General features: G+C 35.5%; 4 protein-coding genes and 1 long non-coding RNA gene across 26 annotated transcripts; 3 read left to right on the forward strand and 2 right to left on the reverse strand.

The window, feature by feature from the left end:
- The first annotated feature begins 21,946 nt into the window (after positions 1-21,946).
- Positions 21,947-181,301, forward strand: adam12b (ADAM metallopeptidase domain 12b). 17 transcript variants are annotated; one of them, XM_073928652.1, is made up of 25 exons: positions 21,947-22,159; positions 41,921-42,027; positions 42,109-42,181; positions 50,149-50,222; positions 84,740-84,818; positions 90,998-91,074; positions 95,658-95,844; positions 98,267-98,332; positions 100,901-100,972; positions 101,195-101,364; positions 103,952-104,036; positions 113,094-113,242; positions 137,424-137,601; positions 144,803-144,892; positions 146,192-146,387; positions 146,809-146,917; positions 150,236-150,434; positions 153,457-153,534; positions 159,444-159,552; positions 161,461-161,650; positions 163,530-163,638; positions 165,433-165,471; positions 168,468-168,662; positions 178,310-178,464; positions 178,547-181,149. In XM_073928652.1, the coding sequence occupies exons 6-25, from the start codon at positions 90,998-91,000 to the stop codon at positions 178,584-178,586; spliced, it is 2,493 nt and encodes an 830-aa protein (XP_073784753.1). In that variant the 5' UTR covers positions 21,947-22,159; positions 41,921-42,027; positions 42,109-42,181; positions 50,149-50,222; positions 84,740-84,818; the 3' UTR covers positions 178,587-181,149. The 17 variants fall into 17 exon arrangements, with proteins under 17 accessions (XP_073784753.1, XP_073784755.1, XP_073784759.1 ...); XM_073928654.1 differs by having other exon boundaries at positions 161,464-161,650; XM_073928658.1 differs by having other exon boundaries at positions 161,512-161,650.
- On the reverse strand, positions 151,397-196,395 carry LOC141378615 (uncharacterized). Of its 3 annotated transcripts, XR_012393494.1 has the most exons (6): positions 188,122-188,258; positions 185,116-186,560; positions 161,401-161,707; positions 153,413-153,553; positions 152,565-153,231; positions 151,397-151,565 (listed from the first exon to the last, which is right to left on the reverse strand). It is a non-coding gene; the product is annotated as an uncharacterized lncRNA (long non-coding RNA). The 3 variants fall into 3 exon arrangements; XR_012393493.1 differs by lacking the exon at positions 151,397-151,565 and having other exon boundaries at positions 152,247-153,231; positions 188,003-188,258; XR_012393495.1 differs by lacking the exons at positions 151,397-151,565; positions 152,565-153,231; positions 153,413-153,553; positions 161,401-161,707; positions 188,122-188,258 and adding exons at positions 195,838-196,131; positions 196,320-196,395 and having other exon boundaries at positions 184,772-186,560.
- Positions 189,118-205,301, forward strand: dhx32b (DEAH (Asp-Glu-Ala-His) box polypeptide 32b). Its single transcript, XM_073928662.1, has 12 exons — positions 189,118-189,169; positions 189,281-189,531; positions 190,057-190,250; positions 192,432-192,810; positions 193,545-193,772; positions 194,018-194,111; positions 194,340-194,489; positions 198,985-199,176; positions 199,980-200,120; positions 201,951-202,141; positions 203,148-203,338; positions 204,232-205,301. The coding sequence occupies exons 2-12, from the start codon at positions 189,283-189,285 to the stop codon at positions 204,410-204,412; spliced, it is 2,190 nt and encodes a 729-aa protein (XP_073784763.1). The 5' UTR covers positions 189,118-189,169; positions 189,281-189,282; the 3' UTR covers positions 204,413-205,301.
- A 221-nt stretch (positions 205,302-205,522) lies between these two features.
- Positions 205,523-209,116, forward strand: LOC137488117 (uncharacterized). Of its 2 annotated transcripts, none has more exons than XR_012393492.1 (3): positions 205,523-206,169; positions 206,346-206,958; positions 207,695-207,840. XR_012393492.1 is itself a non-coding variant. In XM_068214611.2 (3 exons), exons 1-3 carry the CDS (start codon positions 205,768-205,770, stop codon positions 208,819-208,821), a joined length of 558 nt encoding a protein of 185 aa, XP_068070712.2. In that variant the 5' UTR covers positions 205,523-205,767; the 3' UTR covers positions 208,822-209,116. The 2 variants fall into 2 exon arrangements, 1 of the variants encoding a protein (XP_068070712.2); XM_068214611.2 differs by lacking the exon at positions 207,695-207,840 and adding an exon at positions 208,722-209,116 and having other exon boundaries at positions 206,346-206,401.
- Positions 209,117-210,754: 1,638 nt separating this feature from the next.
- klf11b (Kruppel like factor 11b) lies at positions 210,755-217,060 on the reverse strand. 3 transcript variants are annotated; one of them, XM_073927330.1, is made up of 4 exons: positions 216,661-217,060; positions 213,186-213,440; positions 211,650-212,457; positions 210,755-211,449 (listed from the first exon to the last, which is right to left on the reverse strand). In XM_073927330.1, the coding sequence occupies exons 2-4, from the start codon at positions 213,429-213,431 to the stop codon at positions 211,154-211,156; spliced, it is 1,350 nt and encodes a 449-aa protein (XP_073783431.1). In that variant the 5' UTR covers positions 213,432-213,440; positions 216,661-217,060; the 3' UTR covers positions 210,755-211,153.
- Between the last annotated feature and the right edge of the window lie 14,473 nt (positions 217,061-231,533).

Here is a 231,533-nt window from a genome sequence, read left to right on the forward strand (position 1 = left end):
TTGAGAAACACTGTTCTAAGGTCAGTATGCTACCTGCTGGAAACCTAGAGATAATTATGAGAGAGTGCCTTGCATAAAGAAAAGGAAAGGTAAATGACCGTATTAAAAAAAAATGAACATTTTCTTGCAAATGAACATAAAAAATATGTGGAACCACATAAGATATACAGTTTATGAATTTCTGCAGGAATTTTATGTGTTTAAGTATGTAATTTTTTTTATATAACAAAATCATTCAAATGAATTGATTCACTCATGTGAACACAGTTGAGTGCAAGACTTGTTGCTTTTGTAATATTGTCTTTGTAAAGTTTCTCTGATGGATCTACAGTAAATACTGCCTCTCTTGATCCCCTGGATACTATTTGGCTTCAGTTACTACATCAGTCTAAAGGCCATCAAAAATGACAAATTCGGTAAGCAAAGACTGAGTCAACGCTTGAACTAAAATAACAGCCTTTGAAAGATCAAATAATGACTGCAATATATCCAAAAGCATTCTTGCTTCTCCAAAGATTTCACTTAGTGTAATGTGACGAGTCTCTGTTCTTCCTGCTTTGGCCGGCCATTAGGTGGGACTACTCATCTGAAGAATTCTAAACACCTGTTCTCTCCCCTATAAAGCACAGACAATGTTGACATTTGGTCGTCGCTTGCTCCTGGTTATTTTGTTTGTGTTTTGATTGTTTTTAGCTTTATAGTTTTGGTTAACAGTTGATTTTGGTTAGTCTAAGTTTGAGCATTTGATTATTTCTGTTTTAAAATTATTTTATGTTTAAATAAATAATTTTTTAATCGGCACCAAACAACCTTATTATGTCCTCCTTTAATTTGTCATGGCTTTTCAACCGAGTCGTGACCGTAACAAGAGGAAGATTCATTTTCTTTTCAGCTTAGTCCTTTTATTAATCAGGGGTCGCCATAGCGGAATGAACGGCCAACTTATCCAGCATATGTTTTATGCAGCGGATGCCCTTCCTAGCAGCAACCCATCACTGGGAAACACCCATACACTCTCATTCACACACATACACTATGGACAATTTAGCTTACCCAGTTCACCTATAGAGCATGTCTTTGGACTTGGGGAAACCGGAGTGCTTGGGTGAAACCCTTGCGAACACGGGGAGAACATGCAAACTCTAAACAGAAACGCCAACTGACCCAGCCGAGGCTCAAACCAGCGACCTTCTTTCTGTGAAGTGACAGCGCTACCTATGTTACCACCACGCCCCCCACAAGAGAAAGATACATAATGAATTTCCAGTCTAACTGCAAGCAGAGCATTGTGTTCTACAGTTGCAAAACTCTTAATGGTGTGCAATCTGTAATTGTAAGATATTATGCAGAGAAAAATAACAACATGCCTGCCAAATATCCTTTAACCTCTGAAGTTTTTTAGAAGCACCTTCAAACATTTCTCTGCACAGCAAGTCAGTTGTATGCACATAAAACCCTGACATGAACACATAAAGCCTTTCCTGCAGTGAGAAAAAAAATCTGTCAGCCTCAGGGATTCCCTTGACTGTGGCAACAAGCAGCAAATTTAAACAGCATGCACTGCGCTGAATGCAAAAGACATGCTTTACCACATCTTAAGTTCGTGCCTGTACACCTGTATACCTGCTACTCATAACATATCCATCATCATAAGCTTTCTTTGTATTCTAAACCATGGATTTCAAGCAATTGAAGCAAAACTTTTCAGTGAGCGCCGCTGCATCTACAGGACCCGCTGATTCAAAAAAGAAGGATACTTTGGTGGATACCCCCACAATATTAATACCTCATACCAAGAAAGTTCGGTTTTTTAAGTTATTTTGTTTCATCTGCCAAAATGCTAAAGACTTCACACTTATTCTGGATCTATCTTTTGATCTATCCATTTCTGAATGGCTTAGCTGGTGTGTTTTGCATTTTAAATTGTCAGAATGCTGTATTTTATTTTCGGTTTGGTTTCATTACAGTATGTGTGCTCTCTTCCCAGTTTCTCCCCAGTGTTTATTGTTTTGATTTAATCCGGTGTGTCTTGTTAGACCAATGTTCCTTTCCTTTTAAATATATTAACATTGACTAATAACTTATTGTAAAGTGTTACCAGCTTTTGAAATTAAAAATATAACCGAGGGCCAAGTACAAAAGAGATCGTTTGAGGAGCAAGCAGGAGCTGCAACAATGAGTAAATGACACTTTAAGATTTAACACCCGCAATGTTCCAGAATCTCCCCATTGCTTTAGTAGACCGACTTTACGATTAGGCTTCTCCTCAGTCACCATCACCCCCTGGAGTTTGTATCCTAAAACGGATTGTACAGGTTACTCACGCTCAACATTTTGCCTTCTAAACATGCCTGACCGCACACACCTTTGATGAGACTCCAGTGTCTCCTAGATGTGGTGCGGTCGATGTGACTGTGACCGAGTGCAGCGAACAACATTGCGCTATTAAAGACCAGAAAAATTCTCAAATTTTACCATGCACCTGCAACAGCTACACAGAGTATGAGGAGCAAACAGACTTTTCATCAGCCTTTTTCGCTCCTTCCACTTCAGCTGTCCAGATCCATTCTGCACATTGACAAATCCCTCTCAATCCCTCTTGGACAGACTATGTATAGATTCACTCACCCTTTCCCTCAGAAAACCATCTTTTAGTCAGACTCTAGAGAAACCCAGGGCAATGTTTCAGCCTGAAAGGTCCTACAGCAACTGGGACATGGCAAACGCTGGCATTGATGGAACAGAAAGGCTATCCCAGCACCTGAAGGATGGTGGTGGTGCCTTTAGGAGTAATGCTGGCTCTGGCTCCGACATGCTGCGTTCCACTTTAACATCATTGCCATTCAGAACAAGGTGCCACTCATCTGAATGGAAAGGCTAATGATGTCTTAGGGCCTCCGCAGAGCAATCTAAGAGCCAGGCAGGTATTCAGCAAGCCATCAGGTACCTATATCACCTCCCTGCTCCTCAGCAGTCATGCAAATATCTATCCTCTCCCTCTCTCTCGCTCTTTCGCCGTTTTTCTTATTTATTCTGTAGCAATGCTACAGCTTTACTTTCAGACACACCACATGAAATCTTAGCCTGTGCGGTTTCATTTAAACATCTCCTAATCTGTTGCACACCTTCTAAATTGGTGGCTCATGAATTAATGAACAGCCTCCCCTTAAGCTTTTGCAAATTTAAAGCATCACAACATTTACATTTACAGTATAGAAAGGAAAATTGTGATTTGCTAAAGATTTCATTTAGATATTGGTATATATATGTATTATAAAATTATGGTTTCTGCATGTTTCATTGTAGCCCTGTTGAGAATGAACAATGAATCTTAAAATGTACATCAAGTACATCCTGTTGCTCCTGCTGTTTACTGATGCCCCCTATTGGCTCCAGTTTGTTTCTACAAGTTACTGTAAAACGTTTCTAATTCAAAATCTACTGTATATGCAACTGCAGTATTTCATTAATAAGCTATAAATTAATTAATTTCAAAATATGATTTTGCAATCTGTAAAGCCTCAGACTGACCATGGCAATATTTAAAAAGAAACTAAATAAAATTAAATACAACCTTACCATTTACATTTTCATCCTTTACTCTCTTGCAGAATGTGTTTTATAGATAACCTTTTTAAACCCAGGGACAGAGCCATTTAAGGCAAGAAGATGCAATGAAGAACCAGACAGTGAATTTTTTTTTTTTTTTTTTTTTTTTTTTTTTTTTTTTTTTTTTACATGCACACACTTGCTATATCACACACATACACACACAGTATTTATCAGCTCAAGAACACAATATGACCCCTTTCTGATGCTTATCCTTCTGCTGGAATGAAAGTCATCAGATTAGATGAAATATAGTGGATAAAAGTATCTATTGACATACGTATATCAAGATATGTATTTGTGATGTTTGGGTAAAGTGATGGATCTCTTTGTCCCCCATAAACAGAAGCTGTATTCATGTCATTATGTGTCCATCATCCTCAGTTTGTGCTTTCAGGATTTACTACAAACTCCCTGAGCTGACCAAGAAAAAGGAGGACAAAAGGAAGTGGCTGGTGACTGAAACCAGGCTGAGGGCAGAGGTCTTTTAATAGGTATTTTTCAACCAAAACAGAAAAAAGTAAGAGTTTTATTGAAATGTATTAATAATGTAGGTGATTTTTCTTCTTCAGGGAAACAATAAATAAGTATTTTTTAGATGAAATTATGGTTCTTGGAAGTGAAATATAATGTCAACTATCATATTGCCAGTTGCCATTGAAATCTATGGAAAGAAGTGCAATTTCAGTTTAAATTTTCTTTAATGCTGTTCTAACGAAAAAGTTATCTAAATCATGGATGCCTAGAGCAGGTAAATAAACAGCAAATGTAATATTTTGAGTGAAGTAATAATAATAATAATCAAAACAAAAAGCTGTTTTTCTAAACATTTGTTCCAAATTTGGAATGTATGTATGTACTTAATTAGTTACTAAAATATCATAAAGTCAGATTTTTCACCCCATGAAACATTTAAATGTTCCTCTAAATAGTCTTTTCTATTTTACTTAAACAAATATACCATGTAACAAGTAGGTTTTAGTACGTATTTCGTTTCATAAAATAGTGGTACCCTGTTGTGTGGAGAGCATGCCAGGTCACATATTGCAGTTTCATCAAGTAAATGTGAGATTTGACATTGCAAGGTGGTTTTGATATTATTCAAATTCGTCCATTCGATTTCACAGAGAGCCCGAGAGCAGAGGTTGCAGCTGTGAACTCTTATAAACTCCTGAGAGCTTGGTTAAGCTCTATATAAAGCACAACTGTTGATTGGAGAATGATTGTAGAAGCCATTGAAGGCATATGTACCTTGAAAAGCTGCTAGTGAAAGGCATAATTAAGCTTATACAGACATGCTTCTAAGAACAGTTAAATAAAATAAGGACTTTTTTCAGGGCTTAGAAATGCAATTGCCTACGTAGAATGTAATTAAAATCAAGTTCCAAGTTCAGCTTGAAAAAGGATTAGTTTTTTATAGCAATAGGTCCCCCTTGGAATATCTAATGAAATATTAAATTAAGTTTTTTATTATTATTAAATAAAAAAAGATTAATTTATATAATATGAGGAGAAAATTGTTTGAGTTTGAAGGCTGGTGAATAGTTTTTTAACATTGCTTAATGGTACAGTGAGACACTAGACTATAATAATAAGCATTATTATAAATGTTTTGAAGAAAAAGAAGAGCAAGGAGACTTAAGTTTTTATAAATACTATATGTAGCTATCACAGTATATATATATATATATATATATATATATATATATATATATATATATATATATATATATATATATATATAATACGCAAATAAAAATAAATAAAATAAAAATATTAAAAATAATAAACCACAACAAGCCTCCCACTAAATCACAGTACAATGACGATAGACAAGCATTTGCAATGACTGTTTGCAAGATAACATTTTGGGGTCATTCTTTACCCAATCAAAGTTATTGCACAGTTTTGATTCTCTTCCTGGCATAATTATTAGCATGTGGATCAGCCAGAGCAGCTGTGTTAATGAACTTTCTGTCACTGACTCTGTGACTTTGCCACACATTGGATCAGAAAAAATAATGTAGAGGTACAACATTCTGTGCTGCCCTTGAAGCTCAGAATATATTAAAATCCTTTTAAACTTAATTGAGACCTTTGTGTGCCCTAAAAGCTCAGCTGTCTGTCTAGACAGTTTATTTATACCTTTGTACTTAAAAATCCAGATTTTTCAACACAATGGCTTCATACACACAGCAGCCATTCTATTATTATTTGATCTTTTTATGCTTAACTACGTTCTGTTCACATAATGTAGTAATCTATGGAGTGATAACCACATTCTACAACCAGAGCAACTCCCCAAAAAGTCAGAAAATTACGTATTTTTTTCTTCTGGAGAAAGTCTTATTTAATTTATTTGGAAATAAAGCAGTTGTTTTTTTAAACTATTAACTATATATGTTTTTTTTCAATTGGAACAAACCATTCAGAACAAACCAGTATACAATAACTTGCCTCGTTACGCTAACTTGCCTAGTTAAACAAATTAACCCAGTTAAGCCTTTAAATTGCACTTTAAGCTGAGTACCGTGAAATATCATCACCACAGAATTATAAGGGTCTATCTGGCATTTTTGTCAAAATTGAGATATTCACATATTTTTATTAAATGACAACTTATTTACATTATAAGATTTTTATAATAAGTTTACATTTTAAGAATTTTTATTTAAAAAAACAAAAACAGTTTATCTACAAAGTTGAACTCTAGCTTGGCTCTATAAGAATCTTTCTGTGAGCCAATCAGCATTTAAATGCACGCACAAGGACCAATCAGGGTCAGCTTTCTGCCATTTGACTGGATTGCTCTGTTAACATTGAAAAGAAACCAGACCAGGCCAGAAAGAAACACAAAATCAGAGTCGATTAAATAATGCTGCACCACACAAAATTGAGAAGAAACCTGAAACTGAAAAGGATGTAAATGTGATGATTTGGGAGCATTTTTTGACATTGAGATGAAATGTTACATTTTACATTGTTGAAAAAGAAACAGTTGTTGGAAAATGTAATATATTATGTGAAATTTGTATTTGAGTGTATATAAAGACATATATAGTGTTTATTAAACTCATTTGCTCATTTTCTATTTTCTTTTAAAGTCTTTAAATTTGATATTAAGCCTTGAAGGGCAAATACTTCATTTAATTCATGGGGCATATAATTCAATAAATATAATTCAATAGTTCATATAAGGAATAAAATTCAATAAATTTGACCGTATTAAGTTATATAAAATTAACAGCTGCACCGGATAAAATATTTAGCACAGCCTTATGCTCAATTTGAACCTGAATATTAATCCTTAAACATTAAATAAAAGTTATAGAAAGTAAAAATGTAATTTTCTCAAGCATTAACATATTGTTACGACACCAATTATTTTTTTAATTAAATTAGAAAGCAGACTGTATTGTATTTCTTGAAAAGTAATGATTCAATTAATGATCCGCCAGACAGAACCTTATAATTCCAAGTGGAAAATGACTTTTTAGAATTAGAAGGTTTTATCTGCTTTTGCTGTTTATTTATTTATTTTTTTACCCCAATTTGCAAATTTAAGAGAATCTTAATAATTTACATTTAGAGTACATTTAGGGTCTCTGTCATAATCCTCTTTAGCAAGTTACTCCTTCATTTAAGATATTCTTAAATTGCATTGCTTCTGTTTTTCAGCAGAGGTCAGCACAGTTCTTCAAATCAATCTGCCAATCGAACTACTGTTTAATATCAATAATAATTCCATTCAGCAGTAATTTATTCATGCATTCCTTTTGTTCTTTTCTGTGACAGACACTACCCTGATACTTAGGAGGGTCGTGTCAACAATAATTTCCCTGTTTTTGATGTTTCAAGTGTTGAATTCTACAGGGCAGCTTTCATTTGTATTCTGATGTCTTTGCTGACAGGCTGATGCTGAACAAGAGCTTTTGCTGAGGACAGACCTGTTGTCGGGATGTGTTATTTAATGGATGTCGGGTCCTGTGAGGCTGATACTTTGTCATGAAGTGTCTCCCACAAAGCCCCTCTGTTGTTTAGGCATTATACCTTGAATTGCGTAACAGCAGCCCCACAGCCAGCCTGGTGAAACGGTTGTTTTTTTTCCTCCGATAATGGACCTTTTTGCAGTTATTGACCTCATGTTTTATTTAATTCTGAGATTTAAATACAGCATTTTAGTGGCATTTTAAGCACTATTTTTAGCTGAATTGGCTTGTCGGATGGGCATCATAGTTTATGATATACTAAAATATTTCCTGAAGATTTAGAATAAAGAAATATGAAAAAAATACTAAAATACAAAAGTATTTCATCTTATATCATTAGGGAAAAAAACAGGGCTCTGTTTAAGTTTTAAATTAAAAAAACTGTAGCCTATTTTCATTTATTAGGCAAATAACAAAGTGGCCAGCATGCAGTCAATTGTCCTCAGAATTTGGCAATTTTAAGAAAACAGATTTGAAACATAATAATAATAATAATAATAATAATGTAAAGCTTCACAATTTTCTAGCATTTCTTGTGAAAATTTACATTTGAAAATTCATGGATAACAACAATCACCAAAATAGTATTCAAATTAATTAATTTAATATGGGCCTTTTGGTTCTTCACACCTTTTTACTGCTTTTTTTTCTCAAGAGTAAGGTCCAAGATTTAGAATGAAGTTACTTGTAAAATGTTTTTTTCTATATAAAAACAATACAGTAGCAAAAGATTACGTAACTTACATCAGATATGTTTACTTGTAGCTAAATGTTGGACTCATGAAAAATATTTGTTAGCCAAAACTGAAAAGCTAAAGTTAAGCCGAAGCGACACACAACAGGGGATTCTACTTGGTCTTAAATCCTTTTTGATGTGTTATTTTAACAATTAATGATGGCATAGCAGTCAAAATAATACAAATGAGCTCATGTATGGGAAAAATTCTGGACCTTTGACAGTGAGTGGTAGGTCTTCGGAACCACCCAAACCCCCCTGGCCACAAGCCTGGACAATGATGAATTCCTGATCAGTCAGTCTGAAGCAGGTGACCACATAGAACTCACATGGATATTGTTTTGGAGTTTATAATTTTATGTCATGTGACTTACCTGTTACCACAATGATAGACAAGAACATTGATACTGTGGTTACATTTATGCAAGTAGTTTTTTTTTTTTGTGCCTCTTGTCAAGTATTCTAAATCTATCTTTTTCTATCTATCTATCTATCTATCTATCTATCTATCTATCTATCTATCTATCTATCTATCTATCTATCTATCTATCTATCTATCTATCTATCTATCTATCTATCTATCTATCTATCTATCTATCATCTATCTATCTATCTATCTATCTATCTATCTATCTATCTATCTATCTATCTATCTATCTATCTATCTATCTATCAATCTATCAATCTATATATATATATATAAATGTCTTCTCTTCAATTAGATTAAAAATAAATATTTTTAAAAATTATTTTACCATAAGTTTAAATACTAATTCAACACACTGTAAATTCCAAAAAGTTAAGGTAACTCAAACCATTTGAGGAAACCGATTGCACAAACCATTCGAGTTCAAAAAATAATCCAAAGTACTGTGAACCATTTGAGTAAAAAAGCTATTTGAACACAGTAAAACGCAATAAATGAAGAAAACTCAAGCCAACTGAGTGCTGTAAAATTCAATAAGTTAAGACAACTCAAACCGTTTGAGGAAACCGATTGCTACAAACCATTTGAGTAAAAAGAACTAATCTATATGAGTACTGTGAACTTACTCCATTTCAGTTGAAGTAATGAGGTATTTAATTAACTCATTACCTTCAACACTGAGTTCAAAACTCTTTTCAAATGAGGAGAATTATCCTTCAGTAAATTTTGAGTTAACTGCACTCATTTCATTTAATAAAGTTGACTGTTGGGTTTTACAGTGCAGCAATATGTGTTATTTAAGCCTTCTTATTTGATTGTTTAATACTTCAAAAAGACTGTATTAGGTTAATCAAGTGACTGTAAATAGTACAAACTATTTCTATTTCGGAGGAATAATGAACTTGTGAACTTTCTGTTCATCAAAGAATGATGAAAAGAAATGAGGGTTTACTCAAAGCAGCCCTGATTTTAACATTGATGATAAAAAGAATACTGTCATTATTTCTAAAGGATTGTATATAACAATAAATAATAATCAATGGTAATGGCTGCTGATTCAGATTCAGATTTACACAAATGATTAACACAAATCCACAATATTACAGTTTTTAGTGCGTGTCTCTGTGTTTTCATTGGAACTGTCAGTATGCTTACGATCAGCTGACTTGCTCATCAGCGCACACAGCTGTAGCTTGTTCCTCTGCTTATCTAGACGGTGTTGCAGTGGTTTGTTATCAGTTCATTGTTGTTCATGTCCTTGTCTGTCTGCCGTCTGGACTACCTGCATTCAGTTCATCTTTAGATGGGCTTGTTTATCTGGATTCTGTTTTCTCTGCATATTTCCTGATCTTTTGGACTATTGTCTGCACCACTTTTGTCCAGCTGCATCACTAGACTCTGATCCAGCAGGCACACAACATCATAAGACATCAATATTAATTTAGATTTATGACTTCAGGTGACCAAAATTCAATGTCTAGCCAGCGTCTAAGGACGTTATTTTCATGTCCAATAATTACATCAAATTACGTTGATATTTGGTTGATTTTAGGTTGTGTTGGAAAGTCACCAAAATCCAACGTCTGATCGATGTCATAGTGGTAATGTCCACACAACGTCAAGGTGTAACATGAGTAGACGTTGATATTTGGTTGATTTTAGGTGGATTTTAGGTTGGACATTGGACATTGAGGTCGCTCGAAGTTGGGTTCGGATGTCAACCCGATTTTCATTTCCAAACAAAATCCAACCTCCCCACCACGTTGGGTTACATTGGGGTACAACGTCAATATGACGTCATGTTGACGACCTGTCTCTGCAGGGAAGGAGGAGGTTAATTGTTTTTTACTTTTTTGCCCTCATACTGGACAATATGGTGGCTCAGTGGTTAGCACTGTCGCCTCACAGCAAGAAGGTCACTGGTTCGAGTCTCAGCTGGGACAGTTGGCATTTCTGTGTGGTGTTTGCATGTTCTCCCTGTGTTGGCATGGGTTTCCTCTGGGTGCTCCAGCTTCACCCACATGAGGTATAGGTGAACTGAATAAACTAATTTAACCATGTTGAATAAGTGTGTATAGGTGTTTCCCAGTACTGGGTTGCAGCTGGAAAGGCATCTGCTGTGTAAAACATATGCTGGATAAGCTGGCAGTTAATTCCACTGAGGCAACCCCTATTGAATAAAGGGACTAAGCCAAAGGAAAACGAAAGAATGCACTAACACTTGGGTCCAGTTTATTTTTGATCATGGCAAATAATGCTAATAATAATAATCAAATAAATTCAGCCTTGGCAATTATAAATGGGTTTATTGAGTTTCTTTAATCTAAGTTGTTATTTTGTAGTAGTTTTACTTTTTTATTATATATTTCAAAAACATTTAATATTGGCTAATTTGAAACATTTTATTACGCTCAAATGAATTCAAAGTAAAAGGGACATAAACTACAACACTTGTGAAAATGAATGCTTTAAACGCTTTAGAATATTCAAGTTATATGTTAATTTCAACTGACAACAACTTTTATTTAATAAAACCCAAAAGTAGTTGCTAATCAGTTTTTTCAATCACATCGTCACTGTATGGAAAAATAATCCATAACTCATCTGCTTAACATCTCATTTTCTGCATTCAAAAATATTTCTGTACTTGTTTCTACTTGATTTTTGTATACTAAAATGTTCTTGGTATATTGTAAATTAATACCAAGAGGTTAGTTCATTGATCTAATATAATACTTTGACTTACATAAAACCAGTTCTTCATATACTTCATTTAAACAGAATGAATGTGCTTGAATATACCAGACAAACTATTTCTTAGGGACATAAAATGTCACCATTTTATAACAAAAGTTTGTTTTTCATAAAAAACATTTTCAACTATTTCTAATCTACACAAAATGTGCAGGTTATTCTGCAGCAACTGACTGAACTCGGCATAAAAAAGATAGCCAAGGACAAGACAGCCAGGCAGAAAATAAAATGAATACCTCCAAGCAGGAAGCCGGCATGATAGCATGATGTGTGGTTGGAGCACAGATAGCAGGTTATCATTGCTCCCGGGGGACATTCGCCACCCAGGGGGACAGGCGGGGAGAATTCTGGGTAATCAGTAGATTACACAGTCACTTCCCCCTCATTTCTCCAGCACTTGACCTGAGTGTGCTCTGTAGACGAGGCTGCTCGGATGGTTGCAGTTCTGCTAAAAGTTTCCTCTCCTGTTTCTCCACAGAAACTTCTGGATCAGATTCTTCAAAGACATGGTGACTGAGGGAAGTGCCTGTTCACAAGATTCATATCCCCGCGCTCTCCTTGCCTGAGGCGAAGAACTGAAGACGAGCAAGACCTTTGCAGCTCCCTCCTGAGAGCAGAGCTTGGCTTTCTGATGCATTGTTCTAAATATAAAATACCTTGTACTGGACCTGCATGGGGTGAATCCACATGATGTATGGATGCATGTGTGTGTCCATGCTGTGTGATTGAATGAGCATGTTTGATAGTACAGTATAAAGCCACTAATAAGACTCTAGACTGTTTAACTATCAAAGTATGTTGAATTGCTGGTGAAACTAGCAATTAATGGTGGTTTCCTGGACTGTCACACATACATTGTTCAAAGCACATTGGTTAAAACTGTTATCTAGATAGTGGAGTGATAAATTCTACTTATTACACTGTAAAAACATGCTGGGTTCCACACAATCAATATAAAGGCATACTGTCAGCTCATTAGTTATTACTCATTTAAGTTAATTGAACATAAAACAAGTAAGTTGTCCAAAAAAAAAACTCAAGAATTGTGTTGTTTTAGCTTATTTTTAATAAGTAGTTTGAACAAACAGCAAACTTCATTTTTTTGAGTGTAGAATGGTTGAGATTAAAAATACAGTAGATTATGAACATGACATCTAAGAATTGCTTTGTTATTTTTGTTTAATTCAGCGGTTTTCCCTGTACAAATAAGAGGTTTAGTTGTGTAATTAATAATAAAAAGAAAGGAAAATCCATGTTTTACATTTATTTAATTTTACTTTGTGTGTGTTTTGTATTATAAATATCCAGCATTCATAATTAAAACAAACTCTTCTTTAATTGGCCATCAACAAGCATAGACCAAGCTATCAGTATCTGCAAAATTTAGTGTAAAAAAACAACTAAACAAGGCAAAAGATTAAGTTAAATAATAATTTGTACATGAATGAAAGATGGGGTGACGCGGTGGCGCAGTAGTGCTGTCGCCTCACATGAGTGTGAATGAGTGTGTATGGATGTTTCCCGGAGATGGGTTGCAGCAGGAAGGGCATCCGCTGCGTAAAATATAATTTGATGGTTCATTCCGCTGTGGCAACCCTAGATTAATAAAGGGACTAAGCCGAAAAGAAAATGAATAAATTAAATATATAGACCTCACTGTAAAAAATGCTGGGTTCCACACAATCATTTTGTATTAAGACAACTTGAAGGAATTCAGTTAACTTATTCTTATTTATGAATGTAAGTGGATTGAACAATAAACAATTAAGTTGTGCCAAACAAACTCAAGATTTGTGTTGTTTTAGTTCAATACAAATGAGTAACTTGTAAAAACAGTAAATGTCAGTTCTTTGAGTGTATACTGCATGTTAACTTGTGAATTTTGCTGATCTTCATGATCTATTTAACTCCTTATCTTATATAAGGGATGATCTGTACTTTTAATTACAGGTTGAGACCTGTTGTTCTAAACACTATAGTTCCAATATTTGCAAATATGTTATAATGGAATAGCAGACTTAGGAAGTACCTAATCGCAGATTGAATCCTGCTTTCTATGTAAAATTTGGTCAGATAGACACTATAGGGCGATGCGGTGGCGCAGTAGGTAGTGCTGTTGCTTCACAGCAAGGATGTCGCTGGTTCGAGCCTCGGCTGGGTCAGTTGGCGTTTGTGTGAAGTTTGCATGTTCTCCCCGCAATCATGTGGGTTACCTCCGGGTGTTCCCACAAAGACAAAAGACAAGCTGTACAGGTAAATTGGGGCTAAATTGTCTGTTGTGAATGAGTGTGCATGGCTTTTCCAGAGAGGGATTGCAGCTGGAAGGGCATTCGCTGCATAAAACATATGCTGGATAAGTTGGCGGTTCGTTCCGCTGTGTCGACCCCAGAATAATAAAGGGACTAAAGCATAAGAAAATGAATGAATGAATTTACAATATAGTTTTTAGCTTGTCGAATCATTTAAATGTTCAATCATATATATTTTTTTCAGCTTAGTCCCTTTATTAATCTGGGGTCGCCACAGCGGAATCAACCTCCAAATTATCAAGCTTTTGTTTTACGCAGCCGATGTCCTTCCTGCCGCAACCCAGCACTGGGAAACACCCATACACACTCTTTCACGCCCGTACACTGCAGCCAATTTAGCTTGTCTTTGGACTGTGGGGGAAATCGGAGCACTTGGAGGAAACCAATGCGAACACGAGGAGAACATGCAAACTCCACACAAAAATGCCAACTGACCCAGCCGGGAGTCGAACCAGCGACCTTCTTGCTGTGAGGCAATTAGGCTACCCACTGCGCCACCTTGATGCCTGAATGAGCCAGGAATTGAACTCGGGTTGTCTGTCATCTGTAGCACCATGGTGCATCAGTTCACTTAACCACTATTGGCGCTGACTCATTTAAATGTTGAGTGTCACAATTGAATATTACATAATCCCATACATTTTAATCACTTAGCTTGAATGATCCATGTCAAAATTTTACAAATTTTATAAAAGGCAGGCTTCAGTAATAATGAAACAGCAATTTGCTGCAATTTAAGAAAACATGTGCAATTAGAAAAACAACAGCAAATTAAGAAAAGATCATTATCCGTTTGACATATGTGCAGCAAATCCTCACAATGCATACACATAAAAAATGTGCTGCATTTTCTCCCAACACAAACAACTTATGAAAACACCTACATTTTCTCACAACAACTGCAAATAAAATGAAGCATATAATGGAATTGTTTTAAAGGGAGCCTAATACGTGACAGACGCTGGAGGGAAATGTTTATTGTGCAGTGACTAACGCTTAGCGAAGTTTTTTGAAAGCTGATTTTTTGTTGATTTCAACACCCTAATTACTTTGTCCTTTGTATTTTATAAGCCTAAATAACCATAACCAAGTTAGTCACATTTTAGGGTCCCCTTGAAACATTTCCATTGCGTTCCGTTTTATTTGAAAGTGTTGTAAGAAAATGCAGTGTGTTTTCTCAATTTGTTTGCATTGTGGGGATTTGCTGCATGTGTGCTGTCTAACGAATGAATGTCTTTTCTTAATTTGCTGGTGTTTTTTGAAATTGCATGTGTTTTCTTAAATCGCAGCACATTAAACTCTCTCGCCACCATAAATGTGGGACAAAAAAATACATTTAGAATTAGACAAGACTATTAATGGCTTCATTATAAAGCAGTGACTAAGATTAAAGGGAATTCTGTGGAATAAATGTAAAATTATAGTAAATAATCAGTTTATTTTTACTCTATATGTTTTTGATTCACAGAGTGCCAAATGACTACAAAATCTTTAATTCTCTATTAAAGAAACAAATTTTCTTTACATCATAAATAAAAAAACATCATAAATAAACATCAGTTATTCTGTCCCTCTAAAACAGGGTTCGGGAACCTTTTTTTTCCGCAAAGAGCGATTTCAGATTTCTTTTAGCAAATGCATTTTTTGAAGAGCCATTTGGATGTGTATATATCAAAAGGCCCTTTTAAAAATGCATTTGCTACTGTATTATTACTAAAAATTATTATAATATTACTACTAATACTATATTATATAAATAAATAATACAGGTTTAAACAAAGCCTTCATTTATGTCCATGCACAACTCAAAAATGAACAAATATGAAGCATCACATGTTGAGCAAGTCCATGAAGAACAATAAAGAAAGAACAATTTATAGTATTTTTATTTTCGCCATCACCACTTGAATACACATGAATATTGTGTAAATGTAAGTGAACAAAGAAACATAAGTTGTTTGCCCTTTATTGGTGTCGCAATTCAAGTTTTTCCACAACGCACATTGGTCGAAACGTCCTTCTATTATTAACTGAGTTCTTATTATATTGTGCTGTATAAAATTATTACTAAAAAGGGGATTGTTGGTGTATTTTTTATGGGAACCAGATTTTAAGTGATAGTTATAATTTTTAAATGGTAAATTAATATTGAAGGAAGACAGCTGGAGAGCCACTTTTGATCAAAGATTCACATGTGGTTCAAGAGCCATAGGTTCCCTATCACTGCTCTAAAAGTTGAGTATTCATTGAGTACCATGTTACATTTCATAACGTTACATTTTTCATAACATTGTCACAACATTCATATCATGTTATCTCCTCAAAAGCATCAAATCTGTGAAATATGAATAGATTTTTCATCGTTTACTGTATGTCAGATTTTGCCTGAATGATCTGCCATCCATCATTGTTTTTAAAGAAGTTGTGCAATCTGAGCACTTTTTATGTTATAAAACTGTCACTCGCACAAACAAATGAGTCCTCCTCCATAGTTTATTTTTCAATGCGTGTTCAAAATTGTGAAACATCACCAGTCATTGCCTTTTATCTGTATGCATCTACACTACCTTACAAAAGTCTTGTCTTCGATCCCAGCTGTAAGAACAACAAATAATAACTTGACTTCTAGTTGATCATTTGGAAAAGTAGCAGAAGGTAGATTTTTCTGATGAATCTTCTGTTGAACTGCATCCTAATCATCACAAATACTGCAGAAGACCAACTGGAACCCGCATGGACTCAAGTTTGGTGAAGGATAAATCATGATTTGGGGTTGCATTCAGTGTGGGGGCCGTGCGAGAGATCTGCAGAGTGGATGGCAACATCAACAGCCTGAGGTATCAAGACATTTGTGCTGCCCATTACATTACAAACCACAGGAAAGGGCAAATTCTTCAGCAGGATAGCGCTCCTTCTCATACTTCAGCCTCCACATCAAAGTTCATGTTAGCAAGAAAGGTCAAGGTACTCCAGGATTGGCCAGCCCAGTCACCAAACATGAACATTACTGAGCTTGTTTGGGGTAAGGTGAAGGAGGAAGCATTGAAGATGAATCCAAAGAGTCTTGATGAACTGCAAAATTGCTTTCTTTGCCATTCCAGATGCCTTAATAAGTTATTTGAGTCATTGCAGAGATGTTTGTATGCAGTCCTCCAAACTCGGGAGTCATACACAATATTAATTCTTCTTCCACTGCCCTATCACTTTATATTCTGTACTGTACATTATTTCTGTTAAGTGACAAGGCTTTTGTCTAAGCAAAGTCAGACCTTACTTTCCTAATTAAATAATTAAAAATCAAGGCATGATCATATTTAATTTTAGTAAAATAAGCATAATTTAGAGGCCTTTGCCTTTCATATAAGCCACTTCTGATACTAAATGATCAACTAGAAGTCAAGTTATTATTTGTTGTTTCTAAAACTTGAATAGGCGATAAGACTTTTGTCATATTGTATACTCTGTACTGTAGGTTTTTCCGTACCTTATAATCAAAATGAACTATTTTCTCCAGTGAAAAATTATTGACATTATCACAAGGATGTTTAAGCACAGTTAATGATATTTAGCACCACAGATAACAGCAAAACACATTGCAAAGATTCATGAAGTACAGCTTGTTCTACTATTAAAATAACAGTGATTTTGTTCATAAAGGTCATCAACAATAGTCATTAGGAGGGGGAGAGCAGCATTGTCATCTGAAATGGCTTTTATTCAAATTCAGTATGCAATTACTATTAAGATTAAATCTGGACAGTATGTTCTTATTCTTGAATAGGTAATTTCAAAAAGTGATGCAGTTCAGTACTGTTAAAATGCCATCGGGTGCATGACAAAAAGGAAGGGGCACATATTGCACTGTTTCCTTTGCCCTGGAAGTGTCAGGGTTTCTGGTGCGGAACATGAAATTTGGGGTAATAGAATTCAGGAGAGAGCGGTGTAATGGAAGATTAATCTGGAAACTCACTGATCAGGTGACAGATTGGATGACATAATGATAAAGTAGAGACAAGTAAATTAAGGGCATGGAACTCGTCTTAATTCCGCAATCAGAATTCAGAGACTGCCGTGGTGCTTTGAAAGTCTCATGAAAGAAGCAGCAAGCAAATATGCTGATTTGAAAATGCAAAAATGTTAACAAGTCCTTGAGTCTCTAAGGTCAATATGCTACCTGCTGGAAACCTTGAGAAAGTTATTATAGAGTGTCTTGCATACCGAAAAGGGATGGAAAATGACCCCATTAAGAAAATGAATTTTCTTGCAAATAAACAGAAATTAGATGAAACCACGTAAGAAAGTGTTTATGAATTTCTTCTGCAATGATACATAGTCTTGATTTAAATATGGTATTTAAAGCATTTGCACAACTTTCAGACTAGATTTTATTTACAGTAATGAGCTGATTCATTTTTCATAGTATCCCTATCAAACAAGTAATTTATAGTGTGTGTGTGTTTTGTATAATTTTTTTATATTTAAAATATATATTATATCATTGTCATGAACATATTTATATTAATGCACACATAATTTTCAAACATTATATATTATACTGTAGACAGGTATGTGTGTATGTACAGTTATGGACAAAAAAGGAAGTGGCTTCTTGAAGGTTTTAAGTTTCTGTGGATTGACTGGATTTATAAGGTGTGTGATTGAGTAAATTGTTGTTCATTTCTTCCAAAATGTGCATAAAATATATAATAGTTTGGAAGCTATTTTCAGGTAATGACAGTTGGTCATCATAAGCATTTCCAATTGATTGAAAATCCGGATTTTTACTGTACATCAAATTCAAATATCTTAATGTCTTTTAATTCACCTTAAAAAATTACATTTAACGTTTATCTAACCAACCTTCTGTATCTAAAATCCAACCTGCTCTTTAAGATCTTAAAACTCAAGGCTTCGGGAATAGCAAAGTCTACTAAAGGAGATTGAGCCTTCTTATGTTAGGCTCCTAAACTCTGGAATAGCCAGAGCCAACTTATCCAGCAAGTTTTTATGCAGCAAATGCCCTTCCAGCCACAACCCATCTCTGGGAAACATCCACACACACTACGGACAATTTAGCCTACCCAATTCACCTGTACCGCATGTCTTTGAACTGTGGGGGAAACCGGAGCACCCAGAGGAAACCCATGCGAAGGCAGGGAGAACATGCAAACTCCACACAGAAACGCCAACTGAGCCAAGGTTCGAACCAGCGACACAGCAACCTTCTTGCTGTGAGGCGACAGCACTACCAACTGCGCCACTGCCTCGCCGCATCACATAACAGTATATTCATAATCTTGGACCAGGCCGTATCCTGAGCAGCGGTCATGGAGTAGTGGAGAGCATGAGACTGATTCTTGAAAGACCCCAGTAAGAGACAAATTTTCGCATTAATCCCACGGGCCAGCCTGATCACCCGTCCCTGAGCTACTCACACCTGCAGCTTCTCCAATATGGATGTCCAGTGTTCTCCAGTCTCCAGCAGACTGCAGTTCTGCACAAGAAGTTTGCCGAGAGAACTGGTCGTGCCCAATTGAGCCTGCATGGTTTTGCTTGAGTTTTTTTTTTCTTTCTCTTTTATCAATTGGTGAAGTTTTCTTCCTCACCACGATTGCCTCTGGCTTGCATAGTTTGGCACTTGTGGAGCTGTGCATCGATGTATTGACTGTTCAATGTTTGGACTTTCAGCAGTGAAAATTAAATCACATTTAACTGAACTTAACTGAACTTTAACTCTGAAAACTGGACTGACACAGTTTCGGTTTAATAGAACGTTTAAGTTAAGTGGTTTTAAAGGGCACATAGTTTACCCCTTTTTTATGATTTAATATTAATATTATAGTTCTTCTGAGAGTGCCAGTTTAGGTTCAGTTCAAAACACAGTTCAGATTTTTTTATTATAATGTGTTAAAAAGTGTCACAGCTCACTGTTTTAGGGATGTGTTGCATCACATGAAAATGAGTTTCAAATTCCCGCCCAACTTAACAAGGAGGCGAAGCCAAGAGCTCCCCTGCTCTGTGTTTGGCAACAGACAGGCAGACAGAGAGAATCCACATGAGTGAGAGGATCAGCATTCAGCCGTACATGTACGACTCAGACACAGACCAAGCAGAGAGTACACAATCATTTGTGTCTTTGTATAGTTTTACAGCCAACTGTGTGCTAGTTTAAAGTTCCGAGCTTGTACACCGAGACTAATAACCACACACACTGGATTAACTTTGACTGAGGCACCGGATGCACCGTTCAGAGCCTTGACACGGCACACCAGACACGCACATTTGCATGTTATTTAAATTGAAACTATTCAGATGGAGCTCTGTGGCGTGGCAGAAATATAAAGTGTCCCGAATCGTGGCTGGGCGCCGCGGACAGCCGCTGACTTGAAGCGCCGTTGCGTGTACCCTAATAGAAAACTATGTTTAGAATTCCAAAATGCATGGCGTATCGCCGAGCGGAGCTTCTGGTGTGCAACCTGCAGGCAAGTTTATTACTATCTGAAATGAAAATCAAGTTAATAAGTAGAAAGTCTGAATGTTCAAAAATAAACGAACTTTAGCCCCTTTGCAATGAGTGTATTAAAAGAGTCACCTGTGCGCAGGTATCTGCTGGACTCCCATTCCTTTACCCACTAGAAAGTGAATATTACTCAATACTTCATTATTGAACAGAAACGCATTTCTCTCTTTCACTGTGCTTTTCGTCGGTTGCCAGTTATAAACAGGCTCCCGGTACACAAGCACGAAGGCAGCTGCCAGTGGAGCAGACAGGGCAGAGTGTATGGCGGCCGCCGGTGTCTTTGCTGCGTTAGACGAGCTCCCTGTCACTGCCGCGGCAGCCAGGACAGCGTTCATCAAGTTCGGCGAAGGCCTGGGCCTGAGGTCCCTTTTGAGGATTTGAGCGTCTCGGTATCCCCTGAGAGTCTCCACCGATCTGGTGTACGACCTGCAGGCAAGTTTGTTATTTTGTTTCCAATGGAGAGACACTCACGTGAGGCAACACACTCGCACTTTCCAGCTGCACCAATTTAAGATCACACTCACAGGGAGCTTCTGTTACCTCGAGAATTGCAAACAGCTGAAGTTTAAGGTAGACACAATGAAAAGTACACTAGTTTGCAAACCTACCTACAAACAAACGAAGTTACAAACAATAATTCCGATTAGAGCGATCATGTGGAGAATGTTGATCTTGTGTTGAGCCCAATAAGCCTTGCATCTGAAAATAGAGAAAGGGTGTTCCTGTTGTGACATTTGACTCACACGCTGAAAATGGCGGACGTGAAACAACAAATGATATGGTGACGCGTGCCTGTCAATCAATATTAGCGGGCGGGGGGACCGCTCTCCTACGTCAAGTTGCGGTTGATCTAAATACCGCTCCAATTGGTCCACCGTTTTTATGTTGTTAAATTGAAAAAAAAGGACTGGGTGTGTTTATATCACCCCAATATGACTATCTAAACACTACACACGTCTGTCCAAACAGCTTGAAAAGTATATTTTTTACCATAGGTGCCTTTTAACACAATCTATATTGTAAAAGCGCTATAGAAATAAACATGAATTAAATTAAAGATGAATTTATAAAATATAATAATATTTTACTTTTTGTGTTATAAAAAATGAGTGGACAAAGTACAATTAAAAGATACATATAAAGAAAATAATAATAAAAAAAAAAAAAATAATAATAATAATAATAATAATAATAATAATAATAATCATCATCATCATCATCATAATAAAAAATACATCCAAAAGTTACAAAACAATTAGTCTATTATTTTTATTTCACGCTGCTAATGGCTTTAGGACCCTGCAGAGCACCGCTATGAAACACGTGGAGATTTCAAGCAGCGCTCTTCCAAAAAATAAAAATAAAAATCAACACCTAAAGCACGAGACCAAAGCACGTCTGTCCACATCTGTCCGTGCGCTTTTCCCTTTCCTTCACAACTCTCCTCCCGCGACTCAGGACAGTGTGAACACAGTCGAGCGCGAGACTTCACCACTGTTGGCTTTGTAAAGTTTCTCTGACTCTGACATCTCTTTGTCGGGTCTGTTCCCTCCCTCCCCTCGATCCCCTGTGGATTTAATCGTATTGCAGGAAGTCCCTCACATCCTCTCCTCCTGCGCTGTGAGCGCGCGTGTGTATTTGAGTGAGTGAGTGTGTTTTCTGTCGGTATATTATGAAGATTTGATCATAAGGAGCCGGGCATCATGAGGATCCACCGGCGCATGGAGAGCTGGTACCTCATGAACGGACTGCGCGCTTTTGTGCTGCTGGTAGTGGGACTGACAGCTGACATCTCCACTCATCACTCACCCGACGGTAAGAAACCTCATTCTACTGCTTCTTTATATATTTACTTTGAGGACTACTAATACGTTTCGTGCGACCTTTATAGCTTATCTATCCCTAAAATGCGCTTTTATGGATTCTCAAACTATATGGTGGATCACTGAATGGTACTATTTTGGAACACTTTTGCAATAAATTGAGGCTTGAGGTTTGTGCTTTAGCTGCCACATTGACAAACTGGTGTACCACAGTACAGTTCAAACAGTACTGCTAAAAAGAAAGGTTAAATATGTAAAGTAGAGGACACTAAAGTGTGTAAAATGTGCAGCGCTAGGCTAGCCACACTAAATGATGATGATAATAACAATAATAGTAATAATATTATTAATAATAATGAAAAGTTATACACTTATATTTTTATAAGTTATTGCCATCTGTGTGAATATGTAAAAAAGGTAAGTTTTGAAAATGAATAATGAATTAATAAAACTAGGAGAGTTACTGATGGAGATAAATAGGAAGCTTTGTGTGTATGAGGATGAACAACAATAGCAGGAAAAGAGCAGAGATGCACATTTGTTTGTGCTTTCAACCGTGGCCATTTAAACACATTGTGATATCTGATGTCTGTGTATAAAAATAGGATTAAGGGCATTTAGGGCACTGAAATGTACACATAGAGCCCTTTAAAGGAATTGGTTAGTGCCTACTGTTTAACTCTTTACTGTTTAATAATGAAATATTATTGGCATAAAAGTTTAATGGGATATTTAACAATGCAAATGATGAATAAATGCCTAATTCGTGCCAGGCTGCTCTTACCATGAAACATATTTTGTTGGAATGTGGAAGTTTAAATACCATGAGACACAATTTTTATAAGGAGATTACTTTGATGGACATTTTTAAAAAGGAATCTCAAATTATTTATCAAACAAGGAACTGAAAAATCATATTTACCTTTGAATATATTTTGTGTGAATTTTATTTATTTCTATCCTATATTTGTCTAAGTAACTTTTTATTGTAATACGAATTTGTTTTTATCATGAAATATTTTATGTTTATACATTTTGCCATGAAATAGCCATAAGTTGCTGATCTGGCAATAAATAAATAAATAATTAATTAATTAATAAAAGCCATGTGTATAATTAACTATGTGAGTGATTCTGAATGCATTATCATATCTAATTGCTTATTTTGTATTGATGACTATATTTGAATACACTGATAATCATACACTTTATGTTCAGTGTATATTCAGCTATATGGACAGTGCATTTGATCTAGTAATATACTTTTTTTAGTTCAGCAAGTGTGCATGTTATATTAGGTCACTGGAATTGGTTTGAAAATGGGTTTTGCTATTTAATTCAGCGCAACAGATGATTGATGTAAACTGTGTGTTGGTTAATCATCAGGTCATTTAGGGTTAATTATTGTCTTTCACCTGCCGGTTTCACCGTTTAATTCATCAGATCATATTGTTCCTGCAGCACATCTCGGATCCTCTGCTCTCTCTTTCACAAGAGCACACATGCTACTCTAAGCTGGTGTTCAGAAAGATAGTAATTACACTGAAGGCAGGATGATAATAGCATGTCTCAGAGCTTTGATTGCAGGGGACTCTCGAAACTCTCTGTTTGATCACAGCAAATGAAAATGAATGCAAACAAAAAGAACCCCTCTTATAATGTCTTTCATTTGCCTTTTTTCTTGGTTAACATGCATGTATGAACGTGGTTTACCCACTGGGGGGCGCTGTCTTGAAACCATACTTTAAGGGGGCAGTACTTTGGCTTTTTGCTTAATGCTGGACACCTGTGTGCATGTGAATATGAGCCTCATATTTCCACTTGTTAGCACCTCATTCCCTGCGCTGACAAGCTCCTGAAGTTAGCAGAGCTGACATGGTTTCACAGTATCACACTTGACAGCAAAAAGTACCTACAGCCATTAAAATGCAATTTGAGAGTATCCATCCATGGCTAATTTGTTTCGTGTGCTTTGAGATTGTTTGCGTGTGCGTGTGTTTGTAATGTCTTCATCCATAGCTGAAATCCTCATAATCTGGCGAAGTTTGTGGAATTGCTGATCCAGAATTATGGAATTTTAATCGTGATCCCAAATATTTAGTATCTATATCCGATTTAATGGCCACCTAATCACCCTAGTGCTTTCGCATATCTAAAATATGTCTGGATGTGTTTGTGTACAATCTATTTGCATTATAAATAGGGAATGTTATAGTGGCCGAGACATGCTGCAATTTGAGAAAACACATGCAATTACTAAAAACAGCAGCAAATTAAGAAAATATCTTAATCTGTTTGACAGCATACTTGCTCCAAAATCCTCACAACTCATGCACATTAAGGCATACATGCCCTCCATTTTCACACAACACAAACAAAATGATAAAACGTGCTGCATTTTCTCGCTACACTTTCAAAAAGAACTGAACACAATGGAAATGTTTCAAGGGGACCCTTAAACGTGACGGATGCTGCTGTGCCGAGACTATTGCAGCGTCTCAATTTGCATACTATCCACCCTAAATAGTATTTCAAAAAACATACAGTATGTTCCAAATCGTAGAATGTTGAAAAGAGTATGCCAAAGGTTCCCAGATGGTTTACTGTTCCCCATAAAAATTTTAGTGTAGAACCGTTCATACTCTAACTGCTGATACTGCCCACAGTACATTGTGCGTTGGACGTGAATTCAATTAGAATTGCAAACGTGGGGGAAAAGTGTAGATAAACTGCAAACATGGTGGATGCGCGAGACCAACCGTCAAGTAGAGAGGCTTCGGTAAAGATGTTTGTATGAATGTTAATTAATATCTAGCTAGCTGGAAAATATTTAAGTCGCGTTTTCTATGTTATAATTCATCTGCAACAACAATACTGAACTTATATGAAGACATGTTTGGATATTATTGTGAGTTGTGAAAAAATGCAACACGTTTTCGAAGTTTATCTGTGTTGTGAGAAAATGCAGCGCGTTGTATTAATTTGTTTGCGTTGTGAGAAAATGCAGCGCATTTCATTTGGTTTGTGTTGTGAGAAAATGCAGCGCGTTGTATTAATTTGTTTGCGTTGTGAGAAAATGCAGCGCGTTTCATTTGGTTTGTGTTGTGAGAAAATGCAGCGCGTTGTATTAATTTGTTTGTGTTGTGAGAAAATGCAGCGTGTTTCATTTTGTTTGCGCTGTGAAAAAAATGCAGCTTGTTTCGTTTGGTTTGCGTTGTGAGAAAATGCAGCATGTTTTATTTGATTTGTGTTGTGAGAAAATGCAGCGCATTGTATTAATGTGTTGTGAGAAAATGCAGCATGTTTCATTTTGATTGTGTTGTGAGAAAATGCAGTGTGTTTTATTTTTTGTGATGTGAGAAAATGCAGCGTGTTTTATATTGTTAATGTTGTGAGAAAATGGAGCGAGTTCTATTAATTTGTGTGCGTTGTGAGAAAAGCGCGTTTTATTTTGTTTGTGTTTTATATTTGCTGGCGCGTTTTGTAATTGCATGTGTTTTTTTAAATAGAGGCATGTTAAGCTCTCTCGGCTACCATTGAATGTCGTAATCAGAACTATTTTGACATTCAAAATATTATAGTTGAGTGTAATGTTGACAAAAAATGATGCTTTAGTATTTTGTGGAGTTTGTGTAGTGATAAATACTACAAATATTGCAGCAAATGAAAACTCTCAAGGCCCCACAGCCCATGTGAAGCTGGTGTTGAAAATACATCATACTGACATCAAAATGTTATATGGCGTTGGTTCAATTTAAATTGAATGGCAAAAATTTTGCTTCCATAATCTAATTTAATATTTCACTTTTAAATTTTCACCTTATTACCAAAAACATTGCTGTCCAAACTGAGTTAAAACGATGTTACAGCTTTGTGTTCAATTCTTGATATTATTTGTTGACCTGTTGGGAACAACCTTGTGTATTGAATACAGTTAATGTTAACTGCTCTTTTTAAATGCTATGTTATTATTTGGAGTTTTTTTTATGTAAATATTGTTTCATTCACTACATTACTACAATAAAACGCCTCAGTGTTTCTATGTGGAGTTTGCATGTTACCCCCCGTGTCTCCGGCCTCCACCTCAGTCCAAAGACATGCGGTACAGGTGAATTGAATAAGCCAAATTGGCTGTAGTGTATGTATGTGAATGAGAGTGTATGAGTGTTCCCACCAAGGTTGGTATGTGGCGGGAATAGGCATGGGACGATAACCGTTTTTAAGGTATACCGCGGTTTGTAAAAGTCAAGGTTTTAATACTGCCAAAATTTTCTGTAATACCGTCTCTAAGGTACAGTGTGTGTAAGATTTTTTATTTCCTTTTTTTGTTTGTTTTTTTTGTTTTTGTTTTTGTAGAACCGTATATCCAGCAGGAAAAAATCTCCAAAAATGCCATTTTAAATTGTAAAGAAATCTGTATTTTTGAAACAAATGAAGACAGCAGAAGTCAATGATTCATTTGAATTATATAGCCTGATGTGTTTTTTCTGCTCCAAAATATCACAAATCTTCCAAAAAATAGAATATATTGTTTTCAAAGGGAAAACATTTGTTTGTTTGTTTTTTGCCCAGACGTTAAAAAAAAGAATATATTTTAGAGCGGTGAGCACAATACAATGATACTGTGATTATAGGTTATTATATCATCATCCTTTACCTGCCTAGGCCGGAAAGGCATCCGCTGCGTAAAAAACATATGCTGGATAAGTTGGCGCTTCATTCCGCTGTAGAGACCCCTGATAAATAAAGGGACTGAGCTGAAAAGAAAATGAAAGACTAATCAGAATAGAGTTATTATGTTGTCTGTTCAATTTTTTCTGCCTTTTTTATGCATTTTGTTTATAGGACAGGGGAGAGATGACAGGAAAGATGATTACTGACAACATTGTCGCATAAACGTAACTTTTCTAAAACACTTTTAAATGAACAAAATTGAACAATATTTGCATGAAGAAAACGTGTATATTCTGATAGAGAAAAAAGAACTGATAAAGTCGATAAGTAGTGGTGAATTTGTGGGAACTGTGTTGAAATCTGCCATTCCCTTCCCATGTATGTTTGTTTTTCATGTGAGAAAGTGATAGCAGAAGACACTGCGAAGTGTTTTTGGATAAAACTTTGTGTTAAAGGGTGGGATGATGTGATCAGCAAACTTTGAAACAGTTTTACCGCACCCTCATGAGCTGGATCGTGTGTTTATGTGATTCTGTGATTCTGTTTAAAATGATTCAGGTCTGTCCGAGCAGTCATGTGGATCAACTCATAGCACCCTTGATAAATCTATTCTGTTTGGGATGGGTCTGGCTTTACCTCCTGGAGACACACACTGTAAGCCAGTCATTACGCATTGTTCAGGATGACTGAAAATGACTTTTATTACACTATCCCTTATGGTCTGATGTAAAGCAGATGCGCTCATTCATGAAGGCATCTTAAAAATGAAAGTGCATCATTTGCTCACCCCTTACATGTTCCAAACCTTTACATCTTTTGTTCACACTTTAAATCGGGGGGCAATTTACACTATTAACTATTAACTTTGACTTTTGCCTCATATAATCATCTTATTTCTTGCTTATTAATAGGTAGTAAGGGGCTCTCAAATTTAGGTGTAGGGTAGGATTAAAGGATCTGAAGGGATATAGGAATAATAAGGCTTTAATCGCCCAATAATGTAGTGATATGGTAATAAGCATGTCGTTTTTGAGAATCTGAAGTATTACAGGTTTTCTTCTTCTGTTGAACACATACACTTCATATTCAATCTCCCCAGCCCAGAGGTGTCCAAACTCGGTCCTGGAGGGCCGGTGTCTTTTAGCTCCAAATTGCCTCAACATACCTGCATGGATGTTTCTAGAAAGCCTAGTAAGAGCTTGATTAGCTAGCCCAGGTGTGTCTGATTGAGGTTGAAACTAAACTTTGCAGCACACCGGCCCTCCAGGACCGAGTTTGGACACGCCTGCCATAGCCCAACTTTACCCCAAAATGTTATTAAATGTAATTTTGTAATTTTACATTTTCAAAATGCTTCATTCTGCGATTCTGTGATTCATTAGCATGTTTACCTGTCGGGACAAAAATTAAGGTCACAAGGTGAGATAAGACTGAGGTGAAACAAGTCCCCATGAGTTTGTGTGTATTGAGCTTTAAGTCCCCACCAGGATATAAAAGCAAGTACAAACACACACAGACAGTTAACACATCCATTTACCTTCATAGGTTTTTTTTTTCTACCTTGAAAGTTAATAGTTAATGTCAACAAAATGTCATCTTTTGTTTTCAGCAGAAGAAAGGAACATTCATAAGTTTGAAACGAGTTGAGTAACGGTCTGTAGATGTTCTTATTTGGGTGAATATGGTAGCATAATGAGCTGTCGTGAGAGTGCTCCACCAGTTTATGTGTTTCTGAGTTTTGACATGTTGAATGGACCCCTGTTGTTCTCTGCATTGATCCAGAGCTCAACACCTCCCCAAAGACTCACACAAACATGCTCTCATTCACTGATAGGGAGAAACGCCCAGTTATTGATTGCGGCTCAGACAATAGGGATCAGTTTGTGCAGTGAGGAGCTTCAGGACTGAGCTCTTTGCTCTCATTTGTCTTTCGCTGTCATCTTGTGTGTATTTTTGTCTATAAGTGTGCAAACATGGTGTCTAAATATGGTACATAGTAAATAGACATTTAGGGTGTCTTTAGATATTTATATTAAATATAAAAGACATAAAGAGATTTTTTATTACATGCACATCAGTTGAGCATTTTTCAACACCTTGCATTGTACATTGCTAAATATGGTTTTTGATTTTCTAATTACTTTCAGTAATGCAAGTGTGAATAACTTATGACTAACTGAAATAAATAATTAAGCGTGAACATGTTTATGAGTGCAGACATATTGCCATATGAGCCATGTGTTGATTATTTATGAATCATTCTGGTTTTTAATATTTTATGTAACAGAATACTCATTTGTATTTGTACCTGTCACAAGACACTCATTTTCAGACACTCAAGATCTGTGAAATAAAAAATATGTTAGGATAATGAGTCTAGAATAAATTAATTTATGATTCATTTGTTATGTTAAATTACCATATGTATAAAATCATGGTTTAATAGGAATATCCATCCATCCATCTATCCTCTCTCCTTCCAATTGTGTCTTTATTAATTGTATTTTATTTAAATAGGGATATTAAACTCCATGTAATATGCAAATGTGGCTGTGAATTTAGTTGCACATTAACTTTGCACATTAAAGCATTGTTTTCAGATTTGTATACTGCATGCAACCCAGGGTCATATAATTATTATTATTTTTTTCTTATTGCTGGGATGTTTTTTTTTCCTAGGATGTAATACTGACCCTGGGGTGCATGTCATATACAGTTAAAGTCAGAATTATTAGCCCCCCTATGATTTTTTTTCCCCCTTTTTTAAATGCTTCCCAAATTATGTTTAACAGAGCAAGGATATTTTCATAGTATTTCTAATAACATTTTTTCTTCTGGAGAAAGTCTTATTTGTTTTATTTTGGCTAGAATAAAAGCAGTTTTTAGTTTTTTTTACATCCATTTTAAGGTCAATTTTTTTTTTCGATAATCTACAGAAGAAACCATCGTTATACAATAACTTGCCTAATTCCCCTAACCTAGTTAAGCCTTTAAATGTCACTTTAAGCTGTATAAAAGTGTCCTGGAAAAATATCTTGTCAAATATTATTTACTGTCATCATGGCAAAGATAAAATAAATCAGTTATTAGAAATTAGTTATTTAAACTATTATGTTTAAAAACATGTTATCAGAGGATCAACCTTATCAACCTTATCAGAGGAGCCTGATAGAAAATGCTAATTTACAAGAAAAGAGGTCTGATGGATTTAAAGGGTTTTTGCATCTGAACTCTTCATATATATATAAGGAACTCTAAATCCAGCTTCAAAATCATAATCTGTAGCTGTGCATCAACACCAGTGAGCTCGGTGAATTTAAAGTCTGTAAATCTGTTTGTAAACTGCTTTATAAATGCAAAACTGTATTTCTCATGTGCTGCTGCAATAAACCATTGCACAGACTGATTGTAGGCTTTATCGTTATTGTTACTATAAGTCTACTTTATCATGTGCAGAATTTTCCCAGGTATATTGCAAACAATGTCACAACTTTGCAAATGATATCGTTCAACCCTAGTGTGTGCTGCCATTCCTGCTGTTGTGTGCGCATGCATGCTCTACTATGAAAACCATATATGCCATATATATTGATGATGTCATCTAGAATCATTTTGAAAAAAATATGTCTGAAGATGTTTCAAATTTGTCTAAATATGTTTCAACCTGAAAGTATGATTATTGACAAAGAAATACTCTGTCCTACATGAAATTCCTTTTTTTAGCACTGGTCTATAATTTACACAATAATCCAAGTCTTTAACACTGTTGACAACTCTGAATTAAGACATTTCATGATACAATTCTTCACCATTTAAAGAGATATCATAAGATGCCACTCTTAGTTAGCCTCAACCATTTAAGCTGCCGGTCTTCCAGACTCTCTCGTTTCTTCCGCCATCAGAGAGCCTCAAAATCATAATCTGTAGCTGTGCATCAACACCAGTGAGCTCGGTGAGCATGAGAATGACAGACAGAGCGAGAGCGAAAAAGAGAGAGAGATTATAGCGAGGTCATAAACTCTATAGATTCCCTCAGCCAGTAATCTCTCTTCATTCACACCATCACACCCACATTAGCCATTTACCTACACACTCACTCTGTCTAGCTGACACACTCACTCTTAATCTCCAGTTCTCTATCGCTCTTTCCTCTTTCAATCTCCCCGCTCTCGTCCTGTTTCAGCAGCTGACTCTTAGACTGCTGATGCTGCTTTTCCTGGCTGTTAGGAGAGGACTAATATATTCAACTCATCCACTCAGGAAAGCTGAAGATGCTGCGAACAAGAAACGAATTAACTTGTTGGCCTAGTGGTTGAAGAAAGTCTGAGTTTAAGATGCTTTGGAAATGACTGGTCAGAGGTTTCTATGAGCTGGGAAGCAATTCAGTAAGACTGAACTTTGCTCGCTGATTGCATTGTGTACTTATTTTTGGGGGGAATTTTCAATTTTCATAATTTCCTTCATCTTAGTCTCTTATTTATCTGGGGTCAACACAGTGGAATGAACTGCCAACTATTCTGGCATATGTTTTACGCAGCGGATTGCCTTCCACATTTTCACTTCCACGTTACAAGTTTTAGCACTCAAACAAAAGCTTTAGGGTCCTGTTTACACCTGGGGGCCTCATTTATTACTGTGGTGTACGCACAAATTGAGGACAGAAATATGCGTACTTCACTTCCCATGCAAAAGTTGTGATCTGTAAAAAAACTGGACTGGAGATTGTACCAACATAGGCTGATTTTGAATATGTCTCCTTATATACATTTCTGGAGATCATGAAATATGTAGCCAGAAGTACGTGTGGCTGCATTTCATTTTTAAAGGGCAGCTATGGTGAAAAATCTACTTTTTAAGTTGTTTGGACAGACGTGTGTAGGTACTGTATAGTGTATAGACCGTCATATTGGGGTGATAAAAACACACCCAGTCTTTTTTTTTCAAATGTAACAGCATAAAAACGGTGGACCAATTGGAGCGGTTTTTAGATCGACCACAACTTGACGTAGGAGTGCGGTTCCCCCGCCCACCATGATTGATTGATAGGCATGCATTACCATATCCTAAGTTTGTTGTTTCACCTCTGCCATTTTTAGCATGCGAGTCAAAGCAATGCCAGCAAAGAAACACCCCTTCTCTATTTTTAGATGAAGGCTCATTGGGCTCGACACAATAGCCTTAATCATCTTCCTGTGAATGAGCAACAGAGATTTTACAAATAGCGACCTTTTGCTCTGAACATGCAGTGAATGCAACGTATCGAGATTCGGGCCAGTAAAAAACAGCTGATCCTCCGAGTCTTTCAGCACTCTCTCCAAAAACATTCGATTGATCTCGGCTGGCGGATCAACATTCACCACATGATAGCTCTCATTGGCACCATTGTTTGTAACTTTAGGTGGGTTTGCAAACCTGTGTACTTTTCTTCCTTAAACTTCAGCCATTTCTATTTCCCATGTTCACAGAACCTCCCTTTCATCTCAACTAGGTGTGGCTGGAAAGTGTGAGTGTGTTGCCTCGCGTATGTGTACCCTGACAAAGTTAATCCAGTGTCCGTAGTTATTAGTCTCAGTGTACAAGCTCAGAACTTTAAACTAGCACACAGTTGGTATAACTTTGTTTAGTTGCTGCAGTTTTGTTCTGTGCAGAATCACAGTGTTAAGAAGCCTTTATGACTAATTAACCATGACGAGTTAAAGCCTGGTTAATAGTGAAACCGGTAAATTATTACATCCCTATATGGTTGACGAATGCATCGATACTTAGCCGCTGTAAAACTATACAAAGACACAAATGATTTTGTAACTACCACTCTGACACATTCTGGCACATTAGGAATATTGATTTCTCAACAGTAGTCTCTACTTGGTCTGTATCCGAATCGTGCATGTACGGCTGAATGCTGGTGCTCACTCATTTTGCTTCTCTTTGTTTGCCTGTCTGTTGCCATACACAAAGCGGGGGAGCTCTTGGCTCCATCCCCGTTAAGTTGGGCGGGAAGTCGAAATTAATTTTCATGTGAAGCAACACACCTCTAAGACAACGAACTGTGTACGCGCCTCCAACATTACACTTTTTAACATATTATAATAAAAAAAATCTGCCTTTTAAAAATCTCTTGGTTGGGTTTAGGGGAGTCAATTGGTGCTGTTGAAAACACTATTGGTTGGGTTTAAGCAAGAAGTAGGGTGGGTTGATTGGTCAGTCAGTCAGTCATTCAGTCAGTCAGTTGACAGCAGCCAAAGAGCATTTACACTGGCCTCTGGTGGATTTACAAAAACAAGAACTGCAAAAAACGTTCCTCCTGTGACTTATTTTGCACTCTCCAGAAATGTATATAGAGGTACGTTTTCAGAATGAGCCTGGGTTGGAATGTGCGCAGCTGTAAGTAAACTCTAAATAAACATATTTAACTTGAATGTTGACTTAATTGAATCACTTTAAATCATCATATGAGCTATAATTTTTAATAAATAGATTTAAAATGTTTCTGTTGAATGTTGAAGATTTCTTTGCAAATTCTATAAATCAGACACCCTGGTAATTAAGATGAGTTTTTCTTTAAACTTATCAGAAGTAGAGTAAATAGCACTGAAGACAAGTGTAAATATGGTCTGACGTTTTTAAGTCCACATTTAACCAGTTTTTGTTTACACCTAGTATGAAGATGTATTTTTGATAGTCTTATCAGAAAAGGACAATACTGCATACAAGTGTAAATAGGGTGTAAAACATTTTGAGCTTGTCCAGTGTTTTCAAGCAGCCATAAAAGACTCATACTACTCTTTTGCATGTAGCATGGGTTCATTCTTTAAGCAGTTTTTGTGTGTCAACCCGAGCACTACTGTAGCTCCAGCAGAATTGATAAAGCTAGAACGATGAGGTATAAGCTTAAAACTGCACATGAGAAATCAGGAAGTCAGATTGCTTAGATAAATATTTTTTCCCTCCAGAATCGTGACATTATTTGAGATTTTAGATGTAAATCTGTTTTTGTTCCTAGCAATTCAGATTTTTTTCCCTCAGAGATGGAGGGTATAAACTTTCAAGGCATAGCATTCAAGGGAAAAGGATGGAAATGTAAATATCGGTTGGAAAAAAGTTTATTTAAAATGATCACATTTTAAAAAGTGGAACAGCTGCTCCTCTGTGACCAAAAACGTGGATGTAAATTTGAGCAGAGCATGTGTGAATAATCATGCCTGTCAATTTCCGAGAATTTCTCAGAAAGCTTTTTTTAGACATAAAGAATACAGTAAAATTGTCCCACATTGGATTAATTTCCAAACACACGCTGTGGTTCCCACACATGTAATTAAAATTCCCACATAAAAGCTGTTAAACATCTTCGACTTTTCCTTTGTGGTCTGTTTAAAAAAAAATTATTGGCATTTGAGTGAAAAGAGAATATATCTTAAGATGCAAAAGAAAATAATGATTGAAAAGAGTTCAATAATTGTTTCCCTTTTGCCATACCTCAGATATTTGCTTGATTTCCTCTCTTTGGCCCCCAAAGCGCTTCAGCAGAACACCTATAAAGCACTCAGGCTTCATTAATTTGTGAACTGATGAATTGTTTGGCCTGCTGCTATCAGTGCTGTATTTCGTTAGAAGCCTCAATGGAATTTCATTATGTTCAATAAAGCACATCCTCACGCGCATGCGCATATCCACGCACACGCATTCTCTGGGGTTTTCACGTTGACACTAGACTAATAAATCTGGTCAAGTCATCAGCTCTGGCTTCAAATAGCTTAAACGTGACATGGGCGAGAAGGGGAAAGAAAAAAAAGAAGGAAAAGCAAATTTAGACTCTTTTAGCCCAGCCTAGTAAGCATTAAACTGCATGACCTTACAAGACATTTCACAGTCTAAGCAGAAGTCTTGGTTTTGTATAGTTATTATTGTGTGTGTATATCCTATTAATTTGACACAATTATTTTTGCATGCTGTCTAGAAAGGATGTATATGCACGTAGAGGGGCAACAATGGATGCTTTTATCACCATCAAACTTGGATCCAGTGAGATTTTTCCATTTCCTCCCATTGGGGATTAAAAATGAAGTAATAAATAAACCAAACCAACAACCCTAAGATGAATGACAACATTACAATTTTTGTTTTGACGCAAAATGAACAATAAATACACAAAATTTAGAGCATCTAAAATATCCGAGCTGTTCTAAATTCACTGTAAAATATTGCTTTATGGAACTAGCTATAAAAGCACAATGCATATATTAAATATTAAATAAGTATATTAATATATCTTCAGGTTGGAGGAAAATCCTTACCCCATGTAAAGAAGTTCAAGTTTTTCGGGGTTTTGTTCAGGAGTAAGGGAAGAATGGAACGTGAGATTGTCAGGTGGATTGGTGCAGCGGCAACAGTAATGTGGTTGATGTACCGGTCCGTTGTGGTAAAAAAGGAGCTGAGCGGAAAGGCAAAGCTCTCAATTTATTGATTGATCTACGTTCCTTCTCTATGGTCATGAGCTTTGGGTCATGACCGAATGGACAAGATCTCAAATACAAGCGGCCGAAATGAGTTTTTTTTCACAGGGTGGCAGGGTGCACCCTTACAGAGGGTGAAGAGCTCTTTCACCCAGGAGGAACTTGGAGTAGAGCCGCTGCTCCTCCACATCAAGAGAAGTCAGCTAAGGTGGCTTGGGCATCTGTTTTGGATGCCTACTGGACGCCTACCTAGGGAGGTGTTCCACACATGTCCCACCGAGAGAAGGCCTCAGGGAAGACCCCAAACATGCTGGAGGGACTATGTCTCTCTTCTGGCCTGGGAACGCCTTGGGATCCCCCTGGAGGAGCTGGAGGAAGTGTCTAGGGAGAGGAAAGTCCGGAGTTCTCTCCAAAGACTGCTGCCCCCATGACCCAGCTCCGGATAAGCCTACGAAAATGAGATGAGATGAGATGAGATGAGATGAGAATGTTACATTTGAAAGGAAATAACAGTCTCAAACTGAAGTTTCAGACCAGACCAAAACCATTTAATTTAATTCCATTTTCTGCAATAAACATGTAGTGATTTTAATACTATTACTACTACTACTGCTACTACTACTACTACTACTACTACTACTACTACTAATAATAATAATAGGAAAAATAATAATAATAAAAATTCATTTTATATATAAATGGCACCTCTGTGGACACCCAAGGTCTCCATACAACAAGCATCAACAAACAAACAAGAACAAATTATTAAACAATTAATAAAATGTTGCCAAACTAAATTTTAAATACATGAGAGGAGTTGCGAGCACAAACAAAATAACTAAGTATAAAATAACAAGATTGTCAAAGGAAAGCCTGCTTAAAAACAATGCTCTTGAGGCAAGATTTAAAAGTGTGAAGTCTATCATTGCTCCTAAGGTCCAGTGGAAGCGAGTTCCTTGGCAGAGGAGCCGTGGAGCTAAAAGATCTGGCTTCTATTGTGCTTAATTGAGTGCAAGGTGGCACCAGAAAGAAAGAGTTGGCTGGTCTAAGAGTGTGAGAAGGGGTGTAAATATGGAGAAGTTCTGTGAGATATTAAGTAGCAAGACTGTGAAGTGCCCTGAAAGTGAGAAATAATATTTAAAAATCGATGCCATACTTAACCAGAAGCCAGTGAAGCTGATAAAGAAGTGGTGTGACATGCTCGTGAGATCCTAGACATGACACGAGCTTTAACACTTTGAACCAGTTGGAGTTTATGGAAAAGTTTAGAAGGAAGCCCATTGAGAAGTACATTATAGTAGTCAAGACGTGAAGTAACTAATGCATGGATGAGGATTGCTGTGTTATTGGTTGCGAGAGAAAGGCAGAGAAGAGTAATATTACACGGTGTAAATATGCTGTAGGCATAATATTATTGATGTGACCTTCAAACGAAAGTGTGCTATCCAAAATGACACCCAAGCTCTTATTTTAAAAAAACTATTTAGACCATTTCTTATTTATTAAATTGATTTATATCGTTGTCATAAAATAACTGAATGCTGTCCTGAGATAAATTTATTAAGCTTTTTGTATTTTATATTGAGCGTATTTGTTTTATAGTTTGCATTGTTTTGTGCAGTATTTAGGATCAAAATCTACAATAACGTAGAATATTTTGTCTGTATGTTTTGTTTTAGTTTATTTCACATGGACTTGAATAGTTAATCATGATGTCTTTCACTTTAAATCCATTAGTCCACTTATATGTGCAAAGACCAGTTTTGTGCAAACCCTTTTCCTCAATTGAATCCTTCTTAGACAAAAAGAGCAGAAGAAGAGGGGCGGGTGAAGGATAATGACAGACAGGAAATTGGGTCTGGGTAAAGGAAGTGCGGGGGTTTCTGCATATGTGTGCCTCTGCGCTGTAAATTACAGCCAAAATGACAGGATGTGCCCATAAACACATATTGAAACGTGACCGATAGCTTCTCAGCAGGGGGAAAAGACATTTTTAGAGTGTAGTGGCACTTCCTGTCTGCCTCAGAAAGCTGAATCGTGGGTAATAATGGGTGTCTGAGAAACCAGAAGCGAAGAGCTATGAGCTTATACAGTGCCCTGCAGACCGGGTGTGTGATATTATTATGATCTGGCAAGGCTCACGTCAAGCATATAAGTTGTCTTTTTATGGCTAAATATGGCATATAGTGGACATAATTTGTGCTTTTGTGTCACATGGCAATGATATGGTGATCATATCCTTTTGTTTTAGGGTTTGAGATTCAGACTCTCCTTTGGGTCTGAATTTTACTGAAGTTGATTTGGTATAGTTGTGGGACTGAATGGTAATCTGGTACAGTATAAAGTCTTGGATTTTGACCAGTTGCCAAAAATGCTTTTTAATGATGACATTTATATAAAATAGTAATTCTTTTAAAAGTCGTTCCCAGGTTCTGTTTAACAGAGACAAGATTTTTTTAGCAATATTTTTAACATAATATTATTTAATTAATATAAAATGAATGAAAACTAATTAGTAATAACTAATTCTTTTTTTCTTTGCAATTTTGCTTGTACATTATATTATTTCTATTTTTTTGCAAGATAGTAATAACCTACTGAAAGGGCAGTTCATTCATTCATTCATTCATTTTACTTACTATTTTATGTGGGAATTCAACAATTCACTTATAGCGCATGTCTTTGGAGTGTGGGGGAAAACCGGAGCACCCGGAGGAAACCCACATGAACACTGGGAGAACATGCAAACTCCATGAAGAAATGCCAAGTGCAGTTTAAAGGCTTAATTATGTTAACTAGGCAGGTTAGGTTAACTATGCGAATCGTTGGACAGCACTGGTTTGTTCTGTAGTCAAAGGCATTTTTTTATTAACTGAACTAATAATATTGACATAAAAGTTTGTTTTATAATAGCTAAAATCTTTTATTCCTGCCACAATGCAACAAATAAGATTTTCGTCAGATGAAAAATACTTTGAAAATGTCCTTGCTCTTTTACACATGATTTGGGAAATATTATCCAAATAATAATAATTTTATAGGAGGACAAATAATTTAGCAGTAATGTCTTAATAATTTGAGCTGTGGTGTAACATCACAAATGTAGAAATTTAACATTATAATTTGTACAACCCATATTTATTTAGAGTCTCATTTTCAATAAATGATTCAGATATTCATTCATAAAACTTTTTGTTTCATTGCTAGATGTATAATTTTTTAAGAATTATTCAGTAATATATTTTTGATGGATGGGTGTTGCCTCCTATTGGTTAAATATTAAGTTAAATGCATATGACTGTAATTTTAATATTTACCATAAACATCAGTGGTTTTATTTGAACTATAAATTCTTTCCAGTACTTCTTCATTATTTGAATGTTTGTAACTTCATAACTAACTCAAAGATTGAAGATTGAATCCCTTTCTTGATTTTTGCATTTTTCAAACACAGATTTGAATGCAGCGATTCGAAGGTATAATAAACATATGCAAATCACCATCATTTATCATGTATGTTGCGTGGGTGTTGAGATCCCAATCTTTTAATGATAATTCGTCAAAGTCAGCCTTGTCAATTCAGCCACATGTACAGGACATATAGAGAATCAAAATTACGTTACTCTCCTAGGTGACCCTAGGTGCCTAACATATAATATTAATTTAAAAAGTACAGTTTTAAGAAAAATTAAATTTACAATATATACAATTGTACATAAAATGTGGTTGTGCAGCTTACACTAAATGCATAAGGCAGGCTAAACAAGTGACAGAAAACACCTTTAATAACCTATGAAAGCCACCACATCCCAAATAACCCACCACAACTTTTCCATTATAATTATATTTTACAGAAAAGCCAAAAAAATTTTCATACATGTGATAAGAATGACACGAGAGGCGAACTCTCTGTGATCGTTACAAATTTTGGATTAATCTACAAGTAAAAAAACATTAATGCACGGATCACGTGTGTTTCGAACCGTGGATTGTGATACGTAAGAATCATGGATCAACAGTGATCTGTTTACACCCCTAATATATATTCATTCATTCATTCATTCATTCATTTTCTTTTCTGCTTAGTCCCTTTATTATTAACCAGTGAACCCCCTACTTATCCAGCACATGTTTTACATGTTTTACACAGCGGATGCCCTTCCAGCCACAACCCAACATAAACGCAAATGTTTATTTGTGAAGTCAAAAGGTCAAAAACAAGACAAAAGTGTTTGGTTTGGAAATTCTATGCCCCAATTTGATGCTAATTATAATCAACTTCCAGTTTATAAATATAAAAAATGTAAAACGAATTGTACTACTTCCTTTTTTTAGATGAATAACTTTCCATCTCGATGTATGAATGTGAGTCAGTGAGCCACAGTGAGCAAGAGAAAGGAAAAACAAGGGTTTACGGCCCTTCGAGAGATGAGAAAATACGTGTTGTGCTGTCACTTTGCGGCTTCTGCCACTCTTAACACTCTTTTTTTCTGTGCGTCTCTCTCTCTCTTTCTCTCTCTTACACTCCCTCGTCTCTCTCTCTCTCTCTCTCTCTCTCGCTCTCTCTCTCTGTCTATGTCTGTCGCCCTCATTCATAATGGATGCAGAAGTGTTGAGGTTCAGCTGAGGTTGGAGCGTTTGTCCCTGTGGGGCCTCGATGCTTTCACTGAAGGGAAAGAAAAGAGAAGTCTTTTGATTTCGTCTGATGACGCAACTAATCTCATGAAATACAAAAGCAAGTCAAGTCATGTTTATCGTTCTTTTCATTACATGTTAGTGTGAGAAATGAAAGAGAACAAAACAGAAACATTTTTAGCAGTGACCTCAACTGAGCATGGACTTTCTGTAGTTTATAGCAACACTGAGGTCAATTTTTGACATGCTCTTTACATACTCGGTTCTTAAGTTTCAAACGAGTTTTTTTTTAATAGCGCTTGAGTCATGGCATCAAATTGTACCTCTGATTTTTTTTCTCCAATATGTTTGTTTATTCTTTTATTGTTCATTATTGTTTACACATGAAAGTGAATATTTTATCAGCCATATACTTCTGGGTGCCGCCATGTTTATTGTTTATCATTGGTTTAATTTTGAAATATTGAAATTAAAGCCACAAATTGTGATCAATTTCTAAGAATGACATTGAGAATTCAGATATTTCTGTTTGAATGGAATGCAGTAATCAACTTAAATTGTTCCTTATGCAGAAAGTAATTTAAAAAGCAGAATATTTGTTCATTCATGTATGTATGTTTGTATGTATGTATGTATGTATTTATGTATGTATGTACAGTTGAAGTCAGAATTAATATCCCGTTTCGATTTTTTCAATTTATTTATTTACATTTTTTTTTAATATATTTTCCAAATGATGTTTAACAGAGCAAGGACATTTTCACAGTATGTCTGATAATATTTTTTCCTCTGGAGAAAGTCTTATTTGTTCTATTTCGGCTAGAATAAAAGCAGCTTTGAATTTTTTATGAACCATTTCAGGGACAAAATTATTAGCCTCTTTAAGTTATATTTTTTTCTCGATAGTCTACAGAATAAACCACTGTTATACAATAACTTGCCTAATTCCCCTAACCTGCCTAGTTAACCTAATTAACCTAGTTAAGCCTTTAAATGTCACTTTAAGCTGTATAGACGTGTCTTGAAAAACATCTAGTCAAATATTATTTACAGTCATCATGGTAAAGATAAAATGAATCAGTTATTGAGAATGAGTTATTAAAATTATTATGTTTAGAAATGTGTGGATACACTTTGAAACATTGGATTTTTAAATGGGGTATAGGAACATGGGGTATATGACTTTTAATTTCAGCTTAAGTCTATTTAATTAAATGTATTGTATTGAACCTTATGAAATTGTAAATAGTCACATTAAGCTTTCGCCGAAAGTTTATTATTGGCTAAAAAACACTAGCTGTGCATATTCCCCATTGGCATATGAGATTTTAAAATGACGTGCATTACATGCTACTAATCTGCCTCCATAGTGTTTGCTTGGGTTTTGGACATTAGGATTAGGGTTAGTCTAATCACATACTCAAAGTGTAGCCTAATCTGAGGCTTGTTGCAACTGGCTTTTTTATCCCACAAAAAATCCTAAATTTAGGCGTGTTATTATGATTACAAATAATCAAAGCATTGCCAATCACAAGCTCTTGATCTTGAAATTAATGATTATCCCAGGCTTATCATAAAGAATCAGGGATAAAGCAACAATGGAATGCTCAGCAATTGAGTTTTGCTTATTTTTTTCCACTCTAAAAATCTCCAAAGTGCACCTTTAAACATGGAACTCATAAATTGCAAATCCGCCATCCTAAAGCCCCATTAGAAATCCAGAGGGAACCTATATACTAATTCCCTTCCAGGTTTCAGGGCTACAAATTCTGAGTTAATGGCCTTTATCTCAGCATCTGTTTATGCTGGTCCTAATTTACTGCAGCACTGCTTACTTGCTGCTGTCTTCAGCTTACAACTTCACTTTAACTGTTGCTCATTTGAACTCCCTGCCACACACGCACACACACACAAACACACAGTTGCAGCACTTATTGTGTCTCTGGTACCCACCGCAACACTAATGGGAGTTTTTTTGTCGCTTGTCGCAGAGAGGCAACTAAGAAGTGTACTCACCAAACTGGAACACTACCACACCATGGTACCACTACTGCTGGAAGGAACAGAGCAGCGACCAATCAGCTGGCTCCGCTCCAGGGTAAGAAAGAGCATTGCTGCAGCATATTTCTAATTTTTCTTTAACCCATACATAATTCATTTGCTCTTCCATCATGATTAGGGTGACCATTACTTCAATAGCAGGATACAGTAGCATACAGTTTTCACAGTTAAGCCAGGATAACTGAAAACTGGTCAGTTTCTTCCACTTTATCTCTTAAATAGATTTTCTTTTTTACTTTAATGTGGGTAATTTGTTTTATCTTTATTGATTATATTTGCCATCTTTTGGTGTAAAAGGACTAAAGCATTGGTTCCAATAAAAACTACATATACCAGTGGTTCTCAAACTTTTTCCTCAAGTACCACCTCAGAAAAAAATTCTCTCCAGATACCACCATAATAATGATACAAATAAATATAGGCTATATGTCATCATATTCATATATAAACCATTTTTGATCAATTTTGAAATATGTTGCATGTACACATGACAAATTTGTATATCTTTGAAATCTAAATATTAACTCAGCCAAGATCAGCTTCCTTTGCAATCTTTACAGTATGTGTCTCAGAAAAGTGAGTGATTTCATGCATAAATACACTGCTTGACCAATTCATACGTGATTTTTCCTTTCATATGTGCATAATTTCCATGATTTGATATCCTATTTTAAGTGGACCGTGGAGTTTGTGTTAACCGCACACAGAGACTAACTTTAATTAGGCTATATTCCAGTTTTAAGCTTCAAGCAGGGCAAAGTTGCTTGAGTCTATGTTCTGTGTCCCACGGCATTTGAATCACATCCAGATAAATTAGCCTAAATCTGAGGTAACGAATTAATCGAAAGCCACGCTGCTTTACAACACAAATAACTTTTATATATTGAAAACACGCATTATTTTACACAATTACGAACACACATTTCAAGAGTTCACACTTAGCTGATGATTGATTTATAAAGCTTGTTTGGCATGCTGTCCCAGCAGAGAACCCTGATCTCATAAGATCCTTGAGCCTGTCTCTCCCTCCTGTTTGCTGGGCAAGAGGAAAGTTTGAGCTCAGGTAGATCTCGAGAACTCCCCTGCTGTAGTAGCTGAACAGATGGTGATTACTCTTAAGAGATAACTATTTACTAGGTGCATATTGAAGGTGCCGATTTAGATTAGTCAATTAACTTAAATTGCATATTTTTTAGATGGTAGGAGGAAATCTGTGAATCCGGGGGAGACCCATGTGAGCACAGAAGAACGGGTAAACGTCGGCTGGCTTGATAAGGATTAGAACCAGTGACGTTCTTGCTGTGAGGCAACGGTGCTAACCACTGGGCCACCGTGCCACCCATCTAGGAAAGGAGGAGGAGTAGGGGTAGAAGGGGGATTCTTCAAAACAAAGATGGCTGTTATATGGAACTTAGAGTATTTATAGTGGCTTAGGAATTGTCTGATTGGTGAATCATAAATTGGATGATGGAATTGCTGTACTAAACATTCTAGGCACATTGATGTGATCAGAACAGCTCTTGCTGACCACATCAGTGTACTCGTTTCGTTTGCATCAAAGGGTTAAAAGTGTGTTATTTTTTTTCTTTTATTATAATTCAGTAATTCTCCACGTCCCACTAGAAGTACCACAGTTTGAGAACCACTGACATATACAATATCAGCAAAATGTAAAAATGACACAGAAGCTGCATCTGAAGTAGAATTTTTATCCATTTATAGTAGACCAACCTTTTTAATGTGGCCTATAGATGCCATGAATGCATTAACAGTTTAATACTGTCACAATTAACTTATGATGATTAAGGTTTGCATATATTATATTGCATATACAGTAGAACTATGGCAAAAAAAAAAAAAAAAACTTTAAGGGCACGTATTTTAACCCTTTAAGATTTAAGATATGTCCTTTGTGTCTCTAGAATGCATCTGTAAAGTTTCAGCTCAAAACACCCATCAGATTATTTATTATACCTTTCAGAAGTTTGTGCATTTTTAGCTCTGAGCATCTTGTAGCTGTTTTTGTTGCCTGTGCCTTTAATGCTAGTTCTCCCTACCCACCGTTCCCACGTGCCTGTCAGAGTGTGCCTCAGGCCCTGTTTACACTAAAATGTTTTAGTTTTAAAACGCATAAGTTTTGCTACAGTTACGCCTTCCGTCCACACTACGCTGGAGTTTTTGAGCACTGAAAACTGAGCTTTTTAAAAACACTGAAGGGGTCGTTTTTGATTTAAAATGTTGCTGCTCCATGTTAGTGTAGATGAGGGAAAACAGAGACATCTGAAAATGGAGGCGTGGCTGCAGACATTTGCCTTTCTGATTGGATCTTTTTTTACTCAAAATTAAGTAGCCTAAACAAGTTCAGTCTTGCATCCTCTCCTTGCGAGTTCAGACTTTACAAGTTTGATATGGAAAACAAACTGGTGAGGACACATCAGGTAAATCTTCAAAGGGAACAGTGAACTTTATAACCTCATTCACATCACCCTGACTATGTTGTTAATATATCTTAATAAATAAAATGAAGACATAATATAAAGAACTGCCTATTTTCATCAGTAACTTAACAGACAGCAGAAATGTTGAGGCGTCGTGTAGCTACATTTTTATATGATTGCCACTGTATGCACATTTATAACAAAACAGAGCCTATAACATAACTGCCTCCTTTAATTTTCATTGAAAATACAAAACATACCCTGTCTCTTTTCCTGAATATCAGTTTTAATAATCAACAATGGCCATTATAAAAGTATAACGTACAGTAAGTTTATACATTATAGAAAATAAAGGCAAGCAATCAGTCAAATATGCAGAATCAGTGTACATGTACGTAACAAATATAGTGAGATTAGATCCAGCGGTATGTCCGTGATAAACAGTCCGACGTGCACAGCTCTCATCGCTGCAGTTGAATTAAGAGTTGTATTAAGAGTTGTATTAAACAGTTGTATTAAGTAGTATTTGATTCATTTCATTAGTGACTCATTGATCCATTCAAAGATGTTGACTCATTCAGGAATCTTTTTGGAGCATCAACACAATTGATTTGAAAACTGTAAAAATAGGCTTTAAATCAACAGGTTACTGCAAGTCTTAATTATTCGTTGAAAAACATTAACTGATTTGCTTGGAATTGCTGATTCATAAAGAAACAAAACAAGTTTCTGTTTTTATGAATGGCTTATTGGAATTGCTGACTCAACCAATCAATTTAGAAACACTGAATGGTTCAGGAACCAACCCACTATTAATCAGGCATGCAGTGGTTCATGAAATAGAAAAGAGCCCATATTGACAGTATTGTGTGTACAGTAAATACAGTATGTACTACAGCTATAGATAGAATAATCTTCTTAAAGAAAGGACAAATGTATGTTCGATTTAAGTCGAAAGACGTAGCATTTCCAAACCAGACTGTCTGACATAAAACCAGACGAATTACCACACTAGTCATGAAGTATCATTGTCTGTTTATTTATATTTTTTATGTAATTTTTTTCTTTTTTTTTTCAAATAGCCTTGAGTTGTGCACACTACTTCAAATGAATAACAAATTGAGTCCAGTGCAAGTTCACTTCAGTTCGAAATGGTATAACATTAGACTACAGTACAAATTAGTTCACAATGTATGACTCCCATAGTCAGTATCATTATTGAGCCACAGCCTTTTAGCTCTAAAAGGGTCATTTGTGAAAATGAGTGAAAGGCCTGACTGCCAAACGGCACCAGAGGCACAGAAGCTGAGTGATGAGGTGATGAATCTTGAAAACTGTTTTGGAGTACATTAGATTAGATTAACTGCCTCAAGCCTTGGCGACATTGTCACAAAAAGTCACGAGGCCTTCGTCATTAAGACTTAATTGATTCCAGTCTCCGCACCAAGTTACTCGAGCTCCAGTGAATATAACAGTCAAGCGTCTTCAGTAGCTCAGAGCGATGTCTGACTTTAGCACATGGCACTTGGAAGCCATTTCATCTGCCATTTTGCAGTGAATTCACTTGTGCTTGGAGGTTTAGGCATCGGAAACTTGATGCATAACTGTCTGAAACATTGTGAATATCTTGAATATATTGTTAGGAAAAAGTTTTGTATGTCATGAAAATGCAGTGTTTGCAAATGGTTGGCTTTGCTTTCAGACGTGATTGCGATTAAACATTTGCAGGTGGAGACAGGGTTGTGGTGAGGGTACTGTGTTTCAGGCAGGAAATTCCTCTCAGAATAAAGGACATGTCTGCTTGCGCCACGAGTGGCCCGACTGATGGCCCAGAGCCATATCACTCCAGCTGGAGTAATAGAGGGAGATATGCTCTCTCAGCTGTTTAATAAGAAAAATAGACAGCCATTCTGTTATAATGAAGGGAAAGTTGAAGAGTTATTGAGATTTATGACATGAATGGAGCGCATGGAGGGAAGCAACTTTGGTTTGCTTGGTTATCCATAGAGCTTTTTTTTTAGTCTTGTTAAAAAATAGTTCCACTGTACTATATGATATTGTGCATTATGGCTTTAGAGGAACAGTTACTTGTACATTGAATTACCTTATATGTTTTTTTCCCAACACAGGCTCATTGGAAATATATAGTTTGCTTCAACCTACAGTTTTGTTTTTTTAAGTACAGTTTCTAGGCAAAATAAATGCTACGGGCAGTACTATGCCAACAACTCTAGCTCCTTTTCACACTAATGATAGTTACAGGGACATACTATTGACAATGTTTTTGTGTAATTCTTTCCATGGCACCAAATAAAAAGCAAAAATCTATCTATTTCCATACGGACAACTGTTGTGACATGGTCAGTTTGATCAGTACCTCAATTTGCATGGTGTTGTAATTATGATGCTGAGCACTCGGATTCGAGTCCAGTAAATCACAAAAGGAGTTAAAGCAATGTAAAATAAAGGTAAAGTTACGTGGTCGCAAACCGTTTTTGCCTCTACTAGATCTGATCTTAAAACTAAGCATTTTCAGTAAATATCATCTTTCTTATTACTAACATTGTGGAAAAATAGAGAATATAATATTGAAATATATGTACACTACAATCGAAATTCTAAGTTTAATCCTATTTCCTCGCTATAAAGATGTACAGAGATTTGACTGGGGTGATTGTATTCTATAAAAAATATATATATACTTTTTACATTTAATTTTTTTAAGTCAGGATGTCAAGATTGCTTAAATTATTTTACAGTTATATAGAATTTATGAACCCTTGATTTTCAAAAGTCACTATCATGCAGATATTCTTTGAAGAACATCTTTTCTTGTATTTCCTCTCAAGATGTGATCCATTGCATTTTTAATTGTTCATTGGGCTTGACAATAAGTCACATTTTTGTTTTAACATAGAAAAAGTTTGTATAATATCCATCCTGACTCACTCTGGGTGACGACCTGCTGCAAACGCAGGTCTGTGTAGGTCTAAAACATGGAGAATACAATCGGCCTCTGAGCGATCTGAGAGAGGATCATGTGAGCTCTACTGGTGCTCCTGTTGGCTTTCGCTCAGGAAAGTCACTTTTCATTTGCATAAAGTTGCTGTCGCTCTTGTAGACGGATCACACGGTCATATTGGAGTGATATAAAGTAAATTAGTCTCTTTTTTTAATTGCCTGACATTAAAATAAGATCTAAATCCCTCCCATTTTGAGGCCCATCGCAATGTGACTCTGGACTGTGGTTTCCCCACCCACTGAATTGATTGACAGCCTCGTAGTAAATGTCTCCATAGTAATGTGTAAAATCATATTAACAAGTTAGGAAGTGCACAAAGCAACTGGGAATAAAGATTTGTTCGGTTCGCTGTGATTATCAGTCATCCTCAAATGTGATCAAGTATCAGTTTTACAAGTTTAAAACATTTTTAAAACAGTGCATGTTTGTAATAAATTACAGTGATTTTACTGTCTTTATCACTACAGCCGCGTGTCAGTACAATTATGAAAAAAGACACTTCAATCCTGATTTGTGGACATTGAATCAGGCTTATTTTGTACATTAACATAATGAATATCCATACAGCATTTGATACTAACGTGTATCCTGTGTATTTTTGTGCAAAAACAGTGCAAAGTTAAACACGCACGCTATGTGTTTGTCTTTGTCTGCTTGCGAACTTTGTAGTGACATTGATTGTAACTCATCATTCCCATTGACTCATTAACTCCATAACAAATACATCAAATAATCATTGGGAAAGTAGTATTTTTTCACAAACATTACGTAAGATCTGCTTTCTTCATGTCTGTCACTGTGCTGTTTATCTGACCAGGGGTGTGATTTCATTTAACGACCACGTGCACTCTATGACCATCATAAATACAGCAGCAGGAAGCACTTTTGTTATTGTCCACTGCAAGTCATCTGTCGTTATGTCTTTATTTTTTCAGTGCTACAGCTTAGCACCTGAAATGTAATGCCTGAAATTGATAAATTTATACCTGAAAAAGTCATAAAATTATGATAATACCAATTTATAAAAATATATTCAATAATTTATTAAAATTTCTAAAAAGTGGGGATTACGCTGAAGGAAAGAGAAAGGGAAACTGAAAGTGATAAACTTTTTAGCAATGCATGATAAATTTCTCAGGGTAGAATGTTAAAGTATTTTGGGCTGCTTAATTCAAGTGGACTTAATATTTTTACAGTGGGAATTATTGAATGAGTAGTAGTTTATTTATCATGTAGAATAAAGAGTTGACTAAATTACAGGGAATGTTGGGTTGGATCACGTCTTGTCTTCGGTTGGATCACGTCTTGTCTTCTCACTGTTGCCAACTATTTTCAATGAGTAGGCACTATGCTCTGCCCGAAAAGTCGCTAGATTACATCATACGTCAATTTGCATATTACTGACATCATCACGTTCTACCATCTCTGTTTGTTTATCAGTCTATGCTTAATAAAGGGGTATTTATATTTGCAGTACGCTTTATAAATCCATGTCAACTAAACTAAATTTATTGCTGTTTGAATATAGTATATCAGGTAAGATATGTAGTGAATTTGCAGTAATCTGCTCAAAAGACGTAATATACTCAGACACATTCCGAAACGGTCACTAAAATATTTGTGATTGTGAACAAGAAAAGAATAAACGGTCAAATGAAATCATTAAAATAAAGGAGAAGCGGATCAGTTTGACTGCACAACGGAAATACCTCACACTGTCGCCGGTGCTAAATCATTTGCTGTGGGTACACAGTGGGGTGATCCGCTCATAGGCTGCAGGGGGGAGAGACTGCTGTACGAAGACTGGACCGCCTGTCAGTGCTCTGAGGTGGGAATGAGACAGACAGCATCACCCGCAGCTCATTGAAAAAAATAGGGACGGTACAGTACGGACACATGAGAGTCCATAAAAACCTCCTGTAACACACCAAAAAGTTGCTAGATTTGTTGCTTTTAAAAATTTGTCGCTAAGGGGGTTTGAATAGTCACTAAATATAGCAACAAAGTCACTAATTTGTCAACTCTGCGTCTTCCTCCTTTTTTTGCCCTTGGATGATCACATAAGGAGGAGATTGAGGCACACTTTGACAGACACGTGCAAGGCTGGTGGAGAGAACTAGGATTAAAGGCACAGGCCACAAAAACAGCTACATTGTGTTCAAAGCAGAAAGTTCTAATGTTCTAAAAGATATAATAAATAACCTGATGGTTGTTTTTAGCTAAAACCATCAGACACATTCTGGAGACACAAAAGACTCTTCTCAAATCTTAATAGGTGCCCTTTAATAATGGTAAACAAGCCTGGGTTGAGGTCAGAAATGTTTATCAGGAATTTATGATTTCAAAATGTGTATGTATATGCAGCTCAGTTTATATTCCACAGATCTTTAATTGATTGGAGTGAATGAGGGTTCGGTGTGCATGAACACATCAGCCTTGGCCCTGTGCATAGTGTTCGACACATTACTATTTGCAAAGTGACACTTGGAAGGTTTTCCTCTCAATGGCATTGTCTGGTGCGCTGAATCAAATCTTGAATCATTTAAAGGTGTGAAGGATGTGTGTGTGTGTGTGTGTATGTGTCTCTGTATGGGTGTGTGTTTGTGTGTTTCACTGGGGAAGGTGCAGGGTTTAGAGTAAATTGGTTGCAACAGGAAAACAGGACATGCAGTGATTATTTTGTTTTTCATTTATTTAGACGCCTCCCGCTTCGCTGCACATCCTGATCCAAACAGAAGGACAACAGCTGATTTTATCTGTGGAAAAGAACCAGTGAGTCTCTCTCCCTCAACACTCCTGACACTCAAACCACCACACATGTGATCAGACACACCATGTTTTTTCCAAAACCACATGCTGAACTCAATGAACACTTAGAAATTCTGATCTTCTCTGAGGTCTCAACAAAACAAATCAAACAGAAAGTAACTGCAACATCACAAATCTTTTGTGTCCTTTGTGAAGCGTAAAAGTACCAATCCACATCCATTTTACTTCTTGGAATAGAGCAACACGGTTTACTTCGTCATGACTGACCAACACGCACAAAGTAAAGGAACTATGATGTAAGACTGCATGAATATGTATTTAATATTTCAATACATTTATAGGAAAACAAGTAGGCTAATGCAGTAAATGCCTAATGCAGTAAGAGGCACTCAAGCAGAGTGAAACTCGATGGTTTGAAACATTAAGCAGCTGGAAACTTAAAACAGGTACATAGATAAATGGGTAGATTGTTCACTCTCTCGCTCTCTTTCTTCTCTTTTCATTGTGACAAGGTTGTACACTATTCAGAACTGAACTACAGGAATTCCTCAGAAGTGTTCAGGAACAGTTTTGAAATGTCAAATGTGAGTTTTGAACTGAAGTAGCAGACAGGCTTCAGAATTATCATTCACATTTTAGTATAAATGGAACTTAAAGATGCAGTAGGTGATTGTCTTCAGAAGCATTTTTTGTTGTGCTGGTTAAAAGCCTCTTCACATTCCAAAAGTAATGATTAAAGTAAATGATCTGAATGTATTTATATGTGTTTTTTTTATTCTAGGTAAGGCATAAGACAAAAAAAAAGATAACCCCATTAAAATTTGTTGGGCCGATATTTCCCATAATTCTGATAAGTAGCCAAAACTGTCTGTTAGTAAAGTGTTAATTAATGTTAGATAAGCATTAGGTAATGTTGAAATAGTGTACACTTTACAATAAGGACCATAATTCTATTAATGAATGCTTTGTTAATGATAAATCATGTTAGTAAAGTGTTAATTAACGTTACTTAAGCATTAGGTAATGTTGAAATAGTGTACACTTTACAATAAGGATCATAATTCTATGAATAAATGCTTTGTTAATGATAAATCATGTTAGTAAAGTGTTAATTAACGTTAGATAAGCATTAGGTAATGTTGAAATAGTGTACACTACAATAGGGATCATAATTCTATTAATGAATGCTTTGTTCATGATAAATCATGTTAGTAAAGTGTTAACAAACATGAATAACAGTTAAAGCTGCGGTTCTGATGTAATGCACTCCAAAAGAGTCCTCCTTTGTCCCTGACATTGATCAGGAACTATGCACTTATTATAAGCTTTACCAATTATGCTAACATGTTGTTCATGTTAACTAACGCGTTAACTAACATTGTAAGTTTTCATGAACAAGGATTCAGTATTGCTTTATAAATGTGTTGTTCATTATAAGATCAAGTGATCTAATCCATTAACAAATGCGTTAGTGTATGAGTGAGTAAACATGAACTAATTAAGCTGTTCATAGAAAGGGATGCATTAGATAATGTGTAAATAAACATTAACAAAGATTAAGTAATGCTGAACAAAGTCCTTAATTACTGTTAGATCATGTTTACTAATGCATTAGCTAACACATAAATAAATGTTTAGTTAACATTAACAAAGGTTAGGTAATGCTTAATAAATGCGTTATTTATTGTTAGTTCATGTTAACTAATGCATTAACTAATGTTAACTAATGCACCCTTATTGTAAAGTGTTACCGAAACGGTGTTCATCTTAACTGAAAGCTACTTTGTGTTTGCTGGCCTCACACATCATGTGTCAGTCAGTCAGTCAGCATGTCACCTTAAAGGGTTAAACAAAAAACCCACAGCACTACTATGGTTACAGAAAAGTTTGCAATGTTATAATTCACTTACATTTTAATATGTTTTGGTGCGATTTATAACTCACTATTAAAAAAAAAACTGAATGTATTGAATGAGAAGCTGTAATGTGGCCGTGGCAAGTTGAACTTTGGTGTGGTGCCCTGCCATGAAAGAATGAATGTAGAGGAAACCATAAACATGTAAATAGACAGTATAGACTACCGGTCAAATGTTTGTGGTCAGAAGGATTTTTAGATATGTTAAAATAAGCTCATCCTGCTCACCAAGGCTTCATTTATTTCAGAAAAAAATACAGTACAAATAAAGAAAATTGTGAAATCTTGTTGCACTATAAAATAACTGCTTAAAAGTAGTTTATAAATTCATTTAATCATTTATTTCAGTGATTTTCAGTCACATGATCCTTCAGAAATCCCTCCAATATTAATTATTATTGTTATTAATATTAATACTATTAATGGAAATAGTAATAAAAGCAATGACTGAAGTACTCATTTCATTTCAAACTACATACAATAACTAATAATTAATTATTTAATAAATATTTTACAATTTAACATTTTTACATTTAATAAATGATGCCTTGATAAACAGAATAATTGTATTTAAATGATTAAAAATAAATAAATAAAATTATAATAATTAAAAAAGACTGACCCCAAACTTTTGACCGTTAGTGTTATACTGCTGCCATTTCCAGAGGATATCAATAACATAAGTGGCACTCTTGATTTAGAGCAGAATATCTCATATATTATATATATTTATGGGAGAGAAGGAGCAATGGACAGACAGACAGACATAAAGAAAGAGAGAACCGTTGGGCCCACAAAGAAACTCCAGGGACGTCTGCTACTAGCTGACCTTCTCTGTACATTACACCGAGTTCATCTCTTTCCCACAGCAAAAAACACACAACAAATAACATCACTCATCCAGATATATAAAAGCCCAGCCCAGAGGACAGACCCTCGTTTCTCTGGAAGCACTATAAAGCTTTGTGCTCTCATCATGACAGTAATCATAACCATCAAGACTACAATACAAATATATATATATATATATATATATATATATATATATATATATATATATATATATATTTGTATATATATATTTGTATATATATATTTGTATATATATATATTTGTATATATATTTGTGTGTGTGTGTGTGTATATATATATATATATATATATATATATATATATATATATATATATATATATATATATATATATATATATATATATATATATATATATATATATATTCAGGGCAATTGCACTGTTTAATATGAGCGTTCTAACAAATTTTGTTAGCTTTCTTAAACATGCACAGTGATTGACTGCATATTAATGGCAGATGAGTGGCAACACCTGGACAAATCTAACAGCTTGTGTGTATCATTTCAAGCCACAATAAAACCGAGGATCTAATTTATTCACTCTAGCTTCTTTTGACAATGGGTTTGATAAAAGAGCTTTGACGGTTTCCATCTTTTTTTCTGAATTTCATCTAACCTCATCCTGAACTCATTTCGGATGAATCTATTTGATAATCTTTCTTGTTTTACACAGATCAGCCGCGCGGCACAGACCAAGCACCAGCCTTGAACTCAGTTTAACTCATAATGAACAGGAAAGCTATGCTGACTTTGATTGCTCATCCAAAGGATTTTCAAAATAAATAGCTTAGGACTGTGTGCGCTGGCGATTGCGGCTTCAGAGCTGCCTGTCAGAGACTCTGAGATTTGAAGAGAACGCTGATAGACTCTAATCAGCAGCTGCCCAGTGAAGTTGAAGCTTTGCTCCACTTAATTCGCTGAATTCTCTTAAGGGCCACGTTCCTCTCAAGACTGAGTGAAAACACTTAGCATAAAGTCCTCAACACAAAGCCAGGCACAGTTAAAGCATGCAGTGTTTGTGCTTCATGAAGCGATAGTTGCAATGTTAACCTGAGCTTACACTATGCCAGCCCACTTAGAACTTCAAGTATCTTAAAACCGGTTACAGTATATTTTAGGTGTAGCACCACCAAGTTTAGCAACTGAACTATTAGAATTCACAACTATTGTACTATAATGCCCATAGACATCATTCTGACCGTTCATATAAAACTGTACCTAATTTTAATTATCATGCCATATTTACATTACAATCTTCTATTGAGATTTTAAAATTAAGCTTTGAATGTATGTCATCATACTTTATGAAGTCATTACCCTGAAAATATCAACCTTTGTTGTAATATAGCCTATAATTGTATACAAATGTCACATGTGGGTATCAAGGCGAGGGACAATATGAGTGAGGATCCAATCGCAGTTTAATAAGATATTCGTGATATATTTGTGCAGGCAAATAAGATCAAAACAGGTGAGGCTAGTACAGGGATGGGCAAACTTGATCCTCGAGGGCCGGTGTCCCTGCAGAGTTTTGTTCCAACACTAGTCAAACACACCTGAACAAGCTAATCAGTGTCTTCAAGATCACTAGAATCTATAAGCAGGTGTGTTTGATTAGAGTAGGAGCTAAACTGTGCAGGACACCGGCCCTCCAGGACCGAGTTTGCCCACCCCTGGGCTAGTACAAAAAGGACAATCCAGGTTGAGATGGCTGACGTGAAACTGACACTTTGACACAATGTCGAGATTCCAAAGTGCAAGTGTTTCGAAACACTGCACAGAAGCATTAGGGATGAGCGGATCAATATTTTCGATACTGGGAATGCATCAAAAGGATTGGTCCTTAAGTCAAAGTATCGATCTTTTCTGGGGTTTTTTCTAACTGAGTGATCAGAGATTTTAGAATATCTCAATAATTATAGCGCCGCATATTATATAAATATTTACTTAAATATGAACACAAATGGGAACTATTACATTCTTCCACTGTATCTCTGCTTATAGGTCAGCGTTAGCTCATGGCACAGTAACAGACACCTCATTGAAGAGAAAGAAGTTTCCCAAAACCAAGATCCATTCATTTGGTGAAGAAGTCATGAGCAAACATTCCCTGCTCTTAGCAATCACGCAAAAAAATATCTTGGGATCTCACTGCATCATCTGTCCCTTCTGAGAGAATTTTTTTCCAAAGCAGGAGAGTTGATCAGTCAAAAAAGAAATCGGCTAAAGGGGAAAAATGTCAACATTCTGTTGTTCCTTTACAAAAATCTGGAAACTGGATTAAATTCAGAAAGCACAAATGAATATTGTCACTTAAATTTAAGATTTAATTCGAAGTTCTGCTGCTTTGAGACATTCTAGCCCCCAAAGACATCCCTTGTTTGATTATTATTATTATTATTATTATTATTATTATTATTATTATTATTATTATTATTATTATTACTATTTAATTATTTTTTTATTTTTTTATTTATTTGTGATTTTTAGTTTTTTTACACATTCAAGTCTGACTGTTGTCAACGATTTTTTTTTTGTTTGGCAAATATTTGTTTTATTATAATTTACTATTCAAAAACAAAAGATTTTGATCAGTAAAAGAAAAACAGGATCAAAAGGAGAGTGTCAACAATCATTTGTTTCATTAAATAATTCATTAAAGGCAAGATTTTTTTATTTAAACAAGGTTTTGAGCAGTGTATTATTTGTCGTTATATATGGGGCTATTTAGCCAATTATAGTTCTGTAATTTTAATAAATGTAAAAAGGTATCATGTGTCTTGTGTTTTATTTATTATTATTATTATTAATAATAATAATAATAAAGGTAATAAACAGTTTTTAAAATTCACTATGAAATATTTCATTTAAGTACTGGTATCGATATCGATGATACTTGTCCTGAAATAATTGGCATCGGATCGGAAACAAAAATATTGGTATCGCTCATCTCTATGAAGCATGAACTGAAACACCCAGGTCACGTGACTAATGTTTCAAAACATCAGATCACGTGCCTAAAGCGATTCAAAGCATCGGTTATTTCAGAAGCGTTTCAAGACTTGCCAAATCTGTGTTTAACTGACAGGTCGAAAAAAATGTCCAGTACATATAGCCTAGTGGACTGTGCGTGTGCACAACTCTGCTGCAAACGGCCCAAGTTTGAATCTCTACTTGTACAAATACAAGATGACTCGATGTATTTTATTAATGTTACTTTCTTATGACCTAAACAAGACATATTAATTCACAAAGTGTTCACTTGGATGTCCGACCAATGTAAAACAAAACACGTTACAAGAACAGGTCACATTTTATTTTGATGGTTGATTAAGTTACATTGCATCTACATGCCAACTAATTCTCATTAGATTGTAAGTATACTGTTAGCTTGGGGTTAGAGTTAGTGTAAATACACATGTAGTTGTACGTTTTTTATAGTTCGTTAAATGTCTGATTGGTAATTTGATAGATAAACTCTATGTATAATTCAACTAACAGCAGTATTCTACGGGGGTGTCTTTGTGTATGTGTGGTTTGAGTAATTTCCCATTTCCTCTGTTTCACCAGTCCCTATGTCCTATTCCCAGCTGTGTACAAAATCGACAGACATACAACGCTGCACTGTGACTGAGAAAACTATTACTGTATATGATGAAAGGATGAATTCATTTTTGGAGCGGCTTCATCGAAATGCACCGTCCGAGACAAACTAATTCACTAAAATTAATTGGACTTCCCAGTGGTACTTAGAGAGAGAGAGGGAGGGAAATTCTGAGAGTACATTTGATTATTGCCGCTGCTCACTCGGTTGTTAGGCTGTGTGAGCAATATGTGACATAAAAAACAACAATGTAGCGCTTGTAAAAATAGCTTTTTAATGGAAAAGCTGCACTGTTTTGTTAAGCTACCATCACGCTGGTGAAAAATGTAGCACATAGCATCCCTGCTTTTAGTTATCTGTCACTCACTTTTTCATTCGTAGGTTTTCCAGAAGTGTTCTGCCTCCTTTTAGGCTGTAAATCTTGATAATGATGTTAAAGTCAACATCCCAGACACCGAATTGATCAAAGTCTGCAGGACGTTGAATGAAGGAAGATTGTTGGAAGATTTAGAGCCTATTCTGGTCGACACAAACAGCTGTTTCTGAGGAAGAGACGGAGCGTGTGCCATTCAAACACTTCCTTTTATTCAGCCAAACAGGATGAAGTTTGGCCAAGCTCGCAAAACATGTCATTATAGTGACGACTGCAAACATTTCCATAGAAACCTGGACTCTGTGTCTGTGAATGGACGGGGAACGAGTGTGCTTGTTTGTGTGGGAATGGCATCATTGACACTGTGCTCTGATGTCAGGCATCAAGCTCAAGCAAAGCTAATGAACTGAGTCCAGAGAAAGAGAAACACTATTGCCAGAGGACTGTTCGAGTGGCCCTGTGATTCTGCTGGAGAGCAAGGTGAAGATAATGAGAAGGGAGTCCTTCAACAACTGATACAATCACACACAAATATACACACAGCTGAGGCCTGAAAGAGTTTGGCTTGTGTTGTTGACATACGAGGCCACAGATGAATTACAAATGTTGTTTTTTTTCCTCTGAGGCAGGTGTTTTTAGAGTCTTTGACAGTGGCATTTTCATCTGAAAAAAAAAAAAAAATACTTGCAAGATGCAGCCTCCCACTTCACTTTGGATTTCACATTAGAGGTGAAAAAATATTTTACTAAGTTATTTTGAGTAATTTTTTCAGGACTTTAAAAACACACTTTCTTTGAATTCCTTTATTATGTTATTCATTATTTATTTCTATTTTTATTTTTATTTATTCTACTTAAGTTTAACTACAGTTGTCACTATTAACGTGTCTTATTTTTGCACCTGCCTGATAAAGTTTTCAAATTTTGTCAAAAGAGTAAACTCAAATCCATAACATCTCACCCAATTTCCCAAACATTCTGCTCTCAAAATTAAGCTTTTCCCTCAAAATCATTCACTCCTTCTGAAAAACCAAACTTTGCCCTCATGCATCATACACAAGGCCTCAAAAACATATGCTACAACCGAGTTTTGCACTCTTGTGCAATACATGAAAAACGATATTTTCAAAACTGGCAAGTTATGTTGCTTGTGATTTCTCTCAAAAACACTTTTCATTATGATGAACACAAAAAGACGCAACCAATGTATATACTCTGGCACATTTATTCATGTACTAGACAATTCATCACACACACAATATTATTCCATCTCAACATACTGTCTTTGGTCTGGTTCAGGCCAGAGAATATTCTTATCCACATCACAGGCCATATTGGTCCTTCACTTTCTTCTGTGATCCTTCACTTTTGTTCAGGATCCACCTCATGGTCTTCTTCTTTACTTGTGATCCAACCCTTGGTTTTACTTTGCCTGTGATCCAACCCCCGGTCATCACTTTCGTCCTCAATCCGCCTCACAGTCTTCATCTTTGCCTGTGATCCAACCCCCGGTCCTTACTTTCGTTCACAATCTGCCTCATGGTCTTCATCTTTGCACTTTATCCAAGCCCCAGTCTTCACTTTCATCCATGATCCACCTCACAGTCTTCGTCTTTGCCCGTGATCCAACCCTCGGTCTTCACTTTCATTCGTAATCCACCTCACGGTCTCTGTTTCTGCATGTGATTCAACCTCCAGTCTTCATCTTTGCCCGTGATCCAACGCCTGGTCTTCCCTTTTATCCACGATCCACCTCACAGTCTTTGCCCGTGATTCAACCCCCAGTCTTCACTTTCATCCGTGATCAAATTCATGGTCTTTATCTTTGCCCATGATCCAACCCCCGGTTTTTACTTTCATCTGCGATCCATCTCACTGTCTTTATATTTGCCCGTGATCCAACCCCCGGTCTCCACTTTCGTCCGCAATCCACCTCACGGTCTTCATCTTTGCCTGTGATCCAACCCCCGGTCTTCTCTTTTATCTGTGATTTGCCTCGGTCTTCATCTTTGCCTGTGGTCCAACCCCGGGTCTTAACGTTAGTCTGCAATCCACCTCACAGTCTTCATCTTTGCTCATGATCCAACCCCCGGTCTTTACTTTCAACTGCTATCCACCTCATGGTCTTCATATTTGCTCGTGATCCAACCCCCGGTCTTCACTTTGGTCCGTGAAGCTGGTTATTTGTACTTAAAAAGTACATATTCTGGAATTATTCTACATCCCTAATGCTACCCAAAACCTAAACCCAACTGCTACCCCTAATAAATGTTATAAAGCAGTTTATCAAGCTAAAGTTAATGGCTCATTAATAGCAAATATTGTAACTTTAAAATTGAAATCCATAATTAATATTAATGCATTTCAATTGCATGCTGATATTATAAGGCGGGGGATGGGGGGTCTCTTGTGTAGTCCTTTTATAGGGCAGATCAGGTACTGATCGTAGTTTAAAAAAAAATTCTAAAGTAAGAATGATGAAATTTTTTCTAAAAGTGAAGTTTTTAGGTAGTGTAGACCAATAACTGTCATATAGATTCAGATCCTGCAATGAAAAATTCCACACAGTATGTATTGATTTAGAAGTAGGCTGTTTTAACCTTGATTTGTTTGTTGCTCTATAAGACAGATGAACAACGTACAAGGATAGAAAGACTGAGAGAGGGAGAGATGTAGCAAACAATGAAAGGAGGAAAGTGGGAGATGAGGTATACTGTGCCACGTTCAATTATGGATTCACTTGTGGATTCGCTTGTGAACTTTCCATCTGTTACAAATTACTCCTCTCTGAAGCTTCAATTATTTCTTCTGTCTTCAAGCTAAAATTAATGACATGGTGTGTAGTGTAATCAGGGGTTGTAGACTGCATGGATGTGGCAGAGAGAGAAAGAACATAATAACAGCGTGTCCTTGACAAAGCTTTTAATGACAATGTATGACTGGACGACATGGCATTTTGGTGAAAACAATTCACATTTTCATCATACCAAAATTATGTTGTCAAACAAACAATAGAAATAAGCTTTTAATGGCATTTTAGCATCCAACTTCTCCCACACCCTTCATATTAAGAACATGAATGATGACCTCTATTTGTAGTTTACAGCTGATGTTTACTTTTACTTTTCTAAGCCACCAAACTTAAAGTGTTTGTTTAGATGACTTTACTATACAGTAGCATTAACATAAAAGTCACACGCATTAGCAACCTTGATATTAATAATCAATGCTGAAATTACCACCCAAGATCTCTGTGCAACAACATTAGCAACCACCCAAGTGCACTAAAGGTTATATACCTATAGAACATGTTAGAAGTCATACTATAACAACATCCCAACTATCAACTTATAGTTTCCAAACTACCACGAACACCCAGGAATTATTCATCATTAGCCTAAAAATGTTCATACTGTAGAACACTTTAGTAGTCACATTCAGTAATAGTTAATGCTAATGCACTAACATTGCTCTAACAACCATGCTAAACACCCAATCAGCTGCATCACAACACCCAAACACATAAATGGCAGCATACTTAGTAGCATAAAAACACTCAGGAAACAGGCTATTAAGCTCACGAACAACTGCATAGCTACACATTGTCAACCATTCTGACAGTCTAGCAATATTCTTTGCCAAGCAGCTTAGATACATAGATATTGCATATAGACACTGAGCATGCGTCAGAGCATGCCGCCACATTTGTACAGTGCTCCCAAGACAAATGTCATTGAACCGCAGTAGTCAAGACTAAAGTCGACGTGAAGATGCTGGACTTTAGCGCTGTATACGGATGTAGAAACAAGCAAACAAAAAAAAGGAAAGCACAAAGGCAGTTCATATGTAAGAGTTACCTACCTTCCGCCTATGTAGAAAAGAGATGTAAAATTATAATTTTCGTAATGTAAAAAAATTATTTCCATACTGATGATAAATAGATTTAAGAGAGATTCGTTTGTGAATGAATCTCCGTTATGAACGACTTGTTCTCTTAGCCGACAATAATTTTGGCACCGCAGCATCTTTTTGTTATATTTCATTTACATTGTTTGCTTATTTTATTCAACAAAACTAGCAGAAGCCTTTTATTTAGTGCGAGTTGGTGCGTCTTTGCCCTATTGTCAGATCATTACCATAAAACAAAGTTTTACCTATAAAAATTTTTGCTTCTGTGCTTTGTTTTCTTTGCTTGCTCATTACTATACTTGTAAACAGCGCTAAAGTCCAGCATCTTCACATTTGCTTTAGTCTTGACTAGTGCAGCTGAATGACCATTGTCCTTAAGGCACTGTACAAATGTGGCGATGCTATAGATGCATGCTAAGGGTCCCTATGCGATATCTAGTGTACATATCTATGGGCCGGCCCGGTGGTTGGGTACCACTGACATAGAAGATCGTACAAACTATTTACATTACAATAAACCAGGTGGAGGATCTTAGCAACTGGATAGTGACAGTTAAGCATTAAAAGTCACTTAAAATAACAATCTTAAAAAGTCACTTAAAGTAATAATCACAAAAAAAATCTTTTTCTTTCATGTGTTGCATCTTTACAGGTATTTCTGTTATTAATTTGGACACAGCTGCCACCACAGTTGATATATATTCTGATCTGGATACACCTTAATTGCTTGCGTGTTTGTACAGTATGTTCTATTTTTCTTTGTTTTTTTTTTAAGTAAATGTTTTAATATGCAATTCACCTGCAAGACATGTTAGACAAGAAGAGCGTGAACTCTGCTTTCTGGCTTTTGGCCTCTGTGAAGCAGGTCAGCTGTCAGAAGTGTGGATTCATAAGCAGAAAGAGCAGCGAGCAGAAGCTTTCAGCAGTGCTTTTTGTTTGTAAGCCTGTGTGCCGGCGCATTATTCACAGTCGGTGGCAAGGAATGAGATAGAAAAAGAGAAAAACAGAGGGCGAGTTATGCTAATGTAATTTGGTTCTAACCATCCCTCAATGAAGCAAGCGCAGCTCGTTTGAAACGCTGTATGGATTGGTTTGTCATCAGCAGGCTGCTTAGATGAGAGAAAAAAAGAGGAATAGAGAACATAAGGTGAAATAGAGCGTCGTCAAGTGTATGGTAAATTATGCCTTTCTGTATTATTTTTTATATTGGCTTCATGAAGTGTAATGTTCTGAAGAGTCCTTGGCATATTTATCTAAGTCAGCTGATACACAGAAGTCATTTAAACTTTGGAAAGCGAGAAACTGCAGGCTTGTGAGATTTTCCCAGACGATATATTTTTAATAACCCACTGCCAATATACGTTCTGTGTACTTTATGCACTTATTTTTCTGTTTGTGAACTTTCTCCTCCCTGTACTTTATCTCAGTTTGTGTGCTTCTCTGGTAAAGCTTTTTTTAAAATATTTTTCACACCACATTTGATCAGTACTTTTTAATCTTTTTTTTATTATTTATGTGCACCTTGAAATTCATTGTCAGTTTTGTCAGTTATCTTCACTTATTTTAGATAGTAATTTATTCCTGTTGTCCCACATGAAAAAATACTATACTAATGTATAGTAAATAGTTTTGGAGCCCCCGTAAAGTGTTTTATACTGTATATGTTATAGTATTACAACACTTTGCTAATGATTGCTACAGCATACAGTTATATTAACTACAGTAAGCTGATAAACTGTAGTATTGTCACAATGAATGAACAAACAAAATGTATAAAGTATATTCAGTGTTGGGCAAGTTACTTGAAAAAATGTTGTGAGCTAAGCTATTAGCTACTCTACAAAATACTATAGTAATTTCTTAAATATCTAGGGATAGCATTATATTGTCTGTGTGTGTGTGTGTGTGTGTGTGTGTGTGTGTGTGTGTGTGTGTGTGTGTGTGTGTGTGTGTGTGTGTGCGAGTGTGTGTGTGTGATTATACGATTATACTGTCAAAGATACTGTGTGTGTGTACATATATATATATATATATATATATATATATATATATATATATATATATATATATATATATATATATATATATATATATATATATATATATATACACATAAATGAATGAATGGTGGAAAAAAGTAGTTCCTGATACAAAAAGGTTTTTAGACTCTGTATTTGTTTGATTTTCTTTTTTATATATACGATTATACTGTCAAAGATCACACTTGTAGCAGTGCGATATGGCTGTATATCGTCACTTGTGGGACACTAAGGCACTCCTCCCACCAGTGTCGATATACAGCCATATTGCACTGCCACTCGTGTGATATTGCTCATATACCCTATAATTGTAGAACACAGTTTTGTGTAATTTGTTTAAATGACTATAGTTGTCTGATTACCACAACTGTATAACCTCAACATATTAATTAAAGTACTTTATAATTGAAAAACATTTTAATATTATTTTTAATTAAAGTGGAAAAGCTACACTTTGAATGTAATTTACTTCAGTGTCACAAGATTTAAAAACTGAAGCATTTTTCGCATTTGCAAAACACGATTTAACCAATTCAGAGACAACTTAATGCATATAATGCTTGATTGTCTGCGTGCAGTTCATTCTCGTTGAAAATTTAACTCGAGTTTCTCTCCTCACTGTGCAGTGAAGCTTTAAAGGTCTCAGTCTCACAGACATCCAGCCTCACTTGTTTTTCCCAGGGGTCTTTAGCAGCTGACCGCTCCATGATCTCATCACTGAAGGTCAACAGTCAAACCAGGAAGTGATTCTTTTTTATCGACCGGTTGCGGTAACAGCAAAAATAGAGGAAACGCTCCAGTGAAAAACAAGGGGGTTTTTCAGAAGGAGAGAAAGAGAGAGCTGACAAACAATGATCTGAGCATTGTATCCAAAGGGAAGTTATTCACGGGAAACTGATAAGACATGCTGAGAGCTACAATACTTTTGAGTGAAGTTTACAGCTGCATTGCACCTCAAAGTGGAGGTTTTCTTTGAATGATGCTGCATGTTATTGCTTGATTTAGGCTACAAAGTAAAAAAAAGTTTAAATGTGAACTGATCTGGTCTTAAACATTTTGGACCCAATATACATTTAATCCCATTTACACCTCATTTGCAATTAAAGAATGAAAACAAACTTGACCAGTTTGTTGTTTCTTGATCATTTTGGCTGAAAAAAACACCTTTTAAGTTTACATAATCTGTTTGTTGAATCTTTCTTTTTTCATGAGTAAATCTTCTTTTTATTTTCTCAGTTCAGTCTATTTTTTTATATACATATAAACTATGTTATCTCACATAACTGGTACATGACCATTCATGCAACACTATACCAAAATGCATTTTGTCACATCTTATTTAAATTTGAAGCTTTTCTTGAGAAATTAGATTTAGGTTGAATCTCTGTTGTCATATTTTCTAAAGTCGTCATTACTTTAAATCCAAATTCGGTCCTGGAGGGCCGGTGTCCTTCATAGTTTAGCTCCAACTTCCTCCAACACACGTGCCTGGAAGTTTCTAGTATACCTAGAAAGAGCTTGATTAGCTGGTTCAGGTGTGTTTAATTGGGGTTGGAACTAAAATATGGAGGACACTGTCCCTCCAGGACTGAGGTTGGACAACCCTGCTCTAAGGGTGCTTTCACACCTGCCTTATTTAGTTCGGTTGAATCGCACTAGAGTTCGTTTTCCCTCTTGGTGCGGTTGGTTTGGGCAGGTGTGAATACAGCAATTGTACTCGAGTGCACACCAAAAGTGGACCGAAAAAGCACCGAAAGTGTACCGAGAGTCTCGGTACACTTTCAAATGATCCCAGTATCCCCCAGACCCAACCGCAAAAAGTACTGCACCTTTTGGACTAATCCAATGGCCGTAGGCTGATGCGCTGTGCATTATGGGATATGAAGGAAAAATATTTATTGACAGCGCTTTACCAACAGAGACATGCATATTGAAAGTCACCGGTAAAGTAGTAGATGCTGAAATATATGTGGACATTTTCAGGCCTGTAGCCAGGGGTGGTTTGGGTGGTTCAAAAGACCCACCCCTCACTGAGAAAGGTCTAGAATTTTTCCCATACATGAGATTATTTATCCTATTTTGTCTGCTATGCCATTGTAAATTTAGGGAAAAAAACATCTAAAAAGGCTTTTAAAGTCTCCAAGAAATCAAAACTAACCATATGATTTTGTTAGCTCACGTTGCCAGTTTTGTGGAGAGCACAATAAAAAAAATTTGCTTGCCCTTGTAATCTAAAATTGTAATCTGAAAATGCACTTCCTGTTTGTTTTCAGTTAAATTATCAGCTTATGTGATTTTAAAGTAATGGGCGTGGCTAACATACTTAACCACGCCCCTCCAACTGTCAGTTTTGTCAACAAACAGAAATGGTGAGGAGGAGGACTTGTCTGTTAGGTTGTAATAACTCTTCTAAAACCGCTTTCCTGAACTTTCTGAAATGCCTACTTTACTACATCCATTCAGCCCGCAGTAGAAAAAACAAGCCACACCCACTTTTGTGTCATTTATAATTAAGTTTTCCTAGGAACAGCATCACAATACGGAAAAATAAACGATTGCAGCTTCAGGTAAATTGGCACTTTAAGACCAAGTGAAGTCATCTCTCGCTAATGTTTATTTTTAAATAGAGAAAATATTTTATAAGTGACTTCATACTTAATCTTGGAATTATTCTTGAAATGAAAACTGATAAATAAAAGTTTAAAAGCACCAAAAGAGGTACACATTACAATAAATTGTTTGCTAAATTAGTCTATTGTTGTTATCCATACTTTTTCAAATGTACTTTTTTACAAGAAAAACTATGAAGTCTCACATTTTTATTATTATTTTTATTTTTATTATTATATTGTATTATTCTTATTATTATGTTTTAATTTATTCTTTATTCAAACTGCCACATTCTGACTGAGGACAGTTGGATATGGGCAGTTTGTTATTTGCCTAATAAATGACAATACGTTACATTTTTTTATTAAAAAAAATAAGTCCTATTTTTCCTAATAATATATGATGTAATAAATTTGTATTTTAAAAAGTATTTATAATTTTTTCTTTATTCTAAATCTTTAGGATATATTTTTTGTACATCAAAAATGTGGTTATGATGACCATCCGATAATCTAATTCAGCATAATAGATGCTTTAAATGCAGTATTTAAACCTCATAGTTAAATAGAAAATGAATACTACACAGTACTATACAGTAGTTATATGGGTTTCATTTTAACCAAGAAATAAAAATACAAAATTTCAATTTAAGCATTCTGTCAACACTACTGAAAGAATATTTGTTCATACCTTTGAGAGAATCTTGCCAAAACACTAGCCAGTGTTTTGAGAAAACCCCCTGTTAGCTGGTACCAGGTGTAACCAGAGCTCATTTCTTGCTTTCTGCAAATGTTTACATTCCCATTTGTCATCTTCTTCCTCTATCATCTGTCTTTGTTACTTTTCCCTTACACTAGCGAACAACAAGCTGACCAAACAAAAGCTTCGCTAGCTGTTTTTTTTTTCTTGCTAGACATGAGGATAAGTTAATGAAGAATGCTCTGAAGTGAAAACAATTCTGCATTACCAACAGATGTTTTAAAGTCTTGCAATCATTACACACACTCTTAGATGTAGTGCTTGCACAAAAAAAAACTTTCTGCAAAAAAAGCCATAATAGCTCATCTTGTGACTGCAGATGCACACTTTCATTTTGAATAATCGTAAACCGATAACATGTACTATCATAAATAAGACAGAACATAAAATGCCAGAAGGTTGGTCAGACCTGTGTAATGAGCCGAAAAGGAGACTCTATTAAACTAGTTCAGAAGCATCAGTGAGTCTTTAGGGAGACGGAGAGAAAAAAAATAGAGAGAAAGCAGTTAATGTTGTGGAAACCGACACAGAGAAATAGCACTTATTTACTACAGCCAAAAGCCGAAATTATGTTCAAGTGTGAACGCCCTTTTCTCCCAAGTAGTGTAGTAGTGAAGTTGTGGTTTGAAGAAGTTCTTAATGAACATGAAAGCTACATTTTCACCCCTCCTGCTGAGAACAAAGTTGCAAGGCTGTCAGTTATTATTTATCGTCAAGTGACTCACAGATTTCCTCACTAAGGATCACTCAACAGCTATACAGTTCAGTGATCTGCTTTGGCAGCCTTTACGACAGTAACACAACATAAAATGTCAAGTGTACATCTCCAGAGTCACACCGCTGTGTCTGTAACTGATGAGTAATCAAACATTGGAGATCTATTGATGTTATGTTGTCCTCGGAGCTCAGATTGGACTCAGATTGGACCATGACAGGCATCGCAGCAAGTATTGTAGAAAAATAACGAAGGAATAAATGAGTGGAAAAGTAAGCAGCAGACACTCACTACCACATAAACTAAATCAGAACAAACACATACTGTAAATGCCAAACTCGAGCCTGGAGGGTCGGTGTCCTGCAAAGTTTAGTTCCAACCCCAATCAGACACACCTGGTCTAGCTAATCAAGCTCTTACTACACTTTCTAGAAACATCCCTGCAGGTGTGTTGAGGCAAGTTAATGCTAAAATCTGCTGGACACCGTCACTCCAGGACCGAGTTTGGTCCCCTGCATTACACTTATTAACCCTTTCACACATACAATCACAGTGGTGTGACCAGTCTAGGCTTGTTCCTTTTAGTCATTAGCCCCTTTCACACATACAGACCTTTCCGGAAAATTGCCGGCAATTTTCCGGAAAGGTTGTATGTGTGAACAGGCCCTTTTTGAAAATACCGGTAAATTCGTTCTGGCTATTTTCCGGAAAGAGAAGTTGTAACATTACCGGCAATTTGCCGGAATGCTGCGCTGTGTGAATGCAGAAGGAAGATTTCCGTAATAATAGCGTGCACGTCTAGAACGTACTGACGTGAGACGTCTGCTTTAGCCAATCACAACAGTCAGACGCATTTACGTCCGCGCGGTTTGTGAGAATAAAAGCCTTTGAATATTTTTCCAGACACATTTAGCTGCTAGAAGTTAGTCAGATCACGTTTATATGTTCTTCTTAAGGCCAACTGTGTAAATAATCATCGATGAGATGCTTATGATAAGCCGTTGTTTGTTTACCTTCAAGCTTTGCGTGTGCCTGTGAAACCGCCTGTGATCCTGCGAAAGTTGTTCACAATATTGATCATCCACAGAGTTTGTAATTTAGTCAAATGTTTACAAATACAAGGGCAGCCGTTTAAAGCTCATTTGTGGTGAATGATGTCAGAATTTACCGGTATTTTGGAATGAATGTGTAAATGCTCTTTTCCGGAAAATTTCCGTAACGTCCTCGCCTGTGTGAACAGCGCTTTTTGAATATACCGGTAAAGTCGTTCCGGAAATTTTCCAGATATTTACCGGTATCACTGTGTGAAAGGAGCTATGAACTACTAAATTCATTTTCACATTGTGCTGAGGCATAGAAAGACGTGTCCAGTGGTTGTCATCAATCACAATTTATGAGTGTTTTCAAACCAATTACATTTATTTTAGATTTTAGACATTTAAATACACGAGTACTAGTAAACCATAACATTTATGGATTGCAAAACACTTCCAGATGTCTATGGAGACTAATAATTATTTTTAATATAATTAAACTATGATCTTAATTCAGTAAACCTTAGTGAGGAAATCTGTAAGATTCACATAAGATACACACTGTTTATTCACATTCATTTTTATTTCAGCTTAGTCCCTTTATTCATCCGGGTGTCAGCACATTAGAATGAAGCACCAACTTTTCCAGCATATGTTTTACGCAGCGGATGCTTTATCAGCTGCAACCCAAAACTGGGAAACACCCAAACACTCCTGCATTTACACTCATACACTACGGCCAATTTAGTTTAATCAATTTACCTATACAGCATGTGTTTGGACTGTGGGAAAACCGAAACACCCGGAGGAATCCCACATGAACACAGGGAGAACATGCAAACTGCACATAGAAATGCCAACTGAGCTAGCCGGGGCTTGAACCAGCGACAGTGTTACTGTACCCAGTAAAACCCAGTACTGTACCCAGTTAAAACAGCCACTTATTGTTATGTATTTTTGGGAGAAAATTATGAAATTTTATCTCCATTGGAGAGTAAACTAACATGGCAGTGCCAGTTATCGATCATAGATCAAATAATATTATCATTATGAAGCTGTTTAAATGACAAAACAAGTTCTTATGCATATTTGAGAATGGGAAGATTAGATATTTCATAGCATAATTAGCATGTTGATCAATATTTGCAGAAATTGGAAAAAAGAAAGAAATATATACGTAAATCCTCTGCGGCCTCATGTACGAAGACTTGCGTTGAATTCATACTAAAACATTTACAGCTTTGTTCGTATGCAGTAAAAAAAATGCAGATGTATGAAACACTGCATACGCAAAATCTCACGCATATTTTCTTTGTACATCCAAATTAATGTGAAACTGAGCACACATGCACAAGCACAAAACCCTCTCTGCCTGCTCCCCCATATGAATATGCTCATGAATCTACTTTGAAAAAACAATGGGAAAAGCAAGCAAAAAGAGAAACTTTGAACAGAATGTGAATTGGAGGTGCTCCTATTGGAGGTAGACCAGAGAAAAACAGTGCTATTTGCAAGTTTGTCGTTGGAATAAGCTAGTTGAGTAATTTTCCGCCCGTTTGATTGACAGAGACAACAAAGCTAAAGAGGCAGGACATCAGCAGTGCGTGTGGCGTAGCTCGTAAAGCACACAACAACATGTTTTGTCATTCATAAACCCGGTTCGAATCCAGCCTCTGAAGAACTTATTCTTCTTTTTTCCCCTACTACATATCAGATTTTGAAGTAGGAATCATTAATAAGTGTGTGTATTATGTTATTTGCCCATTTGCTGTCGATCGCTCCGATTACATTGGGAAAACCGGTGATCGCTGCAAATTGTGATTTTAATGTTTGGCTGTTCAACTGCATTTCATGCAAACCTTATATACTTGCTAGCCATGTGGATGATCTCGTCCTATACAGCTGCCGTTGCACAGCTCAAAGATACTTTGTAGTGTGCAATTTAACACAATTGCCTCTAGGAGTCACCAATGGAAAAAAAAAAAACACACAAGAAATGCACGTACGCCAGGCATGAAGTTGGCGTGGACCAACGCACATTCTCACGTTCATTTCATCGTTAGTAAATTCAAACGTGAGCGTGAAACCTGGTGTACGCAAAGTTTTTGTGCATACGCAGTGTTGATACATGAGGCCCTCATGAGGATACATGGAAACTTTAAAGAATCTTGTTCTAAATAACGGTCAAAAAACTCCAGCAAAGGGGTCAGCAGGGTTATATTTCTAACTCGTGTGAAAGGGTTACTCACCCGCATACTCACCCAAGTCTTTACATATACCCCATTACCCCTTGCAGGCCAGGGAATACTCTTAAGACTGGACTCACTCCCCTTTCTCCACTGAGAATCTGATGGAAAAAAAAATCTTCCTCCCAAACACATTACCTCTTGATGCTCAATGGTTAAGAAGCCCAGACTCATGGCTGTACTGGGCACCCCTCAGTGAATGATGTGCACTCCTCAACCCCTTTGCCAATGGCTCATCTGATTCTGTGCACCTGGCAGTAAGGCCTCTATTCCTTTGCTCTCCCTGCTCATCGCCATCATAATGGATGGCAGCAAGCCCTGGCATTTTGTGAATGACAGTGACCCCATCCATTCTTTTGTGGATGGCAGCCGTCCCTTCATACATTGGTGGATGGCAGCAAGTGGATCCGTCCCTCCCCCAACAAGTTTTTCCAGCTCCCTCCCAGCCCGCCATTACAGACACTGCAATCCCAATCTACAGCTCTATGATATTGTTTATTTCTTCTTAGTTTTAGTTTAGTTTAGTTTATTTATATAGCACAGTTTTTACAACATAACGTTGCCCAAAGTGCTGAACACAATCAATACTAAACATGAAATCTACATCACATAAATAACAATTAAAACATAAGCCAAATCCCTCAACATTAAAAAGGCTCAAATACTAAAGAACAAAGATGGTGTTTCAAACGCTTTTTAAAAACAGGTAGAGTTGGAGCATGTCTGATGTGGGGCGGAAGCCCGTTCCAGAGTTTTGGGGCGACAACAGCAAAAGCCCGATCCCCACTTCGCTTACACCGGGACCTTGGTACAGATAGAATAAATTCATCAGAAGACCTCAGTGTCCAACCAGGATTGTATACGTGTAGCAGGTCTGATAAGTATGATGGTGCCAGATTGTTTAAGGATTTAAAAACAAAGATTAATAGTTTAAAATCAATTCTTGACCTAACAGGCAGCCAGCCCAGAGAGGAAAGAACTGGGGATATACCCCTAATCATTCCTTACTCATTCCTTACTCCCATCTTCTTCCTCCTATGATTTAGCACCAATGCAGCAAAGTTCAAATCTGAGAAAAGAAGTGGGAACTGACAGACTATAAACTTACACTGACAGATTAAACACAATTAAGGTAAGCAGCAAACCTGACGGATGAATGCTGCTTCAATACAGCAACAAACTGTAAGTGCAATAGGCCTGGTTCTCTTTTGTCCATCACATCACTCCTCTTTTCTGGAGATCTCAATGGGACTTGAGACTTTTGTAGGACACCTGGGACATACGCACATAACTAGTCACTTCACCGTCCAGTCTCTCAAACCTGCCCCAATTGTCACAAATACCCCTAATCATTCCTTACTCCCATCTCCTGAGAAGCAAGAAAAATCCAGCTCCCTGAATAAACAACCACTTGTCTCTCCACTGGGTGAGAAACTCATACTATAGACCATTTCAATGTGGTCATGTCATTGGCCCATAACCATTTCCTGCTTGTTATCAAACTATTTCAGAACTGTAACTAGAGGCATTTCAATCATAACTTGATGTTAAAGCAGCTCTCATAAAATTAATTATCACTATGTGTCTCTTTTTGGATTCTCTGAAGCTATAGAAATTAAAAATGTAAAACAGGAGATACGTTGGGACCATTGTTTTGTTTACATCCCTCAAAATGGTCTATATACACCGCTAGATGAATGTGGATGGATGAGTTTTGTTATTTGACAAAATATATATTTTATTTCACACAAAAGGGTGCAGCATTTTCAAAATAACAACATTTGTTCATTTCTAAGTTGACTTTATTTTGTTGGACAAATAGTGAAAATTGTATTCAATTGTATTGAATTGTGAGTTGAGCGAATCGTTACATTACCACTCATATCAAAGGCCTATCTCTCCTCCAACATCTCTTGGCCACCACTTGTCACATACTGTATGCTATTTCTGTAGGATCAATGGATATGCCAGTAGGTGGTATGTGATTGATTGATTCATTCAACCGATTAACTTCGAAAACAACAGATTCAGCATTGATCATTCACTCTACCGCTTCTTTTAAAATGCTGATTTGTTAAGGAATACAACAAATGAGGCATTTATTCATTAACTAAAGTGATTAATTCATCAACTACAGGAAGTGAGACACAGATATACACATCTCACGTACTGCAGCAATCGTTATAGACTCAAAAAATTCCTTTTGAAATTTAAATTTGTGATATGCAGTGTAAATAATAACACAAGCTCATACACACTTCATGGATGACAGGATGGTATACGTTCTTGAAGGACGACCTCTCCATACTGGTTTCTCTTTGAATTCATGCTCTACACACCAACAAACAAACAAACACAAAGGCAGATCTTCACATACGTACTGAAATATTCACACATTCCCATGAGCCTGAAAGTGGACCAAAGGAACTGGGATTTCCTGAGATCTTTCCACACTGTTACACACATGACAGATGCCACACAGAAAAAAAAATTAATTAGGATATTTGTTTTAAAATTTGTATTTCTTGGTCCAGAGAAATTTACCAGAGAAGCAACGATTTTGGTTTCAGAATATTACTCTTTTCTTAGCCCACTGGCAATTATTTTTCTTGTTTTATTTATGACCATAATCAACAAGAAAATTTTAGAAATGCCTGTTAAGATATGTTTTGTTCGTATGAAACTTTATGGAGGAGGATCACATGAGGGTGTTGAGGGTGTTATAGTTATTTTAGGTATTATGTTAACATTTTGTAATAACATATAAAAAGATGTCGATGTTTATTACACTATTTTAAATGCTCAGTTAGATTATCATCTATCCAATGAACAAGAATTCATAATGTGCATTGAAACCTACATTACATTAAACTGAGCTAAAACGTTAAGCTAAATTTTGTGTAACTTAAATAATTTAATTTTAAACAAGGTTACCTGAATATAATAAGATAAAGTAAGAAAAACAATTATTTGGTTTATATACACTCACTGGCCACTTTATTAGGTCCACCTTACTGGTAGCGGGTTGAACCCCCTTTTGCTTTCTGAACTGCCTTAAATGTTCGTGGCATAGATTCAACAAGGTACCGGAGATATCCCTCAAAGATTTTTGTCTATATTGACATGATAGCATCACACAGGTGCTGCAGATTTGTCGGCTGCACATAAATGATGCGAATCTCCCGTTCCACCAGATCCCAAAGGTGTCCAATTGGATTGAGTTCTGGTGACAGTGGAGGCCATTTGAGTACACTGAACTCATTGTCATGTTTAAGAAACCAGTCTGAGATGATTTGTGCTTTATGACATGGCACGTTATCCTGCTAGAAATAGCCATCAGAAGATGTTACACTCTGGTCATAAAGGGATGGACATGGTCAGGAACAATACTCAGGCAAGCTGTGGCATTTACACGATGCTCAGTTGATACAAATGGGCCCAAAATGTGCCAAGGTAATATCTGCTCATTATTACACCACCAGCCTGAACCATTTCTACAAGGCAGGATGGATCCATGCTTTTATGTTGTTGGTGCCAAAGTCTGACCCTACCATCCGAATGTTGCAGCAGTAATTGAGACTCATCAGACCAGGCATTGTTTTTCCAATCTTCTTTTTTTCAAATTTTGTGAGCCTGTTCAAATTGTAGCCTCAGTTTTCTGCTCTTAGCTGACAGGAGTGACAACCGGCGCGGTCTTCTGCTGCTGTAGCCCATCCACCTCAAGGTTCGACGTTTTGTACATTCAGAGATGCTCGTTTGCAAACCTTGGTTGTAACGAATGGTTATTTAATTTACTGTTGCCTTTCTATTAGCTCAAACCAGTATGGTCATTCTCTTCTGATCTCTGGCATCAACAAGGCATTTGCGCCAGCAGAGCTGCCGCTTACTGGATATTTTCTCTTTTTTTGGACAATTTTCTGTAAACCCCAAAGATGGCTGTGCGTGAAAATCCCAGTAGATCAGCAGTTTCTGAAATACTTAGTCACTTAAATCACCTTTCTTCTGCATTCTGATGCTCGGTTTGAACTACAGCAGATCTTCTTGACCATGTCTACATGCCAAATGCATTGAGTTGCTGTCGTGTGATTGGCTGATAAGAAGTTTGCATTAATGGGCAGTTAGACAGGAGTACCTAATAAAGTGGCCAGTAAGTGTATAATTTTCATTATAATAAATAGTCATATATATATATATATATATATATATATATATATATATATATATATATATATATATATATATATATATATATATATATATATATATTTTTTTTTTTTTTTTTTTTTTTTTTTTTTTTTTTTTTTACTGTGTGCAAACCATTTTCTGATGTTGTGGGCTACAGTATATCCTTTTATCAAAACTGTCAAAATAATCACTGTGTGCTATATCCTTTTATCAAAATTGGGTCACTGGAACCATGTAATGCAAATGCAGATTAAGACTGCAATTATTGACAACTCATTTCAGGCAATTTAGAATCAGTTGTTTCTCTGGAAGGCAATTGCTCCATTTATCATACACTTCGATCTTGGGAAATGTGCAGACCTTTCATTATCACAAACATCTGTAAATGTGATATCTTTTTAAAAAGAAGAAATGAGCATAATTGGTACTTCAGCACATTACCACAATAGCCTTAAAAAGCCCCTGTTCCTATACATTATGTCTGTGCACTTGTGTTAAGTACAACTGGGTGTTTAAGGACATAGAGCTTCGACTCATAGACATCTCAGTGCACTCAGACAGTGAGAATATAGAAAAATATTTCTTTAGCCTGGAGGATTTCATCTTGTCCTTCATCCTCAACCATCCCCCATCTCATCCCGTTATGTGAATCTTGTGTTGTGAATCTTGGTGTGGAAAGCTAAATCAATTGGAGACACAGCAATGTGTGGAAATAGAATTAGGCCTTCAGACCAGCCATGTTCTCTGGTATGTGTGTCTGAGAGAGGTGGTTTAGTTTCTTCAATACTGGCGTCTGCTTTGGTAACACGCTTCAAACCAGAGAGAAAATAAGAGAGAGAAACTTGATAAAATAAACAAGATTACCACCTCAAAATGGAGAGAAAAAGCAGAAGAAAACCAGGTCTCGCTACTTTTTCAGCACCTGACACCACATATGTTGTGTTTTGAAGATGATACATGAAGTCAAAAATAGTGCTTTAAAAAAAAGTGTGTTAATTCACACCATTTAAGCCTCTGCTGCGGTTGTCACTTACGTGTCCGTTTTAGAGGCTGTTAGTGTCAGAAAGCACAGTAATGGGCACTTTTAATTTCCCACAGAGCAATGAACTGTCTAATTAAAGGGGCCAAATGATGTTCAAGACCTCTTACACTTTCTCTCTCTTCCAACAAGACTTCACGCTTCCTCTTAAACCTTTCAGAGCTCAAATTTCCCCCTGACTTTCAGACTATTAGTCCGATATGGAGTCAATTAACAGCCTAATAGAATAGAGGACTGAAAGTTAAAACAAGTATTAATATGGCCATTTTGGAATCTGAAATGTATTTGAATATGTGCTTATACTGTGCGTTTTGGTACAGTGGTGATTTATTATGGTGATATTTAAAACAAAACACATGAGTTTCCTATGTTTTCCACTTAGGGATTCACATACACTGTAAAACAAATGCTGGGGTCCACACAATTACATCATGTTAACATAATAGTTTTGACAAATTGAACATAAAACATCAAGTTTTCCCCAAAAAACACAAAATAATTGTTAGAACAAGCAGCAAAAGTCTTTTTTTTTGAGTGTAGAAACTTTGATTTCACACTTTAAAACAATAAAAAATTTACTACATTTATTTCCCCTTGTTTAAAGTGCATTTTCATGTGATTTTAGCACTTGTTTTTACACATGAAATTCATGAAAATATAATGAATGAGTAAAATGGCATGAAATAATAACCCAAAAAAGTGTACTGTACATATTGTAAGGCATAAATACACCATTTGGGAACATCTTTTTATGACAAAATATGACAGGGCCATTTTATAGCTAATAAACTGACACAAGCCTGCTTCTTAACTGTTTTTACATCAGTCATTTTGTCACCATTCTGCTGTCACAAACAAAGCCTGAGGTCTTTTGTTCTGTCAAAAGTCACTGTAACCTAAAAAATGGTGTGAAAAGGAGGAGTCATTAATCTTTTTTCCTACCTTACGACATCTAATGAACAAGTGCATTCATCACTATTAACCCGAGTCTGCGAACAAACCTGTAATTAGATTGTTATCTGCATATAATGGAAATCAGCAGGCTGTGAAATTTCAGGGATCGATGGTCATTGATTTATGTCATATCGGTCTACTGAGTGTATATATACAAACTAATTATAGGTGGACATTTTATATTACACATTTCTTCATTTATTTCTCAGAATGGATTAGCTTGTAAACTTAAGCCACCTGAGGTGGTCTTTTAATGAGTGTTTGATGTATTTAAACTCTGGGGGAATAAATAAACATTGCTGTGTGTGTAAGAGCTGGTCAGTGCTAATTATTTCCATTATACTGTACTGTTCTGTAGAGAATGTGATTTCCTTTCTGAAATTTGTAGATAGTATTTTTTGTTCATCTAAGCTGGTTTAATTTGAGCAAAAACACAACAAATAATCTATGTAAAAATGTTGTTTGCTGTAATTGCTGTATTTTAATATCTATCATTTATTTCTCTTATGGCAAATCTGATTTTTCGACATCATTACGTTAATCTATAAGTAGAGCTGATTAATATTTGGCTGGATATTTCTGTGGGAGCTGTGATACTGTCACAATCCCCAGCGATCTAATTAGGGGTGTGAACCTACACTGGTGTCACGTTTCAGTTCATTTACGATTATCATGCCATCGATTCAGTTCAATTCGACATTTCAGTGCATCACAATGCTTTTCACAATTTGATATTTTGCTTAGCAACACAATTTTTGTATTAAAATTTCTCATTTATAAATATATTTAAATTATAGATATATGTACTGTACCTTTAGTTTGACCTGCTCAAAGAAAACACTCTTTTTTAATGTATCAAACAAAACTCAAGGACATGCACAAAAGACAACACAACCATTTAAAGCAAATAAACGGATATAAATATTATCCCGCTTGCGTTTTGAGGATTGTTGAGCGAGTTTTAAATGCCTTTTATTGATCATGCGATGTTAAACGACTGCAGCGATCAGCTAATCCATTACAGACACTATGTGGTGCACTCACTCTGCAGATATGCTCCTGTCTGTATCCACAATTAACATTATTGTTGCAAGAGCTGAGAGAGGAGATAAAACGTTACCTCACGGACACGCCAGCAAATTGAAGGAGTCACAGAGAGTGAGAGGGAGCTGGGTTCTGATGTACCTACTTCCTTGTCAGCGAAAGACTGTCCAGCAAACTCACAAGCAGCGAGTCACAGTTATCTGCTTTTTTGTCGTAGTTTTTAAGTAGTTGGAGCGCTTTAATTACTCGTGGCCTCCTCCCTCGGCATATTAAGCTACTGCCATTTAACGCATATGTGATGAATGACGTCAGTACATAATAACCGGTTATGATTATTACTGAACATCACTGTGGTGCATCTATTCATCACTTAATTTTGAGACCCCGAGATCTAATCCTTGTAGTTTGCTGGTAAAATCGGAGATCGCTAAAGATCTACAAATCTGCCATTATTTGGATTACATATCCAGTCATGCAAAGCTCACACGCACCTGTTTCAATTTCCATTAATTACACAAACACAGCCAGAAGATCGTTATGGACTTATTACAAGGACTATTTAAACAGCACAATTTGTGCCCAGTCTTGTTTAACTGTACTGTGACATTACAACACATTTTTGCCTTGCCTTGCCTTTTAGTTCCTGACCTTTGCCTTGTTTTTCTGTTTATTCTGCCTGCCGCCTGTAATGACCATATGCCTGTTTATGACTACGTCTTTTGGATTGTCTGCATATACCCATTTGCTCCTGTGTTGACTGTTGCCTGGCTCACCATTCTTGTTAATATATCCTGTATTTGGATCCGCACCTCTGTTGTCAGCATCCTTTCACATAACAGATGCATTTTCTCAATAAATATGTACATTTTATTTGTTTGATTACTGTCACTTTTGATCAAATTAACGTTGAAAGAAATATTTAGATTTTGTCTGACACAAACTTTACGGCTACAATAACCATTGCATCCAAATTGATATTTAGATACATTTACAAACCATTTATTACAGCTCCAAAACAGCAAACTGAAAAAAAAAAAATATATATATATATATATATATATTATATGAATATATAAAAAATATGTATTAATAACAATTTTTAAAATTTTATTCATTTAATTTTTTTTATGCATTTTCCTCTAAATCAGGAGGCATGTGAGGTAATTGCATTGAAAATTGCTGCATGTTTTTTTCTAGTAACTAATACATTTATTTAACATGTTAAATGTGTGTGTTTGGGGTGGGGGGTAGGTGGATACAGGCTACATAAGCACTTAACTTATTGAAGCAAGCAAATCTGTTTTAGACTGTGCACGATGCATGTTTCACCTCTTCACCTATCCGCTGTATACTAGGCTGGGATTTCAAGGAGATTGAGTTGAGGATTAGAGAAGCTCAGTGTTTCATATCTCAAGACACTCAGTCAAGACCTACTTCACACAAACATGAGCACGCACACACATAGAGGCACACACACACTCACAAAAACACACAGCACTGCTTTCTGGCCTTTTTAGTTGATCATGTTGCAAGTTGCATTTCTCTGCAGGGTTGTTCAAGGATGTCTTTATGAGTACTTGCATGCTTAAGATGCTGCCTGTGAAATGTTCATGTTGCCCAAAGACCTTTTTGTGGGTCACTGTGCCTGTGCTTCGTGAAGTAACTGTGGAGTTACTATAGGACAACATCCATTATCTACTTCACTATATCATGTATTAAATAGGATTTTAATGGTAAAAGTAACCAGCAGTCTGTCAAGTATGTTAATAAATTCCTTATTAGTTGCAATACATTTTGAAATGAATGTATTAAATGCAAAAAAAAAAAAAAAAAAATGGCATTTAGTATTATGTTGGAAAACTTCTAAGTCACTTTAAAATTCTAAGATGCAAACTGATTAAATTCTCAACTGCAACTTGAGATAGTATCTTTCGTGCAACTTTATACTGTATATTTCCTTGTGGCTTTACATCTGTTAAAGCAATCTTATTTATTGCAACTAAAATAAATTATTGATCAATTCCACTTGGTAAAACTATGTGTAAGATAAAAGAGAAGATGTCGGGAATTTGGAAGTTTTTTTGAAATTAGTCTAGAGCAGAGGTACAGAGAAACTTTGATTTGGCCCACCATCCTTTCTGAAAAGAGAGGGATGATTATATAGACTGTTTAGAGATTGTCTTTTCAAATCGTATGTAATCTTTTGTTTGTTAATCAGATTTAGTTTAAATGTACCTGTACCTGTTGGATAGAGGAAAATGCAGAGACTTTAGTGAACGAATCAAGGCAAAGGCAGATTCTGCTTGACTAGTATATTCAGCATGGAACTCCACTGTTATGTATTTATTGTATTAAGTTATCGTTTTAAAAGTTATACAGTATTAGTTAATGCAATAAGTATTATTATTTTTTATTTTTTAATATTATTAAATAAATTAGGAAATTATCCATGGCAAATTTAGTTTGGTATATTTACTTTCGGGGGCCTTATGGTGGCGCAGTGGGATCACCTCTTAGCAAGAAGGTTGCTGGTTCGAGCCCCGACTGGGTCAGTTGGCATTTCTGTGTGGAGTTTGCATGTTTTCCCTGTGTTCGCATGGGATTCCTCTGGGTGTTCTGATTTCCCTGCAGTCTAAAGGCATGCGGTACAGGTGAATTAAATTAGCTGAATTTGCTGTATTGTATGAATGCAAGAGTGTAAGGGTGTTGTGTTGTGGCTGGAAGGGCATCGGCGGCGTAAAACATATGGTGGATAAGTTAGCGGTTCATTCCACTGTGGTGACACCAGATTAATAAAGGGACTAAGCCAAAGAGAAAATGAATGAATTTACCTTCGGCCTATGGCTCATAATGATATTTGGTTTTTGGTCCTTTATATAAAAAAGTTTGGGCACCCCTGGTCTATATTTTTTGACATCGATGTTCAACATAACCTCGTGCTCTGGATAGAGGCTGGATCAATGATTATGTGAACCTTGGGATTAGAAGAAACAGATTGACTAACATAAGTGTAGATGCTATTCATATTACAGTGTCTTATTGGGAAGTGTTTCCAGTTCCCCTGATTGATGCAGACCAACAATCAAATTCAAATAAAAAAGATTTTGGGTTCATAAAGCAGTTTGTTTGTGTATGCTAGTGCAAAGAGACATGTCTTTAGTCTAGATTTAAACTGACAGAGGGTATCTGTCTCCCAAATTGTGCAGCATATGGATTTTTATAACTCTGCATCTCATTTTATAGGCTACTGTCCTCTGGACTCTTTTTGGTAGCTCTTACATACTGGATATTGATGCAGTCTTCTTGACTGAAATTAAATACACTGTGTTTTCTGCCTAAGCAACCCAGGGTGGCGAAATATAATTAGGTAATCTGGCAGTGGGCGTAGTTACACAGACCAATACAAAGACAGACATTCCGATATGAAATGCACATATATAAAGCAAAATAAACAGCCTCAGCATTCTTTTTCAGGTAAACAAGTATGTTCTTAGATATCTGCAAACATATTAATTTGCTTTAAAAGAGTCAAAAACTTGTCACCTTTAAACTTAAACTCACCTATTAGCAGTAGTAAATTTCTATGTTTTTTCTAATTTCTATATTTGTGTGTACATCTCTTTACATGCATAGTTTTGGGCTTCAATGGCAGTTTATAACATCATAAACGTCTGAATGTGGTGTTAAACGCTCAAGGCCTGTTTCCTAGTGGACTTTTTTTGTGTGTGCCCACCCTAATTGGCATATTACAGCACGTTCATCCCTCCTTTTATGATTCACACTTCCCTGTGGACAAACTCCCACATTCCCTCGCTCATTGCTTTGTGGCACCGAGGGGAGACACGGCACATTTGGGATTGGGATTCGGATGGCTGTCACACCAGTTCATCCTTGAGAACATCAAAGCCTTTCAACCAGATGCTTTGAAGTTCCTTCCAAAAACAACAAGCCGCTCCTCTGCCGGCGTATGTGGATCCAATGGAGGAGAATGAGAAATGATGGACTGGTGTGCTGTCATTACCGAAGGATGGCCTAATGACATTAAACCAAAAATGGCCGTTTTTAGAGCAACTGTAGAGAGGCAGCAGCCTTGTTATTTCAGGAAGATGAGCTGGTTTGTTTTACTAATATGTAAGCCCAAGGTCTAAACCAGTCAGATTCATGAGACGAATTTGAAATTAAGTTTTGCCCCAGAATACCAACACTGGATCCGTTTTCGTGTCCTGATGTTCATTTGATGAATGTGTGTGTATATAAGAGCAATTATGGTATACACAAGCCCAAAGGAGAAATGTGAAGAGTTTGAGGTCTGTCAAGGTACAAGTGCTTGTGTGTGTGGTTAATTACAGCATATACTTCTGTTACAGAGTATTTCTTCACAGATAGAAACTGTAAAATGGGCTACAGCAAATAAACGTCTTTTTAATAAAAAAAAAAAAAAACAATATTATGGCAAGCTGTTCTTAAGCTACAGTACATAAGGACTTATATGAAAAGTGAGTTCAAAGTTAAAAGTTATTTAAAAATAATAACACTGTATTATTATTATAATTATAATTATTATAATAATAATAATAATAATAATAATTATTATTATTATTATTATTATTATTATTATTATTATTATTATTATTATTGTTGTTGTTGTTGTTGTTGTTGTTATTATTATTATTTTATCTTTTAGTCAGCTGAATTTATATTAATTTGATTTATTAATAAATAAGTGAATAATGATAAATGCGTAAAATGGGCTACTAACTAATTATGTAAATTAACATGTTATCATTCAATTCAATTTAGCTTTATTTGAATAGCGCTTTTACACTGTAGATTGTGTCAAAGCAGCTTCATATAAATGGTCATAGTAACTGGATCTAAAAGGAAGCTAAAAAGAATTTGGTGTCTTGTTTTTGAAAGGTAAGGACGAGGACTCAAGGGCAGGAACTCAAACAGGTTTATTAATATGAAATGTCAAAAGTAATCAGATTACTAATTATTTTACTTTGAATTTACTTTTAAACCATATAAAATATACTTATAAAAAATACTAAATAAACTACAAAAGTTTAAGGACTTAAACAGTTGAATACTGTCATCATTTACTTGTTCCAAACCTTTTTGTCTTTTTTTTTCAATAGAAAATAAAAAACTGGATGCCTGTAACCATTGAAATCCATAGTATGAAAAGCACTGCAGTGTTTGGGTGTTCTGTGTCTGAGGTAATAATACCTAAATGTACATATTTCAAGATATGAAGCTGATTAGACAGTTCTTGTCACCTGACTTGTGGTTTTCAACAAGTGCGCCTGGGAAATGCGTGCGCAATATGCGCTCCCAATATATGCGCGCATGCAAAAGATGCAATATGTGAACGGCCCCATTAGGAGTTCTCTTCACATTCAGAAGAAACCTTCACTCCCAATCCTGCACTTTTTTTAAAGCTTAGGCTGAGTTGGGCCGACGTGTTGGTGTTGAGTATTGTCATAGAATGCTTTCTGTTCTAGTGCTGAAACAAGTTGCGGGTCGAGTTAAAAGCTGTTAAAAGTTCTTTAAAGACTGGATATAGTCTGCATTTCACAGCAATATTTTTGTTTTTACGCTCAGTGAAATCAAAGTAATGTCTGTATTTCCACTTGAAGAAGCAACCGCTCTCGACAGCAACTTTTTCAGTTCGTATCCAGCAATTCAAAAGCTCATGCTTATTAACTGGCACTGAAGTGAAAAACCTTATTTAAAAAAGCTTTTTTTTCTAAAAACTATATTTGTAACGAAAGTAGTGCAATTACATTGACTTTAATAACTGTAATCAATTTACACAAATTTAAAATGTAATTCGTTAATATACTGCGTTCCTTAAAAATGTAGTTAGAAAACAGTAATGCGTTACTGTGGAACACGTTACACACAACTCTGCACATGACACAAAGAAACAACACAAGCCATGTGCTCGCATAACAGCTAAAACTTGCAGGCAATGGGAGAACCCATTAACTGTGTGTTCACATGAAATTAATACTTTACAAACTGTATTTCCCATAAACCTAACCCTACAAGATGATGTGCTGCAGTTCAAACCGAGTGTCAGAATGGAGAAGAACGTGGCATGGTTGGCTGGTCTAAGTATTTCAGAAACTGCTGATCTACTGGGTCTTTCACACACAACCATCTCTAGAGTTTACAGAGAATGGTCCGAAAAAGAGAAAACATTTAGTGAGTTTCACATCCAATTTTTCAAAATAATAATAATAATAATAATAATAATTCTGTTGGATTTATAAGCCTTTGAAAAATGGGTACATGGGTTATGTCTTTATACTTCACCTTCTTATAATATCTACGTCCTACACATGTCATTACACACACACATACTCGCACAAACTTCAGCTTATGTTGTTGAGGTGATTACATTTGGATTTCATCATGTCAGCATCATGTCACATATCACTCTCTCTTCTCTTTCAGGGATGTCTGGCCAGAGTTTGGCATTGCAACATATCAACACACACACACACACACACACACACACACACACACACACACACACACACACACACACACACACACACATACATAAATACAACTCTTACTTTTCCCCAGCGTTTCTGATTGTTCACTCATGCACATACATTCAACAAAGACATGCTTTCCACTAGCACTTTCCACTTTATTTTTTCATTTGGTGTTCAAAATGATGGTTCAAACTAAAAAATTAACAACTGTAGAAATATTTAGCAATATCGAATTGAATGTCTGATTTCCTTAATTACCTAAAATACATTGTAACTTTTTTTGTGATTGCAAACAGAAGACTGACATTTAGGAAAATGTATTTCTTTTGAGGTGTCAGATTTGTATATTTTATTGTGTTAATGGCTGTGCAGTATCTTTAGGTGGGTCATGATTTGATCTGTTGAATTTTTTTGATCACTCTCTGCACAGTGTCCCACTTTTCCTGTTTATGTGCATTTCCAAAAAGCAAGTTCACTGTTTTGACACACTTCCATAATCTTCTCTGCAAATTTAGGGCATTAAACAAGATGAATTTGTTTTGCATTCGGTGGTGAAATCTAACTTTAAGAGAGTTATATACATATTTTATGGTCTCTTAAACTACAAACTATTCTCCTTCGAAAATAGGGACTTTTTGAAGGAGTAGAGTCTGATGCAATGCTGAATGGATTTTCTCTGTGTGTTTATGTGTGTGTGTGTGTTTTCTTTTCTAGTGGACTGTTTGCCAGCCATTACACTGAGACACATTACAGGGAAGATGGACAAACTGTTACAAGCACTCACAACTCTACGGTACGTTAAACAGTCTCACACACACACATTTATTTTCTGGTACAAACACATCACAGAAACATTATGGCCTGGCTATTAATTGTAGGCCCATTTCAAATACTAGGAACGGGTTTTTAAGCTAACTTGTTCTACATCTACAAAATTTGGTCATCATTTATTCACACTTACAAGCACGATTGTCTTCTTCAGAATAAAAATGAGACATTTACAGTATATACAGTAAGTTTACACAATAACAGTTCTCTAAAAACAAAGATTTCCTCTAGCATTTAGTGTTTGTGCATAAACGCCAGTGCTGTCAAAACAATCACCATTCACACAAATTCACAATAATGTGTTTTAGACATTTCAAGCTGCCTTAGGTGCTGTTCAAACTGAATGTTTTTTTTTTCTAATCTAATGCACTACTTTTCCATTGTTTTTCTATGTAAACATGAGCTTGATGGAGGTAAATGATCATTATGCTCCTGTCTTGCATCTTTTGAACATTTTCAAGATGCTGAGTCAAGGTAAAATAATTACAAATAAAATGTTTAAAAATCTTCCAAAGCTCGACTGGCTGGCTAGTGCACTTGGATTCTGTGACTGGCTGTTTTCCCGGATAGCTGATTTATCTTGCTGTGATGTGATGTTGACACGTGGACAGTATGTTGACATTATTGTCAGGCCTGATTTAAATTGTCTACTGGGTCTTTTGTACTTTTATAATTAGACCAGTGCTAAGAACCATAACTGACAGCTTTGACAACATGTTGCCACCCCCCTCTTCCCAATCACACATGTGTAGGCTTCACTATATTATTCCTGTTGTGCATATTTAGCTCTTATTCATATTCGTTTAAGCCTGTCTAAATAACCACAAATGTCTTTTGTCTTCAAAGCAGTTTTAAATGATTAGTTCATCAAAACAGGTAAAAACAGCTTGACAAGGCTTTGGTGTGAGTGACAATTAAATATTTACTTGACTGACAGTCTTATTTTAGGTGGGGAAAATATTGTATGTAAATAAGTAAAACTGACAGGAATTGTCGGAATTATAGACAACAACAAAAAAAACTGAAGATTGATGCTTTGAATTAAAACTTTAGAGATTACCACTCTCCCAGGTCTCTGTCACTCCCCAGTTTTAATATTTTACTAAAAAAACATACATTAAATGGAAGCAAAATTTCAGCTCAACTGTCTTTTTACACCCTGGAAATGTATATAATTTCAAGCTAATAAAAAAGTCAATGAAAATCATTTTATTTTACTTTTTACTAAACAGTATATACAGTATATATACAGTAAAACAGTATAAAATTATATATATATATATATATATATATATATATATATATATATATATATATATATATATATATATATATATATATATACTGAGAAATTGGCATTTTATACTGTATATATAGATTCTCCTGACACTTTATTAGGTACACCTGTTTCCAATCAGCCAATCACATGGCAGCAACTCAATGCATTTAGGCTTGTAGATGTGGGCTGTTTCTCAATTGCAAGAATGCAGAGAATGGACTTGCGTTCTTGTGGAGACCGGTCTTGCCAGGTGTCCTCGGAACTCAGGAGACCGCGAGGACAGAGAATGCGTCCTCTGAGAAATGAGATGCTGCGTTCTTCCTTATGGTCACATGACCTTCATGCGTTTTAAATGGTAAATTATTTAAACATACAGCATTCATACAGCGATTTATTGTTTTTTTCCCTTTACAATATATAAACTTTGCATGAAAACATTATAAATATACTTTGCACAATATAAATAAATAAATATAAAACAGATTTTAATACAAATTTCAGCAAACAAACACTCTTAATGTGTTTATTCCTTTATTAAGATGTTCATGGTAATGTTTGCTTTCACCGTTTCATTTAGGGAAACTCCTGAGGTAAATAATTTATATCTCTGAACCTTAATAATAAATATAAATAAAATGCTGCGCTTCCCACCTCCAGTCGCAATGACTTCTGGGACTTCCAGAGCAAGTTCGGTGCTCAAGTCTGCATCAATGCGTCCTCGACACCAAGAACACATCCGGGAAGTTTCACGCGTCCTCTGTTCTTGCGGTCTTGAGTATTGGAACTGAACTTTGGCGGCTGATGATAACAATACATGAGAACACGAGGACGCAAGACCGCTGAAGAACACATGTTGAGAAACAGCTGTGGTCAAGACGATCTGCTGCAGTTCACACCGAAAATCAGAATGGAGAAGAAAGGTGATTTAAGTGACTTTAAATGTGGCATGGTTGGTGGTGTGACCACAGTGTACTTATCTTCTGATGGTTACTTCTGGCAGGATAACAAGCCATGTCATAAAGCGTGAATCATTTCTTGAACATGACAATGAGTTCACTGTACTCAAATAGCTTTCAGGTTCCAAATCTCAAAGCAATTGAACACCTTTGGGATGTGGTGGAATGGGAGATTCGCATCATGGACAAATCTGCAGCAACTGCATGATGCCATCATGTCAATATGGACCAAAATCTCTGAGGAACAAAAGATTAAGGGCAGTTCTGAAGGCAAAAGGGGGTCCAACCCAGTACTAGTAAGGTGTACCTAATAAAGTGGCTGTTCAGTGTATAGGCTGTGTGTGAACTGTCATCCAAGGCAGACACATAAATAAAAAAGCAGCCTTTTTTTTTCTCTGCTGATCCTTTAAAAATCAGGACATTAGAAAAGAAAAATGTCCTGCTTTTACTAATATAAGTCTCAAACTTCACTTTTCTGGCCTAGTGTATTATTTAACAGGGCCATTAGCTAGTGAGTCATTATTTTTAGCTCTAGCTGTTTTGATATCCTCCATCTATGACTGTTTCTGGTACTTTTACTGCTATTCTTGGTCTGTTAAATTTTAAAGATGTGGAAATGGCAGCCACAAGAATGGACTCAAAGAGCTGAGTGTGGATGCGAAGGATTTCGTCCATCAGTCATTGATTGGTTTTGACAGAGTGCTGTGTTTTTGAATAGTTTTGTCTGTCTGTGTGTGAGTGTGAGAACATTTGTGTGAGTCATGGCAGTTTAGTCGGTCCAGCCTGTGAGTACCAATTGGTATTTCCACACGAAGGGTCTTTGGGGGCTTGTGCCAGCCATAACAGGAGAGAATAGTTTCACTGTAAAATAGATTAGCAGACACTGCTGTAGTGGCACCGCAGTGTGTGGGTTTTCATCAGCAAGCAGCTGCTTTAAGATGACTTCTGCTACGTGGCACTACTGTAAGCTGTGCTGCATGATCCCATCAGACCAACAGTATCTTGCACCTGAAAAGGATTTCAATTCCAGTTGGTCAATGATCCGATTTTATGGCTAATTGCTTTTGCAAATAACCCCACTTTAACCTGAACTGTTGGCTTGAATTCAGGTTTGACATATGGTTGTTGGGTCTATGACATTGTGCTTTTTATTTTTGTCTGGATTCATTTCAAAATAGGTGGAAAGAGCAATTCATACAGTCGTGGCCAAATGGGGTGTCAAGCCTACAATAAATAAATAAATAAATAAATAAATAAATAAATAAATAAATAAATATATATATATATATATATATATATATATATATATATATATATATATATATATATATATATATATATATATACATATATATATATATATATACATATATGTACATATATATGTATACACAGTGTATGTTTTTTTTACCTTTATTTAAACATGTGCGTTCATCTAAGCTGCTAATCAAATACAATAGAGAATCATTTATTCATTTTCCTTCAGCTTTTTTTCATAAGGGGTCGACACAGCGGAATGAACCGCCAACTTATCCAACATATGTTTTACACAGTAGAGACCCTTCCAGCTGCAACCCATTACTGGGAATCATCTATACAGACTCAGACACACAAATACCCTACGGCCAAATTAGTTTATTTATTTCACCTATACCGCATGTCTTTGAACTATGGGAGAAACCGGAGCACCCAGAGGAAACCCCCACCAACACGAGGAGAACATGCAAACTCCACACAGAAATGCCAACTGACCTAGCCGGGACTCGAACCAGCAATCTTCTTGCTGTGAGGCGACAGTGCTAACCACTGAGCCACCGTGTCATCAATAGAGAACCAGTTAAATATTGATAATTAGGGGTGTGTCAACATATTGACCGCTTATATCAGGGGTGTCCAAACTCAGTTCTGGAGGGCCAGTGTTCTGCATATTTTTTTTTCAAATTAGACACTAAACTAAACAAGCTCTTTCTGAGTACACTAGAAACGTCCAAGGAGGTCTGTTAAAGGAAGTTGGAGCTAAACTATGCAGGACACCAGCCCTCCAGGACCGTGTTCAGACACCCCTGTCTTATATTTTTTTGGCTGAAGTGGATTTATTTAAAAACTATTGGCATACTGTTTCTATCAGCAAAAATATGAAAAAGGCTGAGAACGATGGCTAAAAATTACATAGAGGCTATGAGTTCAATCACTTTTTGATTATTCGTTGTTTTTCATAGAAAAAAATCATTAAATACTTTTAAAAAAACTAAGTATAATGTGTACAAAATATCAGACCTATAGGTAGATAATTTGTGCTTCGGAAAAGCAATTGGTGTTCGCCGTGATCAATTGTTGGCACAAAACCATTGGTTAGTTTGGGCTGAAACATCTGCGCTTTAGTGAGTCAATATTTTTCTAGACCAGCAATTTATAACTGCACACAGCAATATGGCTGTCTTTATTTGTAAATGTATTAAATGCTTTAAAATGGTCATATTGTAATTCTATTGGGGATGACATGGTGGCTCAGTGGTTAGCACAGTCACCTCACAGCAAGAAGGTTTCTGGTTCAAGTCTCAGCTGGATCAGTTGGCATTTCTGTGTGGAGTTTGCATGTTTTCCCCCGTGTTTGTGTCTGTTTCCTCCGGGTGCTCCTGTTTCCTCCACAGTCCAAAGACATGTACTATTGGTAAATTGAATAAACTAAATTAGTTGTAGTGTATGTGTGAATGTGAGAGCGTACGATTGTTTGCAGCTGGAAGGACATCCGCTGTGTAAAACGTATGCTGGATAAGTTGGCGGTTCATTCCACTGTGGTGATCCCTTAGGGACTAAGCCAAAAACATTAATAGTTCTATTGTCTTAAGATGTACCTCTCTTAAATATCAGACAGTCAAATGTTAATAGATCAAATATTAGAAACAAAATAGATCAAATCCATCTTCGATAAATTTAATTCAATGGAGTAGTAGGTAGTGCTGTCGCCTCACAGCAAGAAGAATATTCGAGCCTCGACTCAGTTGGCGTTTCTATGTGGAGTTTGCATGTTCTCCCTGCCTTCGTGTGGGTTTCCTCCGGGTGCTCCGGTTTCCCCCACAGTCCAAAGACATGCGGTACAGGTGAATTGGGTAGGCTAAATTTTCCGTAGTGTATGAGTGTGTGTGTGGATGTTTCCCAGAGATGGGTTGCACCTGGAAGGGCATCCGCTGCGTAAAAACTTGCTGGATAAGTTAGCGGTTCATTCCGCTGTGGCAACCCCGGATTAATAAAGGGACTAAGCTGACAAGAAAATGATTGAATAAACAATTAGCTATTAAATAGTTATGTATGCAATTGACCATTATCAGTATCGGAATCAGCCAAATGTTTTTTTTTTTATTTTTTTTTTATTATCATTATTGACCAAAAAAAGAAAGAAAGAAAATGTTTAAAAAAATGTGAAATATCAGTTCATTCCAATTAATGGTGGATTGCAATGTATAATAAATATAAATAATGTAATAATCACTTTATATATTGTGTGCTTTTAAGCTTTTTATGTATTTTTGCAGAGTTATGTTTATATAATAGATAATTCCATCAATTAAATAACTTTAAGCTTTTCACAATATAACATGATCCTCAACTTGTTGGGTAATTAAATAATGTCATCAAAATATTGAACAAATGCCCATGCCTGAATATTAGTTTTGCCTAATCTTCTGTTTCCCATTCAGAATATGCAAGTTTTCTTTTGCGCACACTATACTGTACATGTACATTTATGATACAGTATAAGAGGACAACATTAGATAAAAAGTAATATTAGTATGTTTCAAGAAGCAAATAAAACAACATGACACATTTCTAAGAAATGCATTTCTAAGAAATTAGTACATGTGCCTTGATGTATATTTTAAAGTGTTTTCCCTCTTTTTCTTTGTGTAGATGAATTGCTATTACCATGGAGAAGTACAAGGATACGTACACTCTGAAGTCACTCTTAGTACTTGCTCTGGTATCAGGTAAGCACAGTATCACCCTATAATGTCTCTGTATCCTATTATGTATTGGCAGTAACGTCAACCATATTGAATTCTAATTTTCAAAGTCATTAAAACTCCTTAAACAAGTAGTTTAAAGCGTGTGTGCTTCAATCCGGAAAGCCATTATAGACCTTAAGTTGTCAAACATTTATTGCTGTGATTTTCTTTCCAGTGGACTTCACAACTCTTTCTACGTGAAGGTTCATTTAGAGACTATAAAACCGTGAGATTAAACATCAATAAAAAGCTTTAGTATCATCCCATGCTCCATTGTCTTGAAGATAAGACTGAAAACGTTTATTAAGTCATGAAATACGTTGGTGAAATAATTAGAAGGAGCATTTGGTTACAGTAAATTTGTCGTAAAGGCACAACTTTTACGACCAAGTAGGTAAAGATGAATTTAGATCGAACAGAACCCGTGTTCCCAAGGTCTCCTGCTTGTAATTACAAAACATTTCTTCTTCAAGTTTTTATCTTCATAATCACAAGCCTGGAGACCTTTCAGGTAGGCAGATATTAAGGCCATATCGGAACATAGAGGGTTACAATGAATCAAGGCAGAGGTAAATGTGATTTTGGCTTTTTATCCTCACTGGTGTGGGTGTGTGAGATGGAAATTTTTGCATTTGTCAATGTGGAAATACTAAATGCAATACTCTGTATCTAACTGCAATCATGCTGCATTGTCTCTGCTCAGTACTTTTGGCTTTCATATTAGAAGCTTGGTTATACATTGCAAGCAGGGCTGTCGTCAGATATGATTTAAATTATCATTCCTTCCACATGCATCGTTTTGACTATCAGTATGGCTCCAGATTTTCATCTGTTTTATTTTGTTATAATATTACAAAGTGAAAACTCACTCTTCATCTTACAACCTAATTCTGCAGCACTGTGGCTCTTAGATATGCACCCTTCATATTCAATTATCCTCAATGGGATCTCTCACAATTTCCTTTTCACTTCTGGCCATATTATTAAGCATATCACTTTTGTCATAAATGTAAATTTGCACATTTGCAGACATTTTGCTAAGTCTTGGTTAGTGGTCATAGAATGGAATGAAAATTGCCATTTTATACAATTTAATGTAATTCTGCAGAAATATTCATATCCACACATGTCCAAGTGGGACAAAGACAAACAAATGGATTTATTGGATTTGAGTGGTTTGACCATAGAGCTTATTGAATGGCAAAGGGGCAAGGGTTGTAGTTAATTTTACAATGATGGTATATTGATAAAAATATATATGTGATTGCATTTGAATTAATATTACAAGCTATGCCACTGCAATATTTAGACAGAATGCATTACTAAAGGTACTTCACGGATCTACAGTACCTCTTATTATTTATAATTATTATACCTATTATTATTATATCTTATTATTATTCTTTTACACAATTTACAACATACCATGTCTTGCACAACAACAAAAAAATTATCATACAACACAACATAAGTACATTCATTCATTCATTCATTCATTCATTCATTCATTCGTTCATTCATTTTCCTTCAGCTTAGTGCCTTATTTCGCCACAGCAAAATGAACCTATTATCTACTTATCTAGCATATGTTGTATGCAGCAGATGCCCTTCCAGCCGCATCCCAGCACTGGGAACATGAATAAATTGTAACCTAATTACTTAACCCAAGAAATTATGAAAATTCTTAAATCAATTAACAGACATCCTTAAAGCCGTTAAAAATATTATAAAAAAGTTATCCAAAAAGCTGTTAAGAAAATATATATTTTTAAGAATATCATTATTTGATTGATTTTAGGACAACAAAGTATCACAATAATTACCTAGGTAGCTAAGAATTCCGGCTCAGATTTGGCATAAAGCTGGCACAGCAGGCATTCGTTTGGCACTGGCATACAGAATGTGGACCAAACATAGCCCGGGTTTGGCAGAGGTGGACTTGGGCCAGATATCAAATGTAGCGTTTGGACCAGATGTAAAAAAATTTTAATGTGGGCCACGTAAATTTAGCGTACCATGAACCACTTTTAAAATACATTTAAATTATTTTTGAGTAAAGAAACACTTCTACCAATCAGGTCGCTTCGAAAAAAAAAAACACACATAGCACACCTAAAGCGAAATGCTTTGTGGTTTTATCAAATTCCTTGCAGTCATGGGACACCAACATATCTGGCCCAGTTCAGGGCTAGTTATGGGTAGTAACTTGGCTGAGACTTGGCCCAGATATGGTCCATGTTTGGCCCTTGTATGGAAGACAGACTTGGTCCAGTCATGTACCGTATTTTACTGCGGCATGTGGGCCAAGCAAAAACTGATTGTGTGGGCCAGATCTGGGCCAGAGACATTTTGCCATGTGGGTAAAATCTTGCTGAAAGCTTTTTTATGTAGATTGTTTCGTGTGTTTTATGAAAAAATGCTAATGTGTTAGCATTATGAAGTTCATGGTAGAATGGGATAAATGCTTGCAACATGCTTAACTATATGGTAACCATGTATTTACTATATAGCTAACCATGCTAGAAACTTTTTCATTCATTCATTCATTTTCTTTTCGGCTTAGTCCCTTTACTAATTTGGGGTTGCCACAGCAGAATGAACCACCAACTTATCCAGCTTATGTTTTATGCAGCGGATGCCCTTCCAGCTGCAACCCATCACTGGGAAACATCCATACACTTATTCACACACATACAGTATGGACAATTTAGCATACCCAATTCACCTAAGGCGGTTGTCTTTTATACTTGTGTGGGAACCTGAAGCACCTGAAGAAAACCCAAGCAAACATGGGGAGAACATGCAAACTCCACAAAGAAATGCCAACTGACTCACCCGGGGCTCGAACCAGCGACCTTCTTGCTGTGAGGCAATTGTGCTATCCATTGCGCCACTGGGCTGATTCTTGAAACTTTTTAGAAATGTTAATTTTATGCTACTGTACATACTAACAACGTCAACCCTTTTGTGCTGTTGGGGATGTTTTCATCCACTCTGTGGTGATTTTGAGTCTTAATTTGGCCATAACTTTTTCTGTGTTTCAGCTGGGCAGAATGATTTTTGGTGACATATCTTATTTGACACTTAATTTGAGAAAATACTTTGAAATAAAAAAAAGCTCAATAATCTGGGCAAATTTAGTACCCCTTCGTTTTGTTTGGGATGAAAACATCCACTAAATTAAACTGCTGTAAAAATGCATAAAACATGTTTTTTTTTTTTTTTTGTATAAATATGTTAATCAACCTCAATCGTGATAAAAAATTACAGAATTTTAACTTAAATTTTAATTTCCAAATTCATAAATGATGTCACTGATTTGGTGATAATTTGCAATATAATCAATTTGCAATAAGTAATTGTGGACTGGATTTTTATTTTTTTACCTTTTATTAAAGTCTTGGACGTGTGAAACAAGCTTTTGATGCATTGTTTTGATGATCCATTGACTTCCATTATAACCACATTTGTTTGATTGCAAAACTATGACACCATATAATCATGCATTTGTGATTGTTGGTGATTTTCCCTGTTGAGTAGAGGTAACATTTGTAATTTTTACTGTTGATCATCAGTTGGAACCGTTAACCCTTTAGATAGACCTGTGCAAAGAAAATATGGAGTATAACAGCAAATTAAAGTGTGTGTTTGTGTCTATGAGTGTGTGCGAGTGTGAGAGTGACCTTTGCGCAATTACCTTGATGTGTCCGAGGAAATCTAAATATGCATCTTTGCTCTCAGAACTACATGGAGTAAACAATAACAAAGACTGTGTATTTATGCACCATCAAATGTGTTTATAATGGAAGTCAATGGGGAAAAATAGCCACCAACTCTAAATTAAAAAGAAAAAAAAATGAAAATCAAGCAACGCATCAAAGTCCAAGACTGTGATAAAAGGTAAAAAAAAAAAAATCCAGTCCACAATTATTTATATTAAAAATACGTAATTTTGTGTTTTATTTTTAGCAAATCAATGAAATCACTTGTGAACTTGGCAATTAAAGTAATCTGTAATTTTTAAAAAGTTTAATTCAGTGGATGTTTCATCCTGAACAAAACAAGTAGGTAGTAAGTTTATACAGTGAACAAAGGTTGACATTTATTAATTATTAGCCAAATGTTAAATATTCTTGAAACATATTAGCAAAATGCTAATTAATGTCAGCATCACGTTAGAAGAGTTAATATTGAAATAAGACATTGCTAACATCTGTAGAATGTATTAATGCACAGTTAGCCATGTGCTAATGAGGCTACAAACATACTAGTAGCATTGTAAATACAGCTATAGCTACAAATTCATGCTAACAGCACATTGTACTTTTAAAACACACCCTAATTTATGCTAAACCTATGCTAGGCAAAATGCTAGCATCATGTTAAAAGGTTCAAACATGTTTAAATATGCTAAAACAAAAAAAGTAATGTAAGCAACATTTTAAACACACAGTCATGTATAACATCACTGTTTCCTGTTAGCATCTAATATATGTTTGCATATTTTATTCAGTATTTTTTATTTATTTATTTATTTATTTATCAAATCTGTTTTCAATCAACAGAGGGTTTGTCTTACTTGAAAATAAAACACTGATGGTGGAGCCAGCTTTTGAGCCGGCAAACGACACCCATGTGATTTATGATGGACATCATCTACACTTCCCCTCCGGAACCTGTGGACACGGACACAACATATCGACTGTCAGCAACACGAACACAAGAGGACTGCTACAATCATTCAGAACGAGGGTATGAACGCAATCTGTCAGCAGCGGTTATGACAGTGTTTTGTTCAGAGAGTGTCACTTTTTTTTGTCTTGTGGATGAATTAACATGCATCATTCAGCAAGTGATGTCTTTGTTAATGCAGATGAGGAGATTGCGATTGCTCTCGCTTCGCATGCATGCTAAAACAAGATTAGAGAGCTCTGCGAGACATCAAAGGTTAACAGAACATCCCGACATTACAGTCTTGACATTGAAGTTGTTCTTATCACAACAGAGCTGTCTAAATAACATGTTCAGATGCCATTGTATTGATTTGAAAGGATAGAAGCAGACAGGAGATGCTGTTATATTTCAACATAAAGGCAAACCGATGAAATCTATGTATATAACAAAAGCGTAAGTGGTTAGGATTGGTATCAGTGCTGGTGTTGATATTTGCAGGCACATCTTTAGGGATTATTGACTCTTTTATTGTCCATTTGATGAGAATAAATCAAAAAGGGGTGGAGATGATATTGATATTGTTATCATGGAGATTAAAAGCATTGCTAGTTGAATATAAAAATAATTGAAAATGGAACAGTAAGGGTGAAAGGGACGTTTAAAAAGTCTCATTTGTTAATTAAGGCATTTGTTTTTTTTTAATGCTGTGGTTTGTTATGGATTTATGGAAAGTTATATTATATTTCTTGCTCATTGAAATCTTGAATCGTTTGATGGACTCTTACCTTCACCAATATAACATCTGAGAAGCAGACCTAAATAAGATAAAGCAGGTTAATCTATTTCAAATGGTTACAAAATTTGTAACTTTGGTGACTTTATTCTTTTTCTTTTGAGTGCTTTCATTAGTTATTTTTTTATATTTATTTAATTATTTATTTTAAATCGAGTAATTACCTATATTTATTAGTAATAGTCTTTGACGTCTCCCTCACATCATATTTTAGTAATACTTTATATATGTTTTAAGAGTTCACACTTAGATATTGCTTGATAATAACAGCAGATTTGGCATGCTGTCCCGTGAGACGACCCTGAGCTCTGAGATAATTCAGCCCAGGGCTCCCACCTGATTAATGAGCATGTAAAGGGAGTACGAGATCAGGTAGTTCTCGATAACTTTTGCTGTTAAAGGAGAAAAGGGGGAGATAGGGTGGATGGGGGGTTTCTTCAGAAAATGAGGATAAGAAAGTAGTTTTAGGCTGCGCTCACACTGCACTTTTCTCCCCATAGACTTCCATTCATACGCATGTGACTGTGTCAGACCAAAAACGGAAGTCCGTGCGTCAAGTTTCGCAGTTCACTGCATTGCAAGCTTGGTGAACTCTGAGCTGCGAAATTGCATCACATGATTGAGACCAATCGAGGATCAAAACATGACCTCTCTGAACATAAATTTAAAATATAGAGCAATTGCTCACTTTTTAAATGTCTAATCATCTTGTTTAATGCTGCCACTGTTCGCAGTGCCATATGACAGGATTTCGCAAGCTCAAACTCCAGTGTGACGGTCACACTGCAGTTTTCTCCCCATAGACTTCCATTCATACGCATGTGAATGCATCAGACCGGAAATGTAAGCAACTACGACAGGTTTCGCAGGTCGCTGCATTGCAACGTTCAAGCTTGGTGAACTCTGACCTGCGAAATTGCATCACTTGACTGCATGAGACCAATCGAGGATCAAACCATTACCTTTCTGGATAGAAATTTAAAATATGGACCAATCGCTCACTTTTTTATATGTATAATTATCTTGTTTAATCCCACCCCTTGTCGCAGCGCTGTCTGTCAGAATTTCGCAAGCTCTAACTCTAGTGTGAATGGAGCTTTAGCCAGGTTACTTGTAGTGAGTTTGGATTAATCTGTTTGTCTAACTTAGTTATAGATGAGAGACTAGCTGCGATCAATCATATCACATGTTCCTCTCAAAATTAGTTTGTGAAACTTCACTTATTCTAAATGATCCACATTTATGGTTAATGAAAAGTAAGAATTCAAATCTCAATCCAATTTTTAATTTATACTGTGGTCATAGCTAAGTATAATCAAATAAAAATGAAAATCTGGAGGTACATAGATCCATAGACTCTAAATATATGCATTAAAATGCTTAAGCAACTTCCTTCATTCCATTTAAGTTGGATAAATCCAAATTGTAATGAATATCTAACAGTCTTTTTATTTTAGATTTCTACTGTTGATACAACTTTTATAGGATCATATCAATTTATTTAAATGAATTGGTTGAGTGAATCGTTCATTGATTTGCTTATCATTTATTGGTCACATCTCCAGAATGAATCACTCAATTCATTTGTAAACAATTCTAAACCCATGTCATCTCTGCTAAATGTGTTTATTGAATGCTCATTAAATGTGTTAATGATAGATAATTCACAAGTTACAATGGTTTATGTGCTTTTTTTCTCTGTTGCAGCATAAACGGGATGTTCAGAAGACCACCAAATATGTGGAGCTCATCATTGTAGCAGACAACCGAGAGGTAAGACAACAAAGCAGCACAACAGGTTTGACACAGATTGCAGGGCAAGTTCAAAAGAGCTGTCTCTGACCTGAAGCGGCTCTGCAGAGAACAATCAGTTCAAGATCAGATCAGTCGAGAGTATGCTCTAAAATATGCTCTCATACACTGATTGCTCTGCAGTGGTGCATCAGTAAAACACACCTGTTTTTTTTTTTTTTTGGTTTTTTTGTCTGGTAAAGCAATAGTAATTTATGTCAGAACGGCACAAATGTTCAAGTTTTGGAAAATCACCCCATTCCTGTCAGAATATGTGGCATAGCTACTGATCCAAGCAGTTGTAATTTCAAGACTTTTGACACAGGCTTTCGGGGCTTGGAACAGTTCCTCCCTAACACAACCCATGACTACAGATCAGGCCACTTAACGAGTGACACTTTGACACTTTACAAAAAGGCAAAAAGACACTTTTTCATAGCCTTCACCCTCACTGTTCACCTCTGCTGGAATGAACAGCAAACCTCCACACGAACTGCTGAGACTATCACCATCTGTCAAGACACACCTTTTCCATAAGCACTTAACCAGCCCACACTCTTAAACCAACACACACACACTTATCTTTTAGGTACTTTCCCTAAAGAAGTACTATGTATTATACTGTGTACTATGTATTGTACTGTGTACTATGATATTTTCTTTGTTATGGGGACATTTGGGCCACATGATGAAGGAAATACAAGGTACACCAACGTTATCTCATGGCAATTCGTAACTTTTTGATTTACGGGCTAGTTCATATGAATTTGTATGATCTCATTTGTACAATTTAGCACCAGTTACTTATCTCCCAATGACAGGTGGGTTAAGGGGTGGTGTTGGGTTGGGTGCCAAGCCGCCTTTTTTAAAATCAAACATTTTTTTGTACAAGAGAACTTGTACAAATTTGTACGAATTAGGCACTGAACTGACATAATGCAGTATAGTTACATTTCCTTGTGAGATCAGGCTGGGTACAAACACACACATACACACATTGTGTTCTATGAACAGTTTAAATTGCATGGTTCCTTGTTACATAAGAGCACCTGATATGTGCATTAATGTAAATATATATATCACAATGACTTGCCTTCTAATCATGTTCAATAAAACTTAACATTTTTCTTTATAGTTTAACGATTACTAGTTTGTGTTTTGTTTTGTTTTGTTCTTCAATTTGATAGTTGTGAATGTTATAAAGGCTTGAAAAATGCGACAGCAGCACATCGTAAGAAACAAAGTACGTCAGACATATTTTTTGGCCACTTCATTTATTTTTGTTAAAAAATTCTTGTTTTTTTAGCTAATTTTGTTTGATATAAGTTGTATCCTAATTTTAATGTTATTTTATTATTTATTATTATTATAAAATGAACAAGAAGATTAAATAAAAGTCAGTGAAATGAAGTTCGTTCTCAACAATGCCCACTATCATATTTCCAGAGCCAAATCAAAAGGCCACAACAAAACACTTTTGCACTTGAACTCTAATATCTACTAATCAAGCTTAAAAAATCAAGGGAAATGCGCTGTCGTACACAATTATATTTGCTTACGTACTGTGCAGTATTTAGGTTACGGTGAAGTTTTGGTTCTTTGTTTCACCTTAGTTGGCCAAACATAAAGCAGGTCATAGAGGGTGGAACTTGACCAGAAGTAGGGCAATGCTCCCAAATGATCAGACAGGAAACAGGAAGTGCTGTGTATAAAGCGAACATTGGATGTGGGAAAAGGAAACTGGGCAGCAAGAAAGCTATCATATTATCAACACAGCTGTGGTTTAATGTGTGTGTTTGAAGGAGAAAGAGGCAGATTAGGAAGTTTCTCATTTTCTTTCAGCTAATTACATTTTCATGAAACAATATCTGACTAGAAATGCATTTCATTTATTCTAGTAATTTAGCCTAATTAGGTTCTTTCTAAATAGATCCCACAAAAACGCTATAGTAATTAATAGTAAAATACTATAGTGTAAATGACTTGCTTCAATCTGTTGTGGTAAGTCTATTGCTTCTATAGAAACACAACTATCAATATAAACAAACTACCCAATAGACAACTGTTATTTTTCTACCACTAGGTTGTACTTTGCTACAATACACCACAGGTCATTATAGTAAACATTAAAGTATACTACAGCATGTATTACAGTGTATCTGTTCACTGTAGCATATATTACTAAAGAGTTGTGAATACTATAACATATGCAGTTTAACAAACTTTAGTAGAGTTCATAAACAATATTTACCATACATTTCTATTGTATTTTTTCAAGTGGGATACATCAGTACAGAACCAAAAGTGAATGGCTATCACACTCTTTTTGTCTTTGAGTGCTATTGTTCAGTGCCTCTTAGCCAGCGGTAATGATCACTTCTGAGTGCTTTTAAGAGTGTGCCATTTACACACACTTCTGATAACAGCCATATAAATGACAGTTTGGACTTACTGCCAATCAAAGAGCCCAGCGTTGTTTAAAAAATCTATCTAGGCTGCAGTTTTATACTGATTTGATATCTCACATATGTCTTTTCTTTCCCTACTCAGTTCCAAAAGCAAGGAAAAGATGTGGAAAAGGTTAAACAAAGGCTAGCGGAGATCGCCAATTACGTGGACAAGGTATTAAATGCCATTCTTTGCCTGATAGAATGAGAACACTTGATTAGAAGTTTTAAATAGATGTCTGACTGTCAGATATGAATGTCGAACTGCTGAGGTAAAGAACGAGCTTTTAAATGAAATGAAAACCTTTGAGTATGAATTGACTGATGGAAGAATGAATGTACTGCTGGGTCTTTGGATGTATTGGTAGTGTTTGATTTACTGTATGTGCTTTCTTAGTTTTACAGAGTGCTGAACATCCGTGTAGCTCTGGTTGGACTGGAGGTGTGGAGTGATGTTGATAAGTGTTCAGTAACCCAAGACCCCTTTACAACCCTGCACGAGTTTTTGGACTGGAGGAAACTTAAGCTGCTACCTCAGCGGCCTCATGATAATGCTCAGCTCATAAGGTACAAACACACCTATATTACAAATATTTTTCCAACTTTGGTTCTAGCTAAATTCATGCTTGTATCTTAAGGTCAGGTAACATCAAGAATGACAACTCAATATACAGCATCCTCCAAATTTTAAGCAGCACATCTGGTCTATTAGAATGATTTCTGAGGCAATGAAGACTGGATTAATTATGCTAAAAATCTGGCTTTGCCATCACATAAATTATTAATTTTACTAATATGTTAGCTTTAGAACCACAGGAAGTTTAAAATTTATCAAAAAAAAAGAAACTTTCACGCACATTCATTGGCGGTTTAGTACCTCATATGCAATTATAGGCTATATTTAGACCGCCTAGTTTTTCATGATTTGTTTAGTGATTTTTTATTTTTTTTGCGATTAAAAATGACTGATTTCATGGCAGTAATTCCTAGAAATATGCTGACAATTGTGTGATTAAAATAAAAATGACAACGACACAAATCAAAGCTTCAAACAAATACAAATAAAGCTTCTTTATTTTTGTCTGTTTTCAAGACAATTTCTAAAACGTTAGGAATTAAGCCAAAAAATAAACAGAGGCAGACTGGCCATCTGGCAGACCGGGCAGTTTCCCGCTGGGCCGACGTACTTTTTGGGCCGGGCTGATCATCGTTTTATGATCAGATTGGCCCATAAAACACTTAGCAGACTGTCGTGTTTCTCTCCCTAATTAATTGACGATACTGTGATCTGTGATGCTCTGAAAGTAAGATGTTTCTTTTCCAGGCAGAGCAGCTCATGTGACATAATCTGCAGCCCATTGGTTCTTTTCTTTATTGACATTGGGCTGACCCAATCACAAACATCCATTTTGGGCTCTGTGTAAGCGTGCAACATAGGTGTGTATTTGTCAAAGTAGTCGAGAGTCATGTCTGTTTCTCACGCGCGGGAAAGCAGAATCGGCAAGCAGGCATTTTCCTCTTGTCTTTGTTCAATTCGGTCACTTTTAGCGGTTGTCATCTGTGAACCGATCTGATGTTCCATTGCTCTGTTTACTCCAACTTTTTTTTTGATGTTTGAAGCGTGTCAAACACACAAACACCATCCCACTTATTAAATTATTTTGCAATTATTTTGCGTTTAGTTAAGAATTTTGCAGGATTACAAAAATTTGCGACTTTTTGTTGATTTTGTGTGGGATTCAGTGATCGCAGAATTGCAAAAAACTAGGAGGTCTGTATATTACAAAAAGTACCATATTGTTAGGGTTATGACTTCATAAAATGTGACGAACATTCAAAGGTTAATTCTAAAATCCAAAGTCCCTTTAACGCAAGTCATTTCACATGGCGGCCTTCTTTGAAACACCTCTTGGGCAGTATACTCGGGCATTCTGTTTGAAAATCAAATGTTCCAAAACGGCCAAGCTTACGATTACATTACATATTTGGAATCACTTATAAAATGTTTAGTAAAGTTTAGTTTCTAAACGTCTGAACCAAACAAAATTGCAAGCGCATGCACACTCAAAAGCATTGAGATCCCGACACCAACCTCATTTATTGTCATTCCACACTTTATAATCCTTTGGACAATGCTTTGTCTGATCACGGTGCTCTTCTGAAGAAATACACAACTTGGTCTTGATGGCGAATTTCTTCCAGAAATGATCGTGATTTTTTTTGTTTACAAGTTTGAGCACTTCATGTGCTGTCATGTGATATGCCTTTGACAGGACGAACTGTTCCTCGGGTTCGTTTCATACAGATTACAAAACCAAAAAACTGTAGTTTTCAAGTGCTTTTAGTTCATTTAAAAGCACAGATTTGAAGCTAAAAGTGTATATATGTTTTATGTCTGTGAAGCAAGTATTTCCTGGGATTCCAGTACATTTGTTGACCACCAAACAGTCGTATAAGCTAAGCTTTTCCCCCAGAGAAATGTCAGTCTATAGCAATCGATGACTGGCTCATGTACTAGTAGGCGAGGCTTTATTCACCATACTGACCGTTAAACTTTTCCACATTCAAAACTATAGAAGTGATACATCTCGTGTATTCTAGAGTCTTTGTAAAATCTAAATAGAAGCTTCAAATGTAAATATAATGTGACAAAGTAGTTCCAGAATTCAAGTTGCTGTTTGAAAAGAGAAAGCAAATATTTAAGTCTGTTAATAATGTTTCACGATATTCTACTGTATTTATGTCAAGTAAATTTAACCATGTTAAATTTAAATGTTTAAGTCATGATAATAATTTGTACCTATACATTGTTTTATTGAGATATCCTAATAAATATACTTATGAAAAAGCCAAAAGTACCCCAAAGTGGAAAATAAATACAGAACAAGCAGTAATGCAGTACTGTATAACTTGCCAGTTATGCTAAATGAATATTTTTGGCCTTCCGACCTGTTCCCTTGGTAAGCGGTATCATATTGTGAGTTGAGTATCATGATATAGCTTGATCTCTTTTCAAATAGTTAGACCTCTTTTTTTATTTGCATGTTCAGCTGGTGGTCTGGTAGAAAGTTATGTATCGGTCTTAATCTTTTCTTATTTGGCTACACCAGTTAATTGTCATGAATTTAACTGCATTTTCATTGTCTTGCGGCAGCGGGGTGTACTTCCAGGGCACCACAATAGGGATGGCTCCCATCATGAGTATGTGCACCGCTGAGCAGTCAGGAGGCATTGTCATGGTGAGAAATCAATCATCACACACTCTGGGTCCCATAATTAGCACATTCACACTGTGCTGCACAACCATCCAGCTGTTTCAAACCTTCATGATTTAAAAGCATCCAAATTTAAAGAGGTAGTTCGCCCAAAAAATTAACATCCTGTCATTAGTAATCACCCTCATGCTGTTCCAATCCCGGTAGATAACGTTTTACATTAGGACTAAAGCCTCGAAAAAAGATACTAAAAGCATTTTCAGGTTCTTAGTCCCCTTCATTGCAATGAGAATGTGTGTGTATGTGTGTTCAAGGAAATTGAGTCATACAGATTTGGAATGTCATGAGGGTGAGCAAATAATAGCAGGGTCACTACACCTCATCCTTAGGTACTGGTTGTATCCCACACAGACCCAGATCCATTAAATCTGATTTTGTTTGGTTTTAATTTCGGAATTTTTCAACTGATCAATAGACAAAGGCTGGTTGTTTGCCCTGCACCCAGCAACCATCGGTTATACCTTTATATATCTTTCACTTTCATCAGGTTAAACTGCCTCTACATTCTTTTTCATGTGTTTCTTGGTTTATTCATGTTCCCTGGAAAAACAGACACCATTTATTCGACTGCTGCTCTTTAGTTGTGTGTTTTATCTTGAAGGGCCAGTGTTGTGGAGTAAAATACCAATTCGACTGTTGTGAAAATCCAGTTTTTATGTTTGCATGTATTCCCGGTGTTGTGTTATGCTTGAAGACAAACTACAGTATCCATCCATTGCTGAGCATGTTCTCCTTAAAACAACCCTGTACTAAAGGTATTTTCAGGCATATAATCTTAAAACTGCCACTGTTTCCTACCATCACAACCTAATCACATAAAAATTCGGAATAGGGAAACATCTCCACTGTCTTTGTCTTCTATCACCTTCTTCAAAATTAGTTTCTTGTTCAAATGTACGTGTGACTTAACCCAAGACTGCAACTTGCAGATGTATAGTTTTTTCTACTTTAATAATAATGATAATAATATCTTACATTTATATAGCACTTTTCTGGGCATTCAAAGCGCTTTACACATAGGGGGGAATCTCCTCATCCACCACCAGTGTGCAGCATCCACCTGGACCGCACACCACACACCAGCTGATTGGTGGAGAGTAAACTGATGAAGAGTGATGAAGCCAATTATGATATGGTTAGGAGGCCATGATGGACAGTGGGCAAATTTGGATGCTGGGGTTAAACCCCTATTCTTTTTCGAGGGACATCCTGGGATTTTTAATGACCACAGAGAGTCAGGACCTCAGTTTAATGTTTTATTCAAAAGACGGCACTCACTGAGTAGTGAAGAGTCCCTGTCACTATACTGTGGTATTAGGACCTACACAGACCGCAGGTTGGGCACACCTGCTGGCCTCACTAACACCACTTCTGGACAACAAAAAGCTTTCCCATGTGGTCTCCCATCCAGGTACTGACCAGGCGCAGCGCTGCTTAGCTTCAGTGGGTGACCATGTGAGAGTTGCAGAGAGCTAGCTGCCAGCTTTAGTTATGCAAGTGAAAGTGGAGCAGGTAATTCAAGCTTGTCTGATGAATGGTGAGGACTAATTAGCATATTCATGTTATATTCATATACTAAAAGTTAGGTAAGGGTATAAAGTTATATTCATATTATTTAAAGGCATGAGGAAATTATTTTCACAGATTAAAAAAGAGATGATTAAAGATTTTTGATATTCCAGGATGTTTCTTTCAGATAAACTAAATCTGTATTCAAATACATGCAAAAATATTTACTTTGATATTGATAAGATATTTTGAGTTCTGTATGAGGTTATTAATATGTAATAGATCAATTACATCCAGCAGGTTTTTTTGCCGAGTAAACCCCAACAATATGATCAGGACTGACATGTGCACCCAGAAGGAGTTTATTTTGTGATAACCAGCTGGATATTCATATGCCGCTTATTTTACAGCTACTTCATACATAAGTAAACGCTAAGATGCAAAATGTTGATATGAGTCAAAAATTTGAATAGCTCACTGAATGTGAAGCTACTGGTTTTTCTAGCAAGTGCAAAGTAGACAGACATGTAAAGCACATGTTGTCATTTTCCATCTTTTTAGTGTAAACATTTATCGAGACAAGAGATATTGATTTGAGATGATACTGTTCAAATCTTGCTATCATTAAAAACAATTGTTCTGTCAATAACACAGAAACAGTATTACAGTTTCCCCTACTGAAAACCTTCAAGAGAGTCTAATAACTACTGTATAACAAAGATACAGGGGGGCAGTAACTGCATATGCATGAAACAAGAGAAAGAAAGAGAGAGTTTGTTATACCTGAATGACCTAATTAAACAATTGTACACAAACTATTCATTCAAGCTCATTGAAAACAAAGCTTCCATGAGTAAACAGTTCTTTGTAAGCATACTGTATAGCTCTGACTTTAGTTGCCTGCTTGAGGTAGGATAACAAACAGCTGTATGGCATGATTGACCAATCAGAATAAAGTATTACTGAGAGCTCTTGTAATAAAAATGTATATTCGTATAAACAAATTAAATAAAAACATCTAGTACAACAATGTAATTTTTTTAATGTTCTTAAAATGTTCAAAACATTTTAGGCAATGCATTTACATTATTTCTTGTTTATTTTAAAATTATTTTAAACATTTTCAGAACATTTCAGTCAAGTTATATTAAAATGGCATGTTATTAGAGCATCCAATCCACATTATATTAGTAGTGTTCTAAAAATGCTTCCCTTATTACACACACACACACACACACACACATAGGAGGCCATGATGTGTGTTTGTGTATGTGTGTGTGTATATATATATATATATATATATATATATATATATATATATATATATATATATATATATATATATATATATATATATATATATATGTGTGTGTGTGTGTGTGTGTGTGTGTGTGTGTGTGTGTGTGTGTGTGTGTGTGTGTGTGTGTGTGTGTGTATGTGTGTGTATACATATATACATATATATATATATATATATATATATATATACATATATATATATATACATATATATATATATATATATATATATATATATATATATATATATATATATATATATATATATATATATATATATATATATATATATATATATATTAGCATTATTGTGGAAGGTTCTTTGTTAGAATGTTTTTTGGTTGTTTTTTTTGGTTGTTTTACGAAAGCACGATTTGAACAACATTAGATACTAACATTTACACAACTTTTAAAGAACATTACAGAATATTCCCTGTTAGCTGGGATGTGGACTTTTAAAGAAAACTTTAAGAAGGCTGTTTATGATCTTGTAGCACACAGCACTTTTACTGGGAAAATTAATCCACTAATCTACATGCACAGGAGCTGTAGAAGGTCATGCGCACGTTTAATCTACTTTTTCTCTCACCCATCCCAAAAGCTGCTTGTCAGTCAATGCAGCACTATCCTTATACGGCCATTTATCGCAGTTTTTGCTGCTCTATGACTAAATAACACACATTTACATTTTTATTAGTCTAGATCTATCATCCATGCCACTGTAATAAACTGTCTCTCTTAAACAGGGCCTCACAGAGATGAAGTCATTAGCCATAGGTCTGACTTACAAACTATTGTGCTGCTGTATGATAAATGATTTCCATTACTTTCTTAAAGGGGTAGCTCACCTGAAATGAGATTCTGTCATCAATTCCGCTCCCTTATTCTTGGTTGCAAAAGTGTGTGATTAGATTTCTTTTATCAAAAGGTTTTATACTGTACTTTTTACATACAAAGAAAGTGAAAGGTCACCAATCGTGGTACCACAGGGTGTGTGCGGGGTCTTAAAAAAATATTAAAAGTTGATAAGTCAATGTAGAGAAATTTAAGGCCCTTAAAATTATTAAAAAGTCTTAAATGCTATTTTGCAAGGTATTCAATTATATATTGTTTTTGATTATGCAGTGTATGATTGTATGCTAAAGTTTGCCTGAATTAAATCTGCAAATATATGAGGATGCTTGTGTCTAGTTTATGAAATTAATTAAATCCTGCTAGATTTCACATCACGCTGCTTGTTTATTGCAGTAACTAAGGAAAAACTGTTATATCTGCAGTTCTATTGACCTTATTCTCCATGTACGGGTGGGCGCAGCCAATTGAATCTTTTTGACTTGAGACTTCCGGTCTCTTCCATTCTTCCCCACTTCCATTCATTTTTAGTTATTAAAAACCGCTTGTTCTGCTGCTTGATGTTGTAAGCTGACATTTTCCTATTATATTATTCTGCTTTGTCTGTATAGTCATGAACATACTTGTCTGTAGAGCAAGTAGTTTGATAATTTTCTGCTGTTTAATATTCCTATAGTCATTTCTCCCATAGGAAGCTGAATCGGAAGTTATAAAACAATCGCAAAAACATTCGCACTTTCGCATTGCAGAATAAGGTCAATACGCACCAACCTGCTGAATTATTATTAGGTTTAATAGATTTTTATTCAGTATATAAATAATGTTTTGGTTTTGGATTAGTTTCTTACCTTAATATTTAGTCAATATACTGTAAGTCTTGCAAATGGTTCCGGTTGAAACCTAAAGTGGTTATAAGGTCTTAAAATGTATGGAAAGAGTCTTAAAAAAGCTCTTAATGTATTCAGTTTTACTCTCTGATTGCTGTATATCCTCTGTACCTAAAATTACAGATTTTGTAAGTAATTGTTAAAATATCAAGCCATTTCCATGCGTGTTCAATAAGAAAAGGTCTGGAGAATGTTTTCTTCAATGCCAAAAATATTAGTAGTTTATTAGATACAAATGACCAATTAGATGACAGAGCTCTGGGTTACGTTACCTCGATGCAATACAAGAATTACATTCAAGAGGTTCGCAACTAACTTACATTTCCTGACTCCAGCATATATACACAACTGATAATAACAGGTGGAGTTTTGGTTTAACGTCACTTATCAGTAGGCCGACACGCAATCTGCGCGCACAAAATTACGCAGATTTTCAGCAGAATTCCGCAGATTTCTGCAGATTTTTAGCCCATTATTAATTCTGTTTATTTACTTGAGTTAATGTGGAAATCTGAATTTATTTAGTTTTTATTCAGAAATTTATTACTTTTTATTTAATATATTAAGGTTGTAGTTATGATACTCCGCTGGATACTCCCAAAATAATTCCGCAGAAATCAGAAGATTTTTACCAAAATTCTTTGAAATAGCAAAAAACGTCCGCAGATTCCGTCTGGCCCTGCTTATCAGTCATTCTGCAGTCCTTTGGCTCTTGTACCCCAGACATACTTCCTCTTTCGGCAACCCCTCTCTGCATACCAGAACTGAACATTTACTTCCATCTTTAATATATTTCACAATTTCCACAAGCATCATGACAACTTGTGACATGTCTAGACCACTGTTCTGGAACAAAGGCCCCCACCCTAAATTTATTCTTCTATTTCCCTCTTGTTAGCATGTTCATTTAAAAGTATGCCGCACAGTAAAAAAGAGGAAGTGTGTCAGGTCAATATGTGGTATCATACAATAGAAAAAGATTGATTAATCTGTTGTTAGTCTAAACATTTCTCTAATAAAAAATAAATAAAGACACAAAAGTAATAAAAATAAATTCCTTTTTTCCCATATTATATAAGATTTGACTTTGTTTTTTACTCAGCTTAATGTAATTCAAGTTAAAAGACTCAAAAAAGTACATTTGACTCAACATTTTGTTTACTATAAATCTCCACAAAATTTCATATATACAAAGCAAACACTTTCAACTGCATTATTCATTTTTTGTCATTTACTTGGTAAACAGATGCATGAACATTCTGCCAAATATTTCTCTTTGGGTTTTGGGACATAACAAGTAAATGATTACAGAAGATTCATTTTGGTAACACTATTCAGTCAATTTAGATTAATTAAAGATGGGATGGAAATGGAAGAGACAGACGGGACATGAAAAGCCAAATAAAACGAGACACTAAGCAGACCAATGTATTTTTGCATTGCTTTCTGTGGTTTAAGCGACATGTTTCCTTATGCATGTTTCTTCCTCCCTACATGCACATGGCGAACAGAGGCAGAAATTGAATCTGGCTGTGCATTAAATCATCTTGTACTATGTTTTAAGTCTGATCAGCTTAAAAAGCATTCCCAATCCTGTCCGTTGACTAACAAATTATCTAAGAAGATTTGATTCTGACAGTTTGACCTTTGTGCGAGCAAATTTGAAGAAACCATAATGGACACATTGTGCATGATTATAGGAATCTAGATGTTGGGAATGTCTTTGATAGGAGATACTCTATAAAATCTGGAAGTAACTTGACAGAAACCCAAAAGCACTTAAATATGGCTGTTACCACAATAAAGGCATGATCTTTTCAATGTGGCAGCTTGGTAGTGGTTTCTTGGAATAGTTAAATCTGGATTTCCCAGGGAATTAACCACAGTATTAGTCTGCAATTATGCTCGAAGAGGGGCAAGTCAGTCACACTCAAAAAAAAATCAGTGGCACCCTATAGATTCTGAATAAATGAAATGAGGCAGAGAAATATCACCCCTGTTGGCTCTGAAATCCAAGATGAGCCTGTCATGTTCCTCACCCTGTAATCAAAGTAGGAAATGGCATTTTGATGTACAGTGAAATGGGGAAAAAACACAGTCAGGGCAAAGTTCTGTGAAAAGATGGCAGCTAAATTAAGAAGAAAAAAAAAGATCTGTTTCTGGGTTATAAGAGGTGGTTCGCTGGTAACCAGGTCACGTTCGTGAGGCAGCAGGGAGGTTTTCTTCACCTCAGCTGAAATGGATAATGCTGAAGCTCGGCTTTGTTCTCTGCGAACAGATGATGAAGGGAGCAGAAGAAAAAAAGGAAGGAGAATAAGAGCAGTGGTGCTTGTATATGTGTTTTATGGCAAGCTTTAAAGATATTTTAAAAGAGTGAGTTTGAAAGGAAAAGGATAAAAATTCAGGAGCATCCACAGTCCTTGAAGACGTTTAATAACAGAATCAGTCTTTTCTTCGTAGTTTATTATTCACTGATTGTGTTTTTTTTCCAGTCTAGTATGCATAAATAAGTGATAGATGGACATAAATAGACACTCTACAGTATTTCTTACTTCATTATTTTTTATAATTACATTTACTTAATAAGGTATCGGTAACACAGGGAGTCAGGTACGTATTTAGGCAGGCAGACAATGATCAAAGCAGGAGCAAACAGAAGCACAAGGATAATCCAAAAGCTTAGTCGTGTTATACTGAGTTCAGATTGTGTTCTGAATGGAAATGACATCAGCCATTACCTACAGCCAATGAGAGTGCAGCATACACTAGTGTGGGTATCTGCAAGCCAGCCTGAGGTTGAGGGAAAAGTTAAAAGGCTTATTTTCAGTCTATTTGGACCCAAGAATAACTAGTCGAAATTTGGCAGGAGCACCCATGTCTGTTTGATGTGTCATCTGAGCGATACCACAACTTGGTCAAAAAAGAAAAAAGTTTGAGAAAAAACGTGAAAACGTAGTTTGTGTACCAAGACAAAGTTGTCGGCGATTCTCCTATTGTAAAGTCTTGCAGTGTGAAACCCCCCTCTCGCTGATCTATCCTAAAGTGTAAACACAGCATTGACTGGATGCTAGCTCAAATAGTCACGCAGTGTAAAAACATCTGTGACATGACTACTTTGATAATCCTTCTGTCTGAACTCTGCATTAACAGACAAAGTAGTCGATACAGGCAAAATGATATAAACAAGGCCAGGGTCAAAAGCATGACAAGACTAAGCAAGGAAACTATTAGAAATGTTACAGACAAACAAGACTCAGCACTGTGTGTGTGAATATAAAGTGTATATAGTCCAGGTAATCACTGATTATGAGTTTCAGCTGTGTGTGTGTGAGTGTCCGGATTATTGTCAGCTGTAGCGAGTGTGGATTGTCGCACAGCATCGTGGTAGTTATAGTTCATGTGATGAAAGATGAGTAGTTCTCCAGCGATCTACATAGGCTTAAATCACTGCTGATTGAGACAGCATCAAACATCAGTTTTATTTGTGATGTTACTCACCGCAAAGTAACTGCCAAGGTGTGGCAAAATGGTTCTTACTGTAGGTGGATGAGTGTTTTTTTTCACCATTTATTCCAGTTCCTCAATGACTCTAATTGGTAAAATGTTTTTCAAAGAACCATTTTTTGTAATTTAAAAAAATTCTAAAGAAACTTTTTCAACTTTAAAGAACAGGTTCCATTGATTCCAAAGGCTCTTATGAAAACCATTGATGCCAACAAAGAACCTGTGTTTTATTTTATGTATATTGACAAAATTCTGTATTTATGTGTCTATTAAATGTAAAAAGATGTGAAGAAGGTTGAATGGTTTAACATCATCATTGTTTAAATTGGTGTGGAAAAATTTTTTTTATTAAGGATCAGCACATAAGCGCGTAAAAGATGTGTACCTGCAAAAGACATTGTTTAGTCTGAAGTGAGTGAGTGAGTGAGTGAGTGAGCTGGGGTAGTGTGTGTGGGGTTGTTTTCTGTATGATGAATGAATTTAGCCTGGATACCCATTCATTTCCTATGGCGGTCACTTTTGCCCGGGAACAACACAGGTGTAACAAGTTAAAACACTCAAAATTGAATGAAAGAGGTGATCCTCATTTTTATATTTTTATATGTTCAAATGCATAGTGCGGAGGATATCATAAGACCTTGAGACAATCAGAGGTAAAAAACAATATTTATAAGTGTTTGAAGTTGTAAATCGGCCAGATTTGACCCGAACACGACAGGAAGATTAAGTTTAAAATTTATTTAAGTTAGATTGAGGTAGATTGAAAATAAAAAAATAAATAAAAAAGTTGCCCTCCCCCAAAAAAGATCAAGACTTGTGTTGATTGAGCTAATAAAAAAATTTTTTGAGTTTAGTATCTCTTAAAGAATGCCCTTTTATGTTGAACACATTCACAAACACACACACACACACATACACATACAGAAAAATACAGCACAAAGTAATGAAATGACATCTTGTGGTTTCCTAGGATCACTCGGACAATGCTCTTGGAGCTGCTGTGACTCTGGCCCATGAGTTGGGCCATAACTTTGGAATGAACCACGACACCCCAGAGCGAGGCTGTGGCTGTAGGATGACCGTAGACCGTGGCGGATGCATCATGACCCCCTCTACAGGGTGAGTGTGTGTTCGACAAATTACTCCCTCTCAATTTACAGGAAAGACCAAACAGATCAAGATCTAACTAGTCTCCAGTAACCCCTCTCATACTCCTGAGTGGAGTAACCTGTCTGGACGTGATGTATTAATGCAGTGCAGACGCATCACTCTGCAGCTCAATTAGTCTCGACGAGCCCCATTATCTGGAGAACAGGCAAATCAAGCTCTCATCATTCATGCACACAAGAGAATAATCAGCCGTTTACCTGCATCTTATTGACCAGGGGTTAATTAGACGTCTATCTGTGATGAATTTGCACTACATACCCGTGCGTCAGCATTGACGTGAGCTTAGGCTCGAATTGAGCCTCAAAACTCGAAGATGGGTGGAAGACTTGCTTTGTCCACTCAGAAATTTGGATTTCAGACATGCATCCGTCGTCTGGTTTCTCGTGATAACGCGCTTGTGGGTAATGGTTTTCGGTGTGTGACTGGTCTCGGACATGGGTAAACAGCAGGTTGATAAGGTGAGGCTGGCTCATAATGGGAAATTTCTCTCCCTGCACTTAGGCCAGTTTACCTTATCAGACAATGAAGCAGAGAGTCAGCTGGGATGGGTGTTTAGATGTGTCGGTGGAGTTGACGGAGTGTGAAATCTGCCATCTTTTTTGGCTTTCAGTTATGAAGCCAGGTCGAGCCAATCACCTACACCATAAATGTCATGTGACTAATTGCTCTGGAGTGGCAGGACAGCAACAGCAGGACAGTGCTGATTGGCTCATGGCATTATGAGACTGATGCAATCCTTTGATTAGTGAGGTTTGATTTTTAATGTTCATTTAAAAAATCTAAATGATCAGTGATTGTTATAATGTCCTAAAATAAATGTAACATTTATATATATAAATATATGGAATGTATGGAAAGTTAATCAGTGTTTATTGTAAATGAAAACTTTGGACAGAATCTTGCACTATGGGGGATTTTGAATAAACAGTCAGAAGTTATTAGGCCCTCCTGTGACATTTTTATTCTTTTTCAAATATTTTTGTTATAAGTGATGTATATTTTTCACAGTATTTTCAATATATATTTTTTCTTCTGGAGAAAGTCTTATTTCTTTTTGGCTGGAAGAAAAGCAGTTTTAATATTTTTTATATTTTTGTAAGTTTAGTAAGTTTTTACCTTTAACTAATTGGACAGCAGAGAGTATAGACAGGAAAGCGTGGGGATCAGAGACAAGGGATAGATCGGCACAGGGCCTAAGGAGGAATTGAACTCGTGAACAGTGCCATGTGTTCACGCCCTAACTACTACACCATTATACAGTATATACACCAACTTAATATCTTGGAAAATAAGTAAAAAAAATGTATACTATTATCATGGCAAAGACAAAATAAACTAGTTATTGGAACTACTATATTTTTCCTTTTCGAAAGTCTGCAGGACAAACCATCGTGATACAATGACTTTCCTAGCCTAATTAACCTAGGTAAGCCGATGTTACTTTAAGCTGTATAGAAGTGTCTATATATATATATATATATATATATATATATATATATATATATATATATATATATATATATATATATATATATATATATTATATTATATAATTTTCAACTATTTAACTATTTTAAAGGTTTTCTCTCTTACAGTGTTTTTGGTTTTGGTATGTCAGACACACAGTGACTTCTAGTGACTTTGAGATATTCCAGGATTAAATCTGTGGCACTTCAACTTTTTTTTTTTTTGTTTGTTTGTTTGTTTGTTTTGTTTTTTTTATCTAAAGTAAGTAGTTTACAGTTTCAGAAAGTCAGTCTCTAGTAATCATCAGTCCGCTCTGGACTGTGACTGCTTTGCAATCTCTCTGCTGTGACTGTCTTATCTCATATAGTGGGGATATTTTTGTTGGACCGCTGCTCAACTCTGGATCTCGGCCATAACAAACAGCACAAGCCTATTCTCCCATTATGTGTTCATATGACAACAAGACAACACACAGAGAAGAAACTGCTCTGGGCTTTTTTTTTTTTTTTAAATGTCCTCAGAGGTGTTTTGTCATCTATTTCAGCCGCAGGTACCAAGGGAGGTTGACATCATTTTTACTTTTCCCTTAAAAAATTCATAGCTCCAAATTTCTCCAGCAGCGCAATGGATGAATACTTAAAGGACTTGGCGCTTCTGTAAAAAGAATGTGCTTTTAAAAGAATGCTCAAGTGCTAAAGCTTGTCTGCACCTTTCAAAATAAACCATTCGCTCAGCGGAGCGCCGTTTGAGGGTTTGGAGGTCGCAGTCTAGAGTTGTGGTGTGCACTTCTGATAGGTTCATGTAGGGTTTGTTTTGTATTGTTTTGGGGCAGTGCACATGGGTTTGTTGTATCAGTGAAGCTGTGTACTATTGCAGAGTCAGGAAAACACTGACCTATTTTTCACTTCCCAGGGGAGAGACGCAAACTTCCTTGGTTTATTCAACCCTAAAGGCCGAAACTGCATGGACACGCATCTCATAGACACAAAAACAGATCTACTACGTGGAAACATACTGTTGGTTATACTGTACATGAAAAGAAAATCTGTGTTAATCAACGTTTTTGTCTTTTTTATACACTTTTTGCATATTTTCTGAAAAATAAATTTGCTTTTGAAAAATACATATTTTTTAAGAGAAGCAAATAAAAAAGTGACTGTAAAGACATTTATAGTGTGACAAAATACATTTATATTTCTACAAATAAGCAAATTACAGATTTCTGAAGAATCATGTAACATTGAAATGTTATTACTGCTGAAAAATTCAGTTTTGACATCAAAGGAATACATTTTGTATAAAATATTTATAGTTTGAGCAATATTTTGCAAAGTTTTTATAATAAACAGCATAATCTTACAAATTCCATTTTTGAATAGTAGTAAATCTAGTTTAGTTTTGCTTTGCTATATAATTTATTATATAACATGTTATCTCATTTTCTTACACAATTACAATTACAAAGTGATATAAAAATGTAAAAGCTATTTATCATTATAATTAATTAATTTTAATAATACTTGCAAATTATATGAAGAAATCTAAATACACTTGAAAGATGATATCTGTTTTAACATTAATTTATTTTTGCTTGAATTATACATGAATAAAATCCTTTGATAATCAACGTTTTTGTCTTTTTAAAAGTATTTTTACAAATGTACATGAAAAAGAAATTTGATCTTGAGAAATAAATATAATTTTTAAAAGAAGTCATTTCAAAAATGACCATAAAGACATTTAAAGTGTGACAAAATATGTTTATTTTTCCTCAAATAAGCAAACAACAAAGATTTCTGTAGAATCATTTGACAATAAAACATAATTACTGCTAAAAAATTCAGTTTTCACAACAAATGCATACATTTTGTATAAAAGAATTATAATGTTGCCATAATAATTCACAATATTATTATAAGATACAGCATAACAACTCTCACTGATTACAATTTTGAACAGTAGTATATCTAGTTAAGCTTTTGTTTTGATATACAATTTAAAATGTAATCTTTTTTGAAAATATTCTTACTTATTCATATTACATATACATTGTTATATTAAATTTAAAAAAGCTGTTTATCATTATAATCAATATATTTTTTTTAAATATTTACAAATTATAAGGAGAAATATGAAAACACCTGAATGATAACATCTGTTTTAAGATTAAAATATTTTTGCTTGAATTATAAATAAAACCCTTTGTTGATTAACATTTTTGTCTCTTTTAATTTTATTTATATATATATATATATTTTACTGGAAAAATAAATTAGATTTTCAGAAATATTATTTAAGGAAATAAGTACGAAAATTACCATAAAGACATTAATAGTGTGACAAAACATTTATTTTTCTACAAATAAGCAAACAACAAGTTTTCTAAAGAATCATGTGACATTGTAAAAACATAATTACTGCTGAAAAATTCAGTTTTGACATCAAAGAAATACATATTAATTTTAATATGCAATATACAATACAGCATAACAAATCTTACAGATTTCATTTTGAACAGTAGTATTTAGCTTTTATTTTGATATATAATTTAATAATATTTTAGCAAATTTTCTTACATATTCATAATACAATTACATTTTTAATCTTAAAAATATTTTCAAATTTTAAAAAGAAATATGAATACATTTGATTGATAACATCTGTTTTAAAATTAAATTCTTTAACGTGAATTATAAATAAATATAAGAAACTTATTATTTCACTATATTTTTAAAAAATGGAGCACACAGATGCAGATATAAAAAACACATTCTCAGTTTGATCCTTTGTCTCCATGCTGTTTTCACTGGCTAAATAAACCTCCTGTATGTTGGCTCTCACAAAGCACACAATCTGGCTCTGATTTATTCAGTTCCTCAAAACCCTTTTCCTGCTGTTGTGGGATGTGTTGCGCTGCTCAGACTCTGCAAGAATCTATTTTAAAGTTCAAACATGAGAAATTCATGATCTTGCATGCAGAGTTTTTTCTCTTTTTTTGACAGCTGCTGTGAGCTCTCAGCCCCAGTGTCCTATCAGTAGCGCTGAGCAAACATTAACATACAGTCTGAGAGATTCAGAGTTGGGAACTTAGCGGAAAGACAAATGAATCTGCAAAAGATAGACTGGCAGACGAGACAAATACACAAAATAGCAAGATGCAGAGACAAAAATAAAAGTATGATAGACCCTTAAAGTATGATCCTTCTTAAAGGGATAGTTCACCCCAAAATTTTAATTTACTCCCCTTCAAGTGGTTCCAAACTTTTTTAAGCTTCATTCTTCTGTTGAACACAAAAGAAGATATTTTGAAGAAAGATGAAAACCAGTAACTATTGACTTCTATAGAATGAAAAACAAATACTATGGATGTTCTTGATTATACTGTAGGTTTCCATCTTCTTTTTTGTTCAACAGAAGAAAGAGAGTCAAACAGGTTTGGAAGAAACCTTTAAGACAGTTAACCAGATAAAATAGCCCCCAAATGTACCAGATCACAAAGTAAGAAAGACATAGGGCAATATTTTGCAAATGAATGGATGAAGAATTTAATGCTGAACATGGACGAATGTAAGAAAAATGTGTCAAGAATTTTAATTTAAAGAGGTAATTGCCTTTCTTTATTCTTTATAGTTATTTATAGTGAATTATGGTACAATAGGTATGTTTTTGACATTTTATGAAATTGCTAAGACCATTAAAATGCGATTCAAACTATATAGGAACTCTTCAACCATCTTCATTGTGGAACCCAAAAAATGGTGGTTATTTCACTTTAAAACGTTCACCATATTGATGCAGACATTCCATAAAAACAAACAGTAAAAACAATACAAAACACAGCAGTTTCAAAATTTATAAAGCTAATTAAGATAGACTCTTGTTAAATAAACCCACTGAAATGGGTACAAATGATTTCTTATAACAGTTTAACCTATACTTTGGGACTCTTTATCTTCTACCAGAGGGAAGCAGTTCATAATGTAGAAACAAAAAAAAAATGAGTTGGATCGGTCACAATCCTTTCCACTTGATTAAGGACACAATTCTCATATAAAACTTGAGGATTAAAATATTCATCGTGCCCAACATTTTCCATTCTGTCTTTAAGTGATGCATCAACTTAGATTTATACTGAACAGATTGCAAGGTTGCCAAACCACACTGTGATACCATTTCTAACAATGCTTTCAAGAACTGCTTTATAAAACAACATCATGAGCTTCTTGTTGACTCCAAAAACACACAGCCTCCGTAAAGAATACAATCTGTGTGTTTTCAATGTGAAAGAACTGGCAATGTAAATGCCCAAGTACTTAAAGAGATAGATCACCCCAAAAATGTAAATGTTCTCACAATTTACTCACCCTAAGGTGGTATCAGATCTTTTTGAGTTTCATTTATCTTTTGAACACAAAAGAAGATATTTTAGATGTTAGATACTGGTAACCATTGACATTCATAGAATAAAAATCAAATACTTCTTATTGGTTACCTGTTTCCAACATTTTTCAAAATGACATATTTTGTGTAAAACAAAAAATAGAAACTTAAACAGGTTTGTACCAAATTAAGGGATGACTATTATGACAGAATTTTCAGTTTTGGCTGAACTATTCCTTTAAGTTAAACTCTCCATAAGGCATGGGCCAGTATAAAATTCTGATGATTTGATAATCTTGGATAAAAAATATCACAATTTCATGGTATTGTGATTACTGCTCTAAAATATGTTCCTTTTAAAAGTCTGGGTTAAAAAAAAAAAAAAAAAAAAAAAAACTTCTTCTTTGAAATTTATTTTGAGAAATCTTTAAAACAAACCGTAAACATAACCGTTTTGGAACCGTAAACATTTAAGGTTAAACAATTCAAATAAATCATTGACTTCTGCTGTAGTTTCAAAAACACAGATTTCTTTACAATTTAAAATGGCGTCTTTGGATATCTTTTCTGCTGGAGATACTGCTGTCCTAAAAAACAAATAAAAAATCATTTTAAAAAATCTTATACATACCTTAATAGTAGTATAACAGGAAAATGGGCAGTTTTAAAACCTTGACTTTTCCAAACCATGGTATACCTTGAAAACGGTCATCATCCCCTGCCTACTCTCTAACTATGAAATTGTTATTGTGTCTTTACATTAAATTAGCCCCCTGTCCAAATCAATGAATTTAGGTTAATCTGCTACCTTTTTATATTGTTGTGGCATTACGTCACCAACTATGTTGCATATCTATTACACTGTTTTAAAGGTGCTGTATGCAAGTTTTTTTTAAAAAATACCATAAAAATGCCATAATATGTTTGCAGATATTTAAGAAACATGCCAATTGAACATACCTGTTTACCTAAAAAAATTGCTGAAGTCAGATGTTCTGCTTTCAAAATGTGTTTTCAGAGTCGGAACTTCCGTCTTTGTTTTGGTCATTTAAACCTGCCCAATGCCAGTTTAGCCAATTATATTTCAGCACTTCGTGTTGCCTTGGTGAAAAACAGTGTATTCCATTCAATTATTCAGAAAGGCTTTGAAAGCATGCGTCCGTGACCTAAATGCAACCTCCGGTGGACAGTAGCAGACTCCGAATTGACACAGATTCAGTTTCACATTAGGTTATTAATTAGTAAATGATATAAATATTACGAACGTAAACATTAGGTGAGCAGGTGACATTGTCACAAAACAACACGCTTAATGACGAGATTCGCAGTGATGAGCAATTGGGCTGTTTGCACCAGACGAAACGCAACAGAATTTTAAATACATCCATGCAGAAGCACAGAATATGTACGGTCACGAAATGGTAAGGTTTATGATCTATTAATACATATTAACCCTTTTTAACATTATTAGATGTACATGCTGATCTGCTGCTTTCAGTGTATGGCAATAAATGTCATGTGAAATGCCATTCAAACTCACATTGTTATTATTTAACACTGAATAAAACACATGAGGTGTACCCGAGGTGATCATTATCGTAGTTTTCTGTTGTTCACCTGTGACAAATAGAACCCGTTTCTAATAAATCAATTCAAGGTGTTGGTTTGGAAAAGAGCTACTTTTAATATGGAAAATATTCCTTCTATTGGGTGCCGTTGCTTTTAGTTAGAACACAGGTTAAATCACTCGCTCCCTTCCTCAATCTAGTAACCTGCACTTGTGTTTGCTTTGATCCAGGAGTACAATACATAGTTCAATCACTGGGTGTCAAACTCACATACTGCACCTTTAACCCTCTTTTCCCGTTTTTATGTGGACGAAGATATTTCTTGAACTAATTCGTGAACCATATGTACATGCAACATTTAGAATCCGCAAAGCAAAAAACGTGACCGTTGTGTGTGGATGTAGCCATGCAATACAACAATACATGCAAAACTTAAACCATTTGAAAGATGTCCGCAAGGCTGGCTAACTTGCTCCAAAAAAGGTAGCAAAGAACAAGGACACCATTTATCTTAGCTTGAGGCAATCAGCAGGAAGCTAAACATTGATTTGACTGCTTTAGACAGTGCTTACCTCACACAATCTCCGCCTGTATCTTCACTGCAGAGCAAATGAGGGAAGAACGTTTGCCCATAATATCAAGCATGTCAGATGGCCTTTTGGAAAGAGCACATCAGATGCTATCGCTTAATGGGCATCGCTTTCACCTTTTATTGTGGTGGCTGCACGCCGAATCCCAAACAGCGGCGTTATCATCTAAACGACAGGCAGCACAATAGAGGCCGACTCTGAATCAGTTGGTGTCGCCGGAGGAGGCTGATTAAACAGACATTAATTTCCTCATTCCGCACCTATTGCTGATAGCGTAACAGCTCTAATAGGTCATAAAGGCGGGTGGGAAATGTCTAGATGCAAATGACTTTGAACTAAAGCTTTTTTTTCACCACTTAAAAACGGTCCTGGCAGGTTAATGCTGAGGATCATTTTGTGTGTATATGTGTGTGTGTATGTGCAAATTCCCAGGATGTATTTAAATATGTAGGTCATTTAGAAATAGTGGATTCAACACAGCCTCGTAAAAAAACATGCCTGTGGCAACATTTTTGAAAAATGACATTAAGTTGCTTTTGGTATCTTTCGCAATCTTGGTGAAATAACTAGCAATGTTTTCTAAAAGTGTTTCTAAAGCAGGTGAGCATTTTTCCTGTGCATTTGTTACTGTACTGTATGTATTGTGGTAGTTAGTAAATGCATAAAAGTTGCTAAAAGTTTAACGCTGTAATGCATTTAAAAATAATGTATCGACCACTTTAAAGTAGCTGACAGTAACTGTGCTTACATGAATCTGAATGAAATACATGAATGAAATAAAAATTCACATATATTCACATCTATCAAAATTAATTGGCCAAATCCAATTCTTAATTTATTATATTTTAAATTAATTATATTATTTTAAAATTGTTAAACTAATAAAAGATAGATTTAAACGAACAATGGGCCCTATCATACACCCGGCACAACAAGGCGAAAGACGTGTTTGGCACGATATGTTGCTAGATTCAGACCAGTGCAACCCATTTTCCCCATTCAGACCAGCGCAACCCAATTTCCCCATTTTGTGCCACATTATTTAAATAGCAGATCTAATTGCACCACTTTGTAGACTCAAGGGTGGACCCGTCTAGAAAAAAGGTGTGTTAAGGTGCATTGTTGGCACGTTGCTATTTTAAGGAACTAAAATCGGAAACAGGTCTAAAGTCCAGCCCAGAGCATGTTAGTTGTGCGTCTCGCTTACACATTGCTTAAAACATGCAGAATGTACAGCAATACGCAAAAATCTTTTAAAAATGTAAAAGAATTAAAGGAATAAAATATTACAAAAATTATTATTTTCTACATAAATATAACTGCGTTATGTTTTTTTTTCCACAACATGTTGTCAGTCTCCTCCATGCCATGTCTTCTGTGCAGTGCAGAATGCGTTCAGCTTGCCAAATTTACACATACCTTCGATCGCAAGAAGTGTGACTCTGAAGTGCCTGACTGTACTGTATGTTTGTAAGTTTTCTCCCCACATTGTCAATGAAACATTCTGCACTGTCAAAGACACCTGCGGTAGCACCCAAAATGCAAGGAAGATGCTAACCATCGGAGGGACCACTGTATCCAACATTTTCCAGTGAACTCCTCCTTAAAGCCCATCACACACCTGACACAAAGCACTGTATCTTTTTAATGTATAGACATTGCTTTCTGTGATCGTGTACACACAATGGTGGCTCCATTCTGCTTCTGACTGCATTGCGTAGCAATGTGGAAAAAACAACATAAAGATGTCGCACCACTTGCATAGTACGTTTTAAGAAAGCTTATAATCATAAAAATAAGAGGGAAAATTATCATTTTTGTAAACTAATTATAAAATGTTGTGGCCAATCAAACACAGTCTGTGTTGTGCATATTAATGGACCTGTATCCAACTCAACCATTGGTGTTTTGTTCCAATTGTCCTGATTTTCATCAGGGTTTTACGCATATGGGAGTTATATTAGGAAATAGTATGCCATGTACTAAACACTTATTTTTCAGATATGCCTATAGTTGTATCCTTATTTTCATTAAATGGCTCATTTAACATAGTTAGCTCAGGCCTAGCCATTTTTATTTTATTTATTTTTCATTTTAGTGTAATTGAAAAAAGATAGAATACCTAAACAGTGGTGTTCTGTCAGCAAAAAGACCAACTCAGTACAAGCAACTGAGAGTGGGCTTTAGCACTTTTTCACTCTTATTAACCCAATGACTAAAGTGGTGAAAAAATAGCAATTAAGCAAGCATGAGAAAATAGTGAATAATGAATGTTTGCTCCACATCTGCAATTCCACACTTTAGTCAAAGCATGTCATGATCATTTATAAAGAACATTATCTAGCATATTACTTTAAAGCAAGTAGCTTCACATCATTAAACATAAAAAAGTCTCAGTATTGCTTCTGATTAGAATTATACTTGTATTCTTCTATGAAGCAGCTGTTGGTGTTAATGTTTTTACTTAAGGATATTTCACTGAACAGAGGAAACAAACCTTAGAAAATATCATCATCAAAGAAGACAAAGCCTCTGAACCTACCTGTTCATCAATCAATTGCCATGTATCAACGGTAAATTAAAGGTACTAGACACACAAAGTCATAAAACATTAATAATTGGTTAGAATTAAGTTGTCAGTTCTCTAAGGAGAATGTTATTTTGACATCCAATAACGACTTAAAATTACTTTGGAAAGTGACCAAAATCCAACGTTGACCCAACATCTTAATCAACGTCATATTGATGTCAAATACTGATATTTATTCGTCAGGTATGGCAGCCAAAATCCAACACCTGATAAATGTCATATTGGTAACGTCCACACAACATCAAGCTGTACCATCATTAGATGTTTATATGTTGTTGTTTTTAGGTTGCGTTGGAAAATAACCAAATTGCAACATTTGTTTGATGTTGGACTTTGACGTTGGCCTGATGCTGGGTTCTGACTTCAACCAATTTTCATTTCCAAACAAACTGCAGCATCCTACACTGTTGGGGTACAACGTCAATCTGACGTCCTGTTGATGCCCTGTGCCTGCTGGGTACAGACAAAGCAAACGTTTTCAGTAAATCTGTTTTGGCAAATTGGTTCAAGCCCCTGAAACAAACTCTAAACCAAATTGATTTGGCTTGATTTTGTTCAAAATTACACCAATTTGTTCTTCATTTGAACTATATCTTGGCTGACAAGCAAGTTTCCTACATGACTTTGAATCTGCTGAGTTGATGGAAATGTAATATATTAATTCATAAAATATAATAACATAGTATTGTGTGATTAACCAAGTCTCCCGCGTTAATCATCTTTTGTGCACACAGGACTAAACGTTGTTGATGTTTTACTGCCAGCTGGAAACTGCTTTGGATTGTATGTACAAGTATGTCTCTAGAGTTTTGCAATACGGCACATTTTTCCAATGTGTTTTCTTTAAAAATGTTGTCATGCATGAGTGTATTTGTTATATCATGTCGTCATAGTTTGGCCAGGAACTAGACTCCTCTGTCATCTCCCAAAGTGAAATTTGAGCTTGTTTGAATTTTTTGACGTACTGTAGAGAGTTTTAAGCTAACAGCGTCCAGAGAAATGCTAAGGAATGCTCAGTTGTTTCCAGGAATGCTTGGGCAACACGTAAGCTCAGCTGAAACAATACTCAACAGGGTGTGTTTCTGTGAACACCCTCTATGATCTAAAACAAAAATGCCTGCAGTAGATGAACTTCAAGTGCACCTTAGTAGAACTAGTGTTGATATTTTGAGCTGGTCACCTGTATGTCATTTTGGGGTTCTTGAAAGGTTTTGATAGTTCAGCCAAAATCTCAATTCTCGCCATCTCGTCATTCCAAACACATCTGGGATTCTTTGTTCAGCAGAACAAAAAGAGACCAATTTTAAAGACTCTTTTTCAGAAGAACTGTCAAAAACCTTCTTGCCTGATCCTAGTGTAGTTTATAGTTTTAGAAGAGCCTACAAGAGCACTTTGTGATACTTCTATTGTGCTCTGTGTCTTTTGGAAACCTGAAAAATGACTCCAAAGAAATTTCTTGTAATTGCACGGAAAAGAAGACATATACTCTTCAAAACTCCTTCTCTTGTGATCCACAGTAGACAAAATGGTCATGCAGATTTGGAAGACCTAATTTTTCTTATTGGGTTAACAATGGGTTGTGTTCATATTTAGGTCTGGCACCACACACAGGTTTGGTTTATTTAAAATATTAAATCACACAGGTGTGATTGCTCTGTTAGTGTGGTTTGTTTGAGTATTACTCAATGTAGCTTATTGATTTCTTGATATAAAAAAATATTTATTTTATTTACCCTTCATCCTGAATATCAGTTGACAGCTTGTGCATTTAAGTGTGAGGCATGGAAGTCTGCATTATTTGGTCTAGTACCTAATGGGTTTTGCATGCAGCTCTAAAACCACAAAAGCAGTTTTTTGCATTGTTGTTTTGTATCTTTAGGTAATTTCTTAACAGTTACAGTGTGAACATACTGAAATAAAAGTCTCAGCCACTCCTGGTTCAAGGGGACTGTAACCATAGTATAAGGAGAATAAATGACTCTGGTCCACATTAAATTATTAGTTTCCAGTTCACACAGACTTTAACTTCTTTAATGATGCTTACCCTCGACTGAGACTGATCAGAACACAGCAAGCATTTTAAGCAAGACGTGTAAGAATGTTAATCATCAAATATTCAGGAATAAATGATTATTAGACAAAATTGCTTGGTGGGAACTAGCTTTAGCATTGTTATGGCTCACTGAGTGAACATTTTTAATGCGATCTCATGCAAATTATAGCTTTAAATTACACAAAATTATTGCTTTTTCAAACTTCTTACATAAAGTGTGTGCACCATAAAGGGCACCATAGATGAACTCTTAGTCAGCCATAAATCTCTCATAGCAATTACTAATTTGTCATTAGCCACAACAAGCAGGGGTGTTCTCAAGACCTACTGTACCTGAGCTCAAACTCCCCTCTCGCCCTTCAAAAGGATAAGGAGCCTGGGCTCAAGGATCGTCTGAGCTCAGGGCTCTCTCCCAGGACAGCTTGCCGAACATGCTTGATTATCAATCAATCCTCAGCTAAGTGTGAACTCTTAAAATAAGCTGAAACAACACAATTCTTGAAATTTATTTTAGACAAATTGTTTTGTATTAAATCTACTTGAATTAGTAAAATCAATTAAGGTAACTTAAACGATTTGTGACACTGATAACAGAGGTGCGGATCCACATGCAGGTTTAATAGCGAGGTCAGGCCAGCAATGGTCAACACAGGGGCAAACAGATGTATACAGGCAATCCAGAATCATAGTCAATAGGCAGACAGATGGTCAGAGGCAGGTAGCTAACAGGATTAAACAAATAAACAAGGCAAGGATCAAAAACACGGTAAAGCAAGACAAAGGAAACGCATTGTAATGTCACTAGAACAGATAACATGACTCAGCAACAGTGTTTGTGTTTGTGCTCCTTATGTAGTGTATTAATCAGTCCTTGAGCAGCTGCAGCTGTGAGAGTGTAATCAGTCATGATCTGGAACCGGTTGTGTGTGTCTTGTATGACTGAGTGTTGTAGTCCATAACATGGCGGATTTGTAGTTCATGTGAATGTGAGTGTGTGTATACCAGCGATCTCTGGTTGTAGATCGCAGGTGATTGTGACACTTGGGGCAACATGAATGAATTGTGGGGAACTCAGCATTTTTTACAGTGTAAACATCCACTACTCAGTTATACAAACACAATTCCTTTAATGTAGTCCTTCATGACCCAACACAATGTTATTAAGTTAACTTACTAACATAAAACAAATAAATTGTCTCAAAAATGACCAGAATTGTGTTGTTTCAGCTAATTATAAACAATTAGTTTTGAGCAAGCAGCAAAACTGAAGAGTGAACAGAACTGAACACACTTGCTATGCAAACACACTTGATCAAAACGCAAGTATATTTGGTTAATCAACTTTAATGGGTGGACAAGTTCTTAACCAACAATGACCAGCATAAGCTAGCCTCCTAGTTTTTCTAACAGATATACTTTTCTATGAACTCATTTCAATTTTTAACTGTTGTTTAGCTTAATCCATTAGCGTTGTAACTGTCTTGACTCTGAGTTTTTTGTAACTCGTGCGCTGCAACTTAAAAACCTCTGAAGCGCAGCAGGTGCACTGGCCTCAGATCAGAGGTGTCGACAGCAGGAGCGAGATTGATTAGAGCTATTGCTTTTCTGCAAACACTCAACATCGCACTGTTGCGTAAATACATCAAAATGTTTAAGCACACTCATCTTGAAGAGGACAGCAGGCATGCAATTTCAGAATAATTGACTCCGTAATCAGCATCTGGGTTCATTGTTGTGCTCAATAGTCTTGGAAAAGACGTGGTTTCGCTTAGCGAGAATTATGAAGCAGATGCTTAATGATATAGCAGTTAAAGTTTCAGACGCAAGCAGATCTTTGACTGGAGAAAAGAGGCTTTGACAGGGCAGACTGCAGGAGTCCTCGGTGGATTTTAGCGTGTCTTTGGCTGTGATTTACTGGGGTAAAGAATTAAAGCAGAGTTCAGGCAGGAGGGATTTGTTGTTTGCTTGAATTTGAATTCATAAGGAGGGCTTTAGGGGTGCACAGATGATGGAAACTGAGCAAAACCTTAGCCAAACGTGAAAGTTTGAGTGCACTCGCACACTTAGCTATGTAAATATGCACATGTGTTTGTGTGAGTTTTCATGCTTGGCTGTATTTGTGGTCTCTCAACAGCAAAAAAAAAACCTTCCCGCAACACTTTTTGAAAGTGGACTGGCACATATACAGTATGCCTCAAACCATCTCTGCATGCCAGGCCATACAAACCAATCTGGCTTTTGCTAGCATCATTCTTCACCACGCCAAGTCCGCTTAACCCACTTGGACCTGATGCCAACCACTGCCAGCTTACCCAGCGCCATTCCAATCCCTCCATCCCCGATGCCAATCCCGCTTTAAACCAACGACTTTTTCTCTGCCACATTACTATTCAAGCCTTCTCTGCTGCTAACGGCTCATTGCACAAACTACAGCGCTGCTTAAATGTCATTTTTGGATCATTAGCTTTTTTCTTTCGGGTGTTTAAGATACAGTATGTGTCAATTCCATTTGCAAATGTCATGACTTTTACTTGCAGAAGCCCCTACTGATTGGTCCCTTTCAACTGTAATCCCTTAAAGGCGGCATTAAAACTCACACGCGTCTGATTGTGGCCCAGCTTATACTGCTACACCACTGGCATCTGTGAGATTTGCCAAGGCTCATTGTAAATCAGTGTTTCGGTGATAAATTGCTTGTTTTCGTTTCATGACCACAAAGCTGACCATATGGGCTTGTCTTTTTGTGAACGCGCTGAAGTGTTGATGGAGTGGCTGTTCTTATGGTGTGTGAATTGTGATGCATTTGCATGTTTTTGTATTATAGAATTATCAAAGAAATAGTTCACACTAAGAAAATAATAATACAGTAGTCCCTTATTTATTTTGGGAGTTATGTTCTAAAAATAACCCGCAATAGGCGAAAAGAAGTCAGCTTTAGACTATTTTGTACAATTATTATAGATGTTTTAAGGCTATCAAACCCTTCACTACACACTTTATCAAAGTGCAAACTTTCATAGAAAATTAAGTCTAGTATTATAGATTGAAACCAAAGATACCATAACCATAGAACCATAACCTGTTGATGGCATGTTGGCATCCAGCGTAATGTTCTTTTTCCTGCAGTCACTGATTCACAAAGCTAAAGCAGACTCCATCCTGCATCCCTCGCACATCAGATGCACTACTTACATGACAATTGGAAGTAACACACACCGGACGTGCACATTCGCATGTTACTTAAAATTCAAATATTCAGAGGGTGCTCTGTGGCACTGCAGAAATATGAACAGTGTTCTGAGTCGTAGCTGGGCACCACAAACAGATGTGCATACCCTGATATAAACATACAGTTGAAGTCAGAATTATTAGCCCCCCATTGAATTTCTTTCTCTTTTTTTTAAATGTTTCCCAAATTATGTTTAACAGAGCAAATAAATTTTCACAGTATGTCTGACATTATTTTTTTCTTCTGAAGAAAGTTTTATTTGTTTTATTTTAACTAGAATAAAAGAAGTTTAAAATTTTTTAATCACCATTTTAAGGACTAAATTATTAGCCTCTTTAGGCTATTTTTTTTTTTAAATAGTCTACAGAACTAACCATCTTTATACAATAACTTGCCTAATTCCCCTAACCTGCCTGGTTAACCTAATTAACCTAGTTAAGCCTTTAAATGTCACTTTAAGTTGTATCGAAATGTCTTGAAAAATGTCTAGTCAAATACTATTTACTGTCATTATGGCAAAGATAAAATATAACAGTTATTAGCGATGAGTTATTAAATCTATAATGTTCAAAAATGTGTTGAAAATTTTAGCTCTCAGAAAACGGGGGAAAAATAAACAGGGGTGCTAATAATTAAGGGGGGCTAATAATTCTGACTTTAACTGTATGTTTACCATTCTAACATGCATGGCGCTGTGTGGCGAAGCACATCCAGTGTGCAACCCCCTTTACGATCCTTGTTGGAACTCACATTGGTAGCAATCAGCGACTTATGTTAGTTTGGCAAGCCGAGCACATTCTGTACTGTATAGGAGAGAGGGAGGAGATTGATTGACAATGGTCTAAAGCCAGTCAGGACGCAGAACACAATGCACTGTAAAAAAATTACAAATACGTATGCATGTCAAATTGCACTAAAAAAATCAGCGAAAGGTGAACCGCATTATAGTGATAGACCAACCCAATTGAAAAAAAAATGTTGAAAACTGGTAACCATTGATTTCCACACTGCAGAAATGCTTTTCTTACTTGTTTCTAGCGCAAATATCTAAAAACTCTTATATCAAGAAGCATTTTCTAGACAAGCAAAACATAATGTCTTGTTTTGGGAAATAATATTAAGTGAGTTTTCCCTTAAAGCATCTGCCAATGGGGCAAGCAAAATAATCTTGTTTTTCCTTTTGACATAAGATTATTTTGCTTACCCAATTGGCAGATTATTTAGCTTGTTTTAAGTAAAACTCACTTAATGTTGTCATTATTTCTCAAAACAAGACATTATGTTTTGCTTGTCTAGAAAATTCTTCTTGATATAAGAATTTTTAGATAATTGGAATAGAAACAAGATTAAAAAAAAAAAACCTAAGTTAGAAAAGCATTTTTTGCTGTGCAGCGTGTTTGTATTTCATACTATGGAAGTCAATGGTTAACTATTTCTATCAATTTTCAAAATACCTTATTTTTTATTCAACAGGATAAAAAGAAACACCTAAAAGTATGAAACCAATTCAGGGTGAGTAAATAGTGAGTTAATTTTAAAGGTAATGATCATTTTAATGAATTGATTATTTCTCCTTGACAAGGGGTTGCGAAGGGTCTGAGCAAACACAGAGTCCTTAAGAGGGTCAATGTTTACATGCATTTACTTTACAGTACTGTTACCACGACTGGGGTGGAGTGACAGGAGACCACAGGAGGTAAGATCCACTATGCAGTTTATTCAATAGTCAGGCAAGCAATGGTCATCAGGAGCAAACAGGTATATACAGGCAGTCCAGAATCGTGGTCGATATAAACAGGCAGAAGGTCAAAAGGCAGGCGGCTTAACAGGATAACTGGGATACAAGGCTAAGATCGAAACACGGAGAAACAAGACAGGGAAACGCGTTGTAATGTTACTAGGAAAACAAGACTCGGCAAACTGGTGGCGTGAGAGAGTGGCTTATGAATGGGATGTAATCAGTCTGTGAACAAGGCTCAGCTGGTGCTTGCAATCAGGATACATGAGTGAGCAGGCGTGCGTGTTTGGGAGCGGTGCATGTATGAATGTGTAGTCCTGGGGAATGCGGAAATGCAGTCCTGAGTTCGTGTGAGAACCAGCGATCCTCTGGGGAGCGATCGCAGGTTGTGACAAGTACATTATGGCTACAGTTATTTTTACAGTTATTTTTTTAAGACCTTTCATAGATTGATAAATGATTAAATAATAGTGATATTATTGCAGTTCATTACTGACAATAAAATGTTTGTATATTATGTCAGAATAGGGGCATTTTTACTTGTTACTTACTACCATACTATAATTAACATTAACACAATTTAATATCAGATAGAGAAAAGCTGCTGGACAATGAATAATAATAATAATAATAATTATTATTATTATTATTATTATTGTTGTTGTTGTTGTTGTTATTATTATTATTTTATTATTATTAATAATAATACATTTATTATTGTGATTATTATTATTATTATTATTATTAAGAAGAAGAATTATTTACGTTTCTTTATCAAATTTTCTTTATTAGAAGGGTCAGTCATGCAAAATTTAGTTTTTTTATTATTCTCCTGCAAATCTGTCCTCATCATCTGTTAAATTTCTAAATTAACATTTTTTTTTTCTGTCTTACTCATCATCTGAGGACTCCATCAAGTCCCTGCAGTTATTAAAGAGCGACACCTCTGAGCAATACATTTCGATCTCTGTTGTTGTTGTGTTATTAGTCTGGGTGCAATGAGGACACGTAGTCTGAAATATGAGGACAGGCCCAGAAACCCCCTTGCAGGAGTCCGGCCGAACATTTTTTGGCTCCCACCACAAAACCCCAAACAAGCGTTCACTGACCCCCAGAGAGTGCAGATGTTTCTGGCAAGCGTTTTCTGCTCTCCACACCTCCCTCCGCCCTTCCCTCTTTCATCTGCAGTTTATTTCGCTTTACTGACATCGATGACAGAATGGCATCTTGTCTGGATGTTTGATTCAGGCCTGTGTTGCTGCGTTTTGCTCGCTAAGCATGGAGATTGTGTTTGATGAATATGGATGATTGAGAAACTAGCGGTCCCGGTGGACAGAGGACAAGCGGGAGGAACAGAGGTGGTAAAGGAGCCAGAGTTTAACATCGAGCTCTTCAGAGGCTCGCAGTTAAAAGTTGTATTAAAAAGCGAGACTGGTTTTGAAATGTGAGTGGCTGCACACATCTGTTTATGACCCGTTTTTGATATGGATAAATGATTTTGGCAGTAGAAGGAAAAAATTACTCGCCATCGAACAGCTTGGTTTGGATGAGTAACCACTTTGTTGAATAAAACAGTGCGAGTGCTTTGTTTTTGATGCATGTTTTGGAGGCTGGTTTGTTTATTTCTGTTTCATGCTTCTTAATCTTTGAATGCATGAATATTTAGCTAATTATTACTACATATTTGGGTTTTTAGTGGCCTGGACCTGACACAAACAGATCTCTAACTGCTGTAGTAGCTTAATACTTTTCAAAAGAATGTAATAATGCATAATTTGATATCTTTTGCAAAATGGAAGATGTTAATAATGATTATTATATTATATTATATTATATTATATTATATTATATTATATTATATTATATTATATTATATTATATTATATTATATATTAAATTATATACTTATATGAATTCATATATATATTAAAAAACGCTTTGGATAAACTTAATTAAATTAAATTTTATTTTATTTTATTTTATTTTATTTTATTTTATTTTTAAAAAGTACTTTTTACTTTTCTACTTATTATTTTTTACCCTGTCTCAAATTATTTCAGTATCCTACTGCATCTCCTCTTAGTAAGAACTTGACCATTATATTGTTGTATTATTGTACTATTTTCATTGTACTAGTTATTCCTGTTTATTTGGTACAATTTGAGTTCATTTCATAAGACATATGCTACAAGTAATGCCATGCTGTAATTACTAAACATGGCCATATGCTATAATTTCTCAGCACAGAAGTGTTACACCCATTAACCTTCTGATTATTAATGCTTTAATCCCTTCTTCACATGCATGCATGCATACCCTATTAATCTGCAGCAAGAGTCACTCTCGCTTTTCGAAAAACATACAAATTCAAGGACATCCATTTATTCAACGTTTCGCATATTTATGAGCGCATAGCAAATCCACACTTTGTTGTTGCACTTGTTTGTTGGGTTGAGTTAGTGAACTGGAGATACCGCCAGCAGAGCATGAAGAATCTTCTGCAGAGTCCAAAGTCATTATTTCTTTCAGCTTTACTTTCAAGTGTTTATATTTTAACTTATTTTAATAATGTATTACTCATCATCATGAATCTAGGGATGCTACAGGCCATAACAATATATTTTCTGCAAAATAATGTATATACTGTAGCTGCAAGTCATTTTTCCATCATATGTTATTGTCTAATCAAAATATATCATTCTACTTTTCTTTTAATATTACTTATTTTATATGTTAATATATATATATATATATATATATATATATATATATATATATATATATATATATATATATATATATATATATATATAATCATTTTGCTAATTCTTTAACATTAAAATGTTTAAAGTAATTTTTATTCTCTAAAATGTGTGTCTATAAATCTTCCATTTCTTCTGTTACAGTACTGTATTTTACCTTTTAACTGATGGTGTTTTGTCCCGCAATGATTCAGGAAAATTCAGGAAAATATGTCACTGATCATATCTGAAGCACTGAAGGGTATGTGTGTCTTGCAGAGAAAACATTTTAATCTGAAAACTTCTTACATTTAACAGTTGCTGTTATTGCAAAACGTCAAAACTTTTCACACACTATCAAAAGGAGCTCCGAATATACCTCTGATTACACAGCGGATTGTTTAATAGTCTTTTAATCATGATTTCATTAGCACCAGACAGTTTTATAAGAGTAGCATTATTAGCATTAGCACATGTTAGCAAGTGTGTTGTTTGGACAAATGCAATATTGGCAAAGTTGTGTTTGCGTAAAGTTGACAAATAATATTATAATAATAAAATAGTAATAAAAAGTATCTAACTCGTGAATGACAATCACTGAATTTTCCAAACCCATCCAAATGATTCCAATAAGAAACAAAATAAACATTATATTATATTATATTATATTATATTATATTATATTATATTATATTATATTATATTATATTATATTATATTATATTATATTATATTACAATATATTATATTACAATATATTATGCACTTATATAAATTCATGTATATATTAAAAACGCTAAGGAGAAATTTAATTTAATTTTTAAAAAGTACCTTTTACTTTTTCCCTTATAATTTTATTTACCATGAATCAAAATATTTTAGTATCCTACTGCATATCCATTTAGTAAGGCATTGTAAACCCAAAAATAAAAATGTACCCACCAATTTCTTACCTTAAAGGGGTTGCAAACTTTTATTTTGATGTTGAACACAACAGAATATAATTTGAAAAACACTGGGGACCGGTTCACAAAGTCACTGGCTTCAGATTTCTGACATTTTCTTTTGTGTTTAAAAGCAGAAAGAAATAATTGGAGGCTGGTTAGACGATGACAGAAATTAAATTTTTTTACGTGTATTATCACTTTAACTATTTGACATGCTAAATTAATCCAGTTATAGAGAGATAGGCTCATCTGAAAGAGCTCCGTCTTTGTGTTTGTGGTCATTTGGGTGACTGTGGTCAGGCTGAGTTCAGGCCCAGTGCTTGTTTTGTTGATAATCATGTATTGCTAGAGGTGAATTAGCATGAAGAGTAGCATACAGGCTTATGCTCCGCTGGCTCGGAGTTGGATCACGTAGACGACTCGGCTTGAATGCCACGATGGAAGGTCATATGCTAATTTGCTTCGTTTTGTTGCGGTTTTTGTGCTCGTTGAAGTAATGCCATTAATGGCTTTGGGAATTTGAGTACTTGCAACTTTTTAAGCTTGGCTGGGTTGTTGAGATTATCAATGCACTTTGTTTATTTGGTCTTGTTTGCCTCTCATCAATGTGTTACCACTCAAAAGCCTACACAATGAAAATATTTGCAATTAAAGCTTTTAATTTGATGTAAATCACTAGTGAAAAGAGCCCTTACACCAGGATAAATTTGTGGTTGGGTTTGTTATGGTGGGTTGGAGATGGAACATAACATAACACATAACATGACATTTAACATCACATTGAGTGTGCTTTATTTTCTAATAAGTCAAAGGACTAGAGTCAATTCTTCTTATACTACTATGGTTATGACACTTTACAAGATGCTAGATAAGCCTTTTGTGTCTCCAGAATGTGTCTGGGAAGTTACAGCTCTAATTACCCTTTAGATAAATTATTATAGTCACCAGAATCTGTCCATTTTGGTGTTTGAATACATGGTAGCTGTTGTTGTAGCCTGTGGCTTTAAATGTGAATGAACTGTTTCTCCCACGTACGTGTCGTGTCTGCTTCTCATTGTGCCTTATGTCAGATAAACAGCACAGTGACTGAAAGAAACTCGGATGAAGCTGAAATACAGCTCATTAGTCAAAAATACTACTGTAAGTTTGTGTTATATATTTGTGGTGGAGTGTATTCAAGCCTTTCTGAAACGATGAGCCACACTCATCGTTGTTTGCAGTATACTCACACAGACACACACATACATAAATGTGCATTTTCTGACACCATGTGGCCATGATTATTATAGCGGTTATGAATTACATGGTGATTTTACTGTTTTTTATCAAAAACATGCTCTGTTTTAAAAATGTTATAAACTTATAAAACTTACAGGTACTCACATAGACTTGTAACATCTGTTTTAACCCCAGTTTCTTTGCAAAATAATGTTCTGTGGACGCGTGTATACATGTTATTATAGAAACATGGCGCCTGTCAACCAATTCAGTGGGCATGGAAAACTGCACTCCTACATCAAGTTGTAGTGGGTCTCAGTTTTGATTCAGGAAATATAAAATAAAGAGACTTGTTGGGTTTATATTACACCAATATGACAGTGGACACACTATACCAGGGGTCACCAATCTCGTTCCTAAAGGTCCGGTGCCCTGCAGGGTTTAGCTTCAACTTGCCTCAACACACCTGCCTAGGTGTTTCAAGTATACCTAGTAAGTCCTTGATTAGCTTGTTCAGGTGTGTTTGATTAGGGTTGGAGCTAAAATCTGCTGGACACCGGCCCTCCAGGAACAAGTTTGGTGACCCCTGCACTATACATACACACAGTTTTGTCCAAACAGCTTACAAAATTACAAAAAGCTATTGATTTTCATCATAGGTGCCCTTTAAAGTCCCCTTTAATTGGACGTTGCTGAGACTTTCATATTAGTGTGTGGATGTACTTTCAACTGAAACAAAATATTGCATCGGGAGCAGGCCTTTCCTACTGCACATCATTCCCTTGTAGCAAACTAACAGAAAGAGGAATGAGATCGTTAAGAATACTGTGGCTGAAGCTGTCAAACTGGCCTCAACAGAGAGCCAAACGTGAAAGCAAATGGTCAAACTTTTATTGAAAATTGCCAAAGCACACTTTTCTTTCGGTGGATTAACTTAATTATTATTAATATTATTGTTATTATTAATTATTAACTTAAAAATAAAACATCACAGAGACTAAACACACTATTCAAATGTTGTACAATAATTCAAAACATTTCTCAGGTTTTTGTGCTTTGTTTTGGTTTAGTTTTTTGTGTTTTTTGTGTGTTTTTGTTTTGTTTTGTGTGTGTGTGTGTGTGTGTGTGTGTGTGTGTTTGTTTTGTTTTGTGTGTGTGTGTGTGTGTGTGTGTGTGTGTGTGTGTGTGTGTGTGTGTGTGTGTGTGTGTGTGTGTGTGTGTGTGTGTGTGTGTGTTTGTGTGTGTGTGTTTTGTTTTGTTTTGTTTTGTGTTTTTTTTTTGTGTGTGTGTTTTGTTTTGTGTTTTGTTTTTAGTTTTTTTTTCTGTTTGTTTCAATGTTGTTGTACGCTGTGAAATAACTGAAAACATAGAGATATGTTAGAACTGTAATGTGGTAAGGCCTGCCTGAAACTACAGTAGTTTAGATGAGTGATTCCCAGAATTATCAGCCAGTCAGAATCAAGCATTTAAAAGCGCCATAATATAATACTGTATATAAAGAAACAAGAATTAAATGAAATTGCATGAATATACTTAAATATACTAAATTACAATGCAAAATACATATCACACAATTTCTCTCTAATTTTCATTCTGTTTATTTAAACAGGTACCCGTTCCCCACAGTGTTCAGTACGTGCAGTAAGAAGGATCTGGTGGCCAGTCTGGAGAAGGGGGTCGGCATGTGTTTGTATAACATGCCTGAGGTCAAAATGCTCTACGGGGGACAGAAATGTGGCAACGGATACATTGAGGAAGGAGAGGAGTGTGACTGTGGAGAGCCGGAGGTATGAAAAGCTCACACACATCAAAGACTTCTGCACATCACACCGAAGCAGAGCGCAGCTGTTAGCATTAGCAGATCTCAACCAGGTCCATATCTTGTCTTTAGTGATTAATGTAGTTTAACATTCACAGGCCAAACACTGGCTTTCACCCTGACTTTGTCCTCAAAACCTGTTCTTAAACTGACAAACATTTTGAAAAATAATCTCAAATATGCTAAAAACAACCAATTATAGAGCCATATATTTTTTTTTCTTTGAAACTCCTCTCTGTCAGTATGCTCGGGCATTTTGTTTGAATGGGAAAACATCAAATTCACCAAAACTACTTGTTAAGCTTACGATTACATTTCATATTACAAATATTAAATAAAACTAAACAACAACTGTCTCTTTAGTTTCATTTCTAAATGTTTGTAAAACACAAAATCTGCAGAAACTCACATCTGTTATGAACCACTCCCTCGGAGAGTTGTCATTCTATAGCAATCGCTGATTGCCTCCTGTACTAGAAAGTGGGCTTTATTGGCCATATAGCGATCACTGATTGGCTCCTGTACTAGAAAGTGGGATTTATTGGCCATATAGCCATCACTGATTGGCTCCTGTACTAAAAGCCGGGGCTTCATTTGACATATTGACTGTTACACTTTTCCTGATTCAAAAGTATACGAGTGACATGTCTTGTGCATTCTATAGTCTTTAGCCGCTTTCACACATACAGACCTTTCCAGAAAATTACTGGCAATTTTCTGGAAAGGTCTGTATGTGTGAACAGGCCCTTTTTTTTAAAAAACTGTGAATTTTTTCCGGCTATTTTCCGGAAAGAGAAGTTGTAACATTACCAGCAATTTGCCGGAATGCTGCACTGTGAAAAAGCAGAAGGAAGAATGCCGGAAAGAATGAGTGCACGTCTACATGAGACGTCTACTCTAGCCAATCAGAACACTCAGACGCATTCATGTCTGCGCGGTTTATGAAAATAAAAGCCTTTGAATATTTTTCCAGACACATTTAGCTGCTAGATGTTAGTCAGATAACATTTCTACTGTATGTTTCTTCTTAATGCCAACTGTATAAATAATTATTGATAAGATGCTTATGATAAGCCATTGTTATTTACCTTCAAGCTCTCCTTCCAGTTGCTTGACGTGTCGCGTGTGCCCGTGAAGCAGCTGGTGACACACATATCATGAACATCTCGACATGCAAATGTGTTTCCTATATTTTTTCATTGAAGTTGTTCACAATACTTATCCATCCACAGAGTTTGTATAGTCAAATGTTTACAAATACAAGGTTAATGATGTCAGAATTTACCAGTATTTTGGAATCGATGTGTGAATGGTCTTTACTGGGAAAATTCCCTAGCATCCTCGCCTGTGTGAACAACGCTTTTTGGAATATACCGGTAAAGTCGTTCCATAAATTTTCCAGATATTTACCGGTATCACTGTGTGAAAGGGGTTTTTGACATAGTGTAGCCCCTCCCCTTAAAAAAACAGCCAATAGCATTTTGTTTTTAGAACAGCTCTGTCAGTGAGAGTGGTTGACATCAACCGCATCAATTGAAAAGTAAATTAGAACCATCTTTAAGGGGGCGGGGCATAATACTAATAGAGAGTGTTTGATTGGTCAAGATTTAATGAGAAACTAAAGTATGAGGTGACATGAAAAAAAAAATTATTCATTTAGGTCTAAGTGACAGAAGCTTTAGATGTTTGTATCAGTTTTTAATAAATGCAAATTTCACTGTTTTTAAGCACAATTGCTCATAGATATCCTGAAAATTAACAGACTGGAACTAACATTTACATTTATTTATTTTAATTTCACGAGACCTTTAAATTACATTTACTTTTTGGATTATTTCTGCCCTAAAAAAAGGTAGGCATTTAAAACATAAGTGTGAAAGGATTAACCTCATTTAGTAGCAGTTTTACACTATTAAACATAAAAAACATTGATTTTTTAATTATTATTATTATTATTTTACAAAGCAGCTCTAGTGTGATCATGTTTTTATTATCTTCTGACCTTGATGGACTACCACATTTTCTATAAGAAAAAGATTGTTTCCATGTCAACTGGTATGTCCATAGTTTAACCTATTATTAATAATTCCTTACATTTCCATAGCGCTTTTCTGGACACTCAAAGCACTTTACACATTTTTGGTAAGAATCTCTTAATCCACCACCAGTGTGCAGCATCCACCTGGATAACACAACGACTTCTATATTGCACTAGATTGCACACCACACACTAGCTGACTGGTGGAGAGGAGACAGAGTGATCAAGCCAATTCTTATATGGGGATGGTTAGGAGGCCATGATGGATAGAGGCCTAAACCCCTACTCTATTTCAAAGGACATCATGGGATTTTTAACAACCACAGTGAGTCAGGACCTCGGTTTAACGTCTCATCTGAAAGACGACACTCACTAAGCAGTACAGAGCAGTATACTGGGGCATTAGGACTCACACTGAATACAGATTGAGTGGTCCTGCAGGCCACACTAAGACAACTTCCCGCAGCAATCTAGCTTTCCCATGTGGTCTCCCATCCAGGTACTGACCAGCCCTGCTTAGCTTCAGTTGGCGAACATGTGAGAGTTGCAGAGAACTAGCTGCCGGCAATTATTACAGTATGTTGTCAGCAAATGTTTACTATAGACTCTGGAAAACAAGATGAATGAGATGTTGTCACTTTCTTCCACTGTAAAGAAAGCCAAACATCCAGGGTATGGCTGCTGTCATTTTGCACGTGTGGCAATATGTCATGAAGCGGAGCCATGATATCAAAGCCCCACCCAAACTCCTTCAGACCCAACTGCAAAAACAAAAAGCATGAAGCAATGCCCCCATTTTTGTAGCATCTGAAAACTAACATCTTGAAAGAGGCTGGAGTTTATGACATATATTGTACTCTTTATCCAGCTACCAGAGGGAAATCAAAATGTTTTTATTTTATTCTCTGATGACTGAGGAGGGATTGGTATCATTAAGGTTTTAACAGTATTACTACTTTGATCGATACCGCTTTTCGGTTCGGTACTTTATTGGTTCTCTTCGCGGTTCTTTTTGTAGTGTTTTTTATATAAAAAAATACAAAAAAATAAATTGAACAGAATTAACAACACTTTATTTTATTATTACGTTTAATGTAAAATATAGCAAAACCAATAATTGTAAAGCAAATAAACCCAATTTTTCCTGTAAATGAATGTACAATGGTTTGAAGGAAAATTACTCTCAGTTTTAAAGTTTTTTCATCTGGAGAAAAATCAACATGTTTGCATTTTCTGGCAAAAGTCAGAATCTTTCTTGGTTTCTTGTACTCCCTGCAGTTGAAACCCCCCTCTTTGAGTTGCAAAATGCAGTTAAATAATCAGATTATGTTTAAGATTTTTCATTCACTTGCACATTCCCATAAATGAGTTACCGGTGTTTTGGGAGTTAACAACGTAAAACTAAGCATTTTTAATAACTTCTTAAAAAGAATAGTTTATTATTAGACTATATTTGTAAAAACAGCTGATGTAAAAGCATTTTTAATGTTTAACATTTATTTACGCTACTGCAGAAAAAAATACTGTTTTCATTGTAACCGAATGTGTGTTTATTAATCTATTAATATGATACTAATTTAGAGAGACCTTGTGTGATTGACTGCTAGCATAACAATGTGGATGATTTAGCAGGTCAGTCAAAAACTTTTCATTTGTCTTTCTGCAGTTAATGAACTTTTGATAGATGCTTAGCCAGATTGCTTGCGTTTCCACTTATTCAAGAAAACAACTTTGCATTGTCGCTGTCCGCTCGGGAAATATGTAAAAGCTTTTTATACTTGACGTGCTCGCCATTGTACTATTGGGCGAAAATACGAGTATTTTTTCATGTGAAATTGCCAACTGTGCAGACCAATATCAAATATCGCAAATTAGAAAAGGTTGGTCAGTTAAATTATGCTACTGTAAGTCGTGTTTATTCAGCAATAATTCTCCAGTACCCATAGCAGAACCGTTAACTTCAGAGCTTATTAATACTTCATTCTTTTATAATGTACTGTAGCACTGTTACCAATAAAGTACTGAGTTTCGGTACCCATCCCTATGTCTGTGGCTCATTTGGTGTTTACTCTAGGTGAGCTCTGGAAAGTGTTAAATTCCCAAGACAAAATACAGCATTTTAGTTTGATTTGTTTGAAATTGTTCCATCAGTGGGTGGCATGGTGGTTTAGTGGTTAGCACTGTCGCCTCACAGCCAGAAGGTCGCCAGTTGGCATTTCTCTGTGGAGCTTGCATGTTCTTCCCGTGTTTGCGTGGGTTTTCTCTGGGTGCTCTGGTTTCCCCCACAGTCCAAAGGCATGTGCTATATGTGAATTGAATAAACTAAATTGTCCATAGTGTGTGTGTGGGTGGGAGGGGTGTTTCCCAGCATAGGGTTGCGGCTGGAATGCCATCTTCTGCATAAAACATATGCTAGAATAATTGGTGGTTCATTCCGCTGTGGCGACCCTAGATAATTACGACACTAAGCTGAAGGAAAATGAATGAGTGAATGTCACATCAGTTCATTTTTCAATATGAAACTGAGTAAAGCCTTTTAGACTCATGCAGTTTTAAATCCAGACTGAGTCACTTGTATAGCCTGATTCTCTTCCCCTTCCGCTATTCTATAAATAAGTGCAAAAATGCCCTCCTAAGTATCATGTAATAATGGAAATAAAGACTTCAGAAATGATCTATGTAATTTAGATGTCACAGAGACACATTATGTCAGCGTAGACCTAGAAGGAATTAAAGCCTGGTCTCAGATTTAAAGTCCAGGATCATGTTATGGGGAAAGTTTGTTTGAGAATGGCACCCATGAGCTCCATGATCTCACCAGGGGGATTGAGAGAGGAAGTGGGTAAAGAGTGGAGAGGAAGCCCAGCTGGAGATCTGGGGTGTTGGGCAGATTTCACTCTGGATGAGGGCAGTTTAGCGAAAACAGCAGGTCTGTAAAGAGATTTTTGAGACGCTGTGGAGTAGTTTTAGCCAGAGGATTGACCAAACCCAAGACAAGCCCCTCTCAGTCTATAGCAGGACTATGTTCAACATGGAAAAGAGGAGAAAACGAGTGAAAAAGCCCCAAACACATACTTTTTTGTCATTTGTATTTATTTATTTATTTATTTATTTATTTATTTATTTATTTATTTAATTGTTTTGTTTGTTGTTAACCCTGCTTGTTTTGTTTTTTCTATCTTTAAACACACTTTATTTAATATGTTGTTTACTTTTGTTTCCTTTTGCTTTATTTTGTATTTAGGTTGTTTAATTTCTTTTTGGTGTTTTGTTTTATTATTTGTTTACTTTTTTACTTGTTGTTTACTTTCAAGTTTACTCTTGCTAGGTTTTTGTATAATTTGTTTTTGTTTACTTTGCTTGTTTAGTTATACTTGTGTTTACTTTTACGCTTGTCTTTGTTTGTAGTGTTTCTGCTCCCTAAATGAGATGCAATTTATCATTTCTGATGCTGCAACAAGGCTTTAAAACTGTGTCCATCAAATGGGGTGTATAAATAAAATGTTAGTGTTCAAGGTCTTAGTGAGATTCACTTGTTGAATTCTGCTTCACTTACAAAAAAGAAACCCAATGATCTTCACCCTTCAGAATTCACCTCTCTGTCTCTTCCTCTTTCTTTCTCTTCTGAGATAAATGTCCTCTTTCCTTCAATTGTACAGGGTCTCTGACGTTCACATCACTTCCAGTCTTGGGTCAATGGTGATGTCACTCACGTACACACTTGAACACGGTTCACTGATAGCAAGAGTTCAGAGTTTGAGAAAACAACCTTTTTCTTTTCTTTTCAGAAATCAGAACAATGCACAGACCACTAATTTAAACCAGACACGTCAAGACGTTCACACAAAAACCCAAAGTTAACATTTCCAAATAATGTTTTTTTTTTTTTTTTTGTAACCATGGATACAAAGAACTGGTTGACAGAAGGGATTTTCCTGAAACAATATAAACTCCACACCTGGAACTAATATCTAATGCAGTGATCATATGGGAAGGCAATTCGGAGTCACTTTCCATTGTTTCTCAGTAACCTTTAATTGGATAATGTCAAATAAAGGGGTCAAATCCTGTGCTATTGTAGCATTTTATTTTTCCCCCTGAAATCTTCTACTTTGTCTAGAAGTCTACTATTTAAATCAAGGTTCCCTGCACACATTTTTATACTTTGTTTTTGGCCTCTGTTAAACTTACCCCATTTGTTACATTGTTAAACTTACCTCATTTTCTACATATTTACATATTACTATTTTCTTACCTTATTTGTAACATTTTTTTACTTCTCATGTTTTGCTCTTTTTTTTTTTTTGCATATTTTGTTTTAGGTTTACTTATATTTTTACTTTTTCCTCTTTGTTTATCTTGTTCTAAATTCATTTCTGTGTTTTGTGTATATTTGTGCATATTATTTGGCATTTATTTAATGCAACTGATTTAATTTTATATACTTTTTTATTTTATTTTGTTTGTTTTGTTTTATATATTTTATTTTATTTATTTATTGTAATTGTTTTTATTAATAGTTTGTGATAGCTTTTTCTCTTTATTGTTGCTCATTTTGCCTTTGCTTTTTGTTGCTTTTGCATATTTACCACTCTTTTAAGACAAGATTTTAACTTGTGCTTCATTAATTCTGAAAGGCAATACCATAATTTATTCATGACACTTTTTGAACCAAAATTTTTTCTGTGCTGATTAAATTTTATCAAATAGCATAATAATATATATATATATTGTTTGCAATTGTTCTGTTTATTTTTGTTTACTTTGTTTGGCTTTTGACTTTATTTATTTATTTATTTATTTATTTATTTATTTATTTATTTATTTATTTATTTATTTATTTATTTATTTATTCATTTATTTATTTATTCATTCATTTAATTATTTATTCATATTTGTTTATTATTATTATTATTATTATTATTATTATTATTATTAATGTTATTATTATTATTATTTGCTTTTAGGTTTTGTGTGGTGCATTTCCACCACTTTTTGACAAACTAAAACAACATATTTGTAACTGTACTTCTTATGCTTCAGTTGTTAAATTCTGTCTGTTGTGATTGACTTTTTCTGCATGTGATTTGATTCAATGCCTTGATGTCCAATGTGATCTGTGTATTTATAGGAGTGTCTGAACCCCTGCTGTAACGCGACAACCTGCACCCTCAAGGGAGATGCTGTTTGTGCACATGGCCAGTGCTGTGAAAACTGTCAGGTACTTTTATAAATCTTTCCTGTCCCTCTTTCCTCACCATTATTTTTTTCTCAGTATGTAAAATAAAAGGTGGAAATCATATTTTCCTTGCCCCATTAATAAGTGCAACATAAACTGACATTTACACTCCAAACATAGACACTCAGTTTCCTCTCAGGCCTCCAGACACATAAATCAGAAGCGTTTGCTAAGAAAAAAAAATAAAGCAAAACTAGTGGCCTCCAGGCTAGACCTCAGGCAAACTACAAGATTTCAGCTTAGTTCTTCATTAAATGAAGAGTCAATAAAAATAAATTAATCTATTAATCTCTAAAAATGTTTTGTACTGTATTTAACTTTGATTTAAATAATAATAAACATTTTGGCTAATAAAAATATAAATCACCTCTTTTAAAATATTCTAACTAGTTTAATATGTTTTTTGTTTCTTTTGTTTTTGTTTACTTTCGGCTGTTATTATTTTCTTTATTTTCTTATTTCTTTGTTTTGCTACATTTTCACTCCTTGTTTTTGTTTACTTTTTATTGTTTTGTTATTATTTCTTTGCATGCTTTACTATATTATTATTTCTTTTTTGGGGCGATGCAGTGGCGCAGTAGGTAGTGCTGTCGCCTCACATTGAAGGGACTAAGCTGAAAAGAAAATTAATGAATAAAGGTTTCTTTTTTGTTTTGGTTTAGCTTGCTTGTTTTGCTTTTGATCTTTTACAGAGCACCTCTTTGTTGTTCACCTCTTTGTTTTGTTTTGTATTTTTATTTACAGTGTTTTTGTTTTTTTTTCTCTTGTTTATTTTTTTCATTAGCTTGTTTTTTTGTTTTTTTTTTGTTTTTGGTTATTTACTTTGATATTTTTTTCTTGATTTTGTATTTTTTAATTTGTTATTTGCTTGTTTAGCAACATTTCCTTGGTAAGTATTTGTTTACTTAGTTTTTGTTTGTTAGTTTACCTTACATATTTCGCTTTTTATTGGTTAACATTAATTTAGCTTATTTTTTATTTAATTTGTTGTGTTGTTTTGTTATTAAAGCTTATTTTAAAATTGGTTTATTTAGATTTTACTTGGCTGACACACCAGAAAAACAAACAAAAAGATTGTAGTACCCAGTAATCTTTAATACATGCAAAGCCTCTCTTGGCTTTATCCCACTGCGCCTTCATTACAGTTCATCTTTCTCATCTTTATTTTTTTTAGCTCTTTATTTATTCGAATTTTTAAAAATAAATCAACCTTAGGTGATGCTGTGCACATTCAGATTGTTTCTATTGTTGTCTAAGCTCTCTGTTCGTCTATGTGTGTAGTTAAAACCAGCCGGGACTCCCTGTAGAGAGTCCAGTAACTCCTGTGATTTACCTGAGTTCTGCACTGGCACAAACCCTCACTGTCCTGCCAATGTGTACCTGCACGATGGCCATGCCTGCCACAATATGGATGGTTACTGTTACAACGGCATCTGCCAGACTCACGAGCAGCAGTGCATCACACTCTGGGGACCAGGTTGGTACTAGTATAGGTTTAATATGCGAGTTTCTGCAAGGTTAATGCAGGGCTTTTTTGGTTGACCAGAAATAGATCATAAGGTACTGCAAATATACACTTCATTAATCATCCATTTTTGACACTGTAATACAATATGCAAGCAATGTCGAGCCAAAAAGTCACGTTCAATCGTCCATGCATTCAAATGGCAAGCTCAAACAGTTTGAAAGCTCACACAGTGATTGCTCTTATTTATTCCATATGTCTGTTCAGACTGCCTTCCAAAAGGATTCAGGCCACAGTCTGACATATGTTATCCTTTCATCTGTTTTCGGTTTATATACAAGCTAAAACAAGATGGAAGAATTGTACAGCGTCATATTTCCACCTTTGACAGCGGGCATATGCTGTGTTGTTTTCATTCTCTCTTTTTTTTCAGGAGCAAAACCTGCCCCGGGGATCTGTTTTGAAAGAGTAAACTCTGCAGGTGATCCCTATGGAAATTGTGGAAAAGACGCTAAAGGCTCCTTCGCAAAATGTGAAGCAAGGTATGCAGTTTTGATAACACTTTGAGCTGTACGTTTTTCTATATATGTCATTATTTATTTATTTAGTTTGTTTGTATATGTATTACAGGGGTTAGATGATTATAAATGTTTAAACTGTTTGTATTTTATGAATTGAAGAGCCCCTATTTTGCATTATAAAAAGTCATATTTTAGTTTTGGGGGTCTCCAACAACAGGCTGATGTGCATGCAAGGTCAAAAGGTCATTTTTTTACCTAATTATCCCAATGACCCAATATGATTTGTTCAGTGATTAATTTGTTCCCAAACCCCTCCTTTGCGTGAGGCTAATCTGCTGTGATTGGTCCAATGACCCAGTCTGTTGTAAATGGTTGACTTGATTCAGCACGAGACAGAGAGAAACGCCCACCATGGTTATGAAGTAGCACAGAGTATGCGAGAGCCCAATGCAGGAATGCAATAAAGTAATGCAGTTAAACACCAGCATACTGTATGACTCTACTCTTAACCCTAAACCCAAGTAATAACAGCACACATTCAGTATTAATCCACACAGTAGCAAAACTTTAACTATTTTGAAAATTGACCGCTATGTGAGGAACAGCTGATGGTGACCATAGCAAAGGCAAACAGCAGAAGATTGAAAAAAAACTGTACAAAAGCACGCACATCTCTCTAAATTGGGTGCTCAGCCAAAACCGCAAAAAGTGCAAATAAATGTCAATCAAAGGCGGCAACACCAAAGCTCCAAAAATACAAATTTATTAAATTAAAAAGGCTGACACAGAGCGTGTACCGTTTCGAGCCACCCGGCTCTTCATCAGACAATGTTCATCACAATCAGGTGCTCCTATGTGGGCATATATGTGAGGAAGATCATGTGATCCGGAAGTGTACAAATAGGAGCACCTGATTGTGATGAACATTGTCTGATGAAGAGCCGGGTGGCTCGAAACGTTACACGCTTTGTGTCAGCCTTTTTAATTTAGTAAATTTGTATTTTTGGAGCCTTGGTGTTGCCGCCTTTGATTGACATTTATTAAACAGCAGAAGATTGCCAGTTCAGAAACAAATTTAAATCGGTAAAGGAAGAAGCACGTGTCACGTTTTCAATGTGGTTTTGAACGCAATATGTGAAATAGCCCCGTACAGAAAGACATACAGTACATGTGATTACAAGCCACGCAGAGTGATTACAAGTTACAATACACAGTTAAATACAAATTTTGCAAACTACAGAAAACGAGGCAACGATCATAATTACACCTACATATTGTGACCTGGAGGAAGAAGACACTGGTCCATATGAACTGTAACAGTTACTGACAAAGTCCCATATTTAATAGTTTCTGCTGCTCCTTCCTTTAATAACAAATGGCTGATGAATCCCGTGTTGCAGTGTAGATTATTGTATCAATCATCACAAAAATGACGAGCAAACACAGCACTAGGTTGGCTATTTTGTGGTATTGTTGTGAAAATGAAATTAACCCTTTATTTTCCACAGCTGAATCTCCATCTGTCAGTGATCGTCATTTTCATGTCATAATCAGTCCTGTGATCCCCCTCACTCTGCTAGTATCTGAAGGAAAAGGCGCGTTCACGTTTTACCAGGGGTCCGTTCTTCGTACCTCGCTTAAATGATCTAAGATGATTTGGCAGATCCTGGATCTTTTAATCTTGATAACTGATCTCTCGCTAATTTGGTTCTTCAAACAAGTTCGCGAATCAGATTAGAATGTCTAGATGAACTGATCTGAGATCGCTGCGTGTGTTGTGAAGGACAGATCTATCGATCCTCGAAATCATGATCAGCGGTGCAAAGATTGGCTGACGGCACAGCAGCGTGATGACATCATCTGATTAATATTCAATTATCCATGTGAGCAAAATTACATCAAATTAGCAGTAAACGGTTTGTTAAATATGACACGCAATAACCTTCCACATTTGTTGTGAGCTGCAGGCTTTACTCTTTCATGTGTCAAGAGTATTCATCATGTATTTCAATGCATATCAGTGTATTTAGTTCTACATTTAGAAAAGATTTTCTTTATTATAATAGCCGTTTTTTTAATCGCTGTATGGAATAACTGGATGTTTTCAAAAGCATTTTGATATTGGTAAAGGCGTCTGCAACTTTTGTTAAGCATAATCACTGGCATATTAACTGTCAAAACATGTTTATGACTGCATTAATGTTTATAAACTGAACCTGCTACCGATCAGGTTTAAGCTAGCAGATCTGTTGCTATGACAACAACTCTCGGATCAGCTTTGAAGAACGAAACGATCCTGGATCGTGTCAAATCGTCAATATCCAAATCCAGCTAACTAAGTAATCCACGTACGAAGAACGGACCCCAGATCTGGCACTTCATATTTGGTGATGTACCGTATTGGCAAAGGATCTGAACCCAACATGATTCATTTATTTAACTCTGAGTCGACTATTTCATTAAATAATCAATAGGTTTATAATGCTTGGCTTCTAATGCTTTAAATTTTCCTTTTTTTTCTGTTTCTTTATCATTTTTGTGTTTTGTGATTTTTATTTTTATTTTTTTTATTAAATAATTTTCAGATTAACACCTTTAAAGTTTATTTTTATTTATTTATTTATTTATTTATTTATTTATTTATATGTTATATATTTTAATAGTTTTTGCCTTAGTTTATTTAGTTTGCTTTTTGTGCTTGTGTGTTTTGTTTTTGTTTTGCCCATAGATTTTTGTTTACTTTTTCCTTTACTAGTTTTTTATAGTTTGACACTTAATTTTACAATATTTTACTTTCTAGTGATTTCTAAGTACAAAACTTTTATTTATTTATTTATTTATTTATTTATTTATTTTACTTTTATTGCAAGTTTAAGCTTTTATTGTGCGTCTGCAGTGCACACAAAACTTTAATTCAAATTAGACAATAGTCATTTCTGTCATCGACACATTCTTTAAACAAAAGAATGTTAATATGATAAGCGTGAATGGTGGAACAGTATTTGTTAAGGCTGTTCTGATTCATTTATGTCACTTGCTTTCTAATTGTTACGGGACGCCAATCAAACATGTTGTAATGAATGTAATTTTATTAATTTCTCTGCAGCCTGTCATTATTATTCAGTGACATAAGCAGCCCTGTGGTTTCGCATATAATCTCTTGTCACTATTAATCACGATCTCTGCTCCTCATACTCGAATGAGAGGCTGCGAGAAGCCAAATTACCTCAAGAAATGTCTGTTGTTTTATTGCATTATGCCTTTTATTAAGTGTAAGAGCATTTAGCACTTTTGTTGTTGTCTTCACTCATTGTGTTTCAATTTGTTCGAATGAAACAGGGATGCCAGGTGTGGGAAGATTCAGTGCCAAGGAGGTGCCAACCGGCCAGTGATCGGAACCAATGCTGTTTCAATCGAGACGAATATACCTCTGCAGGAAGGAGGACGTCTTCTGTGCAGAGGAACACACGTGTACCTGGGGGACGACATGCCTGATCCAGGACTAGTGCTGGCTGGAACTAAGTGTGCTGAGGGAAAGGTACAAAAGTGTTCCTCTTCAGACAAATGATCTTACTTACATACTTACTCTTACTTACTTTTTATTATTGTTAAGTATTATTATATTATATTATTTTATATTATATTATATTATATTATATTATATTATATTATATTATATTATATTATATTATATTATATTATATTATATTATATTATATTATATTATATTATATTATATTAGCCAAGCCAAGCCAAGCCAAGCCAACATTATGAGACATTAAATGTACACTTGAAGTAGCTAGCAATACTAAATTATTATGACCAGTATGATCTGATTTCAATTTGATTCATAGGATAAAAAGTCACAGACGAAGGTCAGTTTCTCTAAAACTCATTGATAGGTATGCAAATGATATTACCTTTAACACTCACATTTAATTACAGTACAGTTACTGTTAAAGCCAAACTGAATTTCTGTTTTGTTTTATAGTGACAGCTTTACCTTTTATAGTTAACCAAACAAATAGCAGAACATTAGAACATTTAGAAACTAAAACTGCTCTTTAGAAAATAAAAAAATTAAACATCTTAAAAAGTGAATAATTGTTTTTTACAATAAATAAAAAAGAAAGTAAATAATGAAAAAAATATACATTTTACCATATTTGAAAGAAACGTTCAATATCTCATTTGAGTTTAGAATTTTTACTAGCTTACAGGCTGTTTACCCATTGCTTTCTCTACCATAAAGATATGTGTATGTGGCTTTAAAATTATACAGAAGTATCATTAAATATCAACAACTAATATTTTTGCAAAATACATATTTTAATGCACTACGTCTGTTTAGTGTGCACGCACACAGCCGTGATCATTCATAAACCCATTCATGACAAAGAAATTGATGCTTGCATGATTTTTTAAAAAAGATTTGTAGATAATAAAAAAAAAAAAAATATATATATATATATATATATATATATATATATATATATATACCTGTGATGTCAGTTATGTGGCAGCACGGTGACACAGTAGGTAGCACAATCGCCTCACAGCAAGAAGGTCGCTGGTTCGAGCCCCCGGCTGGGTCAGTTGGAGTGTGGAGTTTGCATGTTCTCCCGTGTTCGCGTGGGTTTCCGCCAGGTGCTCCGGTTCCCCCCATAGTCTAAAAACATGTAGTACAGGTGAATGTGTCTGAATGAGTGTGTATGGATGTTTTCCATTAATAGGTTGCAGCTGGAAGGGCATCCGCTGCATAAAACATATGCTGCATAAGTTGGTGGTTCATTCTGCTGTGGCGGCCCCTGATTAATAAAAGGACTAAGCCGAAAAGAAAATGAATGAAGTTATGCACTGAGGAAAACACAATGTTTCAGATTCATTAAACAGCACAAATATTTTTGTTATATCTAATGGTGGATCGGTTGATCGACGATCAACATTAATTAATCCCCGCTTCTCCTCGGGTCTCTGTAGTGTTGGGATATGTTTTGTTCACACAACATGGTGATGGCAGAACACACTTAATAAACAGTTTAGCCTGCAGAAATCAATCTACGTCTAAAATATTGGTCACTTCTAAACAATAAAAGTGTAGCTCATGAATCCTTTTTATCAATGCAATTATATTAGGCACTTAAAATGCCAACTTGTATCCAATATACACTTTTTCAATCCATTGCATCATCAGCTATTTTTAACCAGTACACCAAATGAGCATATCGGGGGCTCTTTCCATCCCTAAGATATACTGTTATAATGAGAAATGATACGATATAAATTACTATCAAAAATTCACCACAGGGACAAAAAGGAGATATACACATTATTCATTATCTTATTTTTTAAACCCTCATGACTTTAGTTTTTTCCATAAAGCACAAAAGGAGATGTTTAGAAGAATGTTCAAACTTATTTTCCATATGTTACATTTTAAATCTGTTGTTTGGCTTTGAGAGTCTTGAAAAAACGCAGACATACAGATCACTTTTGTGTTGCTTTTTAAAGCTTGGCGTCCATATATTTACAACACAGGCTCATCTATATACATTTCTGGAGATCATAAATTATGTAGCCAGAGGTACGTATGACTGCATTTAGTCTTTAAAACACGCTACGAGGCAGAACGACTGCGTTCCTTTTGCACTACAAGCGGACCACTTACCTCCATGTTATTGCCATTTTGTCCTGCTAGCTCGCCATGTATGTCATTGGACTTGAGATGCAGAGAGGGTTTCCCTCAGGGTCTCCGGTTTACTCCCGCAGGCCAAAGACATATGACATAAGAGAACTGACCGAACCAAATCGTCAGCATGGATGAACTCTTAATCAGCAATATATCTCTCCATAGCAATCCCTAATCTTTCTTTCGCCATAAACAAGCAGGGGAGTTCTCGAGACTCTGGAGCTCAAACTCCACTCTCGCTCTGCAAACGGGAGGGAGCCCCAGCCTCGAGGATCTTATGAGTTTAGGGTTCTCTCCCAAGACAGCATGCCAAACTTGCTTTATAAGCAATAATCAGCCAAGTGTGAACTCTTGAAATGGATTGCTTCTTCAGTTGGTGGGCAGGTCAAACTGTGCTTTTAAAAACACTATTGGTTGGGTTTAGTTAAGGAGGACGGTGGGTCAGTTCAGTCAGTCAACAGTGGCCTTTTGTGGATTTATGCAAGAATGGCACTAGCGAGAGAAATTTGAGATCTCAAAAAACATACACAGCAGCCTCTGGTGGACTCGCAAAAACAAAAACTGCAAAAAAAATGTACCTCTTGGGATCCATTTGGCACTCTCCAGAAATGTATTTAGCAGTACATTCCAGAATGGGTTGCATATCCTGTTGTACGCAATAGAGCATAAAACTGTTAGCTTTTCCAATACATTTTCTATCACAAACAAATATAAAACTGACTATTAAGGTTAAATTGGCCACTCTGGCCCTTTAGAATCCATATCGGTCAACCACTATTCACTGTAAATGCTACATACAGTACACTATAGCACAAATGTCTCCTTACTTGTAACATGGAGTTCTCTGCCTGTCTCTGTCTCCTCATTACAGATGTGTCTGAACCGACAGTGTCAGAATGTCAGTGTGTTTGGGGTGCACAAGTGCTCTGCCAAGTGCAATGGAAGAGGGGTAAGTTTTCTGAAATCTTCTGTAAAAAAAAAACATTTATTTAATCTCTGCAGTTTTTCTGACATTTGCTATCATGCACTGGAATAAGATGCTGGTAATAAGTCCGCACAAATGAGTGTCCTCTGAAAGTCCTGCCCTCTGCAGTGTAGCTGTCTGCCAGGGGGACATCACTTAGCTAACTAGGTCCACATACTGTAACTTCACATGAACTAGATTACAGCTATGATTGAAATAGCCCCTGAAAGCACAGATAAACGTGGATTCTGCAATAAATTAGATCACAGCATAACCTTGTGTTGATAGCTTGATGCCTGCGACCATTGGAAGTGACACACTGCACTTTAAATCACATTCTGTGATCATTTATTCATCATGTTGCTTTTTTAACCCATGTTGACTTTCGTTTTTTTTTTTTTTTTTTTTTTTTGGCATGAAGCACAAAAGGAGATGTTTAGAAGAATGTTTCAACTGTTCTTTTTTTCTATATAGTACATCTTTAAGCTTTTATTTTGCTTCAAAAGTCTTCAGATGCAAACATATGGACTTTTGTAATGCTTTTTGAAACTTGGCCTCCATATATTTGGGTTGTGTGCAATAGAGCAGCTTTAAGATTGTTAATAAATTTTTGGTATTTATAGACATGAAAAAATATAAAATTATAATCAATAAATAATAAATTGTAATAGATTTGCCAAAATCTAAACCTTTAATAAGCTAATTTAACTTGACAAAAGCAAAATGTAAAGAAAAATAGCAGTGTATACAATTCACAGTACATACAGTGGTAACGGAAAGTATTCAGACCCCCTAAATATTTTATTGCAGCTATTTGCTAAAATCATTTAAGTTTTATTAAAAGAAAGAATATTATTTATTAAAAAGATTTATCACAATTCTTAAGTAATCAGACCCTTTGCTGTGACACTCATATATTTAACTAAGGTGCTGTCTATTTCTTCTGATCATCCTTGAAATGGTTCTACACCTTTATTTGAGTCTCACTGTAAATAATGCTACAGTAATACTGAATCACCCTTTTTTCTTTCACTGCACTATTGTATTTCCAGCATGCTGTGTGACTAAAGGCTTGTTTCAGCCACTGAAGTGCTTAACAATCGATCTCAGTCACTCAAATAAGGTTATGGAAGTCATAATTATTTCATTTGTGTACCATTTAAAGTGTCATTCATCATCTTTTGACTCGTATGCACAGAGGAGTGCTTAAATGCAATCGTGAAACGTTGAGGCCAAAAACACCCTCACGCTATCTTTTGCATTCGTGCCCCATGTCATCTCTGCAGGGCACGTGTGTACGCGTGTAATGTTTTATTTATTTTCTCTTGCTACACGCTTCCGAAATTGGAGTTTGTCTTTTTTTCTGTTGGCTATGCAATTACATGCTTTTTTTTTTTCAAACAAGGTCTATTTCCTTACTGGAACTACACTGCAGGACAAACTGATCGTTGGTTATAAAGATGTCTGAAACTCTGTCTGCATCTTGGACCGTCCGACTGCTAGTGATTTTTTTTTTCAAAGCCAAACTGAGCCAATAAGTCTCAGAACAAAACTAAACCTCCAAAGCCTGAATTTTATGTTGATGCGTAAAGTACATGGTGCATACTGTATTTCATCATCATAAAGAATAGAGACACACAATTATTTTTTTTTCCGTAAAGCACAAAATGAAATGTTTAGAAGAATGTGCAAACTGGCTTTTCCATATTTATTATGTTGGCTTGAGAAACTACTAAATACTACTCTTTTCTCAAAAACAAATGTATCTCCTCCTCCTATCCTCCATGCTACAAAGCCCAAATTTGGTTCAGTTGTGCCTTGTGTGTCAAGATTGTTGCTAAATCTCCTTATGCCAATCAGACTTAAATTTTTTTAATAAAAAATGTCAAAAATTACATATTAAAAATCTGGCATATAAAAAATGCCAAAAGCAAAAAAAAGCCCCGAATTTGGCCAAAAGATGTCTCCTGCATTACATTTTGTTGCTATTTCTTTTCCGGTTTATCAGACGTGTAGATTTCCGATAAATTATTTTAAGCATTATTTTTCCCAAAATATGGCAAGCCATGAACTAAAAGGTTTAGACTCCTATTTATTACTGATATGGCAAGCCAATTTGACTTAAACTGCATATTTTTACTGATATGGCAAGCCATTTTCCATGTATCACTTTCACACTTATTATGCATTATATTTTCAGTAAACTATGGCAAGCCATTTTTTACATAAAGTCCAAGTCCAGTTTTTGACTGTCAGAGAGACATTAAGGTTGTCTCAGCTGTCAATTGTCCCCATAGCAATAAAACAGGCTAACCTAGCAACCATTTAAGAACAGCAATATCTCTACATTAGACCATCATAGGGACTTAGGTATTGCTCGTTTGACTCATGAAAATAGGATGTCCTGTGTACTATGCATGGTAAACCAAGTGCTAATTACGATTAGCTACATGCTATTAACGATTTAAGTAAAGTAAAAGTAAACAAATGCTAGAAATGCCTACTAAGTATTAGCAAAGAGCATAGAGCAGGGGTTGGCAAACTCAGTCCTGGAGGGCCGGTGTCCTGCATAGTTTAGCTGCAACACTAATCAAACACAGCTGAACAAGCTAATCAGTGTCTTCAAGATCACTAGAAACCTATAAGCAGGTGTGTTTGATTAGAGTTGGAGCTAAACTGTGTAGGACACCGGCCCTCCAGGACCGAGTTTGCCCATCACTGGCATAGAATCACCAAGAGGCGACACTCAATTAAAACAAAAGCAATTTCCAAAACGTTGACAAGACTAAATTTTTATATAACATCTGTTTAACATGAAAGTAAGGTTAACAAAATAACTTAAGTTACATTTTTGTTTACTTTTACTTAAATTAGGCTGATGCAATAATGAGTATACCCACATCAAAAACTACTTTATCCAGTAGTTTATATGGCCTCCATAATTTTTAATAACAGCACCAAGAGTTCTACGCATGGAATGAACAAGTTGGCTACATTTTGCAACATCTATATTTTCTATTTTTCAACAAGACAACTCTTTTAGTTGCTTAAAGAGATGTTCAACTTGATGTCGCTTTAGAATTCCATATGTGTTCAGTTAGATGCAGATCAGGAGATATAGTTACGATAATATATATACATATTTACTTAAAAGGTTTATTAGCTTTTCTTTAACAGACAACACTGAAAAAATTATAAAGCTGTAACATATAATACTGCAGCAAAAAGTTTACTTTCAGTTTGTTATTAACATCTCATTTGGAAGTTATGTTAAATTTAATTTAACATGTTGGTATTCATTTATATTATGCTACTGTTAAACTATTAAAGTAATTTCAGCTAAAAGTGACAGTTTCAGTAAAAATAAATTCACTCCAAAATGGCTGAATCGCGGGGCTGTTGCTGGACGCTGCTGTTGCAATGGAGTGTCGCCTCTTGGTGATTCTAAGCTCTTTGATATTAGCATTTGATCAAACATGTAAACCAGCATTGTCATTTATCAACTGCTTAGCAACCATCTAGCAATGCCATAAACATTTTAGCAACCACTTCGCAACCACCGTACTTCCTGCCAACTGCCGTTAGTGCAGTCACGTTGGCTTTCTCAAGCTAACATCGGAGTTCATCAATGAACTTTAGGTTCTAGCTACATCTTAAAGATGTTGTTGTTGTTAGACTTCAAGAGTCTATCCATAGCACATTTTATCCATGTGTGCTGCTTGATTTTTCTAATAATAATTTTATTTAAAGAGCCCATATTATACATGAAATAGGGTCATATCCTGGTTGTAAGGGTCTCCAACAACAGTCTAATATGCATGCAAGGTCAAAAAACACTTTCATGGTCTTATAATCTGCATTTATTTTTAGCTAATTATCCCAGCGACTCCCGTATGAATCGTCCAGTGATTCATTTGTTCCCAAACCCCTCCTTAGCGCGGAGCTAATCTGCGCTGATTGGACCGATGACAGTCTGTCGCGATTGGTCGACTGCCTTCAGTCAGAGAGGGAAATGGCCAATAGCTAATCAGCAATTTAAAAAGTAATCACAGTTCATACACGCTCGATAGTGTAGACGTGGATTTTAGCTGCCACACTATGGCGAGTGGATAGTGCCACGGATAACCGAACGAAGGAGACAGTCGTGTACTCGCCATACCACACACACACAAAAACACACACACACCTCCGGATGACAACGCTCCCGCTTCCGCCCGCACCCGCCAGGTTTTAGCCTGAGAACCCGCTCCGTTTTCTGCCCGCCGCGCCCGGTCCCGCTAGAGCGGAGGAGAACACAACCAAAAATCACCCAGTATACAGTCCAGACAGCCAAGCTGTCTGTATAAACACACACACACACAGCACAAAGCTCGTTCGTTCGTTCGCTCTCTCTCTCTCTCTCTCTCTCTCTCTCTCTCGCTCTCTCTCATACGCGTGCGTGCGCACTAACACACACACACACAAGCACCACGCAGACTCTCTCTTTCTAATTCGCAGACAGCCCGCTCCCGTCCCAAATTAAACCCGTTACCGACCGCTCCCGCGATTTATTCGGAAATTTATTCCCGCGGCTGTCCCCGCGCCAGATTTCTGCGGCGCGGGAATAAATTTCCGAATAAATCGCGGGAGCAGAACTCTAGCACGGAGCTCCATAAACAAACAGCACGCGTCGCGTTTTTAACGTGACTTTGCACGCGATAAGATAAAATATCCAGTTAACCTGATACAGTACACGCGGTTACAAGTAACAAATCACAACTAAATACATTTGCAAGCTAGAGTAAACGAGGCAACAACTTTAACCGCACGTACTTACACTTGAGAAATGGAAGAAACCCATCCTGACGTCCATCAGTTACTCTTTACTGATCCTTCCTTTAACAAACTCAGATGAAGTATTCTTTGTAGCATGTAGCTTCCAGAAGTTTCCAACTGCTTGGTTATAATGCTTATGTTTCATCTTTGGGTAGAGACTCAATATAATATCCATCTGCAGTGTGACTTCAATCGACCGGCATGTTTGTGTGCGTGTGTTTGTGGGTGTGCGTGTGTTTGTGGGTGTGTGTGTGTGTCTGGGTTTCTGCGTCAGAGGGCGGGGCCTCAGGTTTGAAATCTCCCGGGTTTGCGCGTGCACGTGAATAACTTGGTTTCGTTCGTACGTCATGGCGAAACACCTAATGAGTCGGTATCAAGGCGACTCGTTTGAAGCACTATGAGTCGACTCTTTTATAGATGAATCAACCGTTTTAAACACTGTATTCTTACAGATTTAAGCCTTAGCTGGATACTTCACTTCACTTAGAGCTGTGTTACACACTACATGGAGGGGAATTTTCAAAAACCCATAATATGGGCTCTTTAATAAAAATAAAGCTCTTTAAGTCCAACTAACTCTTACTTGAAAACAAGTTCATTCAGCTCTTAATCTGAAGAGTGTCTTTCCTGAAAGTTGAACTGTCTTTTTTTTTAACCATGTTGAAACCATCAAAGCATCCAAGAAAAGTTTGATGTGAATGTTAAGAGTTCAGGAGATTGAAAAGTTGGGTCATGTTTTTTGATGGGAAAGACATGGATGTTCTTTCAAATTCGAAGGCAGACATGCAATATTCAGACTGTGATTTAAACATGGAGTGACATCAATCAGCTTACGCGGCGACCCTCGACACATGCCCTGATGGAAAAAAAAATTAATGCAGTTTTGTGCAAATGGGAAACTGTTGCCCTTGAATGTAACTCGGAACAGAGCATCCATGAACTGAATGCTCATGAGGAGATCTCACACTGTTATCCTGCTGAATTGATGCAGTATTGAGCAGCAGGATGTTGATGATAATGTCCAGCAAGGAAGGATTAAGCTGTGTGTGGCGCTGATAGTGGTTGGTTTGTGTTTACAGGAATGCAACAATAAGAAGAACTGCCACTGTGAGGCTCACTGGGCACCTCCTTTCTGTGACAGGGCGGGGTTTGGCGGCAGCGTCGACAGTGGGCCAATGAGACAAGCTGGTACAGTGATTGAAAGCTGCACTTTTGCAATGCCATAGCAGTATGCGCAACACTAACACAGCATGACTATGTTGCTATGCTTCAATTCATGCTTTCTGAATTGATTTTGTGCTTCCTTCTGATCTAATATAAGAGAAACATGTAGTTCAGCAGTCTAAATAACACAGATCATGTTTTTTAAAAAATATTTCCGATATTGATTTGAAATGACCTTCCCTAGTTTTAAATGTTATTGCAGTACCATCAAACCAGATGATATTATTAACTGAACATTTATTTATTTATTTATTTATTTATTTATTTATTTATTTATTTATTTATTTATGTGTTTATTTGTTTGTTTATGTTTATTTCATTTGTTTATTTTATATTATTCATTTTATTGTTTGTTTATGTTATAGTTTTTTATTTTATGTTATTTATTTGTTTGTTTGTTTATTAATTTAATTATTCATGTGTTTATGTGTTTTTATGTGTTTGTTTAGTTAATTTAATTATTTATTTTATATCATTTATTTATTTAATTATTTATTTACTTATTTATTAATGTGTTTTTTATTTGTGTTTATTTATTTAATTTAATAAAATATGTATTTTAAATTATTAAATCATTTATGTATTTGCTTATGTTTACATTTATGTTTATTTTATATTATTCATTTATTTATTTGCTCATTTATTCATTCATTTATTCATTTTCTTTTCGGCTTAGTCCCTTTATTAATCTGGGATCGCCACAACGGAATAAACCGGCAACTTATCCAGCATATATTTTATGCAGTGGATGTCCTTCCAGCTGCAACCCATCACTGGGAAACATATATAGACACTATTTCACACACATACACTATGAACAATTTAGCTTACTCAATTCACCCATACCATATGTTTTTGAACTTGTGGGGGAAACTGGAGCATCCGGAAGAAACCCACTCGAACACAGGGAGAACATGCAAACTCCACACAGAAATGCCAACTGACCCAGCCGGGGCTCAAACCAGCGACCTTGCTGTTAGGTGATTGTGCTACACCAGGGGTGTCCAACGTCTGTCCTGGAGGGCTGGTGTCCTGCTGATTTTATCTCCAACTTGCCTCAACACACCTGCAAGTATGTTTCTAGAAAGCCTAGTAGGAGCTTAATTAGCTTGCCCAGGTGAGTTTGACTGGGGTTGGAACTAAATTTTGCAGGACACTGGCCCTCCAGGACCGAGTTTGGACATGCCTGTGCTACACACTGCACCACCGTGCTGCCTATTATTATTCAGTCTAAGTACAAATTAGTAAAGGCCACTTAATATTAAGTGAGACTAAAATATAACAGGAAACGCTGCAAAAAAATCCTTGTCCTTTTAATCATCTGTTGGGAATTTGTTTTTATTATAATAAAATATTGAATTATATAATGTATAATAATTATTATATATATATATATATATATATATATATATATATATATATATATATATATATATATATATATATATATATATATATATATATATATATAAATATATCATATAATTATTATATTTAAATTATACTGGCCATGTGCACTAAGATTTTTCCAAATGATGTACTTCATGAAGTGAAGCCGCTTTCATCCACTCTGTGACATCATCATCAGCACTGCAGATATACCAGTTCAGCGTGAAACTACAACATAATTACAAAAGCCCATTAAACGATTTTCCAGCATAACAGCATTGACAGAACACGTCATTGATTTACTAGTGCAAACCTGAAGCTTTGCGCTCACACACTGCTCGCACATCGCTCACACATCACTCAAGAACTGAGAAACAGCTTGTAAAAAAAAATCAGATCGATCTCTCTTCATTTCTCTCTAACCTGACTCTGGCTTCTTGTGTTTTCCTCTTGTCTGTGGCGTTTCTGTGCCGTGCTGTACAGCAGATGTGCGCGTGTGTGTATTAATGTGCGTGTTGTCCTATGTGACAACAGCGGACAGCAGTGCCGTGGCCGTAGGTTCCCTGGTCACCCTGCTCTGTCTGCTGTCGGCCGGACTGATGCTGTGTCTGAAGAGGAAAGCGCTGGTCCAGTTTCTTTGCGCTAATAAGAAGAACGCCATTCAAAAGCTCAGGTACAGAAATCCCTCCTGCAGAAATGTGTTTGATCCTGGATTCCTGCTGATATGCATCTAGGGACACAAAGAGAAAGAGAGAAAGAAAAACATTTGTTAAATCTCAAAGGGATGAGGTTTTAAGTTCAGTAGGAGAAAAGGCACTTTTAAAGATCATTTGGATCCATTCCTTTGTGGTCACAGTAACACACTTACAATGGGAGTAAACTGAATTATTCAGTGCAAGCCTGTTTATAATTTAAAGAGATCTTCAACCAGAAGCGAAAATCTTGTCATCATTTACTCAACCTCAAGTGCTTCAATATATATAAAATTCAATTTAATTCAATTGAAGTTTATCTTTATAGCAATTTTACAATGTGGATTGTGTCAAAGCAGCTTAACATGGAAGTTCTAGTAAACTGAAACTGAGTCAGTCCAGTTTTCAGAGTTGAAGTTCAGTTTAGTTCAGTTCAGTGTGGTTTAATTTTCACTGCTGAAAGTCCAAAGACTGAAGAGCAAATCCATCGATGCACAGCTCTACAAGTCCCAACCAAGTAAGCCAGTGGCGAGGAACAAACTTTACCAAATTACGAAGTAAAGGAAAAAAAAAACCTTGAGAGAAACCAGGCTCTGTTGGGCATGACCATTTCTTGGTTTCTTGGTTCTTGGATTGATGTGCGTGCTTTTGTGCATTTTTACTTTAAAACTACAGCACAGTAGTAATTGTTCATTTTCAGTGCGCTTGTGAATTTTGCCAGTTATACTGTGACAATTACAAGTGCACTGCAAATTAATAATTACTATTGGGCTATAAAACTATGGCACAATTGTATTTGTTAATTTACAGTACACTTGTAAATTTTACAGTATTACTGGAAACCTAAATTGCCAGTAATACTGTAAATGTTCCAGCTATTTTTAGTGTACATTATATCTTTGAAGTTGTCTGGCTTGCCCTTTGTGTGAGCAGTTATATTTGTGCATATGTTTACTGACTTTTTCATCATAATTGAGTTTAATGGAAAGAGTTGTTTAACTAGTGAAGAATGGTAATTTACCATTCAGCAGATTAAAATGGGTTTAATTTGTTACATTTTTTAAAGAGGTCACTTTTGCTCATGATAATTTCCTCAGGGTTTCTTTGATAAATACACTGTTGAAAAAACAGCATTTGTTCAAAATTAAAATCTGTTGGAACATCAAAAATATCTTCACTTTCACGTTTTAAGAGGATATATAGCATAGAAATGAAAACTTGCTGTTAGTCGGCGCAATGGCTTAATGGCTAGCGTTATTTAGGTTATTTTCCCTGTAATACATGAAATGCAAGTCAATAGCCACTGTCACTTTACTGACGCTTACAAATCAAAATTAATACCTGTGGCTCCTGATGATACATGGAGGTCTTATGAATGCAAAGCATTTACTCTGGGAAAGAAACTGATTATTTACTATATCATTATCTTAAATCCACACTCAGAACTAGCAAATGGTCCAATCATGACAGTCTGGAGCTTGAAATTCCTACTGCAGTAGGCTAAATCCACTGCAGATTTTCATTATTGGCTGAATTATCCATATAATGAGCAATGCTGAATAAAATATCCTTTAAAAAAACCTGAAAGATAATCAGACATTTGAATGTCGAGGAGTTAAACATGTTATTCCGTCTCACTTCACATCATGACTGTCATGTTAATACAGTGTTCAGTTTATTATTTACCACCTGGACATTGTAAGTGCCTTACTATAAATGTGTGGTTATTAATATTATGACACAGATGCTGAAAAGAAAATTGCACCGATATTTAAAGTGATCCTCTCTTCTGCAGTGTTTAATTGATTTAAAATAGTCAAATAAATTGAAAATCTAATTTTTGAAAACTTGATTTCACAGATCAGTTGGACAAAAGCAAACACCCAGCCCTCCTCAGACACAGTCAGTCTTCAGGGTCTCACCTCAGCACAAGCCCCCTTCATTACCCTTACACTCCCGCGCAGACAAGGTAAGTTTTTGTACTATTTTTGTAGAAGAAGGCATATTTAGACTCTAAACATCGCAAAATATTAGCACTGATGATTGTAAGAATCATTCATTCATTCATTCATGTTGCTTCAGCTTAGTCCCTGATTTATCTGGGGTCACCACAGGGGAATGAACTGCTAATTACTCTGGCATATGTTCTATGCAGTGGATGCATTGTAAGAGTTATTATTAGTAATTCTGTGTAAATAATAACTGATCATATTAGAACAGCAAATCATCAATGAGTATGTTTAAATGGACACTAATCATTTTAGGTCAATACTCTGATTAAGAGTCTACCATGTGAACAGCGTTTTTTTAATAATTTAATCAGGTTAAGGACATAATCGGACTAAACAGAAATCAGATTAGGACATGGAGTATGCCGATTTTAGTGGCATTATTGAAGTGCAGCACAGACATGTAAACACCTTAAACTATTACTATCATGTACATGTAGGACTTTTCACCACATTTTGCGACAGGATAGTCTTTACACACAACACTGTTTGACATTGGTCTCTGCACCTATCAAGTCAGTGAAGGACGAAATGTAAATAGCAGGGTGATGCAATTATGTTAATTGATCTATGTGCTATAACGTAAAATGGGATCATGAAAGAAACATTTAAACTCAAGTAAACACCTTAATCAAATTATTGTCTTTTTCAGGTTAAGGCAAATAATTCCTTTACTGATCTCCATGTAAACATAGCCAATGATTTCTCATGTGACACTGAATTCTGATGAAAATTCAGCTTTCAATCACAGGAATAAATTCTATATAATACTACATTTAATGAAATAAACATAATTGAAATTTTTTTGTTATATTTTAAAGTTTCACCGGCTTCTGTTTAAACATCAACAAATTTGACTGTTTCCAAACTCTCCAATGGTAATGAACACAAATTCTTACAAAAGCTAATATATGGTATTATAAATATACAGGTCTGGTCGTTGTTTCTGATGGGTTAAACAGTGTTTGAAGTCATTGCTTCTTCACAAAACTAAATATTTTATGGACTGGCATTAGCATAGTCAGCCTGTAATCAAGCACAAAAAATGTTTGCAGTAATAGTTAAGTAGAAATATGCTGTATATTACACACTTATTATTGTTTACATTTATTAACCAAAATTTACTAATAAAAATCAACAAAATCTTTTCTACATTTGCATTTGTCTAAAGTGTATTAGAAAAGAATCATAGTAAATTAAATCCAAGGAGATTTGTAATTGTAACCAAGCATGGCATTGTATCATTTCTTGAAGAGTGTTCATATAAATGAATATTTACACCCCTATTAACAAGCAGTAACAAGATCTTTCATTAAATCTCAAAATCCATAATTCATTCTCTCAGTGTCTTCCTGCCGATGAAGCGAGGAGCAGATGAGGTCAGATCATGGCAGAATTACTGTCCAAACCCATTCATTTCTGTCTCTGTGTGCGCAGCATCAGGCTTAGGTGCATAATTGATTTATTCTTCGCTATTGACTCTCAAAGAATATTAATGAAGCCCAGATCATCATCTTAAACCTCAGACATTCACGTAGAAGCCTTTCTGTTTTGATTCAGTAATGCAATTGATTTGAAATTGTTTGTCGTGGCTGAATGTCTTTGTGTGCTCAAGTAATCTGGGCTCTCTGTGATTGGATAGTCACCGCTCAAAACTCCATATCAGTCGATATAGATAATTATCACATTTCTTTTCAACATTCTGAGTGAAATCAGACAATTAATTTCTCATTTTAACTATGCTTTATTGTCAGAAAATGACAAAGAAGTCAACCAGATTCCACAAATCTGAGGTAATATATTTATAATTCATATTTATAAAACATGTTTTGAGTAAACATTTACAGAGTATCTTAACATAAATCTTCTGTGATTTCTAATCAGGAACTTATGTTCATTAAGCCAATAACATCTGTAAAGAAATCATATTTAAGTATTCTGCTTTTAACTTTATTAAATTTAATATTCATTCATTCATTCATTCATTCATTTTTCTTTGGCTTAGTCTCTTATCTATTGGTGGTCACCACAGCGGAATGAACCGCCAACTACTCCGTCATATGTTTTACTTAGCAGATGCCCTCCCAGCTGCAACCCAGTACTGGGAAACACCCATACACTCTCGCATTCACACACACACACACACACACACACACACACACACACACACTCATACACTATGGCCAATTTTAGTTTACCCAATTTACTTACAGAGAAAACCAGAGCACCTGAAGGAGACAGTAGTGGTCTTTTCTTTCTTCAATAATCAGCCAAGTCTGATGGTTTTGATTTCAGAAGAGTTCTTTATTGTTGACAACAAAGGAGATTTTTCAGAAGGCCCCCAGCAGCATCTCTGCCTGAAAATTCTGCCTCACCAATGGTCTGGCCTGCTTATATCCTCTTTTGCAAAGGTTTTTCACATTGTTCTACATTTGACACACAAGATCAAAACTAGTTTCAACCCCCAAAATAAACCTTGCCACTATATATCTTGTCCATCTAAACTTAACTGTTTTAACAGGTGTTGCCCCTTTTCTCATGCATCCCTTGTGACACCTTGGTTGTTTGCTCAGGCCATCTCTCTTTTCTAACTCTACATAGTACTTTGATTATTTTAATGGTAACAAGCAAATTAAGCAGATTATACACATACAATTTAATTCAATTTGATTATAAAGGTTAACTTTACACTTTAAAGAGTAAAAAATCCACTTCAACCCTCGTGAACATGCAAACTCCAACCAGAAATGCCAACTAGGCCAGCCGGGGACTCAAACCAATGACCTTCTTACTGTTAGGTAACATTGAGCCACCATGCCGCACCCTTTAATATTGTCATCCATAATCATTCATTCATTCATTTTCTTTTCGGCTTAGTCCCTTTATTATTCTGGGGTCACCACAGTGACAACTGCCAACTTACCCAGCATATGTTTTACACAGTGATGCCCTTTAAGCTGCAACTCATCACTGGGAAACATCCATACACACTCATTCACACTACACACATACACTACTACAATTTAGCTTAACCAACTCACATATACCACGTCTTTGGACTTGTGGAGTAAACCCACTTGAACACAGGGAGGACTTGCAAACTCCACATAGAAATGCCCACTGACCCAGCCAAGGCTCGAACCAGCGACCTTCTTGCTGTGAGGCAAACGTGCTACGCACTGTGCCACTGTGCAGCCCGTCATCCATAATATTAATATTATTATAATCAAATTTAACTGTGGTTTCTGTGAAAATTGTATAATTAAGAATGGCCTGAACATATTTAACAAATACAAATTCACAACTGCAGCAGCGTAAAAGAACACTCCACTCCACAATTTTTTATAAGTCATCTAGTGTTAAACAGTTTTACTATTTTTAAATCCATTCAGGCAATTTCTGGGTCTTTCAGGTGCACTGTTAGCTTAGCTTAGCATAGATCATTGATTTGGATTAGACCATTAGCATATTGCTCAAAAATTACCAAATTTTCCTTTTTAAAGCTTGATCCTTTTGTTGTTACATTGTGTAGTAAGACTAACAGAAAATTAAAGTTTTTTTTTTTTCAGGCATTGCATAATATATCATTGCGCCTGCTGCAGCTACAGTACAGCAGCAAAGCTTCTTGATTATTATTTCAGAATGAGTATAATTCCTATATCAGCCTTAAAAATAATGACTTTTTTATTTTCTGCTGGTTTTAGCATACAGTATATCTACAGAATCGTCAAAGTTTAAATAGAAAAAAATATAAAGTCTTTGTTCATTTTTGATTGAGATGCTAATGGTCTGATCTGATTCAATTATTTATGCTAAGCTAAGCTAAAAGTGCTCCCGCCAAACCTGGAGATCAACTAAATTGATTAAAAAATGATGAAAGCCAACTGTTTTACTCTATAAGTTACTTTCGCTGTTTTCAAAAAAGTGGAGTGTTCCTTTAATAGCAACCAATACTGTAATTATATCAAATTGTTCCTTCGGTACATTTAATGCACATCTACATTGTATTATACAATACAAATCCTGACACAAAACCATAATGCTAATGGTACTTTATCAAAGGAAAATTATTTAATGATTATTGCTGTAATTATTTTAACAGCCAACCCTTCATATTTAAATTAAAAAAAAAAATAATAAAGTAAATCTCCAATATTGCTGTTAATGGTTCCATGGTGAACCTTAAACATCCATGAAAACTTTTCATCCCTAAAATAGTTCTTTATTCATTCATTTATTTTCCTGCAGCTTAGTCCCTTTATTCATGAGGGGTCGCCACAGTGGAATGAACCACCAACTTATCCAGCATGTTTTACACAGTGGATGCCCTTCCAGCAGCAACCCAATACTGGAAAACACCCATACACTTTCATATGCACACACTCATACACTACGGCCTATTAAGTTTATTTAATTTTCCTAGAGCGCATGTCTTTAGACTGTGGGGGAAATCGGAGCACCCGGAGGAAACCCACGTTAACATGGGGAAAACAAGAACAAGAACTCTTGCTGTGAGGCGATTGTGCTACCCACTGAGCCACCATGTTGCCCACAGTTCTTTATATAGTGTACAAAAGGTTATTTAGAATATTATTGTTTTACAGGCTATTCTTCTATGGCATCACTGTGAAAATCCATTTTTGTTTCTATCTTAAAATAAAGAAGCAGGGATAGTATTGGATTTTGAAGTGATGTTTGCAGAAATTGATTTCTGGAAATGTTCTAAGGTCAGCAGTAGATCTCGTATTGAATTGTTCTTGAAGATCTGTCTGTCTTTTTTTTTTCACAGATGTCTCATCCTAGTTCGGAGCCTCTTCTTCCTGCGCACAGTTTCCAGAGTTTGCGTCGTATGCCTGAATGTCCGAGCCGCTGCCAGCCTGTCCACATCAGCCACCCGATGCCCATCACGCTGCAGCCTCACAGGACACTGAGAGAGACAGGCGTCCACACGCTGCCTCGCCACATCGCATACACGCACACACAGGTCAGTGCTGTCTGTCTCTTTCACCATATACTGACAAACTGTGGCATGAAGAGTGTGAACATGTCATGCTGATACACACTAATGATGAAGTTATAAAACTGTCTCGGTTTGTTTGGTTACAATTTTGTGGAAATACATCAAAAATGAATTGTTTATGAAGAAAGATAGTTTCATATAGTTTAGTTTTATATAATATAATATAATATAATATAATATAATATAATATAATATAATATAATATAATATAATATAATATAATATAATATAATATGAACAAAAGCATTTTTAATAAATATTCAATTAAAATCCTATAGTTTTCTATAAATACATAACAAAGAAAAAAAGCATTGAATAGATTAATGACATCATGGATATAATATAATGCTTATGCTAACATAAATGTAGTTTTAATAAATATTAAATATCAAAAAGTATATAAATTTAGGTTTTGTATACACACAAAGGTAACAGAAAGATATTTTATATAAAAATATAAAGATTAGATCTGATGAAAGTTTAATTACTGACAACTAAAATAAAATGATATATTTTAAATGCTTACATTTTTGCATTCATTAAAAATCATACACTCAGATTTTTCTGTCTCCAGAGCATTTTTAATAACAAACATACTAAGCATTTTATTCTAGTTTCAGTCCTTTCTATAATATTAATAATAATTATTATTATTTATATTATTAGTAGTAGTCATTGTAGTAGTCGTCTTAGTCATAGTAGTAGTAGTGGTCATCATCATAGTAGTCGTCTTCATAGTAGTAGTAGTCTTTGTAGTCGTAGTCATAGTAGTCATTGTCGTAGTAGTAGTAGTAGTCGTTGTTGTCATAGTAGTCATCTTCGTACTGTAATAGTAGTAGTAGTCGTCATACTGGTAGTAGTAGTAGTAGTCGTAGTCATAGTGGTAGTAGTAGTAATCGTAGTCGTAGTAGTAGTAGTAGTCATTGTCGTAGTAGTCCTCATTGTCATAGTAGTAGTAGTAGTCATCGTAGTCATAGTTCTAGTAGTAGTACTCCATGTTGTCATAGTAGTGGTGTAAGTAGTACTAGTCAGAGTCTTTATAGTAGTAGTAGTTGTAGTTTTAGTTGTAATCATAGTAGTAATAGTCGTCACTGTAGTAGTAGTAGTCATAGTTGTTGTAGTCGTAGTAGTTGTAGTAGTCATAGTAGTAGTAGTAGTAATAGTTGTCGTAGTTGTTGTAGTAGTCATCATAGTCATAGTAGTCATCGTCATAGCAGTCACCTTCATAGTAGTAGTAGTCTTTGTAGTCGTAGTCAAAGTAGTCATTGTCGTAGTAGTAGTAGTTATCGTCATAGTAGTCATCTTCGTACTGTAGTAGTAGTAGTCGTCATACTAGTAGTAGTAGTAGTAGTGATAGTAGTAGTAATCATAGTTGTGGTAGTAGTAGTCCTTATTGTCATAGTAGTAGTAGTAGTCATCAAAGTCATATTCCTAGTGTTAATAGTCCTCGTTGTTTTACTTGTAGTGGTAGTAGCAGTACTAGTAGTCGTCGTTGGCATAGTAGTCATAGTCGAAGTAGTAATCGTAGTCGTCGCCATAGTAGTAGTTGTAGTTTTAGTCGTAATCATAGTAGTAACAGACGCACCATAGTAGTAGTCGTTGTAGTAGTAGTAGTAGTAGTAGTTGTTGTAGTAGTAGTAGTAGTACAGCAGTAGTAGTGGTGGTAGTAGTAGTAGTCGTAGATGTATGTAGTAGTAGTGGTAGTAGTCATTGCAGTCATCGTCGTAGTCGTCGACATAGGAGTAGTTGTAGTTTTAGTCGTAATCATAGTAGTAATAGTCGTCGCCATAGTAGTAGTCATTGTCGTTGTAGTAGAAGTAGTAGTAGTAGTGTTAGTAGTCAATGCAGTCATTGTCGTGGTAGTCGTCATAATAATAATAATAATAATAATAACTTCATAATAAGAATAATAAAAGACTTCAAAATCACATTGTCTGCTCTTTGTCTGGAAGCAATTCAAAAACGATTATGAAAACTTTATAAGAGATAGAGTCCATCAACACCTCCATAGCTTTCAGTCATATATCCGAATGTCCTATACAACTGCAGCTCATACACTTTCCACAGCATCTGTTTCTGTGCTTGTAAATCGATAGACAGAAACCAAAGCGGAGGGAGATAGGAAGACATTAGCAAGGACATTAAACTTTCCATTGCTCTACAAGGCACATCAGTGACTTACATGAAGTTTCCAGCTGCAGATGAACTGAAGAACAGCAGCATAGTGGCAGACAGAGTGAACGCAGGACTGAAAGTGATACGGAGAGATGTCTGTGTGTGAAGGTATGCGTTTTAGATGATAAGTGCAGCTCAGGGACACTGGAAGATCAGCTATCAGACGCCATGAAGAATAACATCTGCTGCTCCACTTCATTGTGTTCGAGTCAACTGACTGAGCTTCAGTCCAGCTGCACCTCTGATGCTTTGTTATAGAAGTGCCATATAGCTAGTGTTATAATAACTTATCGTACTCTGAAATAGCACACACAAATAATAGATACTAAATACTATACTAGAAGTAATCTAGATCCTCTTTTTAAAGGCCTTAAAGTCCATGTAAAATCCAAATTTTTGATGTTTATTTTGCTAGCGCTCATTGTTATTCTTCAGGTGAACAATAAATCTTCGATCAAAGTCTGACCATTTGCTTTCACATTTTGAGTTGTGGTCCTTCTTTGTTGATATCAGTTTACCACACGTCTCTTAACTGCATTTAGCTAGGATGGAATAATGAAATAAAAGTGGGTGGCTCCGTAGTTAGCACTGTCGCCTCACAACAAGAAGGTCTCTGGTTTCAGTCCCAGCTGGCCTAGTCGGCATTTCTGCGTGGAGTTTGCATGTTCTCCCAGCTTTCACGTGGGTTTTCTCCAGGTGCTCCGGATTTCCCCACAGTCCAAAGGCATGCGCTGTAAGTGAACTGGTTGAACAAAATTGCCCGTAGTGTGTGTGTGTGTGAATGTGAATGGATTTTTCCCAGTACTTGGTTGCGCCTGGAAGAGCATCCACTGCGTAAAATGTATGCCTGAATAGTTGGCGGTTCATTCCACTGTGGCAATCCCTGATAAATAAGGGACTAAGCTAAAAGAAAATGAATTAATTAATGATTGAATGAAATAAAGTCTCAGCAACTTCTGATTTACACGGACCTTAAGGTAGACAAAATACATTGAAAAATGAATGTATTAATCTTGATATTGAAAATACACATACTGCAGAAATATATCCAATTGAAATCAGGATTAGTGTAGCTGTAAATCATTACAATTTGTAACTTTACAATAAACATTAAAAATGCTTGCATTTATTTTAAATGATTAACATTTTGACTAAAGAAACCTATGTAAAGAATAATTGATGACGGTTGAGGTGTGCAACATTTTCTAACAATTCAATGAAGTAGAGTTAGTTATTCTGCCCATAAACTCTCAGAAATAAAGGTACAGGAGCTGTCACTGGGGCAGTACCTTGGTAAAACTTACATATAGTGTCCATAATGGTACCTTAAAGGTACTTTTTAGGTACATTTGGGTACTAATATGCACTTTTTAGATACCAGTGTGGACCATTTGGGTACAAATATGTATCTTTATTTCTGAGAGTGTACTATGGTTACCTCATCTATAATTCAGATGTTGTATTTCAAGACATATGTCAGGTTTTTGCCCTCAAACTGCTCCTTTGCATAATTATACTTTCTTAAGCGTCATCCAAAGCCTTTTGTTTTGTTAATTTTTTTTGTTTTGGCTTGTTGTAGGCTGTAATTTCTAATAACTCAAATTTTTCAGCGTAGTGATATGGAAGTGTACAGATATGGTCAAAACCTGTCTGGAACTACTTTATCCATCGGTTTATCTAAAAATAACTGCACGCCTTAGGTTTGTCATTAGCCAATCAGAATCAAGCAATTAATAGCATATGCATTATGCATTTACACAACCAAAAATATGAACAATGGAGGAAAAAAAGCATTTCAAAGCAATTTTTCTTAACACTTTAAGTCTCCATGAACCGGAAGCTGCGACTTGTATTTTTTGGTATTGTTTCCTAGAGAAACAGAATATTAAATGAGAAAACAGTGGGCGTGGCTTGTTTTTTTCTACTGCGAGCTGATTGATTGGATGTAGTAAATTAGGCGTTTTATTCAGAAAGATCAGGAAAAGTGTTAGGGGAGAGTAATTACAATAATCCTCTTCACCATTTCTGTTTGTTGTCAAAACTGACAATTGGACTGGTGTGGTTAAATATGTCAGCCATGCTATAGCCAAGATATACACAATCTGACAATTTAACGGAAAACAAACAGGAAGTACTTTTACACATTCCAATTAAAGATTAGAAATGCACACTTTTTTTTTAAGACATGCACAGATGAACTGTTTACCACAAAGCAATATGAGCTAACAAAATCCTATGGTTAGTTTTGATTTCTTGGGGACTGAATGTGTCCTATTTAGACATTCCAAGTACTTACTACAGTATAGTGATGACAATTAATCATGCATAATCACATTCAACCCAAGACCTAACCCTCATCCTGACCCTAACCATACATATAAGTACATGTAATTATGTATTATTACTCAGTAGTTCATTGAATAACTAGACTAAAAAAAGGACACCTTAAAATAAAGTATAACCAAATTTTCTATTATCTGTGACATGATTAATCCTCTTATCCTTCACTTTATAAAAACAAAGACATTTTTATTTTTAAAGGAAAGCACCAGCAATATATGGCATCATACTTGAATAGAAAGTGATGTTTTTGACATAGTATAAACAAAACAATATATCTTAGCATGAGGCCAGTGTTGATACAATCATTTACTAACCTTGTGTCTGCAGTTTTATCCCATAGAACTGTCTGTCATAACAATATAAAGCTCATAAACCTGCTGAATGTCACATGCTGCGTGCAAGGAGACCAGAAAGAGACGTGATGAAACTAGCAAAATATTGTTGACACAGAGAACTACAACAATTCAATGCACTGTTAAAAACAACATTTATACATTTTTGTACTAAATATATATTATCTATAGTTATGCCTCACAGACCAGTGCAAGAATTTATAAATACAGATTGTCTATTGGATGTAATATATATACACAGCAATGGAAAATAAAAATAAAAGACCAGATCACTGGAAAATGCTTATTTTAGTCAAATTTATTTTATACTGTAAACTATTAAGGACATTCCTTCTAAGCCTAAAATAAAAAGTGATCCCACTTAATATTAAGTCAAATAATAACAGTCAAATTAATCATTTTTTACAGTGTACTTACTGGGTAAATATGTGTTTTTACATTGCACTTAGATTCATTAAATACATGCAATTAATTACGTCTTTAATTATACTGTTGACCCTCACATCTTAAACCCACACTTAAATCTGTCCCTAACCCTACACGTATAAGTACATTTATTTTTTTGAAGTGCATAGTAGTTGAGGCTACTTAATATAAAGTGGGACCAAAAAGGTTATCAAGAGCATTCTATTATTTAAATAAGAAAAGTTTTCAGGCATGTTTATATATATATATATATTTTTTTTCGATAACGTTATACAAATGATTCAGTTAGGAACTTAATACTGGGTGGATTTACCCTGATTTTCAATCACAACATATAAAACATTTGTTATTTTGACTAATTGGAATGACAATATCTTACTTGAAATTTGGAATAAATGTTATGACAAATCGTAAAAAAAATTTTATCAAACCCATAACTAGGGCCAGGCAGAATCTGTGACATTTTTTCCTATTTCTGCTGAGAAAAAAGTAAAAAGTTTGTGGATATGTGCGGAATGATTTTGGAAGCATCAAAACAAAAAAACTTAATACATTTTCATACATTTTCTTTTTGGGCTGGTCCCTTTATTAATCTTTGGTCGCCACAGCGGAACGAACCGCCAACTTATCCAGCATATGTTATACGCAGCTTATGCCCTTCCAGCTGCAACCCATCTCTGGGAAACATCCATACACTCTCATTCACACACATACACTACGGACAATTTAGCCTACCCAATTCACCTGTACCACATGTCTTTGGACTGTGGGGGAAACCAGAGCACCCGGAAAAAACCCACGCAAACGTGGGGAGAACATGCAAACTCCACACAGAAATGCCAACTGAGCCAGCTGAGGCTTGAACCAGTGACCTTCTTGCTGTTAGGCGACAGCACTACCTACTGTGCCACTGCGTCGCCATAATACACTTTTAACTTGTATTTAAGGTTTACAATGCAAATTCATATAGAGCCACTTATTTGGTAAACAAAGCAAGTCTCTCCTATAACATATTTACTAAATGACAGAACATATCACTCTACAAACTGTATTGTAAATAAATCATATGAACATTTTAATATTTCTATTATATCACAACAATATTAGTGAAAGTAATTAAAAACTGAATAAATATAAATTTACACAAGTAAATAAATAGACTCAATGATGGGCTAAAAATCTGCATATTTCTGCACGTGCAGATTCCGTGTGAGCCTACTCATAACTAATAAATTAAGTAAATGGGTCATTATCACTATATAGTGCCTTTGAGACATAAAAAATCTCAAACTTTTTATTTTTATTTTTATTTAACCACATAGGTAAATGTATTTTTAATTTCTGTTTCTTTTATTATTATTATTATTATTATTATTATTAATAAATACTTTAACCATGACCGGGTGGACATGTTTAGCTTCAAAACATTAAGTTTCAAACACAATGTGAGAAAAAATAGGAAGCTAAGTGTGGATAGTTACTGTGTGCACATCAGATGTTTTAACCTCTGAAGAAAGGCAAAATGAGCATGGGGATGCCAACGAGTACATCAGAGGGTGTCTTAAAGGGGCTTTACTACATCATGACAAGGTGGACAGCAATTTCAAGCACACGTGCAAAATGATTACTAATGTTATCAAAATGACTTATTTTATCAAATTACTTGTTAAAGATAATAAGATAATAATCTTTTTAATTGTATCTAATCTACCTACTTAGTCTCACTGAAGTTGGCTGAGCAGTGTGTGGGACATTGTCAATTTTTTGCACTATTCTTTCTCTGACTGGATGTGTTTTTGCAAAAACACATTTCATAACACTTATAATTCTACCTGCAAGTGTGTAAATGTTTAAACAATTATATTAAAACATCAGAATTTCATTATTTTGAATTATTTTGATAAAGAACTGATTCAATCTTGTGGTACATCAAGGCACTTTATTTTAATAATGACCCAAATACAGACAAAATTTTCAGTGTTTTCAAGTTTTTAATATGTCAATATTTTTTCCTCATAACTGTATGTCTTTAATACCATAACACATTTTGCTGTCCAGCAGTGCTATTTGAAAAGCCTTTCAGAGTTCTGTACTGTAGCTATGCAACACAAAACACTTGACTGACAGATTGCAAGCTTTCTATACTGAAATACCTCACTGCAGCCATTCATATTAAAGTCCCTTACATACCAAACCACCATGGTTTGTTTAGTGCTCTTGAGTGCCCTTTTCTAGCCGAATGAGTTCACATTTACTCGGGGAGCCATGAAACACTTACTCTGTTCTCACAAATTGGCCTCACGGCTCGACACACCACCGCGAGCTCGTGATTAAAAGCTCTTGTATTGCCATAATGACATTGCTTTCTCTAGGATGATGTTTTTACAGGAATAAATCACTTCCATACAGTGCAATGGGTAGAGCTAACTGCACGTGAGCAAAATGCCGTTTTCGGAAAGACACAGAAGTGAGTAATTCTGTTGTCTCAGCGTTTTGTTGTTCAGTTTCTCATTTGTTTTCCTCAAAACAAGGCTGTACAGCTGTGAAAAGGTGACAGCTGTGCCTATGAGCTCATCGTCCCGGTAAATTGGTAACATATGATGACCTCTTGACTTTGGTATGGGTGAATCGGGTGTTGGCGATAGTGGGAAAGAAGTGAGTTTTTTGTCTTTTGTTGCCAGCCTGGTTTTTTAGGATTATGAGTGAAATTACAACGCCATCTAGTGGAAATTTGATGCTTGCACTATTTACACAAGGTTATTTTATAGTCCTTTTGATTCACAGGCCTTTTTCGGCACAGTATTTACCCTCTGACTGCCCCTATACCAAACGGTTGACCATGTTTTTACTGTTTTAAATAGTGAGTTTTAAGTCATTTAAAGAATAACTGTTGTAAATAATGGTTTACACACACAGCATTTTTGGTTTACAAAAAACAACATAACAACAACATAATCCTGTTGCACTACTACACTTGATTTTGGTTTTATTGTAAAAAAAAAAAAAAAAAAAAAAAAAAAAAGCATGTTAAATGAGAATCTGTAATATTTTATGGAATACTTAAAAAAATAAAGATTGATATTTAAAAAAAAAAAATCAGTCTTAGACTTCATATTTTCAAATTTTTCATAGTATACATATTAAGCCCGGTACTCTTACCCTAAACTGGGGTTGATATTTTAGAAATTATGGTATGGTGAAAAAAAAGTGCATCGAGTGTGTTGACTAGCAACATTAAGATTAAGATATGCAATACAAACATTTTTTTTTTTTTTTTTTTTTTTTTTGGTGGGGTAGGTAAAGTGTTAAATAATTATAACCACAAGGTTTTAAGATCTGTACATTTCAAAATATAGCCTAAATATTTGGGATTAAATTATAGAGTTTTGTATTTCATTGTATTATTATTCATTTGGAGTGCGCAGCTTTACCAAATATTCTTCTAAATGATAATATTCCTTTTTTGAAATTACAAAATAAAATAAAAAAACAAGTGAATATTTTACTCAAAACACAAACAGTAGAGCAAAAAAATCACAGTGTGTCTGATAATGTTTTTTTTCTTCTGGAGAAAGTCTTAAATGTTTTGTTTTGGCTAGAAAAAATACATTTTTTTTTTTTTTTGAAGCCATTTTAGGGTAAAAATTATTCGCCTTTAAATGTTACTTTAAGCTGTATAGAAGTGTCTGAAAAAACATCTAGTAAAACATTATTTACTGTCATCATGGAAAATATCAAATAAATCCGTTATTAGAAATGAGTTATTAAACTATTATGTTTAAAAATGTGTTGTAAAAAATCACTATTGGCACTAATGGCACTATTAATTCAAGGAGGCTAATAATTCTGACTTCAACTGTACATATTATTAGCAAACCAAGAGAATCCATAATATCTTTAAAGTGGTCTCTTAATTCTATCCAGATCTGTAGGTTCTTAAATGAAATGTGAAAAATACCCCCAAAAAGTTATTAGGGGAAGAAGAGGAATATGAGTGTGCATTATTAGTTTACACGTTTTCAGCATTGTAATTTAGACATAAATTATTAATACATTATTCATTTAAAAATAGTAAGTAGTTAGGTCCACACACACTCCATCCACACACACTCATTCACACACATACACTACCTGCCCAATTTGTGGGGGGAAACTGGAGCACCCGGAGGTAACCCACACGAACACGGGGAGAACATTCAAACTCCACACAGAAATGCCAACTGACCTAGCCGAGGCTCGAACCAGCGACCTTCTTGCTCTGAGGTGAACGTGCTACCCACTGCGCCACTTAATTCTATTTGTTTTCATTTGTAGGATCACGACATGCCCAGTCCACCTCAGAAACCCCTTCCTGCAGATCCCTTAATCAGAAGCCACGGGATGGGGCGAAATGTAAGGATACCCGCACCTCTGGCCATCCCGATTCCAACAGTACCACGACCCCCTCCCTCCATACCACTGCCCAACAGGTCAGTCCCACTGTGATGTTGTTGACAAAAGCACACATTTATTCATGAAATTTAACTCTTTTTATTTTTTGCTACACTTTAGACCTCTGCCCAGATTACCACAGCCTTTTTATGATCACTGACATATGGACACCAGAGCACTGGGTGAACCTCACCAGCATCTGAACACACTTGTTTTGCACTATGAAACTCTGTTGGACGATGTGACCCCCCTGCAGAGAAGAGGCTGACCGGACACCTTGGTGCTGCGCCTCCTCAAAAAAAAATAAAAAAAAGAAAGGTGTTCGTCTGTCCTCGCTCAGGTACTGCACAACTATTTAAGATGTATATTTATTGTGAGGAGGAAACGATGTGCTGTGCTTGACACATTTTTTTACTGTATGATCATTGTGACTTTTATTGCAATCTTTCTGATGGTTTTTACACTTTAAAAAAAATGATGATTTGAATTTAGGTTACAGATCATGTGTTTCTTCCGTGTTTTTAGAGTGTTTTCTTGTTCTTCTAAGTTTATAGACGGCCATTCACACCAAGGATGATAACTATAAGATGATTATATTAATTATCACATCAACAGACAGTATTGTTTTTATATTTTAGGCATGCATTATTGTCGGGTTATCTTCAGTATTAAGAAGTAATTCCTATTGTGTAATAAGCGATTAGTTGACTACTTAAAAATGTGAGTAAATCTGTTGCCTTAAAATTAAGTTAATTAACTATGTACATAATTATAAAAATAAAGTCAATTTAATAGTTCCAAGTTTACCCATTTTTTTAGTAAAGTCAACTTGTTGTTTTTAAGGCAAAGGTTTTACACACTCTTTTTAAGTAAAGTAATTTATTTTTGCACAACATATTCTGAAAACATAGCTCCATATATCTTTCTGGAGATTGTGAATTATGCAGCCAGAGATACAGTACAGACCATAAGTTTGGACACACCTTCTCATTCAAAGACTTTTCTTTATTTTCATGACTATAAAAATTCTAGATTCACAATGAAGGCATCAAAACTATGAATTAACTCATGTAGAATTATATACATAACAAAAAAAGTGTGAAACAATTGAAAATCTGTCATATTCTAGGTTCTGCACAGTAGCCACCTTTTGGTTATTGCTTTGTACACTCTTGGCACCTGAAATGGTCTTCACTTCACTGGTGTTCCCTGTCAGGTTTAATAAGTGGGATTTCTTGCCTTACAAATGGGGTTGGGACCATCAGTTGTGCTGAAGTCAATACACAGCTGATAGTACTGAATAGACTGTTAGAATTTGTATTATGGCAAGAAAAAAGCAGCTAAGTAAAGAAAAACGAGTGGCCATCATTACTTTGAACGTGTCCCCAAGTGCAGTCAGTAAAATGATCAAGCGCTACAAAGAAACTGGCTCACATGCGGATCGCCCCAGGAAAGGAAGACCAAGAGTCACCTCTGCTGCGCAGGATAAGTTCATTTCTTCATTTCGTCGTTCAAATGAATGCTCAGTATGATGGTATGACACCATTTTTTTTCACGCTTATCAGCTGACCACTTATAGTACCTCCTTATGGACTTTTGGCTTTTCTGCTGTTAGTTTGTCCAGTGGCTCGCCACATATGTTGGCGGACTTGAGACGCAGAGAGGAGTTGACCGCAATTGGTGGGTGAATTGGTGCTTTTGGAAGATTTCAAAAACTGTACACAGCGCCCTCTGGTGGATTTGCGAATACAAAAACTGGCACAAAAGAAAACGCCACACCTCCTTGGACGTATTTCGTGATCTCCAGAAATGTATATAGGATTATGTAATCAGAATGAGCCTGGGTTGTTTTTACAGTGTAAGTACTCATCCGCAGGTCATCAAAGATGTGAACCTGCTCACTTTCTACAACTAATGCGAAAATTGCATTTTGGAGGAAAACATTCCAGGATTTTTCTCCATCTAATGCATGTGAATGGAATACAATGTAGCACTTTAATGGGCTAAAATTCATTTTAGGAAGCTTCAAAATAATCAAAACTTTTTTTAGTGTAAGTCTCTTTTCTTTTCAGAAAAATAATAATAAAAACATTCCTTGGTTCAACACCTTGTGCGGTCAAGAGATATTTTAGACCACCATTGCTCACTTGATGCATTTGAAGTTGTTTATTAATGTTTTTATAATGTATGCAATATAGATTTTTGTCTATTTGCCTCTATTCATTTAAATTAGATGGAAAAATACCTGACATGTTTTCCCTCCACAATCTTTCTCATCAGCTAAAAAGAGTTATATTCACTTTGAGATGCCTGGGCCTAAATAAATTAGAACATAAACATTGCTTTTACAGTACAAATGACTATTGATCCTTGAGATGAATACCTGGAAACCTTAGTACTGCTTAAGCCCGGGACAAACCAAGCAGATGTCAAAGAACTAGCAGTGATAAAAACCAACTTTATTATTGCTACCTTTGTGTGTCCTGGAATTAAAAGGGCAAGAAGTTGCAAATGCAGGTAACAAAAGTTGTATACTGTATATCTGAAATTATCTAAATAAGATTTTTTATTTTATCATATACAAACTTAAAAATAAACATTCATTTACATTTTTTTTGGGTTTTGAGATGCATTCGAACTAGAATGATTTTTGTGACCTGGCAACCCAGATTGTTATAATTTATTGCTGAAGATTAAAAAAAATAAATAAATCTTTCTCTGCATTGTCAGTTTGTAAATTACTTTTTTTTATAGCAAATAATCAAAAACTTACACAGCTGTTCAGTACTTTATAGTTTATACTCAATAACTATCATTTATAATTATAGTTTATCATCCATGGTGTGATCGAGCAGTATTTAATTTTAAAGAGAAATGCTTTAAACATGACGCAGTATGTGTGGGATACTGGAGTACATAAGTAACACCACGAAACGGAGTGCTGGAAAAGAATCAACCACTAAGTGCAAAAAACCCTTCACAATTACTTGAATAGAGCATGTTATAAAGGAGAAAGTGATGTGAAGCATTACAGTTCAGTCATATTTCAGTCGCTCATGGCCATCAGCAAACCAGTTTTATGTAGAAGTGTAAAATCATCTGTGCTTGTGAGCTTTCTGCCAATGCAAGAATCACTAAGAATCGCTACATCTTTAGTCCAAAGCATGCAGATTTCTTTAGACTATAGATATGACACCTGTTGAAGAGAGATGTGGTTAAATTTCTTTGCACTTAGATAAGAAAATAAAATCCATCTGACTAGGGATTAAGTGATATATGTATGTCTGAATATGCAATAAACCTGCATAACCAGTGACATGGCAACCATCCTGGCATAATAATTGCAAGATATTTTGGCAAGCAAAGATTCACATTATCCTTAAAAAATGTTAATTCTAGTCAGTATTTATAGTGCGAACACTTAAAGGATTGTGTTGTCCGGTTTTTTTGTAATGTTTTGAAGCATTCAGAGATCAACCAGTGACAACACGGAATTTGTATTGACACCACAGTCCTTAAAACCTCATGCATTGTCATATCAGCATTCGCACTGAGCCATCAAGATCCATTTGCTGTCATGTCTGGGTTATTATTATAACCTTGTTGTGCTGTATACACTTTCTGTGACGTATGTTCTGATACTTGAGGTTGTAGGATTTCTGTACTGTACTTCTTGTATAATTTTGATATATCTAAAGGGTGGAGTCAGTATGATTTTTTTGTAATTAATACTTTATTCAGCATGAATGATTTAACTGATCAAATTATGTTGCGTATATATATATATATATATATATATATATATATATATATATATATATATATATATATATATATATATATATTTGAAGTCAGAATTATTAGCCCCACTTTGATTTATTATTATTATTTTTAAATATTTCCCAAATAATGTTTAACAGAACAAGGAAATTTTCACAGTATGTCTGATAATATTTTTTTCTTTTGGAGAAAGTCTTATTTGTTTTATTTTGGCTAGAATAAAAGCAGTTTTGTTTTTTTTTAAAAAAGCATTTTAAGGTCAAAATTATTAACCCTTTTAAGCTACAGAACAAACCATCGTTACACAATACATTTTTCTAATTCCCCTAACCTGCCTAGTTAAACTAATTAACCTAGTTAAGCCTTTAAATGTCACTTTAAGCTGTATAGAAGTGTCTTGAAGAATATCTAGTCAAATATTATTTACTGTCATCATGCCAAAGATACAATAAATCAGTTATTAAAAAAATGAGTTATTAAAATTATTATGTTTAGAAATGTGTTGAAAAAAAATTCTCTCCGTTAAACAGAAATTGGGGAAACAAATAAACAAGGGGGCTAATAATTCTGACTGTATATATATATATATATATATATATATATATATATATATATATATATATATATATATATATATATATATATATATATAACATATAACATACATAAAACATCTATAGATTTATTGAACATTTTAATTTTTATTTAAAAAATAACACTTTGATTTAAGATTTAATATTTATGTTGGTAATTTTAACCCTTTAAATTCCAGTAAATTTTGTATAAAAAGGTTATTTAAATATATAAAGTAAATATAAAAGAAATAATAAATGATAATAAATACATTATAGTCATATTAAAGAGTAAAGAAAACACTAAATACCAAACGGCAAAACTGTAACAGATGAGGGAATAAAAAAAAATAACATTTAAAATTCACATTCTACATATAAAATGTATCACTAATATTTATCTAAACAAGATTTTCAAAATTGAATAAATAAAATAAAAATATTTACTTCAAGGGTCAATAACGGAGAGGGGTCTGGATGCAGACCTGGTGCAGTGCAATCTGAGCTGCATCCAATGCTTTTTAAAGCACTCAGCTAAACCCGTCCCCAAAACTACCCCTTACAGTGACATCACTAGCTCCATTGAGTGCTTGTGTCTGACATTGCATTACTGAGACATGCAGTCTCAGCTTGCATCATACTATTGTAATAATGGGAATCTTGCAGTTGTCAACTGTAATTGGCTAAAAAAAATAAAAGAGAGAAAAAACTTTGCTCTAGAACTTTGCTTGTTTACAGACCTTTTCATTTAATGCTGAAAAAAGGTCATGAAAATGATTCTAATCACAATTTATCTGTTTGTTAAAAAAATGTAAGTTTATTTTGTATAAAAAGTAAAACATATATATATATATATATATATATATATATATATATATATATATATATATATATATATATATATATATATATATATATATATATATATGAAAATAAATGATAATAAATGCATTATTGTCATATTACAGAGTAAAAAAAAAAAGAAATACAAAAGTGCCAAAAATGTGACTTCATTGTAATCAGTGTCAGTGAAGTTACCATATATATGGTCCCTCCTTGTCATTTTCAACTCTTTAAATTCCCATTTGTTTATATGCCAATGTTTTTGTATCTTAATGTTTAATTTATACAAAAGTTGAATTATATTATAATGATTTCTGAAGGAACGTTGAAATTGAAGACTGTAGTAATGATTCTCAAAATCACCTGCTTCCATCTAAATAAATGACAATTTCATATAAATTTAAAAAATAAACCATTATTTTAAATTTTAATATTATTCCACTATCCTTACCGTATGTTTGATCAAATAAAATCATCCATGGTCAGAATAAAAATAATTATTTTAAAACAATTTAACAGTCTTTCTGACCCCAAACACTCGCATGGACTCAACAGCCAAATATCCCTCTTTCACTAAAAGTGTTAGAAGTAAATATCACTGCTGGTGTGTGTGTGTTAGCACGACTATAGCATTTTTTACACAAGTGTTGTCCAAAACAGGCTCTGCTGGAATCACAGTCATTCATAAACCTCTGGGACTGAAATATTTCTGCTTGGTACTTCATGAGGGGGGAAATTACACTATAGTTTTTCCACATAATATTCCAGTGTTGTTGCTTAGAGAGTGTAACAAACCCAGCTGTCACAGTATTTCATTCAAGCCAAGCCTGTATGTGTTTCTTTATGAACATGTTTACCTATTGAAAGTACATGTAAGTACATTTCACCTTTTTATATGCACTTGTCTGGATGTATTAAATGCTCACTGATGTTTGTTTTTATTACATTTTTTTCCAATTGTGAATATGATTGCTCAGTTTTTGCACTGGGTGTTGAATGAATTGTGTAAAAGTTTTATATACTGCAATGTCCATTTTTATTTGTATGAATTAGAATATTAAAAGGGAAATGTGAATGCCTTCAAAATAAACTGGATTTTTGGTTATTGCAAGGAATTTAATTAAAATAATCAATGACAAAATGACTATTATGAATTCAGTTGTATTTTATTTAACTCTATGCTGTAAAACATTTGTTGCTGCCTTATGCACTACCTTACAAATGTCTTGTCGTCGATCTCAGTTGAAAGAGCAATGTGGAGAGGTAAGCATGATCGAACACCCAATAAAGGGGGAGAGCATGCTCAGAGCCCGGCGGCTAATCAGCAGGCCAATCAGAAATAATAAGCAACACCTGTTTATTCTAGTGATTGGGCCGGAGAGACACCCGTCTTAAGGAGAACGGGAGGAACAGTCGGGAGAGAGAGAGCCGAGCGACAACTTATGCAGTGGGAGCTGTCATTACCACATTAAGCAAATAAAAATGGTCACTTACCTCAACGCCGACCCTGTCTTCTTCTTCCCACACAAAGAACCTTGTTACAAGCAACAAATAATAACTTGACTTGTAGTTGATCATTTGAAAAAGTGGCAGAAAGTAGATTTTTCAGAAGAATCGTGTGTTGAACTGCATCCCAATCATCACAAATACTGCAGAAGACCTACTGGAACCTGCATGAACCCAAGATTCTCACAGAAATCAGTCAAGTTTGGTGAAGGATAAATTATGGTTTGGGGTTACATTCAGTATGGGGTCATGCGAGAGATCTGCAGAGTGGATGGCAACATCGACAGCCTGAGGTATCAAAACATTTGTGCTGCCCATTACATTACAAACCACAGGAGAGGGCAAATTTTACAGCGGGATAGCGCTCCTTCCAATACTTCAGCCTCCACATCAAAGTTCCTGAAAGTAAAGAAGGTCAAGGTGCTCCAGGATTGGTCAGCCCAGTCACCAAACATGAACATTATTGAGCATGTCTGGTGTAAGATGAAAGAGGCATTGAACATGAATCCAAAGACTCTGGGAGTCCTGCACGAATGCTTTCTTTGCCATTCCAGTCTTGAAAAATATTCATTCTTTTTCCGCTGCTCTGCGACTTTATATTCTATACTGTAAATTATTTCTGTTTAGTGGCAAGACTTTTGTCTAAGCAAAGTCGGACCTTACTGTTCTAATTAAATCAAGGCATGATCATATTTTATTTTGGTAAAATAAGCGTAATCGAAAAAGTGAAATTTGCCTTTTATATAAACCATCTCTGATACCAAATAATCAACTAGAAGTCAGATTATTATTTGTTGTGGATAGGCGACAAGACTTTTGTCAGGTAGTGTATTTCAGTCTGTTCAACTTATGTTAGATTACAACAACTTAAAATAAGTAAAAATATGATTCATATCTTTTAATACGTTAAAGAACCATAAAAAGCCACAACGTCACCATTAAGATCCTTTCTTGTCTCATGACAGAAATGTCCCATTCCATTAAATTCTTCCAGGATTATATTATCCTGCAAGTTTATGACACTAAACTTGCAATCTGCAAATCTGCTGCATCCGCTCCATGCTACATTATATATTTTTACGTGAAGCATTATCGGTTTTCTTGTTTATAGCTCTCTTTCACTGTTTATGGGTTATCATAATGTAACTTGTTTCTTCATTTGATCATCTGCACCACTGTCAAGCAGACATTTAACCAGCTCCACATAGTTATTCAGCACAGCAACCTAAAAATATTACCAAAAAAGTCTCCATTGAAGTCATCCGTCATTTCTAGTGGCTGTTTTGATGATGAAAAACATTATCAGTGTATTTCCAGTCTTGTCTCGGGTGTTTACATGAGCTTCAGGCTGCAGAAGAATGGGGGCCATGCACCGCTGTGTTTCCGATGATGGCTGATACACTCTTTAGAGACACTTAATCCATCACATCCACCTGTCAGAACACACAAACACACACTTTAAGCTGACATCAGATTTGGTTAAGTTAACATAGGTTGTTCATGGTGGTGCATTTAAAAACTCAAAAGATTTTGGTGAAGTATTATTACTAGAGCTGATTGTTTAAAATAGTGTATTAAATGCAATACAATTCACATCAAATATTGTCTGATGCTGTTTTTTTCCCCAGAAAATGACAAGGTATATAAAATCTGCCAAATGACATTTTCCCCCAAGAAAATGGTCAAGATATGTTTTTTGTTTGATTGTTTGTTTGTTTGTTTGTTTATCTCGTTTTAAAAAATCAGGGTTAATCCTCTTAATAATGATTTCTGAACTCTTCTGAAGTTGGGGAAAAATTGTTACGTTTTTTTGCACAGCTGAAAACACCAGCGCTCTTTAATAAATGCTCAGCTGTGAGTGTTTTTCCAACCATTGGAGCGTTTAAAAAACGTTGAGCGCTCAGCAGCTATGCCACTGAAATTTTAAAAAAGTGAATTCTGCAAAAAAAGCCATGATGACATGTCCCTAAAACATTGATATTGTGTTGTCTTAAAATAATTGTAAAAATATTTAACAGCATGGCATTTTTATGCACATTTTAATTATTATTTTTTTAATTGATCATTTTCTAAAAGAATAATTCAGAGCTGCCTGAAATAAATTAGTATTTCTAGTTAGTAATTCCAGTTTTGCTTATTGCATCAACCCTTGTAGGTTTGTAACTGATTTTTATAATGCCATCTAATGCTTTACTGGCTACAAAAGATAATTTGAGGTAAAAAACTAGAAACATTATCTTTTTGGTAGATTATTTATTTATTTATTTATTTATTTATTTATTTACACTGTAACTGAAGTGATATGGAAATGTAATGTGAAATAAACAGCCTGAATTTGAGCTGTGAATTTCCCTGGCATTCAACAGCCCCTTATAATAATACCTTTTTGAAAAGGGTTGAAACCCAAACCAAACTATATTAATATGAAGTAATCTGAGTCAGTACAGCATGTATGAACTATTGTTATTCAGGTTATATGAGTAAACTGTAGACCACTGGTTTATTTTTGATAAAGGTCATGGATATCATGTAACAATGCTTCAGGAATAACTAACCACAGAACATTGTTGTTTTATTAGTTAAAAAGAATATCTATACTTTTTACACATTGCTCCTGGAAAACGCTGAAACTACTTTTTATTTATTTTTGTTTTAACAAAAATAAATGGTGTAAAATGCATCACCTTTTTTTTTTTTTTTACTTTTGATGTGTTTTTTAGGCCCACTGTTCTAAAATGTCTGCAGACTGTAAGCAGGCAGTTCATTATTTTTGAAGACTCGGGTTAGAAAATGTAAAAAAGTTTTGAGAATTTTAGAGTATTTAGAATTTAGTTGACAACACGCTATATCCACATAACACAAAACAAATGTCTACCTGGCTTCATCGTAGTCTCAGTCTGTTATGAATATTTCCCCATGTGATGCTGATGGTGGGTTTGTAGATTGTTTTATTGTGTATTTAATGAGTCTGCTGTGTGCTCGTGCACATCTTACTCCGCGAGTTTCAAGGTTATCATGGTGACGTCACTGGAGCAGAAGTGCGCGCACTCTTTGGACCATGTGTGTTTCATCCTTTTCGTAGAACCAATAACGTTCTGCTTGTGTCTGTGCAGTGTACGGTTATCCTTACTGAACCCTGTTCGTGTGTTTTGACCTAGTAGCCACTTGCATCAGCCGTGGCTCTATTGTGATGGGATTAAATGACCACATGACCGCACAAAATCTGCCGCTGCGCGTCCGAGTGGGTGGTCAGTGATGAGAAACTGAATCGGTTCCTTTGAACTATAAAATGTAAAGAACCGGTCAAAATGAATCACATAGCCTACTTTTTTTTTATCACGTATAGGGACATTAGGCTTACATACTTAAAAGTATTAAGCATGTTTTATTTTTCACTAATTTAATATTTTAGAGATTATAGTTGAACAATAGACCTACACAACATGATTATGATTTTAGAAATACAGGGTGATAGATAGATAGATAGATAGATAGATAGATAGATAGATAGATAGATAGATAGATAGATAGATAGATAGATAGATAGATAGATAGATGAAAAACAAAACACATCTGATTTATTTTGAGTTTACTAGGGATTTGTACTATTAATATTAGTTGTTCTATTAATATTGTTTGTTATACTCTATTAAGGTAAGGTGTAATAAAATCTTCCAAATTTTATGTTTCCTTAATTTTTATTGTTATTTTAGTGTGTGTGTGCAAAATATAACATGAAGTTTATAATTGAAACCCACTTGCATTTACATTTGAAAACTAACTGTATTAATACCTTAGTATATTATACTCTATGTAAACTCCGATACATATGCTGATAAGCTTTCACATCACACTTCTAGCTGCTGAGTCGAGAACCAAGCGAACCGATTCAAGCGATCTGGCGAACCACCTGTTATCGGTTCATAATGAAGATCCGATTCAAAATAAGATTCGGACATCACTAGTGCGCTGAGCGGGACAACTGATGACACAAAGGGTCTGTCTCTGTTGAGCGTCGGTCCCTAAAACTCATCTGAAGGAGGTAATCTGTTTAGGGCCATAAATATGTCACATAATTAACAGGGCGTCGATTCAGTCTATTTGTTCAGTTTGATTTATTTGAGCTACTGACGCAAGAGATTTATTTGGACAGCGATGGAAATGGAGCTATCAACAGATGTGGAGGAACTATCAGAAACCACTGAAAGTCAAGACATTGATTCGGACGACCTGCTGGAGTTGAATCAGTTCGACGGACTGCCATTTTCTTCAAGATATTACAAATTATTAAGAGAAAGAAAGTGTTTGCCGGTGTGGGAAGCGAAATGCGAGTTTATGGACAGCTTGATCAACAGCCAGATTGTGATCGTCACAGGCACAGCTAAAACAGGACAAAGCACTCAGGTGAGTTCATTTGTTTTTTTTTATACATAATGTTTCATAAATGTAATATAATCATTCATGTTAAAGGGCTACTTTTAAATGTGTTGTGGTATTTTAATAAATAAAAAAAATCTAAATATTATCATATTATTCAAATTTCAAGTAAAACTTGATTTTATTTCAGTGAAAGTTTAGTAACCATGAAATGTTTTAAGATATTAATTACTATTTGTATAACCACGAATTTCTACAAATGCTAAGAGTAAACTACAGTTAGTGTTCATTTGTAGTTACCATGGTTTAACTATGTGGTATGTAAAATACTGTGGTTTAATGTCATGCATGCGTAAAGGCAAAGTAGGCTATAATATGGGGCTCAAATGCTAAACTTAATTTATTGTTAGCTTGAATGTTTTATCTTTATATAAATAAGACTAAATTGATGTGGCAGATACAACAATTTCACAATTTCACTAGTTTGTACTAATTTGTTAGCACCAAAAGTATGTTATTTCTGAGTGTTTTATCTGTCTTAATCTTCATCAGATCCCTCAGTGGTGTGCAGAGTTTTGCCTGTCTGCGCAGTATCAGAACGGCATGGTGGTGTGCACTCAGATTCACCATCAGACAACTGTGGAGCTGGCCCTGCGTGTAGCCGACGAGATGGATGTGAACATCGGCAATGAGGTTGGATATAGCATCCCGCTTCAGGCCTGCTGCTCCCAAGACACTGTACTCAGGTGTGTAAATTATAACACAAAATATGCACAGCATCATTTGGTCACTTGCCTTGGACATTTTCTTCCATTGAGTTCTGCAGTCCTGCCCTCCCCCCTTCATTATCACCACACGTGCGTCTCCTTTTCAGGGGCGCCTGTCCTAAACAATATATAGCTAACAAAAGGCTGAGGGGGTTCGTTCTGAGGGTCTCCACGGCAGCTGCCATGATGCCCATATGCTTCATCAGAGCTTTCAGAGTGGCCATAAGTCAGTCTGGTGAACAAAAGAGCAAGAACACTCATTAGAACGGCGGACTTAATGAAAACACTGACCTTAAGGAAACCACTGACAATTCCCAGTCTAAATTACCATCCAACCACATCTGCTTCTTCACTAAGAAGTACAAAAAATTATTGTGTGCAAAAATTATTCTGCACTACACATTGGAACTGCATGATGTATCATTTCAGCATCAATATGGCAATGTGCGCCTCTGCATTAGTCACATTGCAGGATCAAAATTATAGCTGACAGGGAGCAAAAGTTGAAAAGTGTAACCATAAAGTTACCAATTAGTAGGCACGGAATCTCCGCATGCAGTAATCCACAGATTTTCAGCCCATCATTGAGTCTGTTTATTATTTAGTTTTGGAAATTTATATTTATTAAGATTTTTTTATTAATTTCAGTAAGATTATTGACTAATATGAAAATGCTCATATGATATATGCACAATACTGTTTGTAAAGTAATAATTTCTGTCTTAGAGTAGATGTATGGTAGATGTATTATGTGAGAAACTTGCTTTGTTTACCAAATAAGTGGATCTAATAGAATTTGCATTGTAAACATTAAATAAAAGTTAAAAATGTATTTTTAAAATAATTTAAAATTAAATTAATATTTTTTATTGAACATATTAAGTTTTTAGTTACGATACTCTGAAAATCGTTCCATTTAAATTTGCAGATTTTTTACTATATTCTGCATAGAATGTGCATGTGTTTTTAAGGCTTGTGACTGTGTGAGCATTTCATGTCAGTTTAAAGCATTCAGAAAATATAAAGTTTGCAACATTTTATATAAATATATTTAATCATCTCAATCAATATGAAATTATGAATTCTTTTCAAATAGAGATAATCATTTAATCTGGTGAAATAATCAGGGTATCCACGGGGTCTTAAAAAGTCTTAAATTTCGAAAACAAATTTAATAAAAAATAAATAAAATATTTATTCAATTTCTCAGTGTTGGGTTTTGGCTGGAACGGCATAAAGTAATTAAAATGAAAGGAAAATGCATGAATAAATGAATATTTATTTTTAAAAAGTCTTAAATTCAAAGAAATATTGTCTTAAATCTTAAATCATCTTAAATAGGTCTTAATTTTCCTTTGTTCATGTAAAACTACCCAATCGGTCCGACACACATTCAATCACCAACAACAACACATCTCAATAAAACCTGTAGCAAAACTATTCGTAATTAAAATTTTAACAATCTGTTGTGCATGCACTTGTTTTTTTAAGAGCTTTTTTTTCAGTTATGTTGCAAAAAATATATGTGTACAACAAAAGGTCTGCTTGTTTTGACACATTGTATAAATATGTGGCTAAGAAATAACTTATTAGATTTTTTTTCTGCTGGGCCATTAAAAATCCTTGGCATTTAGCCCTTATTCTCTAGCCCTTACATTGCCTATATTCTCTGAGAAAAGCATACAAATATTTATGTATTGAAATGGGGTGTACTCAATTATGCAGAGCACTGTATAAAAGTCAGAAATTTCATCCATCATAGTCATAAAAAGGTCTTTAAAAAGTCTTACATTTGACTTAGTGAAAGAGAATTATACTCAATTTCAAGATGTGTATCGCAGTAAAATAAAATGTCTAAACTAGAATATATTACAATATTTTCCCAGTATTGTGCAGCCCTACCATACCATACACATGCTGGTTTTCATTTTCGAAACTTTTTAAAAATGGCGAACAGACATTTTGTTGGTAAGTGGTCGAAAGAGCATTAAAATCTCAATGGTGATTGTCTGTGAGCTAAACAGTAAGGGCAGTACATTTTGTATATTCAGATTTTTTATTAAAACAGCGTCAGTCTGGGAAAGACATCAAAAATTGGGTCTGACCCGGAAAACAGGGACATCTGGTCATCGTACTGCAATGACATCTGTTGCTTTGCAGATACTGCACAGATGACGTGCTGCTCCGGGAAATGATGTCAGACCCTCTGTTGGAGCAGTGTGGTGTGGTGGTCCTCGATCAGGCCCAAGAACGCACCGTCAGCACAGACCTGCTTCTCGGACTGCTCAAAGACGTGCTCCTGACGCGGCCAGAGCTCCGGCTGGTCATCCTCAGCGCTCCGCACTCCTCAGAGAAGCTGCTGAGACACTATGGAAGTGTTCCTCAGATCAAGCTGGAAGGACCACAGCCATGCGAAGTGCTGTTTGGTAGTGGGAGAGGAGGAGTGAAGGATTACCTCTGCTCTGCTCTTAGACTCGCTCTGGAGATACACCAGAATGAAAACCATGGAGACATTGTGGCATTTCTGGCAACTGAGCAAGTGAGAGACATTTAAACGTTAAATAGATGAGACAATGCTGGGCATTTACAGGTGTTTACGTTTTCGTCACATTTTTTAAATATTTATTCTTTATTTTATTAGTAAACAAATTAATTTGATCAAATAGAAAATAAAAAAACATGTAAAAATGTTTGATATTGATATGTTATATTTCTTTATTTTTAATAAAAAAAATGTAAAAAATATATTTAAAATAAAATAAAAATTGATAAATAAAATAGAAATTTCAAGATTATTTTTAGCATTATTTTATTTATAAAATAATTAAGAAAATTTTGTTTGTTTTTATAATTTCTAATGATTTGACATTTTTGAATATATATTTAATATATTAATAATAATATATTTAATCAGTATAGTTTATGAATATATTTAAAAAATCTATAATATAATATAATAAATTTTAAACCTTATAGAAGTTAATGCTTTCTTTTTGTTTTATATTTTTAAATGGAGATTTATTATAAAAATTCTAAAAATTATACATTTTAGAATTAAAATGGTAAATTACAAATTATAATATGTATGAATTAAATAATTGATAATATTTGATATAAAATAATATAAAAAAATTATATAATTAATTATTTATAAATAATATAAATAATTAAATAATTATAAAAATTCTTAAATCTAGTATACTGTAGAATAACAAAAATAAATAAATAAATTCTATGGTAATTAAAACTTTTGTTTCCCGTTTTATTTTCAAGGAGATTGAATGTGCCCATGCCATTTTGCGGAGAGAGGGTGCCAATCTCGCTCTGTCTCATGGAGAGCTGGTGCCCGTGTCTCTGTGCCCAAGGCAAGGTGACAGTCTCTCACTGACTGAGGAGAGCAAAAGCAGGAGAGTCTTCCTCACCTGCAGCCCCAGCGAAGATCTCTTCTGGGCCCTTCACACCATTCGCTTTGTGATTGATGCTGGAGTGCAGAAAAGATATGTACGTAGCAATTTTGTTTTTATCGGGACTTTTACAGGCTAGTCTTTCCTTTAATTGTGTTAAGTACTCTTGAGTGAAGGTCAAAATGTAGTATATGTAGTAATTATACCAAAAATACGTTGAAAGTGCTATACTTCATATAGTTCAGTACTACTTGAAATTAAATTGGCCGCTAAGTTTATAATCAGCTCCTTTTTTCCTATTTTGATTGGTGGCCATAAAACAGTGATGTTTCATTGTGACAGGTGTACAATCCCCGAATCAGAGCCAACTCAATTGTAATTCGACCAATCAGCAAGAGCCAAGCTGAGAGCCGCAAACAACTCGCAGGCCCAACAGGTAAGCACCTCTTTCTACATTTGTAAGAAATAACTAACTTCTAAATAACATTAATGCATTTGTAAAATTGATTAAATATTTCCAAATGCTGCTTAAAAGACTCCTTCAAAAGAAAATAAAAAATACAAATAAATTTTAACAGAAGTGTACTACTTAAAATAAAAATGTTTCATCCAATTAGTTTTTTCATGCACTGAATCCTAAGCCTGACATTTTCCATTTCTGCAGGCAAGTGCTTCTGTTTGTATCAAGAAGACACTTCACTTCCTGCCGAGAGCGTCCCACACCTTCTAGAGTCTGACATCACTTCCACTGTGCTTTTCCTAAAGCGCATGGAAATAGCTGGTTTGAGCCACTGTGACTTCATTGACAGACCAGGTGAGATCCTTCTTATACAACAGTAACGTTGACTTTAACTATTCTGTTAACGGTAATGGAAAATTATTGCTGAATAAACACTACTTACAGTAGCATAATTTAACTGACCAAACTTTTCTTTAATTTGCAATATTTGATATTCTTCTGCACAGTTGGCAGTCTCACATGAAAAATGCTTGTGTTTCTGGCAAGCGTGTTAAGTATAAAAGTCTTCACAGGTCTCAGCTGTGCAACCACACTCAGTGGAGGCTCGCGCTAAGGGCACATATCTCATAGCACATAGCTCGCGACACAGACTCGTGCACACACAGCTCATAAGCTTGCGGAGTGAATAAAATGGGTTGTATTTCCCAAGTGGACAGCGACAATGCCTGTTGCAACAAACGCAACAAGTTATTGTCTTGTATAAGCGGAAACGCAAGCAATCTGGTATGTAAAAGTATCTTTCAAAAGTGCTTTAACTGCAAAAAGACAAATTAAAAGTTTTTGACTGCCTATCAACTAACGGTAACATTATATCATCCACATCGTTATGCCAGCAGTCAATAACCTCAATTAGTATGATATTAATAGTTAAATAAAAACACACATTTGGTTACAATGAAAACAGTATTTTTTCTGCTTCAGTAGCATAAATAAATCTTAAACATTAAAAATGCTTTTACATCAGCTGCATTTACAAATATAGCCTGTAAATAGTCTAAAAATAAACTATGCTTATTAAGAAATTATTTAAAAAAAACTGCTTATTTTTACATTGCAAGATGCTCCAGAACTGTATAAAAAACACAGTTAACTCCCAAAACACTTTTAAATCATTTATGTGAATGTGTTAATAAAAAATCACAAACATTATCTCATTTAACTGCATTTTGCATCTCAAAGAGGGTGTGCAGGGAGCACAATAAACCAAGAAAGATCCCGATTTCTGCCATAAAAGGCAAACATGTCTACTTTTCTTCAGAAGAATGGTTAAAAACTTATTTTCCTTCAAACCATTAAAAAAAAAATTTTACAGGTAAAAAATATAATTTGTTTTACAATTATTGTTTTTGTTTTATTTTACATAAAAAATGTAAAAATAAAGTGTTGTTAATTCTGTTACATTTTTTTTTGTGTGTGTGTAAAAAAAAAACACTACAAAAAGTACCGATAAGAGAATCGTTAAAGTACCAAACCGACAAGTGGCATCAATAAAAGTAGTAATAGCGTTAAAACCTTAACAATACCATCCCTATTCATGTGCTGATCAAGTTCGTCAATATGTCAACCTTGTTTCTCAATGCTCAATTTAAAACTCTCAAAAGACTGAAACAACTGAAAGAGCAAAGTCAGTAACTGCTTTCACCTGTTCTACGATGGTAGAAGTTATCTCGGAGATAAGAGTGGCACAGAGATTTTCCAGGTCCAACGGCAGCCTGTCCATGTTGCGGCCACCGACGTTTTAAGTTTTCTCTGCCTTTTACATAAATCCGTTTAAACTATAAACGTCTGATGCGCAATATAAAGAAGACACCACCAAGTGGGTTTAAAGATTCAAGCAGCCAGCCAGATATATTGAAAGACAAAATGCTTGGGAGCTCACTTCAAGTGTGTCTACCCACTCACATGCTTAACCGGAAATCTTGTCCAATGCAAATTACTGTGAAAAAAAATGATCACAATACATGTTTCATGGTCCAGTATTATTGTGTTTTAAAATATATCACCATATTCTAGCAAAATTTATTTAAATATATTGCAATATTAAAAATATCGATATAGTATATATCGATATAGTATTGCCACAGAAAATACTGCAATACTGGTACATGAATATTTTCCCCCTACCGTTTACAGTATATACTTGGCTTGTAGAATCGCTCACATGAATCTAGTCCATCTGAATACAAACAAGTGGTTTACTATCTACTGTTTACCACAGCCAGGCAAATCTGGGATCAGTCAGGTCCTCTTGGCTCTCTGTCAAGGTGCAGATGGGTCTGTTCTGCTCACTGCTGGTATTAAGAGGAGGTGAGCCGTGCTTTAGCTGAGCCGACAGCACAATGACTGGGTTCATTGTTGCAGAGATAACCCGCTCTCATAACAAGCACCAATCAGACGAGCAGAATCATTAGTGGAACTACCATCACGAAAACAACACGGTGCCATGAACTACATGAACTTGTTTACCTTATGATGCAACCAAGGAAATATGTAAGGCGCTTTTGTTATGATGCCATAAATTAGTGAGAGTTTATTGCCTGTTTACTATCTGTGCTGTCAAGCTAACAAGTGTATCTCTATAGGGAAAATGCATTGCAGATAACAGCTGATAGATAACCTGTTGACATATTCCCACAATAACACGTGCTCAGGTGTTTTTAAAATTATCTGTAGTTTTTTTGTTACACTGTAGAAAATGCTGGGTTCAACACAACTCCTTCCAAACACAAATCAATTAAGTTAAATTAAATGTTTTAAATAGCAAATTCTGGTGAGGCAGTGGCGCAGTAGGTAGTGCTGTCGCCTCACAGCAAGAAGGTCGCTGTGTCGCTGGTTTGAACCTCGGCTCAGTTGGTGTTTCTGTGTGGAGTTTGCATGTTCTCCCTGCCTTCGCGTGGGTTTCCTCTGGGTGCTTCGGTTTCCCCCACAGTCCAAAGACATGTGGTACAGGTGAATTGGGTAGGCTAAATTGACCGTAGAATGTGTGTGTGTGTGTGTGGATGTTTCCCAGAGATGGGTTGCAGCTGGAAGGGCATCCGCTGCGTAAAAACTTGCTGGATAAGTTGGCGGTTCATTCTGCTGGGGCAACCCCCTTTTAATAAAGGGACTAAGCCGACAAGAAAATGAATGAATGAAATGAATGAAGTAGCAAATTGTACTTAACAAATGTAAGTAGATTGGACATGAAACAATTAGGTTGTCCAAAAAAAATGTTATCGTGTTGATTCAGCTTATTTTAAATAAGTAGTTTGAACAAGCAGCAAAAATATTTTTTTGTGCGTGAGTAAATAAAAATTTGTTAGTTTATTCAAATAATCAAACCTTTACTTTTAACGATCAGCTCATTTATTGTTAGTTTGCTCAGTTCAGTGTTATTTTTGTATTACTTTAATCCTATTGCAGTATATTTTAATTATTTGTAGTATTTATTAAAATCAGATTTTCAATTTTGGCTTTTTTATTGAAAATGTGGTGTTTTTTACTTTTTAATTTCTTTATTTTTGTTTTTAAAATGTCTGTTTATTAATTTGAATTAATTTGACCTTTTTTGTAATAATTCACATAATAATAAAATATATATGTATAGTTTTTATTATTATATTTATTATTAAACATTAAAAATTTTAATTAATTAAAGTGCTAATGCTAAGTTTAAGTTTATCATTTATTTTTTTAGCTTTATTGCAATAAACTTTTAAAAATAGCAAAATTGGGGTGCGTTCCCCAAACACTGATGTAACTATTATAGTACGAGCCGAGGCATCGTTTGGGAAAAGTATGATGCAGTGATAAGTGTTTCCCAAAACCCGTAGTTTCTCTGTTGCAGATCCATCGTTTGAACCACATTAGTTATAACATAAAACGCCTATAAAGATGCTCTAAACAGGGTGGTAACAACAACTTTAGAGAAAAAAATAAAATAAAATTTGTGCAAAATGATATTGTTTTACACGCACATGCATTTAAAAAAAATCCAATATTAGTTTTGGTAAAAACATGCACTCGTTTTCCTTATTAAATGAATAATATGTAAATGGCACATATAGAGCCAATGTTTCCTTTACAAAAATTATTGAGAATATTACATATTCTATTCTAAAACATAAAATAACTTTCAAAAGCTAACACATATTCTGATATCCTATATAAATCATATAAATAAATAAACAATGAGGCTATTTATTAAGAAATGAAATTTGATATTTATTAATTATTAGTAAATGAAAAAAATCATGTTTTAATAATAATATTATTAATATTGATGACGATGATGATGATTATTATTATTATTATTAAGTAGGATGTTGTTTATTTGTTTTTGTTTTTGTTTAGTTTTTTTTAAGTCTACTTTTACAATTTAACACACAAATCACTGCAGAAATGTTCTAGCCAGCAGGCCCATGTCATATACAGTACAGATACTTAATAAATACCCTACTATAAATTAAAAGCATTAACATATGCTATGTTTTTTGTTTTTACAAGCTTTGGAGACATAAAATAAATTTTGCTTTTAAATAATAATTTGCGAATGTTTGTTGGAACGATGGATTTGGGAAATGCTAAATCAATGATTTAAGTTTGTAATGACAGAACTTGCAACCTTAGTTGGCTATTGATGGTTTTCAGAAACTCACCCTGGTTAACAATAAACAATGACAACATTTGTTTTTTATCACTCAATAAACAATCAATTATTTGCAACATTTTACTTAATAAATAGCACAATTAGAAAAAAAGTATTGTTTTAAAAATAAGTGAAACATTTGTATGTGTTCCTCCACTGTAGATCCTGAAGGCCTCATGCAAGCTTTAGAGGAACTGGACTATCTCGCCGCACTGGATGATGACGGAAATCTGTCCGAGATTGGAATTATCATGTCAGAGTTTCCTCTGGAGCCACAGATGGCTAAGACTTTGCTTGCGTCCTGTGAATTTGACTGTGTGTGTGAAGTGCTGACCATCGCTGCCATGCTAACAGGTAATCCTGTCTCAGTACAATCCACTCGACAGGTGTGTCACCATGTGTCTCACTTCCACTATGTCTTTGCTCCATCCAGTTATATCTGGAAATCATGTCAGGTCACTATTATTGCACCAAGTGTATGTACTATTCTAGCGTATGTACAGTACCAATAAAAAGATTTACAATAGAAAATTAATTACACACACACACATAAAGTTGAATTCAGAATTATTAACCCTCCTTTGATTTTCTTTTTTAAATATTTCCCAAATGATGTTGAACAGAGCAAGGAAATGTTCACAGTATGTCTGATAATATATTTTCTTCTGGAGAAAGCCTTATTTGTTTTTATTTCAGCTAGAATAAAAGCAGTTTTGAATTTAAAAAAAAATATTTTATGGTCAAAATTATTAGCCCCTTCAAGCCATTTTTTTTTCGATAATCTACAGAACAAACCATCGTTATACAATAACTTGCCTAATTACCCTAACCTGCCTAGTCAACCTAATTAACCTAGTTAAGCCTTTAAATGTCCCTTTAAGCTGTATAAAAGAGTCTTAAAAATATCTAGTCAAATATTATTTACTGTCATCATGGCAAAGAAAGAAAAAAAAAACGGTTATTAGAAATGATTTATTAAAACTATCATGTTTAGAAATGTGTTGAAAAGATCTTCTCTCCGTTGAACAGAAATTGGGGAAAAAATAAACAGGGGGGCTTATAATTGAAAGGGGCTAATAATTCTGACTTCAACTGTACTTATAATTACAAAGAATAATAATAACAAAATTCACTTGTTCTTTGTCTTTGTAACTTAGCTCCAAGCTGCTTCATTATACCCCCTGTGGAAATGAGACAGAAGGCCTTACTGTGTCATCAGAAGTTCCAGCATGCCGAGGGAGATCATTTCACTCTTATTAATATCTTCAATGCCTACAGATATGCAAAGGATGGATCATGTGAGTGATTTATTTTTAAAATAAAGCAATTCATTGAAGCATCCTGAGTCTGCTACTAATCAGCCTCTAAATTATTCAACAATGGGCATGTTTGTCTTAGGGTGCTTTCACACTAGCACTTTTGGTCCGCACCCAGATTTGTTTGACGTCAAAGTAAGGTACATTTAGCTAGTGTGAATTTGTCTTCTGAACTCAGGTGCATAGTACCCGAGTCAGCCTGAAAGATGTGGTCTGGGGTACGGTTCGTGCAAACTCTGGTACGGTTCACCTCTGATCTGAATGCAATCGTAACAAAAAACAGAAGTGAACCGGCAACAGTACAACAAACTATTGTTTTCATAACAATAGGTGTGTGTCACCTACCTTGGTGACAAGCGGGACTGACCATGTGCAAACAGTCTTGTCTCCACCAAAAATGACTCTGCAGACATCGCGTGATGTTCTAAACGTTTTTAATGTTTTTTTTTTGTTTTTTTTTGCGGCAGATAGATGCAAGTGACTCTGTATTTTGGTTTTAGTGACAAAAACAAAAGATTCAGTAAAAGCAGAATGACCATGATATGTGGACGCCCCCATTTTGGCGCTTCCTTTCGTGGTCGTCACCTAGCAACAGCTGTACACAAAACAGCAGCTTGATGACGCAAGTGTACCAGGGTTCAGAAGAAAAAAAAGATGGTGAAAACAAACAAACCAGCCGTGATTGATGCAAGGGGGGACATCGAACTTAGATTTGGTCCAGGCAGTTGAACCAATTGTGAAAGCACCCTAACATCCAGTGTTAAAGGGATGTATTTAAGAATGTTGCAAATCATTAACAAAAAGAAAAATTGCAAAAAAAATAATAAAAAAGCAGTGCTATTGCTTGCAATGGTTACCGGTTTCCAACATTCTTCAAAATATCTTATTTCAACAGAACAAAATAACTCAAATTAGTTTGGAGCAGATCAAGTATGAGTAAATGATGACAGAATTTTCATTTTTAAGTGAACTTTCCCTTTAAGAAAAGTTACTTTTTAACAACACATTACAAATTGAGTTAGAGTAAACATTTGAGTTAAAAAAGTAACTGGAGTTACTATGGAGAGTAATTCTTTACATTACTTTTACTTATCACAACTTATCTGGATCTGGCTTGCTTGTTCATTCATTCATTCATTTTCTTTTTGGCTTAGACCCTTTATTAATCAGGCGTAAGCAATCTTTTTGGCAAGTTGGCATTCAATTGGTTGTGGCGATCTCTGATAAACCAGGGATTAAGCTGAAGGAAAATTAATGAATGAATGTTTTTAGCAGACGTAAGTGGCCTTTCAAATTGTATAAACCTAAGGCTGACGATAATGCATGATGTTCATGTAAAGTCATTTTTGCTCATAAGTATTGTTGAATTGGATCATAGAAGCTTAGTAAAAACTAAAACAGCACAGACATTATTTATTAAAATCAGATTAAATACACAATAAATATTTCATCATTTCATCGCAATTAATCATAGGGAGTTTGTCTAATATGCTTTTGACTTTTTTTATTTATACATGAAACGAGATGAGTAAATGTGTGTTTACATTTATTCCAGATCTACAGTAACCACCATGTTTACACTCATGCGATTTTGCTCAACAAATGTTAAGAGAGAAAAACAAAACTTGCGTTACTTCTTTGAAACAGTGACTCCGATATTGTTATTGTAAATAAACAAAGCAATGCATTAGTTTGCTATTACCTGTATATATGTATATATAAATCGGATTAAATTACTTGTACCTCCAGCACTGGTAATATGTATCAATTGTCATATATCGTGTGGATTTCACGTTCACATTTGTATTTCAGACTCTAAAGTGGAGCAGTGGTGTGATGAGCATTTCCTAAGTCTGGCTGCTCTTCAGACGGCAGATGCCATACGCTCTGAGCTAACAGAAATCCTGAAACGCCTAGAGCTGCCTGTGTCCTTACCCGCCTTTGGTTCTAGAAGCAACAGCTTAAATGTCAGACGTGCCCTACTAGCTGGATTCTTCATGCAGGTGTGGATTCAGTTGTGATATGCTTAATAATGCAATCAGGGCCTAAAATGAACACTCGCCAAATGTGAATTAAAATGAATGTTATTTGCTAGTTGGCCGATACCTTTTTTATTGATTATTATAATGCCTGAGGATGCAATATGGTTTATCAAATTGCTATTTGTATATATTTTTTTTCATTATAATGTGCAATCAATTATAATGTGCATTTAAAAATGGATTAATAAATCATATTAATCTGTAGTTGACATCAGAGAAGATACATTTTCAAATTTTTAAATAGTTTGTTTTATTCAACCAAAATATTTTTTTGATTTAATGTGGGAACAAAAAAAAGAAACAAACACTATAAATATTAATTTTGCCAATTAATAAAATAATAATTATTTAAATAATATATTTTCCAGTGATGGGTTGCAGCTGGAAGGGCATGCACTACGTAAAAAAACATATGCTGGATAAGTTGACGGTTCATTCCGCTGTGTCAACGCCAGATTAATAAAGGGACTAAGCTGAAAAGAAAATGAATGAATCAATGAATAAATAATATATTGTTATTATTTTAGCATTACATAAATTAACATTTGTCGTTAGATTAGTTTTATAATTAAATCATTTTAAAAATGTTTGTAAATGTGCTTCTACTTTAAAATCTTACACCTTCACTTTAAACAATATGCATATTAACCGTTAGGAGCTGTAACGAAACTTTTAGTTTTCGACTCTGACTGTAAAATATGTAGTTTGTAGATTTTGCTAATGGTAAAACATCAAAGCATCTGTAAATCTGAATGAGAAAGCGGATTAACCTCTTTTCTCAAATGCACTGTTAATGTTCAGCAATGGAAACCAGTACACTAATACTCTTTAAATTATAGCCTTAGGATAGTACATCTGTGTTTAAGCCAGATTAGTGAATGTTACAGTGGTTTACATATTTAAGTGTGTTTCAGTGCTCTTAAAGCACTGTTATAAAGCATGGTTTAATCTGCTTGTGGTTTTCCAGGTGGCGAGGGACATCGACGGGTCAGGGAATTACTTCATGTTAACCCATAAGCATGTGGCTCAGATCCACCCTCTGTCCGGCTATGGACTTGAGGTGAACAAGAAGAACCTGCCTGAATGGGTTCTGTACCATGAGCACACGCTGTCAGAGAACAACTGTATCAAAACCGTGTCTCAGATCTCAGCGATCGAGTAAGTTTTGCATCATCTGCTTTGTTGAGAACATCTCCAGCTGTTTTCATTTTAGGACCTGCTACCAAAGTTGTCTAAACGTGCTGAGAATTCCGGGCTGAGAACGGTTTGTAATCGTGCCGCACTGTTCCTGGCTCAGTGAAGAAACAACCGTAACCATACCAAAGTGTTCTTAGAATGGTTTGGCATGATTTATTATTCCATTCTGAAACTAAAGCTACAAACTGACTGGATAGATGCGCTACTGGATAGATTCAGTAACAACCTCATCTGGTTGTTACTGAGCAAATGCATAATGACAAAACAAAAATTCACTTAAGAAGCAAGATACAACAAGATGAGGCGTTAAGAATATTAATGATTATCAAAGCATAAGAATGTACACACTCGGCTTTATCTATTTTGTTGTTGTTTTTTCTTCATTTTGTATTTACTGGTGCAGTTATAGGATTTCTTTTTTTTATAAAGTATGATATAATATTTCATCAGTCCTGGGATTTATATACCATAGAAAATTGTCTATAAAATAAATATTTGATTAAATAAGTAAGTATTTTGTTTTGTCAAAAAATCTTAATTAAATAGTTGATCTGTTTTGTATTATCTTCCGTATTTTACCTTTTTTTGTTACAGAACAGTCTTTTGAAAGTATTTTAATTAAAAAAAATTCTTATATCTTGAAAAGTAAATATTTAATCTTTAATATAATTTTAAATTAATAATATAATGACTAAAACTGTTAATAGTTACCAATGTCTTGGTTATATGTCTTTAGTATATCATAATTTAATATAAATGGCTAGTTCTTTTTAAATTTAAACTTTTTTTTAATTATTGCTAGCAAGTCTTTTATATATTTTCTTCATGGTTTCTTTTCTGTTTTCTTGTGACAGGTTCATTCAGATGGCACCGCAGTACTTCTTTTACAACCTGCCACCTAGTGAAAGTAAAGACCTACTGCAGCACACTATAGATCATGGTACTGCTGCTCCATCTAAAGGCAAAAGAAAATGCCAGAACTCCAGCAGTGCTGCCACTGAAGAGCAGACCCCCGAGCGCTGCACTATACAGTAACTAAGCAAATAATACACCTTCCCATTGCGTTACAATGACAAAAAGCAGGATGCTTAGATCCTGCGGGTCTGGCAATAGCCAAGCGACTGTGCTGAGGCACAGAGGAATCTCAACACTGAGCAAATTAGTCTGACTGATTAATCAATATTGATGAAAAGACAAGATCATGCAGACTACTGCATTTAATCCCATGGGCCATTTAGTTTGGCCAGTACAATGCTTCTAAGCGACAGCAGTTTATACAGTTTTCTTCACTTTGCTGAGTTAATAGCAATTGAAATAACCTACTGCTGTGCAGTAGTCAATGCACAACTGTGTTTGACTTTATTGTGTCTAAAATGTCTTTTATAAGCTGTAGCTACTAGTTAGCATTGTCCTTTTTCAGCGTATGTATATTTAGCCATGCTCATCAGCATAGTTTCCTGGTACTATTTAAAAATATCTTTCTTTTTGTATTGTTTCCCATTGGCTTAGACTTGCAATAGTGTTTTTATTTTTCATTGTAAATGTATTTATTTGTTAAGTATTCGTTCAACTAATATAATATTTTGATATTAATTTCAGTTTCACTATGTTTAATATAAAAAGTGTTTGATTTTGTTTTTACAATTGTTATTATGGAATCTAGTATAATTTTATTCTCTTGTCTTTCTTTTTTTTACAAAGCACTCATTTGTAACACAAACAATGTACTGAATTTATTTAACTTGATTGAATACTGTATACTAGCCAAACATTATTATTATCATGTACTTTAAGTACAATTACTATTTATGCTAAGCAGGTTGTCAAATTAAATTTTAGGCTTCTTATTGTTTGTAAGATAGTGTTGATGATGCTGAAAAGGATGTGAATTTACAGGGTATTCAATAAAAAGATTGTACGTTTACTCATGTGTATAACTGCTTTTGTGTGTCGTGAGAAACTTGAATTGCACTTTTTGGATTTTATCGTTGGCCAGCTGTTACAACTACAGATCCAATTCACTCATATTATTATGACAGATGGCAGAGGTGAACGCGACGCTTCCAGTTTGTAAACAAAGTCTCTGATTGGCTAGATGAGAGCCTACGTCATACACAACTCTGACAGACGCGTCATGCGTTCTCTGATTATGAGGGCGTTGTAGTTTTTGCTGCGTCGCGTCGCTGGGTGCAACACCATGCAGAATTAAATTTAACAAGATAAAAAGAAGACTTTTCGAGTATAACATCCTTTTTGCGCGATTCCACTTTGATTACCCCATGAATTGTTATTGAGTCGTCTTGTCATATTGGAAAGTTTAGCTGCTGGGATATTTGGTGGGTGCATGCAGAAAATGGCAACAGTGTTGTGAAAAATGTTTTATCTGAAATATGGGCACAGTAAAAAGCAGGATGAAAAAAGTCGCACCTGTGACAGATAAAGAGAGAGAGGACCCCAGCATCAGCGAGAGTCAGCGGGATGGAAGTCGTTTGTTTGGTCCGTCAAACAGACAAACTTCAGAACGGCGCTTTTCCGTCAGAAGAGTCCAGTCGGATTGTAACAGTGAAGGGCAGGACTCTGAGTTTTCAGCCGAAGACCTCGGGGATGAAATGGACAGAATCCTTGCAGAGTGTGACCTGACGCTGAACAGGACGTCCCATAAGATGCCAAAGACAACTGGGCTTTACAATGGCAAAATACAGGTCGACGACCAGGTTTACAGTGGCAGGAGAACACATGAGAAAAATAAAGTGAACCCAGTGAACAAACCAACCTCAAACGTTCATGAAAAGGTAGGACTGATGTTGCTTTTAACATTTTACTTCTCTAGAAAATAAAATCTTATCTTTTTACCCACATGACCAATGACTCAACGGTTGACAATTGAGTGAACTGAATAATTAATGGGCTCGAAACTATTAAGTCATTAAGAAAGTAATCCCTATCTATTTCCTGGATTTCTGAACAGGTCAGGCCTCCTAAGGAGATGAGTTGTGCCAACCCAGAGAGCCCAGCAACAGCACAGTAAGTGTATTTCATCAATTATTGATCTCAACTTAGTGACACACATCATTTCCACTGAAAGCAGTTAGGTTGTGTCTAGTGCAGTGTTCCGTTCAGAGAACTGGTGTGCAATGTTAACTAAAATGTTGATCTTGAATAAATAGTGATGTATTACATTTGTGCATTTTATGTTTTACTATTTATTGATTTAAGATTTATTCATATTAAAAAAGTAATCATAACTTTAACTATGATATTCTATGGTCTTTTACTGTCTAGCAATGTATTTGATCATTTTCAGAAGTTGACTGAAAGTGAAAATCTTTGTATTCTCACTTTTCTTTATCACCCTCATGTCATTTCAGCCCCCCACAACCTTAGTTCATCTTTAGAACAAAAAATATATATATATTTTACTGTAACCCAGAGAGTTTCCTCGTCCTTCATAGACAGCAAAGTTGCGAACTCATTGAGATAAAAATACCAAAAAATTCTCAAAACAGACCACATGCCTTCAGTGGTTAAATCACAATAATATCAAGCTAAAAGAAAACGTTTGTGTGCGCATACAGCAACAGGTAATAATGACATTATTCAACAGGCATCTGGGATACCGTTGAAGTCAGAATTATTAGCCCCCCTTTGAATTTCTTTTTCTTTTTTAATATTTCCCAAACTATTTTTAACAGAGCTAGGACATTTACACATTATATCTGATAATATATTTTTTTTCTGGAGAAAGTCTAATTTGTTTTATTTCTGCTAGAATAAAAGGTCAATATTATCAGTCCCTTTAAGCAAGTGATCACCAAACTTGTTCCTGGAGGGCCGGTGTCCTGCAGATTTTAGTTCCAACCCTAATCAAACACACCTGAACAAGCTAATCAAGGTCTTACTGGGTATACTTGAAACATCCAGGCAGGTGTGTTGAGGCAAGATAGAGCTAAACCCTGCAGGGACACCGGCCCTCCAGGACCAGGATTGGTGACCCCTGCTTTAAGCTATATATTTTTTCCATAGTCTACAGAACAAACCATTGTTATACAGTAACTTGCCTAATTACCTTAACCTGTCCTACCTAATTTACCTAATTAGCCTAGTTAAGCCTTTAAATGTCACTTAAAGCTGTATAGAAGTGTCTTGAAAAATATCTAATAAAATATTATTTACTGTCATCATGGCAAAGATAAAATAAATCAGTTATTAGAAATAAGTTATTAAAACTATTATGTTTAGAAATGTGTTGAAAATAATCTTCTCTCCATTAAATAGAAATTGGGGGAAAAATAAACATGCAGGGCTAATAATTGAGAGGGGCTAATAATTCTGACTTCAACTGTATATCAGTGCACAGAGCTTGTGAACATGCGCCCTATACTGACACTGAGAAAAAACGAACTCAGCCTCTGCTGCGTTAATCATCATTTGTGTTGTTTTTAAATGCGCACAAAAGTATTCTCAAAAATAAAAAAAAACCTCATAGTCCAGTCCAGCCTGATCTCACAAGGAAACATAACAATTTTAGGTAGCCTCCAAAATATATAAATATATTATTTATATAATTATTAATAGAATTTGATTTATGTATAAATTTTTTTGGCAGGCTATCCCTTCAAAAATATTTATTTGATTTAAGATACATTTTATTCAGGATTTTAGATGTTTTATTATTCATTCATTCATTTTCTTTTTGGCTTAGTCCCTTTATTAATCTGGGGTCACCACAGCGGAAGGAACCATCATCTTTTCCAGCATATGTTTTATGCAGCGGATACCCTTCCAGCTGCAACCTATCTCTGGGAAACATCCATACACACTCATTCACACACACACACACACATTACGGACAATTTCAGCTCACCCAATCCAACTATAGTGCATGTCTTTGGCCTTGTGAAGAAAACCGGAGCACCCGGAGGAAACCGACACCAACACAGGGAGAACATGCAAACTCCACACAGAAATGCCCAGCCAAGGCTCGAACCAGTGACCTTCCTGCTGTGAGGCGATTGTGTTACCCACTGCGGCACTGTGACGCCCATGTTTTATTATTAAACATTTTTATATGCATACATTTTCATTTATTTTGAGTGGTTAATTAAAAGAAATATGACAAGGAATTTTATGATACATTTGATCATTTAATGACATTAAATGTGTATTGAAAAGTAATAAAAGCTGCAGTAATAACATCTTTTGTAGTGGTTAATTAGAAGAAAATACATATTGATGTGTTAACTATATTTAACAATAAATAAATTAGCATATAATGATTGTAGATGTCTCTTAAAAAGATAAAACCCCTGTATTAATTCTGAAATTATCTTTTCTTTTTTAATAGAGGTTATGGAATTGATGGTGGCTCGTTTCTGTCTTTTCCTATCATCTATGATGCTTCAGAAGAGGACCTCATGAACACAATTGAGAGGGATTTTAGTTAATGGACATGCTAATCTTCTGAGACACAAACAGAAAATGATTTTTGAAAATAATTATTGATGTATCAGTACAACACATTATGAATCTTTTTTTTCAGATTTATGAAAACAATTACTTGCTTATCAGTACAACACATTATTATTATTATTATTATTTTTATATTTTGAGGCATAGATATTCAAGTATTTATGTGTTTTATGAAATTTTGTTATAGACGTCTATGCCTTAACTGTTCATCCATCAAAGTTCAGGATGGAATTTAAATGATTATTTTAATAAAGAAAGAAAGGAATAAAAGTTCTATTTTGCTTTTGCTTTTTTATATGCTGTAAAACAGCTTCCTGAGAGAAAAACATATGAAGTGGATAATTTAGTTCCATTTCCTGACCACATTTCCAAAATCCTCCACCCGTCTATGACAGGAATGCACATCAGCAGTTTTAGTGGTTTCATGGAGGCCCCCTGACTATACTGAACCACCCTGATGTATGTTTGCCAGATTAAATAGCCTCCATCTTGCTGAACACAATTTCTTTTGAGGCACGCAATGAAAATCATACAAACAGATGCTGTTCTGCATTTCACCTTTCTCCAGACATTGTGTCACTGAGTTTATAGGAACACCAGAAAAATGTGAACTACATGTGTGGAAAATAGGATTGTTTTGTCAACATTGATACTCTAAGTGTATTTTTTTTTCTGAGATGACAATTCAGTACGTAAAGTTAAACAATTTTTATGAAACATTATACTATCTCCATTATGTGGGAACTAGACTTGTTGAATTGTTAAATATAAACTATTGATATGTTTGAGAACTCACCGAACAAACGTAAAAAAAATTCAAGACTGTTTGAAGACTGTTCGGTTTGGTTTGTTTTCTATTTTATCCTGTTTTATATAATTTATTAATCCATTCATGTCTTATTTTTTAACAATTAAATAACTTGGCTTATAGAATTAATTGAATATTACATTTTCACTCATCTAAGCTAAAGAAAAAGTGATGTTAAACACACGGTGTCGCTGTTGCTACATTGATGGACGATCGATCATGGCGTTTTCACAGTTGGGGAAAGTCGGTCAGTAAGGCAGGAGGCGGGGCACCGATCTGAAAGCTGATTGGTCGCGCCTCCCACCACTACAGTTAGTCTTGCAAACGGATTGGTCCTTGATTTAATTGAGTAATGGAGCACACAACTGCATACTTTTCCTTTTTAAAAATGTGACTGTGGCGTGAGCTATGAACAGTAATAACAGACATCCGGTCTCAATCTCTGTGGGAGCATTTGTATTACTGGAAAGCACGCCGTTTATTATCAGCCAGTGGTAAGCTATGAACAAAACAAGCTTTTTTTTCTCTCGTAATTTTGCTGTGTCATGTCCAAAACTAATATAAGCTGGGTTGTTTTTCCTCGCTGAAACTCCATGTGTTTGGCAAATGAATTATCTTTAAGGATGAATCAAAGTCTTTATGCTGACATATACTAAAGTTACACAAAACAACATTTACCCAAAGTCTATGAGAATTAATCAAACATGTCAGCTGAATCTACTTAACCTGCCTTAAGAATAAATGATTTATTCATTTAGGTGAGTGTCTTATAAACAAAAAGTAATGTTATGAAGTTTTTACTATTCCTATGATCTAATGGCCTGTGTTAGCTTGCTGTTGAGATAATGGATAGATGCCCGAAACAAAAGATCCAGGACTCTTACGAATCCAACAGGAAGTGGGTGCATCATGGGTGTGTCAGCAATGTGAGAATGTAAGTTCATTTACTGCCAAGAGCAGCAAGCAGAAGAACTGAAGTACAGCAAAAACACTCCGGCCCAAACCCACATCAATGAAACTGCTGAATATTTTAGGAGCTGCGGATTTAGGACTTCTTTTTCTATAAGCTTTTAAGTATAAAAACAACACTCAAAACACACTTAATCGTCATTGTTTAATAAAAAAATGTATTAAATAAAAGTTCTATATGATAATCACAGTGTAGATAATTATCCACATATACATTTTTACATATTTTCCTTTTTCTAATTGTGTGTAGCCCCACTAGATATTTCAGCTAGATCTGTACATATAAAGGTATACAAAAGAGAAGAAAAAGGAATATTTTTAAGACAAACATAGTACAAAGACTTTGGCAAAAGAGTGCATAAATCTTTTACACAATAGTAAACAAAATGTTCCATTGCAGAGTGCGAAATATGTGCAGCAAAAAAGACAGGAGTCCAGTGCATAAATCGATTTTTTTGCTCACGAGAGATTCAAGCAGTCATAAAATGAGTCCTTGCATATCATCTCTGAAAGTTCAGTCTCCATCAGAGTCAGTTTGAGGCTGGCAGCAACATGCTGACTGGCAGTGCTGTGCCAGTGGGCAAAGTCTTGGCTGCGGTGATCTTGTTGAGGTTCCGCACCTCTGTTTGCCAAGATGGGATCTTCTTGGTGGTCATGTGTCGACGTGCGTGCTTGGTGAGATGGTCGCTGCGCATAAATCGTCGTTCACACACCGGACAGACAAACTTCTTCTCGCCTGTGTGTGTTCGCCGATGCCGAGAGAGCTCATCAGAGCGTGCAAATTTCTTATCGCAGCCTTCCCAATTGCAGCTGAAAGGTTTCTCTCCTGGAAGACATATTAGAAGACATGTTAGATAACCGACTTTACCAAGACGTAAGAGCAATGATCTTATTTTGGAGAGCTACAGTTCCGCACACTTTTTAAATCCAACTCCAACTATCAGTTTGAGCTGAATTTTTTAGGACTGTAGCTTTCCAAAAGCAGAGTTGGTGACCCTTGCTTTAGAGGTTGAGGTCTATATTTACCTGTATGGGTTCTGAGATGTGCCTTCAGGTGAGAACTTTTAAAATAAGTTTTCCGACAGCCTGGGAAATTGCAGACATAGTTGCGCCTGCGGGAAAAGTCGACCTGTGTGGCGCTGCTCTGCCCTGAGGGCACGTAAACAGGAGCGGGAGCCAGAGGCAGGAGCTTGGTGTTGCCTAGGGTCATAACAGTCTGCTGGCACTGTTGAGTTGAAGATACTGGCGACTGGGGCATCACAAACATCACTGTCCCCTGAGGCACCGGAGAGCTCATCAGGAGCGGCTGTGGTAGGATAGACTTCACCCCAGGGCTGGGCTTCTGAATAAACGTGGCTGAAATGACTCCAGGTTGGGCCATGGGGAACATCTGGCATATGATTGGTGGGCTAGAGGTTGGAGGTGGCGACTGAGGAGTTGAGGATGTAATGAAAAGCTTTTCCTCCTTTGAAGGAGATCTGCTGCTTTGACATGCTGTTGTGGTGTCTACGAGGGGCTGGTGGCACAAGCTAGGTGATGAGGGAGCTTTCTCAGTCTTTTGTGGCTGGACAGCTTGTGGAATGTTCTGGTAAAGGAAGCTGTCGGCCGTATGGCGGATTACGCTGGTTGCCATGGCTCTGCAGGGTGGGGGTGTGGTCCTTTCTGTGGGATGTCCGGAGGAGGGCACCTGAGTGATGGAGGCCATGGTGGGGCATGCAGATCTCTGGGGGCTGGGGAGGCTGGGGCAGGGCCGGGTAAGTGGGGAGGGAGAAGCTGGCACTGATGTGATGTTGGAGGTCTCAGTAAAGCTGGGACTGTGAGGTGGGGTCATGCACTGCAGGTAAAGAGGACAATTATTGTTAGGATGTGCATATAGTACTTGTACAATTCTGTCTGTCTGTCTGTCTGTCTGTCTGTCTGTCTGTCTGTCTATCTGTCTATCTATCTATCTATCTATCACAATGCCCCAGTAATAAATTGGCCAATAAGCTGATCATTTTGGAATGTTGCGATCTCTAAATTGTTATGATTTATACTAGATTAAATTCCTTTTTTTTATTATATATTTTTCCACTTAAATAATAAAAAACATAAATAACTAAACAACAATGTTAAAGGCAATATTTAGCATATGCCGTACATTTAATGATATTTTTTCTAATTTACTTAAGAAATCCAATTTAATACTCGTACATGCCTAAAAATCAAGGTCTTTGTCAAATAACTAAATCAACCTGTGGAATTTCTCGGTGCCTGCTGGCTTTACAGCTGTTCCGTTTTGTCCGTTCATCTCTCAGCATCATTATGGCACAAGGTAAGCCATGCAATTACAGTGAAGAAGCCTGTGCTGAAGTTCAATTTGCAGATGTAGCTTATCTCAAGACTGCCACCTGTCCAGGGTGCCATAAAACCCTCCCAAAGTTTTCAGCAAACAAATCAGGTTCTGATAAGAGCTTTGAGTTACACCGTGTGGCGCCAAAGCAGTGTGAGGTTCGCCGGTGTGAATGTTGACAAATTAAACAGAGCTTGAAGTGAACATAATTTATCTTCTAGCAGACTTACCAGGGAAGAGAGCGAGACGAAATCCTTTGGGGTTTCTGGGGGTTCAGGGTGCAGGAGGGAATCACAGGAGTCTGATGCTGGCGTGAGAGGACGAGGTTTGAAGACGTTGGGTTTTGGAGACATCTGACTCCAGAAGCTCATGTAAACCAGGGCTTCAGCAGCCTCAAGATCATTGTATTCCAGAGCACTGCATGAAGAGTATTCACTGTTCTTCTTCACGTCTAAAAAATCTTCACAGACCTCCATCCGAGCTCCCTGAGAACCACAAAAAATAAAAAAAAATAATCAAGTAACGTTTTTTATTAAGGGTGAAAGGAAGTCTTCTGGTTGTTGTGAGACATACAGCTCAGCTGCTGGGTGGATCTGAATGAGTCTTTCTCTGTCTTTATCTATTCATGGATCCAGAAGCAGTATGACAGTGCAACAGAGGAGCCCTTTTTAATGCAGCCTGTCTGGAGGGACCCTCTCTCACTACGCTCAAGTCACCTCCCACTGCCAAATAAAGCCAAAATAATGACGTGCTCACAAGCTGGCCATGTGAAATGGCTGTGAGCAAAACTTGAAACCCCCTGATAGACACGGGAACTGCTCAAAACTGCCAGAGGCCAGAAAACTTTGACTGACAGTGACGCCCCTCCCATCCACTGCTCTTCAGAAATAACACTATTAGCGAGCAGCATCCACTTTTTTTTTTTTTTACAGCAGGGTCAATAAGGTTCTGTACACGTGATTGACTTCTATACAGTATGCATATGCAGTATGCTCATCTCAGTCCACCTCAGTGCTTCACATAATTTAATGCATTGATGTAACATAAAAGTGCAAATAATGTAGAATGTGACTTTTGTGCACCAAATATTATATATTATTTATATTTATGATCAGTTTAGATGCAAAAACCTCTAAGTGCCATCTGAAATTTACTTCTAATTTTACCAATTTCCTTAGGTTCCTTTGTCTCGATTCAGTAATTTCTCTTTTATGGCACAGGATAGTTTTTTTCATCGCGTTTAACATTAAAATAACTAAACATAAACATGAGAGGCTGAGAAAAATGCTCATTGTAGAAGAAAATTCCAGATGGCACTTGGAGTTTTTTGCATCTGAACTTAATATAACTTACACGCGTATATGTTCATTCAAAACAAGAAAATAAGTGTTCCACAATAAATACTTGCTTTCATTTAAATTAAAGGTTAAATGAGGCGATGCCGGTAAATCCTTAAAATCATTGTTTATGATTGTATAACACATAACAATATATTATACCAAAGGTAATATTATTATAAGTCAACTCTAATGAGTTAGAGCGAACAGCTTCATGTTTGCAGAAGTTTACAACAACTCGATACAATGTTAAATTTCATGATGCGGAGATAAATAACGTAGTTACAATGTAATATTTAAGTGAGAGTTGACGTCATGCGTCTCAGTACCAGTAAAACATAATAAACAATGCCCAGCCAGTGTCAGCTAACTGTAAGCAAGCCATTTCACAAATATTACAGTTTTACACAAATATAAATCTTACATACTTAAATATTCCGCGCTTACCTCGCATATTTCTTCCATGTTCGTAAACTGGCGTGTTGACATTGATCAGAACGTAAGAAAAAATTCTTAAATGAAAAGTAGAGCAGAACAAAGACACAGAGCTGCTCCGCCCGCTCGGTGACGCGACTCACGCCGGAATTCAGTACGCCTTTACCAGCAGCTGAGTAAAACAAGCTCCAGAAAAAAATAGAAAACAAAATTCACAACAGTCTGGCGGGTGGCAACACGCCACCAATGAAAAACAAATGTGTGTGAGACCTTGACCAATGGTGTGAAGGCCGACGCGTGATCAGTGCGTGATTGGCGCGCGATTGGTGGAGCGGGGGTGCGTGGCTGCCGGTGGGCGTGTGCTGGGAGTCAGCGGTGTCACTGTAAACTTGCTGAACTGAAGAGTCCGGATCTGGGCGAAAGGTCACAGCCTTTAGGAGCAGCAGTTAATAGTGAACAAGGTTTGTGCGTCTGGTCAGCTTAAACATGTAATGGCGATGCAACACAGCACGAGAAGCCAAAGTGGAGCAACACAAACGCGCATTTATTTTTAGAAGCTCACGTTTTTTGATCACTTCAGCGTTCAATGACATGACGTCAAACTAATTGTATTCATGTAACAGCGATTCATGTTGATAAAGATGAGTGGATAAGTGGTTTAACTGTCGACTTGCAGCTTCAACACACTTTAGTTTGTGCACTTTACAGTATGGTTTCATTTATTCACATAATTAGTTTTCTTTACCTGAACTAACAATAAAATAGCATAACAGCATGCATCAAAGTGTTTATCAGTGTTGAATGATTAATGATGATCAATATGATATGATCATCAATATTCTTCGCAATAAAATTACAAACATTTTGCCAATTGTCTTAGCAAAACAACGTACTTATCCACATTAAATGCAAAAAAAAAATGTCAGCTTGTAAATATTGCAGCTAATGACATATTTATTTTTTATTATATTTAAACATTGCAAATTCTGTTCTGTATTTTGACAATTCAAATTTGAATAAAATGTTTGCCCGGTTGTTTTCACACACTGCAAAAATGCTTTTTAGCTTAGATTCTAAATATCTAAAAATTCTTAAATCGAGAAGCAGTTTCTAGACAAGCAAAACATATATTCTCATTTTAAGAAATACCATGACAAAATTTTTTTTTTTTTTCTTAAAACAAGCAAAATAATTTGCCAATGGGGTAAGAAAAATAATCTAATGCCAGAAGGAAAAACAAGATTACTTTGCTTACCCCATTGGCAGATTATTTTGCTTGTTTTAAGGAAAAACTCACAAAATTTTGACATATTATTTCTTAAAACAAGACAGTATTTTTTACTTGTCTAGAAAATGTCTCTTGAATTAAGAATTTTTAAACTGGAATCAAGACAAAAACTCCATGTAAGAAAAGCATTTTTTTGCAGTGTATTTGACCTATTGTTTAGAGTAAAAAGACAAAATAAGGGATTTATTATTATTATTATTATTATTTTACTTTTGATGCATTTAGTTGCTTTTAATTTGCCAATCTTTAGATATCTATATATATTTTTTTGTAATTTACAAACAAATAATATATACCATAATGCCTTTCAACATTTTGAGGTGAAACTTTAACTCCATATATGCTTAAAAATTGTGAATACATTCACACATAAGTAAAATCTAATAAATTCCAAACATAACATTGCATTCTTTTAAAATATTTAAACAATGTTAGTTTGATTTTAATATGGACATTTCTGTTGATTCCTTCTGCATTATAATATATAAACTTGCTGTAATGTGTGTAAATTACAATGCTTTAGCCCCTGATAAGATTGAATATTTGCAGGCTCTGCAATTAACATGCAATACATCTTAAACATGAAAGAACAACAGCTCTAATAATATTTAATTTTATATTTGTTTACAATTTAATATATCTTACCTTAATCTCTGTTCTGATTTGAATCCATATAATGGTCTTTAACCAGACAATAGTTCATATAGTTGTGATATGAATGTCACCCTCTCTGTTTTTATAATGTGTCTAATATGCTCTTGTCTTGCCTGAATTCATAGTGTTTTCGTCACACCCTCTCTGAGAGGATGGGGTGTCTGGAACTCATACATTTGCTCTCAGAAGCAGTGACATTTAAGCAAGTCGATGTTAAACCAAATCATCCTGGAAAATGTCAGGATGTTCTGATCACAGTCGCTACAGGTGATAGATGATGCTGTAAAAGTGCTGTATAAGAGCGGCTGTTCTTCGAAAGGAAAATCTGTTCAGGGAATATCTCTTTCAGTCCATGCCACAAATACACTCTGATACTGAGAGACTGAGCTCCAATGCTGTCAGGCTTCCAAGCATTTTATCTCCACTTTAAGCTCTTTATCAGTCATTTCGGCTGCCAGGGAATCATTTAAAAACTTGCATTACGCACGAGTCTTTGCTTAAAATAGGTGATGCAGATGGAAAAAGATGTTATAATTATTTCTGCAGGCCTAAATTGCCTTTTGAGTTTGCCTGCTTGAATATAAATTAGTTATATTTTTGACAGTAATAATAAATGAGGAAATGTATTAGTAAAATAGTAAAAACAACGGTAACACTTTATTTTGATGGTCCATATGAGTATTATTAGACTGTCAGCTTAATATCTGTTGATACTGCTACTTCAACAGACATTTAACTGACTATAAGGCACTTTTCGAGTACTCATCAACTTACACTAACCCCAACCTAACTGTCTACTTATAATCTAATGAGAATTAGTTGGCATGTAGATGCAATGTAACTTAAATTGGACCATCAAAATAAAGTGTGACCAAAACAACATGCTCTCAAATGTTTGTAAGTGTAAAAAAACATGTTGAATAAATGGTTGTAATAATTCATAATATGTCATTAATATAAAAAGATAGGAAACTAAAATAATGTAAGCTCTGTAATAAAGTTAATATACCGTACATTTTTTTAAAAACTCTTCATTTTCATTGAAAACGCTTTCATATACACACAGTACCGCCTAAATCCTAAGAAAGAGATGGATTATATATCAAAATTCTCTTGGAAGTACTCACAGTTTGTTATTGCTACAAATATTATTAGTACAATTTAGATAGCTACAAAAAGGAATTCAAAACCCTACCTCCCACCCCACCCATCTAACATTGATCTAAATATTTATGCAAGGTTAATAACCTTAAGGTTAAACATAAAGAAAAATAATGTAATATGTAAGAATTAGGGCCATTGATATTGTATGCTTGACATTGTATGTCTAAATAAATTTTATATTATTACTGTTATTTCTGAAACATATGGTTAAAAAAAACAACAGTGTCGGCGACAATAGCCTTATAGTTAAGTGCGCTGACAAAAGCACTGTGGTGCTCAAGGTAACCTGAGGTCGAGTTCTGGCTCAAGGAATTTTGGTAACCTTTCCTCTCTCTCTGGTCCCAATACAGTCATGTCTGTAATATCTACTGTCCTATCCCAATAAAAGGTGGACACCCCCTAAAAAAAAAAAAAAGCAATAATAATATTATGTGTAGGCCTGCTGTTAAAACGATATATTTTGTATATACTTTAAACTAATCCTCAATGCACAGGGCAGTAATGACAACACAATATAACTCTTCATAATTCTGAAGAATTTTGTTAGACACGCATTCCTTCCTGTGTTATATTCAACATTATAGGCTAGAGTAGTTATATTCTTACTGTCATTTTTTTTCTGGAGTGAAAGGATGCCAATAATCATCCTAAACGCATCTGTTCATGCAGGGTTAAATATTGATTCCTGCATGTGTCTTAATACATTAAAGCCTCAAAATGCAATTCAAAATACTTCTCTGTGGGTCACATACGTTAAGTATATTTATAATTTAGTCTATATGTAATCCAGAACACAACTCAGGCGTAAATTAGGCTACTCTATTGGCTTAGAGATATCTTACTTACTCCTTCTAGATAAAAAAAAACCCTCTACACCACTTCAGTTAAAAAGATTGTTAACATGAATATTTTGCAAGTGTTTATTTCAGAGTACATCGTGTGTGTGTGTGTGTGTGTGTGTGTGTGTGTGTGTGTGTGTGTGTGTGTGAGTTAGAGAGAGAGAGAGAGAGAAAGAGGAGAGCAAGTAGTGATGAGCTGCAGTGTGTCAGAGCAGAGGTCATGAATATTCATGACCAATCCAAATATGGTCAATATTGAGCTTCTCATTCTAGGTGATTTTATTGTCGAAGGGTAATTAAACAGGCTTATAAAACTTTTTCTGTATAATTTTTGAACTTTCTAAAGCCACATACCTACCACTGCCCCTATGAAGAAATAGTTCCTGCAAAATTGACCTCTTAGCAATAAATGTAGTTTTCGACCCTGCTGCAAATGCAGTCAGAACCGCAAGTGATGCCACATGACTGTTTGTCTGCTGATTGGCACTTGGTAAAGCAGCATGCTCTGTGGCAGCAGAAGAGCGTCAGCATCGCATAAGCTCAGCAGTGAACGGCCTGTGTTCTGCCAACGGCACTGGGAAGTGTAGGAGTCACGTTAGGAGCGGGAGGCATGTTTGTGATATAAGTGGGCCAGACTGAGAGAGAGAGAAAGGAAGGAAACTGGAGGAAAGGTTATTCTATTCACATCACCCCATTCCCAGCCCGTCCCAGTCCTCCCAGCACCCAACTCCAGTTCTCACATAACAGCTCCGACCCAAAGAAGAGCACAGGTCACGTATTTATAGACGTGTTAAATATACTACTGTGCTTGTGCTGTTGTTGTATTATGCTCACAATATGCTCTCCTATTTGAGGGACTTTGAAATTACAGCATGATGTCATCTGTTTACTACAATTTTCTGCTCAATTTTCATATTTTTGTGATTTATATCTAAATACAGTTAGATCAAAAACTTAGATAATCATCGGTTTTTATTAAATGGTGTGTGTGTGTGTGTGTGTGTGTGTGCGTGTACGTGTGCATTTGTGTGTTTTGGCAGCACATACAGGCCATTCAGATGTAAGCAGATCTCAACAACAGGCTGATCAACAGAAACTCCTCACTTGCTTCACTAGAGGTGGGTGTGTATCTGGGTGAAAGGGCAAAGCTCGGGACAGAATGTCAGTTTTGTTTTAAAACAGATCCTGTTTTGTGGTATGTGAGGTGCTAAGTGTTACATTTGACAAGATCATCTGGTCTGCTGTGCATAGTGACTTTTTTTGTGACTTAATGTCATGTTGGAACGTTACATTTCTAATCCCTGTGAAATCAAAAATGAAGTTGGCTTGTAGCATGATTGTGTTAAGATCATTACACACGGATTTCGAGAATAATTAATCAGAATTTTTTATCAAGTTTAAAAATGAATACAGATACGACCTCACGTGTCAAGCACAGAAAATAAAGTCTGATTGGGTTTGAATTTTTCTGGTTTTCACATTCACAGAAAGAGAGTTTAAAGTCTGTGTTGAATCAAAATTTACAGTGTTTGTTTTGCTAGCGCACATTGTTATTGTTTAGGTGAACAATTAATCCACGCATGTTAATCCACTGAAAAAATAGGAATCTTCAATCAAAGTCTGATCATTTCCTTTAAGATTTGGAGTGGGATGCTTCTCTGTTGAGGTCAGTTTGACCATTTCAGCCACAATATTCTTCACCACACCCCTTTTGCTGTTAGTTTTCTATGAGGAAATAAAGCACAAAAAGAAAGCTCCGCCCACTAATCAATAATCTGTTTCTGTTTTAGAAATACATCAACTTACTGAAGTAAAAGTCTCAGCAACTTCTATGTCACTCTGACTTTAATGGTGTTTTGAAATTCAGTGCCACCGTACAAAGCCAAAACCTAGAATGATGTCACTCAGAGCACAGCATGCTATGACAAACAAAGTGCGTAATTTAAATACACAATGTGGTGGGTGGTTGAGAACCACTTTACTTCTATAGTTTACTGTATACAGGTTTCAAAGCCTGGCATTCAACTTTCCCATGAAACTGTTTGGTCTGTGTGTGTGTGTGTGTGACCTTTGACACACTGCTAGTCTCTGTCTTTAATCATTAAATCATTGGCACATATGATTTACCCAAAAACTAAATAATTCAGGAACAAAACTATTGCTTTTAGATATGCAAGGTGTCTGAAATGTAAAACACCCAACCTTAACTTATTGTTTGTTGAACTGTTGAATAAAATCGATATTTGATTAGCATTTTTCACACACATGCTAAACTTGGGGAAGAAGATTTTACTTAATATTATATCTTAAAAAAAAAAAAACTTTTGTTTGGCTTTTATAGGGTCTTTCTAACTGAATTCTAATAGGCTTCAATGTATTTTGGTTTCTCAAGACATGCTTTTGCTAATCTTTGGGAAAATAGATGACAATTTGTTTTTTTTAATGCCAGTTTTTTTACATTGATACAACAACAATTATGATTATGACAGAGTTGCACACCATTATTTACAATTAGATTTACAACTGATTTCCTGAAGTCCTGACAAACTAGACAAACCTGACAGATTAAGTCATTCGCAGAATATACTGATCCTCTCAATCATGGTTCATCGCTGTACTTTCCAGTATTCTCCATTGCTCTATTGATTCGTACCTTCAGAAAACCCAGACTTGTTCCTTGATTTTGTGGTGATGGTGTTTAAAAAAAAAATAACAACATCATTTTAATGTATTATCCACCAGTGTACTTAGTACTAGTAAGTTTATGATTTGTTTCGTGAGATCAAGTCATAATTTAGTCATAAAGTTTTGCTCTGTTGTTGTGCATAGAAGTTATACCCATTTTGCTGTCATAAACAGTCAGTAAGTCACTGTCAGACTTGGGTCAAAACAAATTTGGGTCAAAACAGATGAAGAAAACCATTTAAAACCAGTAAACAGTCTTCTTTTAAATGTACCTATAATCAGTTCCTATTTTATTTGTGTCAAATTAAGAAGAATACCTGTATATGCCATAGCATGTCATAAATGTTCCCAGACTTCCATAACTCATCAACATTTTAGAATAGTTCATAAGGAAATTAAATAAGTGGTGTTCTGTAACACTTTTATGTAAATGCGACAAAGGTTACATCTCCAGAACATCTTTAATTGTGTTCAGTCACAAAGCAAACGAAGTTTAAGTATATTAACCAGATTGGGTTTCGATTCTGGATTTATACGTGTTGCCTAACAGTTTGTTTTCAGTGCTTTGAATGAGCATGCACAAATCATTTATGCTACACTCTCAGAAATAAAGGTACGTGAGCTGTCACTGAGGTGTCATCTTTTCAATAGGTACATCTTTTCAATAGGTACAAATTTGTACCTAAAAGGTCCATATTAATTCCTCAAGGGTACATATTAGTACCCACAAAGTACAAAAGTCTTCCTCTTAAAATCTGTAGGTACTAATATATACTTTTGAGGTACCAAAATGGACCCTTCAAGTACAAATGGGTTCCTTTTGAAAAGGTACCACTCCAGTAACAGCTTGTATACCTTTATTTCTGAGAGTGTAGTGTACATTTACTATTTAGCATACTTACAGTAGCATTGAGTGACCTGCGAATGAGGACAATAGAAACAGATCATTCAACAAAAGAGTAATAGTAGTCTGCTAGGGTCAAGACTTATGCACATGCAAATAACAAAGGCGATAAGTAGAAAAAAACATTGAATAATAAATGTTGCGTAAACAAGCTCCACCCCTATTGAAAAAAAGACAATCAAAACCATAAACAACAGGTGGAGAGGAAGGACACCTGCAGGAAAAAATTTTTTTATTTACTCATCTCTGTGACAGTTCATAATCTTGTATATTAGGAAATAGGTTTCTTGGTTAATACCACAAACAAAAAGAATGTGAGTTGGATATTTTACTTGCATGAATCTTTATATGTTTATTCAATTCAAGGTTATTTGTATAGCACTCTTCACAATAGTTATTGTTTCAGATCATCTTCATAAACAGTGCACGTTATTGCATTACAATCAAAAGCAGAAAAGTTAAGGTTATTAGTAGGACCAGACTAAATCTGGGGACATTTTTTGCTATTTTGCGGATAATTATGTAAAAAATCTGTGGATTTATGTGGAATGATTTTGGGAATATCATGGAATATATGGAATAAAAAATAAGACGTTTTTAACTTGTATTTGATGTTTACAATGCAAATCCATCTAAATCCACTTATTTGGTAAACAAAGCAAGTCTATCATACAATATATCCACTAAAGGACATAACATTTTACTTTAGAAACTGTATTCTAAATGAATCATATGAATATTATAATATTTCTATCAATAGATCACAATAATATTAGACAAATAATTTAAAAACTGGATAAATATAAATTTACACACATTTACACAAGTAAATGCATAGAATCGATGGTGATGGGCTAAAAAACTGTGTAAATCTGTGGATTTATGCACGTGCAGATTCCGTGTGGGCCTAGTTGTTAGTTACTAACTTTAACTAATTACTAATAACTTTATCAGTTAAAGTTATTATATATAAGCATAGTTAACCTGCAGTTATATTGAATATAGGTTATGTCTAATTATGTCTAATGTTCAATGAGATGTATTTGCGTAATAAGTGTACTAAGTTTAATACAAGCTGTACATTTATGTTACATTTATGTCTAAATGTAAATAAATATGCTACAATTAAACCTACAAGGGATCAACATGATTTTATACTATTTTAATGAAATGGAAAAATACGTAATTGACGTTAAGGCATGCAACAGTGTGATTGTGGGACAAAAACCCGTTGAACCTTCTAAAGTCATCAGACATCTTTAGTGAGGCTCCAAATCACAGGCCGTGTATATGTTCAGTCCGAAGGGCACTTTAAACACCATGGGTAATAAGTGCACATAGACATATACAGAACACTGAGTACTGGTAAAAGCTGAAAGATGGGTTATGCTCTTTGATTCACTTCATTTGACACAAATATTGAGTATGGGATACAACAGTTGCATCATATGCTCAATATTTGCACTAAAATAAGCGAATTATGACAGATAAATGTTGTTATACATAGATAATAGAATATCCCAGTGGGGTTTAGGTCAACTTGGGTAAAGTTTGATATTGAATAATAATCTATAAAGTTTAACAATGTTTAAAACTGTATTTGTGAAAGATTTTCAACATCAAAAGTCACCAAAGCAGAAATAAATGTCCCATAATTCAACTTGAACAAGTGAATAATTGCACCATGAATGACCAAATACAGAAATGTGTAAATTAACATATGTATTTTTAATATCTAATTTAATAACAAATATTTTTTTCCTCAAAAGTAACTATATAAAATAATGCAGTGTTTCTCAACCACATTCCCAGAGGACCACCAACACTGGATGTTTTGGATGTCTCCTTTGTCTGTGACACCCATAACAGGTCTTTCAGTCTCTGCTAATGAGCTGATGATCTGAATCAGCTGTGTTTAGTTAAGGAGACATGGAAAATGTGCAGAGCTTGCGGTCCTCCATTACGTGTTTGAGAAACACTGAAATGCGCATTTTGCAAAAACAATAGGCAATATGCAGAATTTAGAAACACTTTTCATTAGTGAAATTCCTTTTAAAGGTTCAGGACACCCTGGAGAACTTTTTATTTTATATTAACAGATTTGTGTGTGTTGAGCATCAGTTAAGACAATGTTAGCACCTGTCAGCTTTAATTGTGGGGAAAACTGGATAATTTTGAGCTTTTGTCAGCTAATTTCAGCTTCTGGGTTTAAAATGATTTTTGGGGAGGGATCAAAATCGGCGACGTAGCGCAGAACTGCAAGTGCAATGATGACGAATCGGTTTCTCATTATTATTCATAGCGGAGTTTTCTTATCCTATGAAAAGAGCCGGCTGCTCAATTATTCATGAGAGCATGCTTTCCGAAGGCAGACCTGCCAGTTTCAAGCAAGCTGTGAGACACAGACCAACAGCACGTAGGCGTTCATGAAGGCTCGTATGTGTTTGTTTCCATGATCCACGGGGTTTGTTGCATGTTTTTCCCCGCGACACTGTCAGGGCCGATCATACAGCAAAGCTGTGTGTGTGCTGCAAGCATTTTTGTCGGGAGAGCAGTGCGAGAATTGAAGAATGGCGGACGTTGACTTTTATCAGGAGTTCGTTCACATTCAGACACATCGCCGTGCTGCTGTGTTTGCCTAAATCCTCTATATTACCAGCAGGGCTAATGGTTAAAATAGACACGTCAGGAGACCTGCTGCACTGAGTCTGCATTCAAGATCTATAATTTAGACACGGGGATCGAGGGAGAATCCTCATTTATAGTGTTTACATGAGCACACTTATCTTTATAATGATATAAATTGTGGTTATGTGTATATGAGATTACGAATAACAAATGTTGCAGGGCATTAAATTACTATTTATTTCTTTGCATTTTAACTTCGTGAACTATAAACTCATGCGTCTCCTCACGGTTTGTGTCTCAGTTTGTGAGCTAACTGTCAACAACAGTTATTCGCTCCCCTTCTCCCCTGCTGGCCACACCCACTCCTGCCTTATGCTCCCTGAGCTCCACGCCCATTAATCATGCATCTTTTGAAAAAATTCTGAAGTAGACTTGAACCGAAAGGGGGGGGTATCATGGCCCTTTAAGGGCACCTATCATGCACAATCACTGTTTGCAAGCTGTTTGAACAGACGTGTGTGTACAAAGTCATTAGAGTAGTATAAACACAACTTTAATTTATTTAGTTGAATTTTTTTATAAAACTGGCAAAAAAAGGGAAAAAATTAAGGTTACAGAGCAATTGCAATATACAGTATACAGTAGTAGTGCAATTTTCTCCGCCAACCAATATTTATAGACAGGCACAAATTACTAGCATGCAGGGCCGGAGTGGGACTCATTTTCAGCTGTGGAGTTTCAAGCCAGACCGGCCCACCTCAGTTCACGACTGATTTTAATTCAGTTTCTAATGACACTATCGCGTCTTTTCCAAGAAAACAGCTGCTTGAGAAATTCAAATGTTCACCAGCCCTAACAGTATTATATGTTTAAACAATAAAAATGAAAAAAAAACAAATAATAATAATTTTTCAAGTGAGATTCGAACATGGGTCGGTGGCGTTGAAACGCAATGGCACTATTACAGTGGGAATCTGATCAAGTTATGTCAGATTTATTAATGTAGTAAATCATCTGATTTTCATTGAGCAGGTGTATTATTCATTAATATTAATTATTCGATTTCTATTATTCACTAAGGTGCCGCTGTTTGGGGTCGAATCATAATAGTTACATCATCATTAACGTTAGTTAACCTGCAGGCTGCATTTTGCTCACGGGGCTGCGAGAAAATAAATAAAAAGAGCAGCGCTGCGGCAAAATAATGAATAAAAAGAGTGAAGCTATGGTGAAATAAATAAATAGATGAAAAAAAGTGTGACTGCTGAAAGTGCAAGCAGCTAGGGACACCGGCCCTCACGGTCAAAAAACAGACCAGCCCACCGGGAATTCTCCCGGTCCATCCCCATTAGCCAATCCGGGCCTGCTGGCATGTCTCAGTATTCACGCATTATCAGGTCAACAAGGCTGGATTTACAAGGATTGTGATTGAAAGATCTGTTCCAACTAGCTATGATCAAGCTGCACCTCAAGAAGAAGTAAATACACTTGTTTTTTATAGCATTATAGTCTTATTGTGGTATTTGTGACTTTGTGTCTCTGCTTCATCAGTGTCTGAGTTGCTGTCCGTCATTGTACTGTTTATCTGACATTGGGTATCTTTCTGAAGAAGAGATGATTGTGGTAGGATCGGGTGAAGAAAACTCATTTGCATTTAAAGGCACAGATGCAAAACAGCTAGAATTCCCCCCGACCCAAAAAGTGACAACTTCAGCTGGGTATAGTTAATGATCTGTGTTTTCAGCTGAAACTACGCAGATGCATTCTGGAGACACCAACAGCTTATTTTAGATCTTGTTAAAAGGGGCATATTAGAAACCCTTTAATTCATTAAAACTGTTTCATTGGTCTTTAAGAGTTTTTTTGATGTCATTATTTTAGACCATATATAGTCAGGGCAGTTGAGACCTGGGCTCCTGTGAGTTTACAGTATGGGCTGATGGCCAAGTCGCCCACAGGACACCGATTCAGCTTGCAAGGCCTCTGAGCGGGAAATACCTTAACCGTCGCTGTTGACTATAAATAACCCTATCCTATGCCTTTTCAAGAATATAGGTCAGATTTGACATGCATGTTTACATAGCTGTACCTGTTCTATCTGTCAGTTTGAAAGGGATTAGTTAAGGTCTGCAGCAGTAGAATAGGCTGTTGTTGTGTCAGGAGTGGGCGAGAGAAGGGTGTGTTTGTACGGTCAAGTATTGAGGTAATTCAGTTAGAGTCTGCTGATTCAGAGCCGCCGTGGCACAATCCTGCAGACCTAAATAGTCATGGCTGCATAAGGCCAGGATGGATTTATATTGATTCTTCACAGTGCACTTAAAGGGCTCATTTACTCGAAATGAAAATTCTGTCATCATTTACTAAATATGTTGCTTTTCCAAACTCAAGTTCTTTGGAAGTCCCTCCTTTCAAAGTATATTCACAGAAAATTCTGATGATTAATTCTGATGTCATGCATAAATACATGAATACAAACTGTTTATTAAAACAGTTTATTCCACATGTACTTTTGTTAGGATTATTATTACCACTTATACATTGTCTTCCGCCCAATTTCTATTTCCTATTCCAGTACATAATGACTAGGCTAGAGAGCTGTAACTTGGTCAGATGGTAGTAGCCCCCTACACTACATTGTCACAAAAAACCAAAAAAAGCCAGCACATAGGTGGCGCTACAGTGCTAAAAAAACTTTTTGGGCATAGCTACTAGACCTTTCTTTGTAAAAACGCTGCATCATTGCAAAGCGTAGGTCAAAATGAAGAAAATTTCACTGAGCCAGGATTTCTCTGCCCCCTTGTGGCAGTCGCACAGAATTTTCAGTTTTGTTGTGCACCATGGGAGAGAAGCTTCTCACAGTCCCCAAAAATAAAAGAGAGCAAAAGCAAGAGCTTTTATTTTCTGTGCGTTCACCATGGTTAAATGAAGAAATACTGGAAACTCATAGACCACTAAACATTTCGGAGGGAATGTGGAAACAACATAAAAAAATAATATTTTTTATTACTTATTTCTGAATAGAATATTTTTTTTTAATACAGACTTTTCTTATCCAAAAAATAATGAAAAAAAAACTATTTTGCATCTCACGCATAAGGATCACATCTGGTCAGCCAGTTGCATATGGTCTAGTCAGAGGAGTTCGAAAATTGCAATGTATTCGCAGCTCAAATCGGAACCAAATTTTCCGCATACGGAGATGATCGAAACGCCACGCAGCTCCTGGACTACTTTAAACGTACAGATTTCCGGTCTGTCGCTTGCTGTGTGTAGTGGAAAAGAGTTCACACTGCAAGATTTTAGCCCTGATTTTTCAGTTTTGACAGCTTTAGTGAAATCGTCGAAAAAGCCAGAAATTGGAGGCAAATCAGTGCTCGTTCACACAAGTGATCAGACATTATCGCAGACTTGTGACCAATGCCTCTGGATTATTTGACATGCTAAATATCTAAACTTGTTTGAGATTAAAACTCCTACTGCAATGAGTAAACATATCAGCAGTGACCAACAGCCAATGAAAGAGCAGGATACAGAGCAGTGGAGAGTTATAGACCACAATATCAGAATAAATAAGCTTTACAATAGCATTAAATATTGTCAAATTATTTATTGACCACCTGTTTTTTTTTGTTTTTTTTGCATTTATATTCAGTCTCATGCATGATCTTACTACTTCTTGTGCACGTTTGTGAAACAGAATTGTCAGCAATTGTTTAGTGTTGTTAGTTTAATGCAGTGTGTATTCTTTTGTCACAGGTCCATTATGCAGTATGAACACAGCAGAAATTGAACTAAAACTAAACACGTTTTTTCCAATTATTAGGAAAATCATGCTGTGTGTACTCAGCCTAAGACATCCAGTTTTTATTATTATTATTAATTTATTTATATTTTGACAAAATGTCTATATTTAGACTAAATTCTGGATTAAACTTGCTAAAATAATTAAATAATGTCATATTGTTTAAAAACAATTGTTCAATAATGACATTAGTTACATTGCCACAGAACTGCCACATTGTGTAAATGGTTCAAAAAAAGAGTAAATATCCAGTGAGTGGCACTTTTGTGGGCGCAAATGCCTTGTTGACGCTAGAGGTGAGAAGAGAATGGCCAGGCTGGTTCCAGCTGATAGAAAGGCAACAGTAACTCAAATAACCACTCGTTACAGCTGAAGTATGCTAAACGCATAACATGTTGAACCTTGAGGCAGATGGGCTACAGCAGCAGAAGAAGCATCATGTCATAAAGCGTGAATCATCTCAGACTGGTTTCTTAAACATGACAATGAGTTCACTGTACTCAAATGGCCTCCGCTGTCACCAGAACTCAATCCAATAGAGCACCTTTGGGATGTGGTGGAACAGGAGATTCGCATTATGGATGTGCAGCTGACAAATCTGAAGCAACTGCGTAATTTTTATGCCATGAAGGATTAAGGCAGTTCTAAAGACAAACGGGGGTCCAACCCAGTACAAGTAAGGTGTATCTAATAAAGTGGCCGGTGATTGCGTATTTATGGGCTTCATACAGATAAGGAAATACATGCGCACCAGCTGAAATGAAAAAGACAGTATTTTTAAAAGCTTTATAATCTAAAAATTTACATATGCAAATATATACATACAGTAGATAAACAGTTGGGGGAAAAGTATTCAACACGTCATGTTTGTTCCTGGGAATAATATTTCTTAAGTAGAATACACGCACAAATATAAAAAAACAAAAAATACTGAAAAATTGTTATGAATAATAACAAATGGAATGACACAAGGAGAAAGTACAGAACTACTGAAATGTATTTAATACCTTATATAAAAGTTTTTTTTTTTTTTTTTTCTTGGTGATGGCTGCTTAAAGATGACTCATATGGAGAATGAAGTCACATTAATTGTTCAGGTGGAATTTTTTTTACTTTAACAGAGTTATAATCTCTGGTTTGGTGGGTCTCATCTATCAAACTTGATCTTTAATTTATATTTTCTATTGGATTTAAGTCAGGTGATTGGCTGGGTCATTCTACAGCTTGATTTTCTTTCTCTGAAGTCATTTGAGAGTTTCTTTGGCTGAGTTTTGGTTCATCGTCTTGCTGAAATGTCCACCCTGGTTTCATCTCATCAACCTGCTAATTTAGATGTTGGACTGAAGCAGCTAATATTAATTTACTATGAGGAAGGCAGGAATAACTACTGAGAGATTGCAGCTGCTGTCTGGGCTTTCACTGATTTCTACACCACCCTTTCTTCATGTGTTCAATACTTTTTTCCAATGTCATTTCATTTTACTACACATAACTTAATTTGTAAGCTAGTTAAATCTGTTGACTTTGCATATAAGGATTTCTTTGGTTGTTATCAACATCCAGTGAAAGTTTCAAGGCAACAGGATCTTTAGAAATATGTTTTCTGTTAAAAATGGTAACGTGTTGAATACTTATTTCCTAACTCTATATAAATAAATATATACATATATATATAGGTTTCCTATACATTATGTGAGGATGCACAAATCTAAAGCCTTGGTGTAAAAAGGTAACACTGCATTTGTCCGGTCAAAAACACATTGCAAATAAGATGTTAACCCAGTGTTTAGGATGATACAGACCTAATTTATTTGCTAACCCTGGCTACTTTACAAATGGAAATGTGAAGCAGGGTTTGTTTACCCAGGGTTTAGAATAACACAGGGTTAACAGTTTCAACGTGTGCCTAACCCTTTTGTTTTTATGTCCATAAGTGAGGTGTTTTGAGCTGGAATGTCTGATTTTAAGTAAACAGTAACCATTTCCGGACGAGGGGGATGACAACCCCAGTTATTAGTCGATGAAACCTGAATCTCTGTCACCGCAGGGATTTTTTACAGGACGTTCAGCATTTTGCCCACTTAAGTATAAACAAGTGCTGTGAAAAGAAGTAGATTAAGACAAGAATGTTAGCAAACAACACAACGGGGGGGTTTTGTGTGCGTGCAGACACATACACTGATGCAAACAGGAAGAACAGTCTCCTTAATACTCCTGCTGACCTATATTTTATTAAGTGTGTCAAACTTCCCACAAGTCCAAAACAAAGTCATTACTTTTGCTCTTAAAGCTACACCATAGTTCATTACACATAATGTCAACTGTTACACAAAAGCAAACATATAAATGCAGTCTATATTGATTTATTCAGGTTGAAGAATCTTTCTGCTTATGTAAATACAATAAAAAAAGCTCTTATTCTTTTTAAATGTGTTTTTAAAGTCAAAGTGTCAGACAAACGCTGAATCCATGGCTTTATAAGGTGTTATATAATGAGATAACATGCCGAAGCGATGTGGCTATCTGAGAATTCTGCTGGAACTTTAGGTGAAGTCAACATTAAGAGGGTTGTGTAAGGACAGCAGTGCTTCATGGAAAATTGTAGCGTGTGGAGGAAGGACGGAGAGGTAAAACACAAAGCAGATGCTCATTTGTTGTGACTAAACTTCCCTGAGTTATAACTAACCAGGTCTATGAAGTATATTATGTTTAAAAAAGTATTTGTGTGTATGTACGCTCTAAATGGATGGGTTCTTTTAGCCCAAAACTTAATTTTAACATGGACAAAGTCAAATGTTGGGGTTAAGGGTTTATTTAAAATACTTGAAAATGTAAATCAGTG

Source organism: Danio rerio, chromosome 17 (assembly GCF_049306965.1).
Source record: "Danio rerio strain Tuebingen ecotype United States chromosome 17, GRCz12tu, whole genome shotgun sequence".
NCBI classification, from domain to species: domain Eukaryota; kingdom Metazoa; phylum Chordata; class Actinopteri; order Cypriniformes; family Danionidae; genus Danio; species Danio rerio.

Bases quoted from the DNA above. Each gene is read 5' to 3' on its own strand.
- dhx32b (XM_073928662.1), top strand. From the start codon at position 189,283: ATGGAAATGGAGCTATCAACAGATGTGGAGGAACTATCAGAAACCACT. The intron at 192,811-193,544 runs GTGAGAGACATT...TTTATTTTCAAG, and splicing joins CATTTCTGGCAACTGAGCAA to GAGATTGAATGTGCCCATGC. The intron at 193,773-194,017 runs GTACGTAGCAAT...TCATTGTGACAG, and splicing joins CTGGAGTGCAGAAAAGATAT to GTGTACAATCCCCGAATCAG.
- adam12b (XM_073928649.1), top strand. From the start codon at position 22,048: ATGAGGATCCACCGGCGCATGGAGAGCTGGTACCTCATGAACGGACTG. The intron at 50,223-84,739 runs GTGAGTCTCTCT...TTTCTTTTCTAG, and splicing joins TTATCTGTGGAAAAGAACCA to TGGACTGTTTGCCAGCCATT. The intron at 144,893-146,191 runs GTACTTTTATAA...CTATGTGTGTAG, and splicing joins AGTGCTGTGAAAACTGTCAG to TTAAAACCAGCCGGGACTCC.
- LOC137488117 (XM_068214611.2), top strand. From the start codon at position 205,768: ATGGGCACAGTAAAAAGCAGGATGAAAAAAGTCGCACCTGTGACAGAT. The intron at 206,170-206,345 runs GTAGGACTGATG...ATTTCTGAACAG, and splicing joins CCTCAAACGTTCATGAAAAG to GTCAGGCCTCCTAAGGAGAT. The intron at 206,402-208,721 runs GTAAGTGTATTT...CTTTTTTAATAG, and splicing joins GAGAGCCCAGCAACAGCACA to AGGTTATGGAATTGATGGTG.
- klf11b (XM_073927330.1), bottom strand. From the start codon at position 213,431: ATGGAGGTCTGTGAAGATTTTTTAGACGTGAAGAAGAACAGTGAATAC. The intron at 212,458-213,185 runs GTAAGTCTGCTA...CTTTACCTGCAG, and splicing joins TCGTCTCGCTCTCTTCCCTG to TGCATGACCCCACCTCACAG. The intron at 211,450-211,649 runs GTAAATATAGAC...TATGTCTTCCAG, and splicing joins ACATCTCAGAACCCATACAG to GAGAGAAACCTTTCAGCTGC.